The sequence below is a fragment of the Ostrinia nubilalis genome, chromosome 15 (assembly GCF_963855985.1).
Source record: "Ostrinia nubilalis chromosome 15, ilOstNubi1.1, whole genome shotgun sequence".
NCBI lineage: Eukaryota > Metazoa > Arthropoda > Insecta > Lepidoptera > Crambidae > Ostrinia > Ostrinia nubilalis.
The window spans coordinates 10,285,020-10,573,377 of record NC_087102.1 but is presented as its reverse complement, the minus strand read 5'-3'; the positions used below and the strand labels follow the sequence as shown (position 1 = coordinate 10,573,377).

Genomic DNA, 288,358 nt, shown 5'->3' with positions numbered 1-288,358 from the left:
GCTTTGATGTATTAATTCCTTTCAATGGCGACTTTAGTGCTTACCACACGTTCCCATGAGCAGCCCAAAGCCTGAGCCAAATTCCTGTGTGGTTGTAATCCCAGACTCATACACAGACCGCAAACTGCAGAAAGGCTACGTGATGCACCCCCACTTCCCTTCGATCATTGTAAACGAGCGACATTTGTTGGGCAATATTGACTTGTATCGACAATATTGGTACACAATATTGCGTCAATATTGTGCGATATTGACGCAATGTTGCTAAGCAATATTGGTAAATAATGCTCGTTTAATAAGACCTAATGATTTCGGTGTTCTGTCAGTGGAATGTGTCTAGTTTGCGGTCTGGGATGAGTCTGAAAATATAGCCACACAAGTTTTTGAGCTTAATTACTTCTTAGGCCTACTCATGGGTACGCTTGATTAGCGCTTTAGTAAGTAATTGTTTCTACTCTACTGCGTGAAATTTTGAATCTCGTTTTTAATGTCGGTTATATTTAGAGCATGCATGCGAGAACTGTTTATAGAGTACCACTGTTCAATAGGATTGTATTATTGATTATTGATATTATTGTGCATGTTCATATTATTCATAGTGTCTTACGTCAGATACCTTGGAATTGATCTTTCTCCTTCTTGTCCGCCGAATGCAATGGTGGAGGTTCCTATCGGAAAGGTGAAGCCATCCAGCTAAACATATCGTGGTTTTGTTTCCCAGTGATAGGACCGGTACGAGCTACCCCACGGACTTTCCTTGAATCCTTCACTTAGGTCCAGGCTCAGATCATAGAAAGGGAACAGGTCATTGTCCCAGCTATTCAGCTGTCGTCCTTGATGTATCTTGTATTTGGTACAGAGGCTTGCCTACAATAGTATTAACTTGCAGAGCGATACAAAACTGTACATGACATCACCGACATTATTACCCCTGGTAATTGTTCAATGAGATATCTCAGAGCGCTAAGCTAAGATGCTAGATGGTAAGTTGTAGTTTATCAGTGGAAGACCAGATTCTTTTCTAGTATTTTGTACAGCTTCAACCACTTTTGCCCAGAGATCTGTCAGTGAAGACGACGTGTATATGAATCCATCTTCAGATGTTACCTCATAGATTAGTTTGGGTTCATCATCCTTGGGTGGATCTGATGTTTGTTTCGGTGGTGTGACCTTGTTCTCTTGACCTTTGCTTATTTTATTGTGCTTCTTGGTTGCTACTGGCTCAGGTTCCGGTTTCTTATCATTATTTTAATGACAAGTCTCTTGATAACTTTACTTGGTGGATTGAGTAATTTAGATGGAGTTAGATTTCTATGTCTTTCTCTACCTAGCATTTTTGGAAGTTTTTCGGTCAATTCAGCGTCAAAATTAGGCATAGAATTATTTTAGTGCTTGTTTCTATTTGTTACAACAGCTGTTGTAGCTGTGCTAGTGTTCGCTTGGTACATTATCTACTGATATTGGTAGGGCACGCCTAACTACTCGTTCTTCTTTCTCCCTTTTAGCTTGTTCTAACTCCCTCATCCGCTTTGATTCTTCAATGGCCTTTTCCAAATCAAATTCAATATTTTCATCTTTAACATTCAAGTCTGGCATATCATGACACACAGGCCGTTGTTTTGGTACAGCAGAAGTTTTGGTGCTAGTTTTAGATTTACTTTGTCCATCTCTGTGTAGTAGCAATAAGTTCATAGGTCTCATTACCATGGTATTCACGACATTCGTCGGAATACCTGACTGTTGCGTACGAGGTGCTTTTGGCAATGTGATGCTTGTTTTACTATTCTGTGTTGGCAGGTTATCATAACTGTTTTGAACAGAAGTTTTATTGGTATTATTGCTTTGGTCTTGCAAGATGCCTATGCTCGCCTGAATTGGGAAATTTATATTAGCGGCAGTTTTTGAAGCGATCTTTGGATCCACAAGATTTTTTGGACAGTAATATTCACTGTGTTATTGCTAGAATTTTCGTTTATATTCATTGGTACACTGTTAGGTATGGCTTGGAAGGGCACATTGATCATAAAGTATAGTCTACTATTTTCGTTCTTTTGCTGGAAAGTAAGAGGCTCTGTAGAAATTCTACCTACGTTACTATTACTACTGTTCGTAACTACCTGTATATTGTGTTGTTTGAGTAAATGTTGATTTCGATTTTCCAAATTAGCGTTATTTATTCTGTTCCGCTCGGGAAGATTTATAATTCTATTGTGTTGAAATTCATCAGCATTTTTAATCATTTACCGATATGTTTTGATAGGGTTTATCGTTGCTGACAATATTTACTTTAGCGCAAACGGAATTTTGTAAACCAGGCATGGAAATATTGTTATTCGTTGGTGGACCTATTAGATTATTTCCTCTGATTGGTCCTTGAATAAATTTAGGTGGATCACTCAGGTATATTGTTCCGATTCATCATTGGCTGTCTATGTTATTTATTTCATTTTGTGATGCATTTGCAGCTATGTTACAACTTACAACTGTTCATATTCATTTGCGAGCTATTATTAACTTGATTACTCATCATTTGATTGTGATTATCATTAGGTGACTGAGAATCGTTCATTATCATGTTATGGTTTGTACTGCTGGGCATCAGGTTGTTAACACTGTGGTCAGAAGAGTTATTGCGGCTCATTGGCATAACATGCCCAGTTTTATTTGTTTTTTGTTCCTGATTCATACATAGCATTACTGTTTACCGAATTTATCATCATGTTATTAGATAAACTTGAGTTGGTCACATTCATAATACGCAAAATTTTTAAAGTGTTATCACCAATTTTACTGTTAATATTCAAACTTGCACACGGTATATCAAATGTGTTTTAATTGGTTCAAAATTGTGAGCCATTATTGGAGCAACTGTCAGCAATGTTAATTTGGATTGTATGTTGATATTATTGTGCATGTTCATATTATTAATATTGTTCAACAAATCGCTGTTCTGAATCTGATTTATAGCATTTATGTTTTGCATCGACATTAAATTCGATTCATGTCTATTGTGTAAATTTGGCATAGAACTTGTTGTATCCGATTTCCCATGCGATGCATGGACATGATTTCCATTTGTTGCCTGTTCTGCTTTTGATTTGACACATGGGGAATAGGGATGCATACTCATCATATTATTATCGATGTATGACATATTGTTTTGCATCTGCATAACTCCGGTCATTTGATGTTGATGATGGCTCACATTGTCCATCTATCTATTTTGTTGTAAGCTCAAGCTGAATAGATTGATATGCATGTGATGCATATCAATCTATTGTCTGTCATTATTATTGCGTGGCGGGTTCTTGATTAGCGGCGCAACTTGCTGCGCTCTTTAAGAATGGATTTCTTTGGCATAACCTACAGCCTGTTAGCCTAGGAGCCGTTTGCTTTCTGCAAGTGCAGCTACCAAGAGTGGCTTCTATATTTTCTTTGTTGGATGATTTCTAGTAAGTTCTTCGGCACGAGCTCAGCTTTCTCAGCCTCTTTGCGCTTTGATGTATTCATAGTTATTGTTAATTTCCTTTCAAAATCGACTAGTGCTTACCACACGTTGTGCGGCCCCAAAGCAGGTACTTGGTATCCTCAGACCTCAGCCGAATTCCTGAGTGTTTGTAATCCCAGACTCATACACAGACCGCAAACTGCAGAAAAGATACGGATGCACCCCCACTTCTCTTCAGATAATTGTAAACGAGTAAAGCATTTGTACGGCAATATCGACTTGTATCGACAATATTGGTCAACAATATTGCGTCAATGACAGTTTAACTTACACCCGGGACAAACTTGACCTTCATTGGTTGGGTTTTAATGGCGGTCAAGCTGTAGAACCTGGCTACACAGGAGTTGCAGTGGTGGGAGCGAGAGGTGAGAATAGTCCCATATTAATGTTGCGTCAATATTGACGCAATTTTGCTGAGCAATATTGGTAAATAATGCTCGTTTACTAGTAGAACCTAATGATTTCGATTTTCTATCAGTGGAATTTTTCTAGTTTGCGGTCTGGGATGAGTCTGAAAATATAGCCACACGCGTTTTTGAGCTTTATGATGTCCTAGGTTTACTCATGGGTACGCTTGATTAGTGCTTTTATTTAGTAAGTAAATTATTGTAAAACATATGCAGGTATAACGATAACATCGCTTTCAGACAAAAAAGAGTACCTATTGTCGGGCAGCTAGTAAGGCCGGAATTTATCTTTGGGCAGAAGAGTTTTCTCACTTCCAATCGGGCACCTGCATATTATTAGAAATAACCACCAAAGTTTTGATTTTATTAAAGCCAAATTATAAGGTTGTGTAATACAACCCTTGTTTCCCGGAAAATTAAAAAAAATGCTTGACGTTCGTGCACGAAATGAGGACATATCCGGTGAATTCTCTGATGTACTAGGAAGTAGTGTTCTATGCTCTTTGGACCAGTGACATTATTAGCCCACGTACGATATGCGAGGTTTGAGAGAGCGCGTTTTCCGAGCCGACACTATTGACTGACTTAGTAGCGATACCTACCAGGAATCGTTTAGAACTTAGGTTGCAAATATTCGTCAGATTCAACGAGTGGTTCAGGACTAACAATGGTTGACGATAGTTTTCATAATAACTCCTTCTCATCCTGAGTAGAGTTTGAATGTGGCGGCCTACTGTCGGCGTCTAACATCTAATCAATTCTGGAACATTCGGGCGATTCTGGGCGAGCGCTATAGCTAAGAATTTCCCATACCGTGACGTGTAAAACATAAAATTTTATCATTAGCTTCCGGTTGTGGTTGGTGTTGGTTAGTTAAGATGATTTTCGTTTTTTTATTTTTTTTATTTGTTCAAATAATTTCAAGATACGGTAATCTGTTGGGATTACACCAAGCGGATGCTATTTTTGGCTGCACTGTTGGCGAGATACAGCTAAGATACCCGCTAAGACTATTTGCAATTAAACAAAAAGTTCCACTGAAATTAATCAACATTAAAAAAAAATAATTAAAAAAATATATACGAGTATCTGAAATTTATTCCGGGCTCCTGTTAAATTTTTATACATTAGAGAATGTATTTAAAAATATTTGTCTGTAACCAACCAGATTATGTAATTTTAATACAATACAAATTAATGAAATTAAAGTGTCTGTTTGTAATGCCAATACAACAGCTTTTACTATTATGAAAGTACGTACGGTACTATAACAAAAAAAATTTTTTTTACATTGAATACTAAACGGGTGGACCGATTTTGACTGAACTTTCACTGGCAGATAGCGGATGTTATAAGGGATCGTCCATTAATATCACATTGAAAATGTGCTGAATACGTGAATAAGTTAATACTTAAAAAAATCCTGAAAATTTTTGTTCCAAAAATATCTCTATAAATCTGACTTAAGACTTGTAAAATAAAGCTTGATCCCTGTGGCAGCAAAATGAATTGAATTAATGTGGTAATCAATTACTACGTATGATAGTCAAATACGTATGATGTTCCCTTTCTGAATGTGGTTCTTGGGGAACTAATAAAATAGCTAAATAAAGCATGCCCTCTTCTCAATGATGATTGTAAACAATGAATCGTCCATCAGACTGGGATCCTTTGGTGCGTCTATGTTTTCGAACTGGTAGCTTATTAGAATATTGTCGTCGGGGCGGTCAAAAACTTCCATGTTTTCATTTTCGACCATTTCATTTTCGACGTTTTCATTTGCATTTTCTCATTACAATTTTGGGCGTCACCATTTGTATAATTTGTTTTATCTTGTATAGTCTTATCTTGTCCTTTTGTCGTGTTCCGTGGTTTGTTGTTTGTCTTTTTGATTTGTTTCATGCGTTGTGGGTTCTTCGCCACCATAAAAACTTTGTTCATACCCGTTTTGCCGAATTTATTGCTAAGAGGCTTTGGCAAAACCTTCATCGATCGGCCGTAGACTTTTTCGACACTACGGATTGATCGACAGAAGTTCTTGAATATCTTTATATTCATTGATACATTTACGGTGTCATCCTGACGACTTTCGCGGTCGTTTATGTTCAATTTAGTTACTTTCGTTCTGTACCAACTTTCGTGGCTTTTTATTTTACGCAGCTGTGCCTTGGAACAATCACTACGTGGGATTTTTTTGTAAACGTATTTTAGACTTCTACGTAGTTACTCACCGGCTGATAAAGAAAACCTTACAGTTTTTTTTCACTAGGAGAAAACTCTTAAGGTATTTATTGGTTAATTTCGTTCTGTACCAAATTTCGTGGTTTTTAACGCAGTTGTGCTTTGGACCAATCACTACGTGGGATTTTTTTGCAAACGTATTTTGGACTTCTACGTAATTAGTCACCGGCTGACAAAGAACACCTTACAGTTTTTTTCAAATTCAAATTCATTTATTTGCACAGGAACATGGTACAATACAGATGTCAGATAAAAACAATCAGGTTCAACATGTTTCGTCTATAAGACATGCAAGACATTCACTAGGAGAAAATTCTTAAGGTATTTGGTTACTTTCGTTCTGTACAAACTTTCGTGGTTTTTTACGCAGTTGTGCCTTGGACCAATTACTACGTCGGATTTTGTTGCAAACGTATTTTGGACTTCTACGTATTTGGTCACAGGATGGCAAAGAAAACCTTACAGATTTTTTTTCACTAGTAGGTAGTTCTTTGGTAATTGATTAACTGCATTTTCGGGCGTGGCAGGTGGTTCTTGATTGGTTGTATTCGGCGTAACTGGCTGCGCTTTGTTATTCAGATTAGTTTTCTTTGGCATAGCCTCTACAGCCTGTACCTTGCCGTCAGGCGACACAACCAGTCTCCTAGGCGCAGGTTGCTTCCTGCTCGTGCGGCAACCAACAGCGGCTTTTATATTATCCTTGTTGAATGAGTTGAGTACGTTCTTCGGCACGGGCTCAGGTTTCTTAGCCCCTTGGCGCTTTGGTGTATTAAGCTTGCGCCTTTTCCTAGTATGTACCTACTGTTCTTCGGTACTGTCAGACACAAATTCTTCGGTACGAGCTTAGGTTTCTCAGCCTCTACGCTTGGATGTATTAATTGTTATTGTTAATTTCCTTTCAAAAGCGACTAGTGCTTACCACACGTTCCCGTGAGCGGCCCCAAAGCAGGCACTTTATATCCTCGCACCTGAGCCAAATTCCTGCGTGTTCGTGATCCCAGACTCATACACAGACCGCAAACTGCAGAAAGGCTACGGATGCACCCCCACTTCTCTTCAGATCATTATAAACGGGCAAAGCATTTGTACGGCAATAATTGACTTGCATCAACAATATTGATCAACAATATTGCGTCAATATTGTGCGATTTTGACGCAATGTTGCTGAGCAATATTAATAAATAATGCTAATTTATTAGGACCTAATCTTTTCGGTTTTCTGTGAGTGGAATATGTCTAGTTTGCGGTCTGGGATGAGTCTGAAAATATACGAATTGTTGAGCTAAATGACATCCTAGGCCTGCTCATGGGTACGATTGATTAGCGCTTTAGTAAGTAAAAATGTTCCTAAATCATATGCAGGTATAACGCTAACATCGTTTGAAATTGACATTTTAGAGTTAAAGCTAGTAAAGGCCACGAGTAGCTACAGTGTAGGACTGCCACTTAATTTTACGAAATTTATCCTTGAGCAGAAGAGTTTTTCTCACTTCCAATCGGCATCACTTACATTTGTATGGCTTAATGTTTGTCGGACGTCATTTTTAAAATAATATCTTATGAGGAAAGTTTTCTGGGCACGTATCTGTGCAATTGAAAGCTGAAGTGTTTTTAAAGTTATTACCTTCAGTAAGGAAATCTTGAGTTGGAAGAGCAGTCGTGGGTTCAATTCCCGCCTAAGGCAGTTTGTTTATAATTTTCAAAAAAGTAAATCTTGCGATTTTGGCATTTAATACAATCGGTGAAGGTCCTCGGTGAAATGGTTTGTGGGACATTATTCCTCGCAATGGTCACGTCTCTTAAAACAATTTCAGACTTTACAGACTTGTTCGTGAATACCAAAACGTACGTGGAAATATTAAATTGCTACCTAAGACCATAGTAAAGTCGCCTGGAAATTCTAGGTCGTGTGTACTGCCATTATAAGTTAAATAAAGATAATTGGTTGAAGCTGGCCATTCTGCTGCCACAGTATCAATTTGCTTTACGAACGGTGTGATATGATTATCTTCCCTGAGTTTTCTCACAGTTAATTCCGTACTCTTTATAGCAGCTGCTATTTGTTTATCTGATAACCCGATTTTCTTGGCATTCTTTAAAGTTTCCGAGTTTATCGAAGTACTGCCAACAGCTATAAGAGTTTCATAATAATCGATTATGTTTTTGAATTTATGCAGAAACCATTTGTCAATTTTTGTAAGTTCGTATAACTTTTCAACGTCGTAACCTTCCTTTAAAGCAGCTGCTAACACGAACATTATTTTATCTGTAGGTTCTCTCAACTCGTTTTCATTTACTGTTTTAATATTCGGATCAAATCCATTTACATTTTCATCGACCATTCTTTAGAGTTTTTTGGAAAGCTTCTTCAAAGTTTCGTCCAATGGCCATTACTTCTCCTACACTTTTCATTGAACTTCCAATTTTTGTGCTTACTTTTTTGAATTTAGCTTAGTCCCATCTTGGTATTTTTACCACGCAATAATCTAAGCTGGGCTCAAAGCAGGCCGTTGTTACTCTCGTGACAGAATTTTTGATTACAGGCAATGGGATACCAAGGGCCAATTAGGCAACCACATATGCCAACGGATAACTAGTTGCCTTACTCGCTAACGCTGAGCTTCGAGATAATCTAGCATTTACTTCAATGATGTAAAATTCTTCAGAGTTGGGATTGAAAGCGTATTGAACTTCGTAACGGTTTTCTCCGAAACATGCCACTTCTCCTGTTCTAGGATTCAAGAGACGTTTTACTGTGTACAAGGAGGCAAAAAGGTGCTCTTCAACTTGTCGCTCTCTTATAACTTCTAAGTTGCGGAAAATTAAATAGGATAGACGGTGATCCGGAACATTGAAATATCCGGTCACCTCTCGCACTGTGCTAAACACTTTAAGCGCATCTGGCTCCGTCTTCGGGTAACGCTCCCCAAAAGAATAGTCGGGATTAACATGCTTGACTCCAGTGAATGTCAGAATTCAATCGAGCAGTCTTATGATTTTGCAGTATTAAAATTTTCAATGTTACCCGAATGTATCGGTTTCTCAGCTCGGCAAGTTTTTGGGCATCTTCTCACACACTGTCGGTCCCATTATATTTCATTGGATGATTTGGGCAATTTCTAACACAAGTCGCACAATATTATGGGTTTCATTGGGATTTGGTTCCTATGAATAATTTTTGTTTGATTGTACTTTTACATGCAGTTTTGGGGACTTTCACCCCAGCAGCTGTCTTCTTAACTTGGATGGCATAATGTTCTCGTCTCAGTTGATGATCTTATTAACATGGCAAAGATTGTAGTTAGAATATAGATGCCGACACTTCCCGGAGGACATCTCGCAGCGCTGGCAGCTCGAGTGTGAATGCTGTGAACATGGTCACCAAAAGAGAGAAGTGGTCTTCTCGGATATTGAGTTTGAAAAGCGTCCTGCCACGGATTAGGTATTTGCAGTTGCTGAATACGTGCTTAAAGTTGTTACTTAAAAATATCCTGAAAATGTTTTTATTATCCAAAAAATAGGTAGGTACTTGATTTTTAGTAGTCCAATAGTTACTCTATAAATCTGACTTAATACTTGTAAAATAAAGCTTGATCCCTGTGACAGCAAACTCTTTCTATCTGTCACTAACTTTAAAGACACCCATGTCGCGAAAATTTGTTTTCCCGTAACTTTCAGTGTTGCCAGACTTTTTTTCAATGGTGAAATGTTATTCGGGTCCCCAAATGTCACCAGACTGTATACCAACTTTATGGAATTTCTGGAAATTTCCATTTTCTACTTTCCAGGGCCGTGGTGGAAAATTTTCTACCAAAATAGTAGTTTTTTCCGATTCATGGCAACACTCGTTGTACCCTACTCCGGTGTCGCCATCTACCGGAAAATTGGTGTCAAACTTTAGGGAATTTCATGATCGCAACAAAATGGCCGACGGCTCAGCCGCCATGTTGTTTTTTGACAATCTGTGAATGTGGCTCTTAAGAAGACTATACATGACACAAATAATAAAAATAAATTTTCGCATATCGGAATGACACCTCCCCAAAAACACCCCTGAAAACGCGTTTTCGATCCAAGATGGCGGCGCGGCCATTTTGTTTTTCCACTTCTACGTAGTTACTCACCGGCTGACAAAGAAAACCTTACACTTTTTTTTCACTAGGAGAAAACTCTTAAGGTATTGGTTACTTTCGTTCTGTACCAACTTTCGTGGTTTTTTACGCAGTTGTGCCTTGGACCAATCACTACGTGTGGTTAAGCAGATGTACGCATAATTTTATTTTTATTTAAATTCCCAAATAGTTTTGTCGGCAGGTTGAAAACCGTTTGGTTTCAACGCGCTAAGTATGTGCGATGCCGCCATCCTCTCACGAGATTGCGACTCGCTGCGCCTTGTGGTTAGTGGGTCCAGCTATTCTCCTCTGCAGGCGAAATTATTTGGGAAGGTAATTTGGATCCGATTAAGATCTCGCCTGTTGTTGTGCCTTGGACCAGTTACTGCGTGGCATTTTTTTTGCAAACGTATTTTGGACTTCTACGTAGTTAGTCACCGGCTGACAAAGAAAACCTTACAGTTTTTTTTCACTTTGGGTAATTGATTAACTGCATTTTCAGGTGTGGCGGGTGGTTCTTGATTGGTCTTATTCCCTACGCCCATTCGTACTCACTTATGTCTAAAACTTAAAAATATTGCGCGTTCTCAATAAAATATATTTCATTTAGCACTGGCAACACTCGCGCGCGGTTAATCTATGGAATTGTCTATGCTTTTTAGGAGATCTGAACACGCCCACAACAACTGTGTGGTTTCTCTCGTATGGTTCTAAGGTCAACTGTTCTTGTTAATATTTAGTTGTATTGTATATATAGAATATTGCTAATAAAATCCATCATAATTTAAAAAAAACTGTTCTTGTGGTTTAAGTTTGTCTGCTTGTAATTTTTTCACTTCAGCAGCAAATACTGCCTTTGGTTGCGCGGTGGAGTCTATGCAGAAAGCCTTAATTGAAATAACAAAATGCCCGCCATTCTTCCAAAGTGCTGCGCGTTCAGGCTCACTATCCTAGCTTGGTCTGGCTGAGCCACGTCGGCGAATATCGTGTCCACCATACCCACCAGCATTCTATATTTGAGTGGATGTCTAGCATCTTCTATAATAGGAATAATATTGGTGCGCTTCTTGGCTACAATGATCAGATCTCTGCCCGACCGGTGGGAGAACTCTACTGAGTACACGAGGCTCTCCGGGCCAACAATATCCGACACATGACTGACTATGGTCCCACTGGCCGCTCCGAGGTACAGAACCCTGGACCCAGGGGGCATGTGTATAGCGTCCACTCCTCCCATGATCGCAGCTGCCAACTTCGATCTGAAGGGATTCCATTCCCTTCCAGTATTCCACCTTTTCTCCGTCAGTCTCCACTGATAAAGTCAACTGTTCTTGTGGTTTAAGTTTGTCTGCTTGTAATTTTTTAACTTCAGCAGCAAATACTGCCTCTGGTTGCGCGGTGGAGTCTATGCAGGAAGCCTTAATTGAAATAACAAAATGCCCGCCATTCTTCAAAAAGTGCTGCGCGTTCAGGCTCACTATCCTAGCTTGGTCTGGTTGAGCCACGTCAGCGAATATCGTGTCCACCATGCCCACCAGTATTCTATATTTGAGTGGATGTCTAGCATCTTCTATAATAGGGACAATATTGGTGCGCTTCTTGGCTACAATGATCAGATCTCTGCCCGACCGGTGGGAGAACTCTACTGAGTACACGAGGCTCTCCGGGCCAACAATATCCGACACATGACTGACTATGGTCCCACTGGCCGCTCCGAGGTACAGAACCCTGGACCCAGGGGGCATGTGTATAGCGTCCACTCCTCCGATGATCGCAGCTGCCAACTTCGATCTGAAGGGATTCCATTCCCTTCCAGTATTACACCTTTTCTCCGTCAGTCTCCACTGATAAGGTCAACTGTTCTTGTGGTTTAAGTTTGTCTGCTTTTAATTTTTTCACTTCAGCAGCAAATACTGCCTCTGGTTGCGCGGTGGAGTCTATGCAGAAAGCCTTAATTGAAATAACAAAATGCCCGCCATTCTTCCAAAGTGCTGCGCGTTCAGGCTCACTATCCTAGCTTGGTCTGGCTGAGCCACGTCGGCGAATATCGTGTCCACCATACCCACCAGCATCCTATATTTGAGTGGATGTCTAGCATCTTCTGTAATAGGAATAATATTGGTGCGCTTCTTGGCTACAATGATCAGATCTCTGCCCGACCGGTGGGAGAACTCTACTGAGTACACGAGGCTCTCCGGGCCAACAATATCCGACACATGACTGACTATGGTCCCACTGGCCGCTCCGAGTTACAGAACCCTGGACCCAGGGGGCATGTGTATAGCGTCCACTCCTCCCATGATCGCAGCTGCCAACTTCGATCTGAAGGGATTCCATTCCCTTCCAGTATTACACCTTTTCTCCGTCAGTCTCCACTGATAAGGTCAACTGTTCTTGTGGTTTAAGTTTGTCTGCTTGTAATTTTTTCACTTCAGCAGCAAATACTGCCTCTGGTTGCGCGGTGGAGTCTATGCAGAAAGCTTTAATTGAAATAACAAAATGCCCGCCATTCTTCCAAAGTGCTGCGCGTTCAGGCTCACTATCCTAGCTTGGTCTGGCTGAGCCACGTCGGCAAATATCGTGTCCACCATACCCACCAGCATTCTATATTTGAGTGGATGTCTAGCATCTTCTGTAATAGGAATAATATTGGTGCGCTTCTTGGCTACAATGATCAGATCTCTGCCCGACCGGTGGGAGAACTCTACTGTGTACACGAGGCCTTCCGGGCCAATAATGTCCGACACATGACTGACTGTGGTCCCACTGGCCGCTTCGAGGTACAGAACCCTGGACCCAGGGGGCATGTGTATAGCGTCCACTCCTCCCATGATCGCAGCTGCCAACTTCGATCTGAAGGGATTCCATACTCTGTATTCCACCTTTTCTCCGTCAGTCTCCACTGATATTCAAATGTTAGATTGATGAAGCATTGTTACCGTTCATACCTATTACTAGCCACCTGACAAAAGTTTATGTATACTCATTTGACTTGGCATGTTGTCACTGTTGTGTCTGTCATTGGTGCCCGTGTTCTGAAAAGTTTTGTCATTCTGCGCGTTTTGTTGTGAGTTGAGAGAAATTCATAATTCAAATGTCCGCTTTCAGTCTTAGAAAGAGCATTAATCTTATTTAATTTCAAGGTTGCATCTGCATCAAAATTGCTGTTCATCATCGACGATAGCGGGTAAATGATAGTAATCGAGGTTGAGTGAGGCGACAAATGTTGACTTACATTTATGTTTGAGTCTTTACGTTATAGTCTGTAGCCCAGGAGCAGTTTGCTTCCTGCCAACCAAAACCAAATAACCAAAAGTTACTTCTATATTTTTGTTGGATGGTTTCTATCACGTTCTTCGGTACGAGCTCAGGTTTCTCAGCCTCTTTACGCTTGGATGAATTGTTATTGTTAATTTACTTTCAAAAGCGACTAGTGCTTACCACACGTTCCCGTGAGCGGCCCCAATGCAGGCACTTGGTATCCTCGCACCTGAGCCAAATTCCTGCGTGTTTATAATCCCAGACTCATACACAGATCGCAAACTGCCGAAAGACTACGGATGCACCCCCACTTCTCTTCAGATCATTGTAAACGAGCAAAGCATTTGTACGGCAATAATTGACTTGAGGTACAAACATTTATTCATCTTTTATATGAAAAATATGTCAACAACTTTCGAGTTCCATTAATTTAATTAATAATATTTATTCTATTCAAATAACTTATTGCAGTTACTATAACAGCTTGTACTCTTGTAGCTTGTACTTTTTAATCTTCATTCTATGTCTTATTAACTTAGTGTATCACTTAAGTCTCATTTACTGTATTGGAATTGCATATAATAATCTCAGCTTATATAATACTTTTAGAATGAAGATGTTTGTGCAATTCCTATCAGGTTTTCTGATATACATAATTTACTATTCAACTTATCTTAATCTATTGTACTCCTTTACCAACTGCTTCATTTACATTTTTATATCCATTTTTTCTAGTAAATCAGCCAATTCGGTTTTGATTTTGGTCACCACTGGAGGCCCATGATATAATATCGACGGTCCCTACGTATAAAAACGTATCTGAAAACGGCCAATTTTACAGGAGAGCGGTTTGAAGGTTTAAACATGTGTAGCTCGCGTTCTATTTATCATACATTGATGAAATTTGGTATAATAGTTTTATATGAGGTATATTTTATAAAACATGAAGAATTATCAAAAAATAATCACAATAAGTGTATTATTTGTTATTTACTCACTTATACAACGGAAAGTTTCTAATTACAAATGACGTAAGTGGTACTTACTGACTTTTACGTGGAAGTAATATGTTTGTTTAAATTATTAACTGCCACATAAGTAATTGTACACGGGAACAAAGTTCAGCTACTACTGACCTTAACTCTCACTCTGGGCCCATAGTCCTGCTCGACGAGGCATAACAGCGTCCCGCCTCGTTTCCCAGATAGTTGCATATTGGAGGAACTCAAAACCTTGAGATTCTTCCTTATCTAAGGGGTCTTTTGACTAAAGAATACGGTAAATTTTCTTTGTCAATAGTGCCGGCCAGGTTTGACAGCATGGCATCCACATGGCTCTTTTTTGAGTTCGATCTTGTGGAACATTGAATACGACTGGGTACTAAATGGAACCCTTTTTAAGGGCATGGATATTTCAAGGTATCATCTGTCATGCAGATAGTTTCGTCATTACAAAAATATCCTCATAAATAAATAAATCACTTTCACAGCGAGGCGGCTTGCTTGGGCGCCATAGACGGCATTATGGTCGCCCTAGGCCAGGAACCACATGTATTTAAAGGCATCCCTGACACATTCACCTGACGCCCACACCACTGTCAAAACTAAGGCCCAGATTAAATATCTAAGAGTGATCCTGTTAGTCACCAATGGCGCCTAGTAGTGAGCGCAAATACGGTGACCTTAACTGTATATAACCAGTGGCGGCTCGCACTTTTTCCAATCCGTCGCCGTGCGAATGGAAGACAGCTTGCTTTTTCGTGGCTGCTTCCCTAATTTGGAGGTCCGAAAACTCTATGTCAGAAGGCTATGGAGAAAGGCCGGGAGCTTTGTACTGGCACCCTCAAAAGCATGATTCTGTCCCATCTAAGGCATCACCCTCATAGGGAAGGGTAACGCTGCCCATCTTCTAAGACCTTGACAGGCCCAGAAAGTCTACAGGGCTACATCGTCGGCGTTAACGCAGCGTGAAGAACGAGGTGAAAGCTCCGCCATAGGAGGACAGAGAGGCAGATTTACATGAGACTCGCTAGACTGTGCTGTAGTCTAATAGTTGTCGCCGAACCTTATTCGCACTCGTGCTGAAGTTTAAGGTTGCTCTAGCGATCGTACCATGACTGGGCACGGATCCTTCGAGCCCTACCTGTATTGCGGTGGCTAGGAGCATACGACAAACCATATTCTTGCGGGATAGCATAGTCAAAGCTATGTGGACGATAACAAACGTTGGATGGTAATGAATCACCTCTATCTGAGAAGACAAGGTGCCGCAAGAAGCTGCGGTACGATAGCGCGACTACAAACCAAGTGCGGGTGCATTTGAATTCGCTCCAGGGAAGGTGAAAGTATCGCTAAAATCAAGTGGCAGTGGGCGGGGCACATAGCTCGAAGAGCTGATGGCCGCTGGGGCAGGAAAGTTCTTGAGTGGCGACCACGAGCTGGAAGACGTAGCGTGGGCAGGCCTCCCACTAGGTGGACCGACGACCTGGTGAAGGTCGCGGGAAGTACCTGGATGCAAGCGGCGCAGGACCGGTCTTTGTGGAAATCCTTGGGCGAGGCCTTTGTCCAGCAGTGGACGTCTTTCGGCTGAAACGACGAAGGTGACAGTATGACTGCCTCCTATCTTCCTTCCTCGGTAATGGCCAGCGTAACGGGGGCGTGAGGCCGCACGGGAGGCATTGCATAGATATGCCACCAACACCGTCTGCTGACGGTGAGTGTGTGTACGGGAAAGCTGTGTACTTCCAGTTGCTCTCGTCCCAACTGTCGCCGTGTAGGTGAGAGATCTTTGTCCGGAATTTCAAAGTTAGCACTTATAGTGAGTGACGGGGCACCAGGGTATTTTTAGTGGGTATACCTCATCCTTCTAACGGGTATATTATGTTGGCAATATCATGTAAGCATTATCATGTAATAGTAGATTCTCAATGCAGTTAATTTAAACTTTTGTTTGTATGTGTTTCCTGCTTATCTTTATTTCTGAATACCTTAATATGCTTAATAAATAAATAAAATAAATTTTACGATGTTTTACTTGTATCTTTCTTGTATTATAAAGTAGCATAGGAGAAGAACTTGGTTGCGTTGAGTCTAATAAATGACCCTAGATATTTCAGTCGTGTTGTATATCATATTTTATATTGTTTTGTCTTCACTTTTATGTCCACCAAATATTGCTAAAATACAATTTCTCAGCGTAAAACACCGTTACTGGCACTAACTTATAGACATAAAACAAACTTTTCCAAAGTAAAACATTTATAGTGGCAGTTACGGCTAGAAGATACTTGAATTTTCCGACGTAAAAATAAGTAAGTGCCACCTACTTATAATAGTAACTTTAATTTTCCCTAGTAAAACAACGCAACTACCTTATGCCTACAGTTAACTGATTAATTTGCCGTTGGTATAATGTTGAGTGAAATAAATTAAGTCAGAAACCATAATAATACCTATTTCCTTCATAAATTACGTATCAATTTACTCGACCTGCGCGAATGACAGTGGCAGTTGCGGGGCTGGGCGCGCGGAGTAAGGCGTGCGGTCCAACGTAAAATTTCTTAACTCCCACTAATGCAATTTTACTGCGGAAATCGTTCTAATTTTGTAGTTGCGGGATTTGTTTTTTGACGTTTTAAGGTTCAATTTGAATAAAAACTGTATGTTTTTTTAACTGAGCCGAAACTGTTGGGTGTTCTGAAGGTTTTGCAAACAAAAACGGCAAATCACGGAACTGGTAGATACTGAAATATACGTAGGGACCGTCGATATTAGGGCTGTGTATATTTGTACTATGCTAGCACCTGCTAGAATTTTGTTAAAAGCATCTTGGCCATTGAATTGCTCATTTACTAGGACCTAATGATTTCGGTTTTCTGTCAGAATTTGTCTAGTTTGCGGTCTGGGATGTGTCTGAAAATATAGCCACACGAGTTGTTGAGCTAAATGACGTCCTAGGCCTACTCATGGGTACGCTTGATTATCGCTTTAGTAAGTAAAAATGATCCTATATCATTGCAGGTATAACGCTAACATCGTTTGAAATTGACATTTTAGAAAAAAAAGAGTGTTATTATTTTTTTAAAACCGGTTAATTTTTTGACCAGTGAAAAAACAAAAGCAGTTTTTATGGTCTTTAGATTTTACTAATTTATTCCAAGCGATCCTGTTAGCAAAGCATATTTTCCATAATTGTGATCGCGCCAGAGTTTACTTTTCAGGCCCAAGGATTCAAGAGACGTATGTACAAGGAGGCAAAAAAGTTCTCTACAACTTGTCGCCCTCCTATAACTTGTAAGTTGCGTAAATAAGACAGACTGGTGAAATTGAGATGGTGAGCCTCAAATATCAATCGGTCGGTTAGGATTTTCATGGTTTTTTTTTTTAATTTTTTTTTTACTTTGTTTATATATTTTTTTTTATTTTTTTAATTTATTTTGTTTTTTTTTAATTGTACCAACCTGACCAGATTGTCCTTGACTTCGAATCTGTCTACCACTTCTGTGATAATATCCGACACTCTCTTTGGGTCCAAAAGCAGCCTTAGGTTAGGTAATGAGGCCATCAGAATAATGGTTCCAGTTTTTTCACGTTCAGCATGTGCACACACAACCATTTTCTTCGGCCAGTTTTGTAAATGTTTTTGCCAAACAGTCATCGAGTCATCTAATTTTAAAGTAGTGACAATGTTTCGTTCAAATACATTTTAATGCTGCTGCTTGTGGTGCAATTTCTGCAGCTGTATCACAGATTGTAGATGATGCTCCAACAAACAGAGCATAATCACATCGAGCACTAACTCTCGCGAGTGTTGAGGCGTATTTGTAAGCAGCCCGGTCAATCACAGGTGGGTTCGTGTTCGGCATTGCACATATCATTGTGATGCCACCAGCAAGAGCAGCTGCAGTGAAGGAGTTAAAATCTTCATTGTAGGTAGCGCCGGGTTCGCGAGCATGAACGTGGACATCAATAAAACGAGGAAGTTTTATTACGTTTCTAGATGTCATACAGTCAGTGTGTGTTTTCATTGGTGGAGCACCTCCACATTGCGCCATTGCCTGCACTAAGAGTAATGGTGGTGTAATGTTTCTGCCATTGACATCGTTAAAATGAACATTTAATTTTCTTGGATTTTCAGGCGCAATCTCAATATCACTTAAACGATTTATTTCACCACATATCTCTAACACCGTATTTATTTGACTTTGTTCTTTTTCAACTTTTTCTATTACGTATACTGGGAATATCAACCGTCCGTCGTTGTGTCTCATTCCCCCCGCTGCGGCCGAGACACCCTTAGCCGTCGCTATGACCAGTCCGGTGAGTCTGCCGGGCTGGCAGCGGGTCTCCGCCGCATTGGTGGAGCACCTCCACATTGCGCCATTGCCTGCACTAGGAGCTTTGCGCACTTTACATCAGTTACTAGAGGCACAGCATAATCAACGGCAAAACGCCGGGTGCGATAACCATGGATACTGAATGAAGACATACGCCATGCCCCTCCACGCATAGGCAAATTGATAACCAGATCCAGTTGACGACGAGCCATGAAATCAGCTAGATGCATCAGTTCTCCGTCTGCTCTAGCATAGTCTACGTCACCGATATGATCAAAAGTCCACTGTACACTTTCAACCTCAATACCATGTTCGGTGTAAAAATCACCGGTGCCCATACTTGCATACAGTTTATATCCCATTCTTTAAAGTACTCGGACACTCGGTAGTAATTCCATTTTATGCTCAAACGTGCCCACAGACAGTAAAATTGCTTTTTGGGAATTCTAAAACCAGTGATCATCAATGATTTTAAGTAAGCTTCGTAACGGTTTTCTCCGAAACATGCCACTTCTCCTGTTGATGCCATTTCCACGCCTAGTGTTACATCAGCGCCTGCTAATCTCGAGAAGGAAAACTGGGGAACTTTAACCCCTACTTTGCCACAACCAGTCATTACATTTACTGGTTCTACAGGTATGCCCAGTATTATTTTTGTGGCCATAGCAACAAAATCATGGTCGACAATTTTTGATACAAATGGAAAAGATCTAGATACTCTGACGTTACATTCAATGACTTTCAAATCATTATCCTTAGCTATAAGCTGCATATTAAAATGTCCAGTAACATCTAATATATGAGCTATTATACGAGCAATCTCTTTGATCCTACTAATATTATAAATGCGAAAGTTTGGATGTCTGGATGTTTGTTACTCTTTCACGGAAAAACTACTGAACGGATTTTGATGAAACTTTACAATATGATTGTTTATAACCCAGAATAACATATAGGCTATAATTTATAACGATCTGTGACAAACTAAATTTCACGCGGGTGAAACTGCGGGCAAAAGCTAGTTTTAAATACATCTAACAAAGCTTGAGTGGGATGTTCCCCTACGCCATGTCCGGCATTGATGATTGGTTTTCTGCAATGTTTCGACGCCCGTGCAACGGCGCCAGGTTCAGGATGACGCAAAACCACTGCATCTGAATAACTTGCCATCACAGCTACACTGTCTTCTAAGGTTTCACCTTTTTTAGCCGATGAACTAGTAGCCAGGGTTGCATGATTTAAATCAAGTTGATTTAAATCATGATTTAAATCACGATTTTTATTACATGATTTTTTTAATAAAAATCATTGATTTAAATCAATGACCGAAAATGGAATTGATGAAAGGCTGGGAGTTAATATTAATCAACTGTAATGTTCGAAAACAATGTTAATATTAGGTGTTAATGTATGAAATTGTCGTTTTGTATGGAGAATCTGAAAAATTTAATTTTTCCATACAATCACATTTGCGATTTTTCAGATAACCACATAATTAACTTTTTTTGGCGGTGTTGCCTGCTCCATACATCAATTCTACGTAAATAAAAATGTATTCCGTAAGAAAAACTAAAGAAATGATCGCAGAATCTAATAAAAATCAAAAAAATCAAATTAATCAAAAAAATCGTGATTTTTTTAAAAAAATCTGATTTTTTTGATTAAAATAAAAAAATCGTGATTTTTATCCACCCTGCTAGTAGCATCGGTATGTATAACAGATCCACCCAATCTCTGCATAGCAGCTGTAAAACTACAGCTTGTACGTGTACTGACTTCGTAGAATATCGAAACCATTACTTTTTCTCTTAGAATTATCATCTAAGAATCTTCCTTTGCCTACACTTCCTACTAATATTATAAATGCGAAAGTTTGTATGGATGTCTGGATGTTTCTTACTCTTTCACGCAAAAACTACTGAACGGATTTTGATTAAACTTTTCAGTATTATTGTTTATAACCCAGAATAACATATAGGCTATAATTTAATGACGATCTATGACAAACTAAATTTCACGCGGGTGAAGCCGCGGACAAAAGCTAATATCTTCATATTTTTTTTATTTTTTTTTATTTATTGTTCACAAAAGGATACACATCAAATATAAAGATACACTTGCCAAACTGCATTACAGTTTGTCGGCAATAGTTCTCGTCCTTAGTTTTTTTGTTTTCGGGCTCAGTTGCACCAGCCTACTTCAACCGTTACCATAGCAGTAACTGGGTGTTTTTTGTATGGAATTTAATAGATTTTTGAAGATTATTAGAGTAACAGCAAGATGATTTATAAATTGAGCCCGATTAAATAAGTCGTTCAAAGTATCTTTGCTGGAAGAATCTACAATATACTTTTGCCAAAGATATCACTTTTTTGGCGATGGGAAACGGATGCTGTTAGCGAAGCATATTTTCCATAATTTGTGATCGCGTCAGAGTTTACTTTTCAGGCCCAAGGATTCAAGAAACGTTTTTACTATGTACAATGAGGCAAAAAGGTTCTCTACAACTTGTCGCCTTCCTATAACTTGTAAGTTGCGTAAATAAGATAGACTGGTGAAATTGCGATGGTGAGCCTCAAAATTTGAGACTTGATATTTAATACCAATCGGTCGGTTAGAATTTTCATGGTTTCTTTTTTTTTTATTTTTTTTTTTTAACTTTATTTGATATATTTTATTTTATATATTTTTTATTTCTTTTTTTTTATTGTACCAACCTGACCAGATTGTCCTTGACTTCGAATCTGTCTCCCACTTTCGTGATAATATCCGACACTCTCTTTGGGTCCAAAAGCAGCCTTTTGTTAGAATGCAGGCTTTTTTCGTTGACACTCTGTAAAATTATATGCTGCGTGAAGCCGTGGTATCATTCCAGTCGAGCCTGAGACCACCAGCCGTGGGCCAGGAAGGAGCATTGAAATGCCATTCAATGCCCCACTCCGACAGGTTAATGATGACGTCATTGTTTATGTAGCATTCCAGTGCCTCCTTTCTTTGCTTTTCCAGAGTCCCGTTTAATCATCAGAGCTGCTTGACGGGTCGTACTTCAGCTTCAGCTCGACCTTTTCCAATTCGTTCTATGTCATCTGTACTTAAGAACAAATGATGGGGACATACTTCACATGTTACTTTCAAACCTCTTCCCTTGGCCGCTTTAATTATTTGAATTTCTTCCTATCGGGCTACAGCCTACATGGCAAATATGTATTGAACGATCAAGTAATGAGGCCATCATTATTTTGCCAAAGATATCACTTTTTTGGCGATGGGAAACGGATGCTGTTGGGGGATTTTAATTTGAAGTACTGTCACAATCTTTGCCTTATAATTTGTGCAGGCAATGGTGACAATGTGACATGCTTCTTCCATTGACATCGTTAAAATTAACATTTAATTTGCTTGGATTTTCAGACTCAATCTCAATATCACTTAAACGACTCATTTCACCACATATCTCTAACGCCGAATTTGGTCGATTTGTTCTTTTTCAACTTTTTCTATTGCGTATACTGGGAATATCAACCGTCCGAAAAAAACAGATAATCCTTGCTTGCGGATATGTCACAGGAGTCAATCTTTATTTTATTTTTCAACAAAAGTGTAAGTATTATGACACTAATAAATTTTAACTATTGCCCGAGAACCTGAAATACACCCGCAATCTTTTAAATCCCATTCCCCCCCGATTGGGCCTCCGGTATCTTCACTCACTCGGCGAAACACAGCGTAAGCGCTGCTTCACGTCGGTTTTCTGTGAGGCCGTGGTATCACTCCGGTCGAGCCGGCCCATTCATGCCGAAGCGTGGCTCTCCCACGGAATAGGTCTTCCAAAAGATCGTCCCTTTCTTTTGATTCTTCCTACCAGGCACGGATCTAGGGAGCGACCGCCCTGGGGACCAGTCTAAAAAAACCATTGCCCGGGAACCCACAATAGTTAATAATAACGCAAAAATGCCTGTAGGGGATAATTCCCTTACACTTGGTGGTAAGTATGTAGTAGTATGTTGATGTAGTTAAGTTTAGATGTAGTAATTGAGTACAAGTAGGATAAATTGTTCGGGAGCGGAATATTAGATGAGCGTGTTTATTGCACTGAAAAATATTACATCAATTTAATTAAGCGTTGACGGTAAATTGCGGTGTCGGCGAAACGTAATGTGTCGAGTGTGCTCGTACAATGCCGATTGATGTTCATTATACATAGGTAGATAATGTTTTAGAGTAATGTTTAAGTAAGTGTATGAGATAAGTGCACTTTTCTTAGTATTTTAACAGATTTATTGCACAAAATATTAAAGCACCTATCCCATCGCACTATCCCTGACATATCCAAACTATAGCGACAAGGTTCTAAACCTTACAAGGTCCAAAATTGCAACTAAATGTAGCTGTGATATAAAGTCCAATCCCTTGTTCTTTTTATGGTCCTAAATAAACATTTTGCTCATAATCTGGTTGATTACTTACAAATACTTGAGTAAGTAGAGGCGCTATTCCCTTGAGGCTTGAGCCGCTTGTTTCTCCTTCATAAGTTGTTTCTTCATAATACGCATCTTCAACATCTTAGCTTCGTCGGCACATTTGGTAGTTATCACACTCCTGAAATAAAAGTTAAAATAGTAATTTTACAAGAAAAGTTATGCAAGAAATATTCTTCAATAAATATTTTTTCCCGTCTCCGCAACATTTTTCATTGATGCTCTGTTTCTATTGATTACCATCATATTATAATTATAGCCTACAGCCTTCCTCGATAAATGGGCTATTCAACACAAAAATATTTTTTTTCAAATCGGCCCAGTATAGTTCCTGAGATTAGCGCATTCAACCAAACCAAGTCTTCAGCTTTATAATATTAAGTATAGGTGATAGAAGAAATTGTACCAACCTGACCATATTTTCTTTGATGTCAAATCGATCCACTACCTCTATGACGATATCCGACACTTTCTTTGGGTCCAAAAGCATCTTTGCAGGCTTGTGTAAGAATGCAGGCGATTTTTTCCCAGTCAACGAATGAGTCGCCAACACTCTGTAAAATTATATTACTTTTAGATATCTCGATACTTATTACATTTAAAAAATATTAAACAAGCGAATAATTGTTTGAAAACAAAAATTTGGGTCCCATGTTCGAACTCCAATAATGCTTGTTATCGAAAAAAAGCTCAAAGTACGTTCTAGCAATTACAGAACATAGCAAAATTTTCGTTGTGGCTCTCATGTTATACGACAACGCATTGATTGTGGAAATTATGAAAAGTTTCAGTCAGTAATTTTTCAGAGCAAACACTACAAGGGCGTGTATACAGGTTGTTAGGTAAATGGGTATATGAGCCGACACTAGCCCAGTCAAGTCAAGTCAGAAAATTGTCTTCATTTTAAAATTATTTTAATTTTCATACAAATCGGATCTTATAAAATTTATTTTGTATGAAAATTAAAAAAAATAAAATGTTGATATCAAATTTCTGACTTCATCATACCATTTATATGACCATGTTAACATGGGCTAGTGTCGGCTCATATACATATACTAGCGGCCGCCCGCGACTTCGTACGCGTGGATCCCGTTTTACCCCCTTCATCTTTCTTAAGCGGTTTAGATTTTTTCATACATATGTTTTTTCCCGCTAACTCCCGTTCCCGTGGGAATTTTGCAATATTCTGTTGTACCTAAGCTTTAAGTTTACTAAGGTACCTGCATACCAAATGTCAAGCGTCTAACTTAAGCGGTTTAGATTTTTCATACAAAAGGATTTTCCCGTTAATTCCCGTTCCCGTGGGAATTTCGGGAATTCATTTCTTAGTGCACCTCTACGGTACCTAAGCTACGTCCTTTCCAAATTTCAAGTGCCTACGTTTAGCCGTTTAGGCTGTGCGCTGATCTGTCAGTCAGTCAGTCAGTTTCTCCTTTTATATATTTAGATAGATATCCATTTACCTAACACCCTATAGATGAAAAAAATGGTATTGTAACTGTAACACGTAATAAACAAAAGATAACGATTCATACTTGCGCGAAAAAACCCGCCAGCAAAAGGTCACGAGTAGCTACAGTGTAGGACTGCCACTTAATTTTACGGCATTTATCCATGGGCAGAAAAGAGTTTTCCCACTTCCAATCGGCACCTGCAAATTAATTAATTCATTAATATTATAGAAATAATAACCAAAGTTTTGATTTTATGAAAGTTAATCTTAAATGGGTTCTTAATCTTTTTTCACGGAAAATTTCCGAATTCGGAAAAGTACTGATTCGGTTTCATAAACTAGTAAATTAAAAAAATGAATTACCAATGAATCGTCATCGGGCTGTGCGTGGGCGCGTCTATGTTTTCAAACTGGTTGCTTATTAGAATATTATCGTCGGAGCGGTCAAACACTTCCATGTTTTCATTTTCGACGTTTTCATTTGCATTTTCCTCATTACAGTTTTGGGCGTCACCATTTGTATCATTTGTTTTAGCTTGTATAGTCTTATGTTGTCCTTGTGTCGTATTCTTGGTTTGTTGTTTGTCTTTTTGATTTGTTTCATGCGTCGTAGGTTCTTCGCCACCGTAAAAACTTTTTTCATACCCGTTTTGCCGAACTTCTTTCTAAGAGGCTTTGGCAAAACCTTCATCGATCGGCCGTAGACTTTTTCGACACTACAGATTGATAGACACAAGTTCTTGAATATCTTTAAATTCATTGTTACATTTACGGTGTCGTCCTGTTGAACTTGACTACTTTCGCGGTCATTTATGTTCATTTGGTTACTTTCGTTCTGTACCAACTTTCTTGGTTTTTTACGCAGTTGTTCATTGGACCAATCACTACGTGGGATTTTTTTGCAAACGTAATTTGGACTTTTATGTAGTTGGTCACCGGGTGGCAAAGAAAACCTACAGTTTTTTTTTTTCACTAGTAGGTAATTCTTTGGGTAATTGATTAACTGCATTTTCGGGCGTGGCAGGTGGTTCTTGATTGGTTGTTTCAGATTAGGCTTCTTTGGCATAGCCACTACAGCCTGTACCTTGCCGTCGGGCGACACAACCAGTCTCCTAGGCGCAGGTTGCTTCCTGCTCGTGCGGCAACCAACAGCGGCTTTTATATTATCCTTGTTGGATGGGTTGTGTACGTTCTTCGGCACGGGCTCAGGTTTCTTAGCCCCTTGGCGCTTCGGTGTATTAAGCTTGCGCCTTTTCCTCTCGTCCTGGTTAGCAAAAAAAGAAACTTTTATGAATTTACGTTAAAAGCGGCTATTCACATGCATGTAAAACGGAACAGTTCCTAGCTTTCAGTAACTTTGATTATGATATGACTATTAAAGGGTTAAAATGTTGATTATGATACTGTAAAAAATGTTGGTGCCAATTGTAGAATATTATGAGACATATTTTTTGCAATAAAAATAATTTCATTTCAAAATAGCTTACCCAAACCTCATAATCGGAGTCTGATACATCGTCCACGTCGCTGGGCTCCCAATCCGACGAGCTTGGTTCGAAGTCGAACCCCTCCGTGATATTCTCCGCAATGTCCTCTAAAGGATCGTCCCTTTCTTTCGGCTCCTCTACAGGAATGCGGCGTCTATCTGTACATGGAAATATCAAATTAGGCAGGGCATGTATGCATTATCAGGCAGGGATGTAGGGGGCGGCAGTATGAGAGGGGCGTCAAACGGAAAGAAAACGCTTTGTAAAAAAAATTTTTCGAAAAACAATTAATTTGATTTGAAACGCCCCGTTGGTTTATCAAACAAACACATCTTACGAAGCATCAGACTCGAACATCAAGCTCGAACATGAGCGCGTCGACCTCTTTAGGTACCTTTCTCAAACCTTAAAAGGGGGGCGCGGGCACCACAATAACATTTTTACCCCTGTTGGAAAACATCGTAAATCCGTAGCCGATTGCTATGAACTCAAGAAAAATATGAACTGCCTTGTCGCTAGTTGATTATTTATAATGACAGAAAAGATTTAACGGAACTGAAACTTAAAAACCCATTGTCGTATCTAGGGTAATTTTCCAGAGGCGGGTGTGCGCCCCTCTACGCGCGTGAAAAGCCTTGAGTCGCCTGAGACGCCCAATCGCGCGCGGAGAGCGACGAAATTACAAAAAACGCATACGACCAATCGTATGGAAATTAAGTAAAATGGCATTATGTGAATCTATGTGTACCAATATCAAATTCTCAAAAAAAAACTCCCTCAGTTGTTGCATTTGAGCTGTAGAATGTGTATGACACATTCTACAGCTCAAATGCAAATTTTCACTAGTCTAAGGCAAATTTTTGCAATCTTGATTGTTCGTTTAATAAAACAAACCGATTAATTTAAACCGATGCAACCGTTGTCTAATAAATTTCATTAAAAATAGGATTAATTCTATAACGCGCCTTTATTATTAATTATTCTTACATGAACTCAAAGAAAAGACCACGTGATTTGATTTTCATGGATAATTTTACAAAATGAGAATGTATTGTCAAGTATTAGGTCATATCTACATAGTAGGTATTAAGACATTTTGAATTTGATAACGTTGATTTAGCTGTTTTTTTTTTCATACCGGATGCACACCGCCCCGTGCATATAAAAGCATAGCGTTGCTGTCAGTTCAAAAGGACGTATGCCAATGTGACGTATGTTTAAAAAATATATAGTTTTTCTTATGTCTCCTGAAAACCTACTCGTATAACATACATCCTTTGGAACTGACAGCGATGATAGGTACTATTTAAAAAAGTCTACTTACTTGAACGGGCGACCAGGATAGCACGAACCAGCCCATCGCCATCCTTGATGATGACGGACGATCCGCAGTTGACTCCTACGATACTACGCGCTTGTTCGCGAGAATGGACTAAGGCCCGAGTACTATCTTTCTTCTCTACTAACATCCACGTGTTAGATTTAACGTTGACTTTAGACATGGCAGAAATGGTTAACGCGTCCCGAACAGTCCGTGGCTGGGGAAGCACTGACTGTCCTGGTGCCTGCCTGTGGTAGAGCAACCCTCGTGGCAGGAACAATAAGCTTGGGTCTCTCAGGTAAAAGTTTCATTACACCATAAATGCAACTATTGCAGCCTCCGCCCCGCCCGGCCGAACAATAACCATTTCGCCATCGGTCCCAGGGTGTACAAAAAACACATCCTTTTTTGCAATGCGTTTCTCAGTAAAATTGTGCCCAAGCCCGCCTTTGTGTGCGACCGAAAACTTATTGTCTTTCGGACGCAATCAAAGCATGAGCATAATCTACATGTGGTGGAAACGATAAGTGATCTCACTCGATTATTTCTAAACTTTACAAGTTATCGAAAAATAGGTTACTGGTCCTGAAAGTGCTCCACAAGCTCTTTTAAACGGTATCAATAATAAGTTACAAAATAGACTCGGAAAGATCGAAGATATTACCCAGAGCCTCCACACGTACTTACCTAATTAAATACGTGGCAAGACTTCACTAAACAGCAAAATAAACTAGATCTATCCGAAAATTCAATGTTTTCAGCTTTCATACTAAATGTATGCCAGCCACACAATATTAGAGTGTAAGTAAGTAGGTACCTAGACCTACCTACTACACTATTTCTGATGAACATAAATGCGGTTCGAAACTCGCCCGGGCAGCTAGTGGTTTAATAACATAGGAAATAAATCCTACTTATAATATTAAAAATGCGAAAGTTTGGATGTCTGGATGTCTGGATGTTTGTTACTCTTTCACGGAAAAACTACTGAACGGATTTTGTTGAAACTTTAAATTATTATTGTTTGTAACCCAGATTAACATATTCGCTGGGTGCGAAGTACTAGGTGGGGGTAACATAATCGATCGCAGCGCTCATGGTGGTCAAAAATAGAAATAATGTAAGCTCTGTCATCAGATTTATCTGTCAATGGCAAAGCGATTCTACATAATACATTTTAATATCATTAACTAATCGCATGAAAAGGGTCCTACTGGGAACTTAAATAAAAGAGTGGACTGTATTTCGATAGGGCTCGTTTAATAGCCGTTTACAATTTGGAAATAACTAGACTATACAACGTGGTAGTACAAAAATGAGTCACAGTAGTTGTTGTGCACAGATGTTTGCCTTTGATGAGAGCGTGAATTATTGAACTCTGCCCTTGTTTTGTTCTTAATTCTTCTACATCTCGGACTTGTCCAGCCAATACCAACAACTTTCCTTAAAATACGGTTTGTGGTTGGAATTTGATATTGTAAAACTCACAAACCCGGTCTTCAAAACAATACTCATTTCGATCTGAAAACGATATTTAATTTATTACTAGCGATACATTAACATTTAAATATATTTACTGTTATATAATGAAACCGTTAAAGTAGCTTTTTCTTATTGTTTTACTGTAAAACTACAATTATAAATGAAGTAAACAAACCCTGACACAATCAAAATTAAACACACTTTTTGGACTTACCTCATTTGATTTGAATGACCAAAATGATTTCAAAACCTTTTTTCCACCCAAATCGTGGTATGGGTAGTTCTACAAATCAGGGAATTTTACGGGGCTCAACTTGCAGCTCCTTAAATTACCAATTAATAGTTCTCGTTTTAGGGTATTAATAAAGTTTAACTCACATAGTACTTGGTCACTGAATTTCAACACGTTTTAATAAAAACATCCCAGACAAAAATGGCTTCAAATGGGAAAAATTCTCATTTCCCTGTGGGGTGACATTCCAGAATTCATGATGTAAATCACAATAAAAATATATAAAAATATAATTAGTCAAAAATAACATTGTATTGAAAGTAACCATTAGTGTATCTTTCATTTAACCTATATGGATTATGTTTGAATTCCCTATTTACATAATTTTTTGATTGCTGAACAAAGGCGACACGAATTAAGTATCACTTCCCTGCCACCTATAAACACGTTAAAATCTGTAACAAAACAAAGGGTAAGCCACGTTGTCGTTCTTATGTATTTAAGTATGCAGTTAAGTTCGCCTAGTGAAACGTTTATTTCGCCCAAATCGTCAGTCAGTCAGACGCAACTAAGCTGTTATCATCGTCTGTCGTGTCTGGGCCAGACAACTTCTCACTCATCTGTTACGTATTTATAACAGTATTTTATATTATTTTAGGGCAATTATGAAACAATATTGTCAAACTCGCTTGCGTCCATTGACTGATAATATTAAATTTGATATGAAGTTTATGTAATTCATGATTTTGGCAAAATACATCAAAAATCTCACTTCCCTGTGTATCATTTCCCTGGGTTTACGAAGAAAATGGAAAAGTTAATATCGACTAACCAGCAAAACTTACTGCCATATAAAGGCATTTTACAAATACACTAAGTGCAGGCAAATACATACTATTACATACACTCCATTGAAACTGGATACTCCATTTTGACTTGCTTGACTCTATACAAACTTTTAGCTGTTTTTGCAGTAACGTGTGCGAGCACTTCCAAATAGGCATCGTAAAATATTCTTCCATGAAAGCAAATGTTGATGACGCTTAAACTGAATCTGAAACTGAGACCAGTAATGCCTGCAACACCAGTGTTTTGATTCATCAGACTTGGTTGAACTTACGAGTGTACTGGGACTGAATGAACATTGATGATCCTGATGGATTGCTGGAGATGCCGAAAATAGATACTAATGAATTGTTTCCAGTCGAAGAAAAGCGTCGAGGAAAGAAGAGGAAGATAAAAGAAGGAGATACGAATAGTAGGGAAAAGTCAAAGAGATCAGGTGACGGAAAAAGAAGCAACCTAAATGAGTTCCATGTTCAATTGATAGTGGACCTTTATGATGCACATAAAAGTATTTTTTATTATTTTTAGAATAAAGACTATAAACTCAAATGCATCTTTCAGTTAAATTTTCACTATCCTGTATATGTTCTCACTTCCCTGTCCATCGAAAATAGAAAAACCGCTATAAAATCAATATTTATCATAATTTTGTCTGGCCCGTTAAAAATTGGATATGTTGTAGTATATTCTCGGTCTTTAGTCACTGTTTATACTGATTACTAACAAAAACTGGAGATTCATTTTATGGTCCTAAATAATTCCACCGTGAGTAGAACTACCCGTATCACAACAATTTATTAGTTGAAAATAGCGTAGTGGCACCAATGATCGACACTTTAAGGAGATATTGGGCTTCTTATTAAGATTAAAGGTCATTTAGTCATCTTTAGACCAAAAGTAACGATTGAGCATGATAAGGTATATTCTTGAGATAAGAATAGGATGTATTATTTTTATTAACTATACACGGACTAGAAAAAAATCCCAAAAAATGAAAAAGCATATAAATCTCCAATCATCGACACCGAATCTCCAGTAGTCAACACCCAGTCATCGACAGCTGCCACTTACCGACACCCAGTTATCGACGATCTCCTTTTTTGGCAAGTACTCGACCAGGTTTAGGACGGAAGCTCTGCCAGTCCTGGCTGGTGTACTGCCGGTCGACTTAGAGGTACACAAGCGTGCGGCTATGTACTTCGCATCAAGGGAAAATATACCTAACCTCCGATTTCTTAAATAGCCGCGATCGTTCTAAAATAAGCCGATTATTTGATTCCCGAGAAGTCGTTGAAGAGGAATTACTTAATGAATGGCAAAAAAGATGGAATACGTCAGTCAAAGGGCGTCACTTATATAATTTCTTCACGAATGTACGCGAACGTCTAACTAGGCGATGGTTAGAAATCGACCATTGCTCGTCGCAGTTCCTCACGGGGCATGGCAACTTTAAACATAAACTTCACTAATTCAAACTAGTTCCGTCTCCTTTTTGCGAGTGTTCCACTAATGATGTCAGTCATGAGCAGTCTGCCCATCATTTATCTTGTGGGAGTGTGATCTTTGGAAACATGAACTATATTATTAATGCTTAATTCAATACAACATACCTACATCTGTTTCCGCAATTTATTACACCGATCTTGTCGCGACAAGGAAAAATTTCCGTGCTTTTAAGCGATTTTGTGAAAAATAATATTATTGGCAGGTAGTTGCTAATTGCTCATAAGATAAGCAAGGGGGCTTATTTTATGAGCAATTTTGATTGATATTGATGAGAGATTGATATTTATTGTCCGTGGTGCATAATCTTTTCTTAAAGGTTTTAAACATTTGTTTGTCGCCTGTCATCCGCTTTGCAATGGAGGGAAGTCGAACCTTAATTTCGAACTCCTCCTATGTTCTTCTGAATAATTTCGTTGCGGGTCCAATGACAGTTTAACTTTCCCCCGGGACAAACTTGACCTTCATTGGTTGGGTTTTTGTGGCGGTCAAGCTGTAGATCCTGGCTACACAGGAGTTGCAGTGGTGGGAACGAGAGGTGGGAACAGTCCCGATTTTAGTTAAAACTGTGCTCGGCCCCATTATACAGGGTGGAAACGAAAAGTGATCTCACTCGATTATTTCTAAACTATCTATACAAGATATCGAAAAACTGGTTATTGATCCTGAAAGTGCTTCACGAGCTCTTTCAAACGGTATCAGTAATAGGTTACAGAATTAACTGGATCTATGTCTAATCAATGTTTTCAGGCTTCATACTAAATGTATGCAAGCCACACAATATTAGAAGTGTTAATTTTTTTTTATTCAATAATAAACACTTAAATTGAACTCCAAATTGCATTCTTATTTAGAAAACATTGGTTTTAGGCTTTACTTACTATAATATTATCAAGACATGAGTACCATGACTGTGGCAGTACTAAATGTATGGAAGCGTAGGTAACATTGAATTTTCGGATAGATCAAGTTTATTTTGTAACCTATTATTGGTACCGTTGGATAGAGCTCGTGAAGCACTTTCAGGATCAGTAACCAGTTTTTGGATATCTTGAATAGTTTTTAATATCATGTGGTTTTACTAAATGTATGGAAGCCGGAAACATTGAATTTTCGGATAGATCCAGTTTATTTGGTAACCTATTATTGGTACCGTTGGATAGAGCTCGTAAAGCACTTTCAGGATCAGTAATCACTTATCGTTTCCACCCTGTATAATAATTGTTGTTTTTCCCGAAATTTTATCATGGAGCGTAATCCTACCTAGTACCTACCTAGTACTCCGAAACGTTTAGCAGCAACTGCAATCTTTTCGCAATTTTGACAGCTTCTACAGCTTTTTGTAACTGCTCGGGAGAATAATTTTTTCTCGAACCAATCATCGACATATATTATTCCCCAATAATCGACACTTGTCGATTACTGGTAGCTCGACTATGAATAGTTTACTTCAAATATCTACTAAATGCGCAAAGTAATAAGAACTATATTCGGTTGTCAAATGAAAAATGTTCCAAAAAATTACTATCGACACGTGTCGATTATTGGAAAAGTCAGTTTGTGAAAACCAGTGATCGACACCAACATTTTACTAATATCAAAATAACATTTTAAATTCGTTATAACAAAAATGGATTCTATAGTTCTTAAAGTAACCCGTGAAAAAGATAAAATTCAAATAAGTTACAATACAGTAGTGTAATTAACAAAAAATGTACTCACTTCCTTAAGGATGTTACTAAGAAATGTTGTTATTTTCACCGGTACTCCAGCCGCAATCAGTTGTTATACTGCCATTTTCAAAATAAATTGGCGGATTTTGCTTAAATGTCAATGGGAGGCAGTCAAAAGTGTGCTTTCTATGGTACAGTGTTGACATATTAAGAAATCGATTTTATACTCTTATTTTATTGAATCAAAAAATAAAGTGTCGGTCATTGGTTCTTGTCGGTCATTGGTGCCACTACGTTATTTGTTATGTTTTCATTTCGATATTTTTTCACAACTATACGACCTAAATGTCAATGTGACAGAGCCCACAAAGTTGTGGACGCTAGTTGGCGCTGTAATCGTGCACAGAGCCAATAGGCTATAAGAAGAACGGTCACGCCCCATACAAAAAAAACCCAGACCCGACAGAAACGAGACATACCTCAGTTTTTTTGTCATGTCTTAATTAGTTAAATTATATGTTTTTTATAATCGAAATCTATGTATAACACCAAAATATTACCCTTTGTTTTTGTTCAGGCGTTATACAAAAACTAATACAAAATGCCTATTTATCAGCAAAATTGGTAAATGTATGTACCTAAATGTCTATTACAGCTGCTATGCAATGTATCTAGGTGACCTGGAGATACAGCCGGATTATACAGGGTGGTTATAGGTACATATGGAACGAAAGTGATCTCACTCGATTATTTCTAAACTATACAAGATATCGAAAAACTAGTTACTGATTCTGAAAGTGCTTCACGAGCTCTTTCAAATGGTACCAATAATAAGTTACAGATTATGGAAGCTGGTAACATTGAATTTTTGGATTTTGTAACTTCTCGTTTCCACCCTGTATAATCCGGCTGTATCTCCAGGTCACCTAGATACATTCCATAGCAGCTGTTATAGACATTTAGGTACATACATTTAACAATTTTGGTGATAAATAGGCATTTTGTATTAGTTTTTGTACAACGCCTGAACAAAAACAAAGGGTAATATTTTGGTGTTATACATAGATTTCGAATATAAAAAATATATAAATTAACTAATTAAGACATGACAAAAAAACTGAGGTATGTCTCGTTTCTGTCGGGCCTGGGTCACAGATGACCGTTCTTCTTTATGCCGATCTGTGACACTAAAGGACAATGGGCAAAATGGTACCCGGCTCCAATAGATATGTGTCTAGTATCGTTTGAAAGGTCTACCAAGATGAACAACTTTTACTATGGCCACCAGCCTCAGATCTGGTTGTGTTCGAAGATAAACATACTTTTTTTGCAGAATGGTACCCGGTTCCAATAGTTATGTTTGTAGTGTCATTTGAAAGGTTTTACCAAGACGAACAACATTTACTATGGCCACCAGCCTCAGATCTGGTTGTGTTCGAAGATAATACTTTTTGTGTAACCTAAGTATCATAAGTGTCCATCGTATGGTACTTAGGTTATGCGAGGCATGAAGTGTTTACTGCTCCAGCATCCTTCCTTAACTCTATAATTATTGATAGGGATTTGTGAAATAATTATTTTTATTTGAAGCACTACTACCCCCTTATTAATAAAAAGTTACACCTAGGAAGAACCTTGGATTAAAATGACATTTCCATACCAAATGACAATTTAAGCCAGAGTTCAACTAGAGTGTAACTTTTATTAATAAAGGGGTTAAAGTTTTATTACTTCTCAAGGGTTTAATTATGGGTTGCTAAAGCGAATAAACCCACAAGACCCAAAAACACACCAAGTGTCCACCCACAAGATGGACCGACGACCTCATAAAGGTAGCGGGAAGGCGCTGGATGCAAGCCGCCACCAACCGGCCATTGTGGAAATCATTGGGGGAGGCCTATGTTCAACTGGACGTCCTATGGCTAAAATGATCATGATGATGATGATGAAAGCGAATAAAGGGCTAATAGCTTGGGTAGTTCATCGTAGGTATAATCCTTTTCTTTTCAATGTTTCTTTTGGTTATATTAATAGATTGTAGTCATAGTGCATACTCGTATACATGGATGATTGTGTTATACTTTCATTTATAATACTTAGTGGAATTACTGTTTTCAAAACGTGAATTAGAACTGGCCCCATAGCAGACATTTTCCTACATCTAAAGGCCTTTTGAAATATATATTGGTTATGGCTATTGGAGCGGGTACCACTTTCCATACATTTGTGCCCATCATCCTTTCACGCGGATGAAGCCGCAGGCAAAAGCTAGATAGATATATTGAAATAAATCAATAACTTACCCAAATTAGAAACAGAAAAATCTGTTCCTCTGGTTTTCCCTCATTAATTTGCCCTCGTCAGTACAAGTTCGTGACGGCCAGTTCTGTAAAAATTATAATCATATTAATAAATAAAAATTGTTTTAATTTCAAGCATGGGGAATGTTTTAAGTTATTTATCTATCTATATTTATAAACTCTAAATACCACTCACTGGATCACGAAACCTCACAAACTATAACAACTACAAACTTGTGGCAGGTAGGTGCTTTATAGGGTGTAGACATCCGCTAAGAACGGTTTTTATGAAACTCTACCCCCCGGTTTTTTGATTCGTAGTTAAAATAACCAATAGTCAAATTTGACAGATGTCAAATGACAAGTGGTTAAATATCAGAAAAAAATGTTTTTCGAACAATGGTTAGCTTGACTTTTAGTACATTTTTTAACTATTCGTTAACATTTTGTTAATATTTAACCATTAGTAGCAAAATTTAACAATTAGTTATTTTAACTATGAATCAAAAAACTGGGCCTAAGGGGGCTAAATCGTATGCCACTAATCCACACAAAATAGCTGGTTGAATAAGATGTTGTATAGCATTATTTGGAGAGAAAAAATTGCTGAAAATGGGCAAGTGAGGAATATAGTGGCCACTTCGCGTCCTGAACACTACCGAATCAAAAAATACATAACACAACCTTTTCTTAACATTCCAATAGCCTGCTGGACCTTAGAGAATGCGATCACAGCCAGAAATCACCATATTTTTGCGTAATTTACACTATATTTCAGTTTTTATGCAGCACGAAACACACACGGTTTGAGTTCTCAACGGAAGAGAATAAAATTTTATAAAAAAAAAAAAACCGACTCCAAAAAACCTACACTAAAAAGTAGAAAAATAATTACTAATTACCTACTTATTTATTAGGACGAATTATTAATATTTATGTAGGTGTACCATGATTGATACTTCTGGAGTCGGTGCCAAGATTATGAAACATGTAAAGTTTTTCTGCACCGACTCCAAAAGTATCAATCATGGTATACTTACATAAATATTAATAATTCGTCCTAATAAATAAGTAGGTAATTAGTAATTATTTTTCTACTTTTTAGTGTAGGTTTTTTGGAGTCGGTTTTTTTTTTTTTATAAAATTTTACTTATTTCTTGCTTTTTAGTTAACTAATTATTACCTTGATGTTACCACTGAAGGTAGGCAGTACATTGAGACCATATTCTTAATGTATATTATAAAAAAGTTCATCCCCAATTTTCCACCCTTGGGGGTGAAATATTTTCTTCAAATTCGCATGAAACCACCTTTTTGATAATACCTATTTAACAAAAAAATAATCGTTCAAATTGGTTCATAATCGGCGGAGATATTGCGTATAAAAAAGTTCATCCCCAATTTTCCACCCTTGGGGTTGTTTTTTTTATTATTAAATTTAAATGGGACCACCCTTGAGGTATTACCTATACGCTGAAAAAAGATTTGTTCAAATCGGTTCATAATTGGCGGAGTTATCGCGTAACAAACATAGAAAAAAAAAAAAAAAAAAACATACGGGTCGAATTGAGAACCTCCTCCTTTTTTTGAAGTCGGTTGAAAAGTTGGAAAAAGTGTAGTATGGTAGGGACTGCACGTCATTGACCGCGCGTTGGCGCGCAATTCAAATTTCGAACTGCGGCGTTATTTAAGCGTTCCAAATCGAATGATCGATTTGATTCAAATTGTGGGAAAGACAAAGTGGCGCAAACATGGGTTAAAACGGGGGTTGGAAGTTTGTAAGTTTCACGCGGGCAAAGCCGTGGGCAAAAGCTAGTATTTGATATTATAATGTGAAATTTTATTACTAAAGCGTCTACAAACCTCACTATATAACTTATAGGCCTGTCGCTCCGCCACTGTCTGTATAATATCGGAGACCATCTTAGCGGCAGATGAGGGAAGGCCGGGAATGCTTCGGGAAATCCGGGAACAATCTGAAAATATTCATTAAACAGTCATAGTACCTACAAAACTGTCGCAATCCCTTTAAAAACACACGAATGTGGTTTTAAATTTTTACCCGATTGCGAATTTTTACCAACTCGATTTGAAATCTTACATTATGCACGTTTAATTGATCTTTACAGTCGTCATTGTAAGTTTATTTTGCCCTTCAAGAATAAAATCCACCACCTACTTGTTGTAATCTACTTGGATGGAATACTATTAAGTAGTCACTATTAAGTTATTCATATTTATAAGAGGGACTCGATCACCTTACTTCTATCTAAATATACAAAACTCAAAGGTGACTGACAGACCGACTGACTAACTGACTGACAGTGATCTATCAACGCACAGCTGTGGCACAGCCCAAACCACTTGGCGGATCGGGCTGAAATTTGGCATGCGTAGATGTTATGACGTAGGCATCCGCTAAGAAAGGATTTTACGAAACTCCACCCCTAAGGGGGTAAAACGGGATCCACGGGTACGAAGTCGCGGGCGGCCGCTAATTTAATATTTTTGAAAATGGTGCTGTATGTAAATAAGTAATTACATACCTATTAGTACATTGGATTTCTTAACACGTCATCGATGATATTGTCCTCTCAATTTTTGATTCTCAAACTGGGCCTGAGATACCTACCCATAGAATTTAAAAAGCTGTCAGTCGGTAGGTACCTGAGCCCATCAATTATCTGAAAAAAAAAAAAAAAATATGGAATTTCCTTATAGCAAAGATAGAATAAAGGCATAATCGGTTTGATTATTCTTACCTAGAATACAGGTGTAACTCAGCAGCAGCAGCACTCAAATTCAAATTCAATAATTTATTTGCTAGAATACAATTAATTACATGATCTGTTTTGTAAAACAAAACAGATCTTATAGCTAATAAATGATTCCCATGTATTCAGCCTGCAAGCTGACGTACAAATATTTTATCAGTCAAATCAAAAGAAAGGAAATTTTAATTGGAATAAACTAAGTTAAGATCATACAAATATAATTTATGTACTGAAATTAATTTATTTATGGATATTAATAGTACACAGCACAATATGAATTTGTATAACAATGTTTTTAGTAAGATTTTGTAGGCCAATTATGACTAAATTAATAAGGATTTCAAATACTAGACAGTGACCACTGTCGGTAGGGCAATAAAAATAAATCATTAGGAAGGTAGTTTAGGAATTAGTTTTTTTTTTTTTCAATTTAGATGAACGGAAAGGTTAAGTTGCCATTATCCAATAAAATAATATACAAGGTAAATATCATTCGATTCGACTGTGGTACTTCTTACTATTTTATTTATATGTATGTATTCAACCAAGATACAGGCTATGCCTAGTTTGGGGCCCACTGTTATTGATATACATCTTGCTTTTTTTTTTCTTACTGTTATTGTTAACACATCTTGCCTTTATTAATATTTTGTAATGCAAAATGTAACCTGTGCCTATTTAAATAAATACTTTTTCATTTTTCATTTTCAACTAGTGCAATAAAGCGAATGCTGACAGTGCGTATTGGTGGTATTGGCTTTAATACTCTTTTTCGGTTTTACCTACATACTTAGGTACTTACTTGTTTAATTAGATCATGTTGGATTTAATCCTACTATCGTCTAATATTACCTATAAAGTTTGTGTAGATGTCTGGACGTTTGTTACTCTTTCACGCAAAAACTACTGAACGGATTTTGATGAAACTTTACAGTATTATTGTTTATAACCCAGAATAACATATAGGCTATAAATTATGACGATCTGTGACAAACTACAATTCACGCGGGTGAAGCCGCGGGCAAAAGCTATGTCGTATAAATTCTAGTAATGTATTTGATTAACCTGCAAAAACTTTTCTTACAATTTTTTGACGTTATTTTCATAGAAGTTGGATCAAGATTAGAGTTACAACAACACCTACTCGTACTACTTTTTAGGGTTCCGTAGTCCTGACAAGGAACCCATATAGTTTCGTTATGTCCGTCTATCTGTCTGTCCGTCCGAGATTTTGCTTGGAAACTATTGGCACTAGAGCTGTAATTTTGTGGAGGTAAGTATGTACCTATATTAATCACGCCGACAAAGTGGTGGAATAAAATTTGGAAATTATTCGATTTAAAGTTTAAAGTGTCAATTTTTATTCGAGCAGGGCGTCTCCCCCCCTCTAAAAACTAAACACTGTTGGCTTGAAAAATCTGGAAAAAATCATAATAATACTGCTTTTCATGAACTTTCAAGGAAAACTATAACGGTTAAGATAGATAAGTTAGTTTAAGAGTAATCGTCGTTTAACTCATGTATTATAAAAATTCTACCTGATAAAAATAAATTAAAAGAAAATATTAAAAGTGACTTTAGATGAAGTAATTGCTTGCTTCTGAAATACATTGTGTTAACGACGGACAACTACAGAATTCTACACTGCGCGTGGCACGCAACGCTCTTGTTAAAACCACATTTTAGTTTTGTCGCAATAATTAAATAAATTCGAAATTATAAATATCTCTCGAAAACTACTAAAACTACGATTTTAAACTGGCATCCCTATCGCATTACCGTTAATTGGTTTTAAAACTCCGCTCACACACTTTTTCCAATTCTGCCTGTTGGCACGTAAGCTTTTACGGTTATTCCAATTCGATTAATTTGTGAATTTTCACCCTTTGGGGATATTCTTATTTTGCTTTTGTCATCTGAATATTGATTGTGTCGATTGGTTGGGAAAATATATTTGAGGAACCACTTCAAATCTTCTAACAGGTATATTTTTAACGGGTCTTAGTTCTACAAATCATAATTTGGTTGAATGTCCAGCGTTGATGTGGTAATTTCATCTTGGTGGTTGATTAACAGCTTTGTTGTGGTCATAATAATGTTGAATTGTGGCATTTTCAGTTCTGAAATCGTTGTTTTCTTGCATTTTTCATCTTTGCAACATGGAGGTAGTTTCAAGCCGGGTGTGGCCCGTGCAAAAGTTGTTTTGAATTTTGGTGATCGTCCTTTTTTGGTGATCTTTGAAAGATAAAGTTTATTTATTTAAGCTTTTATGCCATATAAATTGGTACACAAGGCGAATTTATTGCCATAAAGGCATTCTCTTCCAGTTTACCTTCGGTAAAAAAATATTAAGATTTAAAAAATTGTTTGGCGGTGCTAGAAGGGAAAACAAAAGGTTCTTATAGCAATTTCAAAATTTTGAACTGTCTATAAATACATAATATATGTGTAGGTACTTGTGTCTTGTTGACTTGTGTCTACATTTATTGCAATTTTATGTACTAATACTTATTGTAAATCATGTAAATCCCTGGCTGGGCCATGTTTCTAGTACAGATATTCGCATTTTCATTATAAATGTCTTGTGAAAGTCAATTTTTGTCGTTTGGTGCTTTCCAACTATTTATTTATACTTCCAGGAATACTCTGGATGGAATTGCTTTTCGCAGTTGTTTCTATTTTATAATATTTTGTGACAAACTGCAAAACTTATCTTACTCATAAATTTAAACAAAGTTTGGTTCTTGGCTTTTTATGGAGTGATCTGTTGGAACTAAATTACTTCAGAACTTGGCTGTCGTTGACTTGTGTCTTTTAATAAAACACAAAAAATAAACCACAAAACAACCAAAAGGATATGATGTGGTAATTTCATCTTGTTGATTGCCTGTCTGCTTTGTTTTACCTAGTCGTATAATGTTGAATTGATTGTTAACATAAATTGTATTTTCTTGCATTTTTCGACTTTGCAACTTGAAACCGGCGCGCGGCGGGTGTGGCCCGTGCAAAAGCTATTTTGAATGAAATGTAAACATTTACCTAATGTAGTCTACATTTTTGTTAGTATGTAGTTGATAATATTATAAATGACTGGCTTGGCCATGTTTCCAGTTTTAGGAATTAGAATTTTCATTTATTACAATATACAAAATAAACAAAGGATAGCTATAATTTTTGTGAAGTTCATTCTAATAATAATTTATTTTGGGATAATAAACTAAACAAATGAAAGAAACAAGTGTTTAAAATAGCGTAAACAGACGACTATTTAAAAGTATAGTGCAGGGAAAGTCTATATTTTGTATTGGATCAAATTAAAAGGTTTTGACAATAGTGCTTTGCTTTTTATAATAAAATTCTAGTGTTGTCGTGTAGACCGCTTCATCCTAGCTAGTGGTTATTTTACTTTGAGGCTTTATTGTATTCACATAAAGTTTAATATTGTGGCATTTTCAGTACAGAAATCATTGTTTTCTTACTTTTTCCAACTTTACAACTTCTTGACTGTAGATTCCAGCAGGGCGCACCTTCTTAAAGCAATTTTAAAATAAAATTTCAATTGTCTGTAAATATTATTATTTACTTAGTGTAGTTTACATTTATTGTAGTTGTAAAGTAATATTAAATGCCTGGCTTAGCCAAGTTTCGAAAATTTCAAATTTTGAAAACTGCCGACAGTGAAAAAACTTCAGATGTTGCGCTGAGACGGCCACGCCACGGGCCATTTATAATCTGCAAAAAAAACAATTATTTAGATTATTTTGGTTAGTTCATCATTTTTATTTATTTATTTATTTAAAACTTATATGCACATAGAACGGTGTACATAAGGCGGACTTAATTTTGTCGTTCGTTATTAGTGTCGGGAAGAACCAAGTGAAGTGAAAAGCAAATGGCATCCGATGTGAGAATATAGACACTTGATTTGCTAAAATCGCTAACTACGTACTCTACAATGTTAGAACATTTCAGGTCATCAGTTTATGGTTTTGATAAAATGGGATCTAAATTATTAATTCACCTAACTTAGAAGCCAAAAAATAAGTTTTTTCGGCTTTCCCTCATCAGCACACTTTGTCGTGATGGTAGTTCTGGAAAAATAATCATTAAATGAATGTAATAAAAACTATTCTACTTAATTTCAGACACGGGAATGTTATCCCTAGTTTTGCCTTCCTTCATATATGTATTTTGGTGTTGACTCGTCGCTTTATCAAGCTCGCCAACTTTCCTTTGTAGCCTTATTCTGGATTGAGCCTGAGAATCCGAAGAATATTGAAAGTATTAAAAAATATTTACCTTCGAACTTCGAAGGCGCGTCGTAATCCGTGGTGGCATTGTAGCTTTTGTAGCTGGTTGCCTGTCAGGCCAACTTCACTGCTGTAATTTTTAGTGTCTTCGTCGGCGCTACTCGGCCTGAGCCCAAGATACCCGAAGAATTCTGTCTCCGGCCTCAGAGGCTCCTGTGACTTCTTGTTACTAGGTGCGCCGCAAAGACCCTGTTTTTGTTGGTTGTAAATTTATACATAGTTTGGTCTTCTGTTTCTGGTTTTCGTTCTCGTTTCAGCCAAATGACGTCCACTGCTGGACAAAGGCCTCCCCCAAGGTTTTCCACAATGAACGGTCCTGCGCTGCCCGCATCCAGGCTCTTCCCGCGACCTTTACCAGATCGTCGGTCCACCTAGTAGGAGGCCTGCCCACGCTACGTTTTCCAGCCCGTGGTCGCCACTCGAGAACTTTCCTGCCCCAACGGCCATCGTCTCTACGAGCTATGTGCCCCGCCCACTGCCACTTGATTTTAGCAATTCTGCGAGCTATGTCGGTTACTTTGGTTCTCCTACGGATCTCCTCATTTCTGATTCGATCACGCAGGGAAACTCCGAGCATAGCCCGCTCCATCGCCCTTTGGGTGACCTTGAGCCTTCTTATGAGGCCCATAGTAAGCGACCACGTTTCGGATCCATATGTCAACACTGGCAACACACACTGCTCGAAGACTTTCGTCTTGAGACACTGCGGTATTTCGGACATGAGTATATGGCGAAGCTTCCCGAACGCTGCCCATCCGAGTTGGATTCGACGATTGACCTCTTTCTCGAAGTTGGACCTACCTAACTGGACTGTTTGTCCCAGGTATACATAATTGTCGACAACTTCGAGTGTAGAGTCTCCAACCTTCAGAGGAGTGGGTGCAACACGGACATTAGACATGATTTTTGTCTTGTCCATGTTCATTCTGAGGCCCACTTGTTGAGAGGCTCTACTGAGGCCATCGAGCATTGTGCCTAGATCCTCCAAGGTCTCAGCCATGACTACGATATCGTCCGCGAATCGAAGGTGGGTGATGTACTCGCCGTTGATATTTATGCCAAATCCGTTCCAGTCCAGAAGCTTGAAGACATCTTCCAGGGCGGTGGTAAACAGTTTTGGAGATATGACGTCTCCCTGTCTTACCCCTCGCTGCAACTGGATAGGTTTCGAATCCCGATCCTGGAGGCGGACCGACATTGTGGCGTTTTTGTACAAACCCCTCAACACTTCGATATATCGATAGTCAATTTGGCACCTTTGGAGAGACTGTAGCACTGCCCAGGTCTCGACCGAATCGAAGGCTTTCTCATAATCCACAAACGCCAGGCAAAGTGGTTGATTATACTCCTCGGTCTTCTGTATAATCTGCCTTAGCGTATGTATGTGGTCTATGGTACTAAAGCCTTTTCGGAAACCGGCTTGTTCGGGAGGCTGGAAGTCGTCGAGCCTGCGAGCGAGACGATTCGTAATGACTCTTGAAAACAGCTTGTAGACATGGCTCAGAAGTGAGATGGGTCTATAATTCTTCAATAAGGTTTTGTCACCTTTTTTGAAGAAGAGTACCACCACACTTCTGTGCCATGTCGTAGGCGTTTTTCCTTCGAGGATGACGGAATTGAACAGCTTCTGAAGAGCCCTCAGTACCGGCGTTCCGCCTGCCTTCAAAAGCTCAGCCGTGATTCCATCATCACCCGGTGCCTTGTTGTTCTTCAGCTGTTTGAGAGCCATTCTAATCTCGTACAGACTGACGTCCGGGATATCTTCGGTATAGTGTCGGGTCAGTCTAGCTCTTGGGTCTTCGGCTAGATTTGTGACAGGTGCACGTACACTCGTGTATAATTGTCCGTAGAACTTCTCGACCTCTTCCAATATCTCCGGCCCCGACGAAATGGCTCCGCCATCCTCTGTCTTCAGCTTGGTCAGTTGACTTTGGCCAACAGACAGATCTCTTGCGAACACTTTAGAGCCCCTGTTTCGCTCAATCGCCTCTTTAATACGGTCTGTATTAAATTGGCGTAGGTCGCGAGTCAAAGACTTGGAGATCTGTCTGTTAAGGCGCCGATACTGAGCAGCATCTTCAGAGGACTGCAGAACCAAGTTCCGTCTCTCTTCCATGAGTTGATTGGTGAGGTCAGGTTTTATTAAACCAAAATTTCATAAGTTACTTAACTTGGAAGCCGAAAAATTAGTTTTTCCGGCATTCCCTCATTAATTTTCCCTCGTCAGCACACTTATTCCTGATAGCATAGCATGGTCTTCCGCGGACGCCCTTGCTTATTGCGCATCCCTCGAAGAAGACGCCGACTTAAAATAATGTAACAGTAAATAAAAGTAACAGTGCAAGATCGATATATCTCTAAGGGGTGCGCAGCGCAGGGTTGTGTTGTTGAACAAGGTTAAACAGTACGATATCCGAAGAATATACTATTTATTATTCAGGCTTCATGAAAGTATTTAAAAAAATATTTTCCCTCGAACTTCGAAGGTGCGTCGTAATCTGTGGTGGCATTGTAGCTTTTGTAGCTGGTTGCCTGTCAGGCCAACGTCACTGCTGTAATTTTTAGTGTCTTCGTCGGCGCTACTCGGTCTGAGCCCAAGATACCCGAAGAATTCTGTCTCCGGCCTCAGAGGCTCTTGTGACTTTTTGTTACTAGGTGCGACGCAAAAACATGTTTTTGTTGGTTGTAAATTTATACATAGTTAGGAGGTCTTCTGTTTCTGGTTTTATTAAGCCAAAATAATTTCAAATTTATCAGGCTCGCCAACTTTCCTTTGTAGGCTTATTTTGGATTGAGCCTGAGAATCCGAAGAATATTGAAAGTATTAAAAAATATTTACCCTCGAACTTCGAAGGCGCGTCGTAATCTGTGGCGGCATTGTAGCTTTTGTAGCTGGTTGCCTGTCAGGCCAACTTCACTGCTGTAATTTTTAGTGTCTTCGTCGGCGCTACTCGGCCTGAGCCCAAGATACCCGAAGAATTCTGTCTCCGGCCTCAGAGGCTCCTGTGACTTCTTGTTATTAGGTGCGACGCAAAAACATGTTTTTGTTGGTTGTAAATTTATACATAGTTAGGAGGTCTTCTGTTTCTGGTTTTATTAAGCCAAAATAATTTCAAATTTATCAGGCTCGCCAACTTTCCTTTGTAGGCTTATTTTGGATTGAGCCTGAGAATCCGAAGAATATTGAAAGTATTAAAAAATATTTACCCTCGAACTTCGAAGGCGCGTCGTAATCTGTGGCGGCATTGTAGCTTTTGTAGCTGGTTGCCTGTCAGGCCAACTTCACTGCTGTAATTTTTAGTGTCTTCGTCGGCGCTACTCGGCCTGAGCCCAAGATACCCGAAGAATTCTGTCTCCGGCCTCAGAGGCTCCTGTGACTTCTTGTTATTAGGTGCGACGCAAAAACATGTTTTTGTTGGTTGTAAATTTATACATAGTTAGGAGGTCTTCTGTTTCTGGTTTTATTAAACCAAAATAATTTCAAAATCAAGCTCGCCAACTTTCCTTTGTAGGCTTATTTTGGATTGAGCCTGAGAATCCGAAGAATATTGAAAGTATTAAAAAAATATTTACCTTCGAACTTCGAAGGCGCGTCGTAATCCGTGGTGGCATTGTAGCTTTTGTAGCTGGTTGCCTGTCAGGCCAACTTCACTGCTGTAATTTTTAGGGTCTTAGTCGGCGCTACTCGGCCTGAGCCCAAGATACCCGAAGAATTCTGTTACCGGCCTCAGAGGCTCCTGTGACTTCTTCTTACTAGGAGCCGCAAAAACCCTGTTTTTGTTGGTTGTAAATTTATACATAGTTAGGAGGTCTTCTGTTTCTGGTTTTATTAAGCCAAAATAATTTCAAATTTATCAAGCTCGCCAACTTTCCTTTGTAGGCTTATTTTGGATTGAGCCTGAGAATCCGAAGAATATTGAAAGTATTAAAAATATTTACCCTCGAACTTCGAAGGCGCGTCGTAATCTGTGGTGGCATTGTAGCTTTTGTAGCTGGTTGCCTGTCAGGCCAACTTCACTGCTGTAATTTTTAGTGTCTTCGTCGGCGCTACTCGGCCTGAGCCCAAGATACCCGAAGAATTCTGTCTCCGGCCTCAGAGGCTCCTGTGACTTCTTGTTACTAGGTGCGCCGCAAAGACCCTGTTTTTGTTGGTTGTAAATTTATACATAGTTTGGTCTTCTGTTTCTGGTTTTATTAAACCAAAATTTCATAAGTTACTTAACTTGGAAGCCGGAAAATTAGTTTTTCCGGCATTCCCTCATTAATTTTCCCTCGTCAGCACACTTATTCCTGATAGCATAGCATGGTCTTCCGCGGACGCCCTTGCTTATTGCGCATCCCTCGAAGAAGACGCCGACTTAAAATAATGTAACAGTAAATAAAAGTAACAGTGCAAGATCGATATTATATCTCTAAGGGGGGCGCAGCGCAGGGTTGTGTTGTTGAACAAGGTTAAACAGTACGATATCCGTAGAATATACTATTTATTATTCAGGCTTCATGAAAGTATTTATAAAAAAAAATATTTTCCCTCGAACTTCGAAGGTGCGTCGTAATCTGTGGTGGCATTGTAGCTTTTGTAGCTGGTTGCCTGTCAGGCTAACGTCACTGCTGTAATTTTTAGTGTCTTCGTCGGCGCTACTCGGTCTGAGCCCAAGATATCCGAAGAATTCTGTCTCCGGCCTCAGAGGCTCTTGTGACTTTTTGTTACTAGGAGCCGCGAAAACCCTGTTTTTGTTGGTTGTAAATTTATACATAGTTAGGAGGTCTTCTGTTTCTGGTTTTATTAAACCAAAATAATTTCATAAGTTAAGTATTACTTAACTTGAAAGCCGGAATTTCTAGGGTCTTCGTCGGGGCTACTCTACTTATATAATTACTACCAATATAATTTCATAAGGCACTTAACTTGGAAGCCGGAAAATTAGTTTTCCCGGCATTCCCTCATTAATTTCACCTTGTCAGCACACTAATTCCTGATAGCATAGCATGGTCTTCCGCGGACTAATTCCGCGCCCTGGCTAATTGCGCATCCCTCGGAGAAGACACCGACTAAAAATAATGTAACAGTAAATAAAAGTATGTAACAGTGCAAGTTCGATATCTCTCTAAGAGGTGTGCAGTATTTAAAAAAATATTTTCTCTCGAACTTCGAAGGCACGTCGTAGTCTTTTGAAGCTAGTTGGCCTGTCAGGCCATCTTCACTGCTGTCAGTTTTTAATTAAAAAGTCATAAAACTCATTTATTTTTGTAAGTAGGCTTTAAAAAAGCACTTTTACACGTCCCAGTATAACCCTACCACTGCTTCAGGACAATAAATGGGCCAGTGCTGAGAAGAAGCAGCGCAAGAAACTCGGACACTATTGTCAGCCTCTTTTTCAAAGGTTTACAGGTTTTTAAAGTACACAGTTATAAATATTTATGCGAATATTTATGCGAGCTAGGCAGTTACGCATCCCAAACATTTTTATCTTTTAAAATAATCATCGACTTTATAGTAGCCCTTTTTCATTAAGGTACTTTTAATATGTGCTTTGAATTTATTATTACAACAGTTTGTGGTAATTTATTAAATAATTACATTTACCCATGAATGAATTACCAATTTTATGCAGTCTGAAATTTGGAACGGCAAGTTTATTTTTATTTCTTGTATTAAAATTATGCAAATCGCTCTTTTTCGTGAATTGCTCTATATTTTTGCGAACGTATAAAAGGTTTTCATAAATGAACTGTAAAGCTACTGTCAGTATGTTAATTTCCTTAAAAAAATCTTTCAAGGAAAATCGGGGTCCAAGGTTATAAATGGCCCGCACTGCTCTCTTCTGCAAAACAAACACAGTTTCAATGTCTGCGGCTGAGCCCCACAACAATATGCCGTATGACATTATACTGTGAAAATAGCTAAAATACACTAGCCTTGCCGTTTCAATGTCAGTTAATTGCCTTATCTTTCTCACTGCAAAAGCAACCGAACTGAGCCTTTTTGACAAAGTTTCAATATGAGGACCCCACTGAAGTTTAGCATCTAAAGTGATTCCCAAGAATGTTGTGGAATTTATGCTATTTAATGGTTAATTTTTCACCATTAATTGCGTGGAAACCTGCCTCACATTAGGTAAGGTAAATTTAATGCACTTAGTTTGTTTGCATTTAACAATAAGTTGTTAACAGTGAATCAATGTAGAACTTGTGAGAGTGTGTCATTACTATCGTCAAAATTTAGTTTCCCTCTATCAACTTTGAAAATGAGAGATGTGTCATCAGCAAATAACACAATATCACACAGATCTTTTACAAAGTAAGGTAGGTCATTAATACATATAAATAAGAAATAGCAAAGGTCCTAATATTGATCCCTGCGGCACACCCATAGTGAGAGGTGCTCCAGAAGACTCAGTTCCGTCAATACAAACTTTTTGTTTTCTGTCTGTGAGGTACGAGTTCAACAGATCAAGTGACTTATTCGAAACACCATAATGTCGCAATTTGTTTAGTAAGGTTTGGTGGTCTACACAATCAAACGAAAATACCAACAGCGGCCTTTTTACTCTCCCAAGCATTAAAGACGTGTTTCAGTAGCGCTACCCCAGCGTCAGTAGTGTTTCTACCTTTCGTAAAACCAAATTGCTTATTGTGTAATAATTTGTTTAAATTAAAGTGAGACAGAAGTTGGTGGAATATAATTTTCTCAAAAATTTTGCTAAGTACTGGTAGAATAGAAATCGGTCGAAAATTAGAGGGGTCACATTTATCACCAGCCTTGAACAATAAATATCCTATCTTTCTGAGTCTCCTTCCGAGGATCCACGAAGACCCTGTTTTTGTTTGATGAAGAATAGTAAATAGTTAATATGGTATTCTCCTGTCTGTACACAACGAAGTTTCAGCATTTGTTTTAAATGTGTAAACGTACCAGCCCTAGTGCTCCTCGAGCGTCGAAGGGCCTGTTTGGCAAACTGCTCTAAACTCAAGTGTTTATTGTTGTTCTTCATCTGTAAAAAGTAAAGAAAAATCATAAAGAAATATCCTATCTTCCTGAGTCTCCTTCCTAGGATCCATGAAGACCCTGTTTTTGTTTGATGAAGAATAATAAATAGTTTAATACTTAGTATTCTCCGGTCTGTAATGAAGTTCTCAAATTGTACCTTTTCTTCTGATAGTTTCTTTTTTACTTTATAGGTGTTTTTGGAATTGATGTAGGTTTAGATGGTGGCTCTACCACACGCTTGCGTTGTAGATTGTACTTTGATAAAAGTATTAAAAAAATATTACCCTCGAACTTCGTAGCTGCATAGATTTTTGTAGCCGGTTGGCTGGCCTGGCCATCTTCAGATGAATGTAATTTTTCTGATCTTCGTCGGCGCGTCTTATCTCTGCGAGATACCCGAAGAACTCTGTCTCCGGGCTCGCGGGCTCCTGGGTCTCCCGTGGAGGGTCTATGAAGACCCTGTTTTTGTTTGCTGAAAAATAATAAATAGTTAATATGGTATTCTCCTGTCTGTACACAACGAAGTTTCAGCATTTGTTTTAAATGTGTAAACGTACCAGCCCTAGTGCTCCTCGAGCGTCGAAGGGCCTGTTTGGCAAACTGCTCTAAACTCAAGTGTTTATTGTTGTTCTTCATCTGTAAAAAGTAAAGAAAAATCATAAAGAAAATTATCCTATCTTCCTGAGTCTCCTTCCTAGGATCCATGAAGACCCTGTTTTTGTTTGATGAAGAATAATAAATAGTTTAATACTTAGTATTCTCCGGTCTGTAATGAAGTTCTCAAATTGTACCTTTTCTTCTGATAGTTTCTTTTTTACTTTATAGGTGTTTTTGGAATTGATGTAGGTTTAGATGGTGGCTCTACCACACGCTTGCGTTGTAGATTGTACTTTGATAAAAGTATTAAAAAAATATTACCCTCAAACTTCGTAGCTGCATAGATTTTTGTAGCCGGTTGGCTGGCCTGGCCATCTTCAGATGAATGTAATTTTTCTGATCTTCGTCGGCACGTCGGCAGATACCCGAAGAACTCTGTCTCCGGGCTCGCGGGCTCCTGGGTCTCTGTTTTTGTTTGCTGAAAAATAATAAATAGTTAAATATGGTATTTTTCTGTCTGTATACATCGAAGGTTCAGCATTTGTTTTAAATGAGTAAACGTACCTGCCCTAGGGCTCATCGAGCGGCGGAGGGCCTGCTTGGCAAAATCCTCCAAGTTAAAAGGTTTATTATTATTCTTCATCTCTAAAAGGCAAAAAAAAATGATAAAGAAATATCCTATCTTCCTGAGTCTCCTTCCGAGGATCCACGAAGACCCTGTTTTTGTTTGATGAAGAATAATAAATAGATTAATAGTATTCTCCGGTCTGTAATGAAGTTCTCAAATTGTACCTTTTCTATTGATTGTTTCTTTTTCACTTTTTTAGATGTTTTTGGAAATGGACGTAGGTTTAAATGATTGCGTCACCACACGCTTAAGTCGCAAATTGTACTTTGATGAAAGTATTAAAAAATGTATTTACCCTCGAACTTCGTAAGCGCATAGTTTTTTGTAGCCGGTTGGCCGGTCAGGCTGTGAACTGCTGTCATTTTTCGGACTATCCTTCGACGCGTCTTCTGAGCCCGAGATATCCGAAGAACTCTGTCTCCGGGCTCGCGGGCTCCTGGGTCTCCCTTGGAGGGTCCATGAAGACCCTGTTTTTGTTTGCTGAAAAATAATAAATAGTTGAATATGGTATTCTCCTGTCTGTATGTACAATGAAGTTCTAGCATTAGTTTTAAATGAGTAAACTTACCAGCCCTAGTTCTACTTGAGCGGCGCAGGGCCTGTTTGGCAAAATCTTCTAAGCTGAGAGGACTTGAGAGGAGGTTTGTTATTATTCTTCATCTGTAAAAGGCAAAGAAAAATCATAAATAAATAAAAAGTGGCAAATAAAAAGGAAAACATTACCTACCTGCATATTTATTTATAAAGGCAAATAAAATCACTTTTATTTTTTGTCCATGATTATAAATTTACATCTAATCCTTTCAATACATTTTGCGAGGTCACTAGATACTCACTGTACTCACGGTGTAATACAAGAATAATATAATAATATAAACAAGTAGAAAATGTATGTTACAAATCAAGCACAATCCTAGACGAGCTCCCGGAATGTTCGGAGAGTTAAATGTCCTATCACTGTCATATAAACTTCTTCCCTTCCCTTAAAAAAATAAATATCAGTAGGTACAGTTTAATAATTAGTGGTTCCTACGTAAAAATAATATTAGTTACTCAAAATTTCCTTGTTGGTAAAGAGGAAACGTATCAGGCTCGGACGATGCAGGACTTGTTTGACTAATTCATCCATATTCATTAATTCTCCATCTGTAAGAGGCAAAGAAAAACCATAAAGAAATATCCTATCCTCATGTGTCTCCTTTCGAGAATCCACGAAGACCCTGTTTTTGTTAACTGAAAAAAAAATTGTTGAGTATGTTATTGGTATTCTCCTGTATACAATGAAGTTTCAGCATTTGTTTTAAATAAGTATAAACGTACCAACCCTAGTGCTCCTCGAGCGGCGCAGGGCCTGCTTCGCAAAATCCTCCAAGTTTTGAAGTTTATTATTATTTTTCATCTGTAAAAGGCAAAGAAAAATCATAAAGAAATATCCTATCTTCATGAGTCTCCTTCCGAGGATCCACGAAGACCCTGTTTTTGTTTAATGAAGAATAATAAATAGATTAATAGTATTCTCCGGTCTGTAATGAAGTTCTCAAATTGTACCTTTTCTATTGATTGTTTCTTTTTCACTTTTTTAGATGTTATTGGAAATGGAAGTAGGTTTAAATGATTGCGTCACCACACGCTTGAGTCACAAATTGTACTTTGATGAAAGTATTAAAAAATGTATTTACCCTCGAACTTCGTAAGCGCATAGTTTTTTGTAGCCGGTTGGCCGGTCAGGCCATCTAAAAATGATAGCTGTGAACTGCTGACATTTTTTGGACTCTCCTTCGACGCGTCTTCTGAGCCCGAAATTATCCGAAGAACTCTGTCTCCAGGCTCGCGGGCTCCTGGGTCTCCCTTGGAGGGTCCATGAAGACCCTGTTTTTGTTTGCTGAAAAATAATAAATAGTTTAATTGGTATTATCCTGTCTGTATACAACGAAGTTTCAGCATTTTTTTTAATGAATAAACGTACCCACCAGCTCTAGTGCTCCTCGAGCGGCGGAGGGCCTGCTTGGCAATATCTTCCAAGCTGAGAGGAGGTTTGTTAAATATTATTCTTCATCTGTAAAAGGCAAATAAAAATCATAAATAACTGAATAAAAATTGGGCAAGTGCGTGTCGTGCCACGCGCAGTGTAGGGTTCCGTAGTTGTCCGTCGTTACCACAATACTATATTTCAGAAGCAAGCAATTACTCCATCTGAAGTCACTTTTCATATTTTCTTCTAAGGATTTTTACTGGTTAAGTAATTTTATAATACATGAGTCAAATGACTATTACTCTTAAACTAAGTGATCTATCTTAACCGCTATAGTTTTCCTTGAAAGTCCATGAAAAGCAGTATTATTACGAATTTTTCCAGATTTTTCAAGCTTACAGTTTAGTTTTTAGAGGGGGGGTTCCTTGTCAGGACTACGGAACCCTAAAAATGGGCAGGCATATGATCATAAGTATAAATAAGAATGCCCATTCTAAACAGTTTGTGTTAATTTATTTTCAAGTTTAATGCATTTTCCCGTAGATGAATTTATCAAACTTATGAAGGTTGAATTTTGGAAATAAGGCAATTATCGGCAATGTCGTTGTTCCCTACTTCTTCCTAAACAGGACTCTTAAGGCCGGTTAGATACTTCTAGGATTTTCGATACGACATACGAAGGATAGGTACGACGACGAAGTTTCACCGTTAGCAATTACAAACACTCCACCTTATTTATTTATTTATTTAAAAACTTTATATTGCACTCAAAATAAAAAGCAGTACAAAAAGGCGAACTTAATGCCATGCATTCTCTACCAGCTAACCTTAGGTTAGGCAAAGCAGCATAACAGTTATTTTACTTCTCTTTTTCTATTTGAAAGTCCGTGGCTTTTGATATTATGTTGGTTTTTTCATTTTTGTCTTGTTGGTCTTTTCACGGAGAAAAAAACCTGAGTATTTCATGTGAATTTCAGATTGATACGTCTACGCGTTCTTGAGATAAAGGGTCTTGACAGACAGACAGACGGACAACAAAGTGATCCTATAAGGGTTCCGTTTTTACCTTTTGAGGTACGGAACCCTAAAAATTACTGTGGTGGGTAGGTAAATAAGTAATCCGTTTCTGCTTATGATTTTTTTTTTTTTTATGTGATAGGAGGCAAACGTTGTTCCTACATAACGATACCTCTGGGCTCAAAGGTCGTAAAGGACAAAGTACGACTTTTCAGGAGAAGCAAAAAACGATTTTTTATTTTTTTATTCGACAATAACTTTTTTGTTTTTTGAGCTATTAGAATATGATCTAAGAAGAAAGTGCTTAGAATTCACAGCATTTTCCGAAGAGGCATTACAGGGTAGGACTAGGGCAGTATTTACTGAGATAGATTTCCTTTACGCCCTCAAAATTACAATAAAAAGACCTTTACGCCCCTCAAATATTCGTCCTAGGCAATTTACTCAGGGCGTAAGTCTATTTTTATTTTACAAAACTACAAAATCAAGGTAATAAAGGACAATTTACATAGTTTTATAGGTTTTCATAGGTCGTAACGGAACACCCAGGTAAGGTATTATGCAAGGGCAAATTGATAATTTAGCTTAAATATTTAATGTTTTATGGTATTTGATATGTAATATACCATTTCGCACCCTTAATAATATAGGGGCACAACTCAAAATTTTTGGTTTTTTACTTTTTGTACTAGAGAGGCACATTTTCGTCAGTTCTACAAGATGGCTTTCACAGAAATCGAAAACAATGATCAGATAAAAGAGTTCTACATTTTGTGCCCCTTCCATACTTTCGTCTATCTTCCCGCTAGAAGGGCTGAATCAGAGACATGCCGATATTTGTCGAATCCGGCCCCCGCGACTGTGGTCCAATTTGGAGTTGTGCCTTTGTGTGACAAACTTTTAAGTAAGTGTTAGTGAGCTAAGTCTAATTAATTCCATATATTTCTAATAATATGTTACATTTTCATTTTTATTACATTGATAAAGTCCCGTTAATCATAGAAAATTATAAAATATAACTTTAACTTTAGTTAGGCGGACCATGGATGGGTGTTTGTAGTTAAATTTACAACTCTCCTATAAAAGTAATTTGCTTCTTGGTATTAATTTTCATACCTATTAGTTGATTAGGAGCCTATAGAATGTTTTATCGCGATGCTAAGAAATAAAGCGGTGGTTATGAAATACCTCCCGACAAATAAACTAATGATTAATAAAATAAGAGACATACCTACGTGTTAAGGCTATTAACGTTCGCTCGGGGCTCGGGTTGGCTTTTTTCATTGTTTATTTTATGAATAAACGCACTAGTCAGCCAAAAGGTGAATTACTTTAATATGTTAGTGTTATAATTTTTAATTATAATTATTCATTAATTTATTACGGTCACATAAATTGATGCTAATTAATCATTCAGATTCTGAGGACTGAGGATACATCGAATTTATTTTAAAATTATCTTTTCACGTATTAAGTTACTATAATTTTACTGATCAGCTATTAGACCTTGAAATTTTCAGTTTGTCTAAATTTAAGTTCTAAAGTGCTTTTTGTCTTAAAAAATATGAGTTCGTAATGAAATCTTGTGTTAACACCACTAACAGTTTTTATTAATATGTGGCAAATATTGCACACAAAAGCAAAGAAAAAAGATCACGGAGTTTGTGATAACAAACCAAGCATACTCTGGGATAAAAATTGTACAAAATAAATAAATATTGGGTGTCCAATATCGTCGTAAACCTTGTGTACCTAGACTCTTTGCAATACTGAAGTCAAGCAGGACGTAAAGGGCTTCTATTTGGAGGGCCAAAGATATGTATTGAGCTTTCTAATCACTAAAATGATCAAAAGCAAAATGATGATGAGTACGGAAAAATTAAAAGCAGCTATCTTCGATGGACTGCAAATCCGTGCTCTTATAAAAGACTGTATTTGTAAACCATATAACACAAATTGAATCTGAAGCATGGCTAAGGTGCTTTAGTAGTAAAATATTTTTTGGGGAATGTTAGAACACCAGAATAGATATTCTTGTGTTCAAAATTGGTTGCTAAAATCCTTCAAAAATTACACACGCCAATTTGAGTATTAAATTGTATTTTTTACAATAGCCATTTGAACTGATTCCCACATAATGTGGGTGATTATAGTAAGGGACAAGGAGAACGGTTCCTTCCACCAGGACAGCAGGATAGTGGAAAAAAGATACCAAGGTACTGGCTGTTGGACTTTAATAAGTGATTATCCTGAACAAATCCATAACAGAAAAACTTACAGAAAAAGTTTTTGTAGGTTTTTTCTTTATTTGATGAAAAACATATTTTTTATAGGGTAAGAGTCCCTATCTATCTAAGTAAAAATATTTTGAATGCATAAAATTAGTATTTTCATGTCGGTTTTCTCAGAGAAATAGTCTTTATTTTAATCTAATTCGACATATCTAATAATTTTCTAGTATTCAGCACCCTACTCTTATACTGAATTGGCTATAAGCTACTATACCGCACAATAATTGTCCCCAATGTTATTGGGCGTAAATCAATATAAAAATCGAATAATACACTTATTTTTCAATATTAGAGAGCAATATTAGGGAATATGCCATATAAAACAATTCAGCCTAAGGATTAGATGGGCACAAGTACAAGTAATACCCAAAATCACAACAACAGAAATAGTAAAATAAAGGCCTAACTTTGAAATATTTTTTTAAACAATTTTTTTAAATACTCATAATCAATATTTTCAAAAATGTCTTATGTCAAATTATATAACAGATACCAGTGATGAAGTATGCTTAATTTGAAAGTTGTAGCTGATAAAATAAAGATTTTAGAGCCAATTATGTAAAAAACCGCGATCCGCCGATTGGTTTTTTGGCTTTTCCCAAAAAACTGAATTTTGGAGTTGTGCCCATTCATTATTAAGGGTGCGATTTCTTCACATATTTTTAATGAATTATGGTATTTTAAATGAAATAAAATGATTTTTCATGGCTTCAAGATTTAATGCACACAATTTATGAAACTATTATTTAAGCAAGCAGAAATTTTGATATCTTCGAACTAGAATAGATACCATTTCCGATATAAGAGCGATTTTAGAAAATAAATATCATAACGTTTTTAAATAAAACTTCATAAAATGTCTACTTTACACAAAAAGCCAAAACCAATTTAATTTTATTTATTTATTTAATCATTACTATTGTTTCGAAAAACTACAAATGGCGGACTTAATTCTATAGGGCAGTCTGTCAACCAGTTGACCTTATGATACTGCAGATAGGATAGAATTATAAGGACAAACGAAAACCAAACTATGATTATTCTAAATTCTAAATAGAATAAACATTGTTATTCATAATAGCTTGAAATTATGTCATTGTACTTGGTACAAAAGTAGAAATGTTAGGTAAGTAAGATTACAAGTAGGAAGTTTTTCATTCCAGTAAAGTACATCCACTTACTATACTCTTACCTATTACAGTTTTTAAAAGCCAATTATTTTTAATATAAAAATATAACTTCGAAAAAAAGTGCATTCACGCTTTTTAGTACATTAAGTCTAAACTGACACTATACACATTTTCCCATGTTAAGCGTAAATATTTTTCCTACTAGTTATACTTTATTAGCTGATCCAAATAACTTTAGAAACTATACTTATTTATTATAATTGTTACAGTCAAAACTCAAAAGAACGTTAGTCAAAATTACTAGGAAATAATTAAAAACAATTGTAAAGCGTAGCATTTGTATGATTTATGCATACAAAACATATATACACTCGAAAAAACATAACCCTCCTTCTGCAGTCGGGTAATAATGACACCTTATGATACTACAGTAAGGTGACTTCTTTTTCTCATCTAGCTTTTTCATTTTTCAAATTTGTTTGATGACTATCCTAACTTCATTAGGCAATACGTTATTTTATAGCATGTTTTCATTTTGTTAAATCATCTTTTAATTATCTTTTACCTGACAAATACCTAGTTTCGTCAAATATGAGAAATAATAAAAAGCATCATTACTTTACCCGATGTGGATAGATGTCATCATTTTTTAATGTACAAATCACATAAACGTTACACTCTAAAATAGTTTTATTACATATTTTTGATGATTTCTTAGTTCTTTCGTTTGTTCTAAACGCACATTCTTAAATACAATAAGAAACGTCTATAAAATGTACCTACTCAGTTGTTTTAATATCCTCTCTTTGTAGATTTTTAAAATATTTATTTAGATAATCTAAGGGCGTAAAGGACAAATTATTTAGACTTTGGTATGAAAATTTGGGTTGTATAGGACAATAGATTATACTACATGTACATTATACGCCCAAAAATTTGTGTTTACTTGTTCTTTACTACCATGCTAACTGTACTAAAAAATCAAATGGTATTTACATCCCAATTTTCACGATGAATTCTGTATATCTTATCAAATATGATGGATCGTAAAGGCACTTTTTTTGAGAATTTCGACAAACTAAATATACAGATCGATAGAGAATTAAATTCTGAGTACAACTGTATAAAAAACTCATTTTCGGTATTTTGTCCTTTACGACCTTTGAGCCCAGAGGTATCGATAATTTGTAAGTAGGTATGTACAATTATTTAAATTCTGTGTAAAATGGGTCATTATTAAAATTGTTTTATTGAGACAAGTTTGAAAGATAAAATAATTCCACCAAACCAATAAATTGTTAAAAAAAGTTTGAGTCTCAATCAAAATGTTACTTTTCTTGGCAAATTCTATTAGCCAACCAGAATTTAAAGATAGACGCTCTGGCCATTCTATTGGTCAATAGAAGGAGTGACAAAATTATCCACAGAATACAAACTGACAAGTGTAAACTACTAAGTGTGAATGACTACACAGTAAAAGCACGCCATCTATATTTCTAAATTAGAATTAAAATAAATAGTAAGATCTGCTGTTGCCGAAAATTGATGAATGTATTGTATTAACTGAATTTATCGAAAACCATACTTACATAGATGATTAGTCAACATTATTGTCTGTTCTGGGAGAGAAACTAAAAGCCAGGTATTTTAGAAATCAATTCAGACTTTTACCTTTTGATCCATTCGTGTTAATAGAACAAATGTATAGAAATCAAGACAACTCAATATTACAAAAACACTATTTAAAACAACATGGTGATTACCTACTTAGACAATGATTAATCTTAGAAGGGTGCAGTAATTTACTGTTCATACTTTTGTTTCAAATCAAACTGAAGCTCAGTTCAAAAAATAAAAAAATATTTATGCAAAATAAAAAAGCGCTATAAATAAAGCGCTTTCTAATATTTAGTGTTTAATAGTTAAGCGAGCGAACAACCGCCATTTTATTGTAAACAGCACCATCTATTAAACTGATCATGAACTAGTTCACAAACGTTACCTCTAAGAACGTTGGAAACTAGTTCATGACCATTAATATAGATGGCGCTGCTTTAAATGACAATTATCTACTCTTCTTGCCTGCCTGACGGCTCTGACACGGATTTCAAACAGTGTTGCCAGAAGGTTACTTTTGTAACCTTTTAGGTTACTTTTGAACTGCAGTGGTTACTTTTGGGTTACACTAATGAAAAGGTTACTTTTAGGTGATTTTTCAGAAATTGTAGAATTAACTTTTACAGGTTATTAGTAAAAAATATTAATAGTGACAATTTAAAAATTATGTCATAAAGTGCATTTAAACTTGAATTTGATTTATAAAAAAAATGAGTTTTAGGGAATGTTTTTCGATAATAAAACGCAAATCCATGAAACGTTTTTATACGACTGGTCACTTTTCGAATTTAGATTATCAATTGTATTCATTTTCCATCCATGAACAACCTTACACAATCATCGCTCCGCACCCCCCCCGCACCCCCCCCCCCCCCCCCCCCCGTATGAAGGTTACTTTTTATTCAAAAAGGTTACTTTTTTTTATATTTCTGGTAATTTCTGACTAGACCCGACTGGCAACACTGATTTCAAAAGAAAGAAGACGTCATTCGAAAAATGTGTGTTGGATTGGAAGGTTGATAAAGTTGTGTTTTGTTGATTGATACGAATTATGCAATTAAATTGTGATAGTTACGTGTGATTTGTTGTTGCAACAGACAATCTAAAATGTCTCACGATACAGACTTGTTGATATCAGTGCCACGTTCGTGTATAGCTGAATTTTACAATAAATATCTGAATCTAGTTGAAACTTTTTACTATGTCACTTTAACAGAGAACAAATCTGCCTTCTGTAAAGAGAAACCTGAATATGTGTACTTCAATGTGATTTTTAACTTGAACCCAGCTGATGGAAGCTACAATCCTCGGGAGTTGGTTGTTCGAATACAGGTTAGTGTAAAATATTATTAGTTACCTCCTCAATCCAATTATTGAGCCTACCCATTTACCGTATTGACTAATTGCCGTCAGAAAACAAAGAAATTAATTTTGAATATTTTTCTGACACTAAATGCATTTATTTTGTTGTCAATAATGTTTCCTTTGTATAACTAATTATGTATTGAAATTCTCAATGTGTATGTTAGCATATGTTTTTATCATTAGGTAGGTAGGTATTATTCGCCAATGTAAATATTCAACTAGCACAATTTAGAAAATTTTTCAATTAGATCTATTCCTCATGCAATAGATAGATAATTAAGGGTTAGGGTGTAGCAAACATAATAATAAGTAAAGAAATAACAATTGGTTCGGCACAAGTCGGTAATGGTTGGAATGAAACTACAAGTCCACAACTACAACTCTACAAGTTTGCTGTAGATTATTATCACTGATGATTACAAAAACAACGCTTGTATTTTATTATCTAAATAGGTACATACACGAGGATCTCATGTGTTCTGGTATTCATCAATAGTTTGTTCAAGCGATTTTATATTCGCAATTGTTTTACACATCATTTGTCTGCCCGATTGTGGATAACTTTTTTAAGAAAGCTAGGTAGGTATAACAAATAATTACAGTAGAACACCGATTATCCGAATTAATTGGGACCGGGGTCAATTCGGATAATCGAAAATTCGGATAATCGGACATAAACTGGTAATATAGAAAAAGCATGTTAAAAACGAACTGTCACACATAGAATAAACTTTAATAACTGTGTTTACAGTTCTACAAGTCGCTCAGTTGAAATATATCTAGACTCCTGCGAGTTCCAACTTGTTACACCAATAGAAAACAAAAAATACTTGGGTTTTAATTTTTTATATTAAGCTTCGGACCGATTCGGATAATTGGCGATTCGGTTAATCGGCGTTCGGATAATCGGCGTCCTACTGTATGTGTTTTCATGAAACATTTCTGACATTCTTCTTACTTTTCCCTAGCCCTTTTCCCATTATTTGGAGTCTGCTCCTTGTTCTGTTGAATACATTTTTGACATTATGAAATAAATGCTATGATAAGTTTTATTATTATTTATTATAGCTTTACAATCCACAATTAAACAGTTTTATTTAATTAATCTGTAAGTATTTCCCTTGATTGTGACCCCACTTGGGTAAAAGCCTCCTCCATCACTTTCCATTTTTCCCTGTTGCTACAATGTCTCTGTTATACATAAATTGTATGAATGAATACCTGATTAGAGACTGATAGACAGTTCCACACTCTAAAAAAATGTTCTTAGTTGGTTCAACTTACTACTTAATAAATAGGTACTTAAACATAAACGATAGTAAAGTTTGTTTGGTAGGGACTCAATAAAAAATATGAATAGCTATGATAATAAATGCTGGCCTGCCAAACATAAAGTGTTCCAAAATTGAAAATCGTCGTCATAGGCGGATGCGTCCGCAAAGACGATTTTCGTTTTGGTGGCAGAGGTCAACACTGCGCGGTGTTTGGGGGCCACCGGGTGCAGTGGGCGCGCAACCCGGATCTCGCTGCCCCGCTTCCCCTTCACTGGGCCCGTGTAGGGTTGCCAGGTCCAAAATCACAAAAGCCGATTGCATGATTTCTGTCATAATAAGTACGACTGTAACGACATAGTAAATATGATTAGCTATGGAGTACCGGTCAGGCCGCGCGTTAGGACCTGCCGACCACACAAACTATTCAATGTTCCAACTGCTCGAACTAATGCTGGTAAACGCTCGCCTATTGCTCGCCTGGCCGATATCTATAACGAACATTTTAGTAATATAGACATATTAGCAAACAATAAGAACGCCTTTAGGAAGCTAGTTTTTGAGCAATTGTACTCAATTGACTAGTATCATTTGTAAATTTTTTAAAAGGACAATGTTCGTTCTCCATACATTGTTCGCCTAAAGAACCAACAATTTTGACATATTACTACCCGAAAGCGAAATAATACGATTCTGTGTGTAAGAACAATGATTCCTGATGGACACTTGCCATAAAATTAATGATTAAGAATATTAAATCACAGCGATTTTATAATATGTCGTTTATGACAACATGGCGTCTAATGTATTGTGTGAATGTATGAACACCGATTCGCGAAAAATGTTTTGTATTCTCGTCACGCCGAGTCGCAGCCAAATAGTATAAAATAATAGAACAAGTTTTAGAAATACAACTCGGCATTCCACTTTTACAATATGCCCACATATTGCACGTAAATAAACAACATGAATCGTAGGTTGTTTCCACCCTTGTCATCTGACACATGAAATAAACTCCTATTGTATTATAGATATCGAAGCCGAATCGTATATAATAATAGAATGGGTTTTGGAGATCACTCGGGGTTCCACTTTTATAAAATACCTACATATTACATAAAAATACCACGAATCATGAGTTTTCTTTTCACCATTTACATCTGACACGAGATAACAAACTCCTATCTCCATGACTACCATCGTAGTCTATGCCAAAGACTACAATATTTTAAGCAAGAAGTTTCAAACCTTAGCGGCTACGGTAACCCCTGGGCCACATACATCATGATAACATTCGGTCGACACCGGAACGAAGTCTTGCGATTATGCAAAAAAGCATCGTATTCTAGTGCGGCTATATCACGTTCAACCGGGGTTTTAATTCGACTAAAGTCCTGACTAAAGACTGGAAGAAAATACGCCGCATTGTATGAGCACTTCGTGTTCGTTAAAGCGGCTTCAGATCTAGAGCCCACATAGTTTTCTTTCCAATAATATCCGCAAGTAGCGCTGCATGATCTTTACAACAAAAACGGCAATAGTTATTAAGGTGCCAAAATTATATGATTACTTTGGCACGGTATTATACACGTTCGAAGATTTGTCATTTTCATTCATTTCTTCATCTTCATCATCATTTCAGCCACAGGACGTCCACTACTGAACATAGGCCTCCCCCAATGACTTCCACATCGCACGGTTGGTAGCGGCCTGCATCCAGCGCCTTCCCGCTACCTTTATCAGGTCGTCGGTCCACCTTGTGGTGGGTTGACATTGCAGAATATGACTTTTGATAGGTTCATCATAGAATTCGGCGGGGATATCCTCACGGAGGAAGTTCGTAAAAGGGCGGAACAAGATCTTATAATAATGCAAGGCCGAAGCTGTTACGCGCGTGCTCCTACGTGTAATCCGGCGAGTATGCAATAAATAGTAATGTCTGGTAAATAGTGGTAATACGTATCGTTCGTTCGTTCGTTTCAGCCGAAAAGACGTCCACTGCTGGACAAAGGCCTCCCCCAAGGATTTCCACGAAGACCGATCCTGCACCGCTCGCATACAGGCACCTCCCGCGACCTTCACCAGATCGTCGGTCCACCTAGTGGGAGGCCTGCCCACGCTACGTCTTTCGGCTCGTGGTCGCCACTCAAGAACTTTCCTGCCCCAGCGGCCATCAGCTCTACGAGCTATGTGCCCCGCCCCGTCTATGTCTGTATGCGCTACGATTACAGGGTATCATTTTGCATAGTCGCAAGACTTCACTCCGCTGCTGTCAAATCAATGTCGCATAATGTTATCGCAATGTGTGTGGCCCTTGGCCAAATCACAGAAGCCTATGCGAAGAAAGAGCACTTGAATGACAATAAAAATCAGGGTTACCATTTTATAAGATTTCCTCAATATTGAGGGTAACAAAGTAACATTAATAATCTAGCCATTAATTACATTTATTACCTATACGAGAAAGTAAAGCAACATGCGGTTTTATTTTAATTTGTAAAATATTAAACCCCTCATATTTGTAACAGTTTGTTCCAAGTTTAGTTTTACTGTTTTGTTAACAGTATTGCTGTTTCAGCTGTCACTGTGAAGCTTTGGGAAAATAAATAAATAGAAAAAATATTAACATAAATATTTATTTAAGTTTTTATGTTCATTATCATAATATGCCAATTTAAGTTACACTGTGTGACAGTCTTTGACACTAAACAAACTCTTCAGCTTAATAATACCTACCTACAGGGCGTTTTTATAGTTACTCTTGCTGATGAAACAAGAAGGGTTGATTCTACTACTGAAATACAACTACTTTTCTTACAGGACCAATATCAAATTCTCAAAAAAATTCACATCCTCGTGATGGTGATAATTTCTATGGAGAGGTTTTTTTTATATTCGGTCTCTTGGGATAAGTTATTCCATTTGAGCAGTAGAATTAATCCTTTTTATTCGATCACATATAAAAACAACACAAGTGTTTAGGAAAACTTCTTCTTTGGTATGGTATCACTACGGAGTTATAATGTCGGCAACTCTGTATCACTGACTTGTAACTTTCAAACAGCATGAATAATAAGGGCACCACATTGGTTTTCTTTCTGAAAAAAGGCTTTCAGTTTTAGTACTAACCCTTTAGCACTATTTCATTGAAATAAAAATACAATAAACGCACAGAAGACTGAAATTGAGTCAACTGACGTGACATTTATAATTTGTTGACATTATGACAGTTTGACAAGACTAGGGATTGAAAAAGTTTTAATTGAAAAAGTAAAATGACAATTTATTAAAACGATTCACATGGATATAATCGATTAAAAATATTTATAAAATGTTCTGATACTTGCCTGTAGCGATTATCCAATCCTGGTTTCTACTGAAAAACTACCTCGTGGCAAGATTTTAATAAAATAATAAAATCTTTATCTTCTCTTTCACAATCTATAAAAGTTCATTTGGTCTATTATTATACATGTGCTATGAATGAGGGTTTTCGCGATTAAAAAATCCGCGAGATGGCAATACGTAGACGCGAGGTCCAAATGCTGCATGATTGGTGGATATCTGTCAATGTCATGTCAAAAATAACCAATCATGCAGCATTTGGACCTCACGTCTACGTATTGCCATCTGGCGGATTTTTCAATCGCGAAAACCCTCATTGGCATAGATTATGAGAGACTGGCAACTATACTAGGTTGATATCAGGTGATCCGTCTGCTCATTTGCCTCCTGTCACATAAAAAAAAAAATATATGTTTCTCACACTTCAACTGGCATTGGATTCAACATCGGATTCTGACACTTTTACAGTTATGATACCATGAATATCAGTTTATGGTCCTAATTATTTTTATTTTATTTACGACCTTCGACCAGTTGGACACTTTAGATATCTTCTTGTAATAGTGTCAAACTGTCAATATCTTTTTAGCTTTTAACGCAAATCTAGTCTTCAAAGCAGTTTAATCGATTTATTTTATTTTCAAAATCGATATTTTATTGTCTATGATGGCCGCAGGAACATCACTATACATGGACTCCCAGCAATAAAGTACGGTAATGCCTCGTACAGATTTTATCGGCAAAAATTATGGAACTTGATAGGTTTTAGACCATGCCACGCACCAAAACGTCCGGAAGTTGTAATAGTATTATAGAATAAACGTTAAAAGACTTATTAATTTAATTTTTCAATGCTTAAGTGTCCATTAGAATGAAAGGGTGCTTAATGTATTAAAAAAAATAGAAAATAATTATGATGGGTTAATGTTTTTGGGCGGTTTTTTAGGCGGTTTCTGACAATGTCCTTTCTAATATTGTAGCTTTATCTTCAAAATTTTTATTTTTTTTTAATATTGTAGCCTTTGCTATCTTCATAATCTGATGTATAAAATAATATTACCTTCCACTCTCATCGTAATTTACTCGTTTATATGTATAATATGTGGATGACGTGGTTGGTTTCACAATTGTAATCCTAGTAAGTAAGTAATATTATTTATAGTTATACATATTGTGAAGCTGTTTGTCTTCCCAAATAAATGAAAAAAAAAAAAAAAGCCGGACTTTGTGTTTCATTTGGCCGGACATTTTACCCTAAAAGCCGGACATGTGACGGGGGGTGGGTGCAATTAGTGTCAGCTCATGAGTGAGTACTATCATCATCGGTTGCTAACCAACATCCTGATGCGTGCGCTTCATATGATTCTGTGGCTCGACTTTCGCCTGGCGCGGCAACCAAATAAAAAGCCTAACAAAAGCCGGACAGGCCGAACAAGGCAATATTTGGCCGGACAAGACCCTAAAAAGCCAAACATGTCCGGCTAAAGCCGGAGGCCTGGCAACCCTAGGCCCGTGCGTGGAGGTGCGCTGGCGGCTGGCGCACTCGCGGCCGCAGCACATGCTCGCTAGCTCCCACCCAGTAGTCTTGCCGCGACGCAGCGCGCTCGCACACGCGCGTCATGCCATGAGACGCGCGCACGCAATCACACTCTATTATGTACGCGATCGACACCCAGGTGAGCGCGACGATAGTTCCCGATAGGATCTCTCTCGCCGACCACACACGGATCTCCGCGAGACGATCGCATCGTAACGATGTTCATTCACAACCGATATAACGATCCCGGAAGTGAAGCCAGTTCGTTAACGTCACGTATGCTAATTACCGTCGACGGTGCGCGCGTACTTACAAAAATATACAATATTTCGATTAAAATTTTACCATTGTCATGAAAAGTGAAACTGCGAAACATTTGAAAAGTTCGTGCATTGTTTCGCAGCCGAGGGCCCGTAGTTGTCTTGTCAATTATGCGCGAATAATTAGTATTACCGGTTTTTATAAGATCAGTGAAGCTGTCATGATTAATTATTCCTTCTTAGCATACCGTCACGGTTGGATCGAGTTGCTGTGATGTGAATGTGGTAGTCAGTGTCGTTGTTTTTGCAACGTTATTTACAATGTTGTTTTTGTATTGTGAAAGTTGTGAAGATTAGAGGTGTAATTAATGTGTATGTCTTCATCTGCCGCCGCTAAGTGTCGCAGGTCCGGCGCTGCTCGGTATCGGCAGACTTTCACTTCGCCACCGAGAACACCAGTGATTTATATTACCTAATTCGTTATCCAAGCCATCTGATCACGGATTTCGAGTTTAATAGCTCCACCTAAATGTTTTTCTAATGTATTTCCTTGAATTCTCCATCCTATTAATGAACTTGTTTTGTATCCTACTAATTGTTCTGGTTAATCTTTAAGGAGTATGCTTCCGTCAACATATCAACAATAGTATTAGTTTGAAATAGGACATCAGAATCTTTTCGCTTATGAGCTGAGATTACCAGTATAAATCCGCTTGCTAATATTTCTGATCAACCGCATCAGATGGTATCTTGATAAATTGCTATTGGACACAAAAACAAAGGTTTAGTAGATGAACATGATAAGATTTTTTAATAACCAGAGTCAGACACTTGAACCTTAAATAAACCATTAAAGTGTCAATCGATTGAAAGATTCCCACAAGCCCAAAGCCCACAAGTTCAGAAGGTATGACGAGACTGTAGTTTCTTTAATGTTCATCCTTCCTCTTAAGTTCTTGAATTGGTTTTCCAAAGAGACACGACAGCCAAGAAAGCTAAGCGAAGGTTGCGCGTACGCCTCACGGATGTTCCTCAGGTAAACAAACAGTAGATTATGTATATTTATACGTCAATCGGTCAATGTTTCAAACCACTCGGCTAGTATAAGATAACAGCTTCATTCTTAAAATCCATATCAATAAATCGATTTTGATCCTGTTATGTATTTCGCACTAATCTTAGTCTCATTACTTATTAGAATTTTTAGAAGTAAACAAGTACCTACTTGAAAAAGTGTCAAAGACTGCTGTACAATTTTCTAGTTACTTTTCATAATAAATTCTCTTTCTGGCATAATAACTTCCAATAAGACAATCCCCCATCAGTGAGTCATTTATTAGAGGTAAACAATAAAATGGGTAATAAGGAAAATACGAAAGGGTTATGCCCACTTAGTATGGGACCTTTGGCCTGAGGTGGACAGACATTACAGCATGTAATTTGTTATTTATTAAATAGTCTATACCAGTAAGAAACAGAATATAAATATCATTTTGTATCCAAGTCCTTAAAAAAATTTTTTTTTGCTTAAGACTAGAAAGGTTAGAAGCAAAATAAAACACCATTTTTTTTAATTATTATTATTTTAATCTGACTCATGGGTCAATAAAATATTGTCTAGGAACTAGGCAGGTGGAAATACATGTTCCTGATACCTTGCCCAGCTCAAAAACCACAAAATTGTCATAACATGAGCACAGCAACCTACTGTTATTCGGCCAATATCAGGGCAAATGAATCCTCGTCCCATCATGTGTTTGTTGGGGCTCCACAGCATGTGTAGCAGCTCGATCAGCTCACTGCCACTTAAGGATGACATATTTGGTCAGATCCCCGCAGCTGAAACAAAGAAATTAATTATGGTATCATTCAAAATTCATTCTTTAAGATATTGAGATGTGATGTCAATTTTTATCTATCAGTAAGAAGTATTTGTATAGAAAAGAATATACACTTTGTTCAAATATATCAAGCCAATGTCTTTAATAAAATATAATGAAAATAATTATAAAAAAACTTACTTGACGAGGTGAAATCTGTTCCATTATTACATTATTTTCGAATATGTGATTCTCTTTCCGTGTTAATATGCAGTCTATGGAACGTATTTGTAACAAAGACAATCCATGTTAACTGTGACCAGTGCTAGTGGTTGCTTCTTCATTTGAAATATTATTTGTCCTTGATTGGTGCAGAGCCACACCGTGGCCACGGTCCAACATGAGTGACAACATACACTGTTGTTATCTAAAAAAAAAAGTTTTATTAGGACTATGGTAATCTACGGTACAGGTAGTTGATCAAATACATTGTAAAAGGTATTCAACAAGTCCACACGCTCATTCAATAACTTACCAGCTGAGGAGTCATCCACTGACATTATAACCAACTGAACTTAATAAGCTCTAGGCTATGTCGCCTCCTCTGCATCATGTCAGCTATACAATTGATACATATATCATAGGTTCCTCATGAGATTGAGGAATTGCTAGTTGCATTATTCAAAATCGGGCTGGGGTTAACATTGGGGCTCGGGTCGGAGTCCATACGTAAGCCGTGGTCGGCGTTTAGGCAAGGTTCGATGTCCGAAAGTGAGCCATTGGTCATTGGTTGAGTGAGATTCGTAGTTCGAGAGTATGCCAGGGTCATCGGGAAGGGAAGCATCGAGGACCATGGTCAAAAAAATAAAGACGTCAAAAGGGAAACTTATACAACACTCTTCTGCTTTTATTTTGGCAAAGACTTGGTTTTGAGAACTAAACAACACTCACGATGAAAAATACAAAACAAAGCGAATGACAGATAACAGCTGTGACAATATTTTCAGTGTTGCCATGCTAATAATGTGGTGATGAATAAAAATAATCGATATAAAAATCAATTGTATTTTTTGATGACTCGAAATAAGGTGTATGTGAAATAAGGTTTCATTTAGTTATTTAAATATTTTTGGTAGTGTTATTAGAATATTAAAAAGGTTTTATAAATGTCATTTTAATGAATACGTATTTAAAAAAATAATAATTGTCATAGTCGAACAACAATCGATATGAATCGATTCTTACCGATAAGATTCATTTTGGCAACACTGAAATGAGTGTTAAAGACAGGAAGTTGTAATTATCACATAAAGTACTATTTAAATTGGATTTTTATAAAGGCAAATTGATACAAAGTTACACTAAGTGAATACTTTAAAAATTAATTAAAAATTTTTGGCAAATTCATATTTTCATTAGCAGCTTGTCCACGCCAGGCCAGAAATGAACATTGTCCTTTCCGCCATTAGCAGACCATCAGCGACAACATAGACCTAATCCTTTGATAAAACATTCTACGTGGGAATATTCTAATTGGAACTACGTACTGAGATAAACTATAATAGGAATCAAAGACCAGCCCTGGACTGAACTACTAAAACTGCATAAAATCCAAAAGATACGGGTAACGAAGTAAAGCGGGTAAAATCTAATATGACGCGGTGAGAAAAAGATCCAGACTTACTTTAAGCAGAAGCTAAATTTTCAGGAAAGGCTGCTTGTTATACCAATTTTACTGTAGGATCAACGGTGACAGTAAACATCAGCTTTTCTATACCAAAACTATATGGGCTCTGCCTGAAATAAAATAAGTTCTTATGGACTCAACCAAAATGAGTGGAACTGCCTTTTTTCTACTGTCGCTATTGAGAGATCGCATTACATACATGGAGAACCCCTGAAAATTTGCTAGCCCAGATAGGCTACCCAAAACAATAAGTTATTTTGATCAAGATCGTTAATCCTATATTTTTATATCGATCGTATGACGACCGAGTTATTGTAATGTTCTGCAAATTTTTCTGCCAAGATCTTCTTAGGTTCATTAAGAGCTGAAAATGAATCCAATAGGCTGTGCCAGAAAAGCTATAAGATTCTTCTTGGGTGAGGGTGATGTTGCTGTCATGAAAACTATATCCAACCAGCTTATTATTAGTGATCGACGCTTGCTTGCAGTTTAAAAATATCCACGGTCCAATTGATAATTTAGCAACTACACGAGTTCAAGGAATAATGAGTCAATTTGACCCTTGCAGTACAAAAAGTCGTATGACTCGCCCCATCAACAAATAAAAATAATTTATCCGATCTTGACGTCAGAAGACCTAACCCTTTCTTGCTAAGACGACAAATAGACAAACCTTACAATATTCGCCCACAAAAAATAAGACATTTATTATTATCATCAAATACGCGTTGATCTAATCGCCTCGTACAAAAATGCTTTACATCCTGTTAGGTACGCATGACGGCAAATCAAGCTAACCACTATGGCATCTTATATCATTGGAATAGAAGTGATTTTGCAACAATTGTATAAACTGAATCGCTGGCGATTGTACATAATTTGAGTCAATAACATAAGTATGTGTTAAATAATTATAGCTTTGCATTTTTAATATCACTCTATCACATACGCGTACCATTTTAACAATAATTCCAATAGTTGTAAGAATATACGTTTTTATTGGAGTTATATGTATTAACACAGTAACCGATGCTACAGCAAAAGGCTTCATTTCAAATCTATCTTGGCTTGGATCAGTGTGAAGAATAATCGGTAAAGAACTAGTTAAAACCGCCTTACACAAATATGCGGCCTCACTATTAATTAGCACCTCATTTCATGGTGATCGACCGCTCGTAGCAAAAACAAAAGAAATTATACGATATTTTACAAACTACGCGCTTGATTTGTCGTCAACAAAGCGTCTGAAGAACATCCTGCTCTGACTGTCATTGCCACTGATTTGGGGGAAACAGATTGACAGAACATTGTTGACAGGTCAGGATACAAGGAAACAGTTGAGAAACAATGAACATGACGAAAATAATTTGCTCGACAAAAATTCTGGGTATAATATTACCTACATTACTTTTCTGAAAATTATTAGATTAGATTAATTGAAATCAGCAAAGGAGAAATAGTTCTGATTCCAATGAAAATAATGAAGAACTAGATAAATCAATACTAAGGTGTTATATTTAACTATTTCCCAATCTACTAGTCTTTGCTGCAATCATCGAATGGCAACAACAAGGAAATACAAAACTGCAATAAGTAGAGTAAGAATACGTAAGAAATATGAACCACTGCGAAGATATTACGTTAATAGTTTGTTGACAGAGTCACCTGTCTCGTTGGACCACTACGAGGACGAATACGCTCTCGCTGTTGCAATGTTGTTGAGTAACGCGATTTCATTGCACTTAATATGTTGGACGAAAGGTCACAAAAACTTTTTATGTAAGTTTGTCAGGATCACACAGTATTTTTCTGGATCTTTCATTGATTCCAGTCCTCGTGTAGAATTATCATTTCTTATTTTTAAGTAAACAGCCGAATTTAGAATTTTATTATATTTTTCATTTCCTCTTATCTATTTTTATCTCGTGTCAAAGTCGGGGTCTTATTAAGTGATAGTTAAAATAATTTTGCGTCATTGCTAATCAACGTTTACGTACTGTTTGTATTCATATTAGAACAAAATTATCATTAATTATACAAATAAGATCAACCTAATAATAGTCATCTTATGTAAATAAATATCTTCCTCCTTATCTTGATCTATCATCGTCATAGATCATTATAAATTGAATGCATTACGTGAAAGAATACTTATTGAGTTTTTAACTATCATAATTTTGGACTGAGTATTATTTTTATTGCCATCTATTTCTCTGAATATTATTTCAATGATACATTTTACGTACTTCTGTAATTGAGTGTTTATAAAACGAGCGCACTGCATAACGTTGATTAAAGACAATTCGGTTAAACGGCGAAACAATATTCCCAATAGTGTTGTTTGTGCGTATATCTCGGTGTTGTTGTGTTTAAAGTGTGTCGCGTGCGCGCATCCTGTTCGCCGCTGACGCCACATGGCGCGAGCGCCGACGTCGCCCCGATCCTCCCACCCTATTGGTCAATGTTATCACTACAACAAACGCGCGACAGAATTTCTCCTACAAACGGAACTAATTGTACCCACCCACCAGACTGCTTTATCGAACGTTAAACACCATTATCGGTGCCTATATCTGCATGTCAACAGAACAGTTCAAACACTAACGTCATGAGGATAGAACATAGCGCCATTCGTAACATAAAGTCAAATATTAGGTTCATTAACACGTAATTATTCTTCAATCATCGCTTATTAACCCAAATGACCAGATCCTAACTGGATCATTCTCTAGTTGTCAGTGCGGTTTCATTTTTATAAAATGAAAGATATCATTGCTACATGCTATAGCGCCACCAATAAGTATAGTTTTTAATACAAATATAATAGCTAACGCATTATTATAAGTATTAAAACCACAAAGATCGATTAATTGGAATGCTATTCGATCGTCAGTCTATGTTATTTGATTGCAGAAACTTAACTAACGTTTTTCTATTCACGTGCAATCCGATGTGATTGTTATTTAAACGCTTTCGCTTAGATAAGTGGAGATGTGCTTGGAATTCTTTGATACAGTTAATACTTAAAGACCGCAGAAAATTAATCTTTGTCTTCATAGAATAAAGCAATTAAACTGCGCGCTGCTGCGATACTGCCATAACCAATATCATCAACAGTAGGTACCTACTGATTTTGTTTGTCTGCTGAAAAATCAAAGTTCACTATGCAAAAAAAATCTATAATATTTATTTTTGATGTTATAATATTCGCGATAGCGTAAAAGCCCAAAGTTCATTTTGTAAAAATCGACTTTTTAGTATTATCGTCATTACATTACATAACTGATAACCTGATTAGATAATTATGCTGTTTTGGTATTTAGCTTATTGATATCTAAGCTCGTGAGAGAATTTTATTTATCTGCGCGTGATACATGCACCTCCGTCCAGGTCCAGTGCCCTGCATTCGTTTTACTTAGAAGTTATTCGAATAGGATTGTTAGATTTCTGCGTCATAATGGACTTGGTAATTTGGCCCATGACGTTAGCGGCACACTATTTAGTAATCAGGGGTACCAACCAGGTTATTTTAACAACATTTCAAATTTAACTAAAGCCAAACTAGGTTTGCGGCCTACGTTCGAAATTCTGAACAATGCAAGTCTAAGCACAATTAGCAGATGTTTAGAGAACTGCTGAGAAATTATCTGGTTGATTTGCAGTCGTCGTCACGACACGAAACGGCCTCCAAATTTAACTAGGTCACCACAAGCGTAACGCTGCTCAATGATTTTTACATACTGAACTCTACCAAATGGATCGTTTAGCGATTACTCGAGAAAAACTAGAATGAAAGAGTGATTGATGAATGGGAACTGCTAAGGTGGATATTCCCCGGGTATACCCAATGGGTATTTGGTTGAAAAACCGTCAAGGAAATGCTGAATGTTTGCCGTACAAATTAGAATACACCACACAGTGCGGCTTTAGCAATTTGGATCTGATTTGAATGTTGTATTGATATTATCTAATATGTAGATGAATTATGTAGAACATGTTATTTAGTTTCAGCTATAGCCTGACATAATGCATTAATCATGCCCTTTAATGGGATATCTTCAAATTTTATAGAACTTTGACTCTTCCAATCCAATGCAATAAAATTAAGAGCAAAAAATTACATAAGATAGCGTGTCCATTTCCAGTATTTTTTACCGTATTATTCATGGATTTCATTCAATTGCCATCAATTTTAACAATAATCTTAATAGGTAGGTAGCTAATTAAGATTCCGCAAAACCAAAAACTAAACCCTCACGAAACCCATGCAGGTTCTACTTTTATGAATTAGCAACTAATAAATAATATTCAATCTAAACAACATCGTAACAAAACAACACTGTTTATTTGATACGTGAAATATGCGATTGTATAGTATCTAACAAAAAGTTATGGTAAAGTGCCGGAGAGCCGGTGAAACAGATCGGTCGATCAGCGCGGCTTGCGCTGGCGCATATTTTTTAGAAAGTCGTATCCGGCTGTGCAGGCAGTTAGGCGGTAAGGCGGGCCGCTTCCGTGCGTACCTTATAGCCCGGATGTGGCTCCCGCAGAGACCTACTAAGCCTGAACTGGCGATAGAACTTTCCAAAATTGTCACGGATATCAGAGCCGCTGAAACGTTACCGAATTTCAAAAATAACGATAACGATATGCCACATACGGGATTAAGACATAAAATCTTTTGATTTTGGATTTTAAATACTTCTTCGTAATTTACCTATGTATGTTATGATAGAACGGAAGTTTAGCTTGAACCGACCTCTTGATTTTTATTTATTGCCACTTACATAAATTGTTATTACGTTTCCTTTTCCAAGTTTTTAATTCCGGCTTTTTCTTGATAAGATTTTCTAAAAAGATCGTGGGTAACGTGCGTTAACTCTATTGTTCGAAACGCGGTTTACAGTTTCTCTACAAATAGGTACCGCCCGACGCATTATCGCACCTACGAGGCTTGTTGCACTCCGCAGTTATCTGAACTTTAATTTCAGATTCGCAGCCAACTAGGTCTCCATGCGGATGTTTGCTATGACTAAGCAATATTTTTATTCGCCGGTAAGCCGGAGAATGTTAGATCAATATCGTATATTAAGTTACTATGTAAACAAGACAATCTCGTCTTTATAGATTTTTGTGAAATAATAAATTACAACCGGTACCACAAAATATAACAGAAGGTAAACTCATGTATGTACCTCGCTTTGCATACCTCTCTCGCTCGCACGCTCGGCCGTCGCGCTAGGGTTGTCTTGTCATGTGTTGCGTTTATTTCGTTATGATAGAAAAATGTTACTCTTAATAATACTATGCAAGAAAGACAATAACAGATATCCACGTATACTTATTTATATTAAGTACGTTATTATAGTAATAGTTTGCAAACAAATACACGAGAAGGTAGTAGTATTTAGTTGAGTGGTTGACACTATTATCCAACTAATATATAAATGCGAAAGTTTGGATGTCTGGATGTTTGTTGCTCTTTCACGCAAAAACTACTGAACGGATTTTGATGTAACTTTACAGTATTATTGTTTATAACCCTGAATAACATATATAGGCTATAATTTATGACGATCTGTGACAAACTAAATTTCACGCGGGTGAAGCCGCGGGCAAAAGCTAGTTATCCAATAATTCCTAAAACCTCTCTAAAACAATTCGATATTCCTAATAATTGAGTTGGCTTTCAATTTCAATTGAAATTCAAATAAATAACTTACTTACCTCCCCGAATCAACTGGTAATTTAAAAAAAGAAAATTCGGTATTTAATGATGAGTTTAAGCAACCAAATACCGAACAATTATAATACGACTTTTTCTGTTCACTCATTTTCGTCAATTTCGCAAAACAAAATAATATCACAGGCGGTTGACCGGCGCGTGACTCAAGCGAACCACAGCGAACGCACTGCAGACCCACGATACCCCTGGCGATACCCCTGGTGGTATCGTGGGTCTCGTCAAAGAACTACACTTCAGACCCACGATACCCCTGGGAGTAAAGTTGACAAACGAGGACCGGCGCGGGCGCGGCTTATGCACAGTGCACACGGCCAGTGCACAGTGTTGTGGAATACCTCTATGAATTCTAAATTGATTTCATTGAACATGCAATAAAATGTATATCGTTAAAAATAAAACAACAACAATTCATACCTACATACTACGAATAAAATTAATTAATAGCACTTATAAAATAACTTTTTGACTTTAATTATTTATTTTTGTCCTGATACTTTAATCTATTGTTAGTTAAGATAATTTCATCTACCACGTTGTGTGTGACAATGATTTAAATGAGTAGTTTGCCCTTGGAAAAAAATATTTATTCACATAATATTATTTTAGGCTATTAAAATATAGCCTAAAATTAATATTATGTGTAGCCTATTTTGTGTTGTAAAAATAAAGTTTTTTTTAACATTACAAAACTTCTCCAGTAGAGCAGTTTGTATGGGAAATATAACCAGTTGATCAGTTGCGCAGTTGAGCAGTGGGGAAAAAAGGAATTTACTACGGTAGATAAAAGGTACCAGGGTAACATAACCTTATGGGAGCTATTATCAAATTCTTCTTGGTTGACCCGAGAAATAAATATGTACCTATCACAAAATAGCTCCTTTATGGTTATGGTGCCCTGGTACTTTACCTGATACTAATTAATCATTATACGAGTACCTATGTAGATATAAATTGTTGTTATTTTATTTTTAACGATATACCTACATTTTATTGCATGTTCAATGAAATCAATTTAGAATTCATAGAGGTATTCCACAACACTGTGCACTGGCCGTGTGCACTGTGCATAAGCCGCGCCCGCGCCGGTCCTCGTTTGCCAACTTTACTCCCAGGGGTATCGTGGGTCTGAAGTGTAGTTCTTTGACGAGACCCACGATACCACCAGGGGTATCGCCAGGGGTATCGTGGGTCTGCAGTGAGCGAACGTGTGGCGAACGTCTGTCGCGCCACGTCGCGCTCGCATTCGTCCAAGACAGTCTTGCTAAAGCGGTGTTTATGTGTGCGTGGCTCGAGCGCGTTTAGTATGGAGTTTGTCTTCTGTTATATTTTGTGCCGGTACACTCGACAGTTGCGCACGCGCTAAAGGTCAATGATCATCCGTAGATCCGCTTCGGCGCCCTGATGACCCTGCGCCAGCGCCGGTTGTGTGAAATATTAAATTTGATCATCGATAAATTATCGCCGGTATAAAATTTATTCTATTCGCCTGATTTTTATCTGTTGGCAATAGAAAAGCGCGACCAATTAAGTAGTTCTTTCAAATTACTTGATAACATCGTTAGCAAGGTTTTGCCGCTTCCGTCCGTGTAGATTAATCTACATTCAACACCGCTGAAATATTAAGTTAAATCGATAAAGTCGGAAGAATGTAAGTACTGTTACCACAGTTGTTAAAAATGGAGCAGATCAATAAAAAAGTGCGCAATAAATACGAATAGGTAGTTTATAATGCAAAGAAGAAAACATGATGAACCTATTAAAACATTGTGCATTTGGCAATGATGTTCAATGAAAAAAAAGTTACTGGGTTTTTTTGTTCTAAAATTCTATTCTTTTTCTTGTACAGACATCATCAACCTAAACACAGCGGCGTCTTATCTCGTTGTAATAAAGGCTATTTTGCAACAAAAATGTGTAGGTTGATGTGCTGTCGACTGTACTTTTCATTTTCTAATGCTGGGATTTCCTTGCCACAGAATATCTGGCTAGATAAATTTTATTTTTCTCAATCAATAAATCAATACTGAAATTCGCGTGCGCACACAACAGAAAATAAATTGTTTTGATCAACCATTGGCTATTGCGGAAGTCTAGTTGCATTCTTTTAAACACATTTTCTCATCAAAAACACCCACTTATCGATTCTTTATGAACTTCCAGAGTTCTTCTTATTGCTGCTTCAGCAGCGTTCACAACCTGTCTAGTAGATGATGATGACTCCTCTATAAAAACTAAGCTTTTCCGAGCTTGATTTATCCCGATTTATTTTTTATTCACAACGAGGAAGCTCTTAGTCTGTATCTCTCTGCGTGAAGAACCTATATCCCGATGTGTCCGAGTGATCCAATCTTGACGAACCACTACTCAAAGTTCGGTCAAGCTAAAAAATGGGATACTTTTTTAAGTCAGAAAAAACCATAGTTTAAATAAATAACGGTTAAAAAAGGTTGGGTTGCACCATCTTACTTTAACTTAAAAATCTTTCAAACTCCATTCAAAAACACTGGCTAAAGTTATAGTTACTGTTAAAAAAGGTGATGCAACTCAGCCTTGGTTTCAAAATGTCGCATAGTTCAAATGGTTCAAATCTTTTATCTAACTCACCTGTTTTTGTTTCCAGAAATATGTGGAATCATCCCTGGGCTGGGCAGGCGAGCGCGGCGAGGACAGCAGCTATGATTCGGAGTGCGAAGACGAGGGCGCACATCGCGCCGCCTCCCGGACGCCGTCGGACACTCTTGCCGCGGAGTTCGCGGAGTACGTCACAGTCTCAGTCCCACAGCCTAACCAGGTAAGAAGAATCATCATCATCATTTTAGCCATAGGATGTCCACCTGAACAAAGGCCTCCCCCAATGATTTCTACAAAGGCCGGTTGGTAGCGGCCTGCATCCAGCGCCTCCAGCGTCTTCCTGCTACCTTTATGAACTCGTCGGTCCACCTTGTGAGTGGACGTCCTACGCTGCACTTTCCGGTACGTGGCCTGCACTCCAGAACCTTGCTGCCCCCTAGGTCGTCAGTTCTGCGTACTATGGCTATGTACCCTGCCCATTGTCACTTCAGCTTGCTAATCCATCGGGCTATGTCTAGAACGGTAAGAAGAATAGAATCTTCCTTCGTATTATCCCAGGGGGTCTATACCACGATCACCTGGATTAGATCATCCAACTCCAGGTGACACTGGTGTTTTTTGTCCACCCATGGATAAGAAGTCCACTTTGATCTATAGCTAATCTTATCCATAGGTGATCAAATGACACCAAAGTGTCGTCTAAAAGTCCACTTTGATCACCTGGTTGATCTAAATCTAGGTGATCAAAGTGGTATAGACCTCCTGGGCTGCGCCAAGCGCGGCGAGGATTCAGGTTATTAACACCCCCCTTTATACTAGCGCCTTTTTCGAAAGGCTCGAGATGTTTTACTATTGTCTACTAGGCCACTACTACACTACACACAGCAATCCACGCATTGGACGGATTTATCAAAATTATTCAAGTAATGTGTGTAGAAGTTATGCGAGGGCGTTCAATGATCCGTAACGAATGCACGAATATCGCAATACAGTTTCTCAGAAGGTCAACTAAAAACTTAATATCAACAATAACCAACTGTCTAATTAGAACTTGTAGATCCAGAAAGCATAGCTCGAGATTCTTATAAGATTTGAAGTGATTTCCATAAGCTTATTGGATTCTCATATTTCAGAAGCTTGAGGATTCCAATTCCAAAAACAGAAAATAGGTATCACACTTTTTATACGTGTCAAGCTCTGCTGTTGATTTCCATCGCGAAGCGTAAGGATAACCTGGACTTTTCTAAAGCAATTATGGTCACCATGTCCAAAGCTACAAACGGTTAGTGATAATATCTACTGCCCTCTTAAAACCATTTTAATTTTGTCATTTATTTCACAGGCGAAGATTGAGTTCGCGGTGAAGCTGGGCTACTCGGAGCAGTTAGCACGGACAGCTCTCCAGAGATTAGGCCCGGACCCGCCACAGAATTCTTTGCTGGCTGAGCTGATCAAGCTATCGGCTATGCAGCCACCGCGCGCGCTGTCGCCGCCGCCGCCGCGCGACCCCGACCCGCCGCCCGACCGCGCCGCGCTGAGGCATATTGTTATAGACGGCAGCAACGTCGCTATGAGGTGAGCTTGGCTTGGACTGATGGATGGGTTTTGTGATATAATGAGCTTCTGTGTGATGATGATGATCCGTCGCCCGACCGCGCCATGACACTTTGTTATTATAAAAGGTATTGATGGCAGCAACGTCGCTATGAGGTGAGTAACTTGATTTGGAATGATGGATAGGTTTTGTGATATAATGAGTAGATAATGCTTCTGGGTGATGATGATGATGATCCGTCGCCCGACCGCGCCGCGCTATGACACTTTGTTATTGATGGCAGCAATGTCGCTAACTATAAGGTGAGTAACTTTGCTTGGACTGATGGATGGGTTTTGTGATATAATGAGCAGTGCCTCTGGGTGAAGATGATGATGACCCGTTGTTCGACCGCGCCGTGCTAAGACACAACTTCATTTATGGCAGCAATGTTACTATGAAGTAAGCTAATGCCATAAGGTTTTGCACTGAACTCCTTGCTGGCTGAGCTGATCAAGCTATCGGCTATGCAGCCACCGCGCGCGCTGTCGCCGCCGCCGCCGCGCTGAGGCATATTGTTATAGACGGCAGCAACGTTGCTATGAGGTGAGTTACTTGGATAGGTTTTGTGATATTATGAGTAATGCTTCTGGGTGACGATGATGATGACCCGTCGCCCGACCGCGCCGCGCTGAGGCATATTGTTATAGATGGCAGCAACGTCGCTATGAGGTGAGCTTGGCTTGGACTGATGGATGGGTTTTGTGATACTATGAGCAGTACCTCTGGGTGAGGATAACCCGTCGTTCGATCGCGCCGCGCTAAGGCACATCGTTCTTGATGGCAGCAATGTAGGTAACTATAAGATGAGCTACTTCGTTTGGCTTGGCTTTGGCTTTGTGATGTAATAAGCAGTACCTCTGAGTGATGGTGATGATGACCCGTCATTCGACCGCGCCGTGCTAAGACACAACTTCATTTATGGCAGCAATGTTACTATGAAGTAAGCTAATGCCATAAGGTTTTGCACTGAACTTGCTGGCTGAGCTGATCAAGCTATCGGCTATGCAGCCACCGCGTGCGCTGTCGCCGCCGCCGCCGCGCTGAGGCATATTGTTATTGACGGCAGCAACGTCGCTATGAGGTGAGTTACTTGGATAGGTTTTGTAATATAATGAGTAATGCTTCTGGGTGATGATGATGATGACCCGCCGCCCGACCGCGCCGCGCTGATACACATCGTCATTCATGGCAGTAATGTAACTATGAAGGTGAGCTACTTGGCTTGGACTGATGGATAGGTTTTTTTTAACCACAACGAGGAAGCTCTTGGCCTGTATCTCACCTGGTGGTAAGTGACGATCAGGCCGAAGGTGGAAGCGAGCTTCACCCGGAATCCTCAACCACGGAGGAACTAGCTATCTTACCTCTAACTGCCGGAACACAACACAACCGGGTTTTGTGATTTAATGAGCAGTGCCTCTGGGTGACGACGATGATGACCCGCCGCCCGACCGCGCCGCGCTATGACACTTTGTTATTGATGGCAGCAACGTCGCTATGAGGTGAGTAACTTGATTTGGAATGATGGATAGGTTTTGTGATATAATGAGTAGATAATGCTTCTGGGTGATGATGATGATGATCCGTCGCCCGACCGCGCCGCGCTATGACACTTTGTTATTGATGGCAGCAATGTCGCTATACTATAAGGTGAGTAACTTTGCTTGGACTGATGGATAGGTTTTTTTTAACCACAACGAGGAAGCTCTTGGCCTTCTTGGTATCTCACCTGGTGGTAAGTGATGATCAGGCCGAAGGTGGAAGCGAGCTTCACCCGGAATCCTCAACCACGTAGGAACTAGCTATCTTACCTCTAACTGCCGGAACACAACACAACCGGGTTTTGTGATTTAATGAGCAGTGCCTCTGTGATGACGATGATGACCCGCCGCCCGACCGCGCCGCGCTAAGACACATCGTTCTTGATGGCAGCAATGTAGCAATCACTATGAGGTAAGCTTAAGCAATAAGATTGGTTTTGCACTGAAGTTATTGCTGGCTGCAGATGGTTGGGGCAGAAAAGTTCTCGAGTGGCGACCACGGGCTGGAAGACGTAGCGTGGGCAGGCCTCCTACTAGGTGGACCGACGATCTGGTAAAGGTCGCGGGAAGATCCTGGATGCGGGCAGCGCAGGACCGTGCATTGTGGAAAACCTTGGAGGAGGCCTTTGTCCAGCAGTGGACGTCATTTGGCTGAATCGATATTGCTGGCTGAGTTGATCAAGCTATCGGCTAATGCAGCCACCGCGCGCGCTGTCGCCGCCGCCGCCGCGCGACCCCGACCCGCCGCCCGACCGCGCCGCGCTGAGGCATATTGTTATTGACGGCAGCAACGTCGCTATGAGGTGAGTTACTGGGATAGGTTTTGTGATATTATGAGCAGTGCCTCTGGGTGTTGATGATAACCCGTCATTTGACCGCGCCGCGCTAAGACACGCCGTCATTCATGGCAGTAATGTAACTATGAGGTGAGCTACTTGGCTTGGACTGATGGATAGGTTTTTTTTAACCACAACGAGGAAGCTCTTGGCCTGTATCTCACCTGGTGGTAAGTGATGATCAGGCCGAAGGTGGAAGCGAGCTTCACCCGGAATCCTCAACCACGGAGGAACTAGCTATCTTACCTCTAACTGCCGGAACACAACACAACCGGGTTTTGTGATTTAATGAGCAGTGCCTCTGGGTGACGACGATGATGACCCGCCGCCCGACCGCGCCGCGCTGAGGCATATTGTAATAGATGGCAACAACGTTGCTATGAGGTGAGTAACTTGTTTGGACAGTTCGGGTGACGATTGCATAGGTGATTTTGAATCAACATCCAATTAGAAAAAATAGAATTCCAAATGGAAGACAAAAGCATTCCAATTGGAATACGAAAGCATTTTAATTGGAAGACGAAAGCATTCCAATTGGAATACGAAAGCATTTTAATTGGAAGACGAAAGCATTCCAATTGGAAGACGAAAGCATTCCAATTGGAATACGAAAGCATTCCAATTGGAAGTCTATTCCTTCGAATTGGTATTATCTAAGCATATCTAAGAAATAGAGGTATTCATACAAGATTTATATAAATTCTTATAGGAATTAGTCTTCAGCTATTTTCTTGATAAGGCAATCTATTCAAATTTCCAACCAAAAACCAAATAATTTTGTTTTCAGCCACGGCAACAAGGAGGTGTTCTCGTGCAGAGGCATCGAGATATGCGTGGACTGGTTCCGCAGCCGCGGGCACAAGGACATCACGGTGTTCGTGCCCAAGTGGCGCAAGGAGGCGTCGCGGCCCGACAACCCCGTGGCCGAGCGCGACGCGCTGGAGCGCCTCGAGCGCGCGCGCGTGCTCGTCTACACGCCCAGCCGCCTCGTGGGCGGCAAGCGCCTCGTCTGCTACGACGACCGCTACATCCTGCGCCTCGCCGCCGAGACCGACGGCGTCGTCGTCTCCAACGACAACTACCGCGACCTCGCCGCCGAGAGCCCCGAGTTCCGCAAGGTCGTCGAGGAGCGCATCCTCATGTACTCGTTCGTCAACGACCGATTCATGCCGCCCGACGACCCGCTCGGCCGCGCCGGGCCCACGCTCGACGCCTTCCTGCGCGCGCCCGCCGGCGCCGAGCCGCCGCCCGCCTGCCCCTACGGCCGCAAGTGCACCTACGGCAACAAGTGCAAGTACCACCACCCCGAGCGCGCCGGCCGCCCGCACAAGTCCGTCGCCGAGCGGCTCAGCGAGCGGGCGCGCGCGCTGCACACCGTGTCGCTGCCGCCGCCCGGCGCCGCGCCCAAGCGGCCGCTGGCGCGCGCGCACTCCGCCGCGCCGCGCCTGCCCGACGCCGCGCTCGCCACGCACTTCGAGCGCGCGCAGCTGCAGCCCGAGCCCGGCGCGCACCGCAAGCTGGCGCGCCAGCCGCCCGCGCCGGGCCACGCGGCCGCCGCGCGCGTGGCCTCGGCCCCGGCGGGCGCGGCGGCGGCGTGGCGCGCGCTCCCGCCGTCGCCGTGCGCGTCCGAGGGCGCGCTGCAGCACTGGGACGCGCGGCGCCGCATGCACTTCCACCTGGCCGGCATCTTCCCGGAGGCGCAGGTGGCGGAGGCGATGGCGGCGTTCCCGGAGCAGACGGACGCGCAGGCGATGTGCGCCGTGATCCTGGCGCGCTACCGGCCGAGCGAGGCGGCGCCGCCGCGGCCGCGCTGACCGCCGGCGCCGCGCGCCGCGACGCCCGAATTATTTCCGATTTCGCTCCCGAAATCGCGAGCATACGTTCGGAGGCGGTCGCCGGGCGGCGAGGGCGCGGCCGGGGCGCGCGCCGGTCGGAAGTATTGTGCCAATTACGACGGTCCGCTGCCCGGTCGTCGTAACTGACGGGTAGGCATTTATATACACTTGTATATTTTCAGATAATGTTCACTCCTGTACGTTTCTGCGAAGTGTACGGAGCTATTTAATTATATTTTAAATGGACGTCATCATGAGTATGTACAAAATCATGTTATCACTGACATGCATAAAATTGACTTGTATCATTATTTTGTATTTTATAATGACGTGTGCGATTTTAACTGTAGCTTCCTTGCAAATCACGATATTCCTGTAAATACCGCATCCAGTGAAATTAAGCATTCATAATTAAATAAATTCTTATTGTTATCCTAAATACACTTACTCATAGTCATATCGTGAAGTAATATTAAAATAACGAATAAAATGTAACATCATAATTATTTTGGGAACTAACCAGTTAATCATAATAAAATAACAACAACCTTTACTTTTTCATTTGTATGTACTCTTCTTATATAAAATTTAACTCTTAACATTTTCATGTAAATACCTTGTACTTCTTTCTGGAAGTATATTTAACATCTAAAGTGCACTTTATGGTTATGGCCACAATTAGAAGTAAGTCTACACAGTCTATAATGTTCATACTTTGACACCATGTTCAAATTGTTAGGAGACTTGGTCATACCTGTTTAGTATGTTTTAGGTGTAAAAAGGCCAGATATCATGGACTAATAGTCATTATCATATAGGTGTAACATTGAACACAACTTATTGTTTGATTTTTATTAAATTGAACTGTATAAAAACTATAAATGCAATGCATCGATTGAAATGTAAGATAAATATATCTACTCCCAGGTTATACTCCATAAAATGTCTTGTTAGTGCTTTATGGAGTATATCATGATTTATTGTTTAGCTTAATTAATTAATATGTAAATCAAATTTTACCAATACATCATGTATTGTATTGTAGATTGTAGAATGGGTAAAATTGGTAAAGTTTGGTTACAGTATACAGAAATGCAGGGGCACACTTATGAAAAATTATATTCAAGACCCTAGTTATTTTTGTGTACTGGCAAACTTACATTCCTTTAGGAATGCTTAACATAAAAAATACATGTCTTTTTTTGACATTATAGTAATGTTACATTATACAATAAAGCGTCTCTCATTTAACATCTTTTTGTTTCACTTGAACCCTGTTAGGATTGTTTGTCAATTTCTTCAAAACCATGTTCATATATGACTTCCGGTCCTTATTTTGTGTTTCCATCTTTGCTGCAAATTCAATAAAGTCTTGACCACTGAAATCTTTAACATTTTTGGTAACAATTCCTTCTGATGGTATAAACACTCTTGTTTTCTTATTATTTCTATACAAGTATGGACATTGTGTTGGTGTGTCAGCTGTTTTTTTCTCTTGGGCATTGCTAGTATCCATAGATTCCACTGGTTCATTACTTTTAATTTGTTCAGGTAATTTGAAAGAAATTGCAATTTCTAATACTTTTTTGTTGAGATCAGGCAGACAGTTGTTTTTGATTCCTAAACAACTAGTTGGTATACCAAAATTGCAGGTACATAAGGCCTTCAAATCATTGATGCAGATGACTGGTATGTTAGCATTCGTACAAGTTTCTATTACAGGCTGAACTATGGTACGAGGGTTGACTGCAGAGTCTACCAAGATGGCTGCACAATTGTGGTTGTGAATGGCATTGGTACATTCAGATATTCCAAATAGGAGCCCGTCTGGCTTTCTGCAAAAAATAAAAATACAACACCTGATTATAGTCATCAATATGAAAGCATTAGTCACAGCAGTAAAGAAATAGCTAGATATAGGGTAAGTGCGCTAGTTTTCGTCCAATTATCGGAGTTGCCAACTTTGTGATGCGAAATGAATATCTTAAAATACCCTTACTCATATGTATCATATATAGAGATGGGTTTCCACCCGGGTAAAAACCCACATGAGGGTAAAAACCCAATAAAAACCCGTTTCATTCCACCCGTGGCTGTTTACACCGGGTGAAAACAAATAATTTTATAATTATTTCAATTGGTATATTTTCTTTATTTTTATTGAATTTTTCTCATTTAAGTTTATTGATTAATAAGTAATAAGTCAAATTTAACACTAATATGCATTTATATCGTGGCCAAATCGTAAAATTGATCACGTTATGATGATGTGACCAATTATTTTATAAAATGGGTGTTATTTCAAGAATCGTTGAACCGATTTAGAAGAAATTTAGTAGGATAGGAACACAATAATTTGTGATCATGGCAAGGACATGGAGGGGGGGGGGGATGCCAAAGATGCCAAACTCTCTCTTTGATGACATTACGGTATAAAGTTACAAATAAAAACACCAACTACAAAGTACTTCTGCTTAAAAACTTGAAATCGAACCGCCTTTCCGCCACTGTAACGCATTGTAACGTTTTTCAAGACCTCCTCTCCCCCAGATTGCATTACGTAACACTAGAACGCCCTCTTAGCAACAAATACCACTTCTCACTTAAAAAAAACGCTATTTTTGTTTTCACCCACCAGAATGATAATGGGTAAAAACCGGGTTTTTACCCAAATCACCCAGTTTTAACCCAATCGGGTGAAATGGGTTTTTACCCACTACCCATCTCTAATCATATATCATTTTAGTCCTTATATAGTCTACTTTACGTTAATATTATATGACAATAAGTAGGTAAATACCACGGGTTTTTTTATAAAAAATATTTTATGCAAAAGAGGCGATTTCACTAGTTTTCGTCCAAAAAAATCAGTTTTCGTCCTAGTGTACGCTAGTTTTCGACCACTGTGTAGAAAAAAGGGTGCAGTTGAATTATTAACTTAAAACCAATTCTACAATACAGTAACTATGGATTGTGGTATATAATTTGAAAGGTAATTTTGTTAGCTTTCAAATTATATCAAAAAGATTTAAATAAGTTTCTTACCTAAATTTAGGAAAATATTTCAATAGGTCGAAGGACAAATGGACGAAAACTAATCTACAGGAATAGCTAATTTTGGTTTTCGTCCACCCCAGTGCTTGCTCATGATGTCATGGACGAAAACACAACAACGTTTAAAGCTCTTTTTTGTTTTCGTCCACATCTTTTTAACGGTTTTTATGGGTTTTTCACTGTTAAAAAGTGGACGTAAACTAAAATGTTTAATGTAATAGCAATAAAGATCATATTGGAAGAAAAAACATTGTATTTTGTAGGTCCATTGAAGTAAAATGATTATTAAAAATATTAACTAGGTGTCAGGGTTTCCGTCCACGTGGACGAAAACCAAAATCTTGCAAAATTGTTATGCTAGTATTAGTCCACTTAATTATCTAAGATTTCTATACAAAAACTTTAATAAACCTTTAAAATAGTGTTTATTATGCTAATAATTAGACATACGTGCCAAAAACATTACGTAAAGTAGCTAAAACAGTAATTAAACATACCATGAAAGTTCCCTAACCGGCACGTTTTTTTCTAACTTGACGACGTTTTCCATTCACCTGTGTGCAGCAGCAACTTCCGTAGATTTTTTTGGAGTTATTACTTGTCAAATTACATTTTCATGCAGGCAGAACTGTTACTAAGATATTATAGATTGTAACAAGTCCAAACTTGCACGGAAAGTTAGGTTTGTATTCTAATTTTCCGTATTTGTTTGTGGCAAGTCGGTCAAATGGACGAAAACAGGAGCTGGACGGAAAACCGGCGCAATTACCCTACATCATCATTTAAGGAATGCTCATTATTTAAGGAAACTTACTGTGTTTTAGGTGGCTTTGGTCTTTCGTCCTTCGGAATCACTTTTATGTCTTTCCAGAGTGGTTTATTCCATTTTGGTATATCTATTTTATGATTGTTCATAATTACCTCTAGAATTTTTTTCTGTTCATCGGATATGAGTGGCCTGTGGTAAAAAGAAAATAAATATATGTAATACATTTTTATTATTCATGAACTAAAAGTATATTAATAGGGAATTAAAAAGTTCAAAAAGTACCTGCTGTAGCTAATAAATCCCGAATCGCTAGGTTAGTATTGGTACAGAACGACCGACGAGGATCTTTAATCATTAAAAAACAGTTGAAAAATGTAAGAAAACTTACCAAAATACGGGGTCAGGACGGCACAACACATTTTTAAGTGTCTTCTTAATTTTTCCCTTTTTAACAGCTTTCTTTGACACCAATGTTGCCGCTGCCATCTTTACAATAAAATTTGGTCTGCGTCTAAAGTATAAAACGAATCAATTGTGTGACAGTGTAAGATACCATTTAACTTTGATAAAATTTAATTTCTAACCTCAAAAAACAACTTGTTTGTTTTGACTTTTTGACACTGACAGCTTTTTTTGTTCGATTATTTCCTTTATCAGGAAAAGGCAAAGGCATGATGCTACACAGCCAAGTCCTTAGTTATTTTTTTTAGCTAATGAATGGCCCTATTGAAATGATATTATCCCTCCCTTTCACTTAAGTTTGAGTAAAGATGTGGCGCTTTAAGAGACTTTTTTCTTGAGAGAATTTAAGAAGTGATGACATGTTGCACTGTTTCGTTTCATTCGAGAAAAAACTGCTGAACATTGACGCTTCAGTTTCCCGCGTTCCCGCGAATAAGTCGCTTTTTTTGCTTTCATAATTTGCCACAACACTGTCAAGTGGTCAAGTGTTGACCACATTGCGTTATTGTAGAGATTCAAAAATGCTCTTCTAATCTATCCAGCCACAATCTTCAGTTGTCGTTAAAGATCTTGAAGTTAATAACCACCCGTACCTACTATTAATATTATAACTTTACCAATCCAGAACCTTAATAATTTAACTAATAGAAAATTAAGCCCATGATAAAATTAAATCACTCTCATCAATCAACACATTAAAATCCATAGACAAAATTATTTGCGATTATGATCTACCCTCCCTGTACACGAACACATAATATCATTTTACTTACACGTCCTTACATAACTTTAAATCAGCTACAATGTCGACCAGTTTAAATTCATTTGAAGAACTGGCTCCACACGATCAAAACGTAAGTTTTCACTTAAATAAAATTGGCAGACAACAGTTTCTCAAAATTATATAGCGCTGCATATTTTTTACGGATTTACTAACTTAAAATAATGATTTGATGCTTTTTACCCGACTGCGCCAAAATGAGTATTATTAAAATTTATAATGGAAGGAAGGAAGGATTTTTTTGACTGGAAATATTTACAGTGAACCCAGACGTGATTTTTTATTTATTTACGCGACTCAGGTATTGAACCTGAAATGTAATGGCTTTTCACCGCGTAAATACCTTACTACTTAGTAGCTCTATCAAGTCATTCTAAAACCTACCTACCTAAGTTTTAATTACTTTTTTGAAAATTCAGCAACAAGTAGGTAAGTACAAACTGTTACCCTTGCAGGACAATTTTGCCAATACGACGAATTTGAAAAATATAAATAACTGGAAAAAATCGAACTGTTATAATTATAGATTATAATACAGTGTGAGTCACGTTAAAGTGTACATATGAAAATAGATGAAACTAGACCTATTTTTATCGACAAAAAAGAGGTCAAAAATTTTTTAAGATTTTTTTTTAATTTTTTATAGAATTTTTTTTCTTCCAATTACTTATTGTAAAGAAAATGTAATAACTTTTAAACTAAGCGTTACTTATATCCTGATAAAATAAAAACAGTAATAATGATAAATAACAGGCAATACTAAAAAAATACATAAAATATACAAAAAAGGCCAACAAATAATAAAAAATGATACTTTTTGAAAAAAATCTGCTTTTAAATTCGTGTTTTTTTGGTTATTTGTTAAATTTCTCCAAAATATGCCCCCATAACCGGTGGTTTTTATTACTTAGTATTATTCTCTATCGTATTAACTTCGTAAAACCAAAAATCGCATGTCGCTATCCCTATCACAACGTTTGCAATGATCGTTTGAACTAAGCCTCTCCGGGCGCGCCATTCAACGCTTCGTTAACAACGAAACTGAAAATGGCTCTAGATTTGTAATTTTGATAAAAACAAGTTAGATTTCAAATAAAAACAAAAGATTTCGAAGTAAAATAAGCATTTTAGTTAAAATTAAAATTGTCTCTACCTGTAGCGGAGAATAATGTTGTGGCAGGCCTCTGTTCAAATGATCATAGCAAATGTTGTGATAGGGATAGAGATATGCGATTTTTAGTTTTACAAAGATAATACGATAGAGAATAATACAAAGTAATAAAAACTACCTGTTATAGGGGCATTTTTTAGAGAAATTTATCAAATAACCAAAAAAACACGAATTTAGAAGCAGATTTTTTTCAAAAAGTATCATTTTTTATTATTTGTTGTCACTTTTTGTGTATTTTATGTATTTTTTTAGTATTACCTGTTATTTAGCATTATTACTGTTTTTATTTTATCAGGATATACCGCTTAGTTTAAAAGTTATTACGTTTTCTTTACAATAAGTAATTGGATGAAAAAAATTTCTATAAAAAATTAAAAAAAAATCTCAAAAAAATTTTGACTTCTTTTTTGTCGATAAAAATAGGTCTAGTTTCATATATTTTCATATGTACACTTTAACGTGACTCACACTGTATAATATTAGTATAGATTGAGTCGTGCACAGATTTTGAAATCAGAGCCTATATCTGAAAATATGTGCGTTCAGTTTGCATGAAAAACTGATGCAACTGTCCAAATGATTGATTTTGTTCAGTTCAGTCAAACGTTTAAATTTTTTTGAAACACAAACCGTCTGCATCTTGTGGGTCTGTGCGGTCGACAGCACATCAAGCTCAACTCTGTGAATCGTATGCAGTTATAATAAGTGTTATTTTGCAAAAATAAAATTTATCGTCTAAGGTTCAGTCCAGTCAAACATTTAAATTTTTTTTAAACTCAAACCGTCTGTATCTTGTAGGTCTGCGGTCGACAGCACTCAAGCTCAAGACAGCAAGTCATAATGCAGTTATGATTAGTGTTATTTTGCAACAAACATGTAAAGTCTGAAGTTCCTCGACTGTACTTACTTAGAAATTGCCATTTGTCTTGCTTAGCAACATCATTATGCAGCAGGTAGTGTATAGTTTGACCATGAAACCCTTGTAATGCGCTCCATTGTAAGCCAGGTAGGTGCGCGCCGGACGCACTGGACCCTCAATTTATTGTTCTAACTATTACCTGCGTTAATCTTTGCAAGTACTTAGTTTCTGCATCTTCAATAGCATCCCAAAGGAACACTGCAACTTGACAAAAAATATCGACCGGCTTAGGCTTCGTCAGGCGTTAAATATCATTCCAGTTTTAGGCGTTGAAGCTTGGTTGACAATACTTCTTATGAAATGTACACAGTACCTAAGTAATTTAGGTAATCGAGGCCGGTATTATACTAAATTTCAGAACACGGGGACGATATAAACAATATCTATTATTATTTAAGTACGAGTATAAGCAATACTTAAAGAATTTATTATGATTCTTACTTTCATTTAATGAAGGAATACTTACTGTAATCATAGTCTGATTAACTACCTACTTATTTATACTCGGTAGTTACTATATGACCAAGTTCTAATTTAAGTAAATGTTGGCTGATACAGAGAAATAACAACCTGTAAGGTCGTGTACTACACGCATCTGAATTTTAGAGATTTGAAAAGAAGTGTACCTACCACATAAAATATTGCTTGAAGAATGTTGAAAGTAATTTAGGTATAACGATTATAACTGTGTTTGACTGTTTAAAAGTGGTACTTACATACAAGCATGTGGAAAATAATCTACTCAAAGAATAGCAATTTTCAATACGTCCTCTCGACTTCAAATATGGTGGAAAACCGAATAATAATAATAAAAAAAGATAATAATAATTGCAAATGTAACGAATCAGTGAGAAAGGGGATAGAACCTTTGTGGCATATCCATGCCGCCATTTTGCTTTTTTCTTAAAGCAACATGCGCATGATGATGAAATGGCTACGGAGGAGGATACTGTAACAAGCAAAAAATGAGATGTAATACCTAATTAATACTAAGTTCCCGATATATTTGGACCTTGGATATTGGATTAATATCCTTGGACATTTTACACACTACGCTTCTAGTCCCAAACTAAGCAAAGCATGTACTATGGGTACTAGGCAACGGATATAAACATACTTAAATACTTTTTTTTTGTAAATACATACATATTATACATAGTAACACCCAGACAGTATTATGAGAACATTTACAATAATTGAAGACCCAGTCAATCTGCACGTGTAATACGCATTCAGTTGCATTCAAAATGATAATTCCAAAAATGGCGGCATATGGAAGCTAGCAAGCCTCCATAGAAAAATGACGAATCGCTTTGTACTTCATCACAATTACACGCCAAGTCATACCCCACTTCTGATTAATTGCGGATGATCTAGGTACTCTATCCATACTCCTCGGATTTATACGATTTCTGGCCCTTTCCAAAAAACCTTTATGAAAAAAGAAAAGATATTGAAACAGTCATGACAAAGCAGTTGAAAACCTCCAAGAAATTGAAGAATTTTGAGATAAGTGAAGGTGTATGTCTAATTATTTAGATTAAACGTAACGTAAAAGCGTTTTAGTGTTATGGCGATTAAGACTAACAACTTCGAAAGCTTAAGAAAATGGGATTAAAAACGTCTTTACTTATTATTTAACAATTCAGAGTAAATTCTACATTCTACGAGTTCTAAGAAAATTTTGTATATTTTTTTTACTATATCAAGCATGTTGATTGATTTTTAATAATTTATTAATTTCACTCGTTTTTCCCTTACTAAGTTGTGTCATTTTGCATAGTATTTTTATTTATTTGAAATGCAGTTTCTTTGCCTACTTAAGTATGCAGCAGGTAGTGTTCCTATGGATAAGTATAGGCCTTTGTACATCGGGTATGTACCGCGCCGAACTTGATGTCTATTGTTCTAAAAGTTACATGAAACTGCTAAACTGAGCTCAATAATTTTTTTCCTGAAGTACGTACTCTGAAATATGTTAAAATCTGAGAACAGTTACAAACTACCCACTATCTAACGCAACGTTAAATTCTTATTTTGAAAATCAAAATATTCCAATTGAATGAATTTGACAAAAAAAAACAACAAAAATAAATAAAAAAATATCGGTAAACACTGAAGATGGCGCTGACTTAAAAACAAGCCACGGGATTGGTCGATTTTTTTCTATTTTTTTCTTCTCATGGTATAAAAGTGACGCCATAGCCATAACACTTATCAGTTCTATTCATTCGTTGAATCTGTTCAGGCTCTCTCGCTCTTCCCAACCAACTCTGTAGCCAACATACCATCATCTTTTTTGTCATGGGTTTGGTCAATAGGGACATGGGCAGGAAACACGTGCTATTTTTTTTAAATGACAGTAACTATGGATGATTCCGGATTGTACAGAAATTTTAAATAGTCACGTGGTTTCAGCAATGGAATATTACAGTCTGCTTTTATTGTATTTTAAGGGACCATGTTTGGAACAATAGAAAAGCATTGTTTTTATAGATATGCTCTAGTCCCTTGTTATCTTTGCCTGGACTGCGTCCGAGAGACAATGACTTTTCGGTCGCACACAAAGCCGGGCTTGGGCACAATCTTACTGAGAAACGCATTGCAAAAAAGGATGTGTTTTTTGTACACCCTGGGACCGATGGCGAAATGGTTATTGTTCGGACGGGCGGGGCGGGGGCTGCAATAGCTGCATTTAGGGTGTAATGAAACTTTTACCTGAGAGACCCAAGCTTATTGTTCCTGCCACGAGGGTTGCTCTACCACAGGCAGGCACCAGGACAGTCAGTGCTTCCCCAGCCACAGACTGTTCGGGACGCGTTAACCATTTCTGCAATGTCTAAAGTCAACGTGAAATCTAACGACTGGATGTTGGTTGAGAAGAAAGATATTACTCGGGCCGTAGTCCATTCTCGCGAAGTGCGCAATATCTTAGGAGTCAAATGCGGATCGTCCGTCATCATCAAGGATGGCGATGGACCGATTCGTACTGTCCTGGTCGCCCGTCCAAGTAAGTAGATCTTTTTAAATAGTATGCTATATTACTTAAATTATACGAAAACAGAACCCATGTTCAATGTGTGTGATACAGTGAAATAGAATAAATATTCGAATACACGAGCCATATTCCAATACGATTTTTTTTTCCGATTTTGATCCGTATGTTGTGCACCATAGCATCGATTCTAATGGGAAAATCAAAGCGCGCGAAATCAAAAGCCCCGTGCTAGTGCAACTTTGATGCGTCCGTTTGGAAATTCCCACGGGGTGCTGTGCATCCGGTATGAAAAAAAAATATCATCAACGTTATCAAATTCAAAATGTCTTAGTACTATGTAGGTATTTCTATGACCTAATACATTTTCATTTTGTAAAGTTATCAGTGAAAATAATTAATAATAAAGGCGCGACATAGAATTAATCCTATTTTTAATGGAATTTATAAGACAACGGTTGCATCGGTTTATATTAATCGGTTTGTTTTAATAAACGGTACCAAATCTTGGCGGAGTTTTCTTGTCACAAACATCCTTAATAATTCTTAAAAATTATGACAATCAAGATTGCAAAAAATCTGCCATAAACTAGTGAAAATTTGCATTATTATGACACATTCTACAGCTCAATCAAATGCAATAACTTTCCGTAAATAGGTATTGTAAAAAATCCTTTAGGTATCCATACAAATTAGCACAATCAGTCATTTAGTATGAGGGAGTTTTTTTTTTAAGAATTTGATAGTGGTCCTGTTAGGAAAATTTTAGAAGTCATCAACCCTATTTGTTTGATCAACTATAATTTTTTTATAGTTGATCATCATCATCTGTATAGATTTCCACCGCAACCGGTTGAAAGCAGGCTGTTCAAATTTTATACCACACATAGATTCACACAATGCCTTTACTTAATTCCCATACGATTGGTCGTATGCGAAATTGCGAATCGGAATTACCACGTGCGTCTACGCCATTTTGTAAGTTCGTCGCTCCCCGCGCGCGATTGGGCGTCTCAAGCGACTCAAGTTTTTTCATGCGCGTAGAGGGGCGCACACCCGCCCCTGGAAAATTACCCTAGATACGACAATGGGTTTTTAAGTTTCAGTTCCGTTAAATCTTTTCTGTCATTATAAGTACTCAACTAGCGACAAGGCGGTTCATATTTTTCTTGATTTCATAGCAATCGGCTACGGATTTTTTTTATGTGACACGATTTTTTCCAAGCGGGGCAAAAATTTTATTGTGGTGCCCGCGCCCCCTCTTAGGGTTTGAGAAAGGTACCTGAAAAGAGCTTGATGTTCGATCGTTCTGTTGCTTCGTAAGATGTGTTTAATAAACCAACGGGGCGTTTCAAATCAAATTAATAAATAAATTAAATTAATTGTCTTTCGAACATTTTTTTTTCACAAAGCGTTCTCTTTCCATTTGACGCTCCTCTCATACCTACTGCCGCCCCCTACATCCCTGCCTGATAATGCATACATGCCCTGCAATTTGATATTTCCATGTACAGATAGACGCCGCATTCCTGTAGAGGAGCCGAAAGAAAGGGACGATCCTTTAGAGGACATTGCGGAGAATATCACGGAGGGGTTCGACTTCGAACCAAGCTCGTCGGATTGGGAGCCCAGCGACGTGGACGATGTATCAGACTCCGATTATGAGGTTTGGGTGATTTTGAAATTATTTTTATTGCAAAAAATATGTACCATAATATTCTAAATTTAGACACAAACATTTTTTACAGTATCATAATCAACATTTTAACCCTTTAATAGTCATATCTTAATCAAAACTAATGAAAGCTAGGGACTGTTCCGTTTTACAGGCATGTGAGTGAATAGCCGCTTTTACTTGTCAAAAATTCTAATAGGATTTCATTCCGTATCTTTAACCAATATTTTATAAAATCTTGTATTTATTCAATATTCCAATTGGATTAAGATACAGGACTTTGTTGAACCGTGCCTACGAACAAACGATAATAATAAGATTTGTAATCAAAGTTGTATTTTTCTGAACGTAAATTCATAAGTTTCTTTTTTTGCTAACCAGGACGAGAGGAAAAGGCGCAAGCTTAATACACCGAAGCGCCAAGGGGCTAAGAAACCTGAGCCCGTGCCGAAGAACGTACTCAACCCATCCAACAAGGATAATATAAAAGCCGCTGTTGGTTGCCGCACGAGCAGGAAGCAACCTGCGCCTAGGAGACTGGTTGTGTCGCCCGACGGCAAGGTACAAGCTGTAGTGGCTATGCCAAAGAAAACTAATCTGAATAACAAAGCGCAGCCAGTTACGCCGAATACAACCAATCAAGAAACACCTGCCACGCCCGAAAATGCAGTTAATCAATTACCCAAAGAATTACCTACTAGTGAAAAAAAAACTGTAAGGTTTTCTTTGCCACCCAGTGACCAACTACGTAGAAGTCCAAAATACGTTTGCAAAAAAATCCCACGTAGTAATTGGTCCAAGGCACAACTGCGTAAAAAACCAAGAAAGTTGGTACAGAACGAAAGTAACCAAATGAACATAGACGACCGTGAAAGTCGTCAAGTTCAACAGGATGACACCGTAAATGTATCAATGAATATAAAGACATTCAAGAACTTCTGTCGATCAATCCGTAGTGTCGAAAAAGTCTACGGCCGATCGATGAAGGTTTTGCCACAGCCTCTTAGAAAGAAATTCGGCAAAACGGGTATGAAAAAAGTTTTTATGGTGGCGAAGAACCTACGACGCATGAAACAAATCAAAAAGACAAACAACAAACCAAAGAACACGACAAAAGAACAAGATAAGACTATACAAGATAAAACAAATGATACAAATGGTGAAGCCCAAAACTGTAATGAGGAAAATGCAAATGAAAACGTCGAGAATGAAAACGTCGAAAATGAAAACATGGAAGTGTTTGACCGCTCCGACGACAATATTCTAATAAGCAACCAGTTTGAAAACATAGACGCGCCCACGCACAGCCCGATAGACGATTCATTGGTAATTCATTTTTTTTAATTTACTAGCTGCCGGATCAGTACTTTTCCGAATTCGAACATTTTCAGTTACTTACAAAGGGTTAGCTTCCATAAAATCAAATCTTTGGTTGTTATTTCTATAATATTAATGACTTATTAATTTGCAGGTGCCGATTGGAAGTGGGAAAACTCTTCTGCCCAAGGATAAATTCCGTAAAATTAAGTGGCAGTCCTACACTGTAGCTACTCGTGGCCTTTTGCTGGCGGCTTTTTCGCGCAAGTATGAATCGTTCTCTTTTGTTTCCTATTTTTTTTTTATCTATAGATACACGCCCTTGTAGTGTTTGCTCTGAAAAATTACTGACTGAAACTTTTCATAATTGCCACAATGCGTTATCGTATAACATGAGAGCCACAACGCAAATTTTGCTAAGTTCTGTGATTGCTAGAACGCACTTTGAGCTTATTTTTCGACATAAAGCATTCTTGGCGTTCGAACATGGAACCCAAATGTTTGTTTTCAAACAATTATTCGCTTGTTTAATATTTTTTAAATGTAATAAGTATCGAGATATCTAAAAGTATATTTTTACAGGGTGTTGGCGACTCATTCGTTGACTGGGAAAAAATCGCCTGCATTCTTACACAAACCTGCAAAGATGCTTTTGGACCCAAAGAAAGTGTCGGATATCGTCATAGAGGTGGTGGACCGATTTGACGTCAAAGAAAATATGGTCAGGTTGGTACAATTTCTTTTATCATCTATACTTAATATTATAAAGCTGAAGACTTGGTTTTGTTGAATGCGCTAATCTCGGGATTTCGGGAACTACTGGTCCGATTTGAAAAAATGTATTTTTATGCTGAATAGCCCCATTTATCGAGGAAGGCTGTAGGCTATATACCATCACGATACGACCAACAGAGCAATGAAAAATGTTGCGAAGACGTGGAAAAAAACATTCAAACTATTTTAAAGCGTACGAAGTCGTGGGCACAAACATAGTTGAGAATATTTCTTGCGTAACTTTTACTTGTAAAATTATAATTTTAATTTCAGGGGTGTGATAACTACCAAATGTGCCGACGAAGCTAAGATGTTGAAGATGCGTATTAAGAAGAAACAACTTATGGAGGAGAAACAAGCGGCTCAAGCCTCAAAGGAATAGCGCCTCTACTCAAGTATTTGTAAGTAACCAACCAGATTATGAGTAAAATGTTTATGACCATAAAAAGAAAAAGGGATTGGACTTTATATCACAGACACATTTAATTGCAATTTTGGACCTTGTAAGTTTTAGAACCTTGTCACTATAGTTTGGATATGTCAGGGATAGTGCGATGGGATAAGTGCATATTTTGTGCAATAAATCTGTTAAAATACTAAGAAAAGTGCACTTATCTCATACACTTACCTAAACATACTCTGAAACATTATCTACCTATGTATAATGAACATCAATCGGCATTGTACGAGCACACTCGACATATTACGTTTCGCCGACATCGCAATTTACCGTCAACGCTTAACTCAATTGTTGTAATATTTTTCAGTGCAATAAACACGCTCATCTAATATTCCGCTCCCGAACAACTTATCCTACCTACTTGTACTCAACTACTACATCTAAACCTAATTACATCATCATACTGCTACATACTTACCACCACGTGTAAGGGAACTATCCCCTATATACAGGCATTTATGCGTTATTATTAACTATTACGGGTTCCCGGGCAATGGTTTTTTTTAGACTGGTTCCCAGGGCGGTCGCTCCCTAGATCCGTGCCTGGTAGCAAGAATCAAAAGAAAGGGACGGTCCTTTGGAAGACTAATTCCGTGGGAGAGCCACGCCTCGGCATGAATGGGCCGGCTCGACCGGAGTGATACCACGGCCTCACAGAAAACCGGCGTGAAGCAGCGCTTGCGCTGTGTTTCGCCGAGTGAGTGAGGATACCGGAGGCCCAATTGGGGGGGAATGGGATTTAAAAGGTTGGCAGCGCACTTGTGACTTCACTGATGTTGCGGGTGTACATGGGCGACGGAAATTGCTTACCATCAGGTAATCCGTCAGCTAGTCTGCCACCTATCACATAAAAAGTTGCACGGAGGGATTCGACTTAGAACCAAGCTCATCGGATTAGGAGCCGAACGATTATTATTAACTATTTCAGATTGCCGGGTAATGAATTTCTTAACCTGCCCCCCAGGGTGGCCGCTCCCTACATCCGTGCTTGGTGGCCATTTGATATTTCCATGTACAGATAAAAGCCACATCCCTGTAGAGGAACCGAAAGAAAGGGACGATCCTTTAGAAGACATTGTGGAGAATATCACGGAGGGGTTCGACTTAATACCAAGCTCATTGAATTGGGAGCCGAGCGATGTGGACGATGTATCAGATTCCGATTATGATGTTTGGGTGATTTTGAAATTATTAACGATTTCGGGTTCCCGGGCAATGGTTATATTATGTAACTTATAATTTGTTGCCCAGGGCGGCCGATCTATTCTATGCACCTTCAGATAGACGCTGCATCCCTGTAGAGAAACCGAAAGAAAGGGACGATCCTTTAGAGGACATTGTGGCAAATTGTACGGAGGGATTCGACTTAGAACCAAGCTCGTAGGATTGGGAGCCGAGCGATTATTTAATAACTATTTTGGGTTCCCGGGCAAAGAATTTCTTCCCCGGGCGGCTAGCAAATTGCTACATTTGCTACTTCCACGTACAGATAAACGCCGTATCCTTGTAAAAGAACCAAAAGAAAGGGACGATCTTTTGGAAGACCTATTCCGTGGGAGAGCCACGCTTCGGCATGAATGGGCCGGCTCGACCGGAGTGATACCACGGCCTCACAGAAAACCGGCGTGAAGCAGCGCTTGCGCTGTGTTTCGCCGAGTGAGTGAGGGTACCGGAGGCCCATCAGGGGGGAATGGGATTTAAAAGGTTGCGGGTGTAATAATTTATTAGTGTCATAATACTTATACTTTGTAAAATAAAGCTTGACTCCTGTGACATATTCCGCAAGAAAGGATTATGCATTTTTTTTATCGTCAGATAACTTTAAATCTACAGAATAAGTTTAGCAAATTATCAGTTTTTTCTTGGAAATGTCAAAATGGCAATTTTAGAGACTCTAGAGACAGATATTTTTATTTCGGGAGCGTGATAACTATCAAATGTGTCGACGAAGCTAAGATGTTGAAGATGCGTATTAAGAAGAAACAACTCATGGCGGAAAAACGAGCGGCTCAAGCCTCAAAGGAATAGCGCCTCTACTCAACTATTTGGAGGCAACCAACCAAGAAAAGGGCACTTATGTCTTACTGGGAAACATTCGCCTGCATTCATAAATTAAAGTATATAATTTTACAAAGTGTTGGCGACTAATTCGTTAACTGGGAAAAAATCGCCAGCATTCTTACACAAGCCTGCAAAGATGCTTTTGGACCCAAAGAAAGTGTCGGATATCGTCATAGAGGTGGTGGACCGATTTGACGTCAAAGAAAATATGGTCAGGTTGGTGTGGCGTGTCTCCGTCTTCCGCCATTATCAAAATAGCCATGATCTCGTAGTCCCATATTGTTCCTACCACGATGGTTGCTCTGCCACAGGCACCAGGACAGTCAGTGCTTCCCCGACCACGGACTGTTCGAAACGCGTTAACCATTTCTGCCATGTCTAAAGTCAACGTGAAATCCAACGAGTGGATGTTGGTTGAGAAGAAAGATATTACTCGGGCCTTAGTCCATTCTCGCGAACAAGACAAGTGCGCAATATCTTAGGAGTCAAATGCAGATCGTCCGTCATCATCAAGGATGGCGACGCAATTATTGTGTTATTATTAACTATTTCGGGTTATAATTTCTTAGACTGCTCCCCAGGGCGGCCGCTCCCTAGATCCGTGCCTGGTAGCAATTTGATATTTCCACGTACATATAAACGCCGCATCCTTGTAACAGAGCCAAAAGAAAGGGACGATCCTTTGGAAGACCTTTTCCGTGGGAGAGCCACGCTGCGGCATGTATGAACCGGCTCGACTGGAATGATACCACGGCTTCACCAGAGTAAATGTATTTACTCTGGCTTCACGCAGTATAGTATAATTTTACAGTGTAAACGAAAAAATCGCCTGCATTCTAACAAAAGGCTGCTTTTGGACCCAAAAAGAGTGTCGGATATTATCACGGAAGTGGTAGACAGATTCGAAGTCAAGGACAATCTGGTCAGGTTGGTACAATTAAAAAAAAACAAAATAATAAATAAAATAAAAAAAAAAAAAAAAAAATATAAAATAAAATATATTAAAAAAAGTAAAAATTAATAAAAAAGAAACCATGAAAATCCTAACCGACCGATTGATATTTGAGGCTCACCATCGCAATTTCACCAGTCTATCTTATTTACGCAAGTTACAAGTTATAGGAGGGCGACAAGTTGTAGAGAACCTTTTTGCCTCCTTGTACATAGTAAAAACGTCTCTTGAATCCTTGGGCCTGAAAAGTAAACTCTGCCGCGATCACAATAATTATGGAATTGCTTTAAGAGACGTGACCATTGCGAGGAAGAATGTCCCACAAACCATTTCACCGAGGACCTTCGCCGATTGTATTAAAGCCAAAATCTCAGGATTTCCTTTTTTGAAAATTATAAATAACTTGAAAAAATCGAACTGCCTAAGGCGGGAATTGAACCCACGACGTTCCGCTTGCCGGGCAACTGCTCTTCCACAAGATTTCCTTACTAACTTTGACAACACTTCAGCTTTCAATTGCACAGATACATGTCCAGAAAACTTTCCTCATAAGATATTATTTTAAAAATGACTTTAGTACGGACTGGAAGTGAAAACAACGAACATCTACGTCCGACAAACGTAAATAAAGCCAAACAAATGCAGGTGCCGATTGGAAGTGGGGAAAACTCTTCTGCTCATGGATAAATTTCGTAAAATTAATTGGCAGTCCTACACTGTAGCTGCTCGTGGCCTTTACTAGCTGCCTGACAAACTCTTTTTTTGTCTAAAATGTCAATTTCAAACGATATTTCAAGCGTTATACCTGCGTATGATTTAGGAACATTTTTACTTTCTAAAGCGATAAACAAGCGTACCCATGAGTAGGCCTGGGACGTCATTTAGCTCAACAACTCGTGTGGCTATATTTTCAGACTCATCCCAGACCGAAAACTAGACAAATTCCACTGACAGAAAACCGAAATCATCAGGTCCTAGTAAATGAGCATTATTTATCAATATTGCTCAGCAACATGGCGTCAAAATCGCACAATATTGACGCAATATTGTTGATCAAAATTCTTGATGCAAGTCAATTATTGCCGTACAAATGCTTTGCTCGTTTACAATGATCTGAAGAGAAGTGGGGGTGCATCCGTAGCCCTTCTGCAGTTTGCGGTCTGTGTATGAGTCTGGGATTACAAACACTTAGGAATTTGGCTCAGGTGCGAGGATACCAAGTGCCTGCTTTGGGGCCGCTCACGGAAACGTGTGGTAAGCACTAGTCGCTATTGAAAGGAAATTAACAATAACAATTAATACATCCAAGCGCAAAGAGGCTGAGAAACCTGAGCTCGTACCGACGAATTTGTGTCTGACAGTACCGAAGAACAGTAGGTACGTACTAGGAAAAGGCGCAAGCTTAATACACCGAAGCGCCAAGGGGCTAAGAAAACTGAACCCGTACCAAAAAACGTACTTAACCCATCCAATCCAACAAGGATAATATAAAAGCCGCTGTTGGTTGCCGCACGAGCAGGAAGCAACCTGCGCCTAGGAGACTGGTTGTGTCGCCCGACGGCAAGGTACAGGCTGTAGTGGCTATGCCAAAGAAAACTAATCTGAATAACAAAGCGCAGCCAGTTACGCCGAATACAACCAATCAAGAACCACCCGCCACACCTGAAAATGCAGTTAATCAATTACCCAAAGAATTACCTCCTAGTGAAAAAAAACTGTAAGGTTTTCTTTGCCATCCGGTGACTAATTGCGAAAAAGTCCAAAATAAGTTTGCAAAAAAAATCCCACGCAGTAATTGGTCCAAGGCACAACTGCGTAAAAAACCACGAAAGTTGTTACAGAACGAAAGTAACCAAATACCTTAAGAATTTTCTCCTAGTGAAAAAAAACTGCAAGGTTTTCTTTGTCAGCCGGTGACTAATTACGTAGAAGTCCAAAATACGTTTGCAAAAAAATCCCACGTAGTGATTGGCCCAAGGCACAATTAAGTAAAAAACCACGAAAGTTGATACAGAACGAAAGTAACCAATACCTTAAGATTTTCTCCTAGTGAAAAAAAACTGTAAGGTTTTCTTTGTCAGCCGATGAGTAACTACGTAGAAGTCTAAAATACGTTTACAAATAAATCACACGTAGTTCGTTGTAGTAGTACAGCTGCGTAAAAAGCCACGAAAGTTGGTACAGAACGAAAGAACCAAATGAACATAGACGACCGCGAAAGTCGTCAAGTTCAACAGGATGACACCGTAAATGTATCAATGAATATAAAGAAAGATATTCAAGAACTTCTGTCGATCAATCCGTAGTGTCGAAAAAGTTTATGGCCGATCGATGAAGGTTTTGTCAAAGCCTTTTAGAAAGAAATTCGGCAAAACGGGTATGAACAAAGTTTTTTATGGTGGCGAAGAACCTACGACGCATGAAACAAATCAAAAAGACAAACAACAAACCAAAGAACACGACAAAAGGACAAGATAAGACTATAAAAGATAAAACAAATGATACAAATGGTGACGTCCAAAACTGTAATGAGGAAAATGCAAATGAAAACGTCGAAAATGAAAACATGGAAGTGTTTGACCGCTCCGACGACAATATTCTAATAAGCAACTAGTTTGAAAACATTAACGCACCTAAGGATCCCAGTCTGACAGACGATTCAATGTTTACAATCATCATTGAGAAGTGGGCATGCTTTATGTAGCTAGGTATTTTATTAGTTCACCAAGAACCACATTCGGAAAGGGAACATCATACGAATTTGATCATACCACAATAGTTCAATTCATTTTGCTGCCACAGGGATCAAGCTTTATTTTACAAGTACATATTAGAATCTGATGAGGATCCTGATGAAGCACTAACAAAACAATACCAACAAGAAATCAAGGGCGAATCATCCTCTGAAGAGTCAGATTTATAGAGATATTTTTGGAACAAAAATTTTCAGGATGTTTTTAAGTACTAACAACTTTAAAAGCACGTATTCAGCACATTTTCAATGTGATATTAATGGACGATCCCTTATAACATCCGCTATCTGCCAGTGAAAGTTCAGTCAAAATCGGTCCACCCGTTTAGTAATTTATGTAAAAAAATATTTATTTTGTTATACGTAGTACCGTACATACTTTCATAATAGTAAAAGCTGTTGTATTCGCATTACAAATAGACATTTCAATTTCATTAATTTGTATTGTATTAAAATGACATAATCTGGTTGGTTACAGACAAATATTTGTAAATGTCTCTAATGTATAAAAATTTAACAGTGGAGCCTGGAATCAATTTCAGATATATATTTTTTTAATTATTTATTTATTTTTTAAAAATGTTGGTTAATATCAGTGGAACTGTTTGTTATTTTATACATTGTTTGAACAGGTTGAAAATATAATTCAGAGGTTTTTCCAAATTCTTCATCCTGTCTTATTTTTTCTTATGATAACTGGCACCCTGTTATATTTCTGTACAAATTGAGACACACTATAAAAGCACTCGTATCAACAAACAACACAAAAACTATCATGTTTGAGGGTACGAATGTCCACAGTCCACTTATGAGCTTTTTATTGTGAAAATGTGCGTGCACATTTCTGTTGAACTGCCTTTGGTAGTTTTTTCCATCTTTTAATACTTGTGGACTTTAAAATTTGCCTTTTTTATGCCTTTGAGGCATAAAGCGTTTTATCACGACAGTTTTTACTAGTCTGTGTTGCGCGCCTTATGGAACCACCCAGTTGGTCTTGTGAATTATTTGCCTCTTTAGTAGGTACTGGCTGGCGTCGGTTTAGATTAGTGATTTAGTTTTATTTTTTTACTCTGATCAGTGATTTCAATGTAATGTAATGGTGCTCATTTTGATATTGTCGAGCAATTATTGAAATAAAAATAATTCATTTTATAAAAAGGTTTATTTATTTTTTACCCGACCAAAACCCTATAATAATGCACTGAAGTTGACTAGATTGATAAGACAGACATCATCTATAGACTTGTTTAACCAATTTTAGAACCACTTTAACTGTTTTATTAAAAAAAAATCAAATCAATGAAGACGAACTTGTTTTTATAACATACATTTTTCAAGAAAGATATTTGCCACGTGGATGCAACAACCGTCTTAATTTTGAAACCTGAGATTTCATGCGGTAAAAATCAATAATAAATAGTCATTACATTACAAATATACAGAAGCGATCTTATTACTACAAACACGTATAAAATCGATCGATAATAAAAAACTCAATAAAACTCAATAAAACTCATTTATTTCTGTAAATAGGCTTAAAAAAAGCACTTTTACACGTCCCAGTATTAACCCTACCACTGCTTCAGGACAATAAATGGGCCAGTGCTGAGAAGAAGCAGCGCAAGAAACTCAGTCACTATTGTCAGCCTCTTTTTCAAAGGTTTACATGCTTTAAAATGTACAAAGTTATAAATATTTATTTATGCGAGCTAGGCAGTAAAGTATCCCAAACATTTTTATCTTTTAAATAATCATCGACTTTATAGTAGCCCTTTTTCATTAAGGTACTTTTAATATGTGCTTTGAATTTATGAATGGGTAGTTCTACAACAGTTTGTGGTAATTTATTAAAGAATTTAATACATTTTCCCATAAATGAATTACCAATCTTATGCAATCTGAAATTTGGAACGGCAAGTTTATTTTTGTTTCTTGTATTAAAGTTATGCAAATCGCTCTTTTTCGTGAATTGCTCTATATTTTTGCGGACATATAAAAGGTTTTCATAAATGAACTGTGAAGCTACTGTCAGTATGTTAATTTCCTTAAAAAAATCTTTCAAGGAAAATCGGGGTCCAAGGTTATAAATGGCCCGCACTGCTCTCTTCTGCAGAACAAACACAGTTTCAATGTCCGCGGCTGAGCCCCACAACAATATGCCGTATGACATTATACTATGAAAATAGCTAAAATATACTAGCCTTGCCGTTTCAATGTCAGTTAATTGCCTTATCTTTCTCACTGCAAAAGCAGCCGAACTGAGCCTTTTTGACAAAGTTTCAATATGAGGACCCCATTGAAGTTTAGCATCTAAAGTGATTCCCAAGAATGTTGTGGAATTTATGCTATTTAATGGTTCATTCTTCACCATTAATTGCGTGGAAACCTGCCTCACATTAGGTAAGGTAAATTTAATGCACTTAGTTTTGTTTGCATTTAACAATAAGTTGTTAACAGTGAACCAATGTAGAACCTGTGAGAGTGTGTTATTAATATCGTCAAAATTTACTTTACCTCTATCAACTTTGAAAATGAGAGATGTGTCATCAGCAAATAACACAATATCACACAGATCTTTTACAAAGTAAGGAAGGTCATTAATATAAATAAGAAATAGCAAAGGTCCCAATATTGATCCCTGCGGCACACCCATAGTAAGAGGTGCTCCAGAAGACTCAGTTCCGTTAATACAAACTTTTTGTTTTCTGCCTGTGAGATACGAGTTCAGCAGATCAAGTGACTTATTCGAAACACCATAATGTCGCAATTTGTTTAGTAAGGTTTGGTGGTCTACACAATCAAACGCTTTTGAAAGATCACAGAAAATACCAACAGCGTCCTTTTTACTCTCCCAAGCATCAAAGACGTGTTTCAATAGTGCTACCCCAGCGTCAGTAGTACTTCTACCTTTCGTAAAACCAAATTGCTTATTGTGTAATAATTTGTTAAAAATGAAGTGAGATAGAAGTTGGTGGAAAATAATTTTCTCAAAAATTTTGCTAAGTACTGGTAGAATAGAAATCGGTCGAAAATTAGAGGGGTCACATTTGTCACCAGCCTTGAACAATGGAATTATTTTACTTAACTTCATTAAGCTAGGAAAGCAACCTTGATCAATACATGTATTAAAAATGAATGCAAGGTGAGGAGCTATGGTGTCAATAATTGTTCCAATTATACTGACTGAGATTCCCCAAAGGTCCTCGGTTTTTTTCATATTTAATTCTCTAAAGGTTTTAATTATTGTATTACAATCTATATGCCTGAACTGGATAAAATTACCAAAGTTCAAATGCAAAGTTGAATCATCGTTTCCTTTCGTTCGATCTATTGCTAGCTTATTGATAGAACAACCTAATTTCCCTGCTGGAAGATACCCAATGGAGACAGGACTAGGTCTGTGTTGGTGCTCGCAATGATAGCTCTCATGAGCATCATGTCATCAGGAGTAAATTGCCAGCCACTGAGTTGCCCTAGACTCTGGAGACTGGGGCATGTCTCCATGAGCAGTTCCACCGTGTCTCGTGTGAGACGCGGCGCGTTCGGGAACCAAATGCCTTCGAGATGCTGGAATTTGTAGCGGCGGAGCATCCTGGAATTGGCAGAAAAGATTCACTAAGTATATTATTGGTAAGTTATGTATTACAAATGTTGCAATATAACAATGAGTGGAATTGGAATGGGATGATTATGGAAGCTGATCTTCATATCGTTTGGTTTATTTAAACCAGCATCAACATAGTGCTTTTTAGCTTTTATTGCATACCATACAAAACTAACGATCCCAAGATATACAGTTGAAACGTCACAAATTAGGCCCTCTTATAGACACCAGAGGGCCTAGTGTGGGTTTACATCAAACGCGCTCAATAATGAGCGCGTAAAAAATGACAATAAATGTATGACGGATTGTACAGCGCCCCTAGCGGAAACGGTTAAGAACTAAAATTTTCATACATTTTTAACGCGCTCACTAGTGAGGACGTTCGATGTAAACTCACACTCAGCCTACAGGTGAGAATACCATCAATTTGGAACAAATAAAGTCAGTTAAAAAGGGGAGGGCGCTGAAGTTATAACAGAAACCCAATAACAAACTTGGCCAAGATTTATTGATTTATTAATAAGCTTTGATGATAAAATCTGACATGCAAGTTACTGTCATTCAGTAAGCCGCTAACGTTAATTACAATAGTTTACTGTTGTATATTTGGCAAAGCTACAAACAGAACATAAATTAATCGAAGTATGTTTGGTAATGAAGGTTTAATGCAGATTTGTGGTCAATTAAACAATTAAACACTTACCGCGACATGTCATTGTCATCCAGTTTAATTTCATCGCCAATGATCAGTTTTTTTAGCTTGGGGCTGCCTGTCATTAGGTACTTCAGGCACGATGACGACAGATTCCCGTGTATAATCTCAATGTGCTCCAACTTGTTGAATGGTATCTCTTCCTCGTGAGTTGCAGTATGTATTTGGAAGAACTCTAAACTCTCAAGATTTCTACAAGTCTCCGCTATCCTGGTGAAGTTGAACGACCCTGAAGACCCCGACAACATCAACGTAATTATTTTATGCCCCATCTTATCCAACAGCTGATGGAGTTCGTGGCACTGGAATTTATTGAGTTTTATTTTGTTTATTTCATTTAATTCTTTCACTTGCTGCAAAACTCCTTGGTCAGGCTCTTCTAAGTAAATAGTTTCTAGCAATGGACACAGCGCTACAATCGCTTTCATAGTTCTCATGTTTGTCTGTACGTCGTGGAGGTATTGCAACTTCGTTTGGAAATTAGGAGGGCAGTCGTTATTGTAAATGTGATAAATTGACTTGCCTACGAACGAGTAACTGCCAAGGTTGGTCAGGTTGGGCAACCGTCGTATTAATAAAGCAACATCTGTGTGATCAATGTTCTCTTCGCCGTACATACCGATGTTGACAACAGTCAAACTCCTAGTCAACTGCGGGTTACCAGTCAACATTGCATCTATACCTATTTCTGTGATATCTGTTTCCCCCGACACGTCTAGTAATTTAAGAACTTTGTTGTGTTCTCCGATGTATTTCAGAACTTCATCATTAGCGATGTAAGGTATATTCAGCACCGTTAAATTGGTGAGATTCTTCAGTAAGTGATACATGAGCGTCAGATGTTCCTCTTTAACCCACACACCTTTCAAATTGAGAGCTGTCAGATGGTGTCCTTGCTCGATAAGTAGTTCAAGGATTTTCCTGTAATAGGGGCACGGGAAGATTCCAGTGGCGAGACTTTTGACGTTTTCTTTGAGCAGCAAACGCATGGAGTAAAATCTGATTGACGGATCCAGGTACTCCGAAGTGAGAATCAAGTTGAGGAGATCTTGGAATATGTCATTGGTCGCTCCCATGCTTTCATAGTAGGACGAGACCATGGCGAATGGCAGTGCTGAGTCTTCCTCGGAAGTCACTCGCGACAGGGCGTGAATTAGTTGTCGGGCTACCAGCGATAAGGTTATTTCTTGGAGCGGCGGCACTGGGCATTTTGGCGACATTTTCACAACACTATTTTGTAACACTACTGGTAAATATCACTGGAACTACTCGTACACTACGTTTCACTACAAAATATTGAGCATAGCTGATCAGACGCGACGGCTTTCGGTTTTGAGAAGAGAAAGAAGTGAAAAACCCGCGCAGCTATTTACCGCGCATGCGCGCTTGGCTGGCATGGTGCCAGCACACGTTTATAATTCAAACTCGCACAAACTCGAGCGCATTATGTATTTATAGAACTTTATAAAAGGTGTTTACCGCGCGCGTCGTACACAATTGATATTAAAATCGGATTTCTAAAAAAACTCGACTTGAGACGTGCGTAGGATTCACGCGTCTTGATGTGTCTTTCAAAAGTGTTTTTAATGCACACTACGATGGAAGATATTATGATAAATAAATACTATAATAAAAAACATTTAGTTTGGTCGAACTTCTCATTTTATTGTAAGTTCAAGATAAATTATTTCTTACTAAGTATATCATGTAACAGAACTTGTAACAATAATGACTCCTAATTCACAATAAATGATCATTTTAACTTAGCCGAAAAAACATGTGGTATTAAATTATACCTACTTAATGACTTTCATTTTTATTAAAATTTGTGTTTAAAAGCTCATTTGTTACTTAATATTTTTCGCTTCTTTAAAGATTAGGTTATCTCTTTTACATACACGTTTTTGCCGTTTCTTGACAAAAAAATATTAAAATACTAGGGAACTAGTTATGTATTAAAAAGCTACATCTGATGCTTTTTTAACACTACATAAATTTGATGTTATGAGGAATGGCGCTTGTAAAAATGATCTTAATAGCATAGCATGAGCTGATCGTTAGCTCAGCTTCAGTATGCACTTTACAATGCACTTAATATTTTTACATTGCACTCATATTTGATGGCTAAATAACTATTATGCTTTCCATGCTTCAAAACAACACATGAGTCATTTCATGATAATCCACCATTTTATTGTTGAAATAGTGGCAGGACTTGATCGGTATTAAAAGTCGTTTGGCGCGCTACAATAGCGAGCCTAAAATTTTACGGTCACGATTATTCACTGGCGCATCTGCATGGGACGTTTATGACGAAACAAATGACGATCAATATTTTCAATTCAAGGTTAAAAATTGACGAAACAAATGACGGTCGCAGTTCTAGATTCAAAAATGAAAAGTACCGGATTAAGTGGGCACTGGTAAACTCTTGGCCACCAGTAGTAAAAGGACATTGTCAGAAACCGCCTAAAAAACCGCCCAAAAACATTAACCCATCATAATTATTTTCTATTTTTTTTAATACATTAAGCACCCTTTCATTCTAATGGACACTTAAGCATTGAAAAATTAAATAAATAAGTCTTTTAACGTTTATTCTATAATACTATTACAACTTCCGGACGTTTTGGTGCGTGGCATGGTCTAAAACCTATCAAGTTCCATAATTTTTGCCGATAAAATCTGTACGAGGCATTACCGTACTTTATTGCTGGGAGTCCATGTATAGTGATGTTCCTGCGGCCATCATAGACAATAAAATATCGATTTTGAAAATAAAATAAATCGATTAAACTGCTTTGAAGACTAGATTTGCGTTAAAAGCTAAAAAGATATTGACACTATTACAAGAAGCTATCTAAAGTGTCCAACTGGTCGAAGGTCGTAAATAAAATAAAAATAATTAGGACCATAAACTGATATTCATGGTATCATAACTGTAAAAGTGTCAGAATCCGATGTTGAATCCAATGCCAGTTGAAGTGTGAGAAACATATATTTTTTTTTTTATGTGACAGGAGGCAAATGAGCAGACGGATCACCTGATATCAACCTAGTATAGTTGCCAGTCTCTCATAATCTATGCCAATGAGGGTTTTCGCGATTGAAAAATCCGCCAGATGGCAATACGTAGACGTGAGGTCCAAATGCTGCATGATTGGTTATTTTTGACATGACATTGACAGATATCCACCAATCATGCAGCATTTGGACCTCGCGTCTACGTATTGCCATCTCGCGGATTTTTCAATCGCGAAAACCCTCATTCATAGCACATGTATAATAATAGACCAAATGAACTTTTATAGATTGTGAAAGAGAAGATAAAGATTTTATTATTTTATTAAAATCTTGCCACGAGGTAGTTTTTCAGTAGAAACCAGGATTGGATAATCGCTACAGGCAAGTATCAGAACATTTTATAAATATTTTTAATCGATTATATCCATGTGAATCGTTTTAATAAATTGTCATTTTACTTTTTCAATTAAAACTTTTTCAATCCCTAGTCTTGTCAAACTGTCATAATGTCAACAAATTATAAATGTCACGTCAGTTGACTCAATTTCAGTCTTCTGTGCGTTTATTGTATTTTTATTTCAATGAAATAGTGCTAAAGGGTTAGTACTAAAACTGAAAGCCTTTTTTCAGAAAGAAAACCAATGTGGTGCCCTTATTATTCATGCTGTTTGAAAGTTACAAGTCAGTGATACAGAGTTGCCGACATTATAACTCCGTAGTGATACCATACCAAAGAAGAAGTTTTCCTAAACACTTGTGTTGTTTTTATATGTGATCGAATAAAAAGGATTAATTCTACTGCTCAAATGGAATAACTTATCCCAAGAGACCGAATATAAAAAAAACCTCTCCATAGAAATTATCACCATCACGAGGATGTGAATTTTTTTGAGAATTTGATATTGGTCCTGTAAGAAAAGTAGTTGTATTTCAGTAGTAGAATCAACCCTTCTTGTTTCATCAGCAAGAGTAACTATAAAAACGCCCTGTAGGTAGGTATTATTAAGCTGAAGAGTTTGTTTAGTGTCAAAGACTGTCACACAGTGTAACTTAAATTGGCATATTATGATAATGAACATAAAAACTTAAATAAATATTTATGTTAATATTTTTTCTATTTATTTATTTTCCCAAAGCTTCACAGTGACAGCTGAAACAGCAATACTGTTAACAAAAAAGTAAAACTAAACTTGGAACAAACTGTTACAAATATGAGGGGTTTAATATTTTACAAATTAAAATAAAACCGCATGTTGCTTTACTTTCTCGTATAGGTAATAAATGTAATTAATGGCTAGATTATTAATGTTACTTTGTTACCCTCAATAGTGAGGAAATCTTATAAAATGGTAACCCTGATTTTTATTGTCATTCAAGTGCTCTTTCTTCGCATAGGCTTCTGTGATTTGGCCAAGGGCCACACACATTGCGATAACATTATGCGACATTGATTTGACAGCAGCGGAGTGAAGTCTTGCGACTATGCAAAATGATACCCTGTAATCGTAGCGCATACAGACATAGACTGGGCGGGGCACATAGCTCGTAGAGCTGATGGCCGCTGGGGCAGGAAAGTTCTTGAGTGGCGACCACGAGCCGAAAGACGTAGCGTGGGCAGGCCTCCCACTAGGTGGACCGACGATCTGGTGAAGGTCGCGGGAGGTGCCTGTATGCGAGCGGTGCAGGATCGGTCTTCGTGGAAATCCTTGGGGGAGGCCTTTGTCCAGCAGTGGACGTCTTTTCGGCTGAAACGAACGAACGAACGATACGTATTACCACTATTTACCAGACATTACTATTTATTGCATACTCGCCGGATTACACGTAGGAGCACGCGCGTAACAGCTTCGGCCTTGCATTATTATAAGATCTTGTTCCGCCCTTTTACGAACTTCCTCCGTGAGGATATCCCCGCCGAATTCTATGATGAACCTATCAAAAGTCATATTCTGCAATGTCAACCCACCACAAGGTGGACCGACGACCTGATAAAGGTAGCGGGAAGGCGCTGGATGCAGGCCGCTACCAACCGTGCGAAGTGGAAGTCATTGGGGGAGGCCTATGTTCAGTAGTGGACGTCCTGTGGCTGAAATGATGATGATGATGAAGAAATGAATGAAAATGACAAATCTTCGCACGTGTATAATACCGTGCCAAAGTAATCATATAATTTTGGCACCTTAATAACTATTGCCGTTTTTGTTGTAAAGATCATGCAGCGCTACTTGCGGATATTATTGGAAAGAAAACTATGTGGGCTCTAGATCTGAAGCCGCTTTAACGAACACGAAGTGCTCATACAATGCGGCGTATTTTCTTCCAGTCTTTAGTCAGGACTTTAGTCGAATTAAAACCCCGGTTGAACGTGATATAGCCGCACTAGAATACGATGCTTTTTTGCATAATCGCAAGACTTCGTTCCGGTGTCGACCGAATGTTATCATGATGTATGTGGCCCAGGGGTTACCGTAGCCGCTAAGGTTTGAAACTTCTTGCTTAAAATATTGTAGTCTTTGGCATAGACTACGATGGTAGTCATGGAGATAGGAGTTTGTTATCTCGTGTCAGATGTAAATGGTGAAAAGAAAACTCATGATTCGTGGTATTTTTATGTAATATGTAGGTATTTTATAAAAGTGGAACCCCGAGTGATCTCCAAAACCCATTCTATTATTATATACGATTCGGCTTCGATATCTATAATACAATAGGAGTTTATTTCATGTGTCAGATGACAAGGGTGGAAACAACCTACGATTCATGTTGTTTATTTACGTGCAATATGTGGGCATATTGTAAAAGTGGAATGCCGAGTTGTATTTCTAAAACTTGTTCTATTATTTTATACTATTTGGCTGCGACTCGGCGTGACGACAATACAAAACATTTTTCGCGAATCGGTGTTCATACATTCACACAATACATTAGACGCCATGTTGTCATAAACGACATATTATAAAATCGCTGTGATTTAATATTCTTAATCATTAATTTTATGGCAAGTGTCCATCAGGAATCATTGTTCTTACACACAGAATCGTATTATTTCGCTTTCGGGTAGTAATATGTCAAAATTGTTGGTTCTTTAGGCGAACAATGTATGGAGAACGAACATTGTCCTTTGCTCAGTGCTAAAGCACCAACGGGTGATAACTTTGGAGACAGCGCACCAGCGCTCCCCGTGGTGCAGCTCAGCGGTCTTACAATGGAACTTTACATCAATTAAACAAATGACGATAACCGTCTTCTATTTTAAAAATTCAAACTGAAGAAACAAAATAAATGACGATCACAATTTCTAATTTAAAATTTAAAATTGACGAAACAAAAACAAATGACGGTCGCAGTTCTAGACTCAAAAATGAAAAGTACCGGATTACGTAGGCACTGGCAAACTCTTGGCCACCAATATAAGTATCTGTTCGGTGCTAAAGCACCAACTGGCGATATCCTTGGACCAGCGCTCCACGTAATGCAGCTCGGCGGTCTTACAATGGGACTTTACATCAATTAAACAAATGACGATAACCGTCTTCTATTTTAAAAATTCAAACTGAAGAAACAAAATAAATGACGATCACAATTTCTAATTTAAGATTAAAAATTGACGAAACAAATGACGGTCGCAGTTCTAGACTCAAAAATAAAAAGTACCGGATTACGTAGGCACTGGCAAACTCTTGGCCACCAATATAAGTATCTGTTCGGTGCTAAAGCACCAACTGGCGATATCCTTGGACCAGCGCTCCACGTAATGCAGCTCGGCGGTCTTACAATGGGACTTTACATCAATTAAACAAATGACGATAACCGTCTTCTATTTTAAAAATTCAAACTGAAGAAACAAAATAAATGACGATCACAATTTCTAATTTAAGATTAAAAATTGACGAAACAAATGACGGTCGCAGTTCTAGACTCAAAAATGAAAAGTACCGGATTACGTAGGCACTGGCAAACTCTTGGCCACCAATATAAGTATCTGTTTGGTGCTAAAGCACCAACTGGCGATATCCTTGGACCAGCGCTCCACGTAATGCAGCTCGGCGGTCTTACAATGGGACTTTACATCAATTAAACAAATGACGATAACCGTCTTCTATTTTAAAAATTCAAACTGAAGAAACAAAATAAATGACGATCACAATTTCTAATTTAAGATTAAAAATTGACGAAACAAATGACGGTCGCAGTTCTAGACTCAAAAATAAAAAGTACCGGATTACGTAGGCACTGGCAAACTCTTGGCCACCAATATAAGTATCTGTTCAGTGCTAAAGCACCAACTGGCGATATCCTTGGACCAGCGCTCCACGTAATGCAGCTCGGCGGTCTTACAATGGGACTTTACATCAATTAAACAAATGACGATAACCGTCTTCTTTTTTATAAATTCAAACCGAAGAAACAAATGACGATCACAATTTGTAATTTAACATTAAAAATTGACGAAACAAATGACGGTCGCAGTTCTAGATTCAAAAATTAAAAGTACCGGATTAAGTGGGCACTGGCAGGCTCTTGGCCACCAGTAGTAGTATCTGTTCAGTGCTAAAGCACCAACTGGCGATATCCTTGGAGACGGCGCACCAGCGCTCCCCGTGGTGAGGCTCGGCGGTCTTGCAGCGAGATTTGACATCTTCTTGCTGTTGCTCGTTGCCGTGTAGTAACTCGAACTTGTAGAAGTAAGCCCACGCGTCGCCTAAGTCCGGGTCGATTTTTACCTGGGAGAAATTTTAAAGAGAATTTAATTCTTGCCCTAAAAAGTTCAATTGGTCTTAAGCAGTTCCTAAAATAATTGACAGACTCAATCACAACGATGCGATGGCGATGAATTCTGATGGTCATTATTCCTCAATAGGGCATAGCAAGTCAGTTTACTTGTTGTTTTTGGACTTTAATATTAGGGAAAAGAAAGTCCCAAATACAGTGGTAGCCATATTCTTTTGCCTTATTAAAGGTTATGGGCATAGAAAAAACAATTCATACGATTGAAAAACAATTTAACGTCAAGTTTTGCCTAGCAATGATTTACTGATGCCCGTTTTCACCATCAATCCCAAATGTAAGTGACCCCTTTGACAACAAAATTCCTGTTATGTGTTACCATAGGGGTCACTTAAAAATAATAACTGTCTATTCTCTACTAATAATTATTATAGTTAACACTATCTGAGTTCATAAGTTTTATCAGCGAGACGTGTTCTACTTGGCGTCATTCCATTCAACACGTTGCGCGTTGTCACGTCCATATCATCGAAATAATATATTTCAATACTTGCACATTCATAAAGAGAGAATATACGAGCTTTTATTTATAATAATGTTACTCGACGATGGCTTTGTACGGCGAATCGGTGAAAAATGAAAGGTTATTTTCTGTTGCTGACATTTTTAATCACTGTATTATTTTATATGACACCTACCAAAGAGGTAAGTGAATCAGCAAGTTTACTGAACTGAAGTAAAGTAAACACAATATGAAATTTATTTTTAAATAAGCGTCAGAAATATGGTTTAATTATACCTACTGTTACTTTCTATTCCAACTGGTATATTCCTCTGATCTAATCAATCGCATCAATAGACAGACTAAATTAAAAAGTGACTTATGAACAGTAACTGCCTATGACTGTTAGTCTTAGAGCGCTTTCAATTTAGACCACAAGAGAAGACCGCACACTAACTATTAATTGATGTTGTCAATTTTATTTCGTCGCAGTTGTCATACAGTCTACGTGTGCGGTCTTACAAACGCACGGCAAGCGCGCGGCAAACGTCCAACACGAAACGTCTAAATTGAAAGCGCCCTTAACAGTCATAATATCTAGTATCCAGCCAGTAAAAGTATCCCAAACAACAGGTTTCTTCGATCTCTAAATCTAGCTGCTAAAATAATTCCTAAAACCTATCTTCTGCCAGAACAAATAGAGGCTACATTCGCACTCACCGTTCTGTTGAACCATTCCCGACACTTGTTGAGCTTCCTCTCCGTCCAGAACAGTTGAGACACCGCGAGTAGCACGTGAGCATCGTGCTCGCACTTCTTTAGCGCGTCCACCTGGCGACAGACAGTATGGTAAGCAAATAAGAACCTAATGTCTTAGTATTAAGGTGCTGCTAATTGTGAAAAATCTAAAAAGTTACGGTATGGTTATAGCCAATAAGCTGCTGCCATAATGACATTGGCGGAATGTCAATGTCACACTAGAAACGTCAGAATAGAGGGACGTGCTCGCACGAACCGCGCGCTTTTGTGCTAAGTGATGAATTGTATTTAAAATGAGGCAATATAATGTGAAAGTTAAGTATCCAGTATTTTATTTATGAGAATAGGTCCACCGGCCTCTAATACTGCATATTTCCTCCATGTTAAAATAATTTGACTTGGTAGCTTAATAAGAGTGGGTAAACATTATTTACTTAATGCCATTCAATTCTCTATTCTGCGCTACCTCGTACGTAGACGATCAAAGTTCAAATGAGTATGACGTTACATCTCAGATAAAGTACGGCCAACGAGAAGCGATACCAAATGTAAACAAACCCAATGTCATTGTCATTTGGAATAGTAGGGGTGGGTTGCACCACCTATCTTTAACGGTGACTATGACGATAACCGGTGCCTTTTGTATGGAATTTGACAGATTTAACGTTAACGTTTGTCAAAGTTAAAGTAAGATTGTGCAACCTAGCCTAAGGGTTTGACTTTGACATATTTTGGCGCGAGAACGAGACATTACGACAAATACACAAGATGGGAAGAGACAGAATAGATTGTCAATTCGAAAGTCGAATCGACCTTTTGTATCGCTTCTCGTTGGCCGTACTTTAGATTATCTATTATCTATAAAAGCGAAAGGTCACTGATCGAATATGAGTGAGGGACACTCATAACGAAATCTCAGAAACTACAAGTGCTAGGATCTCAAATTTTGCATGGGGGTTCCTTTTAGAACGTAGGTGCGGACACCTGAATGTCTCCAACTTCCTCATTGGCCCTAGAGCAATTCCAAGTATACCATCAATAAAAGCCTAATTAGAGTCATCAAACCTCTCAGTCATTCAATTAGAGCCATTAGAACTTCGTAACTATGAGTTGTTTTCTGTGTGTAAGCTGAGGACACGTGTCCCCAGCTGACACATCTGTATCTTCGTAAATATTTATGCTACGATAATTTATTACGTGGCACAAAACAAAAACGTGATTGAGGGAAGTTATGGCTGACGACGGTCAAAGAAATATTGCAATTTATTTATTTAAAATGACGGTGCTCTAAAAATCACCATCTTATGACTTTTTTTTTTTTTTTTTTCCTTTCCTTTCTTTTTCTTTGACGGCAATGGACTTTGCAACGCAAAGGTGGTGTCGTGTCGTGATCGGATCCGTTCACGGTACTTATGGTCATGGCCACACTTATATATCGTGGATTGTAAAATTATTGTTGTCTTTATTGTTATTATCGTATATTTTTATCTCAGCTTTAGTGCTGGTAAGATTAATTGTTATTATTTTTTTAATTTTGTGTTGTTTTATATTATGTTCATTAATATTGACTGCCTGTATGCCCCCTTTGCTGCCCTCCTATTTGCGTGTTCCCGCCGACGGACAGGCACTTTACGGAGTGCTTCTCCTTCGGCGGTTGGGCGCAGCAACGTCAAGGGACCCGCTGAAAATCAGTGTCGAGGCATTCCCATGGCGTGCCCCGATTAATGCTGAGCGGGCCCCTATTTGACAGCAGGGCACAATGTTTTTCTTTTTGTAATTTGTGTAAATTTTAATGTGATGTCGCCCTTTTTGTCAAATAAAACATTTTATTATTATTATTATTATTATACCTCAAAAATTACAGTCGAATCCAAATAGTAGGCTTTCCAATTTTCAAGACTTTAGCTCAAATACTGTTAAAACCACGATCAAAAAACTATGTGCGAGCTGGAGTACCGTGTCTCCAGCTTACACATCTGTATCTTTGTAAATATTTAAGCTACATCAATGTTTTATATCTCATAAATTAAAGTCGAATAAAAAAACCCGACTTCAAATCTTTCAAAGCTTTATCTCGAACCGTTTTCGAACTACGAACCGATATGTATGTGTAAGCTGGTGACACGTAACACACGGTGGATTATTAAAACCGTATAAGTTAGAGTTGCGTTTTAAAGATCAAATAATTCGTTATAATTAAAGTACACACGAGACATAATTTCAAATCTCTAGGCCTCTTAGTTTCAGAATTAAAAGCCAAAAACTATTTTCCCGCCAAATAATTCAAATAATGTGGGTCGACTGCGACGTTGCCGTTCCGTGCGTCCACTAGAGCAGTCGAATTTGAACCTAAAAACTAGTAGCGTTTGAATCATTTTTATTTGTAGTTTAAATCATTTAATTTCGATTATAAGAATTTTAGACTAGGAGCCGGCTGATTTGTGTATTGAGTACCTAATAACCTATATTTTATTAATATGAAAAAGCTAGGTAAAACAAAATTATATTTTAATATACAAGTAACGAACTTGTTTCCAAAGGCTCAAATATTTGTGGCGTTTCTAAACGCAACCACTTTAATTTTTATTTAAATACCGTGAAGTCCCACGATTCTGCTACGTCAAGTGGCAAAAATGGGCAACAACTATATTTTGCTCTATGGTTACAAACAGATTTTGCTCCATGACAAACACAGTTGACAATGAGGGTTTTCGCGATTGAAAAATCCGCCAGATGGCAATAAGTAGACGCGAGGTCCAAATGCTGGTCAAAATTGGTGGATTTTGACATATCTGTCAATGTCATGTCAAAAATAACCAATCATGCAGCATTTGGACCTCGCGTCTACGTATTGCCATCTGGCGGATTTTCCAATCGCGAAAACCCTCATTGAATTCTTCTTCTTTTGTTGAAGAATCAAATAAATAAAAAAAATTAACTACAAGAATAAGCGAACATAACGACATATACAAGGTTTCCCAAAAAGTACTGTCAAGCCGAAGCCCAGAGGTATAAGTAGGGCTACCCGAATACTCGATTTTTTCAAGTTATTTATAATTTTCAGATGATTTATGATGATGATGAAAATCTTTATCATATTTCAAAAACCGGGATAAAATCTATCCTACGTCCTTTCCCGGGACTCATCCATTATTTATTATTATTTATTTATAAAATATAGGTTATTAGGTACTCAATACACAAATCAGCCGGCTCCTAGTCTAAAATTCTTATAATCGAAATTAAATGATTTAAACTACAAATAAAAATGATTCAAACGTTACTAGTTTTTAGGTTCAAATTCGACTGCTCTAGTGGACGCACGGAACGGCAACGTCGCAGTCAACCCACATTATTTGAATTATTTGGCGGGAAAATAGTTTTTGGCTTTTAATTCTGAAACTAAGAGGCCTAGAGATTTGAAATTATGTCTTGTGTGTACTTTAATTATAACGAATTATTTGATCTTTAAAACGCAACTCTAACTTATACGGTTTTAATAATCCACCGTGTGTTACGTGTCACCAGCTTACACATACATATCGGTTCGTAGTTCGAAAACGGTTCGAGATAAAGCTTTGAAAGATTTGAAGTCGGGTTTTTTTATTCGACTTTAATTTATGAGATATAAAACATTGATGTAGCTTAAATATTTACAAAGATACAGATGTGTAAGCTGGAGACACGGTACTCCAGCTCGCACATAGTTTTTTGATCGTGGTTTTAACGGTATTTGAGCTAAAGTCTTGAAAATTGGAAAGCCTACTATTTGGATTCGACTGTAATTTTTGAGGTATAATACATTATCGTAGCATAAATATTTACGAAGATACAGATGTGTCAGCTGGGGACACGTGTCCTCAGCTTACACACAGAAAACAACTCATAGTTATGAAGTTCTAATGGCTCTAATTGAATGACTGAGAGGTTTGATGACTCTAATTAGGCTTTTATTGATGGTATACTTGGAATTGCTCTAGGGCCAATGAGGAAGTTGGAGACATTCAGGTGGTGCGGACGGGTTTTAAGAAATTCCACCCTTAAGAGGGTAAAACTGGATCCACGCGTACGAAGTCGCGGACGGCCGCTAGCACCAGATAGCGCAACTGTCTTACATGATAGCCACTAGCGAGTGACATGATAGTATTCGCCAGGGACGCCAACTGATGAGCGCAAATATGATACCTTCATTGCCTGTATAGTTCTTGCAACTCACGAAGTTGAGTGAGCTTTACTTGTGTGTGTACGTGAACATGCACGTAACAATAGTGTAAATGTCAATAGTCTGGTCGCTGAGCACGTAGATTTTCGTCCATTGACCCCAAGAAGCTACCCATCCTTATCGCTCGCGCGTAATTATGTTGCTGTCGCGACTGTACGACGGGCCCTTGCAGTGAGTGTGCGAGCGCGACAGCAACATGATTACGCGCGAGCGATAAGGATGGGTAGCTTGGGATCATTGGACAAAATTCTACGTGCTCGGAGACCGGTTTTTATCAAAACTTTAAAAAAAACGAACAGTAGAGAGCCACCACACATGTAAAGCTCACTCGCCTTCATGAATTGCAACTATAAGATATATAAATATGAATCTACTCACGCTCTTAGTCTTCCTCTGCGGCCGAGACTCCATGAAGATGGCCTCGGCCCACAGTCGGCCGGCGTTGGGGCACTCTTGCAAAGCTTTGGCCATGACTGCGTTCGCTATCTCCACGCTGCCGTTCCGCCTTTCCAGTCTTACACTCTCTAGCCTAAAGAAATATACATGTACAATTTAAAGAATACAACACCAAGTATGTGGCTAAGGCCGCTTTCACATTAGGGTGTGAAAAGCGCGGCAGCGGCGTTTTTATAATGTGAAGGCAGGCATCCGCTGTAATATATTATGAAATTATCCGCAGCGCGTCTGTTGCGCGTTTGTCGCGCTACTAGTCGCCTAAATGTGAAAGCGCTCTATCTGTAAAATTGTCTTTAATTTTGCAACAGTTTAAGCCTCAAAGAGGCTTCAAAAGGGCTTTTATAAAATAATTACATCAAACGATTAGAACAGTGTTTTTCAACCTTTTTCATGACGCGACCCCCCTAGTATGAAAAAATATTTTGCGACCCCCCGACCGCTTGCTTTTTTTTTCATGCATTTTATAATGTTACAAATATGTTGTAGGAATCGAATATTTAAATCCATACACCATTTATGCATTTGCATAATTAGATTTTGAATAAATCTTCCTTTATAATATTACTGTTTTTTTACTGAGGTAGTTTTTACGACCTCTCGCGACTCCCCTATAGAGGCTTGGCGACCCCCCAGGGGGTCGCGACCCACAGGTTGAAAAACACTGGATTAGAAGGCTAAAGCCAAGAGCTTGGTTCAAATTACTTTATAGAAATTAATTGTTATATCTTACCATAATTCAGCATTCTTTGGATTCCTCAATCTAGCCTTTTCAAGCACTGATCTCGCTTTAGTGACGTGTTTTAATTTCTCTTCTAGCCTTGACAAAAGTATCCACATTGGCACGCTGGCTGCACATTTCTTCAGCTATAAAGAAAAATATAAATCAGTGCCCATAGTTCAGTCAAACATAACAAACTTTTTGCTATGTTAATAATTACATTGTAAAATAAACCTTACCCCCTGTGTATAAGTGTTATGCGCGTCCTCATCTTTGTTCATTTGTTCCTCTATCTGGCCTTTCATCATGTGCAGTTTCGCGTAGTCGCCGAACACTTTGATAGCCTCTTCTAATAACTTTAGAGCTACTTCGAGATTATTTAGTGCCCATTCTAGTTTCGCAGACTTTATCATTACCTGGGAGAAAAGATACAGTTGAATTTGAAATAAATAGTGGAAAATTATATTACATACACAATATCATGGTCTTGGAATATTTTGAGTGCTTTTGACGCACTCTGCATGAGAAAAAAACATGTTTTATCACACGTAACGTACTCTTATTTTCTCAACAGCATGATCAAAATGTCTTATTATCTCGACCAAAATATGCGCTTAAATCAGGCTTACTATTTTCGCTCAGTCAGTGATTTTAATTTGAAATAAGCTTAATACTCAGTATAGATCGTTTCATCCACAAAGACGCGTCCCACCATTCTTCCGCTAATGTTTGAGTGTCATCGGTACTCGCTAAATTATCCATGAATGCACACGTACACTGCAATAATGACGCTCGGATTGCTCGGATCAAATTCCCCGCAACCCGCGCTTCCCTCGACCAAAAATTGGTGGGGAAACGACAGGGTTCGAACGGTAATTATCTTGATTATAACAGATGGATAATTATTATCGGTTGATAATAACAAAAAAATGCGCTTGTGAAAATTAATTAACTGTATTTGAAGTTTTCGAACGTGTATTTCCGCACTTGCGTCTAGCGGTGGGCGTTATTCAACATAGATAGTTATAAAACCTATCTATTTAGCTCCACAACGATGACTCTTTATCTAGCGTCAAAATATTTATCTAATTTCCACAACACTTTATGCGACTAGCGATGGTAACTTGACAACAATCGGCAACCAAAACATAAAGCAACATTCGAAATTAATAACTCGACTTGAAACATGTAACATCAGAATTTGTTATGAAACAATATGACAAATGTATCTTATACTGTTGATAATTATCTGATAAAAAAACCCTGGGTCACGATCTATACCAGCAGTCCTTCGAAATCATTCTTAAATAGAGTTAACAGCTTACACAGTAGGACTTACCCTAGGCGTAGGAGCAGAAGCCCGTGCTTTGGCCAGCAGCCGTCTGGCTCTGTCGTACTCCTTATTCTCACTCTCCAACTTGACGGCGGCGAGCCAGATCTCCTCAGAGTTGGGGTTGGCCTGGAAAGCCAGCGAAAGGATACCACGCGCCGCGGGCACGTCACCTGAGAAATAAGAACGTTTTTAACTAAGGCCCGATTCGACCGAACTTTTATCCGAGAATAACTCCTGGTATAACTGATACATGGACAGTTTCAGTATGGGAAATATGTCAAAACTGACGGTTTTTCCGAGATTAATATTCCCTCTAATATGGTCGAGTGAAGCGATGGCTGGTTCACTCGTCATGTCTGTGAACAGGCGCTGCTTTCGGGGACTGGTCAATCCAACCTAGCTCGCATCAATACTTATGATTATAATTTTTTGTATATTCTAAAGACTGTAAACCCTTGAAAAGGAGGCTGACAATAGTGACTGAGTTTCTTGCGCTGCTTCTTCTCAGCACTGGCCCATTTATTGTCCCGAAGCAGTGGTAGGGTTAATATTGGGACGTGTAAAAGTGCTTTCTAAAAGCCTATTTGCAAAAATAAATGAATTTTATTGAATTTTTTATTTTATTGTTATTCCAATTTATGTATGCGAGTCATTTCTACTAGTATTTAAGTATGTAATCTGTAAGTCTAGATATTAGCACGTCACTACCTTGTTTAATATACCACGCAATTTTGTATACCCATTCTTATAAGATACACTATACAAGAATGCATGGTAAATTCAGTGAACTGCTCCTGAATCGAATGTACCTACTACTGCTATTTCTATTTATTTATATTAACCGGCAGACAGTGGTGACTGAGTTTGTTGCGGCGCTTCTTCTCAGCACTTGCCAAATGTTGGTCTCGAAGCGCTGGTAGGGTAAAAAGATTATGAGACATGTAGAGGCTCCTTAAGAGCAAAATGACGATTTGTAAGAACTATTTATTAGTCTAAACAAATAAAGAAATTTTGACTTTTGACTTTGACTTTGACTCTTTTTTGATCGAATCCAGCCTAAGTGAAATTAGCTATGGAATGGATACGGGAACTCTTGTTTTTGCTAGTTTTATATTTCACGATCTATTTTCACTTGTATGAAATAATATTTCTTACCAAACAGCCATAGAGTTTTCAAACTTAAGTGGCAATTTGCAGGGCATAACTGACGGCTGTCGGGGCAGAAATATTTTCGACTGGCAACCATAGTGTAGGCAGGCCTCCTAATTGGTGGACCGACAACCTGGTGAAGGTCGTGAGAAATCCTTGAACTAATTCGCCCTCCATTAGCCGAAATACTACACTTTTGGGGCAATGAGCTAAAACAATATGGTAAAACTTTCAGGTTATTATGTAACGAGCTAGAGATTTGCACTTACCAGCAAGCCACTTGAACTTGGCCCCCATCAGCCAAAGCACTTCTGACTTAGGACAATGAGCAACCGCTTTCTGCAGCAAGGCTTGCCAGATGGACTTCTTAGACGGGAAGACTGATAGAGCGTATCCGTATATGGCATGAGCACACCCGTACGCTCCTTCGTTGCAATATCGCTCCTATACCAAATACATAAGGTACTTTACAAAGCACTTACCAGCAAGCCACTTGGACTTGGCCCCCATTAGCCAAAGCACTTCGGACTTGGGGCAGTGGGCTACGGCTCTCTGCAGCAAGGCTTCGAGGCTAGCTCTGATGCCGTGCTGCTTCTCGAGGTAGGCGGCTCGGAACCAAAAGGACTTCTTAGACGGGAAGACTGATATGGCGTATCCGTATATGGCTTGAGCACACTAGTACGCGCCTTCGTTGCAATATCGCTCCTATACCAAATACATAAGGTACTTTACAAAGCACTTACCAGCAAGCCACTTGGACTTGGCCCCCATTAGCCAAAGCACTTCGGACTTGGGGCAGTGGGCTACGGCTCTCTGCAGCAAGGCTTCGAGGCTAGCTCTGGTGCCGTGCTGCTTCTCGAGGTAGGCGGCTCGGAGCCAGATGGACTTCTTAGACGGGAAGACTGATATGGCGTATCCGTATATGGCTTGAGCACACTAGTACGCGCCTTCGTTGCAATATCGCACCTATACCAAATACCTAAGGTACTTTACAAAGCACTTACCAGCAAGCCACTTGGACTTGGCTCCCATTAGCCAAAGCACTTCGGACTTGGGGCAGTGGGCTACGGCTCTCTGCAGCAAGGCTTCGAGGCTAGCTCTGGTGCCGTGTTGCTTCTCGAGGTAAGCGGCTCGGAGCCAGATAGACTTCTTAGACGGGAAGACTGATAGAGCGTATCCGTATACGGCTCGTGCACACTCGTACGCTCCTTCGTTTGCACACTATAGTGAAAAAAAGTGATGTTAGTAATTTTATAGGCTTAAGACTAGGCGCAGACCACCGATTTTTTGTTGGCAGATAGTTGGGCCCGATTTTAATTTGTATGAAGGATCGGCCAAATCAAATCGGTGTAATGTGCGCACTTCCATACATGCCCATAAAGATCAACTGCTCGACTAAACTATCGGGCGACGAAAAATCGATGGCCTGCGCCTAGGCCAGGGGTCGGCAACCTGCGGCTCGCGAGCCACATGCAGCTCTTTGGATGTGAGGCTGCGGCTCTTTAGTTCCATTCGCAAATATTATTTATTTTATAAAAAAAAATGTTCTGAAACGATTAACGAGGTTTAGGCATTCTCTCAGCTACTTATACTCGCTTTTCACCGCAGCAGTTTGCTCAATTGTTTGTTGTTGAAGTTCCTACAAGTAAGTGTTGTAACTTTGTAAGTAAGTAAATGTTTAATTGTTTTCATTTTTATCTTATTAAGATAAGATAAGAAGCGTTTATTTGCCAGAATACAGGTTATAAAGTTCTTACAAAAAAATTTTAGTACAAGTATTCAACCTGCATGCAGGTGTGCAAATACATTTTGTCAAGAATAAATAGATATTTTTCTTATGAATAAATAGATTACTTTTTTTTTATCAACAAACTTTATGAAAGTATAGAGGCTATTATTGTTGGCAAGAAAAAATTTTGTGGCTCTTTAAAAACTTGAAATTTTGTAAATAGTAATTTTTGGCTCTTCCGACTCAAAAGGTTGCCGACCCCTGGCCTAGGCTAACTCAGTGAGTGCCTAAGATATGGGAGTGGCACGGAAGGGGTGGCATAGACATATTATGACGCGACAGAGGATACAAATCTAGTCTCGTTGACGTTTGACTTCACTTCTTCGTTCGTGGATAAGAAGGATTTACATACCTGGTTGTTACAAAAAACCTTTTACTCTGTAACTGAATATGAAAATCATGACTGTAATTAATTGTAATCTTGTTTTCTTTATTGCATGCTAAGATGTATTTAGCGAAACATGGACTTTATTTTATGTATGTATATTTGACCATCATCATGTTACCTGTTTCTGGCAAATAAATAAATTTGAATTTGACCTCCCGTGCCTCTCCCATACCTCAAGCACCGACTAAGTTGAGCGCTACTTATAAATAATTTATGAGATTTTTATAGAATATGGAATCTACTCGGAGACCAAGTAACATGCCACTGGTAAGACAAAGTAAAAGACCCTGTAATAATATTTACTCAAATAAAGAAAGAGCCGTAAAGGTAAAATGGGAAAATTTACTTACAGCTTCAGCATCTTCCATCCAAGTGTGTTTCTGGTCTTCGGGCTCTATTCCATGACCGATAACAGCACGAATGATGGCCTGAAACCAAATTGTCCTCACTAAAGATACATTACAAAAAAAAGCAGAACCAAATTGCCCCAAATCACATTATCCTTTTTGCGGAAGTAAGTAAACAACAAACAGTCACCACAACTGTAATTATGAAGATAAGTAGCCGCTAGGGGCGCTGTACAATATGTCATACATTTAATAAAATTTTTATGCAGTCGCTAGCGAGCACACCTAACGTAAACAGCACACAGATCTGTGAATACTATTAGGTGAATGGACATTTAGAGTAGCAGCACACCGTTGATTTTTCGTCGGCCGATAGTTTAGTCGGGCAGTTGATCAGTATGGGCATGTATGGGAGTGCGCACACTACGCCGATTCGATTTGGCCGATTCTTCAGACAATTTAAAATCGGGCACAACTATCGGCCAACTAAAAATCAACGGTGTGCGCCTACTCTTAATAGATACCTGGCATGTGTGTACCGCTCCTGATTTCTCTGCTTCCATTGCCTCTTTGAACCAGTGCTCGCGATTGATTTCCACTCCGTTCGCGCTGAGCGACGTGATTGCACGATCTATGATCTTTTCCACCATGTGAGTGTTGCCTGAAAAGAAAATTCAATATTGTTTTATCGCAAAATACAATTTTTTTAATAACAAAATGAGTAATTTTCAATAAATCAAAACTTCTATGCTATAAACGTCATTAATTTCTTCTCTTATGAGTGGATGCTCCATAGTAAATACGATGTTTATATGCCAAGTTACTGCAATAACAATAAAACAAAATAGAAAAAAGAATAAATGCATCAAACATCTGATTAATCACAAACATATAAACAGTATTACAACCACAACACAAATAAACTTACCGTGAGCCTCTTCCAACTTAGCCGCAGTCACCCAGATCTGTCTGTCCGTGGGTATATTCTCTCTGGCCTTGTTGAGAACCTTCCTTGCGTTCTCATAGCTCTCCAGCCTGGCCAGAGCGAGCCACAGCTCAACGCTAGTGGGACAACATTCCACCGCTCGGGATAGTAGGATCCTGGCGTCTTCAGGGTTCTCCAACTCGACGGCTGCTTTCCAGAGACGGACCGAGTTGGGAATGTGTTCTAAGGCTTTGCGGAACACGCGGCGTTTTGCCTGGTGAGAAAACAAAAATAAATTAATGATGAAGTTCACGTCTTAAAATTTCTTAGCGATTAAAGTCGCTTTTCAAAGTAATAAAAAATAACTTGAAAAAATCGAACTGCCTAAGGTGCGGCCGCAACAGCGTGCAGAGTATTACACTTGAGAAGTTCAGCTAGTGTTAATAGCTATCTAGAATATAAAACCTTATCTAACGTTAAGTTAACGTAACAGGTGCGATTGCGGTCAAATACCTGCCTTGTCTAGCATAAAAAAAAAAGTTAATTAGACTTTTATGATACTCAATTTGCCTTTGAGGTCTTCCACCTGCAGTGACAAATAAGACACCCTGCAGACTAGAGACTTTTAGTTAGCTTGGGCTGTTAATCAGTATCACCAAGTATGAAAGTACGCACATTACACGGATTTGGTGTAGTCCGTTTCTTCATATACAAATTGGACGGCTTTAGCTGTGTCAGGCGGCTGCAAGCGAGCCGCTTCCAGCCACTACTCCTCGCTGCTGGGGTTCACTTCACAGCCCTTCATGATATAATAACACAAAGAACAAATTACCTTAGTTTCTTGATCCAGGTCAGCAGCTTTCACCCATATCCTGACACTATGCGGCAGGTTCCTAGCCGCGTGCGCTATGACGGCTCTCGCTGTATCAAGCGGCTGCAAGCGAGCCGCTTCCAGCCACAACTCCTCGCTGCTGGGGTTCACTTCGCAGCCCTTCATGATATAATAACACAAAGAACAAATTACCTTAGTTTCTTGTTCTAGGTCAGCAGCTTTCACCCATATCCTGACACTATGCGGCAGATTCCTAGCCGCGTGCGCTATGACGGCTCTAGCTGTGTCAGGCGGCTGCAAGCGAGCCGCTTCCAGCCACAACTACTCTCTGCTGGGGTTCACTTCACAGCCCTTCATGATGTAATAACATAAGCAAAACAAATCACCTTAGTTTCTTGTTCCAGGTCAGCAGCTTTCACCCATATCCTGACACTATGCGGCAGGTTCCTAGCCGCGTGCGCTATGACGGCTCTAGCTGTGTCAGGCGGCTGCAAGCGAGCCGCTTCCAGCCACAACTCCTCGCTGCTGGGGTTCACTTCACAGCCCTTCATGATTTAATAACACAAAGAACAAATTACCTTAGTTTCTTGTTCCAGGTCTGCAGCTTTCACCCATATCCTGACGCTATGTGGGAGGTTCCTAGCCGCGTGCGCTATGACGGCTCTAGCTGTGTCAGGCGGCTGCAAGCGAGCCGCTTCCAGCCACAACTCCTCGCTGCTTGGGTTCACTTCACAGCCCTTCATGATTAGGTTACGGGCAGACTGGATCTTGCCTGTCAATTGAAACATAATAAAGTGGTCAGAACTACTAAGGTTGAAGAACTTTATTTTTCTTTTTTTCAGTTGCTGGCAGAAGACTTTTAATTAGAGATAATAATAAGAGATGTTCAACATCTCATTGATTTGCCATTTAACAACTTCTACAATATGAAATTTCTTGAAGTAGAAAGTTTGAATCTGACTTATAAAATCTATCTAGTAATAGAAGCCATTGCAAGTTTTCCTCTAAATAACTCTGGCATTTATCAAGAAAGTTATCATTACTCCACTTCAAAAAAGGCACCAACTTTCCTGAATTTAGAAGTTATTGAAACCTTACCTGTGACTTCTTCCAATCTAGCACTAGCTACCCAAGCAGGCGGATGGTTCGGATTAGTCTCTCTTACAGACTTCAGCAATAATCTAGCTTTCTTGATGTCGTTTATATCCCCACCATACGTAGGGATCATAGACTGCAGATCTGTCAAGTAGCCTTTGGGATCTACAACAGTCTGCCCAGTGACTGAATCTGACACTTGTGACAGTTTGACAGTCATGAGTGTGTTTCTGGCTTGACCAATCTTTCTGAGATCCAGATCACCTATGAAAAAGAAAATAATTTTGCATGATAATAATCAGATTTTTTGTTTTGAAAGTTAATTTTTTTTTTTACTTTAACACATGGCAATAATGTTCAAAATTGTGGTTACTTTATTACGTTGAAAGTTAAGGCATAAATTACCTGATGGTGTTAACATTCCTGGAGTCATCACACCAGGCATCATAGACGCCAGACCAGACCCAGGATCAATAGACGATGTGGACTCCCCTCCTAAATTCCTTGACAACACACTGTCAGGTAAAGGTGTGAACTTCTCAGCACGAGGGTTCCTTTGTTTTCTGTTACGAGCATCTCCGACTTCTGGAATGGCTGCCCATTCATCTTCAGATACTTGCTTTAACTCTCGTTTAAGATCTGAAAACTGCTGCTGGATTTTGGGCCTAAAATTCAAGAAAAGGTAGTGTTTAAAATATTTTATTTCAGAAAATTAAAAAAAATTTAATACGTTAAGGCATTTTCACCTCTCTTGACGATATCTTTCCAAGTCTTCTTTCAGACGCTTCTCTCTGTATTCTTTTCGTTTTTCATCCATGCGTTTGTCTATGGATTCATAAATTGCATCCGCTTCAGCATCATCTTTGTCATAAGGATCCTGAAATTATGCAGCAAATAAAAATTGGATTGAAAAATTTTAATTATTATTTAAGAGTGGAGCTTTATTGATCACAGGATATCATGCCTTTAATTTATTTGTATATTTATTGTTGTAGTTATCATCTTTATTTACTAAATAGTTAGGATCAAGTAAATTAAATTAGTAAATACATGAAAAACATCATCATCATCATGTCAGCCATACAACATCCACTGCTGAACGGGTGCCCTCTCAGACGCATAACATTTTTCATCATAATTTAGTTTGGTATAACAGTATTTGCATAAAGTTTTTTCGAATAAACTTTGATATGCATAGTTTTCTAAATGCATAATGGTTTCATAGGCATAATAATAACTTTCTCTAATTTTCAATACCATAATTTAAATAATCATAAATGTAAAAAACATAATTTTTATATTCCTAAAGTTTGTTTTTAATAAAATACGATAAACATAATGTAATTATTTATAACATTTAAAGTTATAAATATTGTCTATAAGAGCAACCAACATTGAACATTAAATAATTATGTATTTGTGATGTTGCGAACAATCCTCCTTCCACCTTTATACTCTTTCGGCCTATAGATTTGTAAAAACTAAATTCTCTGTGTCATTGTCATTTTTGTTCTTAATTTTTGACCTGTCTCTTAGAAAACTTAAGCTCATGAAAATACATTCTGTTTGATCTCGAATCCCTCTTATCTTTTATAACGCACATATTATACAGTCCACATTTTCTTTTACAACTTTGCTTGCCTGGTCTAGAATTATGTAGATCCCGACTGGCCGTGGTCTCTTCCACGTGGTACTAGTCTGCCCTATACTAGAGTGTAATTTAAAAGCCGGAGGCGCGGAGGGAGTGCGGTCCTCGCTCGCTGTAACATATATCCGGCAGCCGTGCGAGCTGGAGCGGCTGAGGCTGGTTGCCGAAGGCGACCAGCAAGCCGAAGCTGCGGAAGCGAGCATGGCATGCCGGGTATATGTTACGCCAGAGCGGAAGGACCGCACTTCCCGCAGCGCCGGAGATAAGGCAATCCTAATGCTTGCTTGCATGCTTGCTTGCTTCATTGCATGCTTGCTTGCTGCTTGCTTGCTGCTTGCTTGCATGCTTGCGTGCTTGCTGCTTGATTGCATGCTTACTGCTTGCTTGCATGCTTGCTTGCATGCTTGCTGCTTGCTTGCAGGCTTGCTTGTTTGCATCCTTGCTTGCATGCATGCTTACATGCTTCCTTGCAGCTTGCTTGCATGCTTGCTGTTTGATTGCATGCTTGCTTGTCTATTTATATTTGTTACTTATATTTTATATGTATAACATTTTTATATTTCACTAGCTGACCCGGCGAACTTCGTACCGCCTTAGCGTAGAGATTTTCTTTATATTTTTTTCCGTAAAAACCTTGTACAGAGTATTAGAAAACTACAAAAAAAAAAATCAGCCAAATCGGTCAAGCCGTTTTCATGTTATGTCGTGACAACGGAAAACGGGTTTCATTTTTATATATACATATAGATATTTGTTGAAATTATGGTATTTTGTATATTATGAAAGGTAATATTATGGCATTGGTTTAGATGCCAATAAATGTTATGCCTATAAATCGTTATTAAAAAAACAAGAATACAAAAAAAATATATACTAAAATATTATTATAATAAAAGTGGTTATGGCAAAAAAAATATGCCTTATGATTTAATCTGTATGAACGTTATGCGAAATGATGAGTATGCCAAAAAACTTTATGCACTCTTAAAAGGACAATGTTCGTTCTCCATACATTGTTCGCCTAAGAACCAACAATTTTGACATATTACTACCCGAAAGCGAAATAATAAGATTCTGTGTGTAAGAACAATGATTCCTGATGGACACTTGCCATAAAATTAATGATTAAGAATATTAAATCACAGCGATTTTATAATATGTCGTTTATGACAACATGGCGTCTAATGTATTGTGTGAATGTATGAACACCGATTCGCGAAAAATGTTTTGTATTGTCGTCACGCCGAGTCGCAGCCAAATAGTATAAAATAATAGAACAAGTTTTAGAAATACAACTCGGCATTCCACTTTTATAATATGCCCACATATTGCACGTAAATAAACAACATGAATCGTAGGTTGTTTCCACCCTTGTCATCTGACACATGAAGTAAACTCCTGTTGTATTATAGATATCGAAGCCGAATCGTATATAATAATAGAATGGGTTTTGGAGATCACTCGGGGTTCCACTTTTATAAAATACCTACATATTGCATAAAAATAACACGAATCATGAGTTTTCTTTTCACCATTTACATCTGACACGAGATAACAAACTCCTATCTCCATGACTACCGTCGTAGTCTATGCCAAAGACTACAATATTTTAAGCAAGAAGTTTCAAACCTTAGCGGCTACGGTAACCCCTGGGCCACATACATCATGATAACATTCGGTCGACACCGGAACGAAGTCTTGCGATTATGCAAAAAAGCATCGTATTCTAGTGCGGCTATATCACGTTCAACCGGGATTTTAATTATGTTATATATTATACTAAAACGTTTGTTTTTATTTGTATAGAGAACAATAGTGTCTAGACAAACCTAAAGAGGATTTAGGACGCTATTTGGATCAAATATGTAATTGCTCAATAATGAATAATAAATAAATAAATAAATAAATAAATTAGACTAAAGTCCTGACTAAAGACTGGAAGAAAATACGCCGCATTGTATGAGCACTTCGTGTTCGTTAAAGCGGCTTCAGATCTAGAGCCTACATAGTTTTCTTTCCAATAATATCCGCAAGTAGCGCTGCATGATCTTTACAACAAAAACGGCAATAGTTATTAAGGTGCCAAAATTATATGATTACTTTGGCACGGTATTATACACGTTCGAAGATTTGTCATTTTCATTCATTTCATCATCATCATCATCATTTCAGCCACAGGACGTCCACTACTGAACATAGGCCTCCCCCAATGACTTCCACATCGCACGGTTGGTAGCGGCCTGCATCCAGCGCCTTCCCGCTACCTTTATCAGGTCGTCGGTCCACCTTGTGGTGGGTTGACATATGACTTTTGATAGGTTCATCATAGAATTCGGCGGGGATATCCTCACGGAGGAAGTTCGTAAAAGGGCGGAACAAGATCTTATAATAATGCAAGGCCGAAGCTGTAACGCGCGTGCTCCTACGTGTAATCCGGCGAGTATGCAATAAATAGTAATGTCTGGTAAATAGTAGGTACCACTATTTTCGTTCGTTCGTTCGTTTAAGCCGAAAAGACGTCCACTGCTGGACAAAGGCCTCCCCCAAGGATTTCCACGAAGACCGATCCTGCACCGCTCGCATACAGGCACCTCCCGCGACCTTCACCAGATCGTCGGTCCACCTAGTGGGAGGCCTGCCCACGCTACGTCTTTCGGCTCGTGGTCGCCACTCAAGAACTTTCCTGCCCCAGCGGCCATCAGCTCTACGAGCTATGTGCCCCGCCCCGTCTATGTCTATATGCGCTACGATTACAGGGTATCATTTTGCATAGTCGCAAGACTTCACTCCGCTGCTGTCAAATCAATGTCGCATAATGTTATCGCAATGTGTGTGGCCCTTGGCCAAATCACAGAAGCCTATGCGAAGAAAGAGCACTTGAATGACAATGAAAATCAGGGTTACCATTTTATAAGATCTCCTCACTATTGAGGGTAACAAAGTAACATTAATAATCTAGCCATTAATTACATTTATTACCTATACGAGAAAGTAAAGCAACATGAGGTTTTATTTGAATTTGTAAAATATTTGTAACAGTTTGTTCCAAGTTTAGTTTTACAACAGTATTGCTGTTTCAGCTGTCACTGTGAAGCTTTGGGAAAATAAATAAATAGAAAAAATATTAACATAAATATTTATTTAAGTTTTTATGTTCATTATCATAATATGCCAATTTAAGTTACACTGTGTGACAGTCTTTGACACTAAACAAACTCTTCAGCTTAATAATACCTACCTACAGGGCGTTTTTATAGTTACTCTTGCTGATGAAACAAGAAGGGTTGATTCTACTACTGAAATACAACTACTTTTCTTACAGGACCAATATCAAATTCTCAAAAAAATTCACATCCTCGTGATGGTGATAATTTCTATGGAGAGGTTTTTTTTTATATTCGGTCTCTTGGGATAAGTTATTCCATTTGAGCAGTAGAATTAATCCTTTTTATTTGATCACATATAAAAATAACACAAGTGTTTAGGAAAACTTCTTCTTTGGTATGGTATCACTACGGAGTTATAATGTCGGCAACTCTGTATCACTGACTTGTAACTTTCAAACAGTATGAATAATAAGGGCACCACATTGGTTTTCTTTCTGAAAAAAGGCTTTCACTTTTAGTACTAACCCTTTAGCACTATTTCATTGAAATAAAAATACAATAAACGCACAGAAGACTGAAATTGAGTCAACTGACGTGACATTTATAATTTGTTGACATTATGACAGTTTGACAAGACTAGGGATTGAAAAAGTTTTAATTGAAAAAGTAAAATGACAATTTATTAAAACGATTCACAAGGATATAATCGATTAAAAATATTTATAAAATGTTCTGATACTTGCCTGTAGCGATTATCCAATCCTGGTTTCTACTGAAAAACTACCTCGTGGCAAGATTTTAATAAAATAATAATATCTTTATCTTCTCTTTCACAATCTATAAAAGTTCATTTGGTCTATTATTATACATGTGCTATGAATGAGGGTTTTCGCGATTGAAAAATCCGCGAGATGGCAATACGTAGACGCGAGGTCCAAATGCTGCATGATTGGTGGATATCTGTCAATGTCATGTCAAAAATAACCAATCATGCAGCATTTGGACCTCACGTCTACGTATTGCCATCTGGCGGATTTTTCAATCGCGAAAACCCTCATTGGCATAGATTATGAGAGACTGGCAACTATACTAGGTTGATATATGTTTCTCACACTTCAACTGGCATTGGATTCAACATCGGATTCTGACACTTTTACAGTTATGATACCATGAATATCAGTTTATGGTCCTAATTATTTTTATTTTATTTACGACCTTCGACCAGTTGGACACTTTAGATAGCTTCTTGTAATAGTGTCAATATCTTTTTAGCTTTTAACGCAAATCTAGTCTTCAAAGCAGTTTAATCGATTTATTTTATTTTCAAAATCGATATTTTATTGTCTATGATGGCCGCAGGAACATCACTATACATGGACTCCCAGCAATAAAGTACGGTAATGCCTCGTACAGATTTTATCGGCAAAAATTATGGAACTTGATAGGTTTTAGACCATGCCACGCACCAAAACGTCCGGAAGTTGTAATAGTATTATAGAATAAACGTTGAAAGACTTATTTATTTAATTTTTCAATGCTTAAGTGTCCATTAGAATGAAAGGGTGCTTAATGTATTAAAAAAAATAGAAAATAATTATGATGGGTTAATGTTTTTGGGCGGTTTTTTAGGCGGTTTCTGACAATGTCCTTTATGACAATATTTTTTATGCAACCGAATATGGACCCCTGCTGAACATAGGCCTCCCTCAATAAAAACATAGCATCTTTAAAAAAGTAAAATTCATTTGAATCAATAATTTTATTATAAATCCATTCTGACTGAACTGATTTTATTCATTTTTACAACATGTTATTTGCAAAGAGCCAACCTTTGAGAACAATGATCCGCTGTATCCAGAGAACTCATCGTAGTTGGAGTCATTAAGATCTTCATCATCATCCTCTTCCTCAGTTTTTTTCCTTTTGGCAGCCGGTGGAGCGTGGCGGTCATCGCTATAATAAAGTAAGTTTGCACATAACATGTTACCAAATTTTATTATTCATATCTAGTTATTTTGCAATATTATAGGGTCATTCCATCGTTTCGGGTGTTACGTTCGTACACACATATTCAACAATTTCATGCATTTTGAAATAGTATTTTAATAATGTTAGTGTCTTAATCTGTCCGTTTTTAGTTGTTTCATCTAAAAAATAAAGTTTGTACAGCTTAGAATGTAGGATAACGAAAATATGAGTCGAAAAGTGTGCGTTTCGGGCGTTACGAGATTTTGCCTCTATGTTCTGACTGTTGCTGCATTTACTCGAAATTTAGCGAATTTTCTTAAGGGATCATACCTAAAACTTACAGGACTTCTAAAGTATGAAATTTACAAACCATGTAACATACAATCACTGTTAAATAAAACGTTTTACTATTTTTTTATAAATTTTTTCTTTGTTTCGGGTGTTACAATGGTTTTGTTTCGGGTGTTACGAGTACGAAAACTCAACGCGTTTTGTCGATAAAATCGGTGTTTCATTAGTCTCTAGGTACTACAAAATAAGGATTACAACAAATAAACACAAATAGAGCGAATTCTGGTTTGAAATTACGAAGCAGCTTTTTTTTAAAAATATACAAAGTTCAAGTTTAATTTTTCTTTAGAATATAGCTTTTTCTATTGTTTTTGGCTTGAAATAGCATTACTTTAATTTCTAATTACGATATTTATTGGAAATGTCAAACATAGACACTTTTTGGCAATACCTTAATTTTAGTGTTAAGTCGAAATTTCAAAAAAGTCTTAAATTGAGAAATATGACTCCTTTTCCGATGCCAGCGCTAGTGGGAGGTCAAAGGGCCCTCACAGTAATACTTTTTCACTTCTCCAAGCAATATACACACATTATCGACATATAAATAAAGATGTAATACCCGAAACGTTTCGGGTGTTACAGTATTTAATCAAGAAAGAAACATAATAAATTAGTATCATGCTCAGATATTAGTTAGTATTTGAAATCATTACTACCATGACCTTACTTTTACCAAATATTGTTACCCTAATCCATGTGTAAGGTACAATAATAAAACAAATTCCTGTTTTTCTGTTTCGGGTGTTACATCGCCGAAGTAACAAGAAAACACACTTAAAACTTGATGATTATCAATTTTTTTGGGACTCTGACGCTATCTACCAATACTATGATAAATACCCTCGAATTATATAGTGGCAAAACGTTTCACAGATTGATAGTTTTTTTTAAATCGTATTACCAATAATTAGAGAGAAAATGATCATTCAGACAGTTGACTTAAGTATAGACTTTGAAGACTAATAACTTAAAAATTACTTGTTTCTTTCAGTTTTTTTTTTTGTTGCACATTATAATTTGGAATGTTTACTTTCAAAATTCATCATATTTAATGCGAAAAGAACATATTTAGTTTTTCACCCTCGGTAACATTTGTCATGGAATGACCCTATACGATCTTGGTGATCTTTTTAAAATGAAGAAAGTATTGAGGTATTTTAGAAATGAGGTAATATAATGAAGGCTAAACTACGTCTCTACCCCACTGGATATCTGACTGAATTTGCAATGTAGTACTGTTGTATAAACCTTCCAATTTGTTTATGCATCGAAAAGTTAATGTATTAATTAAAAATATTGACTTCTTCAGTTCTTCTTCATTAAACAGTCACTTTATTGATTGAATTCTAGAAAAGAATACAAAACAAATCAACTATGTAGGTACTTACGATACATCGTTGGCATCTCGGGCCGGGCCAATATCAGATCGGGTGGTGAAACCAGTAGCCCTGAAATGAATAATTAAGAATAAAGTTACATAAATCACAAACAAACACCTACAAGATAACATAACAGACAAATAAACTCACCCTCTTCCAACACCAGCTACATAACCTAACGGCGCTGGAATGCCAAGGAAATGCTTTTTATGCTTATTCACAAACGCCTGTGGCGGCACCGACATCGCTAATTAATAAAATCTTTCTTTTAGCGTTCACAAACACCAATATAAATAAATATTTAGTATTTTTGTGCACGACAAACCCAATTTCAATGTTTGACAATAGATTGACAAATAATAGTGATGTCAACAATATGTCGATCAAAAATATATCGATACTTTTATTGCATCCATGGCAAACGTATTTTAATTTAATAACAGAGCCCCGATTACGGTAACTTTTAACGTCTACAATCCAGACGCGTTTCTGATTCTGCAATACGATTGGTCAAAACAGCTGACGTACGCTGTTGAACGACCAATCGTATCGCAGAATCGAGAAGCGTGTCTGGATTGTTGACGTTAAAAATTACCGTAATCGGGGCTCAGATCACAATATTAATACAAAACTCTTACCCCCTAACTAATAAAACTTACGCGCTCGTTGAACAGTGTTGTAAAGTGACGTTTAGTATGGAAAAGTCATTTTAAAACACTGTTGAACAACTGTTGAACAACTGTGTAACTTTTTATTAGTAAGGGGGTTAGTTTATTACTCTGCTCTATGCTGATAATAACCACTATTTTCTTTTTTATGTGTATTATTCGCTATCTTGTGCTTCACCGCACGTTAATAGTCATCCAAATATAAACAAACCCAATGACGTCATGGTCATTAAGAATAGCAGAAGTGCATTTCTTTTTATTTTTTACTTATTACATATTTTTGTAGACAATACAGTTTTAAAAAATATCTGCCAAACCAAAAAAAATAGATGATTTATTGAATTTTGTTTTTGTTATTTTGAATTAAATAACGAGAATAATAATAAAATATCTGCCTCACAATGTGTCCAGAGTATGACAACAGGCCTAACCATTTTTCATAGAGACTTAAATTTATATCGGAATAATAAAATAAGAACCGACAAGTAACAAATTCGCCCTCGTAAATTGCAACAACTATGGTCTATTATTATACTAAAATGGATGTCCAATTAATAATGTTAACGAACCCGTCTTGACTTTGACATAATTATTTTGGCGAGAGAACGAGACATTATGACAAATGCATTAGATGGGAAGAGACAATAGTAGTATCGATTTTTTGAATCGCTGCTAGTTGGCCGTACTTTAGTATATTTTATTCTTATAGCTTTTGTCATTAAATCAAAATTATCCTACTATCCTAATAATCTTACTATTCTTCCTACTATTAATGCGACTACTAATATTTTATCTATCCCAACTTCATAACTTCCTAAATAATCGTAACGTCTTCATAATCCTAATTATCCTAACTAAATATTATAAATGCGAAAGTTTGTATGGATGTTTAGATGTCTGGATTATATTTGTTACTCTTTCACGCAAAAACAAGTGTAACACGCTATAATTTATGACGTTCTCTGACAAACTAAATTTCACGCTAGTGAAGCCGCGGGCAAAAGCTAGTTTCCAGAAATCATATCGATATATTTTTGATCACTCAATTTGATAATTTTCGCATCCTTAGTCGCAAAAATAATGACGTTTAATTAATTTATGTGACGGTATTGCCATTTAATTTTTAATGAATAATTTGAAAACCGGTTTTAATAGATAAAAACCGAATAAAAATTTGTTCACAAAATTAATGGAGACAAGATAGTTTACCTACCTATAAAAAATCGTAGCACCATCATCCAGCTAGGGGGTTATTCTAAAATCGAAATAAAAGTAAATCAAAAAATTTAAGGCTATTTATTGATTATGTATGCAGCTAATTCCTTTAATGCAGCGAGCGAGCTATTGGCAACTTTGATAATATATTTTGATGGTAAAAGAAAGCCATTAAAACCTGTATCACTTAATTCAATTACAAATGGATGTTCAATACCGATGCTTGCGGCCCAATCGTTTGAGAGTCCAGATGCAGGGTACAACATTTTTGCTGAATTTCCTACATGATATCGATACCCTACTGCCTTGTACACCTGCGAAATAATTTATATTTTCTATTTGTTGCTAGCATTAAGATTATTTATTAAACCATTTTTTTTTTACTACTAGGTGGACTGATGATCTGATAAAGGTCGCGGGAAGAGCCTGGATGCGGGCAGCGCAGGACCGTCCATTGTGGAAAACCTTAGAGGAGGCCTTTGTCCAGCAGTGGACGTCATTTGGCTGAAACGAACGACGAACGAAGTATTTTTTTTTATTGTTGGCAATATAAAGGTGTACTGCAGGGTGTATGTAGGTACCTCTATTTTTATTTACCTCAGCCATTCCCTCAGCAATGTCATGCAATTCCTTATAATTATCGATATTAGTTTGATTATATCCGTAAGGGTATAAAATAAATTGCCCGTAGCTATGGTATGAGAGGTATGCCGTAAAATTTATGGCTGAATTCAATATAAAATCCTGAAAAAATAAATGTAAATCAAAATTAATATTTATTGTGGTCCTATGAAAGTACATGGTACTTATTATTATCTTGATGGATATACTGACGACAATCTCACATGTATAGCTATAGTTTCAGCTTCTGAAAAAGCATGAGGTCCTGCATAATCTTCTTTGCAATTGTCAATTCCGTGATTTTTCTTTGTAATCCATCCGTAACTAAAATTAAATGTAATTTTGGTATGTAACATACATTACACATCATCGTGCCACGCGCAGTGTAGGGTTCCGTGGTTGAAACACACTTAATAAGCAATAAAAAATTTGAATTTGCATTTGATATAATATTTCAGAAGCAAGCAATTACTTCATTCTAAAGTAGGGTTTCTGATTTCTCGACTTATTTTTTTTCTCGAGTTTCGAGAATTCTCGAGGCCAAAGTCTCGAGTTTTCTCGGGTCTCGAGTCTTTTAATGAAAACTGCTGAAATCGGTTGAAATTTAATAAAAACACAGGTTTTTTTAATCTATACTTACGAGCAAAAGTATGGAATCACCTCTTTGTGTTCCGAGCGGTCTTAAGAACTGAATGACTATGTATTGTATGTATCTATGGTACCAATTTAAAGTTTATAATATCAACTTTAAAATGGTACCATTTTTATTGATCTTCTATTAGTCATTTAGTTCTTATGATCGCTCGGAATAAATAGGGAGATTCCATATTTTTGCTCGCGAGTGTAATATACCTACTTTTATGCACAACAATTAATATTAGAATTTAGTACCACTTATTTGGTAAGGAAAGAAACAAAAAATTAAATCATCTTTCATATTAATATTTACTAATAATCATAACAAAAGTCATAAAGTCTCGTGTACTTTAAGGATAAATAACAATAAAAATCTGGAGCTACAATTGAATCACTTGTTTTCTAAAGAACACAAGTCCAAATAGCAAAATTACGATAAATAGTTTTTTTTATGAACAAAAAAACTTTTTAATAAATTTCTTACAGATAACGACTTGAATAAACTTTACGAGGAGGCACGAGTACCTAACCTAACGTTTGTTAGGTAAGGTAACTGTCTAGTTAACAAGTTTTTCAATCTATACATCAGTCAGAGTTAAAAATACATAATAATATATCATACTCGTTGGTGAACATTATTATTACTTAGTTTCGATTAAGATCATTACTTGCCAATCAAATCAGTTAAAAAAGGAAAGACTAGGCCAGTCTTAAAGCAACGTTGACCTATTAAATAATTAAAAACTTACTTTTGTCTAAGAAAATAGGCTTTCAAGAATATTAAAGCTTCAAAATCGAAACTCGAGAATTCTCGAGCTCCGGTAATTTTTTTCTCGTCTCGAATGTAGCCAAATTTCTCGAGTTTTCTCGAGTTCGAGAAAGCTCGAGCAGAAACCCTATTCTAAAGTCACTTTTAATATTTTCTTCTAAGGATTTAAGCTCTCTATTGCCAAAAGTTTTCAAGCAAAACCTCGGACGGACAGACAGACGGACATAACGAAACTATAAGGATTCCTTGTCAGGACTACGGAACCCTTAAAAGGAGATTAACAGTTAACTGGACTTACCCAAAATTTCTATTAAGGTCTACACCAAAGCAACTTCCTGTAGTGTGCCTCCTATTTTTCCTCCAAAGGCGATCACCACCTGTAGACTTATGAGTGTGATAATAACCATCTGGATTTATTATTGGAACGAAATACCTGAGACAATTCACAACATAGCACAACAAATGTAATACATTAAGTAGGTACCTATTTATTTTACGCAATAATGGCAATTTTAATATTATTTATACATACCAATCAATGTTCCTAATATCATCAGATTCATCGTCAAAATGAGTTGTCAATTCATTAATTATATAAGTTACTGTAGCTACACTTATCCATTCTCGGGCATGTATTCCACTTTCTATAAAGACTGCTTTGTTAGAAGAATTTCCATTAGATAAACGAAATAACTGCAAACATAATGTTTTGTTTTGAATACTATCACAACACAATCAAGCAGGGTGAACATAAATACATTTTACTGCATACTTTATTACCCTTATTTCACGTTCTTCATGAGATTTTCCAAGAACTTTAACTTCTGTTATATTTGGATATGATATACTCAAATAATTAAGGAAAGCAATGATATCCTCGTATTTGTGGTAACGGTTCCAATCCATTTTCTGATCTAAAACACAAACAAGACATCGGAAGTGCATTCATTTCCCCCAAATGACAAACCAGCTGGACAAAGGCCTCTTCCAAGTGCTTTTAACTGAAGAAAAATATTGTCCTTAGTGCAGATTCTGGCCAATTAAAAAAGGCAACGTTATAATTCCGTACCGCGCGGGAATAACTTGACATGTCATTTTTGCGTACTTTTCAGGGGAGCGATTTTAAAGTTTAGAGTTCTCTGGTAAATCGGAATTAATGATAATTGATATTTTTATGATTGAAATAAGCTAATTTGATGCGTATCTTTCGATTGGCGTAAGAATTTGATTAAATTATCTTCTTAATCTATTAAAAAAAAGACTTGTCAAGTTGTGTACCGACGACTTGTCAAGTTATTCACCAAAGAAAAACAAACATTTAAGGTGTAAAAATTGGATTTAAGTTAATTATTTTGAATGAAGTTTAAGTAAAAAAACAAAACATAAAAATAGAACATATTTTTATCACTTTTGCAATGAAATAGTAACAAATTTATTAGAAAAATCAAATACAGTGTGAGTCACGTTAAAGTGTACATATGAAAATAGATGAAACTAGACCTATTTTTATCGACAAAAAAAAGGCCAAAATTTTTTTGACATTTTTTTAAAATTTTTTATAGATTTTTTTTTCTTCCAATTACTTATTGTAAAGAAAACGTAATAACTTTTAAACTAAGCGGTATATCCTGATAAAATAAAAACAGTAATAATGCTAAATAACAGGCGATACTAAAAAAATACATAAAATACACAAAAAAGGCCAACAAATAATAAAAAATGATACTTTTTGAAAAAATTCTGCTTTTAAATTCGTGTTTTTTTGGTTATTTGATAAATTTCTCCAAAAAATGCCCCTATAACAGGTGGTTTTTATTACTTTGTATTATTCTCTATCGTATTATCTTTGTAAAACCAAAAATTGCATGTCTCTATCCCTATCACAACATTTGCTATGAGCGTTTGAACAAAGGCCTGCCACAATATTATTCTCCGCTGCAGGTAGAGAAAATTTTAATTTTAACTAAAATGCTTATTTTACTTTGTAATCTTTTGTTTTTATTTGAAATTTAACTTGTCTTTATCTAAATTACAAATCTAGAGCCATTTTCAGTTTCGTTGTTAACGAAGCGTTGAATAGCGCGCCCGGAGAGGCTTAGTTCAAACGATCATTGCAAATGTTGTGATAGGGATAGAGACGTGCAATTTTTGGTTTTACGAAGGTAATACGATAGAGAAAAATACAAAGTAGTAAAAACCACCGGTTATAGGGGCATTTTTTGGAGAAATTTATCAAATATTCAAAAAAACACGAATCTAAAAGCAGAATTTTTTCAAAAAGTATCATTTTTTATTATTTTTTGGCCTTTTTTGTGTATTTTATGTATTTTTTTAGTATCGCCTGTTATTTAGCATTATTACTGTTTTTATTTTATCAGGATATACCGCTTAGTTTAAAAGTTATTACGTTTTCTTTACAATAAGTAATTGGAAGAAAAAAAATTATATAAAAAATTAAAAAAAAATCTGAAAATTTTTTTGACCTCTTTTTTGTCGATAAAAATAGGTCTAGTTTCATCTATTTTCATATGTACACTTTAACGTGACTCACACTGTATAATCGCAGATTATGATTGCTTTTGATGAGATAATTGTACGTTTACTTAAAATTTAAAAAAAAGACAAATAAAAGAACAAAAGCCATGCTTCATAACAAGCACAATTAATTTTAATTATTTTAGGCTTACCATTAAGCTTAAAATAATTAAAATTAACTGGATATATTTTTGCGTAAGGTCGACACGCCCTTTCGCGTCCACCGTCCAGTTCACGTCCAAATGATGGATCACTCTAGAACGTAAGCTATTGCTATGATTCCCTGAATGTATGACAGGTAAACCCACATTAAAAAAATCTTATAGCATGCTACCGTTTTTGCCAAAAATAAATCCCACGTGAGCAGGTGCGCGTTTCAAGGTAAGTTTTTAATATATTTAGGTCTAGTTTGGGATTTACCGCAGTCTCTAAGCCTTAACCATGAACCATACAATACGGATAATGATATCGGTGATTGTACTTTATTAAATGACACTTAAAATAAGGTGGATGCAAATTTACTACAGTGAAATTTCCACTTTGCGTCAGAAGTGATCGCGGTCTGGTTTAACTGGGTCTAAGATATTAAAATCTACAAAACAATGCATGTTGTATATTATTTAAAACGTTACTTACATGACTTATCGAACACAAAGATTTTTTTCAGTACTTAGGCCTTTTCCTGGACGCTAATACACGCTCCAAATGTAGCTTACCCTTTGTGATAGCCAATTTGCGTCCACATTATCACGACAATTTTTTAAATACAGACGTTGTAAATAATATTAAAAAGCAAACTGTGCCTAGAAAGGAGACCATAATAATATATTGCGAATTGAGCCATACTATTGAAATTTAAAAAAATGAAATAAACTAAAATATAAATGTATGTTTATAATTATTAAGTGTGATACCTAAATATTTTGAATACCAATTAGTAAGATTTTATCTATATTTTTTTATTTCCATGCTGTTATTAATTATTAGTGATTTTGAATGCATTTTTTCTATAATATTAATATTACAAAGATATTAAAACTTCTAATGGTTTAGAGCAAGTTTAATACTATACTTATAAAGACTAAAGGGAGCATAATGACAACAATTTTTCGTTCAAAATGATTACGAAAAATTGTATATTATTTTTATTCCTCAAATCTATCAACTCACTAAATGGACAAGATCTGGCGTATCGACCCTACTTACCTCATCATTATTCCTAATTAATGTCATTGACGTCAATAGACTATAAAAAATATCCGGAACTTAAAGTTGACCTAAAAGTTTATTATTAGATTTTTTACTTATTATACAGGGTGTTTGGCGCATCGTGTGCCAAAATGATTTGGCGGATAGAATGGGTCATTTCCTATATTTTCAGCCCCCATAACACGTTCCATGCCAGGCGGCTACTTTTAAATTGTTTTTTTTAGTAATTTCACCAAAATACCCAAATCGCATCATTTAATTTCGATTTAAAAAAAAACTACTAGGCGTAGCTTCAAAGTAAATATTTTGTTTTGACGTGCATTGATGTAGGGTTGCTACAAATCTAATTTTACTGGCAAATATTATCTAGTTTTTTTTTAATTCAACTTTGAAGTTTTCCGAAAAGTTAAAAATGGACTGAACATTTAAGTTTACATGGCTATAAAAAAATAAATAAAAGAGATAGCGATGTTCGGATTTTATCAAAACTTCTCTAGTCTATCCTCATTCAAATGGTATACTAATCTTGTTTAAATAATAACTACAACTTCACAAATTCCTTAAATTAGTGCATTGACTCCACTCGGACTGATTTGAGAAATTTGTGTTTATAGCCCCTTTTTGTGTGAATAGCACGTTATTAAACACCTAACAGGTAAAAATTATTAATCTTATGCAATGTAAAAACCTTGGAAGAGATGGCCCTATACAGTGGCCTGCACGTTCCCCAGACCTAATTCCGTTAGATTTTTACGTTTGGGGACGAGCTAAAGAACTGCTGTACGTAACGGATTCAAACAATAGAAGAACTACAACAACGAATAGAAAACGCCTTTGTAGTAATAAAAAGAGAAATGTGGCTGCATACGACAACAGTCGAACGAAATTAGAAGAAGATGTCGTGAGTGTATACGTTGCCGAGGCGGACATTTTGAACAAAATTTGTAATAATTAATAAAAGATCAAAATAATTATTTTCGTCTTTAATTTCAAGAAATCCACATTGAAAAACGATAGGGAAAAGGTTTTTACATTGCATAAGATTAATAATTTTTACCTGTTAGGGGTTTAATAACGTGCTATTCACACAAAAAGGGACTATAAACACAAATTTCGCAAATCAGTCCGAGTAGAGTCAATGCACTAATTTAAGGAATTTGTGAAGTTATTGTTATTATTTAAACAAGATTAGTATACCGTTTGAATGGGGATAGACTAGAGAAGTTTTGATAAAATCCGAAGATCGCTATCTCTTTTATTTATTTTTTTATAGTCATGTAAACTTAAATGTTCAGCCCATTTTTAACTTTTCGGAAAACTTCAAAGCTGAATTAAAAAAAAACTAGATGATATTTGCCAGTAAATTTAGATTTGATGCAACCCTACATCAATGCACGTCAAAACAAAATATTTACTTTGAGGCTACGCCTAGTAGTTTTTGTTTAAATCGAAATTAAATGATGCGATTTGGGTATTTTGGTGAAATTACTAAAAAAATTAATATAAAAGTAGCCGCCTGGCATGGAACGTGTTATAGGGGCTGAAAATATAGGAAATGACCCATTCTATCCGCCAAATCATTTTGGCACACGATGCGCCAAACACCCTGTATATTCGGTTGTCAAACGAAATCTTAGTCTGTTATGAAAAAACATTAGTAGATAGTACCTACCTATTGACTCAACTTATCCTTCTACTTTCAACTTGCTATTTAAACGTTAATTTAGTTTTAAACTATTGAAAATAGTAATAAAAGTAATAATTAACGCTTAAATATATTAAAAATATATTTTCAGGGGTTGCTAAGTAAAAAATATTTAAAGACACTCGAAATCCTGACATTGTTATATTTTAAAAACTGCTAATGACACATATAAAAATATGATTATACCGATGGGTGCCGGGAATAAAGCCACAATCGACAAAACACAATTTTACAGGAGAAGAGATTTAGTGTCAATTTTGAATAATTCTAAACTACGAGGCGTATCAAAACGGTTTGTATATCAAACGATGCGTTATTTTTTCTGGAGTAACATTTAATGTGCATAAGGTTATAGTGCTTAGAATATACTTTAAAAAAGGTAGAAATACATATTGCCGCTTCATACATTGAAAGTCGGTTCCGTAAGAGTCCATTGTGGTTTTATTCCGGTAAAAAGTTTGCAATTAATCAAACAGCAATAGTGTATTGCAGCCTCGGGCGCTGATCTGAAGGATACAGTAAGAGCCGTTTGCTTGTAGAAGATTTAAATAAAAGTTTTAACATTGTATATGGCACGATTATTCCGGTCAACAAATTTTAAATGATGAATGGGAATAACGATTCAATATCCATAGTGCTTTTGGTAAATCAGGCAGTTTCAAAGATAAAATTCTGAAAAAAATTCAAAAGGTGTATAGGGACCCGCAGTTTACTAAAATCACTTAATCGGAAAACTGCTGCTATGGCTATTGCGGCTTTATTCCAGGCACCCATCGATACGAATGTAATAGCTGGATAACTCCAAATATCCAAACTCTTGACAGTGTGCATAACTAGACAACTGCACATATCATGGATATGTTTAGTACTCAGAGGGGATCATAACTTGATAACTGTTTTTGTCAAATTAAAAACGAAAATCCATAAATGTATAAGTCGAGATATTAACAAATACATGTTCTGACATACATTGATAAATCGAAATATAAATGTTTGTACGAATAATATTATTTGGATATATCGTTATGTCAAATATTTATTGCCTAAATTAGAGATATTTACTTATGAACAAGAGCTGTATTTCAAGTATTTTTGGGTATTTCGAGTTGAGTTTTTTATACCAGAAGGGTATAAGGTAGAGGTAACGTTTAAGCTAATAAAAAAAAAAAGTGCAGGTCGAGATGTCAAGTTATTCCCGCGCGGTACGGAATTGTTTTCTAAGAATGGGAAGAGTTTGACCGATATAGTTCGCAGAATAGCTAAAATCAAGTTGCAGTGAGCAGGGCACATATAGCTCCCAGAGTCGATGGCCGTTGGGGCAGAAAAATTCTCGATTGGCGACCACGGGCTGGAAGATGTAGCGTGGGCAGGCCTCCTACTAAGTGGACCGACGATCTGGTAAAGGTCACGGGAAGAGCCTGGATGCGGGCAGCGCAGGACCGTTCATTGTGGAAAACCTTGGGAGGCCTTTGTCCAACAGTGGACGTCATTAATTGGCTGAAACGAACGAACGAACGAACGAGAAAAATTTATTCACTTTATAATATTGATCCTTAGACAAGCGAGACCTAGAAAATTCAGACAGATATTTTTGAAGTAGGTATAAATTAGCTTACTTACAGAAAGTTCTTGATATATTTACCGAATCTTAGACTGGCATCATTCAGTATATCTATCTCAGTTTGCTCGTCATCTATTCTTTTTTGTACATCTTTGACTAGGATTGTATAATTAAGTGATCTAGATCTTAAAAGTCGTTTAATTTTACGCCTGGATTTTAACCATGTTAAGAGTTGAGCAAAACTTGATGTTAGCTTCCATAATTTTATCCCTATAATATAATATCAAATTTTAATGATTATTAATTTGGTAATTAATTTAGTTTTGTCGGCCGTTTGGTGTAGTGGTTGTACGGACTACTATTCCGAGAGGTCCCAGGCTCGATTCCCGGCCGGGCAGAAATTGAAATGATGAATTTAAATTCCTGTGACGGGTCTGGGTGTTTTCTATGTAATAATAATATATCACCCACCTTCGTTTCGCGGACGATATCGTAGTCATGGCTGAGACCGTGGAGGACCTAAACACAATGCTCGATGGCCTCAGTAGAGCCTCTCAACAAGTGGGTCTTAAAATGAACATGGACAAGACAAAAATTATGTCAAATGCCCGTGTTGTACCCACTCCTCTGAAGGTTGGAGACACTACACTCGAAGTTGTTGACAATTATGTATACCTGGGACAAAGTCCAGTTAGGTAGGTCCAACTTCGAGAAAAGCTTCGCGAAATTCTCACGTCCGAAATACCGCAGTGTCTCAAGTCAAAAGTATTTGACCAGTGTGTGTTGCCAGTGATGGTGTACGGATCTGAGACGTGGTCGCTTACTATGGGCCTCATAAGAAGGCTCAAGGTCACCCAAAGAGCGATGGAGCGTGCTATGCTCGGAGTTTCCCTGCGTGATCGAATCAGAAATGAGGAGATCCGTAGGAGAACCAGAGTGACTGACATAGCCCGCAGAATCGCTAAAATCAAGTGGCAGTGCGCGGGGCACATAGCTCGAAGAGCTGATGGCCGCTGGGGCAGGAAAGTTCTTGAGTGGCGACCACGAGCTGGAAGACGTAGCGTGGGCAGGCCTCCCACTAGGTGGACCGACGATCTGGTGAAGGTCGCGGGAGGTACCTGGATGCAAGCGGCGCAGGACCGGTCTTTGTGGAAATCCTTGGGGGAGGCCTTTGTCCAGCAGTGGACGTCTTTCGGCTGAAACGAACAAATAATATACAGGGTGTCCCGTAATGTAACGTCAAGCCGGAACTGGGTGTTGAGGCAAGTTATGCTGGTTATCAGAAAAATATAAAAAAAAATCTATGTGGCATATTTTCAAAATAATGGGCATTTAAAAAAAATCAAAAATTTCTACTCCAGGTGACGGTCTTTTTACTCGTGTTGCCACAAATCTTCACTTTTTTCAAATTTTTTTTTTGTTATGTAACCCTGAATAATGCTTCTCTAAATTGTTATCAAAATTACAAAACCAGCTGCTCCAGCTTGGATGAAAAAAATACATTATTCCCAAAAAAATTTTCAAAATAAAAATTTTGCCTAGTTTAAACTGACTGTACTGAAAAAAATTGTACTACGCGAGTGTGGCAAGTGACGTCATAATTTGGCGCATTTAGTAAGGATTCCAAAATGGTATAACACTTGGTAAATTCTTGCTGTAATTGTCGACAATTTTTGTTTTTTTGGAAATAATCCCGTTTTTAACTTTATCTACCTTGGTTAAAAATTATTATTCTAATGTGCCCAAAATTCAAGTTTCTGGCTTAAATGAGGTGGAGAAGCCATTTTAAAAGGTATGAGCGGGACGGAGAGGGCCATCTTACCAAGCAGGGATGTTATGGATATCCGTAACCGTAACCGAAACTATCGGATATCCGAAATAAAAAAATATCCATAACCGTAACCGAAACTGATTCAAAAGTTACAGATAGTTTCGGATAAAGGCGGAGTCTATGGGTACAATTATTCCAAACTGCAAAACTCTATGAAATCTGCAGTATACACGCCGCAGCGGCAATGCCGCGCTGCCGATTTCATAGAGTTTTGCAGTTTGCGGTCTGCGGCCCGTCTTGGAATTTTACTTTAAATCTTAATATTTGTTACCAACTTGTCTGGCATTCCCTGGCACCATCTAATATGCCAGCCTGTTTAACCTTTATCATACATAGGTGTCGTCTTAGTTGGTACATAAAGTAGCTATGTGGGTCACGCAGCATCTTGCTATTTGAATTATACCTACATTTTTGAAATTCTAATAATTCCGTAACCGAAATTATCCGAAACTTTCGGATAATCTGAAATGATTTTATATCCTTGACCGTAACCGAAACCGGTATAATATTATTCTAATATCCGTAACCGTATCCATAACCGAAACTTCATATCCTTATTATCCCTGTTACCAAGTACAAGTGCAGGCAGAGCAGGTAGTAACGGCGCGCACGCACGGGTGACTTTTGTCACAGTATGTCAACTACTAATTACTGTCATGGTGACAAAAGTTGACTGTACGGTAGTCAGTCACAGAAACTTGAATTTTGGGCACATTAGAATAATAATTTTTAACCAAGGTAGATAAAGTTAAAAACGGGATTATTTCCAAAAAAACAAAAATTGTCGACAATTGCAGCAAGAATTTACCAAGTGTTATACCATTTTGGAATCCCTACTAAATGCGCCAAATTATGACGTCACATGCCACACTTGCGTAGTACTTTTTTTTTTCAGTACAGTCAGCTTAAACGAGACAAAATTTTTATTTTGAAATTTTTTTTGGGAATAATGTATTTTTTTTATCCAAGCTGGAGCAGCTGGTTTTGTAATTTTGATAACAATTTAGAGAAGCATTATTCAGGGTTACATAACAAAAAAAAAAATTTGGAAAAAGTGAAGATTTGTGGCAACACGAGTAAAAAGACCGTCATCTGGAGTAGAAATTTTTGATTTTTTTTAAATGCCCATTATTTTGAAAATATGCCACATAGATTTTTTTTTATATTTTTCTGATAACCAGCATAACTTGCCTCAACACCCAGTTCCGGCTTGACGTTACATTACGGGACACCCTGTATGTATTTAATTTGAGGCGCACACCATGGTGGTATTGGGTGGTGGTGTGTCTTACGCATAACCCAAAAGCATAACCTTTCACCACTTTATTTTACTTAATGATTTAAGACTCTTAAATTCAATATAATATGTTTTAATTATCTTACCTTCTCTATCCACAAGGTTGTTGATGAATAATAGATCAGTTTCTCCACGCAATTTTACGTTAAGTACTTGAGCGCCGGTGTAGTTAGCAATCTCTTCGTAGTTGTCATAATTAGAGATAGAGTAATCGTATTCTTCAGTACTAATTTTCATAGAAATAATAAAATGCAATGTTTCTGCAAAATAATTATACTTAGCAGAAAGAGTACGATATCAATAGCAAAAAATTAAAAATAATTTATATCACAAGTTACCCAATATTAACAATAGTGGTAGAATCATATTACACTAAAGTATACCATGACTTTCACTATGAGGTAGGTACTACATCTAGATTTTATTTTAATCTTACTTTGTTTCTTTCGTGTTTCCATCTGAAACGTAAGAACTTTTATTTGAATGCTTTTGTAATAGGATAGATTTTTTATGATTGCGATAAAAAATAGTAACCATTTCCTATAATGTTAAGTCATAAAAAATATAAAATTTATAATTACTATTATGTCCTCCACAATGCATTCCAATACAAATCGTAAACCAGCTTTTATTTATAATATTATGCAGAAATTAATTATTAAATAATAATAAGTACTAACTAAAATAAATCATAAGCCGTCTCTAACATTGTCTACTCGATGGCAATGACCGTGCGTGACAATAATAAATGAAATAATAAAACTATTGCAATTTTCCGGTTTTTGCAATCTCTAATAAATGTCAAAATCGTAGTCGTTCGTTGCCTGGCAACAAAAATTAAATGTTTGATCGCTTTGAAAGAATTGGGAAAAAATAACATGAATGAAGTTTATTAAAAAAGAAAAGTAGCATTGAAGACAATTTGTTGTTATTTTAATTTAATAATAACATGTCTAAATCCGCCATGGTAGACCTGGTTGAATTAGCATCTAATGAAAACAGTATTTCTACAAAAGAATTTCTCAATCTCGAAAAGACTTGCGAAGCGTACAAAGACAGTGATGAAGAGATAAAAATGATATTTACTGAGATAAACAAACTGTCTGGTGGAATAGGGAATAATAATAAAATGGCAGAGGAGGATATGGATGATGTGGAGTTGATTTTGAAGAGAGCAGAAGATATTGCTCTAGAGACGGAAAACTTATTGAAAAGTAGCCCTGTCGCTGATGTGACCGGCAGCAGTATCCCAGGCAGTGTATCCAATTCGGTTGTCATACCCCAAATCAAAGTTAGCAAACCCACAGAAAACCAAGATCAAAATTGTAACTTGGCACATAAGGTTAGTACCTACTTTCTGATCTCTCTTTGAACTCTTCACATAATGTAGGAATTATTTTAATTGTGAATTAAAATGCAACATTTTCCATACAATAACCATTTATTGCTTTTAGGTTGAGTACTCTAAAATAACTTACTTATCCTAATTTATTAACTTAATGGCATGTATTGTAATTATTCTTTATTAACTTGTGCGGCCAAAACTCTTAGTGCTGCTAAGGAGCCCTTGGCCACTGGTTCGATATAAGTGGTGGGTAATACAAAGCCGTAGCGTCCTGTGTCTGAGAGTTCAATGGTGTACGAGTACTTGATTCCCTGTGCTTTGGCCCAGTCGTCCGACCCTCCTGCGGCCGGGTACAGGGTATTGCTTGACGCTCCTACTGTGTATTTGTAGCCGCTGGTGTTTTCAATGACCTACAGACAAATAATTAAGGAATTTAAGCAAAACTTGATAAAGATATTTAAAGAGATATTTTGAGAGGTATAATAAAATAAAGGGCACCAACTTTTTGTATTGGATTGGTATTTTTAACTTGGTTACAGCTGGTTTTAATTTTTAACTTGGTTAGACTGCATCTCACTTAACACCAGGTGCGATTGCAGTTAAATACCTGCCTTGTCTAGCATAAAAAAAGCTATTTAAAAAAAAACTATACAAAGATAGGACTTGTTGTGATAGTCTCCTGTCCTTCTCCTGTAGTGTGATAGTGGAAAAAATATTCTACTTACTGCTGCCATCTTCTGGCCAAGGGCATCCAGTTGTTTGTAGTCTGGGGGCACAACATTGTCGTAACCCCATGGGTACAGGAGGTACTGGCCATAGCTGTGGTATGTCAGGTATGCAGTGAAATTGGCAGCAGAGCTCTTGAAGAAATCCTGGAAAAAAAAAATTCAAGGTGTTCAATAATATTTGTATTTGAACTTTTGAAGTTACTCAATTTTAAATTTGTATAATTAAAAAATCTGTTTAGTAGGTTACTCATTATTTTTCCTCTGATGAGTATGTACAGTAAGTACGATAACAATTGTTTTGTCAAGTACTAGTTAGTTTAATCATTAATTTTATTGTAATTAAACTTTTTGATTGTTATGATCAGTATTGGGAAAACCCAACTAGCTAACTAACTACTCATTGATAAAGTGCAAGGCAATTTTTATAAAATACGCAATTAATTTGTGCTATGATGAAGTAAACAAATATTTTAATAGATAAAGATATTTACGGAAATAGCCTTTGATTCAGGTTCGGAGAAGGCGCGCGGTCCTCGGTATATCTCGCTGCATTGATTGTTCGAAGTGCCTTTGCCGCCCCAACGATATCTAGTTCGAAAAGAAGACAAAATTTAATTAAAATAAACCTTAAATTGTTTTAACGACGTGAAAAGTGAACGATTCTGTGCTTAGTACAACCCTATCAAGTTAACTGCGCACCACACTGGAACGCGACTCTTCCTTGCACTCGCACCTGCACATCTTCTCGCATTCGCCTCGTCCCGTACTAGTGTTGATGTGACGTCACGGCCTCCATGTGCGCAGTTAACTCGACCACTTTACTTGATTTACTACTTATGTCTGACATCCTTACCCGAAGTTTCTGTTGAGATCTACTCCGGAACATTGTCGTACTCCGTAGGAACTTCTTCTGTTCTTACGCCAGAGACGGTCTCCCACGTGTGTGAATTCGTAACCATCTGGGTTCAGAACTGGCAGGAAATACCTGGAAACATGTATTACTTAAGTCTTGGTCTTTTCAAGGTTCGAATTCATGAATATGATTTTAATTGGTGAGTTTTGAATAACTCTCATTTTAATTTGATTCTTGCCGGTCTAATGATCTGCGACTAACTTAGCCCTGTGGGCGTTAAAGTTGTAGATCCTGGCTACACAAGAGTTGGAGTAAGCCCTATTAGTTTCCAAAATCGCGCTTAGTTTCGAATTTCTCTGTTGGTGGTTTTTGGATTCATGTCTCTGGTGCTATCATTCCATTGCGATTCTCATTATAATGACTTACCAATCGATGTTTTTGATGTCATCGGACTCCACGTCAAAGTTCTCTGCGATCTGGTTGATGAAGTAAGTGACGGTTGCTGGACTGATCCACTCACGCGCATGGATTCCGCCGTCTATGAACACGGCTTTGTTCGTTGGTTTGCCGTCGGATATGCGGAGTAGCTGTTAAAAAAGATTTGAATTTGGGTTGGTGATCGTGAAAACTTAGTGTCTCTCAAGAGCTATTTTTTCTACAGATAGTTCAAGTTGCTCTGTTTCGAGCTGGATAGTTGTTTCATGCCCGTTTTCACCATCAATCCCTAATTTTTAAGCGACCTCTATGGTAACACAACAGGAATTTTGTTTAGATAGGGGTCAAAAATTAGGGATTGATGGTGAAAACGGGCATCAGTTTCACGTCAATAACTGTAATTTATTTTACTTGTAATACTTATTAGTTTAGTTTGGAATAGCGATCTAGAACAGGGTTTCCCAATTTTTTTTTTGCCAAGGAACCCTAATTGATTATACTTTTCCTAGCGGAACCCCCGTACTACTCCGCCCGCACGCCCTGCCCCTCCCTTGTGCGTAAACAAGTCGGGGCGAGCGAACAACGTCGGTCACGAAACGTGGGATAATATTTTTTACGGAACCCTTGCGGCCTTTCCACGGAACCCCAGGGTTCCGCGGACCACCATTCGGGAACCGCTGATCTAGAAAACTATTATATTTAGATTTAAAAAATCTACCTTTAGCTCTCGACCTTCGTGAGATTTTCCAATAGTCTTAACGCTGACTAGAGCAGGATACGTTTTGGCCAGGTAGTCCAGGAACCCATGGATGTCTTCCAGTCTGTGGTACTGTTTCCAGTTCATTCGGTGTCCTGCAAGTAAATGCGTTTGCTGGTGAACTATGTTTAAAATAATAATAATAAAACAAGTATTGGGTCAGTGACGATTGCTTTTCACAAAATATTCAGTTTTATTAGACACTGAAATACATTGACAGTGTTAGTTCACATCATTAACACTGCAGTACACGCGCCCCTTTTTTTACACGAATACACGCGCGGCCTACTCTGGTAAGCCAAATTAAAATCACTGTAAATCAGTTTTTAAGCAATTTATGAATAGAATTACTATGTAAATGATAAAAGTGTTTATTGTAGTTATTTTATAATCAAAGTTTCTTTATATAAATATTTGGGATCAAACATTATAATCAGATTTAAAAGTTGTAAATTTTTTGTACCAAAATTGCACTCTGAGACCAATGTTAACAAAAAAAAATTTACTGAAAAAATATGATTAGTTTTTTATTTGTCATAGTATTCAAGACTTTCTACTGCCTGGAACACGGGGTAAATGCAATTATTGCAAGTCTTTCATAATTTTTTTGTCGAGTGATTTCGGGCTTTTGAGTAGACTCGCAGTTTTGACGGCCAATTTTAGAAAAGTGCGCAGACGCTAGCGACCCAAGCTTTACTGGCTTACTGACAAATTTAGTAAACGAGGCTTTCCTGGAATGCCAGCTCTCTGGCGCAAGTTTTCAAAAAGTTATAGCGTAAAATGTTACCCTGGTCTACTATAGTAGTCCGCGCGTGTACTCTAGTGTTAATATCACAAGAAATCATGCACTGTTACGTTAAAATAATCCAATAACATTGGTTATCGTATTCAGCAAAGGCTGTTATTAAAACAGTTGTTCCACAGACTACACTCGAGTTAACTACTTCCGCCACACATTAGATCTATGTGTCCAATATACCAACATTGGATGAGAGTTGGACATAGGATTTAAGAAAAATAAAAAGAAATTCTTCAAATTTAAACAACATAATATCAAAATTATCGTGAATTTCAAGAGATTTTTATCGAAAGGTAGGTAATGTGAGGTAGGCGGCGTGACCAAACACATTGTAGAGTTGATATCAGCTTCTTTAATTTTATTTATTAACATTTCGAATAGTAGTGTAGAGCACAAGAGTTTGTTATTAGAGAAAAACAAGTTTTTCTGCTTGGAACATAATTCGTATTGAAACCATTATTCCCTATGTCTTCAGACAAATAGGCACAATTTAGCCACAAACACACATAGCCATACAGCCTGATTCTAACAACGAACCCCAGTGCGCATACGCCCAATACTCCATGGGTACGTTGAGTGTATTGTAGCCCATGTAGGCTCCCATTATACCAAACCGAGAGGCCCTGTAACGCCAAAAATTGTAAGCTCTAGCTGCAACAAAATTACACCACCCTTGGAATATTGGTTACGGAATTTCGCAGCCACAATTCTTAATGAGCACTTCACATCGCAGAGTTTTACCCTTCCGTAAAAATAATACACACCTCGCCTGTCCTGGAGCTCAGCTTCATTTTCATCGAGCGGAGGATTCTCTTCATCAATCATCTTTTGTAGGTTCTCAATTACTATGACGTAACGTATATTTTCCTTGTTTAAGGCTTCCGTAACGTTTTCCACAGCGTGTGGTTTTACTAGAACATCGATATAGGTACCGTTGCCAGCCCATGTTTGAATCACTGAAATTAAAATAAAAAAATTCATAAAATTCATTTATTTTTGCAAATAGGCTTTAAAAAGCGCTTTTACACGTCCCAATTATAAATGTACATTAGCATTTTGTTAACTTTTTTATTCATCATGTTATCTTTAGCATTTATTTACTCACAGTTTTTACGGCGCAATTGTCGAAGAAGTTGCTTCACGCCGGTTTTTTCTGTAGACACCTTCCAAACTTGAGCCCCAGTGTAATCAACTCGTTCCACTTCATTTTTGAGATTCCCACTTTTGACCTGCGCGCTGTCAGATTCGCTCTGTGCATTTACTAAAGGTTCAGCTTGTGGTACTTCAGGCGGTACTTCATTTACAGGTTCTTTGCTAGCTTCGATAACTACAACATCTTCTACGTTATTTTGAACCTCATTAGTCGGTTGTTTTTCTAGAACTTCTGGTGATTTCACAACTTTTTCACTTTCCGACTCAGCAATTTCAGACGGTTGTCTCACAGAGTTTCTAGGTGGCCAATCTGTAAAATATTGAAAATTTAGCTTTTGTTCAAAATGAAAGCAATCCTTAAAAAGAAGTTACATTATCAGTTGACTAAATTAGTAAATTCTTCAGTTGTAATTTATTACGAACGATAATTTATACAAGAATTTTCCGCGGAGACATAATTATTTTTTGATTTGATAGTGCATTTATGTAAAAAGATAATTATTTCATGTGGAACGCAAATTGGTGATGCTGTTCAGATACTCTAGCTAGTTAACTATTTGTGCTAAGCGTGATCCATTGTCTATTATTACCGTGTTTCTATGATACGCGATTAGACCCCTCTAGTGCAATTGCATATCATAATCGCCTTTTGCGGCTGTTCAGGATATATCTCATGAATCTGTAATGAGCTGATGGCATTACCGCGTGATTCTTTTGTTTACTTGATCTATCATTTTAGCTGGGCCAAAAAGTTTAAAGGGAGAAAATATTGTTGAAGTATTTTGAATGGATTTTAGTCATGTTTATGTTACGGTCAAAGTGATAAATGTGAAAATTATGAATAATCGCCGGTTATTATGAATAATTACCGCATGATTTGGTAAATGTGATTAATATGAGGTCATTTATGTGTGTATAAAACTAAATAGGCGGCTTAGGGGTGGCCCAAGGGCCACCCCCGCCGCACCTTAACCTATTTTTCACTTTAAATCAAAACATTATGTTATATGCATCATGGAAAAGTAATATTATGCAAAAAACATTCCAAACTCATTATGCCAAATTATACTAATATATGATATCAAAACGTTCAAAAGTTTGGCTGTACACGAGCACGTACACAAGATGTTGTTCTCTTTTATGAAATTTGTTAGTACTAAGGTTGAATTATTAAGAGCCATTTCACAAAAATATTCCGCGCGAATTTAGGTAAAAGCTGTCAACGCAACGTCAAAAGAGTAAAAAGAACGCTGAAATGGACAAAAAAATCTTGAGCCGTGACTGTATTAAGACTTGATGTAAGTTATTAATTTTAAGGTAGAATGAGGTATTCAAACTTGATAAATTAATTTAAATTTTTAATAGAGTTTAATAAGTCTTTTATATTTCGATTCATAATGAAACACGAATAGGTATAATATGTAAAATATATATTATGTACAAAATAAAGACAGTCACATAGTGAAAAAAAAATCTGCCCCCTTACAGCTCCATCATCGGACCCTGGATACGAAATATTCGTCAAGGCGAATCACACAAGCCCAAACTCCATAGGGTTCTATTGTTTTGTTACGGAGGTGGCTATTGCATCTCCTCCAGATCCATTATCAGACAGAGCTAAGAAATAAATAAATAAATATTATTATAAGTAAACAAATAACTAAAATAATGCATCTTACTATCTTACTTCTTACTAGTCTTACTAATATTATAAATACGAAAGTTTGTGTGGATGTTTGTTACACTTTCGCGTGAAAGTAGTATCAAAATCTGTTCAGTAGTTTTTGCGTAAAAACTACTGAGCAGATTTTGATGAAACTTTACAGTACAGTACAGCAGTACTAGGCAGTCTGTGTTCAACTATCACTCGGGTCGGAAGTTCCTATCGCAAGACCTTTGGTTCACTCAGTTCCGATACGACTCTAGTGCTGTGTGTAATTATTTTCGTGAATACACTGAGTTTATTAATTTCTACGAGTGGATTTCATTTTGCCTGAGACCTACGCCATGAACCCTGAACCAGAAGACCCTGTCGCCAGCGACAGCGACGCTTATCCATCCCTGGCGTCGCGACCAGAATAACAATGTATAGGCTATAATTTATGACGATCTGTGACAAACTAAATTTCAAGCGGGTAAAGCCGCGGGCAATACTACATATTTCATACTAGCTTTTTGCCCGCGACTTCTTCTGCGATGAAGTGGAAAATGGTTCTAATAGAATTAAAATATTCTAAGAAAAATAATTTTGTTAAAATAAATGATTATATTTTTTGATATAAAATCTACAAATTATTATGTTTAAATATTTGAATACTTACAAAATTATGAGATCTTTCTAAAACAAAATTAAAACACTACACCTGCCGCAGATTTCTTTGTAAACAATGTTTTTTTGTTTTTCCTTCAGGTGCCAGCATAACCAGGCTATTGTGTGCGCATACTCTGGAGTATTCCACATACAACTGGTCGTCGGAGAAGCATAGATTTCCATTAAGTCTACTCCCGCTACCATATGGAACTCCGCTAAAACTCGTGAGGGCGCCAACACTTGCTTTTTATCGAAAATTAGTATGAGCAGCTGCGCACGCGGTTGCCCGTTGCAGGCTCTATGCAACCACACTATTTTAAACCGTGGTCCCTAAGCATGAGATGGGAAACTGCACTCTCTTGAATTCTCTTGAATTTGATGGTGTTAGGGGGGGGAATCCTAGGAATGAATACAGACTTTCCAATGGAATCTCCTCATCAATATTGCGAAATTGCGAGTTGCAATGCAATGTTACGTTTTCACTTGTTATTTTATTGTAATCTGACCTTGATTTTTCAAACACGTGTCAAAATAAAAAAAATAATTTAAATCAAAAGTACTAAGGAATATTTCATTGATATCAACTTAGAAACAAGCACAGATCACAGAAACTAAAAGGAAATGTGAAAAGCAATGATGACAGTAGCGACGTCATTATGTAAACAGTTTATATTGCTTGCATAGTACTAAAGATTATTCGAACGTTGAATACTGATACCGCTGTGGATAATGAGCACATAATTTGATTTCTTTGTGTGTGTGAATTTCTAATACGACACTGAGTTTCGAACTCAGCGCATTACTTAGCATCTCTCTACAGGGTGGAAACGATAAGTGATCTCATTCGATTATTTCTAAACTATACAAGATATCGAAAAACTGGTTACTGATCCTGAAAGTGCTTTACGAGCTCTATCCAACGGTACTAATAATAAGTTACAGAATTAAATGGATCTATCAGAAAATTCATTGTTTTCAGCTTCCATACATTTAGTAAAACCTCATAATATTAAAAACTATACAAGATATCGAAAAACTGATTACTGATCCTGAAAGTGCTTCACGAGCTCTTTCCAACGATACCAATAATAGGTTACAAAATTAACTGTGTCCATCCTAAAATTCAATGTTTCCAGCTTCCATACATTTAGTACAGCCACAGTCATGGCACTCATGTCTTGATAATATTATTATAGCAAGTAAAGCCTAAAACCAATGTTTTCCATGAATAATTTTAAATAAGAATGCAATTTACGAGTTAATTTTAAGTGTTTATTGTTTAATAAAAAAAAAAACTTCTAATTTTGTTTGACTGGCATACATTTAGTATGGAGGCTGAAAACATTTAATTTTCGGATAGATCCAGTTTATTATGTAACCTATTATTGGTACTTGAAAGAGCTTGTGAAGCACTTTCAGAATCAGTAATCAGTTTTTCGATATCTTGTATAGTTAAGAAATAATCGAGTGAGATCACTTAACGTTTCCACCCTGTATATTTCTATGGAACCAAGTTATCTCCAAAATAACATTCCACACCTTTTTAACATAGTCAGGTAATAATTTTAATAAAATACGAAGCACGTCATCTATCAATGTATATTTTAGAAGTTAATAAATTATGCATAAAATATAAACACTAGAAGTTTAGTTAAATCGTAGAATTTCTGAAAAACAAGTACTAAAATCGTACTGAAAAAAAAGTATTAATATGTTATCTAATTTATTTATTAAACGTCGAATTTTATCAAAGATTTTGTACTAAAGTTTTTGAAAATATTTTATAGCCTACATAGAAAAAAATTAGGATTCTAAATCGTGAGAGAATTTTTTTTCGGAGCCTATTGCCTCCAAACAAACAAACAAACAATTAAATCTTTCCTCTTTTATTAGTATAGATTTAACAACAAAGCTTCCCTCTCGAAACAAACCGCTTCTTTTTCTTCTTCACGAAACAAAACTCAAAGCGGATAAATAAATAAACAAATCTTTGAACAATTTCACAGCGCCATCTAGTCCAAAAGTAGGCCACCAATATGCTTGTGTTAAGGGTGCTAGCATAATGGATATACTTTTTTATAATTTATTTATTAAATTAAATACATGAAACCTACATGTTATACATAGTTACACCCAGATCCGTCAAAGAAATTAAAATTCATCATTTCAATTTCTGCTCGGCCTGCCGACTCGAAACAGCCTCTCGGCATAGTATCAAATGTATTTGGTCGCCGTACAAATCACCGCTTTACGACACGAACGCACGTAAACGTCACGGCGGGAAAAATGACACAGGTCCTGCCTTGACGGGCGCTCGCGCCATACTAATCGATGTCGGCTTGCGCATTGTAATTTATACTGATATTCACATCAATATTTTGACAAAGTGGTTACTAATATTTAAACAATAACTGTAGAAATCAATTCTACAATGAATATTCTTTATTTTGGGATACTTTTATTGCAGTTATTGTTGTGTTTTTAAACCAAAAACCACGATCAAAATGTGACGTTAATCTTCAAATTTGCCAAATTATTTTTAGATTTTACTCAATAATGGTAATGAAATTCAAGAATCTATTTCATTAATGGACTACAAGAATATATGTCCGATGATTACTATATATTTTTAAGCTTATTATATGAGCATAAATAATAGATACAGGACTTTGAAAATGAGTCTGCGGCAATTTTTCCGTAAAATGGTTGTGGGGGATGGGGCACTGTGAATTAAGCAAAAGAGTTTTAGTAAATCCGTTTCATTAATGGTCAACACCAAGGATTGACCTATCTTTCGCAGTTATTAAATAATCTCTGGGTGTTGCTTAAGATAGTAATTCATGCTTCCAAAATCTTAGAAATTCGCACGAAAATGTAAAATGGCTCTTAAATAATCACTGTTAAATGTGATTAATTTATCACTTTCACCGCGACTGTCGGGAATTATTCATAATAACCGGTTATTATTAATAATTTTCAATTTATCACATTAACCGTAACATTTACAACTCTTTACGTCTTTCAAGGACAAACATTGGAAAAATATAAGAAAGGAACAGTTTTAACGCCTAAACTGTTCATGGTGTTATAATTTTTATTTTATCAATATTTCGTATCGTATTTGAGTACTTTATTCACACTGAAAAGTATAATAGATTTATCAAATTTAATAAATGGATATATCGGTCAAATGTAAAGTGATTTATGGTACTTTAATAGTGGCAAGTCTTATTGTTTTGCCAAGGCGATTGTACACGCACTGATTACATCGCCCCAGAGTCATTGATAATAGAAACATGTTTTAAATGCGAGCCCCGTCCGTCCTGTGACATGTTTAATGACTTTCTCTGGCCTTGCCGTGATTTCCATTCCACGCTGATCTCGGATCGAATGAGGAATTATTTATTTTTGAACGTCCTGCAGGTGTTGCGGCTTTTGTTATGTCAATGCCATGAATGTATTGATTAAATTGTCGCTAGAGCGCGTAAAACTTTCCCGAATCTATTTGCGAAATTAGTGTTGTTATGAAAATGTGCTTTCTTTTACGTTACTAGTTAGAAATGGCTGGTACTAAATGAAACTAAATTGGTCAAAAACCATTAAAAAAAGTGTTTAATAGAGACTAAAATTGACTAAATTAGACTTAACAAGGAAGACTATTAAGTCACCACTATAAATTAAATAAATTGCAAGTTTAACCTGAGTTCACAGCTACCAGTAATGTAACAATAACGGTACTTTTAAAACTACCTAATAGCGAACTTTCATTACCTCATTTTGGATTCCTTGCACGACAAAAACAAACTTTTTGAGAGTGCCACAGCCCTTTTGCATTGTTAAACGAGTTGATCTTCATGCATTTTTATACGTAAACAGTTTCCGCAACTTTCAATCGTCGATTTCGATCACGTATATCGAAGGCGACTGTACGCCCGGAATAGGTATTCGTTTTAGAACAATGTTACCGTGTATTGTCGTTTCTTCCGCTTTTTAATTAATCATTTCATTTTTAGGAGTAAATTTTTTGATAGGCCCTGTATTTTTTGGTTGTTTTGTATGCCTGTTTTTAAAGTATAAAACTCCAAAATATGTTTATAAAAGTCTAGAAGCCTGGGTCATCTAAGTTTAATAACATAATTTGCATTTTTATTATTATTTTGTCCTGTTAATATCATTTAGGTCAAACAGCGACCCTAACATACAAAATCCGGTGAAAACCGTCTCACATACAGTCATTTACATAATTAAAATTAATTTAGCTATGTATTTAAATTACATGTAAAAGTTTGTAGCGCTAGATATTCAATTTCATTTCGCATATTGAATCAAGTTAGCGGAAAAGTAGGACGCAAGATTTCTTGTTAGAATATTTTTTGTTTAATCGTTTTAGATAAGTGTTAGATAGTCTAATTAATCTATAGATAGTTTGGGAATAAAGCTTTTGTGACAAAAATGTATCGGTACGGTGCAAATTGTAGCTTTTGAAACGAAATAATTTATGTTTTATTGTGGAAGTGCGTATGCGCAGAAGTTGTGATTTATATCGCCTTGTTTTAATGGTTCAGGTTATAGATCTATTATTAAGAATCTAAATTAACATCAAATAATGTGATACAGTTTTTGAAGCTAAATATTTTTTAAAGTTTATCACCTATTCGAATTGAAATGGTTTACATAAAAAAAGTCCTTGACATAGGTAATAATTAGCATTTTAAATACTCCAAAATTTATGGTGTTTACAAAAACTTACCTTGCCCTGGCTCTAAGTCGTTGACGAGTGGTGTGCCGAGCACGAACGTCGTGGTCGCCAGCGCGAGGACTACCGCTTGCATCAACGACCCCATGGCTACTGACCGCACCGATGACCGCACTGATGCGCCGGCGCAGCCGCTAAGCCTTTTAAGCTCCAACTCTACTTTGACACTTAGATATCACGAGGAAAATATTACGCGGATTGCACACGGCATGTGCCTGTTTGATAGAAAAATGTGGTTAGAAATGATCTCAGTGGGATGTCCACACCATAGTCGTAGCTAAAAAGTTTTCGTAAGCAGATATAAATTATCAAAGTTCCTAATCGGAAATTGGGAATTTTATTTTCCTGTAGCATCTAACTAAACTACAAATTAGCTGCTAAAATGACTAGACTCTACCTAGAGTCTAGCTCCATGAGAGGATTTTGTCGACGACCTTTCATAGCAAACTTCTGTTTAGCACTACTCCGTACTTCATGCGACAATTTCTTTCAGTTTTCGCTTTCCCTTTTTAACATTAATGTGTTAAATGTACAATATTTTGAGCATTATTTTCTACTTGTTTTCATCCAACCGATCCTTTGTTGTTGGAGTTTCTAATTTTAAACTTGGGCTGATTTGCCGAAATCACGTCCCTGGCGCCGCATCGTTAGTAGGGACACGGTATCGAATAGAAAGTATCGATACTGTACTCATGAGTAGTATCGATAAAAAAGTATCGTACTCGTAAAAGAATCGACACAAAAGTATCGATACCTCAAAGTATCGAGTTCTTTTCTCAGGCAGGGCCTACGCCATACGTTAGTTTGTCAATGTTAGTCAGTTCAGTAAGTATCGTCTGTACCTTCATTCATACAGTAAGAGAAAATGAAAAAGTAACAAATGGTACATATATAATTATAAGGGCTGATTTTTCCATCGTCTGATAACACTTAACAGACCAATAAAGTGTAATATGATTAAAAGTAAGTGTCACTTTATGTTATGCATTTATTATAAATATGAAGGTGTAGACAACTTTGATTCGCTGAGTTATACTTTATTGGTTTGTTAACTTATACCTTACGATGGATAAATCAGCCCTAAGATAAATAAAAACAACCTGTAAGTAAAGCCACAATTTTTTAATCTAAAATATTATAAATCCCATTCCTCCTCGGTACAATCGCTCAAGAAAAGAAGTTTGTCGAGCCTTTTTGGCGATAGGCGGTTACGGGTTTTAGTAATTGTACTTCCAGCTTTCGAAAACAATCTTTCTGAGGGCACTGAAGTCGCAGGAATCGATAAAAATTCTCGTGCCAATTTATATAATTTTGGGAAAACAACTTTCATGTCTTCCCATTGTTTCAGAGGATCCAAAGAGAGTGGCGAAACCTGTGTAGATAAATAATGGCTTATTTCATCCTTATTTTCAAACTGTGATGAAGCACTGGTTTTACTTCGCTTTTTCGTGTGAGCTAATTTCTTGTGGTGACTCCAAAAATCGTAAGTTGTTTCAAGAGAGGAATCGCTGTCATGATCGCTGCCGATAACACTAGGAGACGTTGTTATATATCTTCTCAGTGAAGAAATTGCCTTTGCACAAGCTTTAGCGTCCTGAAAATGGATATTCTTGAATCTCGGATCTAGCAAACATGACATTGCAATCAAATAATTACCTTCAATATGTCCGAATCGGCGTTCTATCTGTTTTAGGATTTCTTTTTTTACTGTATCTATTACCTTTCCATGGGGATCATCACCATCACCTACAGCCATAGGTATAGTATTAATCTGCGTCTTCAAACAGTTCACCATCGGAATTATTTTACTAATGGTTACATACTGTTCACCTGATAACTCTTTGGTTACATACTCCAGCGGTTTCAAAATACAAATCAATGTTTTAATATTTTGCATTTCTACAGCCGATGGTGTGGGTGGTGCTTTTGTATTTAACATCAAAATTTGATGAACTATTGGTGCTAATTCAATGTATCTCTGTAGCATATAATAGACGGAATTCCACCGAGTCTTCACGTCTAAAATCAGTTTGAGAGGTTGAGACCCAGTTTGCTTTTGACGTAAAGAGTCACTGAGGATTACACTGCTCTTGAAAAATTTTACAATGTCTCGTACCTTGCTTACTAATGCTCCTAAATCATTGACTGACATGGCAGATTCAGCAATTAGATTAATTGTATGAGCAAAGCAAGATAAATGTTTGTTCTTTTCTAGAAAATTTGCTATGCCGGCTATCATGTTCGAGCCATTGTCTGTAACTACTGCAGTTATTTTATCCAAACTGATGTGTATACCTGCACAAATTTCTTTTAATTTTTCAGCGATAAAATCACCAGTATGACGCTGATCCAGTGCAACGGTAGCTATGCAACGTGACACCAGTTTGTCTTCTTGCAAATAATGAGCAGTAACCCCTAAATAACTGGTAACAGTCATCATCTCACTCCAAATATCGCAGGTTAATGCCACGTGATCTACATTGTCAAATATATTTTCTATTTTCAAACGCATTACACTATAAAAGTGTTCGAATTGTGCTTTAAGGGTATCTACATGAGGAATTTTAAATGATGGACATGCTTGATGCATCAATTTTTTAAACCCACGCCCTTTCACAATGTCAAACGGTCTTTTATCAACGCAAATAAAATAAAGCAAACATTTGCAGAGTTTCAAATAATCTTTTCCTCCATCCAAATAAGAGTATTTTCGTTCCATTGATTGTACAATTGAAAGTTGCCTTTTTTTTGGAGGTGGTGCATAGGTTTCTTCTAACTCACCATCACCACTGATTACTATTGGAATTCTCTCGACATCAGATGGTGAAGGAGTTGTTAGCAATGCATCTGATTCAGGTGCTTTCGATGTACTTGTTGATGGTTGGGGTTCGTGATCACGACTCGTTAAATTCGACAGTTCTAACTTTTTCTGAATCGTCGACATCGTCGTTTGTTTTTTATCTCCTTTTACACTAAAAAGAATAATATAAAATAATCAGTTTCGTGCGCCTATTAAATGACTACAAAACAAATTTTAGGTTATATAAATAAGGACCATATAATCATTAAAAAAAATTACCTTGAGGCATCAGAATTAGGGTGTTTCTTTAAATGTTTATTCATGTTTGACGTATTCCCTGACGATTTTAAAGTTTTGAAACAAATCTTACATTTCACCTCATCTTTGTTAATCTTGACGAAATACTGCCAAACGTCACTCTTGGTAGGCGGCATTCTTTGGATATTGCACTGATTCAAATCCCGATACAAACACAGAATAATTGTGAGTGCTGTTCTGAATAGGTTGAAATATCAATAAGTCAATTATCATTTATCAATAATGCAAGAAAATCATTAAATATCAACATGTTATAAATAACAACCAACTGTCAGTTAACAACAACGAACGAATGAACCAGAGTTTTTTTTGTATGATTTTTTCGTGAGGTTAGGCAAAGGGATCTAAGTCCATACAGCTACAGTACAGCCAATGAACCATAGACTAATTAAACAAATGAAATGTGAATCCGGCAACCTACCGGCAACGGAACTATCTCTATGAATGAAAGCTTCAGCAAGATTGAACAAGATGGCGTTGCAAATGTTGCCATAAATTATGAATAAATAAAAAAACAAGTAATTTATTCGATACGATATCTGTCAAAAGTACTTGGTAAGTAAAAGTATCGAATACAAGTTATCGAGTACAAAAGTATCGGTATCGAAAAGAAACCTACTCGATACCATAAAGTATCGATACTTTTTTCGTGTCCCTAATCGTTAGGTATTTGTTTTGGAACCAGAATGACAACCTTCGTGGCCGAGGTTGAGACGCCATGGCTCGGTCATTGGCCCAAGTTGCAGTTATTCAACGTTGATGACAAATCGTGTTTACTGTAAACACGTTTCTAATGGGTAATTTATCTCAATAGGACTAGCTAATTGTGTTCTACGGTGATACTCGTGCGTCGAAAGTGAGTTTTCGGAATAAAATACAATATGAACAATTTTCTACGAAAATACTTCCACGGCGAGTTACTTTCTTTTTTACTCCTCGACGTAAAAAAATTAAAAGAGCCATATTTATGAGTTTACTGGAGGTAAATCCATTAATGAATTCGCAAGTAGGGGAAAGGCTGGTCTCTAAACTCTTGCTCTGTCCCTTATACCTTGTAAAGAAAATAAATAATTTGTCTTTCTTGTCGTAGCAAAATACCAAGCAAGCTGGTAAAGAAAATAATGAAAATCGACGCAAACCAAAATCGAGACCTTATTCGGCTGGGGTTATCGATACTAAGAAACGAGAAGGCGGTAAAGTTGCAAGATTTGTTACAAACTCACCAAAAAAGAACATGAACTGTAAACACGAAGGTTTAATTGAAGAGCTAAAAGATACCAATGAGAGAATTAAAAGCATTGAACTCTTGAATGTTCAACTAACCGATGACAATAAAGTTCTGAGAAAGAAACTCGATCAAATCAACGAACAAAAACATGTTGCCGATTTGAAATTAGCTGAATGCGAAAAGTTTATCAGTCGAATTGGAAAAGAATATGAGAACAGAAATATGGAACTCAAAGCGGCTAAAGAAAATGAGGGAAGAATAATGGCAGAGTTAAATAAAGAACGTAACGAGAGAAAGAACTTGACTATCCAACATGAAAAAGACGTGATTGTAATTCATGATCTTCAAAGGCAGGTCAAAGAAATGGAGCTGATATTGAGAAGGAAACATCCTGATTCTGTATCAGCCTTGATAGGTGCGTTTCGTTAATCCATAGGTTTTAAAATAAGTTTTTAATTATGGTTTAGTAACCATAATTCTAATGATGGTTTTATTAACTACGTTATTATTTCAGTGGCCTCAAAGTCATCGACAGTGGAAGATAACAAGAAAAAGTTATTGGAAGAACGAATCGCCCGTTTGGAACAAGAACTGAAGGACAAGGAAGATCATTTTCAGGGTATACTGTTAACGCTTCAGGAAAAGTTTGGAGACATGAAAGTGAAATATGAAAACCATATTATTGACGTAGAGCGACAGCTAATGGAAGATCGTAAAGTAAACACAGAGCTTAAGAATAAGTTAGGCAAAGCCAATATGGTTGATGCATCCGTCCAAACAATGCCTAGGCCTTTACACACAATTTCTACACAAACATTTTTAAAACCAGACAGAGCTTCGTCAGCTGTGAGCAGACTGTCGCAGAATTCTGCGCTTTTATTGAATAAGTTGAAAGAAGATAGTTATTTAGTGGCCACAATTAAGGGCTTGCAAGCAGAGCTTACTGTAAAACAACGAACTATTGCTAAGATAAACAGAGAAACAGAAGAATTAAGGAAGAATTTACGGAATCTGCAAAAAGAAAAAGAAGGTAAGAATCAAATCTACCAGTGGCTACTTATAAAGTGTTTTCAAGCTCTGGTTTATACATTTTAATTTTCTTTTCAGTGCTACTTCACATAAACCCTCAAAAGAAGATAGGTTTAAAGCAAAATAAGTCTACAGAAAACATTTTGGCAAGAATGAACACTGAAATGGTGACCGAGTTGGAAGAGATGAAAAAGCAGAAAGAAGTAATATTGCTTGAACGAAACAGCTTGTTGGATTCTTTGAAGCGAACGAACGAAGAGTTTATCTTGCTGAAGAAGAAGAGGATTCAAGATGTGAGTTTACAACCTATAGGATCTCTAGATCTAGTCTCTTAACTCAGTCAGTGCCTTAGCCGGTATGGAATGGTGTTTTTGAGACTTAAGACCAGGGATGTTATGGTTATTTATCCGTAACCGAAACTTTCGTATATCCGAAATAAAAAAATATCCGAAACCGTAACCGTAACCGATTCAAAAGTTTCGGATAGTTTCGGATGTAAGCAGTTTAAATTGTTTTTTTGTATAGCATTATTATGTAAAGGCATGATTTACCTTTATAATGCCATCTAGTATCCATTTTTTTTTATTACTTTTTATTAGATGTAAAGTGTGCGGCCAGATGTAAACTATTGCAAATTGCATTCTAAAGCACAGATATCCGTAACCGTAACCGAAACCGGTATAATAATTATTCCTATATCCGTATCCATAACCGAAACTTCATATCCATAACATCCCTACTTAAGACATGCTTCAGATTTGTGAGCATACACGTCATAAATGTCAATGTCACCCCTCCCGTGTCGCTCCCATACCTCAGGCACTTACTTAGTTAAGTGTAAAGTCCGATTTTTAATTCGACGGAATTCTGACAGCTGTCATTTTTTGACAATTCAGAGGTAATAAGCCTTTTTTGCTTTGAATTATTAATAAATAATATGAAATGAAATTTCATCAAGTACAACTTACAAGAATGAACTATTGTTTGTTTTGTGAAATCAGTGTACACTAATTATTATGTACATTTTAGAGATTAAATAGAAAAAAACGTGTTTTTAACACAGTAAAATAACATGTTATCATAAACGAAAATATGTATTGATCATCAACCATCATTATCGTCATCATAATCAACTTGGATTATAAAATTGGCATCTTATTAAATTGGTTATTTTATGAAGCTAAGATTTTATTAACAAAAGGATTGTCATAAAAAAGGTTTGTAACCCATGGATTATTGGCCAGGGAGTCCAGTAATAGAAAAATAATTTCCCAATTTTTTTTGTAACTTTAAAAATATGATAATAAAAATTCAAATAACCATTTTGAAATGATCAGTACATTTTTAAGCCTTAGTTTTTCAAGTGAAACCTTAAATTCAAGAAAGGATTATTTTTTAATTTGTGAAAATGCTCTCCATTCTTAGTGGGAATGTTTCAATGTTAGCAACACTTCTGAAATGTCAAAATTCCGTCGAATTAAAAATCAGAGTATAGTGTACTAGACCTATGTATAAAATGTAGACAAAACTTTTCATCTAATACATTATAATGTATGTTTTAACTCTTGTTTTAGCTACACACTCTCCAACTTGCCCATGAAAAAGAGCTGATGCAGATGAACATGCAAGTGTATCCTTTACAAGAGGAGATCAAACTCCTGAATCGAACCGTCGAGATCCTTCAAGACCGTTTAAGATCAGCTGACGATAAATCTGTTAGACATCAAACAAAAGAGGATAATATGCACGCCGGAGGAGATACTGGCAGTTTGAAGAGTACCGGTAAGAAAGAGAACCGTTAAGAAAGAAAAAAAAACTATTTTGATCTCTATGGTATTGATGACGTATTTTACATATCGATCGATCACCCGCATTTATTCCATAAATAATTATTAATTTATATTCATCAATAACAATTAATTTGTGTGATTGCTATGTATGAATTATTATGGTACGTGTAGCTGATAATAGAATTTAATTTATCGCACTGCATTCGTTTGGTGTGCAATAAAATTTTGTAATTTTGTACACAAATTCTTCGTTTGACGACCGAATAGTTTGGTCGGTTCATTGAAATTCATTCACCATCGCACGTTGAAGATAATGGTGAAAGTATTTGTGACGTTTGCCTTAAACGTGTGACGTTTATGCCTTTTTTACGATGCATTTTACTTAACCACGTGTGTTATTTACTTATGCTTAGGGTTGCCATCTCTAAAATTTGGAAATCAGGACAAGACGCGAGAAAACCCGGATTTTGAAGCCCAGAACCCGGATATGTCAACAGTCAACAGGTTTTTATAAAACTTAGTCACGTCGCCCGGCATTGGCTTAAGACTTAATTTTTTTTTACCCGGACAACAAAAAAAAACCTCACGCCCTCTAAACTAGGACAAATCTGGGGAAACCCGGACCGATGGCAACCCTATTTATGCATAAGAACGTTGAAAATTATGTGATAGGGACCAGATAGTTCATAAGGAGAGTTCTAAGTGTTCTTGAGTGCCTAAGGGTGATAAATATAGCATAATTTTAATCCCTTGTGATTGTATAATGAAATAAATGATAAGCGCAAATTATGAGATGATTAATAGTACTTGATACTTGAAGAAATTGTAAGTGGTTCCTATAGTGCGGTATACGGAGTTGCAGAGAAATTATCTAGTCAAATATTTTCGTGAGTGATTTAAGCTTGATGTTAGATGTCAGGTATTGTGGTGCCTTCTATTAATAAAGCGCATTATATTTCATATTGTATTTTTATTTATTTAAATGCTCAATATCTTAACTATACCATCGCGCTAAGCCTAGGTGCAGGCCATCGACTTTTAGTTGGCCGATAGTTAAGCCCGATTTTAATTTGTATGAAGAATCGGCAGATATCAAATCGGTGTAATAAATGTACGCACTTTCATACATGATAATGAGTACAGCCCGACCCAATTATCGGCTGACAAAAAGTCCATAGTCTGCAGCTAGGCTAAAATAATGAGGACACTGTAGTAGGTTTCAGGTTAACACAAGTCGTTCTTAGATCGCGAAGCGAAGTAATGGCCGTGGAAAATACTAATAACGACCCTTTCTCGCGATATTTATAAAGTGGTTTCTCTAGTTAACAGTTTAGGTTAACAACTGGGACACAATGAAACTAGTTTCTCGGCCCAGTTCCTTCCGATAGTAAAACTGAGTAGAAAATACAGCACGGGACCGTAGCTTGAGAACCAGCACTGTAAATGTGCGATAAAATTGTATGAATTGTAAAGAAGTAGGTAGGTACCTGTGCTTTAAGTCGCTTAATTGCATGTTACATTATGTTATTAAACTAATTTATTATCAGTTAACATTATCTCAAGTCTCAAAATCAATCAAGAATAAAGACGAATCGAGATCCTCATCCTTATGCTATCTCTGAATTATTAGAATTGAGAATGTTACTAGGTATGCAAAATCACTTGAAACCTATGTTACAGTTAGGCTTTTACATTCACAAATACATTAGTTTTTATTTCATTCAAAAATACCCAGTAGTTATGATTTTATAGGCATTCAAAGTTCGCTTAAATATTGAGTGGCGCCGACGGTCACGTGACCCCGCGTGACGTACATTCACAGTATCCGCTCACTAGAAAACGGATATAAACATACTTAAATACATTTTTTTTTGTAAATACAAACTTATTATACATATTAACACCCAGACCCATCACAGAAATTAAAATTGAACCAAACCCAAACTTGATGCGATTGTGTCGTTTTATTGCGAATTACCTTCCAGCTCCATCATTAGACCCTGATTACTATATAGAATTAAAGTACTCGTCAATACAAAACGAACGAACCCAAACTCGATGGATTTAAGTCGTTTTATTATAGAGTTCCTATGGCCACCTTCCAGCTCCATCATCAGATCAGCTCCATGTCATCATAATATTGCATGATCATCCAAATCACATGTGTTTGCGAAATTTCAGCTTAATCGGTTGCCTGGAAGTGGGTCTTAATTCAGCTTGCAAGATTCCACCCATACAAATATGAGCCAGTCACTGTAATATGACGTCACGCGCATAAAATGGAGGGCCGGCCGCCGCCCGCACTTTTAAAATTCAATATCTTGGAAACTAATTGACGTATCGAAATAATTCTTTCACGAGTATTTTTTATTTTTAACAGAGAATACAGAAAGCTAAAAAACAAAATTAGTGAACATTCTTCATTATGTACTTACATAATTTTAATACCTCTTAACGGCAAATTAAAAATGATTGTTTAATTATGATAATTTACATTAGATGTTTAAAGTAACATGTGTTTGTAAGTTAGATATTCATACATTTTAGTATCTACTTCTGCGTTAAAAGTCTGGTCATACTTATCTAAAACCAAGGATAGTGCTGCGCCCTAACCGAAGTTTTTCTATCGAGATGGCTTGCTAACTGCTTGACTGCTATGTACATTTCTTGACCTGCCTCCTGGATATACACAGGGGGTACCAGGAAGCCATGCTCGCCTGTATCGCGGCCTTCGATGACGTAGCTATGACGTATCCCGACAGAATACATCCAATCGAGTAGAGATCCTGAGGCAGGGTAGATCACTTGGTATGTTTGACCAGTGGTGTAGCTTTTATTTTTGTATTCGAATATTGCCTGAAACGTGTATGAGATGAACATCTGCTCTTTTTGAGCAGTTCCGTATAATGTATTTTTTGTGTTCCTTAATGTCAGGACAAGATTTGTTGTAAGAAAAAAAATATTTAAAAAAGATCGATCAGAAAATGTTATGCGGCACTTTGGAGTCCTTTGATCACCCATGGAATAAGAATAACCCATATATGCCCAGAGGCACGAAAACGACCAAATGGTACAAGTTCTCTTGCGATGCCTATAAAAGAAACTGTAAATATGCCAAATTATATAAAAATCTGAGATTAAATAGTTTTGGGATAAGATCACCTAGGTGATCAAAGTTGAATAATTTTTTTCTTACCTTCTGCATCACTTTAGAAGTGTTTTCTAGGAGATTATGATCAGCAGTTGGCTTAGACCTGGAACTCCATGGAAACATTATCAGCTGACCAAAAGAGTGGAAATCCACCATGGCTACTAAACGGCTTTTCAGTTTTTCGACGATACTCTGAAATATACTTTATGATCACTTTAACATAAGTATAGGTAACTTATCAAGATTTTCGTGAAACATAGTGTAAAACTATTAAGTGATCGATGATATAATCAATTAGGCGCGCGTTCTTTTATTTTTCACGCATTAAAGGCGCGCGCGCACGTGTTAATTTTGTCACGTGACAATTACTCTCTTTTATACTTTTTTTTAAAGAGAAAGAGAGAACGTTGTACTTATTCTTATCTATGGAGAGGTATTCCACAAAATTCTATTTTGTGCCTACATACTGTACTGTCAGTGACAAAAGTCGCCCGGGCGCGCGCGTATTCTCAAGAACTGGAGATACCCCCAGGATTTGTGACTGGCGGGAGACGGTTTCATATGCGAATGTTATTCGAGTGTTTCATAATAAATACCTCCAGTTACAGGTAGGCAATGTGTCAGATGCATTTGCATCTGTCACTATTACCACATTACCTACTTTGGCCACAGCTTTGGTTAGTTGTAGGAGGTATAAGCTAAATCGTTTTTGTAGCTTTGTGTGTGAAGGATGCCGACGGATAAATTGTAGAGCCAAGTAGGTACTTACCCGTAAAGCCCTTGTTTCTGGCTCTGAAAATGGATGCGGTCCGCTATAAAGTTCTTTGCACGGCTGCTTTTCTGCAACACCTTTGATATGCCAGTCTGTTCTGGAATAGAGACAATACCTAGAATACCTACTTACATGCTGCGTTGTCTATTTATTATTTTTAGACTAGGCGCAGACCACCGATTTTTAGTTGGCCGATAGTTGGACCCAATTATAATTTGTACTTATGAAGAATCGGCCAAATCAAATCGGTGTAGTACCTAATGTGCGCACTTCCACACATGCCCATACTGATCAACTGCCCGACTAAACTATCGGCCGACCAAAAATCGATAGTCTGCGCCTAGGCAGGAGGATTCAGGAGGAAGTTCTCAATTCGACTATGTTTTTTTAACAACTATAGTACATTTAGTGTCAAATAAGTAGTTCGTGACATCTAAAGTGGCTATAAAGTTGATAACAACCTTATTCCAATTTAATAAAGAAGTGTTGCGAACTTATTGTATACTTTGGTGACACAAAGCTAACGATAGCATGTCAAACATTTTTGTAGCATAATCGCCCCTATTCCCTCTACATAAAGCGCTACTAAGTGAAAAATGTATTATAAGGCTTCCATACATTGTTTCGCTGGGTGACCGGTCAGTCATAAATTAGGTAAGTAAGATCCTGCTTGAATTATCTTACCCAAAGTTTCTGTTCAAATCCACTCCTTTGCAATTGGATTTAACGTTGCGGCCGCGACTCTTTCTCCAGAACCGGTCGCGCTGGTAGGTATACCGGAACCCGTCCGGGTTTAGTAGCGGAATGACGTGCCTGCATTATTTTAAAACGTAATTAAATAGGTACAGTCGCCATCAAATAGTTGGTGACTCCTAAAGTAGCCAATAAGTTCGCAAGACGTCTTTATTACCTAGTTTGAATAAGGTTGTGTTGTCAATTTTTTGGCCACTTTGGGTGTCACGAACAATTTTTTGACGCAGACTGTATTAAGTAAGTACTAAAATATTCTACACAAACATCTTTAAAAATTATTTTTCCGGGAAAAGGACCAGTAATTATTATAAATTATTACTATCATTCTTAGAGGAAAAATACAAATAAGTAGGAACTTAGTTAAGTGATGACTTTTTTAATGTGTAGAAACCAATATGTAGGTTAAGTCCTACCTACTCGTATTACAAATCCAAAGAACTGATTAAGGAAAAGCCAAGGTCAAGTAGGAAAAATTACCTAATTGATCAAGTGTTGATTCACGCATTGCGATAAAGTGTAGGGGCTGATTGATTCTTAACATATTAATATATTATCCTAGCATCGGTCTTAAACAAATTGGGATTTACTAAATAAAAATACTTACGACTTACGAATTTTTTATGTGCTAAGACCATTTTTTTTTTGGTGAAGGTTTCTAATCATTTGCTTATGGGGAGTTAAGGAATAATCGACACATCATGCACCCGGATGAGATAGCAGATATCACGCTCCAAAGAATCTGGAAATTTATAGACTCAACGGGACTAAGCAGTGAACTCTAAAGACAAGGGCTGCCACAATAGATCAAACCTGGTCGAGTTGGCGCAAGTAAAGGCCCAAAAACCAATAATAAATAAAAATAAGGAATAATCCGGCACTGAATGCTTGTGATTGTGTGCCAAGACTTACTTATCTACTAACTACCTAAGTAAGTAGGTACCTAATTAGTTTGTCATTACGTAGTGCAACAAAAGTTCACGATAAGTCTATTAGTTTACTAACCAATCTTTATCTTGCACATATTTGGGCTGCTCGTCAAACTTGGTGGCGATCTCTCGCAAGATGATCAGCGCAGACGTGATGGCGATCCACTCCCGCGCATGCGACCCGGCCACCAGCAGGATGCCTTGGTTTTGCGGGTTGCCGTTCGATATTGTTAGCATCTGATTGAAATTGATTAGGATATTAAAATTCCCAAACTCCAAGGATTTTTGCAGCTAAGTGGTTTTGACTAACGCCCTTGGTCAAAACAACTTTTGACTGGAAGAATCGTGTGAATCAGTCAAAAGTGATATTGACCGAGAGCATCAGTCAAAACCACTTTTTACTGATTTTTGCGGTCAAAAGTGGTTTTTGGTTTGGTTGTGGTGGTTAAGAAATTGAAGATAAGCTACGCTGATGCTGCACGTTTGTCAGATAGGTAGTCATATTTTGTTTAAAAAAGTGGCAAAACAAAATACAGTAGAAAAAAACCTTTTTTAACCTGGTTTAATGAGAGCTGTACTCAGCCATGTAACATGTAATGTATCAGATACTATATCAAGTGAGTACAACATAGGCACGAGCCCGCTGCTGCTGCTGCTCGCGCGTGGTTCGCAGGGAGATCGCAGCGACTCGTCGAGTGGCGGTATCAGTGCAAGCACAAAGGCGGCTCGCAGTAGGATTCAGGAGCTCGCAACCAGATACGCGATGACCGCGGACGAGCCGTACTCACTTGAAGGTTGCTTACGTTACGTGCTACATGGCAGGTGAGTACCCTGCCTTAGAGCTAAGGTCCTGCTTCTGCCACCCGCTAGTGGCTAAGACAGTGGCGCCAACTGATGAGTGCTGAAGCGGTAGGAGGAATCTAGCATTATGACGCAACTGCTGAGTAAGGCCCTATCTATCACTTGCCAGTGGGAAGCATTATGGGGCCCTCATTGAACGGAAGAAACTCACCTGGATAGTTGTATTTTCAGAAGACTTGCCTATTTCTTTTAGTTTACACACAGAAGGGTAGTTCTTTGTTAGATATTCCATGTATTCGTTTATAACTTCCACAGTTGGGTATTTACGCCAGTTCATTCTGTGACCTTTAACAACATAAGAACTTAGGTATTAGAAGTGCATACCAAAATAATTATGAGGTAAAATTATTTGCCCTCTGTTTAGTTATTGACACTTATAGAAGTGGCAGAATAATAGGTAAATCATACTAATTTAAAAATATTATTTGAGTAAGACCTGTTTATTCCATTGGACTTTAGAATGGACCGACTGCAGTTTAGTAAAATAAGACATATTGCGCCTTACTTAAAGTGGGTAGGTACATCATACCTAGATAATTTATATAAACTGAGAAATTTATATTTACCTATCCTGTAAACATTCCACTGGTGCCTTTCTAACCTGAACTGGTTTTGTTAACTCTGGCTGGATCTAGAACTACTAATTCAATCCCCTTTCGCGTGCAAGGAAAGTCTATAAAATTATATTGCTCTAGTATAAGTAATCACTAGAAAGTACGGTAGTTATGTATATCATATTGAATTGTATCAACGTAGCGCGTTTACATATAAAAATACTAGCTTTCCGCCCGCGTGGAATGTTTTGTTACAGAAAACCTTTATCGCGCCCTGTTTCAAAAACCGGGACTCACTATCTCTATGCCAAATTTCATAAAAATCGGTTCAGTGGTTTAGGCGTGAAAGCAAGACAGACAGAGTTACTTTCGTAGATATTCATAATATTAGTATAGATTAGAAGCCCGCATGGCCTAGTGGTTCGCGTACCGGACTGCTTACTAAGCTAAAGGTCGCGCGTTCGATCCCCGTACCTATACAATGTTTGTAGTTTCAGAATACTTACCGTAGTTTTATCACCTCTCCTATGCTTTGTCTCAGATCTGTGCAACCTCTGTCAACTGCTATGTCTCAGATCTAAGACAAGACTACTTTGTCATTTTGAAACATCATTTGAAAACCGTAGCAGTTGGGGGGTGCAGTTTTGCGCGGCTCAATAGCACGCCAAAGGTGGAATGGCGTTTTATAATTAGAGGTACATTTAAGAGGAGTTTGTCGAACGGCCGTTATTAAAATTTGTGGATAGCTATTTATGAACTTTCGATTCAAGGAAAAAACACGATTCAACATTTTTTTTCAATCGTTATTAAAATTTCTTAGGGAATAGAGTCGCTTCTCAAACTAAATTTTAAATAAACAACTTGAAAAAACCGAACTGCCTTGTCGTGGGTTCCAGTCCCGACTTAGGCAGTTCGATTTTTTCAAATAGTTTGTTTGAAAATTTTTTTTTCATTACACGACTCAAAAACAACTTTCATTTAGAGTAACATGAGCATGTTCTTACCTCGTCTCAACGTTTTCTTGTCCCACGCAACTGGTCGAATCTTCTGCTCATCCACTCTTCTTTGAACGTCCAATATCAACACCGTGTGGTTCAGGCCCTTGGAACTTAACTGCCGGTGGACGTTTAGCTTGTTGTCCATTTCGATTAGGAACAAAGCTCGCTTTGGAGTCAGACTCCATATTGATATTTCTAAAATAAGAAATCGAGCGAATGATCAAATCAGTCTATTATTTTTTTGGAAAATAGTGCTGCCTGGCTATCATAATCAAAACGAGCAAAAAATTGCTTCTCCAAGCTACCTAAAGATGGCGCTATATGCATATTAGATCGTGGTGACGGCAGAACGCCTGCCGTAGAAACACATCCTCGACCGAATGGTTTCTGACTTTTGTTTATTTTGAAGAATTACATTTTAAAGAGAGCATGGATTAAATCTAAATAACTGACCTTCCTTGTTTATGAGGCTTCGGATGAGCACGATATCTTTTGAGCTCCTAAGTCCAACTTCCCACACTTGAGCTCCATCATACAGATCTATACTGACGTTGAAGTCTGAATCATCGCTTTTCACTTCGCTAGAATGTGCTTAATGTCAAAGAAATAATTTAAAATTTTAAAAACTCGCCACTTTTAAACTATAAAATTATGGTGCAAACGTTCTTACCGATAGCACATAGAATGCAATATGCACTCAAAATAAACATCCTATTAAATATTTTACAACTTTACAACCTGAAATACGTTTCGTCGATTCTGTGTTATCAACATGTTTGTTTTACAACCGTAGGTTTAACGCCAAATAATACACGATGTGTGATGCCAGTAATATATGTTTATTAACATAGTTCTATATACATTCATTTTAATTTGAAAATAGAAACATTTCATGTAGAAACTCGCATAAATTTAATAAATATGTGGCAATCAATAAGACATTAGGCTTGGTGTTTGCGGTACTTCTCATAAGCGGCTCGAGTTCATCACAACTCTGGCATGTAAATAAAATAAATGCCATAAACTATGAAATTCGGCAACACAAGTCAATCGTTATTGCTCATCATACATCATTGGATTCCCTAATATATATCACAATCAATGCACTTATCATAAATAAATTATAAAATTGTCAACCGAGTGTCTTGTCTTAATATTCAAGTATAAAAACAATGTCAAAAACGATTCACTATTAATCTGATCACATGGTCCACTGTTGTGCATAAAACGCAAACCATACATTTACCAAATGTTTTCTTAGTCTCATTTTCACGTCAGACACAATCATCACCAATTCATTGTCAATGGAAATGACACATATTCGTTTATTATATTCGTCTTCTAATGAAAGTACATAGAATTCATTCATAGATTACACTTCGGGTGTGTTAATACATAAATTCACATTTGAAATGAGTGATCGAACCGAACACAGTAGCGTTTCAATAATCACCCACAATGATTGAAATTATTCAACGTGATGAGAGATACGAGAGCACGAGTTTCACTAGTTCATGTTTAGGTAGCGTGTTCGGTAGGAGAACACCGGTCGCCGGGGCTAGTCGGCGCCGTTGGCGATGGTCAGTGGGTTCTCGTCCTCATTGTAGTCGAGGGAGATCTCGGAGCCGCGTCGGCGTTTGCCCGGCGGCGTGTCGGCGCTTGAGCCGGAATAAGTCCGCTTGTCGGCGGCGGGCGATGAGCGCGCGCCGTTCACGCTCGCATGAGTCGCGCGTAACTCCTGCTGCAGGAACAGAACCGTGCTCTGCATCCCCTCGACATCCTCGTCCAGCTCTTGCAGGATTTCGTCCAGCTCTGGAATATAATGAAATGTTATGATCAAGTTGTGGCATTTATGGTGCTGGTATGATGCAGTAAAAATGTAGGCGGTTATTGGTAAGGCGTTGCGACAGTGGCAACGTGTTGACAAATACAACACGGGTCTTAGTTGTAAATTAGCCTTAGGTGCCAAGGAAGGAACACATTTTGGTGTGAAGTTTTGACCAGTGAGAAGCCGAAATACAATCTGATGATTGGAAGCCTTTTAAATAATGCAAGCGTTTTTTTAATACTATTTGTTATTATTTAATAGCTGTTCGTTTCTAAGTAGGCACAAATGGCCACATATTGATAAGAGAAAATAGTCAAATATTGTAGCATCATAAGCAGATAGAAACTTCCTATTCGATGATAACCTTATCTAGTACAAATTAGATAATTCAACATCCAACTGACCTGATTGTGACTTTTTGACTTCTTCGCTGAAACTCTTTTGTAACGCAAGATCGCCCTCTAGCTTCGCTATCCGCCCGCTAGATGTCATCCGGCCGAGGTCCTCATTCTCTTGGTGGAGTAGCCGACATTTTGCCATCAGTTTTTTGCCAGTATTCGAGTCTGGTGTAAACTTCCAGGCTGAGAGTTCGTTTTGTGTCTCCTCGAGCCGTGCCTTCGTCGACGTTAGTTCTTGCTTCAGCCTTAGTATTAAAATGTTTACGGCTGGATCTAACAGCGTCGGCCGACCGTTGAGACTCGCGTGTGATGATTTCAGTTCCGTTATTTGACCCTGGAATGAGTAATTTTAATTTGAACTACCTTCTAATAGTTCCGTTAATTAGAAAAGAAGTAAGATTATGGTAATTCGATGTATTCACAACTGTAGAAACTGTATTTTTGCAAGTATGAGGAGACTAAAATTATAGGAGACAAAGCATATAAACATATTTGAAATCAGAATCAATCCATTGAAGATAATCAGAGGAATTCAAGGTTCTTCTTCTTTTCGTGTCGACAACAAACCTACACAGTGTCAGCCCAAAACTCCGCCACAAGAGTGGCGTCACAAGGTTAATTTACGTAAATAATTACAGCCAAAGGAGATTACATTATGCAGTGAAACTTACTACATAATCCTGTATCTCCTGCTCTTTGGCCGCAAGCCTCCGGACAAGCACTTTCTCTCTGTGTTGTGACTCTGCATATTGTTGTTTTACCTTATCTTCTACCTCCTTCGCCTTTTCCAGGCTTCCTGAAGAAATAATGGTTGTTTGAAGTAACAGCACATTTTGAAAGAATTCACGTAGTTCTTGTACGCGCGTTTCGAGTAAAACCTTCGAATGATTTCGATAAATCTGCTCTATTTGTCTTTTTCACTCATCCCAGCATATTGGGTGGTTGAGAGAGAGAAGTAGAGAAAATATATCGAGTTGCAGAACCTCTGCGATGTGAGAGAGGGTAGTTATACAACTTGTCCTGATGTCATCATTACCCACTTTAGCCCTACCTCCATTTCATTTCCACTTATACTAAAAACAATATGAAAATTTCATTGTGTGGATTTACAAATTCACCATAATTTGATATTAAGTTACAGTAAGTTAAGTACCTACTACATAACAGAATTAGAATTACAATACAAATCCGTTACATAACAATCGACAACACCTTAACTAATCAAGAATACAATGATGCATTTGTGAGATTGTTAACTAGAGGTACTTAATAAGGAAAGGAAACAAAGCATAGAAAAATAGCAATTTCAGAAGTTAAACATCAAGTAGGATGTCTTTGTTTATATTTTCAAATTCTCACAAACCATTTCAATTTCAAATTCAAACCTTTCAAATATTGAATATGTATTTTTGGAATATAATATGTTGTCCGTCAGTCATTTGTGTAAAGTAAAAACAGATTTTAGGGTGAAAGAGTGCCAAAACGGACCGTATTTAATTATCTCTGCTCTTTGTTTGCTGTCAGGGGGCTTTATCTCATGAACCATACATTAGGTAGAGTGGTGGACAATTTTTTAACAGAATATGAATGACAATGTATTTTGCATCTATAACAATAAATATGTTGGGCGTTTGTTAAAGAACCATTTGTGCGAGTCCAACTTGCCTTCACATTTATAACACGCTTACATTATTATTTTCAAATATACATACATGAATTTAAAAACATTATGTATCCAACATGCTAGAGGATGTTACTTATATCTGTGTCGGCAATATTAATATCACTTATGGCACAGGAAGTATTTTCTTAAAATTCAAAAATATTATGAGCTGCAGTTTTTGGTTTGTCATCTTTATTTTAGCCACAGGACGTCCACTGGTGAACATAGGCCTCCCTTAAAATTTCTTTATAACTGGTTGGTAGCAGGCTGCATCCAGCAATGGTTATTGGTTGTTGCAATGAAAATAGTAGAAGTTCCAAACAATAAAATATTTGGAACTCTGAAGTGGGTTTTCATTTGACCTATAAATAGGTAACTTGTGTTCGATGAAAATGTTGAACATAATTTAAATGCTTGCAAGCATTGTAAAACTATGTGAAAATTTATACTTAAATAATTAACTTTTAAAAAAAATAAAACCGACTTCAAATGCGTGAACACAAAAAAAAACTAAAAATTAAAAATATTGCGTATAAAAAAGTTCATCCCCAATTTTCCACCCTTGGGGGTGAAATATTTTCTTCAAATTCGCATGAAACCACCCTTTTGATAATACCTATTCAACAAAAAAATAATCAGTCAAATTGATTTATAATCGGCGGAGATATTGCATATAAAAAAGTTCATCCCCAATTTTCCACCCTTGGGGGTTGTTTTTTCTATTATTAAATTTAAATGGGACCACCCTTGAGGTATTACCTATACGCCGAAAAAAGATTTGTTCAAATCGGTTCATAATTGGCGGAGTTATCGCGTAACAAACAGAAAAAAAAAAAAAACATACGGGTCGAATTGAGAACCTCCTCCTTTTTTGAAGTCGGTTGAAAAACTGATTTTTCTGTTTAAAATTACAATCACTCAATTTTCATTCTTTCATTAATTTTGTAGCTACTTACAGAATGAAGTTTCTTCAAGAAACCTTCATTGGACTTACTGTAATTTTTTGTTGAGACTTTTATTGAGTTGAATTCCACTCTCAACTCAAAATTAAGTGTTTTGAATTGAGAGTGGAATTGAGTTTAAATTAACAAATTTATTAGAAAGTAAATGAATATGAAATGTAACGCAAAAGTTAAAATCTTATTACTAAAACATTATGACCATGAAGCTAGTTTTTGAACCTGATTGAGTTTTTGAATACAAAGATTTTTTGTTTACTCGTAAATAAATTTAATATCAGTATCCTAGTAGACAGTGATATCAAAACTTATATTTTTAATTTTCAAGTTAAATAGTACAATTACGAAAAAGTAAAAATACCATGTAAAACCAAAATTGTAGTTAGTGAAGTATAGAAATAAGCAGAACCTACATCTTTTAACCCATTTGAAACAGGAATTCATGCCAAGCAACAAGCCTGTTTTGTTGTTGAAAAACAAGTTTTTGAAATAATAAGATGTATGAAATCAATACAAACATGTTATTTTGCATGAATTCCAAGGTAATGCTAACAATCAAGTAAATGTTGATTGTCTTAGGTCTAAATTACAGAAATTTTAAACAAGTTATGAGTGATTGTAGAAAAATGGTTAAGTACTAACAGGGATTACATTTAAATATATTGTTAAAATGATAACAGGATACTAGAAATCATTTAAGGGATGGTATAAGTGGGACTGAACCATTTTAAGTACTACATCACTCATTATGTCATACATTTTTTAACTTACAAACAAAACAATATGATGTTGGGTTTAATTTGGTTCATGTTTTCATTTTAAACACAACATCAATGTATAGAGACAAAGCAAATAAGTACAACATCTTGACAAAATACAGCAAAGTAAGAAGAAAAACATATTTACTTTTGTATGAGTAACTTGGGTAGACCACTCGGCATTATTCTTCATGGGTAATGCTTGTTGTATAGCAGCACTGAACACTGATCCAGGGTTACCTGGCGTCACCACTTGGCCTCGAGCCTTCATTATCACTTCCACTGATCACTCCACAGTCCACAGGCACAGCAACACACCAAACTCTTCAAATTACTATCATAACTAAATTACACCAGTACCACATATTTCTTAACAATATCACAGTAACATATTCAGCATTCGGTCAAAACAGTAACACTAGTAATTTTAGTTAAAGTATTGTCGATTGGTAACTTAATAACTCGCGGTTCGCTCCGACCCCGAACTCGGGGTGCTACAAGCGGAAACTTTCGTAAATACCTTCCAACTGTTTGTTCAACGATTCGAGGTGGTCTATGTACAAGTCCTGGGTTCTCCATGCGGCTCGCAGCGAGTCCGCGGACGCGGCATCGAGCTGATGCGGGGTCAATAACACGCGCGACTCCTTCGAACTGCCGCCGCCCGCGTTGTCACTCGCCGTCTCACACTGCCGCTCTATCTCCTCTGACATTGCACTCTCAGTAATACACTAAGATGTTCTTTTTCGACTGCAAGCAAACAAGTACTGTTAATTCTGGAACAGGCATTTAATTTGCATTTTGTCCGCCGTTATCGGAAACCTGTAGGAAGGAATGACGTAGAAGTTCACAACAAAGCTTATAAGCGTTACTTACACTTGTAAATAGTCTATATGAAGATTTATTCTTTATTATTTAATAAATAATTACTCTTTTAACACTAAAATTGTCACAAATTATTATTTCATAAAATCAAAGGAGACATGAGCAACGCCATTTTATCACGTAGCACTGTAGTGTTGCCAGATGTAAAAATAAATATTTAAATATCTGTCACAGATAACACTTAATATAGTGATGTGCCACCGTTACCGGTTTTTATAAAAAAAAAGTTTGTGTCATTTTAATAATTTATTTGTAGTGAACGCAGCAGTAAATAAAAAAAGTATTTCAAATGTTCAAAATTGTTCTAATTTTATTCGTGTTTAGCGGGAAGAAAAATGAGGATTATTAACCCTACAGTGCACGATTTTTCCAAATTAAACAAAAAAAATAATATTGCTTTTAAATGCTGTCTATGTTTAGGGAAAAATAATAAAAAAAATCTATTTTCAATATTTTCGGAAATATTTTGAGTATTTCAGTATGTACCAGATGTGTCCCAAAATGCATTAAGGGTGCCTAAAGTTGGTAGTATGGTCTGACATACTGTCAGTGACAATGAAATAAAACAGCAAGATTTATTATGATATATTTCAATTAAAAATTAAATTAATATTATAACAAAATGTTTTATGTATAATTTAGTAAGTAACTACACCATAATATAATAGAAAATAGGAATCTAATGAGTTCAGTAAACATGACGCAGTCTTTTTTTCTCTTGAATGAATTTTTACGGTTTAATCACTATTTAATTATAAAATTTACATTATGAAATGACATAAAACAATTTTACTTTTATTTAGGCACAGTGTCACCTTAAATTTTTCACAAACTATGAAACATTTCAGCCAAATGACGTCCAGTACTAGACAAAGGCCTCCTCCAAAAATTTCCATAACAACCGATCCCGTGCTGCCCGCATCCAGGTACTTCCCGTGACCTTCATCAGATCATCGGTCCACCTAGTGAGGGGCCTGCCCACACTACGTCTTCCAAACCATGGGCTGAAACGATAAAAGATTTCCCCTTACAACCTGGAAACGTACAACGTGTTCTCGTAGTTAACCATAACGGGAAGTTGTCGATGCCGTCAGTCCTGCTGGCGTCTTTGGGTGGCACGATAGCTTTAGGCTTTTTTCATCCTTTGCTCCAGCATATCAGAAACGAATGACAATCATCATCATCATCATCATTTCAGCCACAGGACATCCACTATTGAACATAAGCCTCCCCCAATGATATCTACATCGCCCGGTTGGTAGCGGCCTGCATCCAGCGCTCTCTTCCTGCTATCTTTATGAGGTCGTCGGTCCACCTTGTGGGTAGACGTCCCACGTTACGTTCACATGGCCTCCACTCCAGAACCTTGCTGCCCCATCAGCTGTCAGTTCTGCGTACTATGTGCCCTGCCCATTGCCACTTCAGCTTGCTAATCCGTCGGGCTATGTCAGCGGCTTTAGTTCACTTATTGAGCTCTTCATTTCTGATTCGAAATATGCTCAATTTCAGTTTCTGTAACTCTTTTTGCGGGTCATCATCTGAAATCAATCAAGTAATATAATAACCCTTATTGCACAGTGACCCACATCAGGCACATACAAATAACATCCAAAATATGCGTTGATAGTAACTGATATCAAAAAATACTTATTTACCAATAAACTAGAAACAATAACTTACCCCTTTTATATTTTTTCGAACGAAAACATTGTAATTTTGACTTTTTTTCCCAAGAGTAAAACTTTACTAATAAACTTTTTCACAAACTGACCGGCTTTTTCGACTGCAAAACAGTTTATTGAGTGCAGCGCTTCCGTAGCAACAAATGTGAACTATTTTGTTATGTGCTATAGTGTGTAGTTACGGTACTTTCTAATAAATGGCAATAAATAGCATCGTGTTACGAAATATAGGCAATAATTTGGTATGTACCATATGTGTCCCACTATGCGCTGTAGGGTTAAATTCTGATAGTCAATGTTTCGTTAATTTCGGTTTATTGCTGGATGAAGGGAGAAGCGTATAAGGAAATTATTTATTTATTGCACCTAAAGGGTACGTGGCTTATGGAAACTCACGTAGTCACTTTTGAATAAAATATAATATATTGTAAAATCTCCTATTTTTACTACCTGACGTTCTCCTGACATCAACAACCCGGTTACCATCGCAACCGCCGTAGCCTATACCCGGCGCAAAGAGTTTTGCTTACCGCTACACTACCCCCCCACGAAGAAAGATAGCCCATGGCAAAAAAAACTAACTAAAAAAAACTTGGATCCACCATAAGAAAGAAAAAGAAAAAAAAAACTTATGAAACTGCGGGGACTTTAAACCTCACCTTACGGCCTGACCGAGTGGTATAAGCCTTCGTGATTGGTAGAGGAGGCACAATTGCGGCGGGTTGTGATGAATGAGGCGATGACGGTGGTGACGAAGATGGAGATGCTACAGACACCCGCGTGGATGATGCAATCGCAGATGGATCGACATCAATGAAAGCGGGCTTAACCCTATCCAAGCTTACAGAAACATTCCTCGTGCCGACATCAAGACTTATCGTTTTATCACCCCTTTTAAGTACCTTATGCGGACCAGAATATGGGCATTTTAAAGCAGGTCTGTTTGGAATATCATCCCTAAGGAACACATGGCTAGTCGTTGCCAGATCTTGTGATACAAATGTCTTCGGTTGACCGTGACGTACAGGTAAGCAAGGTTTCAGATCAGCCACATATTTCCGCAATTGTGCGACATAAGATTTAATATCTTCAACACGATCAGTCTTGGCATGCGAAACAAACTCCCCTGGTAAACGCAGTGGTTCCCCATACACCAATTCTGCCGCAGAAGTCTGTAAGTCCTCTTTCAACGCAGAACGCATACCTAATAAAACAACTGGAAGGCTATTGCACCAGGAATCGCCGTGACACATGAGAGCTGACTTTAGCTGTCGATGCATTCTCTCAACTAAGCCGTTAGCACAGGGGTGGTAACTAGTAGTGCGTATTCGATCTGCTGAGCAAAACCGCATCAAATCTTGGAAGAGAGCAGACTCAAACTGCCTCCCCTGGTCAGTTGTTACGACAGACGGAACACCGAAACGAGCAATCCACTCCCTAGTAAGAGTTTCAGCAACTACCTCGGCCGTTATGTTACTGATGGGCCAGGCCTCCGGCCAGCGCGTAAATCGATCAACGGCAGTAAGGCAGTACTGGAACCCTTTGCTAGGTGGAAGTGGGCCAATAATGTCAACGTGGATATGCTTGAACCGGCCGGAAGGAAGATCAAAGTCGCCAACAGGTGTTCGGGTATGTCTGCTAATCTTGCTACATTGACACTTGATGCAGGAACGAGCCCAATTCCGACAGTCCTTCTTCATACCAGGCCACACGTAACGTTCAGCCATCAGACGTGTAGATGCCCTTACGCCAGGATGACTTAAACCATGAAGCATCAAAAAACGCGCCTTACGAAAGTCAGGTGGCAAATAAGGCCTAGGCTTCCCAATTGAAGTATCGCATATAATCGGAACATCAGCGCCAGGAATATTCACTTTTTCAAGCTTCAGCGAAGAATTCGCTTCAAGTTCCGGAAGCTCTTCGTCAACAGATTGAGCCTTGGCTAATGCCACGTAATCACTTTCAAAATTAACGGCATCTACACGCGACAAAGCATCAGCCACTACGTTCTCCTCCCCTTTCACATGCACAACATCAGTTGTGAACTGTGAAATGAAGGACAGTTGGTTTAATTGCACAGGGGGTAACTTTTCACGCCGCTGTGCAAATGCGTAGATGAGTGGCTTATGGTCTGTGTAAATTGTTACGTGTTGCGTCTCTAACACGTGTCGAAAGTGTTGAACCGCTTCATAAACAGCTAGCAATTCTCTATAATAGGCTGGCCACTCACTTTGTCGGGCAGTGAGCTTTTTGCTAAAGAAAGCTAAAGGCTGCCACGTAGCGTGAACCTGCTGTTGGAGACAAGCTCCCACCTGTACAGATGACGCATCAGTAAACAGGCCTAAACGAGCATTGCAAACCGGATACACAAGCAATGTTGCGTTCTGCAAATGTTCTTTGCATTTCTCAAAGGCTAGTTTGAGTTCCAGTGTCCAAGGAACGGGGTTAGCGCCCTTAAGTTTGGTATTAGCTAGAACATTAATCAGAGGAGCTTGAAATGCAGCAGCTTGTGGAATGAAACGGCGGTAAAAATTTATCATGCCCAAGAAACGACGAAGACCTTGTACCGTCAATGGCAAAGGATAATCTCTTAAGGCCTCAATACGTTTTAATGGAGGGCGAATACCTTCTTTGGACACCTGATAACCTAGAAAGGTTACCTCAGGCGCACCAAACACACATTTAGACGTGTTGATAACCACACCATAATCAACAAGACGACGAAACAGGGTACGAAGATGCTGCGCATGCTGGACTGCATCCTTGGAGTACACAAGGATGTCATCAACATAAGGGAAGCAAAAATCGAGTCCTTTCACGACCTCGTCAATAAAACGCTGAAACGTTTGTCCAGCATTACGCAAACCAAAGGTCATGAAAGGAAACTCGAATAACCCAAAAGGAGTGGTTATGGCCGTCTTGCAAATATCTGCCTCGTTCACTGGAATTTGCTGGTACGCTTTCACCAGGTCTATAGTTGAAAATATAGTAGATCCTGATAGCGTGTTAGCAAAATCAGCAATGTGCCTCACAGGATATCGATCAGGCACCGTCCTGGCATTTAAAGCGCGAAAATCCCCACAAGGACGCCAACCATTTTCTCCTTTGCGCGCCATATGAAGAGGAGAAGACCACGGACTGCTTGAAGGACGTGCTGTCCCGCAGGCAACCATGTCATCAAACTCTCTTTTTGCCTCTAACAGCTTCTCCGGAGCTAGACGGCGTGGGCGACTCGAAACCGGAGGGCCTTCAGTTGTGATAATGTGGTGAACTGTAGAGTGTTTGACAACTCGCGGTAAGCCAGGTGGCTTAGTCAGATCTGGAAACTCGAGCAAAATCTCGGAAAATGGTGACTGATTAATGGACACCGCTCTAATACTGGCCTGTGAAGTCTTATCCACTGAAACAGCAGTCGAGCAATTAGTAGTTTCGTCTATTAGTCGTTTATTACGAAGGTCTGGTAATAGACTGTAATGCGCCAAGAAATCAGATCCAATTATTGGTATGCTGACATCGGCAATTACAAAGTTCCAATGAAAGACCCGGCGTAACCCTAGATTAAGGCGTAGAGTCACTGTGCCATAGGTCCTGATTGAGCTCCCATTAGCTGCACCTAACACAATATAATCTGAAGAGGAATGAGTTCCTCTTAGAAGACGACGCGGAAAGCAGCAGAGGTCAGAACCAGTATCGATCAAAAAACGACGCTTAGATGACTCATCAGTAACAAATAACCGGCGGCCGGGCTCTAGACAGTCAGATGCCGCCATCAATGACTGCCTATCTAGTTTTTTGCTTTATTGACATTTTCCTCCCAAGAACATGGAGAAATGCACCTGTGAGCCTTTTCACCGAAACGCTTATGAAATCTGCAAAGCCGCTTGTTAACACGCTCTGGAGACTTAGACGAAGATTGACCTCGCTGAATACTAGAGTTGCTAGAGCGTAGAGCCTCTACTTTTTCAGCCAACGCATCAATTCGCTGTACTAAACTTGTCAAAGTCGGCGTATTCGCTTCAACGGCATCCACGACAGATCCCATTATAGGTGGAGCTACCTCCATAACTTTATCAGCAATTTCAGCCACTTTACTGAGAGGTAAATCGACCTGCGCTGTCAAAATTACCTGGACGCTTTGTGGAAGGCGTCTTAACCACAACTCCCGCAAGAAATCATCATTAGGCATAACGTCGCCCGCTAGCGAGCGAAGGTGCCGCAGGAATTGTGATGGCTTTCTATCTCCCAGTTGCTCCTCGTCCAAAAGTTGACGAATCCGCTGCTCCCTCGAAGTCGATAACCGCTTCGTAAGCTCAGCCTTGAGACACTCGTACTTGTTTTCCTTTGGTGGGCTCGCAATTATATCTTCGATTTCACCAGCCACCCGGGTGTCTAACATGGAAATGACATGACTGTATTTGGTGATGTCCTGAGTAATACCAGCTATGTGAAATTGTGCCTCAACTAAACCGAACCACGTAGTAGGCTTGTCGGCCCAAAAGGGTGGCAATTTAACCGACACGGCAGATACATGTGAAGCTTGTGATGGGCACTGCAAGGAATCAAGCTTGGTTTTTAATTCAGAAATCTGACGTTCCAAATCCTGTGTCGACATGTTAATGCACTATATTAAAAAAATAAACCTCAAGACGAACATAAATTATAGAAAAAAACGGTGAAGGGGTAGCGGTGCTAAAACAACATTTGCAAAGCCAATAAAAAACAAAATGCACCCTGTATAGCTACGGCTCACAATATTCCAACTAGACCTGAATTTTAAAGATAACCACCCTATATAAACAACTGTACACAATTACACAAAATTATTTACATTAATATAGTTAATTAAATATTGTAATATAAATAAAAAAAAAAACACTCAAAAACTTGCAATCTGTCGCGTTGTCCAGCAAACAGGTAGGTGCTCAGCATTCACAAGGCAGGTGAACGCCTCTTCCCTCTGTGGTGAACGCGGCGTGGTGTGTCAACCCGGAACACGGAGCACGGAGCAAGCAACACGGAACAAATTGTGTGTCAACTTCTAGGTGTGAGTTCGGGCACGGGGTGATGCGGTTCCAAAATGAAGTTGGAACTCGTTACTCGACCCTTGGTCGGGAATTCAGGTCTGAGGTGTAAAAGTAGTCCTTGTCCGTTGCAGCAATTAAGCAGTACAGTTGTAGACAAATTGGACGAAAATCGGGGTCACCAATAAAGGGTACGTGGCTTATGGAAACTCACGTAGTCACTTTTGAATAAAATATAATATATTGTAAAATCTCCTATTTTTACTACCTGACGTTCTCCTGACATCAACAACCCGGTTACCATCGCAACCGCCGTAGCCTATACCCGGCGCAAAGAGTTTTGCTTACCGCTACAGCACCTAATCTCCCGTTACCCTTGAGTAAGTATTATCAACGATGACGTGGCTCTTTGTTTTTGAGTTCTTGAGAGAATTTAAAGTGTTTATTTATTTTTTCTGCACTCATGCACGTTAATGAACATGATAGTTAATAACTATTTTGACCATAATAATTAACACTTCATTTTCTTGCCAACTTGTAGCCCACGAGTAAGTTAATATCGTCGGTCATATCTAAAAGCTGTCGATACTTACATATTTCATTCATTATTATCTTAATAAAACTAAAGCTTTTGTTGTTGTTAATAAAACACGGATTATTTTTTATTTAATTTAATATCTTAAACATAAATGAAAAGGTACATTTTAACACTTAACTTCGAATTAATGTTTAACATTAATTTATTTCTATACAATTATCTAGAATTTCATAATTATTTATTCTAATAAATCTATATCACAATATGTACAACGGAATGTTGATTGTCGTGGTGAGCGAACTGTCAATATGGCCGCCAGACTTCTTGGCTGCTGGGGCCGTAGAGGGCGTGCTTGGCTTCTTCTCCGGTGTCGCAGGTTTGTACGAGGCCCGACGTTTCTCCGGCGCCTTGGAGTTCAGTGGTGATAGAGATGCCTCCGTCGATGTCGCTTATTTTGATCTCGCTGGGAATGTACTGCTCAAGGCTGTGTTTGTCAGCAGAGCTGTGTAGGTGTACGTGTATTTGGTTTTGGTTGACAGTCGAGTATAGGTTTGGGAGGATCATTTGGGGATTGGGGTTGATGTAGGGAGTATGTGATTGGAGGCAGGCTGGGTTGTTGTTTATGTTGTTGTATTGGTAGTTGTTGTAGTTGTACGTGTTGGTGGGCCAGGAGTTGTAGTAGTTAGCGTCGTATCGCTGGGCGGGGACTGGGGCCGGCGTGTTCAGTTCAGTGAGGGCCGGGCCCCCGGGACTGCCCTTGACGAAGCCGGTGCCTCCGGTCTGGAAGCCGCCGTAGTCCGTGTGCCCCAGAGGAAGCTCAGGAGGCAGCACTGGAAAGAAACGTATTTAATTATTAGTCTGCTATTATTTGTATCTTCATCTTACTCTTATATCGTTGAAGAAACAACAAGAGTATCGACTGGTTGGTTCATTCATTGGTGCCAAAAAGATTTTCGGTGTTGCAGTTGCAGTTCGTTGAGAAATTTAAATATTATGGACTGATCTTTTCCCTGATAGTACTTAGTTAGGTACATCTTATTTCTACTCGCATATTAAGTGCTTGTTTCCTCAAGTTGTTATATATTCAAATATTTTACGATTGTAACAAGTTAAGCTTATTTTTGTTTATAAACATTATAATATACAGTGTGAGTCACGTTAAAGTGTACATATGAAAATATATGAAACTAGACCTATTTTTATCGACAAAAAAGAGGTCAAAATTTTTTTGAGATTTTTTTTTAATTTTTATAGAATTTTTTTTCTTCCAATTACTTATTGTAAAGAAAACGTAATAACTTTTAAACTAAGCGGAATATCCTGATAAAATAAAAACAGTAATAATGCTAAATAACAGGCAATACTAAAAAAATACATAAAATACACAAAAATGCCAACAAATAATATAAAATGATACTTTTTGAAAAAATTCTGCTTTTAAATTCGTGTTTTTTTGGTTATTTCATAAATTTCTCCAAAAAATGCCCCTATAACAGGTGGTTTTTATTACTTTGTATTATTCTCTATCGTATTATCTTTGTAAAACCAAAAATTGCATGTCTCTATCCCTATCACAACATTTGCTATGATCGTTTGAACAAAGGCCTGCCACTACATTATTCTCCGCTACAGGTAGAGATAATTTTAATTTTAACTAAAATGCTTATTTTCCTTCGAAATCTTTTGTTTTTATTTTAAATCTAACTTTTCTTTATCCAAATTACAAATTTAGAGCCATTTTCAGTTTCGTTGTTAACGAAGCGTTGAATGGCGCGCCCGGAGAGGCTTAGTTCAAACGATCATTGCAAACGTTGTGATAGGGATACAGACATGCAATTTTTGGTTTTACGAAGGTAATACGATAAAAAATAATACAAAGTAATAAAAACCACCGGTTATAGGGGCATTTTTTGGAGAAATTTATCAAATAACAAAAAAAAACACGAATTTAAAAGCAGATTTTTTTCAAAAAGTATCACTTTTTAATAAATGTTGGCCTTTTTTGTGTTTTTTATGTATTTTTTTAGTAACGCCTGTTATTTAGCATTATTACTGATTTTATTTTATCAGGATATACCGCTTAGTTTAAAAGTTATTACGTTTTCTTTACAATAAGTATTTGGAAGAAAAAAAAATCTATAAAAAATTAAAAAAAAAATCTCAAAAAAATTTTGACCTCCTTTTTGTCGATAAAAATAGGTCTAGTTTCATCTATTTTCATATGTACACTTTAACGTGACTCACACTGTATAATGGAATCCCATTGTTGGACTAAAAGTCTATCTGTATTATATCCCATTGAAGGTTTTTTCTTAATTTTATTTGTTTTCATGCTTGGTCTAAATGTCTATCTAAACAAACCGAAAAATATCCGTAGTCTTTTATTATCAGACTGATGCCTCTATGGTGACACGTAAGTAATATTGTTGTTTAAATTGTTACAAAATAGTAAATTAAGTAGATAAACTGCGTGATTTAACCATAAAAGTGAACTGCAATTATGAACACAGTTAGGTACATATATTCCTTTATTTCGTATACACCTACCATTACATCGAAATATGTACTAGAATATTGAATATTTAGCAATACAGTTTACCTCCAATTGGGAACTTATCATGTGGTAAACCGCTACATTACGGTTACGAATTGAGGAAATTTGTTTATCATAAATTCACTATTATTAATAAGTCCCATTTGACTAATAGGTAACAGGGAAATTTTACGGAATATAAACAAAATTCGTTACGTTCGTTACGGAATAAAAACAAATGTTTTTAAAATTAATCTGATGTCTAATATTGTCCCACAATTATTTTTTCATAGACAGGTGTTTTTATTCATTAGGTATTCCGAATTGTAAGAAGTATTTTGTTTTAAGTAGTTTTAAAATTCTAATTAAAAATAACTTACTACAGAGTTCGGTATTGCAGTGTTCCGAGCTTCCGAGATAAGATTAGGTAGCTACTGTTTGTTTCTAGCCAACCGTCTATCTCAAGTAAACTTACTTCGCCCGTTTCGCGATTGAAAAATACGCCAGATGGCAATACGTAGACGCGAGGTCCAAATGCTGATTTTTCAATCGCGAAAACCCTCATTGTAATGATAGCTCAGAACTGTAATTATTTTCAATTAAAACATCTTCTTCTTATCGTGTCGACAACAAACCTACACAGTGTCAGCCCAAAACTCCATAATATCTCCATAATTCAAAACATAGTATTTTATGTGTAATGTCATAAATAAGTTGGCTAAAACTTTAACAGATAAAAAAGCATTCTAGGTTTTCATTATCACTTTTACACTTGTGGCAAAACCCCTATTACAACAAGCTTATGATGACACAGTGCTTCACTTTACCTGCAGGGATATGTATGGTGGGGTCGGGTTTGTAGTAGGCCGGCTGCAGGGGTCCGTAGGCCGGGTACACCGTGGCGGACGAAGGATACCCCGTGTTCCACTCGCTAGCACCCAAAATGTTGCCGCTGGTTTCTGTAAAAGACGTTGGTGAATTAAAAACGAGCTTACAAATATTATTTCAGCTTCAAGATTGGTAGGTAGGTCTAATCGGCCATTCTCAGATGAGCTAGTTTTTGCGTGTCCGGGCTGTTAAATCGTTTAAAATGACAAATTAGAGACATGCAAGTATTTTTATATGTTACTTAACAACCCTATCCAGTTGTGCATTAAATCATAGGCCTCTATTTTAAGTATTTGTGACTTAATTAATTTCATGAACCTCTAATTACCGTTACGCGTCCGCACACCGACTTAATGTTAAAAGTTGGCTGTAATTTTTATGTCGTGTAGATTTGGTTCACTCCATTCAACATTTTAAAGAGTACAAAAGATTGTCTTATGCATAGCAAAATATCTATTCAATAGAACCATTCTGTAAATAATTAGAATTAAAAAACTGCTTGTCCGAGCGAAAGTCCTAATTCCCGTGACGTTTTCTGTTTTTGGGCACACAAGCCTAAATAATAATATTTGACACATCATTTACGCGCGCAGCGCGAGCCCTTAGTTAGTTCTAAGACCTGTTAGCAAGTAGACGTCTATTGCGTTGGCGTACCGTCGATGAATTGCGTAAGAGTATAATTACCATATCTTTGGTTTTCAATTTTTCTACTTACCATGTCCTTATTTTTATACTCGATTTTTGAAGGTAGATCCACGTTGTTAATTTAAATAGAATCAGTACTTTGGCCTTCATACATTGTAGTAAGACAGTATTTGCATACGCTGCAGATTTTGGAAATTTTGAAGAAAAACTATCGTTTTATAATTTCCATGTACTAATTACCATATATTCATAATCACCGTTGTATGAAATTATTACCTACAAATTGCACTCACGATTGAATAAGTATGATGATAAAATATGAAATATACCTAGACTTTTGCATAACAACTTTACGGACTTCTTCTTCGAATCTGACATCAAAATTTTGAAAAGCTTTCGTTAGAGTAACCTCGAAATAGATTCGATTTCATGACTAATGTTCAGCTTCAGCTGCTGCATGGCTGTTGGATTTTAGAGTATATTTTAACCCCTAAGGTAACCCCACAAAAAGAAGTTAGCTGGAGTGAAATCGGGGCTTCTTGATGGCCAGGAGATGTCACCCCTGCGTGAAACATGTCTCGTACCAGATACTTATTTTTACTATTAATATCATTGATATTTACATGTTAAATCATTAATTAATTTTAATATAATACCATTAAAATCGATCCATATTACCTTTGCCCTAAGAAGATGAGATTGTCCAACAGTAACACTTACCTGGCGTGATCACATTAAGAACAAAAAGGAACAAATCAACAGATAATGGGACTTTTCAAGACAAGAGTGTATATTCACTTTGTACCATCCTAGACTGCATCCTAACTGCTTTGTTATGCATAGAAAAAACTTTGTGATATGCAATGGATACTGGGCAGAAGAAGCTTGGAGAACAAACTATATACAAATGCATCCTAAGACCCATGTAGACATATGGCATCGACCCAGCCTCGCAAATGTAGAAATACTTTAACGTTTTAAAAATAAAGTATTAAAAATCTTGAGCTGTGCACCTTGGTTTACAAAGTCCACTGAAGTGATACCAAACGTCAAATAGGGTGTAGAAAATTCCTGTAAAGCTTACAAACAAAGGCTAGACCGTCATGAAATCTATTTGCTGCATCCCTTCTAAATTCTGAGAATTCTGCATTCAGGCTCAGGAGAAAGCGAATAGCATCAATCTGAATGACAAATCATGGGATATGCAGAGCTGGAACTGTCATTATTACAAATTCAATTTAATCTGATGATGGGTGATAGCTGATCGCAGAAAGATTAAAAAGAGGAAAAATCACTTGTATCATTAATTACTTTTTCAATATATGCATATCCGAAAAGTCTAATTTGTCAGACTTCCTGATCCATTATCTGTACGTTAAATCGTTTGTACCACATTTAAATCAAATAAATGATGATTAAGATTCTGATTCAGCTAAATGCTCTCATTTGAAATGTGACCCGTAGCCCCTTCTTGTTGAAACTAAGTGTTCCTGTTATAGCCTCGATTCTTGCAGTATACTGAAAATATCTTGATACAATAAATAATAGAAATTAATGTTTTTATTTTTGCAAAGGGTTATTAAGTGTACCTTCAGCGTTTTTTATGACGCTATATATTTGTGTACAAATTTATCAATGCAAGATGTTTTTTTTACTATTTTACATATCTTTTCTAATTACCGTTAGATTAAGTATAAGCCTTATCTAATTACCGTGACCATAAAATTTTTGGATCTCATTTACGCGAAAACCGCTTTGAATAATTTGACGCCTTTAAGATTGTTAAATTTGTACTTTTCATGTGTTTTATATTTAAATGCATTTAAGTCAATTAAGCCAATTTTCAAAAATGATATGGTAATTAGGCTGAGAACGCCTGATCGTGAGAATGACCGTAATGAGTAAGATTATACACGATACCAGTTTTCCGAATAGTATTTTTTGATTTCGTCAACATATTAACTGACTTATTCTTAAAAATCCACAGTTCTATTGTTTAAAAAAATGTAAGTTTATACTTTGATTCCCAACGCAGTGCCGGATTAAGCCAGCGCGGGGCCTGTAGCAAATTTCTATCAAGGGGCCCTTGGTTTGCTTTAGGTTCTCAAGTTTAGGGTATTAAATGAAACAAAACTGTTATCTACAAATGAACTTTTCTTGATTTAATGTGGGCAAATTTAGAGATAACACTTTCAATATCAACTTCTTTAAGGAAATCATGCTCTACGAGTATATTCAACAAAGTAAGATGATTAAGACGTTCTTGTCCCATCGTGTTCCTTAATTAATTTTTAATACGTTTTAATGTTGAAAAAGAACGTTTCATGAGAGACATGTAAATTTTCTAAGTTTGGAAAACACGATTCTAAAGAATTATTTATTAAAAGTTTATAAAATTGCTGCTCCAGAGGCTTCTGTTTCTTGCTGTCAATAAGAGTAGCCACATCTGTTTTAAGATCAAGTTAGTCAAGTAAGTCAAGAAATCTGTTTTCAGAAGCTCTGCAAACTGCACTAATTCGCCACCTAGGCTGTTCTCCAAATCAATTAACACACTGACAGTAGTTTCACAGTTCATTTATGAAAACCTTTTATATTATGTTCGCAAAAATATAGAGCAATTCACGAAAAAGAGCGATTTGCATAACTTTAATACAAGAAACAAAAATAAACTTGCCGTTCCAAATTTCTAGGCCAGTAGAATTAGATTTTGAATCGGAAATAATTCCTACAAAAGATTTTATTGCTTTAATGGCTTCATTGGTTGCCCATTAAGACTCTACTAGGTTTTCGACTTCGACGGAGTTGTGCTTAAGTGGTGGGGGCCTCCGAAAGGGGCGTTTTTTCGGTTTTCCGGTTATACCGCGTAAAGGACTTACCGTATCGAAAAGTGGTCTTCAGGACGGTTAAAGGGCACTTAATTCTGCATTGAATAAGACCAAACTCATATGTTTTGGACAAACCGTTCTCGTGCTTATCTTCGACAAAGTAGAAAATGTACGTATAATTAATAACCCTCTCTATGTCCAATAGCTCGTCACCCGCAGGCTCCCAAGCCTTGTAAAGGGCCGCCTTAACCAGCTTATCCCTGTCAAGGCTCGCGAGTTGGATTCGCTTATCCTTGTTCGTCCCAGCCGATCCTTAACTGCGGTTGCTGCACCTCTTCCTTGCACTCTCCTGAACGACTCTGTGTTATCTACTATGGCTGCCCCTCTTCCTTGTACCCTCCTGTACGACTGTATTGCTTAGCCGTATGCCTGGTCCAAGGTTCGACGCCAAAAATCAACAACAACAAGTTCATATTAAAACGCTGAAGAGTTTTTTGTTTGTTTGTTTGACCGCGCTAATCTCAGGAATTAGTTGTTTGATTTAAATAATTATTATTGTGTTGAATCCCAACTAATATTATAAATGCGAAAGTAACTCTGTCTGTCTGTCTGTCTGTTACGCTTTCCCGCTTAAACCTCGCAACCGATTTTGATGAAATTTGGCATAGAGATAGTTTGAGTCCCGGGAAAGAACATAGGATAGTTTTTATCCCGGTTTTTGAAACAGGGACGCGCGCGATAAAGTTTTTCTGTGACAGACAAAATTCCACGCGGGCGAAGCCGCGGGCGGAAAGCTAGTAGCTCATAAATTGAGAAAGGCTATAGGATACATACAATCATCATCATCATCATTTCAGCCACAGGACGTCCACTGCTGAACATAGGCCTCCCCCAATGACTTCCACATCGCACGGTTGGTAGCGGCCTGCATCCAGCGCCTTCCCGCTACCTTTATCAGGTCGTCGGTCCACCTTGTGGGTGGACGTCCCACGCTGCGTTTTCCGGTACGTGGCCTCCATTCCAGAACCTTGCTGCCCCATCGGCCGTCAGTTCTGCGTACTATGTGCCCTGCCCACTGCCACTTCATACATACAATCACTCTACGACTAACAGAGGCGAAGCAGTAAAGAAAAATGTTGCAAGCACGGGAAATAGTATTTAAACTATTTTCACGCGTATGAAGTTGATTTTGGGGCATCGAACCTTGGACCAGGCATACGGCTAAGCAATACAGTCGTACAGGAGGGTACAAGGAAGAGGGGGAACCATAGTAGATAACACAGTGACGTTCAGGAGAGTGCAAGGAAGAGGTGCAGCAACCGCAGTTAAGGATCGGCTGGGACGAACAAGGATAGGCGAATCCAACTCGCGAGCCCTGACAGGGATACGCTGGTTAAGGTGGCCCTTTATAAGGCTTGGGAGCCTGCGGGTGACGAGCTATTGGACGTAGAGAGGGTTATTAACTAAACGTAAATTTTCTACTTTGTCGAAGATAAGCACGTGAACGGTTTGTCCAAAACATAATGAATTTGGTCTTATTCAATGCAGGATTAAGTACCCTTCAACCGTCATGAAGACCACTTTTCGATAGGGTAAGTCCTTTACGCAGTATAACCGGAAAACCGAAAAAACGCCCCTTTCTGGGGCCCCCACCACTTAAGCACAACTCCGTCGAAGTCGAAAACCTAGGAGAGTCTTTATGGGCAACCAATGAAGCCATTAAAGCAATAAAATCTTTTGTAGAAATTATTTCCGATTTAATTCATTTTTGTGTTTAATTCTACTGGCCTATTCAGACTGCATAAGATTGGTAATTCATTTATGGGAAAATGTATTAAATTCTTTAATAAATTACCACAAACTGTTGTAGAACTACCCATTGACCATTCATAAATTCAAAGCACATATTAAAAGTACCTTAATGAAAAAGGGCTACTATAAAGTCGATGATTATTAAAAGATAAAAATGTTTGGGATGCGTTACTGCCTAGCTCGCATAAATATTTATAGTTAACTTTGTACATTTTAAAGCCTGTAAACCTTTGAAAAAGAGGCAGACAATAGTGACTGAGTTTCTTGCGCTGCTTCTTCTCAGCACTGGCCCATTTATTGTCCTGAAGCAGTGGTAGGGTTAATACCGGGACGTGTAAAAGTGCTTTTTTTAAGCCTATTCAATGTATAAATGAGTTTTATCGATTATAATGAAACATTAGAACATTCACGTTAAAAAGTTCGTAAAATACCTACCTACTTATTTTTATGATTTAACGTGATGAAATAGAGTTTTAGATTTTCAAGTGAAAGTAAAGCATAGCCTAAGCGCTTCGCGTTTAAGGCATGCAAGATATTTTACGCTCCTATCTAAATTAATGATTTTTTTATTTCGGTCAGACAGGCGTTGGAGCGCGGGGCCCCCAAATTCGCGGGGCCCGTAGCATTTGCTACTCTTGCTACGTGGCTAATCCGGCACTGTCCCAACGGATCCACCCACGACATAAATAATCAAAAGCATTTTTTATAAGAAAATTTTAAAATTTCATGAAGAAGAACAATAGAGTCATGGACCTTTCGGAAAAAGCTGTAGTTTTTCTAGGTATGCTTATTTTCTTATTGTCTGAAGTCACGTTGCAGTAAGTATACATTTTCTTTCTTACAACATAGGTACTTACTTACAAAGTTCGTATGATTTGTGATGTATCATCTCTAATAATGTGAAGTTTGGTTGAGATCAAATGCCAGACTTGGGCTGACATAGATAAATCAGCAATAATTAATTTAAATCATTTGCGAGGATCATCTCAAAATCAGATTATTGTAATCGTCGTCGCCAAACAATCTTTGTTAAACAAGTACTTGGCATGCCAGTCACGTGTGCGGAACCCTGCGCGTACGCACTGGGATTGCCAGCTGATTCACTCCTTTAAGGCTGTAAATCAACGAAACTGGGGTCACGTAGTCGAAATTATGAATACAATCGTAATTCAACCTCGATTTAGTATGACTGTACCTATATGAGTGAAAGTGCTAAGCCTTTTGGGTCAGTGCCAACTTTTTAAACCAATGTCATTGACTTTTATAGTGTCACGTCTACATGTCAAATTGTCTTTTGTTTAAATTTATTTTAATTAATAATTAATATTAGCATGACCATGTTAGGTATTCTGTGGATTTGCATTAGCGTTGCAGGTCCAGTCTTCCTTCAGTCTTAATCGCGCATACTCGTACGTACCTATCAAAATAGTAGGTACTTAACCTTCATATTTGACTCCTAATGTAAGGCAATAAGTATTTAATATAAAACATAGTAGTAACAGGCCATTGCCTCAAAGCCTACGGTTCAGTCTTTTAAGCGTAGCAGGGCTGTAACTGTAATTGCCATGAAAGTACCATGATTTGTATGCTGAAATGCATGCATTATAAAAAGTAAAATATTTTATATAATAACATAAATTGTCTTAACCCTTCAAGTCTCGCGTATCGAGTCACAATAGAAAATTGGTTTTATTGTCACATCATTGTTATTTTCACATATTTGAAAAGGGTATCAAGTAGTAACTAAATTCCATTGCATAACATGCAATTTCCTTCTTTAGTTTCGGGTAGAGTTAGTTTATGTTGGGAAAATCGGGAAAATTCTTCAAAACATTTTCAAGCGCACGTAGCGCAAGGCTTTTTCTCTAATAAAATTTAAGGTGCCAGTTACTATGAGCCTTTAGGGTGACCAGCAATTAGGTGAAAAGGTAGACACCTTAACAGATGTGCAATCAAGAATAATGCTCAAACAAAGTTTATTTACGGATTTATAAATCAATACTTAACCTCTCTCTTGTTAAAAGTTGTCAAGTAATATAAATTATGATGTTGCTTACATCTGAAAGAAATAATATACAGTAAGAGTAAAGATGTGTTTGATTGTCGCTACATTTATGACATACATTATTTATTAGTGAAGGTGCAGTAACAAGCCTTGCAGTTGTTTTAATTAATACTTTGAATGAGCTTGCAGGACAATATTACAAAGTGCGTGACGCATAGCACCGACGCCCGGCCGCGCTTGAGTCAGCTTGATATAACGCATTGTAGCGCTAGTAAGACGTCTTCCTATGTACACGAAAGTATATCAGACTATTCATTGCTATTGTAAAATCAGTTCTATTACAATTACTTAAGATACCACATTGTTGAGCTTGACATGCTCTGTACTTCAACTCGTACGCGTGGCGCAGCACGTACACAACTAAACATATTCAGATTTTGGGTAATTTGTAAGTGACAACACATGAATCATAAGAGTGTTGTAATACGATACATATGTACACATTTGTGGCTTATTATTATAATAAAGCATTGTGTTAATTAGATAATTGGTCATAATTAAGCTTAGGGTTTTTGCCTTTAACCTCCACATATTATTATTATTATTATGTGGTCTTGCTTTGCATAATATGTGATGATTCTTTACCTACCTACTTACTCATAATTCAGTAAAATTGATATTTTACATAATTCAGTTTTACTGAATTAGTCCTAAAGTTATAGTACTGAAGTTTTACATTCATTTATAGTGTTTATTGTCTAAAATTCTCTAAAAACTCGCACAGACAATAAATGTTGTTATGAAAAATATTCCATGATGACGTGGGAAAAATTTCTGTGAACGCATGATTAATGAATTAATGAATAGTGATTTTTATACGTACCAATATTAACGGGTATTAACATGGTCTTGGTTTCCAGGAAAGACGCAGGTTAGTTTAGTATCCTTCGACGTATCTTAAAAATGTTTTCATAGTATTAATATTAGTGATAATTCTGTTAGCGATGATTCGTGTCGTTAATTTACGACTTTATTTATCCATTGACGTAAACACACGCTTGGTATTTCCCGACTGGACTGCAATGATATAACTTGAAATGTTATGTAAAACTAGAAGGTTAAGGCGGTGGAAAAATGCAAAATCTGATCTGACCGCAAAAGTGCAATAGTTTAAGGTTAAGACGTAAAGGATCTGGGTTTTTATTAAACAACGCCTAATAATATCTGCTTTAAAAAGACTTCTAAAGTTTACTCATATTTGACAATAACCGATAAAAGAGAATCGATAAAATATAGCGTACAAATCTGTTAAAACAACTTCATATCTTTAATGGTATTGAGGTTTTCCACAATGAACGGTCCTGCGCTGCCCGCATCCAGGCTCTTCCCGCTCTTCAGAATTACTAAGTACTTATGGCTTTCAAGGGGTCACAACACAATACCTATCAAGAATCTACGGTGTATACAGGCAATCTAGAGAAACAAGCTTTTTAATGCAGAAAAATATTGCAATAAAGACTACTACGACGAAAGCTAAGCAAGTCTACACGGCTACCTAGTAAGTAAGTAAACGGTGTTTGAGAAATTAAAATGAATTGTTTAATGTTTGAAAGCAAGCCTACCTCAAAATAAAATAAGGTAAACAGTATGCCCTTTTAGTAGGATACTTAATGCCATAGAAGCTTAAAATCGCATAAGCCCATGAAGTAATTGTAAACGCATTATAAGGATAGGATTTACTAGTAGTTCCACTTAACCCGGCGAGCGTAAGGTTGGGTGTGGTACACCCAGACCTTGAAAAATCGATTAATATTTTAATAACGAATTGTTGTTCTGCTTCGTGCGCTTGAGTAGCTGCGCGGAGAGACATACGGAAGCGTCCTTTGCCACTGTTTCAGGCGACCGCCGCCCGGGGTATGCTGAGGACGAGGTTGAAGCTGTCCGCGGGTGCGTGACACCCGCCTTACGCTACTTGTAACGAATTTGATCAAACACATTTTATTTTATTTTTATTATTTTATGGATTTTTTTGGTTTTTCTTCAGGCTAAATATCTAGAATGTCTTACGAAGATAATCAAATAGATTATCAGGTCTTTTCAAACAAACTGAAGTCAGTTCTTCCGACAAGTCTGGTAGTGACCAAAATATTGATAATGTCATCGAAAGAAATTTTGAAAGTGACACAGGAGTAGGAGATGTATGACGAAGGGCAGCATGAAGGATTGATAGAGAATAATGGCGAAGGCAATGGTAGAAAAACATGGAACAAAATGGTTCACAGTACAAAAAATTCGTCTGTAAAAACTGCACAAAAACTGAAAACAAATTAAGTATTTCTTTATTAGTTTTATTATCCATTTTTAGTGTTATTTTGTTCTTACGTTGAGTCTATTTAAAGAAAAAATCATCTTTATTGTTTTTGTTTTCATATTTTTGACAAAAAATGATAAACATGTGCCATTACTAATAATTGTAAGTTCTAATTGTTATTTTCTTAATTTCTTAAATAAATAACATTGCTAAATTATTTACTGTAATTTGTTTCTTAAATAAGTTCAAAATATAACTAAATATCATTTTAATATCAAAGAAAATAGATATTCAAAATAATAGTGTATAATAACCACACAATCACGATCTGGGTGTGCTACACCCACCTAGCGCTTTTTGTTACTTTTTCCAACCTTACGCTCGGCGGGTTAATTACTAAAATAGCTTATTAACTTACAAACGGCTAGTTATATCAACAAGTGGCTAAGCAACATGAATGGAAACCAAGTAAACAATAATAGAACGTGGGTGTTCTCCGTTTACGTAAATGTAACGCGTGCGTCACGCAATTCGTGATAGGATTGTTTTAGTTTTACTATAAGTTTATAATTCAGTTAATTGCATATTACTTTATGAAATATCGTTTGATTTGCATGACAAAAAGCAGAATATAAATACGCGGTTAAATATTAGGTACGAAGAATGACACAAGACATACCAACTAAAAAGAAGCTTAAATTATGGATTTAATTTCAGAAACCGAAATATACCTACTCAACTCAATATTTTGTATAGTTTTTCAATACAGTTTTTTTCAAGCCTATGTATTTGCGGGATAATACTTATCGGTATAAAATTACTAAACATTACCAATTATCCGGCGTTTTATTACAATAGTTTACCAAATAGGTCATCGGAATTTGGAGCGCGGTTTTTCATCGCGCCACCATTATTTTACACGCTCCAATCTGTCGAGACCGCAGGCCGGCGAGCGCTTTTATTTAGATACCTAATTAAATATTTATTAAGTGCATATCTCATTTATACATTAAACCGATTTTAATTTCATGTACGAGCGAACAAAATTAGGAGCAACGAACGGTGGGACCACAAAATGAAGTGGGATCGCTGGGAGCTCTCGAGCGCGTTCGAAAATCATTATCAGATACACTTTTCGAGTTGCAATTGGAATTAGTACAAATGCCATTAACGGCAGTTCATTATTGAGTTTTTAATTAACCTGTGAGCTATTTTGGATGCTGTTATTTGTGTTTGAACATGTATTGTTCAATATGCGTCCAGTATACTAGGATGTAGAGTTAGTTGCCTTAGTTTTTTGAGTTTATACATCTTCCGTAAAAGGAATCGTAAGTGTAAATAGTAAAGTTAACTGTGATCGAGCGTTAATCACTGTATGTATAGTTAAGTATAATTCTATTACTCCTAAACATGACAATTTGTTTGGCTAAAAATACTCGTTAGGGTGACAGAATAGTTTTAAGACCTGTGAGGAAAATGCGAGGAGGTTCAGGTTATTAAATCATTGAAACGAAGAAAGTTAAAACGCTGTTAGGTGTTATGAATGCTTTAGATTTTATTACTGAGGACGTACTTATAGCCCCAGGGTTGACAAGGGAGGAAGAGAGTCCCATTTTTCATGCCATATGGGACTCGTTATTCTTTTGGATCAGTTCAAATAAGTTTTAAATAAATAATTAATTATAGTTCTTGCATCTCACGAAGGCAAGTGAGCTTCACTTGTGTGTGTACGTGTAAATGCACATAACGATAGTGTAATATCTATCAAAACTTTTGAAAAAAGAACCACCACCACACATGTAAAGCTTACTCGCCTTCGTGAATTGCAATAACTACCTATACCGAATTATTTCTTACAACCGTGTCAAAGATTATTCGTCTTACAAACAATTTTTATGCACAAGACTGCTTCTGAAAGCTAGATGTTAACATAGTGTGCCCGGACAGGCTGCCTGCCGCTGACGTGGGATAATTACCACCCCGCCCGCCAGGGGGCGGTAATGTCACATTAACACCCTCACCTCGGAACTGTCAAAACATCGCGCAACGAATAACGAGAATGCAAATGAAAACAACGATACTACAAATGAAATAACGATATGAAATCGCGCCTGAGAACTGTCGCGCGCAGCTCTGCGGCTGGATAGTATGATAATGTGGAATTAATTAGCGCATTTGTTTCATTTATTTGAAAGAACTTTCGATAGATTTTTCGAAGTGTAAAATGTAAAGTAGTTAGACAATACCAACGATTCTAAAAACACAGTGAAACTATAGAAACGATGTATTTTGCGTGCAATGTGGTCTACGGATATTACGAGTAGTCGGCCGTTTGGTGTAGTGGTTCTAAAACGGACTACTATGCCGAGAGATCCCGGGTTCGATTCCCGGCCGGGCAGAAATTGAAATGATGAATTTTAATCTCAGCATGAATGCTGGTAAGAATTAGCTGGCTACAATTTAAACCCAACATAATGGATACCTATTTTATGCATTCAATTGCAATGCATCGTAAGAATTCTGCGGAGTAGAGCATGGATTCTACAGTAGTAGCAAAGCACCTTTCAAGTTATACAAGATTCCGCCCATGGGTCGAAATCCCTAAGAAGATGTTTTTGGTCCCAGTTATAAAAATACCTTTGAAAATTATTCAACCATGAATGATATGAATGAATAAAGAAAACCCCAATCAGCTTCTGAATTTTAATTGCATTGGCTATGAAGTTTTTTTTTGATAACAGAAATATCACGACTGAAAATCTTGTAAGCTAGGTGTCTCGAGAAAATCTATTGCACGCACTTGCATACTCCTACTTGGGAGTAAAACAAAAACCTATCACCCTTCCCAACTATACACCTCATCTTTGCATTACGTTGATCGAGCCGTGCGCAGGCGCAGGATGTATCGAATTACGTCAAGTTACGTTGTAAGTGATCACCGACAAAAAAGCAACAAACAAAAACAACCCGGCCTGGGTGAGAATATTCTGATGGGAGTCAATGAGATTTGTAGAGCTTCGGCAGGGTATGCGGGTTGTCTTATTTTAAAGTTTGTTTACTGATTTTAAATTGGCGCGGGCGGTTGCTGTGCGAGTGCAAAATTGTAAGGCTGGGTTGCACCATCTTACTTTAACTTTAAACTTTAACAAAAGTTAATGGTCTGTCAAACTCCATACAAAAAGCTCCGGGTATGGATAAAGTCATGGTTAAATTGTGGTGATGCAACTCAGCCTAAGTAAGTAGACATTTCGAAGAAGTTGGAGCTCTACCAAAAATTCTAAATTAATAACGTTCGAGATTTTTCAGTGATGCTTCAGTTTAGGCTAATTATTCAAGCGTTTTATAATTCGAGCTTTCATAATTTCACTAAACATTATTTTCTGTAGTGCCTACTTTTAGGCAGTCTATATTGACATTGCTGCTACAACATTATTTTGTGAGCTTTTGGTACTGAATCCAAATAATATGAAGTATCCTAACGCAGTACTTACTCAAAACAATTAGGTGCGTGCTAATACGAGGCACGATCAGTAGGCCTAAGATGCGCACCGCGATAAGCGGTTATCACGCCATTTTATCGATTTTCCCCATACATTTTGACGTCGATAAAAGTTAGGCCTACTGGTCATGACGCAGATTATAAGTTCGCCATATCATGCAGCTGACTTTTCCAATTTACAACTGGCTTATTACCGGTGCAATTTCGCAAAAAGTGCATCGCCTAATTTGGCAAACGTTCAGCCAACATTTGTTCCAAAGTTGTAGCTCGTCAAGTAGTTGTCGAATGCAAATACGTCGCTCGACCAATCACCAGCGTTGATTAGGGAGGGGTGGGGTAATTAGGTTCCTTTGATCAGGCCGCTTGTTCTTGTTACACACGTCACACATGCAAGCTTACCAATTAGCTTATTATTGACGTGTCGACGTTATACTTGTAATCAGGTGTCGGCTCGTGTGTTTACCTTGTCCTCAAATTGTGTGAAGCTAGGTAAGTACATATACCCAATTTAGTTTAATTGAAAACATTCAAGATTAACATTAGTTTCTTATTGTTTAAATTCGGTAAAACCTTAACGAGTAACGTTACTGTATAATTGAAAAGTTTGGCTAGGAAGTTTGAGCAAACAAAGTTGCCAAAGTCTTTTACCCATTTGTAAGTGGGGATATAGTAAACTGGGGAATTAAGTAGGTACTTCAAATGATCTTCATTACTGTCTGAAAGCATCGCTAATACTCATAGTAAAAGTTATAAACTAGCTTTTTAAAATATCAATAACACTAACACAATTTCGATGTAACAAGGAAGTTTCGACCTGAACAAAATATTAAACACAATGAGTAATTATGTATTTGTAACACTTCAGGCAATGTGCGTACATATTTATTTTCCTGCTACGTCATAATGAATTACATGGGTAAAATAATTTAACATTGTATAATTGTTAATAAGCATGTGAAACGATTCTGCGGTCGCCATCAAATATTAATCAATTAGGTGTTGTAAAAAGGTTTCATCTGATGGCCTTGTGGTTTTTCTGTCGCTACCGATTGTTAATAAGCACTTAGTTTGTGATAAAATTAATTAATTTATCTCTGAAAACTTAATTATAACTCTATCATGTAACATATATTTTCATAATTAATATGACGAAATCAAAAAATAGCGCAGGTTATAGTTTTGCACCCACTGCAACTTTTACTAAATTATTAGAAAATAATAAACCGACGAGCACTTGGCTCTTTCAGCAATCACACATTTTTTCTGTGATTTTCCGTCCAACTTAATATATGATCCAATTTACATTTTGACGTAGTCATACTACATTAATAACAAATGAAAAGTAATGTCAAATTAGTACTTTTACTTTTTACCTACTTAATACATCTAACTGAAATATGATTTTACACGATTCAAGGTGATTTTACACTCTCTACTTGCACATTATTGCCAAACTATCAAGGTAGAGTTTAGTCTGTCACCTTGTATAGTAGGAAACTCAAGAAGCCAACGCTGCTATATTTTACAAAAAAATTGTAAGATGATGAGCGTATCATAGTGAAAAAGATATTTAAAAGAAAAACCTATCTAGACAAACTGGTTACGCGCTCCCGTGCTGCGGTCGGGCGATCTATCATTACGTTTACGTGCGCGGGCGCAGCGTTCGAGGCAGGCGATGTCTGTGACGATCATACTGATAGTCTTTAAGTGTACATAATCGTTTTAATACATTCTTGCTTAAAAACGCAAAAAAATGAATCAAAACTGTATTTATTAACAGTTAGGGAGACCGAGGTGAGATGTAACAGAAGTGACATTGTCGATTTTTTGGAACTTATTAAATTAACTACTTACCAAGTACTACTTACAACTTATCAAGTCTCGAGTTAACAAATGCGCGCTGTTGTAACCTCGCTGATTTTAATAGGTTTCCAAAAATCGACACAATCACAACTCTACTCGGTTACAACTCATCACGGTCTCCCCTACATACACTCTGCTTCAGCTTCAGATAAAAAAAAATAGCAATACATAAGTAGGTGCTTTAAAAGTTAAGTACCTAATGTCATATCGATCCAACAAATAATAACCGACTAACTATGGGTTTTTGTACCAAACAATAATTGCGGAAACCGCGATAAAGTACATACGACATTAAATTATGGCGTGACCAAAAGTTAATAATTAAGCAAATAAATGAAATACATTAGGTATGGTATGGCAGAGAATTATTGTAGATTGTAGAAATTCTATATTTACTTACAGAACTTTTAAAATAATTGCGTATTAATTAACATTTTTCAATGCGCCAAAACGACCAGCAGATCAAGCGCCGCAAGTGGAACTGGATTGGCCACACTCTCCGAAGAGATCCCGATCACATCCCCAAGCAGGCTCTGGATTGGAACCCCCAAGGAAAACGTAAACGTGGTCGCCCTAAGCAAACTTGGCGGCGCACTGTGGCAGACGAGGCGAAGAAGATCGGCAAGACTTGGAGCGAGATCAAACGCATAGCTCAAGACCGAACGCGATGGAGGACTGTTGTGGACGCCCTCTGCCCCATCTAGGGGACATAGGGCTATAAGTCAAGTAAGTCAATGCGCCAAACAAAATTAGTTAAAAACTGACCTACTTGAGTTCTTCATTGGATGCTGAAAATGTCTGAACGATTTTTCGTGTATTTTATAAGACACTAAGATTCTGCGCAGACTCCAGATTTTTTGTCGGCCGATAGTTGGGCCCGATTCTAATTTGTATGAAGAATCGGCCGATATCAATGTGCGCACTTCCCTACATGTCCATATTGATTAACAGCTGGTCTGTCTGCGCCTAGGCTTATTTATTAGTTTCAGTCAGCACTAAGTTTGATTAAGGATAAATCAATTATTAACACACGAAAAAAGAGAGAATATGCCCGAGTCAATCTAAGCAAATCATGAAGCCAATAAAAGTCAACTTTACTACCAAATTATGTCACAAAACTACACATCAATATTGTGATAGGTCAAGTACCCAAATGCAAAGTGACGTTGGTATCACATTTCCGCGTAACGTGGTAAGCTAAGATATCAAATCCGATTAGACATTCGCACAAACTGGTATACTACTAGAGTCCGTATAGTAAGTGCGAACGGTAACATTGTCCAGTTCAATGCGTTTGATTCTTAAGACACGTTCATTGCGGGTAGTGTAACTTGCCGAGATTAGAGGTGGGGCCACGAAACAAGCGAGTTGTGATTTTGTATTTGTATCGTAATCGATCACGAATTAAAGGCCTATTCAAACCTGAGCGATATTCGCTGCCGCTGTGGGTAGAGGTACATACCGCGCGGGTTTCGCTCAGGTATTTAGTATCAAGTATCGCGGCTAGAGCGACCTGAGCGATATTCGCTGCCGCTGTGGGTAGAGGTACATACCACGCGGGTTTCGCTCAGGTATTTAGTATCAAGACGGTAGCGACTACCGCTTAGGTCCAAACAGTATTATTACCGCATACCCACTGGGTTTTCTCTGCCGCAGACGGTAGCGAATACCGCTTAGGTCTGAATAGGCCTTAATAGTTTCGAACACATGTTGTTTGATCGAATTGGAATTTTAGTTAAAAACACAAGTTCTTATACCATTTACGAGTCGATATGCTTGGTAAATAATAAGAGCCGAATAGGCTCTATGTTTTAAAGTAACACATTCTTAAATAGTGAGGCACTGAAAGTTATGGCTTCAGCAATACTACTAATACTAGTTAGTTATTTAATTGCTTACAACTCACTATTTTTCTGCTGCCTGAAATAATATTGAGCTTTTCATGACAATGTAGGTACAGCTGTTGTATGTGTGGCTTCTCTTTAAGCTCTCTGTGATATAGTAAGAAAATAGAACTATGCAAGCTTAGACATTAAGCTAATTAGACGCTATTACAGATAGTAATAGCGTCTTGAGACTGAACATTTTAGTCTCATGATGCTGTAATGGTGGGATGGTGGCGACCTCCTGTGAATGTCAAAAGTGTGTGGACAAAAGTTGCCCAACGTGGCAAAAATTGAAACTGTTTGATAGTGGCGCCCTCCTGTTAATGTCAGTGTTTAATTTTGTGTTTGGTTTAACGGATAATGACTAGAGAGGCATCCGCTGAAAACCAGCGTCCAGCGATTAATGCTGAGCGGGCGCCTTTTAGCCACAAAATACCTAGGTAGCTACCTAATTTTGTATATTTTAAGTCTGTTATTGTTTTTGTTTATTTTATGTCGAACAAAGATTTTTCTATTCTATTCAATTCTATTCTAATCCGCTACCGCTTCAGCGTATGCAATGTCCCACAATCTCCTGGCCCCACCGGAGGTATTGTTACACGGAATGGATCCGAGCGATTGACGACCGTTGATACAGCCGGCCGCTCTCGTAACTCTATACTGGGAACACGCGATATGCGGGCTAGCGTTACCTATCACGTCGCCGCGTATACCGGTACACACCATTGGGATTTTTTATAGACGGGAATAGATACTGTTTCAGCATCAGAGGATGAAAGAAAACTCATATGGCAGCCATAAAGAACAATACATACGCATAAAACATCACCTTCCTTTCTACGAGTAGTACATTCCAACAAAACCTATTCCGAGTTAAAATCCTTCCAATGAGAAAATTCCGGAAAGCTTCACTAGGAAAATGAGAATCAATACAGTCCCCAATAAACAGCTGTTGTAAATTATTAACCACTGAAATAAATTAATTGATACGAGAGCAGATAAGACTCCAACGGATTCAATTATCGAAACAGAGCAACTGCCAAATATTTGCATGTAAAAGTACCACTACACGCCGCGTGCGCTCCACCCGTGCACTCAGCGGCGTAATCAGATGATTACCGCTTCATAGGACATCGACGGACCCAAGCATTCTAAATTCAAGTTTTGCCATTCCATTCAACTCTACACGGCCCCTAACAAATTACACGTAATCATCCTGAACTTTACTAAAGTTGATGTCTACGCAAATTACACGATTTTTACAATAGCATTTTTTGTGTACTGAAACACTTACCGACAGAAGGTAACCGTGCAACACGTAGAACAATAATTGATTGTATTGAGCTCGGCCGACACCTCAAAAATGTATCGCGGGCGCATATTAATTTTGCGTCTCGCTCTTTCTTCTTAGTGATATAAAGAAAAGACAGAGACGTTCGACTCATGCTATCCGATACGCGTTTTCCTCTGAAGGATACGAGTACGTGATTCGGTGTGTTTTTTTCGTGGGTGGAATTATTTGTAAGGTTTCGTTATGTGTTGCTCATTACTCGACAAGCGCGTATCCTGCGAGCGACCGCAAATGCGAGACATTACGGCTGAAAGCCACCTGACCTGATGCTCTTTAATGCTGGTACGTGCTCGCGATCGGTTATGGCTACCATCGATACTTTAGTATTCTAATTTTCTTTTGACGGCTCCGAGCGGAAGAGCAAAAACGGCCGGATCGTGCCCTAACGAGTTTTTTGCCCGGATTCTGGGGAGTGCACTGTTTCTCTATCTGTTTCGACTGATGATGATTGCTAGTTGTGATTTCATTTTTTATGATTTTATCGTTGAGACCGTTAAATCTTCTTGCGCAAATTATCAGTGGCGTAAGTAGGTAGGTAGAATCTAATTACCACATGGCTTACTAACTGAACTCAATAATATAAAAGGCTTAAACTTTAAAGTGCCTTGCTAAAAATTGAATTAAAAAAAGGTTTATGTGATCAGCTGTTTTTTGCGCTGCTGGAGATCTCTGCTCCATCACTGAAAATCATAGAAACCATATTTTTTAAAAAGACACGTTGTAAAAGCTTACTGCAGTTATCCACACAACAATAACTGCTATAATACCTAACAAATATTTAAAAATGCACCTTTATTAGAATAGAAACAGAATGTCTTTCGTTCTTGAGGTTTGCCGATTAAGGATCTGCAGTTGTCTAATCGATGTTAGGAGGGCGCGGTCGGTCGAGACCGCAGGCCCGCGACATTCGACCGCGGTTGAGGCAATACACCACATATTATGTAGGTTGGTTCCGACAAGTCAATTGCATTTTAAATTACCTATATTTCATGATTGAAATGATTGTAGTTTGTCACAGTCGGTAATTAAATGGGAACAATTAATAAAATTCTAGAGTTGACCAAAGATATTTTTTACACCAAGCCTTTTTCATAGGGAAACTATTAGTGAAAATGTAAGAAGCAGGTATAGCCTAATCCAAGAAATGCATCAAATTGCATAATATTATGGTCTATTTTTATGTAGTCTATTCGAGTTTCAATCGTGACTCTACATACTTACTGCTATTGTAAAAATGTACGATTAAATTACATAATTTTTAAAGTGGCTAAACTGGTTATATTATACAGATTATACTGCTAATTGAAATTGGAAGACAATTTTACCAATAAACTTAGTATCGTCCAGTTTATTTTTGTATCGCCGTTAAAACTCAAAATATCCCATCGGCAGCAATCTTTGCGGTTTTCGCATTTTCCCGCCATTACGGGTCAATTGTAAATTCGTGAAAATCTAGGCTTGGAAAATAGTCGCTAATGAGCGAGGGAACACGAGTCCACTGCATAATAGAAGACGTCTGACCATGTCCATGACTATCATGTTTGAGGGAAAAGTGCGTTAATTGCTGGCAACCCTAACGCTGTAGAGGTAAAAATACCTAATCACGTAACAGTGCAATGGAAACTTGTGAATACATTTTGTAAATTCAGTGATATAATAATTATCTTGAACTTCCATAGTGATATTTTTGGTAGTTCGTATCAGTGTTGTATTGGTTTCTCTTTTAATTTTAAGGCTGAGTTGCACCACCTAACTTTGACCGTAACTATGTACCTATAATATCCGGTGTTTTATTGGATGGAGTTTGACAAACTTCTGACGTTTGTCAAAGTTAAAGTAATATGGTGAAACCAGTTTAAATGGGCCATATTCTGTCAAACGACATCTACTACACAATTCAAACTTCAAACATATCTTTATAGCAATGTAAAATGATAAAATAACTTTTTCTACCTATTAAAAGGGATTGCATGCTAAAAATATTAATTTTCATTTCTTTAAAATAAAACTGATCAATTTAAACAATTTGCGGTCTTGATCTTTTTAAAATACTCCACCTGTTTTAATTTAATTCAATAAAATTATGTTACAACGGCTTCTAAGAAAAACACCACTGTTCGAATCACTTACATCGTTGGTTATTTAATAAAACAACTAAGAACAGACCAGACTCGAAAGAAACTTACACGATTATAAAATCCATTCGAATACAGCTGATCTCATTTCTGCCCTTCGATAGACCAGTCACGTACATTCAAAACGTCTTCATCTGCCTAAAACAGCTTATCCGGATCTTGTCTTGCTACCGCACTAAAACTATTAAAGACATGGGCCGGGCTGGGGCTGAATTAGCCCCGCCTAGGGTTGCCAGGTCCAAAAAAATACAAAAGCCGGACTCGGTGCTTCATTTGGCCGGACATGTTTTTAAAAGCCGGGCATCCCTTGCGACTCCGGACAGCCGGGGAGTGCAGTCATCTTCGAAGCGGTAGCCCAAGCCTAACAACCTAATGTACGCGTGTGACTCATCTTTTGACTGGCCACATAATAAGCCGGACAAGACAATAATTTGGCCGGACAAGTCCGTAAAAGGCCAAGCATGTCCGGCTAAAGTCGGACACTTGGCAACCTTAACCCACCGCAAACCGCAGCTCCCGCGGGATAACTGTAGCTGCAACTACGGGCTATTATCGATACAGGCTTATAATTAGTAACATTGGAGGTATAGAGATTTATCGAATAAAATTTATCGTAGATGACCATCTCTAAGATGTTCAAAAGTGGTTGTGAGATTCCGTAACTTGATCAAAAGTGGTTGTGAGATTCCGTAACTTGATCAAAAGTAGTTGTGAGATTCCGTACTAAGTACAGATTTAGGACTATTTTGCTCGTCAGACTATGTTATAAGTAAAACATTCGGTATTTTCACGTGAAAAGCTTAACGAGCTTTTGATGGGCGATTGTTTTCACTGACATATTGAACTATGAAGACAGAAAAATAGAAAATGTTCTTTAAAATATTTTCTTTGCCTGGTTATCTTAAAAAACAAGAAGTTTTATTTTTGCAGCCAAAAGAAAATGAAGCCAAATGATGAAATATTATCTGTTAGTTAGGTAAATAACTTAGGCTGAGTTGCACCACCTAACTTTGACGATAACTGGTGTTTTTTGTATGGAATTTGACAGATTTTTGACGATTTTAAAGTTAAAGTAAGACGGTGCAACTTAGCCTTACTTTTCTTGGTATAAGAACTTTTAAATGCTTGCTGGATTAGTCCCGCCGCAAACCACACTTCCTGTAGGACAACTGTAGCAACTATGCGGTATAGTCGATGAAGGTTGTGGGTATAGTATAGTATCGTGAAGGCAGCTAGATTTGGTCAGAAACTTCTTGCATCTTCTATACCAAAAAGTGCAATTATTTATGGAATTTTCTCTAGTTCGAGGCAGTAATTAATACATTACTAATCATGGGTTGCATGTGCGGATATGTGGATTTCATTTTTAAGGTTTTTACTTAAGTATTAATTGACTAACTCAGTTTTTCCCTGACATGAAACTTTTATCTAATAAAAAATCACGCAGTCTAAGAGCCATTGACGGTTGGGAAATTGTAGTCCAGATAACTGGTTATTATTTTTGATGAATGAAGTAGTCCAAATGATCATTATTGATGATTTTCGTTGAAGGAATAGTATCATTACTATCTCCCTAAAAGGTCCAAGTCGGTTCAGAAACGAAACGCACGCTAAATATAGCACCTGCACTATTTCGCCGTGAACTCGTGCGCCTGGCTCGGACGTGCGAAGGCGGCTAATCCGCAACGCTTATTACATCCCACAGTAGCCGGCACAAACCGCAGCCATTGCCCCACGGCTCCACAGCCCCATCCATAGTTCGGTTATCAAATTTTCACACGGACCCTCTCACACCGAGATTGACTCTATTTGAGCAAGAACGACCACAAGTCTACGCGCCGCACCAACTTACGATTTCAAAATCCACAACACACTACATCACTCCCTTTCTACGCTTACCAATAAAATAAAAAGGTACAATTCCAGCGATGCAATTCGAAATACAATAAAGTGTGAGCGGTAAACGTAAGGTAGCAGCCGGTAGCCAATCACGGCGCCCGAGATATTGATCATCGAAATTGATCAATCAAATCGAAATATCGTACCGGAAATAAGGCGCGATGTAATAGTTATATTGTTCAAAGCCATGGCTCGAAGATTGAATGTTTTCCGAAATAGTTTTTTTGATTGGAGGTTCAATAATACTGTTAGGAGGTTCTGAAATACGGCAAATGGGTAGCAATTTGGATCACAAAATCTGTCAAGTTTACGAAACGACATAATTTTGGTTTAACTCTGAATAGAAGTGCGTAAATTGTAGAGTTCATGCTCTCAATTATAATTTTCTTGAGATTAAATTATGGATCTATTTAATATAATGTGCACGAGCATAAATAAATGGCGTCGGCACTCTGATTGCCCCTGCTCCGAACAGTGATAGACAAGCGCAGAAATGTTGCCTACGGCAAGTATTAGAATGGCCCCAGAACAAATCACTTGTAACCGAGTCATATTTTATGCTTGCGTAGATTTTTCATTTACAGGCTTTTGTTAATCTATTGAAATAAAATTAGGATTATTTGTACGACTCAGTGAAAAGAAAATATGTTAATACTTCAATATTATTCGCGATATATGTATGTAGGTATCCGCTATGTCTGTGGCCATGTGCTTGTAATTTTAAGTCATACAATAACAAGGAAACACAGTTGTATCCTGTTTTGTTAATTAGTATTATGTAACTAACGTCGTTTATGTGCAAAACTAACGACAGTTTCAGGAAAAGCAGTAATTTAAATAGTTTGAACCAAAATAAAAGCTCTACCACTGTTTTATTTAGGGCTGATTTTGAAATCTTTTATCTCAAGAATAAAATTATCATTTTGACATTTTTCCCATAGAAAAACTGTCAATGTACCAAACTTATCCTTCTATGAAATTAAAACCACTCCACATTGGCAGAAATAAAACTCGCATAGAGGTTTGCTTGCCATTAACAAATAAAAACTTATCCTTCAGTTAAAAGTTATCAGACGATTGAAAAATAAGCCCTAAACAAAATACTTAGGTATATAGTAAGTGCGAATACGAGTACTTATGGTAAAACCACAGATTAAAAATAATTGATATTTTATTGAGGGTTCTGTCTTACGATTCCTAACTCTCTGGCTCACGACGTCGCCTCCAGTAATGACATTGTGCTAGCTGGAGTCAGTTTTTTCTCCGGATCGCATTTGAAGTCATTGTTATTATTTTACTCTCAAGCCATCTCGGGTCGACGACCTGGGACTAGTCAATTTTGGATTTTGAAGGAATTGGTACAGGCGGATAAATTAATTGGAAATATTTTATGGAACTTTTAAGTTTGCCACAGTGTTTTATGTTAAATCAAAAGATTTATTATCTCAACTTTACCATTAATGTCATATTTAAAGTTATTAAACTACCACTTAACTACTTTCTACACAATCAATACACATGTACAAAAGTTCTACGAACCTAAGAAAGTATAAATAATACAGTTATAACTTTACTTTGACTTGATATCGTACTAGTACTTATCATGATATCTGTAATATAGTCTAATTTGATCGTAGTATACTTAATCATAGAAATAAAATTACTCCGAATTTTATTCGTAGCAATTTTATTTGGCAATTTTGATGACTTATTGTAGAGAGACTAGAGATGTTTCTGTGAGAAATTCAAATTAAAACTAGACTAGACTTTCTTGGTATTTATCATTCTTAAAGTTATCAGAAACTTCAAATTTAGACTATTTAGCCGAAACACCAAAACAGACCCGAGTCGAAGTGTTCATCATACGAAATGTTTATTGTTGCTCGTCATCTGTTTGCGACCGGCTATTTTGGCGTGGGGTGACCACAAATCTAGTTTCATAATATGCAGTTTGACATTTGGTATTATGAACAGTAGGTACCTACTTTATAATGACATCTGACTTTTGCAATTTAGTTTGTCGATGTGATTTCAGGAATCTTGTTATTTAATCGAAAGCAATACCTACCTAGTGGTTTCAACTGGTTTAGATTTTCTTGTTGTCATTGTTTTAACATTGATTTTTCAGTAATTTAGAACAAGGTTAGTAAGATGTTATTTGACGGAACTCTACAAAAAGGAGTAATATCACATAGTAGATTTAATAAATTAGGAGAAATTCTGAGTTATCATTCCTTATTAATTTAGCTTATTGATTTTGCTGAGATCATTTTCATTAGCATGAACGAGTTTATCTGACGATCTGGTAAGGTCGCGGGAATAGTCTGGATGCGGGCAGCGCAGGACCGTTCATTGTGGAAAAACCTTGGGGGAGGTCTTTGACTAGCAGTGGACGTCATTTGGCTGAAACGAACGAACGAGTATATGTAAATGTGTCATTGCTAAAAAGTGCCTTGAAAAAGGTCGCAAAGTCGTGGCCAGACAAACAATAGACTAACGCCGGAATTCATTAGGGCTACGGATATTTGGCCACCCTGCCGGGGCAAGGTGTTCCATCAGCCCGTAATTGCCGGTTCCGATTGTCGGTGGACGCCGCCGCCTCGCGTCCACGCCACTGTTTGTTTGCGCCAACACTGTGTGGAATCATCTTTACATTCAAACGCACCTATTTGAGCGATGTTCTCTTGTTTTGGAACACAATTTTTTTTTCAACTGGCCAGTGTTAAAATTTAAAAAAAACTCTGTTCTAAAGATTCCTGTGGGTCTAGACAAAGTGCAAATTATAATCGCAAACCAGTCGAAAAGTGGTCGAAAAGCCCCTTTTTTGTATGGAGTTTTGACGGATTCGATTTTCGATTCGATCAAAAAGTGCGTTTTGTCTAGGGGGGCTGCCCCCCATACAAAAAAGGGGCTTTTCGACCACTTATCGACTGGTTTGCGATTATAATTTGCACTTTGTCTAGACCCACGGCCTCTTCTTCTTCTTGTCGTGTCGACAACAAACCTACACAGTTGTGCAGTGTCAACCCAAAACTCCGCTACAAGAGTGGCGTTGCCAATATTCCCACCTTTTTTTCAATAAATTAGAAAGAAAACGCTTTTTTTATTTTATTACAGAAGTTGTGGCTGTTTGCTAAACTTTAAAAGGTCGTATTTAGTGATCGACTGACACATTAGCTATGATGAGGGACATTCGCAATACAAATTCCCTCTATCTAGTTAGTCTGGCACACTGTGGGCGTATAATATGGCAATTACCCGTGCAACATTGTAAAAGCTAGCTATTTTCTGAGAGCAATAAGTGATTCTGCGAATGTTCTTTTTATTGATATAAAAGTATCAAATCTATTTCGAAACTAAGTAAGAAATCAGGGTTGGTTGTCATTTTTATATTTTTTATCAACCTATCCGAGTATATTGATACCCATTCACGCGATTATAAACCCACTAATCAGAGTGATACAAAACATAATTGTTAATTGAAAATAAAATACTCAGTAGTAGTTTGAAGATCGACGATTCAATTCAAGTTCTCGAAATGTGAAGCGATGGAAGCGTGAACAATTTATTTTATGGCGGGAAACAAGCCATTACGTAAATAGTAACTGACGATTTATTTCACGCCTTTCTCGTCAGCTGAATCACTTCATAATAAGCTATTTCTGATCTAACTTAGCTTAGCAATTTTCAGAGAACTTCTGGTTTATGAAACTGTGATGCTTTATTTTATAAAAGTTAAGGCATAAACTCGCGTACTAAAATCTGGGTAACTTTTCTGTTTTGTGATTGGTAGAATTTTAATTTGGATAATTCACGGGCCCAAGTATTCAACACTATTGTTCTTTTTATGAGAAGAAGACTAATCCATTAAGATAATATTTAATTTCAGGTTTATGAAGCCTTATATAGACTCAATTTTCATATCAGCTCATATATTTCTGATGCTACGAGTTTCGTAGCACATGAACCAAATTGGCTTTATTTCTTCAAACTTACAAAAATGCAAATTTTTCCTCGTATAGATTTAGGATTTGCCATGAACTATCGTTTGCCTAAACGGAGAAGATGCTAGAACGCAGTTGACATGAGTTGGCGGCATAATAACGTGCGTAATGGCGCCTGCATTAGTGCGCCCGCGCAGATTGCCGCCTCGTGCTGATGAAAGCGGGATTGCTGCGCGCACGCCCCCGAGTTATGGAGGCTTGAGAACATTTAGACTAGGCGCAGACCACCGATTTTAAGTTGGCCGATAGTTGTGTCCGATTTTAAATTGTATGAAGAATCGGCCAAATCAAATCGGTGTAATGTGCGCACTTCCATACATGCCCATACTGATCAACTGCCCGACTAAACTATCGGCCGACGAAAAATCGATGGTCTGCGCCTAGGCTTAGAAGCGGCAGTTAATAAGGTGCCACATCATCATCATCATCAACAGCCCTTTACAGTCCACTGCTGGACTTTGAGCCTCCTCCACTATAGTGGAGCCATAATCCCCACGCTTGGCAAGCGGGTTGGAGATCGCAGTTTAAAAGATTGATGTTTTTCAGAGAGCGCTGAGTTTGCCACAGTCAGGTCTGACACAGACTAGTTCAAAAAGGTACCCCAGTCTCCCAGAAAAGGTCAACAAAGCCTACATCATTCACAATTTTATAGTTAGTAAGATTATAAAAGAAGAAGTATTTATCAAGATTTTCACGACTACCTTTCTTCTTATGAGGTAACGTGCAAAATATGTAGTTTACTTAGCAAGTATTTACTTTATGCTTGGTAATAAACCACCTAACTTGTAACGAAAAGAGTAACTGCTGTACCTAACATAGAATAATCAAAATCTTTTCAATTCTTTAAATCACAGCTATTACAAGAACACAAGGGGCACAGAGTGAGCTTAATAGCATTATCTCATCAGTATGCTATTAATAATATCCTACATTAGAGTTAAGTAACTTCTAGTGAGTATTTATAGACGACCGGCTGGATCACTCATTAAAAACTTAATGTAGATCCTATTTTATCATCAAGCTTTTCATAATGTGACAGTAATACAAAGCAATATCGCCGTCTGGTCAACGACCTGCCATAATAATTATGTGGCGTTATGATGAAGCTTAAAATAAAACGGACAATTCACCAAATCTGCCTAATGAATAGCATTTCAGCATTGTTTGTTAAATTGATTAATGGTTTAATGTAGTTCAGTTGAGTTTAATCCTAAAAAATATTATGATGACACTTTTTAATAAAGATGATTAAATATAAAATTTAGGGTTGCGTATCTACTTGCAATTCCACAGAGGAGAAAACCGTGAGCTGATGTGCACCTTATTACTAGTAAGGGTAGATTCACAAAAATCCGGTTTTAATATACCAGGTAGGAAATACGCGCAAGCCCTGAAGAAAACACTCAGGAGGATAATTTCTCGTCATTCAAGAAGGAAGAAGCAACGAGCTTTATATTCTTATTATTAAAACACGTTCATAAAGAGTTGCTCAACTTACTGCCTAAATAGCTACAAAATACAAATGTTGTGTTTTTGTCCCATAGATTAACATAGATAATACTTAGCATTCACTGAATCGGTACTACCCGTTCGCGCTAAGTTTGCCGGTCCGTGGAATGTGCGTCCCCTCCTCCAACCGCGATTAAACGCAGTTTGTTAGTGATTTAACGCAATTAAGTGTTTTATTTTACGCAAATAGGTACACATTTTTTTTCAATATTAATAAACAAATAATATTTTCAATATAGTTTGCTAAAGTTATAGACGCATTCCTTCGAGTGACGTCATATCGCCAGCGGCAAACTTATCGCGAACGGATAGTACTCACTTTTGTCTTTACATTCGTCAGAATTTACATTTAGATTATACTATACACTGTATATGAGTATCATTGGGAATAAATGATGTACTTTCTAGTAGTGCCTAAGACTTTTGCCTTCGCTCGTCGGCAAATAAGGCGGCAGTCAGTTAGAGGCTGTGATTGGGCCACGGTAATGAGCGCGCTTTAATAAACCCAGGCCCGTTTACAGTTATTTAGGGCATAATCACGACACGGATTACATCTTCGCCGTTTAGGACGATTTACAACATTATGCGGAATGGAAAAATTTTGCCGTTATTATAAGTTTGCGACGTGTAATGTTTTAGTTGTGAAATTGATCATGATGCGTGCATCAACGTTTTCCGGTCATTATATTTTGGTTATCCTAGTGATATTCAGTGAATAATTAAACGGACACCTTTAAAAAAGGATAACGTATTTGTATCCTACATGTTTCAAAGTTTCAGTTGTTAAAAGGCTTATGATCTACTGAAATTATCTTGAGACAGCGCGATTTATAAACTGGATTTTGTTCGTAAATTTTTTGAGATTTGTTTTTTACACATCATGTTGATTTGTGCTCAAGCTGAAACCTTATCGGATGCACAGATCTGGTATCGCGAGGCAGTTATTAAAGGAAAATATTTTGAGATACGGCATTTTATAGAAATCTTTCTCCTGAAAAAGACTAGTCGAGATAAAAGCTTCTTGAACTTTCTTAACTCTTCATTGCATTTAGCAATATTCTGTGAGTTGGCCTCTTTAGACCCGCTGTATATGTCAGCGAAAAAAAGAACCGCACTAAATTTCCTAGTAAAATAAACTTTCGTAGGATTCTAAACGATAGATTAATTGTAGACTTATACCAGAGTAAATACAAATGAGTAGGTCATCTTCATAGAAAAGCACCGAGCGCACACACTGACAAAATTTAGCGTGGATTAGCGGTGAGGTGCGCTGAATTTTGTCAGTATGTGCGTGCGCGCCGCATACGTATTGGCGCACGCTCACATACAAACCGCGCTCGGGCGTTTCTATGAAGATGACCTACTCATTTGTATTTACTCTGCTTATACATAGAAACAAAGTCAGTAGGTACTCACCTCCCGTGGGCAGGTTGGCGTTAGTCTTGTACTCCCGTTCTTCATGAGACAGCGAGCGTATGCTCCTCATCGGTGGACTCTTGAACTCCACGTCTCGAAGCGCGATCTGCGAGTCGATGAACGTTCTTTGGAAGTTGAAGGTTCTGATGGGGTGGGTGGTTGCGTTAGTACCTACAAAACAAAAATTAAGCTATAAATCCTTTGAAAATTAAAGAGAGTTCCTGAAACACCGTCTAAAATACTCTATAATTAATTATCTAATTGTGGCTTAAATCGTCTACTTTATGCAGTTTTATTGAATTGAAACTCTACATAATATTTTAACGGTAATAACGATTGACATTAAAAGATGCCCCAAGCTTACGACGTCCAATTCCCAAAATTAATTTCAAAAATTGAAAAAAGAACAAAATTGATAATTTCATGCGCGTTTCCTGTTCGATTTGGCCAAATAACTACGTGTCAATCACCTTATTAGACGTAAAGGCCTTTTTTCTAATGCGCGTCCGTGAACCTCCCCCTTTGAAGCCGGTAAAAAGGCACCGCGATGGGTTTTGTTTATAAAAGACGCCGGCGTAATTATGCTCAAAATTTTGACTTTTAAGTCAAGGATATAAGGTTCAAAATTGTATCCTTGTTGGGACTAACGTAGGTAATATGGTAAAGTTAAGAAAAAAATACGCACATAATTAGTTTACGAGTTTACACAAAACGTATCGATACCGCAATTATATGAATGGGCTCAAACAATGACCTGGGAGATGAGGTAGTATTTTGAGAAGCTACAAAAACTAATAGTAGGTATACAGTTATACACCCGAACAATATTTACTTAAAAACTTACCACTCATCGCTTTGTACAACTTAGCCAGTGCCTGCTTTACTATAAACAGTTGTTTTCAATCGTTGTACTAAGGGCTTTACTTTGAATTCACTTTGACCTACCGATTAACTAAGTTATGAAGATTTGAACCCTCATCTTACATGGCCAATGCCGGCACGCGCAAGATCAAAGGCCGAAGCAAAATATTATTTCAGTGATTAACTCCAACTTTTAAGTCCCTATCTTCCTTTCTTGCAGCGGCGAGTTGGGGCTTACGCTAAGTACTCGTCTGTCCACCCTTTCCACTCTTTGTTTATTATGTTTACATCGGATTTTCGTGCATGAGTAATAAGTCCTTTGAATAACTAGCTATTCGTTACGGGACGGTTTTTGTTGTGCCCAACTCTGCGAGGGGAGTGAATTAGCGATAGTGTTTTGTTTTTGTTAATTCGAATTAAGAATGTTTTTGGAGGATTCGAATTGTTTTTTTCTTCTTTTGTGTGGGATGCATGGTTTGTATATGGACAGAAACATTTTTTTTGTTTTTCTTTAAATTGCAATTTAACTTTTTTTTTTATTAACTAGCAGTGCTTTTGTTGCGTTCTAAGTTTAAATTGAAATCTTAAAATTCAACCCCGTTATTAGAGCCAGCCAGCATTATTTTATGTTTTGGACGAGTTGAGTCTACTATTTGGGCCTTGTTTTGCCTGAATGAGACTTCAAAGAACTTTTTTATTTGCCAAGACTCCTTGGTCACAAAAGTGATCCTGCGGAGCAGTTGCGCGGTGCGTGAGCGCAACTTATTACGAGTATAATTCCGCTATTGTCTGCCGACGGCGGCACATATGGCGTAACGTGTTTTTTCACCAGCCAATTTCGATAGTTCGAGCTCTTTTCAATGTACGGTAGGGTATTTGAACACTGAGCGTTAAATAAAAGTTGCTAAAAGCGAGAGAGATAATTAATGATTAAAATGTAAAGTTCTATCGCTTTTTGTATGCCATAATAATTTATAAATTGCCTGCTATTAATTTATCTTTCATCGTCATCATCATTCAGTCAAAATGTCGAAGCTAAATTGACATAGTAAGCAAGAAGTGCTTTAAAGCGCCAAAAAGCTCTACTTCATTTCCAGGTTTTTAATAGCGATTCTTTCATATTATAACTACAAATTAAGAACAAACGGGTTTTTTTGTTAGCTTTAAAAACGCAGATGTAAAAACGCTTAGCGTGCGGCGAGCCTAAAGTCGCGTGACTCGGCTGTCGGAAGGACGACGGAAGACGATATTTTATAATATTAATTAGCCTTATATTTGTATGTGAAAAGAAATTATTTCTGTCGAAGCTCAATATTACTTTTCGATTTGTTTTTTGTAGCATTTCTGGGGAAGTTGCCTGCAAACTTTAAAATGGTTATGACTTTACTTTTATTGAATGAAATACACACCGTACAATGTCTTTCACTGTTGTGTTATGGAAAAAAATATCTACAAACTCTTATGTTGTCAATGTTGTCATAAATGAAAAAAATATGGGTTTAAAAAAATCTTTATTCGTAGCATACTACGAAAAATCATCTCTATGAATTAAGATGAATGAATTGTGATTAATTATTAGGTATTTGTGATACGTGTATGATGAAATTACCAAACTAGGCCTTTTTGTTAAACATTCGATCTATTAGCCAGGCGATCGGTAATATTTTATTTAAATGATGTTGTGGATAGAGTTAACTATGTTTAACCTAATTAATATTGCTAAAAAGTGTCACAAATAACTAATTAAAAATAAAATCACTATCCCATGAAAGAGCGCGTTATCAGTAAGTACCGTGGGAAGGTAGGTACTGTTATCGCGCGATACGCCGACCGCGCGCTATCGCGTCCGATAATATGGACAACCAATATAATGCCGCTTTAATTGTTTACCTACCCGTGCGGTCGGGGATACAATTTCGTTTGCCCGTGACGTCACGGCATGGGGATATTTTTGAACGAATTTCAGGGATCACAGTAGTTTTTTTTATCCACAACGAGGAAGCTCTTGGCTCACCTTAATTAATATGTAGTAACTCTATCTTCATTTTTAAGGTAGAAAGAAAACGGTTACAGTTTAACTGTAATATACATCATGTCCACGCCAATAGAATCCTAAAACTTGACAAAAACTGACTTAAATTTCTCAATATTTCTATCAATAAGCCTTAATTTGGAGTAAGAAATATTACCTAATCTTAATGGAATCTTCTCGAAATACTACCAGTTTCTAAAAGCGTATGTATGTACGAGATGCTTACACACTTTGCTCAGTCTAATATCAGTCATTGTCTCTAAAACTATGAAGAGCGTCGTTAAAACTATGATATAAAATATGAAACCAAATAAATGATTATCGTTAATAAATATTATTATTATTATGTATATTTTCAACAAACTTTTCAGGAACGGCGATAGGATAACCACAGCTGTGGTTTTAACTGGTGGTCAAACCAAACGAGCAAATAACAAAAATCTAGATTTTAATTAGGTAGTTACTAATGTAAACTAGAAAATGACTACTAGGTTTATGAATACCTTACTAGTTACGAGACGACACTTTCAGTATATCGCTTTCCACCTTCTTCACCGAAGGTCTTCTTCTATGCAGAAGATTCGTTGATATCATGATTGTTAGAGCCATTTTATCAACTACTGTACATGAGAAATATAATAGTTTCGTAAAAAAAAAACTAGTTAAACTAGACTTTAAGCGTAACCTTCAGGCTGTAACTCGCTTCACAGCGAGTTTGGTAATCAACTAGTTCTATGAAACCTTACTAGTTCGATTCAACTTACTAGTTTTGGAGCGCGGCTCCCTCGGGCCGTCCACGGTGACTTTGATGGCCTTCTGGTAGGTCGCCACTTGCGGCGGGCTCGTGGATATCATGATGGTTAGCGAGAAACTTTTCCCTGAAACAAAATTATAAAATAATAATACTACAAAAGAGACACATTTAACTTCAATATAAAGCTTTTACATTGACTTATTTTAGGGTCTTAATTAAGGTATGATCACTTGTGGTAAAAGTTGTCTAACACATTTACCAGATATCGATCGAGTGTGTCAAGATTGACCGGTATCAACTAGTGTCTAAAATCTAAATAATATGTATTTATAAAATTATAATACTTGATTATAATATCGCCAGTTTAGTGACTTAAAGCTCTTTTTAATCTACATTATGTTTATTAAACTTTCTAGTCGCGACGTCATAACGCACAAAGCTGAACGAGTTTCAGCAAATATGCAGTTATTCAAATTATAAAAAGGATTATGGACAAACAAACCCGCCGTATTATCATACATAACCGAGTTAATCAACAGCACAATACAAATTAACAACCATCTATATAGCGTTTCGAACTAGTAACTAGTGCGATACGCACTAACTACAGCGCGGGAATGGCGGAAAATAGCGGGCTTTTTGGGCCTGCGATTTGCGGTCTCCAGTAATGAATGCACCGATAAATAGCGAATAAAATTACAGTTAAAATGAGTGGATTAACATGTCTAATGCAGATATTTCGCGTGTAGCCTGCACTCGATTTGGGATAAATGACTGATTTCAACCGGTTTCCACGGCGAATTTAGGAGCGCTTTTAGATATTCCTTTTGGCTGTGTTGTGTGCAGTTTAGTAGGAATGTTTGAGGGTATGAAGTGGATACTACAAGGTGTATTGAGCACTTTAAAAGTGATCAGTGTTTCATTAAGTTAATTCTGATTAATATTATGTATACTTTGTAAAAATGGACAAATGCCGCGAATTTAAGATTTTAATGACCTTGTCAACGTTATTTTGTTGTTATTTAAATACTGTTGGACCTTTCATAAGGTATCTACTCGTAGAATAGAAGATATAGAAAGAAATCATTTTACATGAAAGTGTCTTGTTATACGGCACAATATCAAGGGAAAAACTACGACATTGTAAGTCCTATTTGAGATTCGTGTCTCAGACAAACAATCTTAAAATCTGATGTAGGTAGGTACTGTAAACTGCCTTTTCACTCAAGGTTTTGGCTAAAGATGTTGATGATTTAGTTTGATGATAAAATAAGATGTAGGCATAATATAACTTTTCGGTTTCCTATCATTTCCTAATAATATATAAACAATAAAATCACAACAGGCAATGTTCTAACAATAGCATTAGGTAGATAGTTTATCAGGAATAATAAAAATATCAATCGCCCGAACCAAATGCATGAGAACTGACCATTTTTTCCCACTGATAATGTTATACACGATTTGACATGTCTATTTTAAACGAGTTGATTTTTTAATGAGGCTTCCGGCGACTGGGACCGCAATTAACTGGGACCGCGGTCCCAGTCGCCGGATCCTTAAAAATTAAATAATATTCTTCCGGCAACTGGGACCACTCGTAAATGATAACTGAAATAAAAAAATGTACAGTCACACTAAACATTTTTTAGGTGAAATAATTGAAGAAAAATCCTTTTTAATTTAAAAACATCATTTATTAATATAAAATGTTTATTTAAAAAGGGCTACTTGACCTTTAAATCGACGAAGCTTTATACACCATAGCTTGGTTATACTGATTTAATAAAAAAATCTGTCGTTTGATTTATAGTAGTTATAGTAGATTTATAGTAGATTTATAGTTAGATTTTAAGCGGAAAAATAATAAGCATTAAAATATGTTGTACTACATACATGAAATTCATTAAATAATAATTTACTGGTAGAAAATGTTTTAAAGTATTCAGTCTAATATTAGTACATATTTGTATTAATGTATGTAATTATGGCCTAGCTTAGTCTACTTTATTGCTAAGCGCATAGTATAAAATCATGTCTAGAGTCGTCACGTCACGAGTCAAAGATAATTCAAATAAATAATTTAGAATTTTTTTCGTATGACTGTACCGATTTTGGCCTGAATAATATATTTTTCTAAGTTATCTATGAGTGGTCCCAGCTGCCGGAAGAAAATTATTTATTTTTTACGGATCCTGCGACTGGGACCGCGGTCCCAGTTAATTGCGGTCCCAGTCGCCGGAAGCATATGAATAGACAAACAAGGAAATCAGGAAATAAAAAATATGTTTACATAATGCATGAACTTTGGTCTGGGAAATATTAATAATAATAGGTATATATTATTATCATGAGTAGTTTTTCAGAGTCTTCACGCGTTGCTGAGAGCCTGATACGGTATTCGTTTAAACAACTTGATTCATGATTAAGAACTACGCTTTCTTCTTTAGAAATATAGGGTGTGACTTCAGGTAGTATTTATTCTTTCTTAGTTGGTACAGTCAGCGTCAAATAGTTCGTGACACCCAAAGTAGCCAGAAAGTTCGCAACACGTCTATGTATTGGAAGTAAAGATAAAAAATTGTAAAGTTGTGTTTTCAACTTTTTGGCCACTTTGGGTGTCACTATTTGACGCTGCGCTGCCTGTATTTAGTGCTTCAGGCACAGAGGCGGTGTGTTTTTTTTACCACATTAATGAGAAAATGGTGATGCACATTATTTAAATGGATGTAGAGCTTAAAAGCTAATTGACTACTAAAGTCTAATATGAATAAAGACGTTCCAAACTCATGCATAGATTCAAGTCTAAATATTGAAACTCTAATCACAGGCTTGACCTGTGCTAAAGTCTGATTCAAATGAGCTTAATTTGATTAAGATTAGTATGATTTGGGTAAGATGGTAAGTACGAATTCGAAGTGGACACGGATGACTGTATTTTCTCGGAATTTCTGGATCGAAACAGACATTTCTCGATATTTTACAAGCGATAGGCGATATCAGATTTAACTGATCGCCATTTTTGTCATGAACATGGTATAGCTCCATCACGGCCCGCGTTATTCGCGTTCCCGTTGACGTCTCAATGTCGGAGTCGCTTTCCCACAAAGCGACGCGACCGTAAAACGTTTCAATACGGAAACAAATCATCATAAACGTAAACGTTAAACCCGAGGCGTGTCTTGAATGATGTGAAATATTGCTTTTAAAATCGCTATTAAAGTTAATGCATTTCGTATGATCACTCATCAACAGTTTAGGACCTAACACAATGCACGGCTATAAACATAACATTGTATCGACCGGGTGTTGAGAGAGGTGCGTGAAATATTCAATTATGTAGCGCGCGCGCAAGTAAGGGTCGCGGGGAGTGTCCGCCATCTTGATTTACGATCAAACGTAAATCCTTAGTGACATTTGTGAGTGAAGACTTGACTTCGTTGCAGCTTAACGTCGTGCATTTCAGAATTCGCAGCCATATTTTATGTGCAGTGCTCATTTCAGAACGACTGTCCCCAGTCAATATCTGAAAATAACATTGAATTGCAGCAGGAATCTTGGGAAAGCATGTTAGTTAAATTAAAGTGCTAAAGAGATCTGTAGGTATATTGCAGTGCCTTGATTTTTTCCACACTAATAAAATAGTCCTAAAAGTTGAAGTCTAAAGTAGAATCTTGGTCAAGTCCTCGTCCTTACTTACAAACGTTTTCAACCCCATCGAACTTCGTCTTTGTGTCAATACTTTACGTTAACAGCTACAACAAATGATAAAATATTCTTCAAAATGAATGTCCAATCGACCAACCACTTTAGCCCAAACATCGGGACTGGAAATAAGAGCAAAAAGCCCGAGCGTGCGTTGATGACTGCTCGTGAAATGATTTGGTAACATTCTGGTCATGCCGTTTACGTGTCACTCGCTCCTAATTATCTGTCCCATTTGATGACAAGTGTAGCCGTGTAGCCCTTACTTAGCAACAAACCATTCCGAACTCTACCACATGCAACATAAAGTCTTTATTTTATTGTAGTGGTAATCGAAGGCTTGGAGATCTTTCGAAATCGGACGCATCAAAAAGAGAATTTGTACCATTTGCATTGTTTTATGTAACTAATGACAATTCTCTGTTGAGTAACTCTGAGCTTCCGCACTGAGCCGCTTTATTTAAGCTTTTTGTCAAGTTGACACAATAATTTACATCGTTAAAAGTGAAAGGTTTCGAACTACCTAATTAGGAAAATATATCATCAATTTATTGTTAATCACCAATAATAAGTATAATAATTTTATTATACTTATTATTAAACTAATAAAAGAGGGAGTTCTCCTGACGGTTTTGTGATTTTTGAGACCCTCCACGATGGACCTAATTAATTTGGGCAAACTGAAGGCTATTTATTATCTTAGCATAATCCAGATTTCATTATTAAGAGCCATTTTACATTTTCGTGCAAATTTCTAAGATTTTGGAAGCATGAATTACTATCTTAAGCAACACCTAGAGATTATTTAATAACTGCGAAAGATAGGTCAATCCTTGGTGTTGACCATTAATGAAACGGATTTACTAAAACTCTTTTGCTTAATTCACAGTGCCCCATCTCCCACAACCATTTTACGGAAAAATTGCCGCAGACTCATTTTCAAAGTCCTGTATCTATTATTTATGCTCATATAATAAGCTTAAAAATATATAGTAATCATCGGACATATATTCTTGTAGTCCATTAATGAAATAGATTCTTGAATTTCATTACCATTATTGAGTAAAATATAAAAATAATTTGGCAAATTTGAAGATTAACGTCACATTTTGATCGTGGTTTTTGGTTTAAAAACACAGCAATAACTGCAATAAAAGTATCCCAAAATAAAGAATATTCATTGTAGAATTGATTTCTACAGTTATTGTTTAAATATTAGTAACCACTTTGTCAAAATATTGATGTGAATATCAGTATAAATTACAATGCGCAAGCCGACATCGATTAGTATGGCGCGAGCGCCCGTCAAGGCAGGACCTGTGTCATTTTTCCCGCCGTGACGTTTACGTGCGTTCGTGTCGTAAAGCGGTGATTTGTACGGCGACCAAATACATTTGATACTATGCCGAGAGGCTGTTTCGAGTCGGCCGGCCGAGCAGAAATTGAAATGATGAATTTTAATTTCTTTGACGGATCTGGGTGTAACTATGTATAATATGTAGGTACCATGTATTTAATTTAATAAATAAATTATAAAAAAGAATATCCATTATGCTAGCACCCTTAACACAAGCATATTAGTTGCCTACTTTTGGACTAGATGGCGCTGTGAAATTGTCCAAAGATTTGTTTATTGATTTATCCGCTTTGAGTTTTGTTTCGTGAAGAAGAAAAAGAAGCGTTTTGTTTCGAGAGGGAAGCTTTGTTGTTAAATCTATACTAATAAAAGAGGAAAGATTTAATTGTTTGTTTGTTTGGAGGCAATAGGCTCCGAAAAAAAAATTCTTTCACGATTTAGAATCCTAATTTTTTTCTATGTAGGCTATAAAATATTTTCAAAAACTTTAGTCCAAAATCTTTGATAAAATTCGACGTTTAATAAATAAATTAGATAACATATTAATACTTTTTTTTCAGTACGATTTTAGTACTTGTTTTTCAGAAATTCTACGATTTAACTAAACTTCTAGTGTTTATATTTTATGCATAATTTATTAACTTCTAAAATATACATTTATCCTATTGATAGATGACGTTCTTCGTATTTTATTAAAATTATTACCTGACTAGGTTAAAAAGGTGTGGAATGTTATTTTGGAGATAACTTGGTTCCATAGAAATATAGAGAGATGCTAAGCTTGCAAATAAATGATTTTATTATTATTTATATTATTATTATAAGTAATGCGCTGAGTTCGAAACTCAGTGTCGTATTAGAAATTCACACACACAAAGAAATCAAATTATGTGCTCATTATCCACTGCGGTATCAGTATTCAACGTTCGAATAATCTTTAGTACTATGCAAGCAATATAAATTGTTTACATAATGACGTCGGTACTGTCATCATTGCTTTCACAAGCAATATGTTCCAATTTGTCCCTTGTCACATTTCCCTTTAGTTTCTGTGATCTGTGCTTGTTTCTAAGTTGATATCAATGAAATATTCCTTAGTACTTTTGATTTTTTTTTTATTGTGTCATGTGTTTGAAAAATCAAGGTCAGATTACAATAAAATAACAAGTGAAAACGTAACATTGCATTGCAACTCGCAATTTCGCAATATTGATGAGGAGATTCCATTGGAAAGTCTGTATTCATTCCTAGGATTCCCCTAACACCATCAAATTCAAGAGAATTCAAGAGAGTGCAGTTTCCCATCTCATGCTTAGGTACCACGGTTTAAAATAGTGTGGTTGCATAGAGCCTGCAACGGGCAACCGCGTGCGCAGCTGCTCATACTAATTTTCGATACAAAAGCAAGTGTTGGCGCCCTCACGAGTTTTAGCGGAGTTCCATATGGTAGCGGGAGTAGACTTAATGGAAATCTATGCTTCTCCGACGACCAGTTGTATGTGGAATACTCCAGAGTATGCGCACACAATAGCCTGGTGATTTTAGCACCTGAAGAAAAAACAAAAAAACTTTGTTTACAAAGAAATCTGCGGCAGGTGTAGTGTTTTAATTTTGTTTTAGAAAGATCTCATAATTTTGTAAGTATTCAAATATTTAAACATAATAATTTGTAGATTTTATATCAAAAAATATTATTATAATCATTTAACAAAATTAATTTTCTTAGAATATTTTAATTCTATTAGAACCATTTTCCACTTCATCGCAGAAGAAGTCGCGGGCAAAAAGCTAGTATGAAATATGTAGTATTGCCCGCGGCTTCACCCGCTTGAAATTGAGTTTGTCACAGATCGTCATAAATTATAGCCTATACATTGCTATTCTGGTCGACACCAGGGATGGATGAGCGTCGCTGTCGCTGGCGACAGGGTCTTCTGGTTCAGGGTTCATGGCGTAGGTCTCAGGCAAAATGAAATCCACTCGTAGAAATAAATAAACTCAGTGTATTCAGGAAAATAATTACACACAGCATTAGAGTCGTATCGGAACTGAGTGAACCAAAGGTCTTGCGATAGGAACGTCCGACCCGAGTGATAGTTGAACACAGACTGCCTAGTACTGCTGTACTGTACTGTAAAGTTTCATCAAAATCTGTTCAGTAGTTTTTGCGTGAAAGTGTAACAAACATCCAGACATCCACACAAACTTTCGTATTTATAATATTAGTAAGACTAGTAAGATAGTAAGATGAATTATTTTAGTTATTTGTTTACTTATAATAATATTTATTTATTTATTTCTTAGCTCTGTCTGATAATGGATCTGGAGGAGATGCAATGGCCATCTCCGTAACAAAACAATAGAACCCTATGGAGTTAGGGCTTGTGTGATTCGCCTTGACGAATATTTCGTATCCAGGGTCCGATGATGGAGCCGGAAGGGGGCAGATTTTTTTATCACTATGTGACTGTCTTTATTTTGTACTTAATATATATTTTACATATTATACCTATTCGTGTTTCATTATGAATCGAAATATAAAAGACTTAATAAACTCTATTAAAAATTTGAATTAATTTATCAAGTTTGAATACCTCACTCTACCTTAAAATTAATAACTTAAATCAAGTCTTAATACGGTCACGGCTCAAGATTTTTTTGTCCATTTCAGCGTTCTTTTTACTCTTTTGACGTTGCGTTGACAGCTTTTACCTAAATTCGCGCGGAATATTTTTGTGAAATGGCTCTTAATACTTATTAAATTGAGAACTTATACAGTCGTGAGTGATTTCAAAGGTTTTAAGAATCAATCAGTGGTTTGAAATCAAACAGCTACAACGATCACATGCTTCCACCATGCCTACTTCTTAATACCCTTTAACACTATGATGGGTGTCGATGTCGAAACGACCTCAAAACTAGATTTTCAAAATTGTGAACAATCTCAGACTAAAACAATTTTTATCGGAGTTCGTCTCGTAATGGGTCTTAATATGAATATTAATTACCTTTGGATTTAAAGTTCAAAAACACAGGTATTCTCGATCCTTCGGTCCTTTATCTGTGTGCATCAACTCGTCACCTCCAATGTTGTGATGTCACGTGACAGTGTATAGCAGCCTACAAGACCACTATCGGCTTACATAGGTAGTATCCACGTGTCCACGGCAATATGACCTCAGTTGACCAACTAATTACAGGCAAGGCCATGCCAAGTTAGAGTAGACGTTTTTGTAGATGCAAGGATGAATGAAAAGCTATCTATTACTCGCTGTAGTGGAACCAACAGTGTATGTAATTGGGATCGACATATTAGACTTTTTTTGTATGTTTAATAAGGTGATACGCTTCGTAACGACGCACTACTACACAAATAATATACATGTGAGTATTAATTTTGCTGAAAAGATTTGACCTAATTCTGCGATTTAATTCCAAGTTTGTAGATGTTTTAACGCTCTAAAAATGGTACGGCGATTATTATTGATTTTTCTTCACTATTACCATAAAATAGGTTGCTTTTTGTAATTTATAATTCTAGTCGAAATAAAATAGTTCATTTATTTTGCCATTTGTTTCACCATAGTGTATCAAGTTGCTTTGCTAGGTACCTGAAAAAAATAAAATGTGGTAACTGATTCATTCGCTATTTTTAACGCGTCACACATTTATACAGTACCTGACAGAATGATTCTGGCGTTATTAATTATCCAATCCGCCAATATTGATGTTGTTATGGATTTTTAAATTAATTATTAATAGTACAGGTTTAACGCGTTAGGTACTTGTGACAATGATTGTTAATGACAAATTAATAATCAAAGCAGATGTTGCTTCGTTGTAGTTTGTGAGGCATTAGAACTCTCACTGTAAGTAGGTACTTTATTTGTGTAACAGCTCAGAAGAAGTGCTTTTAAATGAACTGCTTCAAAAACAAAAGAAAGTGGGTAAATAGTGTATGTGTAAATTGAAAACTAACTCGGTTTTCAGGCCCAGAATGTAACGTTTTGAAAAGAAATTATGTTTATCATTTAATTTTGTTGGTTGATGGAAATAGCTGCCACGACATAAAGACACGTTACTCACTTAAAAATCTTATGCAGAGTTGCACCACCTAACTTTGACCGTAACTATAACGATAACCGGTGTTTTTTGTATGGAGTTTGACAGATTTTTGACGTTTGTCAAAGTTAAAGTATGATGGTGCAATCCAGCCTTAGATATTGAATTAATTGCTCGAAAACAGAAAGAAAGTAAATAAATAGCTTGTTAATTGAAAACTAACCCGATTTTCAGGCCTAGTATGTAACGTTTTTAAAAGAAATCATGTTTATCATTTAATTTTGTTGGTTGATGGATATAATTACCTCGACATTAATGACACATTAACATAAAGATCCTAATTTAAATTGCATAATTCAAGTTAAATCAACAATTCTAGTAATAACTAAATAAGGCGTGGAATATTGATGAAGTGAGTGAGTGTTGGGTTTATTCGAACAAGCCTAGTTCGACGGGTCGGGAAAAACCAAGTTTGTGGACACGGATGCTTCGTTAAATAACATTTTAGTTGTTAAAAACAGTACTAAATGGTCGATAATAAGTATAATAATATGTATCTGATCGTGATAGATAAGGTTTTCTGGAAGAAGAAATAGAGTAACGGGCTTATGCACCAAAAATTATGAAAATTAATGTTATTTTATAATGGAGGCCTATGTTCAGCAGTGGACGTCCTATGGCTGAAATGATGATGATGATGATGATGATGAATGTTATTTTACAACTGTAATGAGTAAAGATGTCATGTAGCTCCTGTATTGTTATTAGTTATTATTATAACAATATAGTTTTCTTATGCGTTTTCTTTCACGAAAAATGTCTTCCTCCTTATTTCAGCTGTTGTCTTCAAAACTTGAACTCGCGTTACTCAGAGTTATATGTACGACGCAAAGAGCGCTGGCAATTTCAAGCGAAATACATATTCAGTTTCTTATATACCTTTAAGTATGTACAGTCGAGGGCTCATCAGCCTGTGCATTGCTGTTGCAAAACAGAACATGTTACAACTGGATAAGGTGTTTCAGTGTTTAACCTGATGTGCCTGTACTAACCAACGGCCAGTGGAAACGATCTCCGTGATTTTACAACGCATCGGCATATGGGTTGGTGCGCGCGCGCAACAATGGACTGTAAACTGCGCGCGTTTACTGCTGTGGTTAGGAAATTAAAATCCGCCTCGTCTTGATACTCCGTGAAAGTCGAGGCGAAGTCTGAATATTTTTCTAGTGAAAGGCGCAGTTGCAGGGTTTCTGTATCGCGTTGAGTTACGGATGGGAGAAGAATTATCCATGGAGGTGTTATAACGCAGTTTTTATTACACTTTTTAACGAAATTCTCATAATATTCAACAATATACTCGTAGCCAGTGAAGTCTACAACAATGTTCACGCAGTTGGAGGTAAGATAGCTTGTTCCTCTGTTGTTGAGGATCCCGGGTGAAGCTCGCTTCCTCCTTCAGCCTGATCATCACTTTTCATCAGGTGAGCTTCCATGTTGTGGATTAAAAAAATACAAGTACCTACTCGACAATAGTATTTCCATGTTACTCATGAATGATATTCAAATTAGTGGCATTTTAAAATAAAATTCTTAAAATATTGTGCGTCATACAATATTCGGAATCGCAGTGAATGGGGGATTCACTGTGTCCCCTAGATCAGGTGTAGCCGTCAATTGTTTTGGTCAGAATAAAAATTTTCTGGGTTCGTTCGTTTGTTTGTTTCAGCCAAATGACGTCCACTGCTGGAATAAGGCCTCCCCCAAGGATTTCTATAACGACCGGTCCTGCGCTGCCGTCATCCAGGCTCTTCCAGCGACCTTCACCAGATCGTCGGTCCACCTAGTGGGAGGCCTGCCCACGCTTTCTGGGTTTGCATTTTCTGAGTATTTTAATGAGATTCTTCCACTTTTCAGTGAATACCAACCCTTAAATAAATTGATATTAAATTGACGTGCAATTTGACACGAAAGCGTGTCACAAATGCAAGTTTTCACGTTCGTGATTTAGAAACTGCTCGTTCACCGCAGAACGATTATTTTGTTTATTGCCTCGTAGGGGCGAGAGGGGCCTTAATCGCGTGAGCGTTTAGACTTCTTTTACTCTTAGCACGTTATAACGGGACCGAGGAAGAGCGACGAATTATACACCTAATTTGCTTCTAGATGCCGTCTAAATGAATTTGGTTACAGTAATTGCATTATGGCAACGCCTCTGCATATACACTAAAAACGAAGATTATTATTCTGCCCGTTAAAACTATGACAGTTTGTACACGGAGGCGCATTGTGGTGCTACCATGGTGTTCGAATTAGAAAAGGCCTACGATTTTATCGACTCAATCGGACTAATGGCTTAACATGCCCTCTGGATATTATGTTTCTTTCTTGGATCGAATACCAGAACATTTCAGTGGAGAGAGAGTATGTTTGTAAGATGTCATGGCGTCTGGATTTTGAGTGCAAAATGATTATTTATTGATACATAAAACACGTCCCAATAATCAGAGTAATCACCTGAAATCCAAAACAGAGGAGCTTATGATAAGGCGTCTAGATTTTAATGAAAAACAAGGCATAAAACGAGAATTGTAGAAAAGGTAAACGTCTTTGTTGTATCATTTTTGTAGGAAACAAACTTTACACGTATAAGGATGATCTTGCTCCAAGATTTGCCTAAAAGAAGAAAAACTGTAAGGGACCGGAAATGATTAGCATTTTGTTTGATAAACGTAAGAGCTTCGGCTTGTTGTTTATTTCATAATAATTCATTGATTGTGTCAAGGTCAGTTAATGATAACAGAAAGGGTATGGAATCCCTTTAGACTATAATTAAATGTTTTTGTATTTTTTTCTTTTCAATTAATAAAATTTAATAAGAACGATTTTTTAAAATTATTATCCACAACGAGGAAGCTCTTGGCCTGTATCTCACCTGATAGTAAGTGACGGTCAGGCCGAAGGTGGAAGCGAGCTTCACCAGGAATCCTCAACCACGGAGGATCACGTCAATTTTGAATATGGTTAGGGTAAATATATTTTTCACTTAGGCTATTAAAACTCTTTTTACAAGAGTACCAATAACTCTTTTCTCGATTTAGGTTTAGGTATTGCTGAAGTTCGGAATATACAAATACTACCATGTTTTTATTGTTTTAAGACTCACGATGTTACAAATATTACAAGTGTATGTTCATAGCATCTAAAAAAAAAGCGTGAGTCGACCGAATGTGAGTTTAGAATAAATGAATGCTGCATTTAGGGGAACTACCTAGGTACCTAATAAAAATAGAAAATAAACAAAGTTTATGCTAAAAGTTGTAGCAAATTGCAAAGTTCTCAGATATTATTCTTGTGCTTTAGTTTATTTTGCAACGATTTGTATAAATATGAATAAAGCATTTATAAGCTGTTATCACCCAATTCTCTCTAGAAACCAATCGCACTTAGAGTTAACTCGTTTACGGCTACTAATCAAATGTAATAGACAATAAAATAGTGAGCGTTATTAGAGAGTCGGGCGCAAATCACGGCGGCTGTCCGGCGCAGATTAACCAATTATTATCCACTACGCAGTTACCTACGGGTTATAGTGCCGCACCAGTAGGGTTGAATTAGAGGTGTATCATTAGTATGCTTACTAAATAACGAGTTGTGAGTGACTGAAAGGGATCAAGATTAAGTTTGAGAAGAAAGAGACGGAGTTGTGTGAATAAACTTTTTCTATCGTGTAGTTTTAACGACTGAGTTCAAAGTGTTGGTGTCAAGTCAAGTCAACTTTAGGAACCGCTAGAGACTTTCGACATCGAGGGCATACTTGACGGAAAATCGGGTTTATTCAGATATTGTTTTAACAGGCTGGTGGTGGGTATGCAATTTTACATATTTTCCTGACAAGAAGGAAAAGCGAATTTCTACCAAAAAGACAAACACACAAATAGGTTTTATTCAATGTGCGCACCTATCCAACATCTAAGTCGAGAGAATCTGAAGTCTCTACAGTGGGGCCAATATAGATACGCCATCATCACCCTATCTCTTCACATTTCTAGGTCTCTGTATACAAAATAATATGTGTACCTACCTATTGTATCCTTGATCATTCCGTATAATTTGATACAAAAGAATATGGCATGAAATGCAGCGTGATTTCGCCTCTTGCTTTTTTCGAAGCTCACTCTGTATAGGATGATGGATAAGATTAAAATAGTAAGACACGGGTCTTAACGCGTGAGTTACATTATGTACTCACGGCTTGACGTTTCGGCTGCGATGCTGCAGCCGTGGTCACAAGCAGACCTGTCGACAAGCAGACAGGTCAGTCTGCTTGTGACCACGGCTGCAGCATCGCAGCCGAAACGTCAAGCCGTGAGTACATAATGTAACTAATTAATAAACGTCGCGTTAAGACCCGTGTATTACTATTTTAATTGAAATGGAACGCGAAAGTTTAAAATCTGATGGATACGATATTGCCAACTTTACTATTATCATGGAGTCGTGTTGTGTCGTGTGGCTACAACAATCTTTACTTACCTCTCCCACTCCTCCCGACGAACCTCAGGTCATTGAACTTGGCGACTCTATCCTTCATCACAGTAGAGTTGTTCCGCAGTTCCGCACAGCAGTTCTCATCGTTCCCTGCCCGGACGGTGACCAGGGTTCCGTCCAACACCTCTCCTAGGGCGACCACCTTGAACCCCCCGGGCAGAGTCTTGTTGGACCGCCAGTGCTGAGGCAGCATGGAACACATGAAGTCCGGGCTGCCGGTTGGCACTGTGGACAAAAAATATTAATTGAAGTTCAACAGATAGATTGATAATAAAAATTCTTCGCCACTGTACCTAATGACATGATGTTGACTTGAACATAATGTATTCATTTGATCAAGTTAGATCGAAGGCATCATTATATTAGGTCTATGAAATTAGCGTTTTTTTCTTCAATATTCATTAGTATACAGGATGTTTCCTGTAAGGTATCAAGCCGAAGCTAGGTGATAGGTGAGGACCATACCTATCCATTCCATTCATAGTTTAGAATTTGTAACTTTTTAAAAATTCATGACCTAGTTGGGTATATATTTTTTTTCTTTTTTCCGGATTGACTTTTCTCGGATTTTTTTTTAACAGAATCCCTACTAATGACAGTTGTGCCGCAGGCAAAAGCTAGTTGTAACAATAAAAAACAATCAAATTATGTCATTTAATCTAAAGTTTAACTCGGAAAGTGTAACAATATGACCAAACTTCCGATCGTAAGAGGAAAAGTAATGTAACTTACAGCGATAGCATACTCAATTTGTTCGGGCTGAATAACCATTATGTATTCACACTTAATTAGCATATGAATAATTGATAAGACAAGTAGGCACCTACATTAACTTGCATTATAAAGTTTAAACTTTCTTTTTACATTTAAAGTAATAGATAAATCATAATCATAATTGAATGAGACTTCATTCAATTATGATTCTTGATTTTGAAATTCTGATGTAAAAGTTTTTAAAGAAAGTAAACCTCGAAATCGCTTTATCTCTAAATCGATTAAAAATGCTGGGTAATTTTTATCTTCCTAAGAACCTATATTCATAGAATAGGCGCTCGAAATAATATTGACGGACTGGTCCCGCTGTTCTATTTTTTTGGATGCATTGTCCCGATAGCCGTCCTAGAGATTATTAATTTTTTTATATGATGATCACTACATCAGAAATCGCATTTAAGATAGAGTCAAATTTCACGCGTCAAATGAAAACAAATGAACCACTTGCGGTCATTTAGCAAATCTTAATCATCGGCTGTCAAATGTCTCAAAATTGGGATGTGGTTACACCGGAGGATTTAAAAAATATCGAGCAACGGCCGCAGAGTAAAAACATTAATAGCCTAACTGTGGTTTCTATATTTACGGAAGCTGGATCTATAGACAAATTATTGAGGCTGCGGGCGAGGTGCGGTCGCGCCGTGACAGGGTTCGTAGAGGCTTTGCTATTCTATGTTCGATAAATAATTTAATTTGTAATAGCTAATGATTTGAAAGATGGAATTAGTTGCTTCCTTTTTGAATAGTAGATTTAAATAATTACATAAAATCAGGAGATATAGACACCCTTTTTACGCTTTATGGCGATATGTTCTAGGTACTACTTTAAATAACGCATCTGAAAACTTATTTTTTATCGATTTTTATTGATGACTTCTTTTTACAGATGACAGCATATTAAACTGAATTCCATGGCATCGTGAACATTCGTCTTCTTTTCTATCTTATTACAAGTCATTAGTATTGGTTCAGTGAATTGGGATATCCAATTGTTTGCCTAATATGATATGAGATAAGGCTGCATCTCATATAATATATCTTTTTAATTATAAAAATAAATTAATGAAAATCTTCAAGGTTACAACATCGCGTTGAAGTCTTTTGCTTAGGTGGGAAAATTGTGTCTAAACCAACCAAATATTTGAAAAATCTAAAATACTTTAGTATCACGTTAATGGTTATAGACGAAGAAATATATAAAATTAACAGTACTATTAATCACTACTTACTAATCTAATGGACAGCTGAAGTTTGGTAAGTCTGGAAAAAGGTTTTTTTAACAACGATCGATGTAAGAGAGAGAGATTAGCTGACTTTCGTTTCATTAGAAATTTTGTATTTTGAAAGTATTTAATGAAAGAAATATTTATTAAAATCAAATTGGATGCTTATTGGACTCCATCACATGATAATTATAAGAAAAAAATAAATAAAAGTGCAGGTAATTAATTTTTGATCTGGACTATGGACTGATCAATTGTGAATTATAATTAAAGATCTCATTAGTGCCTTTATTTTAGACATTTACGAATACAGAACGAGATTTGCTTAATTATTGCTGACTTAAACCAGTCAAAGATTAATTTGGTACTTAATACACATTAAATTCCAGTAGAAATTAATTAAAGAAAGTATTAGTTTTAAAACAATTAATTGTAGTTGAATATTTTATAAAAAAAAAGTTGTAGGTACTTTATTCTTCATCATCATCATCATAAAAAAAATGTTTCAAAAATTGAATAAATAAATAATAATATAGTACTTTCCTAATTATTTTCATTAGTTCTCTACTATGTAACATTTATTTTCAAGGAATTGGTACAATTATATTCCATTGAACACCATATGTTTTTTAATATACGAGTACAAAACATTGAAAGGGCTTGTTGACCTTGTCATTACTGAATAAACGAAAATTCATCTTAAAAAAGTTAAGTATTCGAGGTAAGTGTTCCATAAGAATTAATAAGCTTACTGCCAAAACTGTAACTAGCTATTCAAATTAGATATGAATGAATCGGTAATTGTTGTGAATTGGAATCGAACCCGGATCTTTTGCCCATATCTGTTACACTTTGAGTTGCGTACTTCGTTGGACTATTGAGTTCAAAGAAGAATAAGTATTGTAAACCCATAGTTAGTTGTAGAGCAGGGTTTCCCAATTTTGCCAAGGAACCCTAATTGATTATACTTTTCCTAGCGGAACCCTACTTTGATAAATGGAAATTTAAATGAAAAACAATAAAGTTTTTATGCAATTATTTGTAAACAAGTCGGTGCGCGCGAACAACGTCGGTCACGAAACGTGGGATAATATTTTTTACGGAATCCTTGCGGCCTTTCCACGGAACCCCAGGGTTCCGCGGCCCACCTTTCGGGAACCGCTGTTGTAGAGTGTTAAGAATAATAGAGTTTTGAAGAATCCATACCTAGATCAGGGTGTTCTGCCCTCGTCTCCTCGATGATGCTCTGCATCCACCAGGGCTCCAGTTCCACCATCTCTCGGCGGCGACGGCCCCGCGACTCGTACGGGAGATGCATCCTAAACCATCACAACCTTTGCCCGACACTGGACACCACTCCTACGCCTCACTCAAGGTCACTACGACGCTTTTTGTCTAACACAATGTTTATCTTGGCACCTTTCCAACGCTCAAACTTTACGTAAACAACTAAGCATACGATGACTACCACTTGCTTGCTCGCTACAAGTTCGGATTCCAATACTCAATAAATTAAACAATCTTCAACTCATGCGACGAACACTTAACCAGTAAACAATAGTTTCAAACACACGTATTATTCACAATGTTCTTTTGTGCGCTTCAATGGCGATAAGTTTTATTAAATAAGTATTTTCCTCGACATAACGCACTAGTTTAATCCGAACCTTGAGTTCTTCAACTTAACTTTCGTCATTTTAGATGAGTCACGAACGAGAGTCGGTGCAAAACTGGCCGAAATCTTAAGCATTCGTGTCAAAGGTTCCGGCCGGCGTTCGCAGAAGTTGTGCCGCTGTCAACATCAGCTGAGAGCTAATTTATTCAAGATATTTCCCGCGCGTTGCGTCAATGGGAGCTCGTAGTTTTGTAAACAGCGTGGTACGGTACGGACTGCCCGATGACTCAGCCGCGGAGGCTGCGCGCGACCTCGCCGAGCGACCGGCTCTCTACTACTGAGCCGCCGCCATTCTGTCACTCGTTGCCTCCATTCTCTGCGGTCAATCTGCGGTTTGGCCACGCTTCATTTGTCGGGAAAATGCGCGGCTGTCGCCTCCCGCTCACACGTACAACAAAAACTCAAGGTGCGAGCGAGACGGGTGCAAGTTTTGCCATTAAATATTTTTGTTTGGATCCATTGTTGAAAGGGAAATATTATGAGCTTTTTGAAGCGCTGTTGCGTATCTCGCTCTTCTCGTGCGTTGCGGTTAGTTCTGAGTGAGACGTCTATAATGGTCTACATTTCGGTTCGCTAAAAGTTTTCACCAACTTCTTTGGACAAGTTAATTAAACTTGATTGGAATTTGATGAGACGTTAATCATTAACGTCGTTCCACATGTTAATTATGTAGTTGATTGACGTTAAGCTAGGCAACTGGATCTCGTAATTGGCATCTAAGACGGTGGTTTATCTGTGGTGAGTGGTTGGTAGGGTGGTGATAAGGAGTGGGCGTGTCTCCGGCTGGGCGTGGCCCCGCCCACTGTCGCGAAGACGCGCGAAAAATGACGCGGGCGCGCGCCGAGCGGCAACTTGTTGCGGCAGGATGCCAGCTGCTTTCACGGAGTGACTGCGAGACAGTTTCAACTTTTTCTTTTGCGTTACATTTGAAACTGAAAAATTTTCTTCAAAAATCCTACTTACAAATGCTTTCCTAGCATGAATTTGTTTTGAAAACCGAAAAATACTCGATTATCGTATAATGTAGAGTTAGTATTATTTCTGCCGTTAACGTTTTGAACTTTAAAGAGTATCCAAACTTCATATCTTTCACTCTAGGGATACAGGAAGTAGGTATCTACATTTTTTTAGATCCCTGAAATATACTGAATTGAGCCTGAAACTTGTAAGGTAGGTATTATTTCGTACTAATTTCAGTTCTTTTTATCCGATTGCGTCAAAAGGATTTATTAACGTTTTTTACCCTGCTTCCCAGAATCTTATTCCTTTTTAAAATCTTACAAGATAAGCGTTATCTTAAAAGTTCCCTATCCGAATCCAATAAGATACATATCGATATTTTTCCATTCAGTGCCAGATATGAGGTACCTACCAAATGATAGAGATCACCGTTTTACCTACCAAACAAACTTAAAATAGAACTGCTAGGTATATTTATTAACAAACCACCCTGACCTCAAGACAGCAATGAAACGGTAGCCCACCAAACCACGTGACGTAATCAACGGTGACGTCACAGCTGACGCGCGGGGTGATTTTTGTGGACCGCAACCACTGCTTTGCGGCCAGCAGAGAACAGAAACAATTATATGATTTACTTGTGGCGTCACTAGCTGCTATACATAGGTATTATGCCTCCGTCGTTCAGTGGTTATAGAGAGAGACTGCCGACTCTGAAGTTCTGGGTTCGGTTCCCTGGTAGGACAGAGAACTGGTTAAAATCACATTGTAAAGTTTCCAGTTTGGTGTTTACTGTGCTGGTTTGAATTGATTTGATTTCCCGCAAATACCCATTTATTGTGCATGAATACGACCAATAATTTCTATTTAAAAACCCTGTGAAAAGACTCCCAAAGTGCTTTATTTTCAATTCGTTTAAAAGTACCCCACAGGTCTCTGAAATAATGCAGTTTTCACTTATTATCCACCCGAAAGTATTGTAAGTAGTCGATTGACTATGAAAATTATGATCGATTTTTTTAAAGCTTGGCATCTGTTTTTGAAATAAAGGTAATTTTCTTATTAGGAACTTTAAACTCTGTGTAACTATATGAACCGCTAATGAACATTATTATCGTCGTCGTCGTTTCAGCCGAATGACGTTCACTGCTGGACAAAGGCCTCCCCCAAGGATATCCACAAAGACCGGTCCTGCGCCGCTCGCATCCAGGCACCTCCCGCGACCTTCACCAGATCGTGGGTCCACCTAGTGGGAGGCTTTCCCATACTATACGTCTTCCGGGTCACAATTATATTTGTTCTATTCTATAATCTACTTGCATTTAGGTTACTATAGTTACAGTTACAACTCGGGATAACAATGGCAAACCGCGCCCTCACCCCGTTGACCTCAGAACCTTAGTCGAGCGGCCACCGCAGCGGTCGCTCTGCGTTTAACTTTAACCGTTTAGTTTGCTTTATCGATGCTTGTTAATGAAAATAGGTTTAAATGAAATGAAAATATGTTTGTAAAATACCTAAAAACACGAAGACGAAATACAAAGATATGATCCACAATAATAAAACATCTTGCAAACAATGTTTATAGGAAGGTATTTTGTGGGGATTATACCTGTGCGACCTCTGGCATAATAGTGATATGGTACAACAAACCTCAGGTCTGCCATTTAAAAAGTTCAAGAGTGAGGTGAAGTTAGATAGAACCTTTGAATGTCTCTCGTAACTTCTTAACCTGCATCTCATCTGATGGAAAGTGACGATGAGGCTTGAAGGTCGTAGCATGCTCTACCCGGAATCCTCAACCGTACAGGGATTGGCTATCTTAGCTCCAACTGCCGAAACATCAATGCTGTTACAACATGACAGACTTAAGGGAGATGATGATAATTATCCAGGTGGACTTATAACAGGCTCCACAAGTACAACAGTACCTAGCAGGAAGTTTCGCCTCCACTAGGAATCGAACCCTGGACCTCTCGGTCTGAGTCAGCTGGCTGTATAAGACTACAAAGACGGTTGACGCATACTAGGTCACATAGATACGTATAATTATTGCATCTCATCGATAATGCTGTGGTATTGAATCTGTCACAGCGAAACCGTACGTCTCGCAAACCTTTCTATTAGACCGGCTGACCTTGGGCGACCGCGCGGGGAAAACCGATAACAAGCGTGACTTTAGTTAGAAATTTTTGTTTTTTCTGCAAATAAACGTCTGATTATTGCGAGTTATCATTTTGGTTGTTATCATACATGTGCGGTTGTGGGGAAACACGCCTCAGTCAAAACCACATCGGAATAACAACAGTCGTCAACAGTTACCGTCTTGTACCTACTGAATACTACTGATTTTCATGAAAATAGACGTCTGATAAAGGTACTGAAAGTATACTATCATTTGTCGTTCCTATTGGAGAACTTGCGAAAGGTGTTTTTGAATGGAGACCTTCACGACAAACGTCCACCCACTCGATGGACAGACGATCTCACTATCAAAGAAGCACTATCTCCCAGCGTTCCTTGGTAGGCTTACGTTCAGCAGTGGCTTAAAATAGGTTTATTATATAAGTAAAGGACTAAAAGTGTAATAATTATAGCCTTATTAACTTTTAGATCTGGCTCCTGAAAAACTATTACGAATTGGGGAATTAGAAGATAAGATAATACCAGCCACTCCCACTTGAAAAGCTGTCCAGCGGGATATGCTTTTATCGATTTTAAGCGATAAGCCTGTAGATTTGTGGTCCACAATTATCGATAAGATTTTATCACTGATTGATGAACAAATTAATACTAGTGCAATAGAGAATTCTACTCTATCTTTAAGTAGTGTGTGTAGCATAAGACATAAATTAATTATTGTATTACTGAATAATGTATTAAAATATGGATAAAATGTATGAAATGAAACAACTTTCTTGAGCTGTCAAAAGTAGAGAAGTTATTTTATTTTGTTTAGAAGAAAAAATAATAAAAAGTATAAAAACTCCTTGTTGGTTTCCAACATAGTCTCGCGCGCGAAATGCAACACGCACTAGAATGAAAGTTATTTGTATTAAACAATGAATAAAAACTTATGATTAAACAAACTGAACTTGCAATTACTCTTAAAATACATTTATGAAAGATAGCATTTTCAGGTGTAGTAAATCAAAACAATCATGAAATAATATGTGCCGGTCTATGTAACATTAAATTTTCGAATAGTATGCGATCCAACACATCATAAATAATTAAAACAAACACAAAACACTTATTATTCATATCGAACATAATTGAATAAAAATAAAATAATAATAATTATTATAATGAAATTAATAATAATTAAAACAAAAGTTTCCGCACTTGTATAAAATAAAAATATGAATTGCAAATGCAATGAAAAAATCCAAACTATAGACATTTATGCTCAAGTCACCATCAAGTTTGACCCATTGTATGAAAAGCCTTTGTATTAAATGTATGAAGACCTGGCATGACGACTAAGGCCTGATTACAAAAAGAAGTTTGACTACATGAGTCTACAGTCTTGACGACATGAGGCATTTTTGTCATATTTTGCCTTTGTGTATATTTAGTGGGAAACAAAACCTTTGAATTGTTATTTGGATGAGTATGTACAGATTCACATGAATGATTATTTACATTGTTGGATGCATGCAATGAATTAATATGTAATTGTACAGGTTTTGATTGCTGAAATGAAATATTATGTATTAAAGAATTATGGGAATTCTCTTTGCATAAAGAACAAGTAAAATGGTATCTACATTTTTGTGCATGCTTATTTAAACATATTTTACATAAATTGTAATTATTTACATGTGAAAGCCTTTCTGAAAGCGTCATTGATAAAAAAGTAGGACATTTGTACAATTTGTGACAACTATTTTTACATAATAAACAAGGAATAGTTGTTGCTTTTACATTAATAAACTTTGGATTAGATTTTGTATTACAAGTGGAAGTATGAAAAGACATCGAAGCCCTTTCTGTACGGCTCGTGTCACAAGCCGAGCTAGCCTCGAGCGAGATAGCACGTCTCTCTAGAAAACTCAGCAGCGACTCCATACTGGGCATGCTACGAAAGTCCTGCTCTGCATTAAACAATCTTACAGTCAGTAAATCTAATTTTTTCATTATAACGCAAACCAATATGGAGTCCCAGCTTTCTACAGGTTCATCATAACTACGTAGCGCGCTCATTTGCTGCGAAATCTGTGACACTAAGGAACGGATGGCCTGGGCAGTGCCACGCGTAATACTAGGCAGATCTAAAATAGCGTTAATATGCGTTTTAATCATTAGTCCCTTAGTGTCGTATCTCCTATTCAACAAAGCAATAGCATCATCATACGACTGGTTTATGAGAGGCAAATTATTTACAAGATTTAAGGCCTCGCCCTTTAAATAGCCCTTTAAATAATATAATTTTTGTACATTGGATAACTTACAGTTTTTGCCTATTAATGCCGTAAATAGCTCGATGAATGGCTTGTATGCACAGACGTTGTTACCGTCAAACGATTGGATTTCTATTGGAGGCAGTCTCGTGGTCTCGAACAACGGCGTCGAAGCGTCTACGGCACTCGCAAACCCCAGCGGCGAAGCACTGCTGCAGCGGTCCAGAAGAGCGTCGATCCGGGAGAGGGCATCGTAATAGCGGTCCTCGAACTCCTCTTCACCGTCCAACACCTCCTGGCCTTGCAGAATGGCCTCGTCCGCCAGCTGGTGGTAGCGCGCGAACGCTTCTTCAACTGCCTTCCTTCGGTTCGTCAGTTCAAATACACTCGGGTCTGACTTTTTGTCCAAAAAAGTAACACATCGTGTTATAGCGGCCTTGCACTGCCCTTGTAACAGCTTGGTTTTTTGGTTGGTGTCACCACAAACCTGGGTAGCCATAATTATCTACTGCAATCGGCAACTATGCCGGCGTTGGCCCTCGGGATAATTTTCCAGCAGCACACAAAAAAACCAATATGAACGATGTATGGGTTTCGGCACCAAATTTATGTAGCATAAGACATAAATTAATTATTGTATTACTGAATAATGTATTAAAATATGGATAAAATGTATGAAATGAAACAACTTTCTTGAGCTGTCAAAAGTAGAGAAGTTATTTTATTTTGTTTAGAAGAAAAAATAATAAAAAGTATAAAAACTCCTTGTTGGTTTCCAACAGTGTGAACTAGCTTTTTATTCGTATTTGAATACCAGTAGCGTAAATACCATTTAAAAATTACTGATTACTAATTATTTTAAGAGAAAATCAACACAGATGCACTACAAACTAAGGTCAGGTAAGTGTTACTTAAAACCGGTATTAGTGAGTCAGTCGTGCGTTTGTCTCGGCCAACTATTAATAGTTATTGTGACGCATTTGATTACACGTTTTTATATCAACTTATAATTCCATACGTAACCGATCTACACCAAGAGCCGCATGGCTACATTTTATGTCTTACGCGTTAAGTTTCCAAGTAAAGAACCTGTCAAGTGTGTGGACTAACTAGTGCATCCAGTAAAGGGGTAAAGTTAAGGGCAAAAGAAGGTTATAAAGATCCCCACACCCCAGATAAAAATGCTCTATATTTTTTTTTTTCACTTCAAAATAGGATCCCAACACTATTTTATTTTCTTATCAAATTTACAGTTTAATACAATTAAGTGATATAACAGAATAAGTAATATGTACTATACATCCTCTAAAAACTTCTGGATTCTAGTCTTCTATCTAGCTATACCTAGATTCTCATTCACACACAGAAATATTAGTAATGTAAGAAAATCTCTACCAGTCCCCTGGTCTATAAGTGACGAGGTGAACAAGTTTATATTGTACGGGGATCTTCGCGACGTCACATCGAAGTGATTCTACTGGGTTTTCCGACATTTCATGATAATAAATAAGTTTTTTAACAAGAAGTAACGCTGTGAATATTTTAACAACTTACTTAGAATTTTCTTTTAAATAAAAATCCAAATGAAATAGCTAGGAAGCTTCCTTATTATTTTATATAAAATGTGTATTGGGCGCAGCTCTAATTTCTGAAGTCTTAATTAGGTCATAATTAATGGAAATGTACTTATTATTATGTAGATATGTCTGATATAATGATAATATGTACTCGTAATTCATGACTCGTGTTCATAAAACACTTGGAAGTATAAGATAGCCAGTTCCTTTGTGGTTGAGGATTCCGGATGAAGCTCGCTTCCGCCTTAGGCCTGATTATCATTTTCCATCAGGTGAGATGCAGGCCAAAAGCTTCCTCGTTGTAGGTAAAAATGCTTTACTTAATTAGACTCACTTTCCATTTCAGCTCATCCTTGCCTTTTTCTCCCACGGGATTTGAACCCGTAACCTGTCTTATTTTATTTTATTTTGATTTATTCGGAAAACAAACAGCTTACAAATACATAAATTGCATAGATGCCATGTAGTTGACCAAAGCCAATAGTTTTCACCTCTATGTAGCTAAGGAGTATAACTTAAATTAGCGGCCGCCCGCGACTTCGTACGCGTGGATCCCGTTTTACCCCCTTAGGGGTGGAGTTTCGTAAAATCCTTTCTTAGCGGATGCCTACGTCATAACATCTACTTACAACATAGTGGTTTGGGCTGTGCGTTGATAGATCACTATGTCAGTCAGTCACCTTTGAGTTTTATATAATATAGATAAACTAACAGGTCAGAGTAAATTACATCCTACATGGTACAGTCATGCGGAAAACACAAGCGCCTGACCTACCTGCAAATACACCTATTACTCCAAGGACGTAGTACTAACCTGTCTGTAGTATGAGGTACTAAGGTGTTCCCCGTTTCTTCTGATTATACCTATGAGTCATAAATAGGTCAAATGGAAAATGCCTTTTTATTTAAAATGTGTTTTACAATACTTATGAAACAATTTAATCAAGTGTAGCGTTGATTATTGTGAATAGTAGCAGTTTTGACTCGTATACATACATAATACAGTATTTTTTATTTGTTTTGGACACAAAAGGCCAACAATAATCTAATTGAAATCTGTAAATCAGTGTCTAGTCTTGTTCTATTATGCATCTGATAAGCTGTATAGGACCTGTAACTTAACTTATTAGTTTTATTGCTACCGCTACATGATTCTTATAGGACAGCTAAGTTTGATTCAAATCTGCACCAATTAAAACTCTGTGTAGTCCTATTAGGATTGTTTCTTTCTTCCTAAAGAAGGGAAAGCACCCATTTACCAAAAATAAAAAAAATATGTCATTTACATATGATTAAAAATTAAAACTATCGCTTCACTTAGTTTCTCTGCGATTAAATGAAAAGCGATAACCTAATATTAATACTTTATTGTAAATGTATACAGGTTTACATATACATAGAAAACACCCAAACAGTAGGTACTACAACTACAGGCTTCCAAATCTGCATTCCATTGTGATAGTAATGTATTCCGTACGTTTGTTTGTCAACAATCGCGCTGATGACGCGCCGTGTGAATGAGCCTTCGTGAATAGTCTGTACAATAATTGTCCATTTGATTTGATTAGGCAGGCCGTTACATTGTGGTTTGCTCTATTGATAAGTTTTGTAGCTTTTTAGCAGCACCTACACAAATTCTCTGTTTTGCTCAAGGTCATCTGCGAGAGAATGCCATATGGCATTAAGCTCGCCTTTTTGTACGGATCATTCTTATGTGTGTGCAATAAAGTCTCTAAATAAGTGGGTACATTGAGAAATAAATAAAGCCTTATACGAGTACGAAATTGTCATAGTCTATGAGAAAATAGTAAGAAAGTAAACACAAAGAAAATATTTTTCTTGCTGGAATTAGTATCAAAATGAAAACCTTTGCCGTTAAGTACAAATTTTCCGCCTGTTAACGCAGGTTCGTTTTGTAAATACACAACCGGGATTTGAACTGATAATCAATTTCATCAAAAGTGATACAAGTGCACTACGACTACGCCATTATTCATAAAAAAAAATGTAGAGTCATCTCGATGACTAGCAGATTTCATACTACACTCGGCATCAAATAAATCGCACCTCCTGCGACAAGCACTTATCAAACGTATGCATCCCCACTTCCCACCAACATTGGTACCGTTTGAAAGTCTAGTTCTAAACTTCATTTCATTAAAGGAAAGGTTTTTACCCCAAAAATGTGTCTTTACAAGGATCCAGAGTCACTTCTTCAAAAAATAGATAGTTACGCTATAGCCATTTTTTATGACTATAAAACTGTTAATTTGGGATTAATCGCTATCCATCTGTTAAAGAGGACACGTGAGATCTTTATTTGGTTTTATAACCATAAAAATTGGTCTAATTGATCCCAGAGGTGAGCCCAAAGTGAGGTCTATTTTCAAGTCACATTTATGGTATATGTTAATCATTTATTTAGAAATGAAATGTATTTTTCTTTAAGGATATTTATTGGGCTTTCAAATAACACCAATATTGTTGGGGTACCATGATTGTGTCAGAAGAAAATCTTTAAAGTTCGCGTCGCGGAAGGTGCGGTTTATTTGATGTTGAGTGTATATTGAAAACCACGTGGTCTGTCGTCGTTATGGGTCGATAAATTGTACCGTGACTGGGTTACTCTTATCGTGTTCTCAATCTCATTGTGAATCGTAACTCAGTTATGAATCAACACTTAAGTAGAGATTCAAGATTGTTACAAGCCTTCAATAACAGGATACCAATTTAATTTAACTAAACAGATTCTGGGCAGTAAGTCCTATCAATATCGAATCCTAAGCTTGAATCTTGAGACTGAGTAGCGTTTGGGATTCATTTCATAATACAAGTCTTCTAAGTACCTACATATTATTATGATCAAAAGATCCTGAGAATTTGATTCATTGACCTTCACTTGGTTTGTCACTAAACACATATACCTACATACTTACTTACATTTTCTAATAAGAATATTGGTCAAGGTTAACATTTTGGTAACCTTTTTTTTAGAAACACTTATACCTAACCATCAAATTAATAAATATTAACTTTCGGTGACTTCTTTTTAAATTGTGTTAATATCTCTACACGAGACCTGTGGAACCAAAAGTTGTAAGTAGTCCATTATGATAGAAAAGTTTCAAATGGGCTGTCGGAGTCAGGAAGTACTTAAGAGTTCTAAACTATGACACATCTGAAAATTAATAAAATAATATCTTATCTGTCTCTATCACTCATGTAATCTTTCTCGGGAGTGTAATAGAGATGGATAGAGTTGACCGGCGATCTTCATATCGCCACCGGTTAACATGCGACATTGTAGACGTAACTCAATGACTCACAGGAGATGGACCAGTGTCTTTTTTTTTATCCACAACGAGGTAGCTCTTGGCCTGTATCTCACCTGATGGTAAGTGATGATCAGGCCGAAGGTGGAACCGAGCTTCACCCGGAATCCTCAACCACGGAGGAACTGGCTATCTTACCTCTTACTGCCGGAACACAACAATGCTGTTAACATTATTGTAAATGGCGACGGACTTAGGTAAGATGGTGGTAGCTAGCCAGGCGGACTTAGAACAAGCCCTACCACCAACCAAACCGAACAGAAAAATCTGCCCCCACTGGGAATCGAACCCGGGACCTCTGCGTCTGAAGCAGGTGGTCTTACCACTAGACCACAGAGGCGGTTAGTTAGTCTTACTTTCCTATTCAAGATTAAGGGCTGATTTTTCAATCGTCAGATAAATTTTAACTGAAGAATAATCTTGTCATTTTGACATATTTCTCATACTAAATCTGTCAATGTGTCAAACTTATTCTTTAGTTAAAAGTTATCCAACGATTGAAAAATCAGCCCTTAAAGTTACACAAGTAATTTTGTTCATTTAGTGTAAGTACGAGTTAGGTTACCTTAATCTTACTATAGCTATACTAAGGTTTTAAAATGTCTCATAGTTTGACTTGCAAACCTTTAGCAGCTACAAAATAACGCAAAAATCTCAAAAACCTTTAACTTAATAATAACTTATACTTTTTTTTAATCGGATTTAAATACATAAAAGTATTATTTTGCTAATGAACAAGATTTGAGTTAATCTCGTCTGAAAATACAGCATGATTATTTATTGCATAGGTACCTACTGCGGAAAAAAATAAAGTTTATGAAAATTTTATTAGGTAAAAACTTTTCTTGAAACTTTCTTAATTGTTTAAAATTATTTAGGTAGGTATGTTTAGTTAATAGTGTATGAGTTGATAAGTTAGAATAAAAAAAATTAAAGAGAAAAACTGCATATTAGTGACATCTATCTCAAATTGTAAAACTGTGTTATGTGTGATTACTGCCATCTGTGAACAAATACTGAAACGACATGTTCCAACACACACAAAAAACATGGCCATGTTCTGAAAGCATTGCTTTATAATGGTACAAGGTTCCAATAGTCACTAACAGAGGGCGCTTATAGAATTTTATGGAGTTTGAATTTTTTAATTTTTGTGAAAATGATTTTTAAAATTAATGTAATAAAAAGTATCATTTTTTTTTGTTATTGCTTATACTATGAATATTTCTTTAATTTTAAATAATAAGTCACTTAAAATTTTTTTAGTCACTGACTAACAGGACCTACTGGAAAAATGCTTCTTTGCGCTACTTTCGTGCATAATGAGGATTTAAAAGAAATTAATAGGGTGCATTACTTAGCCTAAAAGTTTAGGTACCTACCTATGTCGATAACCAAACTGGTTACTTTTCAGGATTCCCGATATGCTATGAAGTAGGTAACAAACAAATAAGCAAAATCATCACGTTATTTCATATTTGCGCAAAAAGGAGCCTTAAAAACTATATTGTTAGAAATCATAAATTTCCCCTGTAATATTTTGTGCAAACAACCACGTACAGTGGGCGTAAAAGTCAACAACTAAAATATTGCAGGTCCAGTTCACACGTTCGGAATCTTTGAAGCTACGACAAAAGAAATACACGGCCAAAGAGACATTTTCATTCAGCTTTCAAAAAGATTCTGGGTAAGTAAATATTTGGATAGAGCGCCTCAAAACATTCTGCGACATTTTTCTTTGGCCGGCGCGGTCACGCCCTCTATCCAACACAATGGAAGTCAGAGCCAACTGCAAATTGTCATTTCCACACCATAAAGTTTTCTAAAGTTACACTAAAGAATAAAACGATTGCTCGCGGACTATTAATCTTTCCTCAATGAATAAGTTTTTATGGGAACAGTAACGTCTTCATTCGTGATTTTATGATCAGTGGTAAAATGGAGGCTTAAAAAATACACATTAAATATTTTGCTAGTAGTAGATAGAACTTTTTCTGTTCAGTGCATAATTACTTAAGGTACTGATTTACAATCATTGGTACAAGGCAAGCTAAGTCATACAAACTGTTATACCTTAATCTAGAGCTGAAACAACTTGTGTTGTAAGAAACAGAGAAGTAACGTAACATAATCGCATGAAAGATGTATTCGTTACTGACATTACAACATCAGCCTATACCTACCTAATTTTATTTGCAAAATCACTACCTATTACAACTAAGTACTTGACTTGATGTGCCATCATCCGTAGTTGATGCCTGTGTGTGCTATTAATGTTAAAAAAGATTGGTGCAACTTAACTCTACAAGAAAATAAGCCTTATACTTTAAAACTTAAGAAAGACACCCGCGAATTAGATTTTCAGTGTTTTATTTCGCGAAAACTACCACGATTAAAAATAATTTAGATAAAGTTGTATTGTTAAATTGTTCTATAGAGAACTTATTAAAAAAATTAAATACTGTTTACAAAGTCACCCTGTATAATGAATAGTAAAACAAACTGAAAAAAAGAGTAACAGACGTTGCACCTACCTTAAGTACTTGCAATTGCCTGTTATTATCAGTGTCGTTATTAAACCCTTAAAGAGGGGTGTTTTCAATCTTTAGACTATCAAAGCCTCTCATTGCCGATACGGTTTTTTCTATCAACGTTCGCCATTTATTTTGTCTGTCTGAATGGTGTCGCATCGAGCCCAAACAATGGTTTCTGAGGTAACACGGCCAGGGTAACCAGACCCCTGGCTTTCCATTAACGAAAGCTTTCGCTGAAGAAAAACGATAGGCATGGCGGCTCTACCATCATTGGTGAATGCGTTATAATACGTTTAATGGCTTGTAATGAATGGCATAACATCCATAAAGCGACAATGTGGATACTTGAACAAGCCCTCTTTATAATAACGCGTGATTTATAGAAGATAGCGAAAAGAATTCTGTTTTGCACGTGTTTTGAATGCAACGCCTTCGGTTCGAGGCGATGTCCAATAAAGAAATCGATGAATTATTATCGATTTTGTCGTTGACAAAAGCTATAAAGCATAAGAGAAAACTTTATTAGATAGATCAAGGTAGAGTCGTTTCTATTTATACGCAGGTAAGTTCACAAATGCATTTATACAATAAAATAATACATAATTTTCATAATAGGAAGGGGGTCCATTCGATTATGATTTTAGGATAGCAAGAAGACTGCTAAAAGTCAGTCTCATCAATAAGTGATCTATCTGACTTATCCACGGACTTCGTACGCGTGAAAATTGTTTGAATAATATTTTCCGATTTTGAAACATTTTTCTTTACTCTTTTCTGAAGTCGGTTAAAAACAGGCCCTAAATAATAATTCAGAAGATTGGTATTACAAGTTAAACCGGTAGATGGCGCTGTGCTTACTTCACTCGCGGTATCATTTGATTTTTTCCGATTAAATAAGTAGCAGTGGTGTATTAATTAAACAATAGATTTTTGTGTCAAATTTTATTGATAAATTTTTGTATACGGTCTTGCCGATTTGAGTAAGATCGTAGTAATAATTTCTATAATTAAATAGTAAAGTGAAGTCAGAAATTAATTAGTATCATCAATATTTTCATACAAATATTATGTATGATTTTAAAAATATTTTTTTGTATGAAAGTAAAAAAATTTAAATGATTATATCCATTTTCTGACATCATACTATTACCATACTACATACATGCAAAAATTTTATGTTAACATAGGCTAGTGTCGGCTTGATATTCCATTTACCTAACACCCTGTATACAAATGGTTAAATATCAACAAAACGCGATTTTGTACAACCTTCTTTCTCAAAAAGTTGATTAAAAACAGGCCCTAGTTCAGGAGAGTAGTATTAAAATTTATACCGCTAGATGGCGCTTTGCTTACTTAACTCGCGGTATCATTTGATTTTTTCCGATTAAATAAGTAGCAAAGTAAATCTGGCATAGATAATAGTCGAATACATGATCTCTTCAATTTTTGTATACGGTCTTGTTGTCGACTTTAGTAGGTAAGACCGTAATATCACAGAAAAGGAAAGCTTAACATTAATAAGCTTTTTTCTGCGGCTTCACCAGTTTCTTTTGCATAGTTTATTAGGAAAATATTCCACTCTTAGATGCTATGGAACTAGTTTTTTGAGATACGTATTTTTTTTCAAATGTTTAAAAAATGTAGCCCACTATTTATTCGTTTTGTAATTTTTTATACTTCCCTCTTAACCATTGTTGATAGCATATATGGTTACTTACAAACATTGCTCTTTTTCTGGATCAGATAACGATCCTGGCGGATCTACAAGACAGATGTCCGATCTTGCCTTTTTTAAGCTTCTTTACTCAAAAAACTGATCTTATTCATGAGCACAACACCTACGTAACAAACCATTGTGTGATTTAGACAAAAATGGGATAAATGCGACGTGAAATTTTCTATTCTTTAAGTATTGGAGCATAATCCACTTATGGGCATGTCGTCGCTTTTGTCGAAATAGAGGTGCACGGTTCATTGAATGGTAAAACTTGGCGCTGCGGGGCACCAGTGTGTGCAAACAGAGGCACAGGGTAGCGGCGTGCAGCAGGGTTCTATGTTTGGACCGCTCGAGTTCGAACTAACGCGTGCACTATTTGTTGGAAAAAGAAAAATAAAAAGACGTTGATAATTTTAATTCGTGATTTGGTTAAACTAGAGAGGTAGATAAAGTTCAGGATTAAAATTATAATCCTGAATAACTTTATGATGATAATAATTGTAATTAATAAATTACTCGTCTTATCCGGAAAAAACATGTCAAACTTTAAAGTTCTCAATTTTTGTTAAATGTATGAAGTATTTTCACGAAAATATTTTTTTTGTGTAGTCCCAACATATGCGTGTAGGTAGTGTCTCTATGATGACGTATGCTATAGCAAACTAAATTACTAGTTGACTCTATTCTTTACTTTCAAACTTTAAGATCCTTTTGGTATAAGTACTATACTCTGTGATCCAGACCTAAGGCGTTTTATAAAACTTGTTACCTTGTTACTACCCGTTCGCGCTAAGTTTGCCGGTGCGTGGAATGTGCGTCCCCAAATGCAATTAAACGCAATTAGTTAGTGATTAATCGCAATTCATGTGTCTTATTTTACGCAAATACAAAATTTTTATCAATAACAATAAATAAAAAATATTTTAAATGTAGTTTGTTGAAGTTATAGACGCTCCCCTTCGAGTGACGTCATATCGCGAGCGGCAAACTTAAAGCGAACGGATAGTAGATTCTCTACCGTTTCCAAAATAGTTCATCGAAATGAACTAGAGCGCGGCGGCGACAGATGGCGGTAGTGATTGGTGTTTTCAATCTTCCATGCACTTATACAAAAAACGCTGTATGGCGAATGCATTGTTGTATGATATTTAAAATACATAATTGGGATTATGTTTTTGTAGGGATATTATTGTTTTAATTAGATTAATATTAGAGGGTTTGGTATTTTTTTTGTATTTACAAGATGTTAATGAAATTGATACAAAAGATGAGTACGATTAGAATGAGCTTTGATTAAAGTTTACTGAAAGTCTATTTATTTATCATCTTTTAAGATTACAAATGCATATTAGTAAGTAGTTACTAGTTTTTAATATGTACTTTATTATTTACATAAACAGCATAATGTTTCAAGTAGACCTACTTATGTAATTTTAAGAAAGTGTTAATGAAAATTTTGATACAAAATAATGATCTTATTTTATTCGTAGTTCACATACGTACCAACTAAAGTTTTTAATACATCCTATGGAATTCTTTAGACTTTTGGTTCCTGCAAAGTCGAAACCGCACCTCTCCCACTGATCAGCACAATATACCTAGTTCTTGTGCATTCAGCCGTCCACGGCTTAATATCTTGTTCCACTTTGATTTATATCATCCACTAGATCCGGGCTACTTTTGAATTTATAAAAAACAAATTACACGCAATATCGAACTCTATTTTTAGGCGTGTAAAGTAGTATTAAGTTTAAGGGGTAGGTGACAATACTTAGCAGCTTTGTCCAACGCCGAGAAATATTGTGTGAACAAAATATTTCGTTTCAAGAATTTCACGGTCCTTACAATGAACGCAAGTGAGGATTGTGGGCATTTATGGGCTATTTAAGTGGTAGGCAATGATTAATGGCGTGTTTTACTACTGCTTCTGCCGTTTTGCGATCAATGCTTGATTAATAGTGGTCGATTTCGACGTACTGCTGATAAGATGATAGATGAAGGAAGTTTGTGTTGTTTGAATTAAGCTCAAACGCATAGTAAAAATTCACTTATTTAAAACTCTATTGCTTTATGTTGATTAAACTTAAAGAAATATTCTGCTAATTTTAGCCATATTGTAAATGTGCATTGTGATTTCAGTATCCGTCTTCTCTACAAAAAACAATGTTTGCTTTCCCAGCATTTACCAGGATGTTTGTTGCCGTGTAAGTCTTATTTAATTTTAAATAGTTATCGGCAAAAGTTCAACTAATTATTTAGTTCGTTCGTTTCAGCCGAAAGACGTCCACTGCTGGACAAAGGCCTCCCCCAAGGATTTTTATTTAAGTACACTAGCTCAATTTCTAAGAAAAGGTTTTCCAAAAAAAAATTCTGCGAAATCAAATCATCAATAAGCGAATCTATAACCGCACCCCAAACCTATAAACTCGGCTCTCCATAAAACAAATCCTGTACAAATCCACCAATAAACTGTTCTAAGTTAACGTCACGTGGAATATCAGTTTTTCCGACTTCACCCGATAAAGGGTAGACCCTGATCCGGTAAGTAAACAAAAAGGAACGCCCCGGACGTAAAGAGTAAATCACGGGTAAGCCCCGCCAGCGGCGCGGGCCCGGCTAAGCCCCGTAACCCCTTTAAGTTCACCTCCGATATCCCCGGTGCCAAATAAACGGTGAAGCTTTATTCCTTCGTTTTGTACGACTTTTTCTGCGGTTCATATTGTACCTACTGTTGGTGAATTGGACAGGGACAAATGATAATTAGGCTCTTAGGTTTATTTAGGTATTAAAGTAACTCATGGGACGAAGACAGATACAGCAAAAAATTATGAAGTACTAGCTTTTGCCTGTAGCTTCACCCACGTGAAATTTAGTTTGTCGCAGATCGTCATAAATGATAGCCTATATGTTATTCTGGGTTATAAACAATACTACTGTAAAGTTTCATCAAAATCCGTTCAGTAGTTTTTGCGTGAAAACATAACAAACATCCAGACATCCGTACAAACTTTCGCATATAATAATATTAGTAAGAGAATAAGATAGAAATAGAAAAATAAGAAACAGATTTTCCAGCTTTGTGATAAATTTACTGGAAACTTTTAAATACGAGTATGTACTACCTGCTTTTAATACTTAAATTGAAATCAATCAAAGATATGCACCGAATTAATTTCATGAAGTGAATTCATTTTGCTTCACACCAATTACACACTCTGTCAACCTGGAACATGGCCAATGAAATATTTGATTAGCAAGCAGAAGTCTTGTCTTTTTTATTCTTAAGGTGATTTAAACCTTTCAAAACTTGAACCATCATAACTTATGATAACTTCAACTGGGTATACACATTATTTTCTATTTTTTTATAAACAATCAGATTTCTATTGTTCCTTATCTTAGCCGCTTGGTCGTTCCAATCGCACGCAATTTTCGTAACTGATATCTCTTATTAGCTGCCTTTATCGGCCTCACTCACGGGCCAGTTTGGGGACCAATCGGTTTAGTGTAGGCTGCGGTTCCCAAAATGGCCCGTAGGAGTCAAAATATAGCCCACAATTTAAAACTTTGCGGGAGATACGTACTTCGCAATTCCTGAGATCTGAAAATGCACAAAAGAATATGTAGGTAGATCTACTCGTTCGTTCGTTCGTTTCAGCCGAAAGACGTCCACTGCTGGACAAAGGCCTCCCCCAAGGATTTCCACAAAGACCGGTCCTGCGCCGCTTGCATCCAGATACCTCCCGCGACCTTCACCAGATCGTCGGTCCACCTAGTGGCTCAAGGTCACCCAAAGAGCGATGGAGCGTGCTATGCTCAGAGTTTCCCTGCGTGATCGAATCAGAAATGAGGAGATCCGTAGGAGAACCAGAGTGACTGACATAGCCCGCAGAATCGCTAAAATCGAGTGGCAGTGGGCGGGGCACATAGCTCGAAGAGCTGATGGCCGCTGGGGCAGGAAAGTTCTTGAGTGGCGACCACGAGCTGGAAGACGTAGCGTGGGCAGGATCTACTCGTACATCACATTATTTCAAAATTTATTCGATTTTATAAGAACAAGATTTCCATATTGTACTTACGCAACAGTAAGTTTATGATGAAAGTATATTTCAGGATTGATTTAGTTTATTTTTCTTGCACTGCGCTTCAGAATGTAAGTAGTATGATCAAAAAATGTATGATTACTGTATAATTTTTGTTGCAAAATGACTTCTATTAGGCCGAGGCCACACTCATCGCGATAACATTCGGGCGACAACCTAGCGAAGTTCTTGCGACTATGCAAAATAGGACCGAAGTACGCGATACGCGAATACTCGGCTACACACATCGCGATAGCTCGAATCTTCGGGTTATCGCGATGAGTGCGGTCTCGGCCTTACAAATACATTACGGTGCCGCAGAGATGACCTTGATGTGATGCGTCTTGGTTAATCTGAATAAGAAAAAAATCAAAGTGATTACTGGTCCAAAAGGTTGAGAACCAATGTTGTAGGGACACAAAGGGCGGGTCGTGGGCCGATATAAAACCGATACGATTATCGTAACCGTCGCGACCGGACCCGCTCCAACTACTTTCGCCGGGCCCTTTACACAAATTGATTTTAAATGCCGATTTATTTCCGCCTCATATCGCCGATCCGATCTTCCTATGAGTTTTACGACCGGATTTACTTGGGGTTAAAGAAGTCCAAGTTATAAAACGGATAATTTCTTTTTGGGGACAGTTTGGGCTGTAATTAACGATGGTAATAGACAGCAATGCTTAAAGTGTTATTGTGTGGTCGGACATTATCCGTGTCAATTTGTTAGCAGGGGTTGCATTCAAACAGCTGCCAAAATACGACTACACTAACATTAATTTGGCAACTTATTTACAGTAACATAGAGATACATATTACAAAAATTAACTTTAAACTCAGTATTCGTGTTCAAACATTCAGACGACAGTTCAAAGGCGAGACTCTAGTTACATTTCCTATTCAAAAATTCACATTCATATGATTTTGTTTCACCTTTTCCCAGCAGCACATTGGATATGGATATGAGATAAGTTTCAAACATATTTATTGCACTTATTACATTAAATTTCGCTGTAAACATAGAAAGCTTTGTCATCAAAATCGTCACATAAAGGACCAACAGAGGCAACTAAACGAGTTAAGCCGAAGTCTAACAGCGCAATTTTTTGCGGAATTCAATACGTAACGGGCTTTTGGAACAGTTAAAAAATTTCTAGCAGAATTTCACCCTTTTGCGAATTTGTGCAAATTACTTTATGAGCGCATGTTGAATGGGCAACGGCAGTTTTTTTGTCGTTTACAACTGCAGGGTTTGAAAAGTTTACCCGGCCGGGTTGGAATGACGTTCGGATTTTATGAGCTCTAGCGCGGGCGTGTCGATCCCAAACCGTTGGTTAGCTAAAATAAATAGTAACCCTTCGGTGGCAACGCAAAAAGGTTTACTTTTATTGCGGCCAACTTTCTTTTACCTACTGACCACCCCTTCATAATTCCGAGGCCGAACAAAAACAAATATCTGTTTTTTACAGAAAACAATCTTTGTGCGAATCGATTGCCAATTTTTTAACACTTACACCCTTTGTTAGGGCGTAACGGGTTATTTACGTTTACAAAGTGCAATTTAGTTAACTGCGTATTGTTTCTAAAATACCGCTAGTTGGCAATAAAAAGCGCAAAATCATTTTTGCAAAAAGAAATGCAAGATTTCACCAAATGACTAATAATACTTATCCCTGCAAAAAGCGCACTTACTCTGAATCTAATAAAGTTATCAACTCAGCAGGTATCGTACCCGGAACGGCGTACACCAAAGCAAACATAAATAATCACCTGCAACATTTCAAAAAGTGGTCCGCAACATTTTTTCTCGTCCGATTGAGACATTTCGACCGCAAAGACTTTTCAGCAGGGGGTGAGCGACTTTTTTGACATTCCGGGGAAACGTCAGCGTGACAATAACTCGTGAGTGTGACAGTGATGTCGATAAAGACGTCTAATGCAACTGTCAGGCGGTGAGAAAGTGTAACCGTTTTTGGTGTGTAGTACACCTTACAAAGGTTTTGCGGTCGCACAGTGTTGAAAGGACAAGTGCAAAAATAAGTGTAGAATGTTTGATGTTTGTCATACTTATGCAGACTTGATAAATCAACAGTATTTCTATGTGTAATAATATTTTTTATTACTCGTAAGCTAAAGAATCAACTAGGCATAAACGTAATGATATAATTACAGTAGTTCCAATAGTTTATTCTTCAAATTCAGCCGTCCAAACGACTGTTTTATAATAATTATCATAGACGAATTATGTCTCTTAACCCACTATTAGGGCTACTAACAATAAAATTTTATGTTTTACCCAGAAAAACTCCCGACAATAATTTCGTTTTACGCGATACGGAAAGTGTAATCGCACCACGCCCCCTGGCGACCACCTCGGAACTATTTTCGGGGCATTTTACTACGACTAAATGGCCATTCGGTAGTGTAAACAATAAAGGTAAATTAAGCGTTAGCTACGGTGATTTCTAAAATCATCTATGTCTAAATGCAGTCCTAAATTGGTGTGACTCTAAATAACTGAGAGGCTTGGTTTGCATGGCGATGTGTTTGAGTTGCTTCAATACGTTCTTTGTAACATTTCTGTATGGATATTCAGTCAGTATTTCCATGCTGTTGAAAACTTTGCAACCTTATTTATTTAGATATTGATCACAAATTCATTGTCCATTATTTCAAATTCCAGAAATGCATTTCTCAAAATACTGTAGATTTCTAATTGATAATTTTGCTTGTTTATGCTGTAAAAGGGAAATGCTTATAACATGATTGCGTATAGTTTCTCATTGATTTTTTACCTACCTTATAATTTCATTTGTATGCCGATTTTGAAGTTTCAATATTTCATACAGTTTTTGCTACTAATGGGACTCATACGTCAATTTTCATCTAATATTGTAACATTGCAGCAAAATGTACAACTACTAAAGGGATATTTTCTAAGCACATATTGTTTTTCATCTAAGTAGATAAACAACACCCTAGCAACATGTAAGCCGACTTTAAAATATAATAGCGTCTAACGCTAGAAAGTGGCGAGTCCTCGTAAAATTTTATCGCCTCTAATAGCCCTACTGATTTGTAGCCGCCTCCAGACTCGGTAGAATCAACCGCGGCCGCCAGAGGACCAGAAAACACGGGTTTTGATAGTTGAAGAATAATAATTATGGTTATTAATTAAGTCTCACGTGTGGGATTGAACAATTAGAGAACATTGAATTATTAAATTATCTACTTTGACTTCAGAAGCCTCGTCAAAATAGTCAGCGAAAAATATTTGAAAAAATGAATGACATACATTACTAGAATTATTTGTAGGTAATTTAAACGTAAATGAACTAAACCAAATTTTTGGAAGTAAACAATAAATGAATACATGTTTGTTTTCTGCTAAAATAAAAACAATTACAGTGTTAAAATCCAGTAATGTAAATAAAGGGATTAAAATTATTTTTCAGATTATAGAAATAAATACGAGTAGATGTGCTGCAAGATGATGATTTGATGATAGCTATAGAACCTGTCTAAGGTTTCCAATATCAAGATTTTTTGCGAACAAAGCTTATTAGTATCTTTGTAACCATATCCTATTTAGACGCAAAATCACACCATCGATCAAAATCTTTCAACGCAACAAAAACGCAGTCTCACGCGTAAGGTGAAAACCGTAGTTGTTTGCCAACTCGTAATATTTATATCAGAAAAAATATTGTTGAAATGGAGCCAAATTTCCGGGCTTTTCGGGAGTTTACAAAAAGAGCCATAAATTGGCAAATAATCCCCCGCATAACGCGACCTTTGTTTGGGCACACGTGCTTTTAATATCTGCGTTGCAACGAGCCGGATTGGTCTTTGTGTGGGGCTAAAGTAAACATGATAGTTTGGGAAGAGCGAGCCTGAGGTTGAGATTAGAGTTCCTTATAAAATAATCTTAGAGCATTAACTCTCTGATAGAGATCTTGTTAAATAAAAAATGAGGTCTCATTACACAGTGTGCATAAGCTTTGTCTTAAGGCTATAAGAATCTGTAGCATGCCATATTCTCGTATACTTTTCTATACATTTGTAGTTTACCCTTATCCTGCTGACTTACCAACTTTCCCTTGTTAAAGGTAGCCTGAAGGTGATTGTAGAGCTGAACTACACTGGAAAACATAGCTTATTAGCGATTTTGAGACACGGTCTTACTTCCTCCTTCAGAAAAAAAATACTATGCTTAAACTAGACTAAATCTTAGTACATTCAACTTCTCGTTTTCAAACATTGCCCACTGAATCCTAAACACATCTTTAATAAATTTCATCGAATATTAGCCGTAAAAAAAGTTTTATGTGTCAAATTGGTAGTGAAACTGTACGCTGTATGTTCCATTGTCGCGCTTGAATAGCGCGAAGGAAGCGTATCCGGAGTATTCCGAAGCCCGAAGCGGTATCTTGCCATCGATATCCATTATGTTTTGTATCGGAATTTATACGCTCATTCAAGTACGAGTGCGTTCTCATGGCAAAAAATGACTGGCGCGAATTTAGACGCATTGAATGTGTGATACGGTTGAGTAATAGAGGTGTTGTTATTTTTATACCCAAGTAATATACGATAAGAGATTCTGTTGTTAATTGAGATTATCATAACTTGTTAATTTGACACCTACTTCATCATCATCATCATTATCATTTCAGCCATAGGACGTCCACTGCTGAACATAGGCCTCCCCCAATGCTTGCAATGACACCTACTTGCTGAAATATTTTTAATAAGGTCAAATAACTGCCTTGTTATGCATAAAAAAAAAGATAAACAAAGTGCTAGCTATAAATAGGTAACTTACGTGCGTTTGTTAATGTAGTTGGTCTGTATGTTGACTATACCTTTAGTTGTGCAGTAATGTTAACATGTAAAACTGCCTTTTATTATTTTTGACGAGAGTAGATGGGGTGAAATGTTGCATGATGAATGAAATCACACGCAAAAACTACTACTGAAGCTTAAACGAGAGAATTCGAAGGCAGAATTTAGTTAAATAATAAAAATTGTAGATCTATTGTTATTATTTTTATTTTTTTATGTGACAGGAGGCAAACGAGCTGCCGGATCGTTATTTGAATCAAACGAGAGACGTTATTTGAAAATGACAATATATGTATAGAAGACTGGCCTTATCATTGAATTACTAACATCAAGCCTAATCGTCCAAATATTCATCAAATGTACGAAGGTTGAAAAGTTACGACTGTAAAATTGGTGCTCTAGTTTACAAACGGTCATAGAGATAGCGCGGATTGAATCCGGCCAAAACTTTTTTTTACCAACTAAAGCGAAACCAAAAACGAGGACTCGCGACCGGTACCATTGTAGCATTTGTCATTCATTTCATCGCATACCGCGTGACAGAAACAGTCGAACGCCGAACGAAACAAGAAAAACGCGGTGTACGTCACGTAACTTTATCATTCCGAGTCCAATATAGACTTACCCACGTGCATACCGGCGGGTTTGCTACGTGAAAAAAATCGGCCAGTGTCGATGCACGCATCAAGTGCCGCGTATGATACGAAAAAAGTCGAAAAATGAACAAAACTAGCCGGAACAATCGAAGTGGACTTATAAAATATGTAGGCTAGTGCCTTTCAAATTTTCCCCGGTGCTGCGCTGACCGCGATCGGGATTCCGGATGCGATGAAAAGTCGATGCTGGTTTTTCTACGTTTTTCGTGTCTATTGTTCTTGTACATAAACATGGGTACACGATTGGGGTTTCACCGGTCGCTCTGTCGTATGACGAGCAACATTTGTTCGCTGTACCTACCCACCTTGATTAGTAAAAATTATCTTATACATAATATGTATAAGGTACAGGTAAGGGTAGGTACAGCGAACAAATGTCTTTCCTGAAAACATTTTCCAAACCTTATTTGTGGTTAATATTAAAACTTAATAGAATTTATAGCTGCAGTATACCTTTGGTTGTAATTTGTAATTACATATTATCTCTATGCGTACCTAATAAATATTTGGAACTTCTGCTTCCAAAACTTTTTAATTAAGACTAATTCTAATACATAAAATATCTTGACGACCTAAAACGACCTAAATTTTAAAATTATTTTACAAGGCACGAAAACTTTTCTAACTGCACAGATTAAACACACTAAAGAAACAGATTAAAGATACGCTTCTCGGTACCCAGGAGCTGCTGCTGACAGCAGACGCCATAACTCTACAATCTTGATGTCTGTGCCTGTGTCGCAAAAAAAAAGAAAAAGAAAAAAGCTACATTAAGCCACGGTCATTAATTAAGTGGTTAGGAGAACGACAATATGGTGTTCGCTAAAAAAGGCGAGACAAGGTTATTGTGATTTATTATTTGGGTTGACAGAAAATGATGTCACTGTTCTGTTTGGATACAGAGGTTAAGTTGTTTATGAATGCAAGTAATATTAAGTAGGTACCTAAGTCATTCGAAACGGACAACTATTCCGGAGGTAGCGGGTTCGATTCCCGCACAGTACAAACATTTGTGTGCATGAACATATTTGTTTGTATTGGACTGGGTGTTTTCTATGTATAATAAGTATGTATTTACAAAAAAAAGTATTTAAGTATGTTTATATCCGTTGTCTAGTACCCATAGTACAAGCTTTGCTTAGTTTGGGACTAGAAGCGCAGTGTAAAATGTCCAAGGATATTTATTTATTTATTATTTACTAGCGGCCGCCCGCGACTTCGTACGCGTGGATCTCGTTTTACCCCCCCTTCATCTATCTTACGCGGTTCAGATTTTTTCATACAAATGTTTTTTCCCGCTAACTCCCGTTTCCGTGGGAATTTTGCAATATCCTGTTGTAACTAAGCTTTAAGTTTACTAAGGTACCTGCATGCCAAATTTCAAGCGTCTATCTTACGCGGTTTAGATTTTTCATACAAATGTTTTTTCCCGCTAACTCCCGTTCCCGTGGGAATTTTGCAATATCCTGTTGTAACTAAGCTTTAAGTTTACTAAGGTACCTGCATGCCAAAATTCAAGCGTCTAACTTAAGCGGTTTAGATTTTTCATACAAATGTTTTTTCCCGCTAACTCCCGTTCCCGTGGGAATTTTGCAATATCCTGTTGTAACTAAGCTTTAAGTTTACTGAGGTACCTGCATGCCAAATTTCAAGCGTCTAACTTAAGCGGTTAGATTTTTCATACAAAAGGATTTTCCCGCTGATTCCCGTTCCCGTGGGAATTCCTAAGTATCCTATAACCTGCCCAGGAGTATGAAGAATAATTGTACCAAGTTTCGTTAAAATCCGTCGAGTAGTTTTTGTTTCTATAAGGAACATACAGACAGACAGACAGACAGACAGACAGACAAAAATTTCACTGATTGCATTTTTGGCATCAGTATCGATCACTAATCACCCCCTGATAGTTATTTTGAAAATATATTTCATGTACAGAATTGACCTCTCTACAGATTTATTATAAGTATAGATTATTATGCAGGATGTCTGTCTTATAGTTGAAATATTGTTGCTGAAAGTAGGCATTTAAGTATCATCTGATTCTATTAAGTACCATCTGATTCTAAGTGAACATAAAATAAATAAAGGCTTAATCAAGTACTTCACGACTTAATAACTTGATTGCGATATGTTTTCCCTTGGACGAATTCGAATATTCGTCTTAGAGTTTTCCTTGTTAAATGGGGCAAATAAACAGATTTCGATGGGCTAAAGTATTATGACGAGAAGGAAGAAAGCTTTAAGAGTGTTTATCAAAATTCATACGCAAATAAGTAATGACAGAATTAAAAATAGATAATTGTATATTTAAAAATCTTTTGGCTTTTAACAAAAAGCCTTCCACCAACCGTCAATACATTGGCATATTATGGCTCTAATTAATAATGCCCGCCGGCTGCGCCTGCATTTATAGCTCCGCCACTCGAAACGTCATTTTTAACCGTCACTTATTTGCCATTGTTTTGCCTCTGACGCCACCTTTTTGCTAAAAACCATAAAATAGATAAGCTCATTGTTATTTGGGCACCCTTAAATGATTATTAAGTCGATGGCCGATGTGTGAAAAAACAAAGGACAGGAAACAAAGTCGGGGAATCATTAGCACGTCGTTGCGGAGTTATTAATCATTGGCACATTTTGGATGCGATTTATTATGGTTTGGTATTGGTACCTACATTCTAAGTTCTAATCACGAAGAAGCTGAAGAAAGTTCAATCAACGTGGGAGCAAAGTTGCTGATTACGGTATAAAGTTTGATTCACTTGCGTGTCTATAAAGATTTGTTAAATAATCTGTAAATCATTTTTGATTGCTAAATAGGAGTCACTTCTGTTAGCCACACAGCAAAACAGAAAATACTTCATTAGTTTGTTAATGTTACAATATCTATTATGAAACTAATAACTACGCGTTTTTCAGTATTTCATATTTATTTGGTTTGCACTGACACTGTTGTAACAAATCTTTAAATTTTAGGTCATCATAAACAATACATGAGGTTCTTAATTGACTTGTAAGAACTTTTATGATGACCATAGAAACACATAAACTTCTTATTATCAACAACCAAACTACCAGATGACTATACCATTAGAGTAGTTACTTTATTCCTGCTCTATTATCTTTTAACTTCCAACACTAGCACAGACTAAGGCCAGGCCTGTTCATCTCCGCGAGTTTACATCGAAAACAAAACACGCACGATTGCCCCCTACAAGAGTACTATTCGACAAGGCCTCACATACGAGCGAACATTGACTCACGCACGCGTATTCTTGTGTATGATGGAAAAAAATAAAGAAAATGGTGTACTAAATACTGTGCAGTATTTAACTGCCTAAATAATAATAAAAACACAGAATGTACTTTTTTAAGTTGCCTCAAGACACTGAGAGGTAAATAAGTAGTTAATATTATTCATGATAATTCATGCTAAATCATGTATTTCCTCCGCCATTTTCTGCAGATTGGCACCTCACGTCACATCATTTTACCGAAGTCAGCCCTATAGCTTCGGCGCAGTACCGATCACTGACGTTTGTCAACAAAACTTCTGACAAACTTGCTTGACTCTTGAGACAAGCTAAATTACACCATATTGTTAATGACATTGAGCATACATTTTTTTAAATACCTTCGCGAAGTAAAACTTCTGTACGTAGTACTTATTATTATTCTGTGCTAAGGCCCAGTTTTTTGATTCGTAGTTAAATTAACCAATAGTCAAATTTGACAGATGTCAAATGACAAGTGGTTAAATATCAGAAAGAAATGTTTTTCGAACAATGGTTAGCTTGACTTTTAGTACATTTTTTAACTATTAGTTAACATTTTGTTAATATTTAACCATTAGTTGCAAAATTTAACAATTAGTTATTTTAACTATGAATCAAAAAACTGGGCCTTACTGTCAATTCATTACCATCCATCTATTGCTACTAACAGCATCTGCATTTTTGTTCGGCTGTCCGTTACCTACTGTCTGTGCTTCGGTACTTCCCGGGCCGTATAACTCAGACAAAACGTAGATCGCTAAGCTGCGAGTGACTAAAGACCCTTCAAATCCTCTGCTCTATTGCCCGACGCACGAGTCGAGGTGTATTACGTAAAGCAAATGTGAGGAAAACGGGAATCCAACCTCAAGAACAATTTTGATGCGAAATGAAACCAATCTCTGACTCAGACTTGAATCAATGTTGGAATTTGAATCGAGTGTTTTTGTTTTCGTAAACAGTTTGAGCAATGAGTTGATTCATGAATGTCAATGGCCAAAATGTTTATGGCAGACATGAAAGAACATTCTTAACATACAAATATCAGTAGGATGAATTAATATTAAAATTTTATCAATAGCAATTTAGACGTATTCGAAAGTTCACGGCGTGTTTTTCAAGTTTTTTTCTCAATGAAGACAAATTTAGTTTCGGGAAAAAAAAAACTTCTTTATATGCTACATGCAGCGGATAAGGCTAATTAGTGCTCATTCCTTATCTAAATAATAATTTTCACTTCACATAATTCAAGCAAAGGCATTCAGAAAGTAGTAAAAAATCGTAATTTGGATGACTAAACCCTTATTATATACCTAATCTCCATCACGGCACGTAATACCTCCCTCTGGCCAGATGTATGGTCGCCATTGTCCCTTGACCGGTGACTTTTGTGCCCAATGAGGTTACCCCGTGGCCTTTAAGACCCTAGCCAGCGGCTTTATGTGAGGGATACTGATTCTAATAGGTTGCTACGGTCAGTGAGCGTGATGTGTTTTGGTAGAAGAGGTGTAGGTTGCTAGAAAATACTTCTTCACATTTGGTTGGGTAAAAGTGCTTAAGTGGCATGATTTTGTCAGAAAAATGTATAGTCTGATATGCTGTCGAATTTACTTGAAAGCTTAGAATGTTCGTTTCAGCGAACGCTCAATAGCATCAAAAAGTTGTCAGAGTGAGTTGACTTCTAAAACTGGGACGTCACAATAATGAGAACATCATAAAATGTGTGTCGATTGGTGGTGTGAATAATGGACATGCCCTTTGTTGAATTACTGTCTCAAATTACCCAATACACAGCGGGTCGTCTAAAATGGGATTTAATTGATTACATTCCTTACAGATTACGGTAAAATTCGTAGCCTAGTAGCTGTAGCTATCGACGTATCTATCAATCGATCCTATAAAATACATGTAAAAGCCACCATTATGTAGTTGGTAACATACCTGACGCATACAGAACTTTATTGGTGCTAATAAATCCTGCGGTGCGCCGATGTCCATCGTCGTCAAAGTGAACGTACCAACCTTTAACTTTGTTTCAAGAGCAACTACCGAATTCATAGACGGCCGCCGTTATTGCGTAAAAAACCAAAACCATGGTTATAGTGCGTCGGGAACCCTTTTAACGCCATGGGGCGTCACAAAAGCGCCTCATCAAACGTCCATCTCGGCGTGTCTTTCGTTTTGCCGCGCCGGACGGTCGGCAAAAAGGCCAAGAGTGAGTGCTGACCCGATATTTTTTTATCCACAACTAGGAAGCTCTTGGCCTGCATCTCACCTGATGGAAAGGCCGAGTGGCAGCGAGGTTCGCCCGGAATCCTCGACCACTGAGGTACTGGCTATTTTACCTCTAACTGCCGGTCATTTTTTAATCCAGAACGAGGAATCTCTTGGGCTTGCATCTCACCTGATGGGAAGTGATTACCAGGCTGAAGGTGGCAGCGAACTTCGTCCGGAATCATCAGCGACAGAGGAACTGACTACCTTACTCCAATTGCTGAAACACAATGCTGTTAGCATTATTGTTATGGCGACAGACTTACGTAAGATGGCGGTAGCTAGCCACGCGGGCGTAGAACAAGCTCTACTACCAGAAAAAATTGCCCTAACTGGGAATCGAACCCAGGACCTCTGGTTCTGAAGAACCACTAGACCACAGAGGCGGTTAGGCGTCACAAAAGCGCCTCATCAAACGTCCATCTCGCGTGTCTTTCGTTTTGCCGCGCCGGGAGCTCAACAAAAAGGCCAAGAGTGTGTGCTGACCCGATCATTAAATAGATTGATTGCACCTGGGCGCTAGGCTCGAGCGATAAATAGTGGCGATGGACTAAGCCGGGGCGGGCGGCGTTCTGGCGATGGGCGGCATCCATTCTCTTTATTGCGTCGTGCTTTACAGCAGCCCAGCTCTGTCGCCTTCCCTCGGAGGCGGCTAACAGATGGCCAAGGATGCCGATAGTTGAGCACTGCATTTGCATTCTGTCTGGTGCGCAACTTGAATTATGTCTTCGATGCTTACCTGCCGGACTTATAGGCTTACGGATAAGTGCTTTCTAAAATTGGATCTTTTTGTTATCAAATCTTTATGTTAGGCACATCAAAACATGTATTCTTTCTTTGAGAAAATGAAAAGGAGCTGCTTCGAGTAGGTAATAAGAGTTTCTGTAAAAAGAGGCTCAACACTTTCCTTATTTTGGTAACGTGACATCATTATTTATTAAAAAGTACCTAATAAAAGTAGGTATAAAATCCTTTAATCCAAAAGAGATCAGAAGATTAACGAGGAATATTTACACGAGTGACCTTTATAGCTCACCGAAGTCCGAAACGCAAACACAAGTAAGTCTAATTTCGGTAAAATGTCCCGCACGCGTGGGCAGCGTCCGCAAATCATTCCGCGGCCCTACCTCAACGAGCGCGGGGTTGTCGCCTCGAATCAACGCCTCACCTGAACAAACTGCCGGCGAGGGTTGGGCGTGCGTTTCCATGGTAACGGACGAGACGTCATTTGTTTTAATTTTTTGCTGAAAAGTGTTTTTAAAAATTATGACATGTTATATTTTGCATTTCGTTTGTTGATTGTATGAATAGGTAGATAAAAAAATAACACTCCCCCAATGTTCAATGGCCTGTGTTCAGGAGTAGCCTTTCTATGGTTGATGATGATAAAACTGTGGATTAGTTTTAAATATAGGTAAGTCTAAAAATGTGCGTATTATCATGCTATATATCTTCACAAATATGACAGGAAATAGCCAACTCAGATTAATAATGATTAATTCATTCCCATTATAACTATACTAGAGCGCAAATTAAGTTAAATCACATAAAAAATACAGTTGGTTTACAGCTTCTAGAGCAGACAGTCACTAACTATCGAAAAGTCCCACTTGAGACGGTTTCAAGAGCGTACCTATAGAAAGAAATAGGCGCAATCACGTAATACCTAGCCAAAAGTAATCAAAGAAATAAATAATAACACTTTCTTATCAATTCAATGTCACAACATCCCTTAAATATGCAAAATAATTATGTATCTCTGTGACATTACCGATTTGAAAACAAAATGATGTCTACATTTTTGGAAACATCAACAACAGTTTCAGCCAAAAGCCACTTCTGGACAAAGGCCTCCCCCAAAGATTTCCACAACGACCAGTCCTAGCTGAGCCTCCCGCATCCAGGCACCGCTCGCGACCTTCACCAGATCTTCGGTCCACCTAGTGGGGCCTGCCCACAATACGTTTTCCGGCCCGTGGTCGCCGCTAAAGTCTGGTCGCCGTGCACGTAGAATTTCGTCCAATGACCCCAAGCTACCTAACCTTATCGCTCACGCGTAGCGGCAGCAGTGAGTGTGGTCATTGGACGAAATTCTACGTGCTCGGCGGCCGGACTATAAATTCAAAAATCTAATTTTGAATAGATATCGTGCATAAACAGTGTAACGGAAACAGTTCGCAAGGCGGGCGCGCGTGGGCGGGCGGTTCCGGTCAAGTCGCGGGCGGCTCTCGGCTTCCGCTTACCCAATTTGGCCACATTCAGCTGGAGGGGGGAAGACGTTGCGCTCCCACCCCCCTTGGAGTGGGGTTGCTAAAGTGAAACAGATGTTAATTTGATATTTTGGACTTTGAGATTTGAATAAGTTGAGAATAATATTTTAATTGTAATACTGATTCGCTTGTAATATTGTAATATTGACTGGTGATATTGCATGAATTTTGGGTAAAAAGATAAATAGTTTTTGAACTCGTCACAAATAATAAGCATACCTACTCAAATTGTATCATTAGGTATAGGTACATCGTTTCCTTCCTCAATCATGTCCACAACAACCGGTCCTGTGTTGCAAATTGTACTTAATAGATGTGATTTTCACTCTTTTTTACCCGTGGTGTGCTCCAACCGCCTCAGTAGTAGGAGGACGAGAGCATTTTTTTACTACATAAAATTACAGTAATATTCGAAGGTTGACAAATCACGTTGTAAAACATACAATATTTTTGTACCTTTTAAAAACACAAGAAAAGCACCGAGTGAGCGTTGCGGGTCAGAAACGCGTGAGATATTTTATTTAGAACTACCCTCGGCTCCGAGTGCGGTGCGTTGGTTTCCCGCGAGTGAATTTTTTAATGTTCTTCATCCATCCTTCATCCTACATACGCGGATGGAGTGGGCATTTTTGCCTTACTTATGAATGTTGGCAAACCAAAACAACGAAAAGTATGTCATTTTTGGGGGAATAAAAAGGGTGTAGAGTTGTGGTATAGAATAAAGTTTAGGGAGTTTTTCAAAAGAATGTAGAAAAATATTAACTTAGTGTAGATATTTTAAATAAATAAATTGCTCAGTGTGCTGCAAAATTAGGGCGACAATACGTAACACAATAAATGAGGTATTTTTTCCTACCCGGTAAACGTTTCATACAAGTATTTACTTAGAGAACAAGCTTTGCAAGGTTTTTCAGGCTAGACTGACGCCAAGTGTTATTTAATTTTAACTGTAAAACGATTACAAGAAAACTATTAGATTCAACTGCTATTAAACCGACGTAATTAAACTTTCTATAGTATTCCAGTACCCAGTTTAAACATGAATAATATTTATGAACTGACCTTACTGTGTTATAATTTTATAAAGATGAATAAGATGATACAAGTGACTAAAAATTTTACTTTCAAAATTCTATTTACTTTCAATATGGACTCTAATTGTTTACTAACTTCCCTTGAAAATTTTCACCGCACAATATAGAAACAAAGGAGGGCCCGTGAAATCCACACTAGGCGGTCGCTACCAGCTCATTACGGAGTCAGAAGGGCAAAAAGAGACCATCGGCCTTTTTGTAAAAAGCTTAATTAGGACTCCTGTGGCAACCCTCGACCCCTGTAACTTTTAATAAATGTCCCAGGAGAGGTATAACGTACGTGTGTATACGGCTTAAGAGCGATATAGACGACTGATGGGAGATAAAAAGAGAAAAGCTTTCATGGACGGACTTTGCGGTTTTAAAAATATGGATATTAGGGAGATTACAAAAAGCGGTTTGTGATACCTCCCTGTTTATTTAGTTTTTTAACTGTGGGGTTTTAATTTTAGCATGTTTTTGGGGTGGAAATAACTTGTATGTACCATCGGCAACAGTGTTAACTATCCATTGTCTGTCATGTCGTCTCGTTCTATCGCAAAGAATCACCATTTGATGAGAGCGAGAGCAAAAACGGAAATGGATAGTTAACAGTGTGGCCGTGTGTACGATAGGCATCTATTAAAATCTCAAAAAACATTTTTTATGTGACAGGAGGCAAACGAGCAGACAGATCACGGATATTTTGACACTACTTGATTAAATATAATTTATTTACATCGACATAAATAGTTGAACACTGTCAAAAAGTTGGTTTCAAAACCAGTTTAAAAGATAACTGTCAAGATGATTATTCTTTCAAAGATGTGTGATATTTGCAACCGCTTCGACAGCTCACATCAATTTTGTATGAGAACAGGTCTTGCTCTGTACATCTCACTACTTCATGTAACCATACAAAACGCTGTTCCATTTACATAATATAGTACCCACAAGTTCCACAAATGGTGAACGATAAAACTATAGAAAGAGTTCTGAGTAAATTCATAGGTATTGTTCCAATAACGTATTTGGTAGGTACCTACAAAGCTATCAATAATTTTAAAGTTTTCGAAGAACGGGCTAAATAATATTAGTATTTACGTTACCAAATATTCTGGTAACTGAAAAGTTTAAGCTTTGAATAATGTTGCTGAAAAAATTAATGAAAGTGGAGACAAAAATAAAATCTGTAAAATCAGAAAAATCGTTATGGAAGTCCTTAGGGGATGCCTTTGTCCAGCAGTGGACGTCATTTAGCTGAAATGAAAATGGCGTGATAAGAGGTTTGCTCGAAGACATTCTATAACTTTTAAATAGTTACATATTAAAGAAAAGAAAAAGTTAATTGCAAAAGAATAGAACACATAGTTTCAGTACTTGATATCCTTCTACGCTGATGTCTTTCGCCATCGCCATCGCATTGAAAACCTTATCAGCAGATCTCCACGGCCCCTGCAAACGATACCAGTCCAGGTACACGATAACATCTCTTTCAGAGATGGCGGATAATATCGTATCATTTGCTTAAAAAGCCCCATGAAATTAAACGGCTCAACAATAACACTGTATGGAGCAAAAAAGGGCATAATGCTCCTGTGTTTTTTCCGTCCGCATTATGGGATGATCTGTCAAGGCTCGGCAGATGGACTGATAGTTTTATTAAAAATACGCCCACTTTATATCGACCCCTGGTTCTCCCTCCTTTTAACTAAATTCAGTGAACTTTTCAAAGATTGGAGGTCTGTTTAAGCTGGTGCGGTGTGAGTATCTGTATTCAGCGCTTGCGCAGCGATCCGCGATGGCTAATGCCTTCCCACGAGGACATGAATGGGCGCACGCGTCGTGATCGCTATAGGTGCGTGGGATAGTGGGGATCTTAGGAACTGTGATTAAAAACGTGGAGTTGAATTAGTTGTTTATTTAAACAGGTAATGTCAGTAAGAATAAATTGTTGGATGTCAGAGACCTTTTGTAGTAAACCTACCTAGTTAATGGTTTTCAAAATTACCAAAGGCTCTCTAACATCCAATACTAATTCTTCAACAACAACGAGGACAACGGGTCTCAAACGCGATATTTATTATGTAGACATAAGTAATTAGATAGAGCTTCTCGTTTCGCCTGTGTTGCTAGAACTTTTCAGACATCGAAGAGAGCTTTTACAGCTTTTACTTATTACCACGACTGCAGCAACTGTAATACCTACTTATGTAGACTACTTAAATAATAATATGTCGCATATTTTGAAAATTGATCTCAGTTTTCAAACCTTACAATACTAAAGTCTATGCAGAACGCATTGGCATTGTCTTCGTATATTCTGATGAAAAATAATGTAACTTTTCTGCAGGCCATAAAATAAAATATTGGTCTCCATTGTACGGTTAGCAACCGCTGCCAATCCTTGATAAGAGAGCTGAATAAAGTATTAATATTTTAATACTCGTCGCGATTGAAATGAACCCCCGACGGGCGTGTATTAAGATTTGTCGCGCGCGCGACGACGCGGCGGCCACAGAGCACAAAATAGAGCCAGTACTTTTTTTATTCAACAGTGTCCAGGGTGTGGCTATCATTATGAAGTGAGAAATTGATTACAGAACTTGAAATTTTTAATTAGCTAAGATGCAGGGTACAAAATATTTTTGATTTTAGACGAAATATATTTCTCGTTTTCGTAACTAACTGGCGTTCCCAGTAAATGCAAAGGATTTTAATGCAAAGGATTTTAAACAAATCCTAGTTATTATGATCCTGGAATATAAGTATTTTTTACTGATGAAAAATTGTCAACTCGTACAACAAAATCGTCGAAAGAATAAACATCACGATCATTGCCTTTTACTACAAAATTTCAGATATCATTTAATTTTGTCATACATGCTGATACTTACATATTTCGAGAAAATTTGGCCTTTCTACGACTGTCCGGTTAACTAAACGGCCATTCTCAGATGAGCTAGTTTTTGCGTGTCCGGGCTGTTAAATCGTTAAAAATGACAAATTAGGGACATACAAGTATTTTTATATGTTACTTAACAACCCCATCCAGTTGTGCATTAAATCATAGGCCTCTATTTTAAGTATTTGTGACTTAATTAATTACATGAACCTCTGTTCTCTAATTACCGTTACGCGTCCGCACACCGACTTAATGTTAAAACTTGGCTGTAATTTTTATGTCGTATAGATTTGGTTTACTCCATTCAACATTTTAAAGAGTACAAAAGATTGTCTTACGCATAGCAAAATATCTATTCAATAGAACCATTCTGTAAATAATTAGAATTAAAAAACTGCTTGTCCGAGCGAAAGTCCTAATTCCCGTGACGTTTTCTGTTTTTGGGCACACAAGCCTAAATAATAATATTTGACACATCATTTACGCGCGCGGCGCGAGCCCTTAGTTAGTTCTAAGACCTGTTAGCAAGTAGACGTCTATTGCGTTGGCGTACCGTCGATGAATTGCGTAAGAGTATAATTACCATATCTTTGGTTTTCAATTTTTCTATTTACCATGTCCTTATTTTTATACTCGATTTTTGAAGGTAGATCCACGTTGTTAATTTAAATAGATTCAGTACTTTGGCCTTCATACGTTGTAGTAAGACAGTATTTGCATACGCTGAAGATTTTGGAGATTTTGAAGAAAAACTGTCGTTTTATAATTTCCATGTACTAATTACCGTATATTTATAATCACCGTTGTATGAAATTATTACCTACAAATTGCACTCACGATTGAATAAGTATGATGATAAAATATGAAATATACCTAGACCTTCGCATAACAACTGTACGGACTTTTCTTCCAATCTGACAATCAAAATTTTAAAAAACTTTCAATAGAGTAACCTCGAAATAGATTCGATTTCATGACAAATGTTCAGCTTCAGTTGCTGCATGGTTGTTGGATTTAAGAGTATATCTTAACCCCTAAGGTGACCCCACAAAATGAAGTTACCTGGAGTGAAATCGGGGCTTTCTGATGGCCAGGAGATGTCACCCCTGCATGAAACATGTCTCGTACCAGATATTTATTTTTACTATTAGTATAATTAATATTAACATCTTAAATCATTAATTAATTGTAATATAATACCATTAAAATCTATCCATAATACCTTTGCCCTAAGAAGATGAGATTTTCCAACAGTAACACTTACCTGGCGTGATCACATTAAGAACAAAAGAGAACAAATCAACAGACAATGGGACTTTTCAAGGCAAGAGTGCATAGGCACTTTGTACCATCCTAAACTGCATCCTACCTGCTTTGTTATGCATAGAAAAAACTTCGTGATATGCAATGGATACTGGACAGAAGAAGCTTGGAGAAAAAACTATATACAAATGGATCCTAAAACCCATGTAGACATGGCATCGACTTAGCCTACTCGCAAATGTAGAAATCCTTTAACGTTTTCAAAATAAAGTTTTAAAAATCTTGAGCTGTGCACCTTGGTTTACAAAGTCCATTGAAGTGATACCAAACGTCAAAGAGGGTGTGGAAAATCCTGTAAAGCTTACAACCAAAGACTAGACCTTCATGCAATCTATTTGCTGCATCCCTTCTAAATTCTAAGAATTCTGCATTTAGGCTCGGGAGAAAGCGAATAGCATCAATCTGAAAACTTATTGTAAAAGAATCGAGGTGACAAATCATAGGATATGCTGAGCTGGAACTGTCATTATTACAAATTCAATTTAATCTGATAATGGGTGATGGCTGATCGCAGATAGATTAAAAAGAAAAATAAAATTTGTGAGATCTCCTGATCCATTATCTGTACGTTTAATCGTTTGTACCACATTGAAATCAAATAAATGATGATTAAGATTCTGATGAAAAAATGTGCCACGTAGCCCCTTCTGGCCGAAACTAAATGTTCCTGTTATAGCCTCGATTATTGCAGTATACTGAAAATATCTTGATACAATAAATAATAGAAACGAGTGTTTTCCTTTTTCAAAGGGTTATTAAGTGTACCTACAGCGTTTTTTATGACGCTTTATATTTGTATACAAATTTATCAATGCAAGATGTTGTTTTCTTGCGTTTTTACATCTTTTTTCTAATTACCGTTAGATTAAGTATTAGCCTTATCTAATTACCGTGACTATAAAATTTTTGGGTCTCATTTGCGCGAAAACCGCTTGGAATAATTTGACGCCTTAACGATTGTTAAATTCGTACTTTTCATGTGTTTCATATTTAAATGCGTTTAAGTCAATTAAGCCAAATTTCAAAAATGATATGGTAATTAGGCTGAGAACGCCTAATCGTGAGAATGACCGTAAAATATAGAAACATTGCGTTATATATTACCCTAGGCTGGCTCTTCTCCCTGGGCTACGTGTTGATAAACCAATAGGGGTGAGGCCAAATATTAAAATCAAAATTTATGAGGTGTGACTCGGGCATGCGACCGTGGCGAACCGATTCGCATGCAAACGCGGCGAATGTCTCACTCAACGGCTGTCACAGACGTTATCGCCTATAGGTGCCGCTTGATGGCGTAATTTGGGACAGCGAACGTAAAACCCCACAGATTTATGTTGTTTGCGCGAGGTTTATTGAATGTTGCGGGGGACGGTTTTATGGGCACAATGAATATGCTCGGCTTATGTGTTTGGGTTATGTAGTAAGCTTCCGTCAACGATTGTTATGTTAGATTAAAGATGACTCTTATCATGTTTAGGACCACTAAGTAAAGAAAGTCATAAGCCAAATGGAAAATCTGTGCGTCACTGGGTATTTTATTTTACCCGAAGTGCGAGGTAAGTAAACCCATGAACTTTGCAGTTTACCTATACTTATAAGGCAGATCCACTGCCCCATTGCTTCGTCAAAATTGACACTAATAAGTGAAAGTATTGCATCTAATATTATAGCACAGTAATATGTATAGCATCAACAACTTAGGTCTTAACAAAAACTTCTTTCGTCTTTTATACGCCATCACACCACCAGTGCAGCAGCCGCTTTATATCAATCTTTATATTGCCATAGCGTTAATTCATCAGTGTACAGCCTTTTTATTAAAACCTTTTATTTAGTTGGAAAACCTTTTAAAATGTATCAAATCTGGTTGAAACAATGGACGGGCGCCTGCAAATCCGCTGAGCGTCATA

The 288,358-nt window shown here is 37.3% G+C and overlaps 11 protein-coding genes, 1 long non-coding RNA gene and 4 pseudogenes across 13 annotated transcripts; 3 read left to right on the top strand and 13 right to left on the bottom strand.

Moving 5' to 3' along the window:
* Nucleotides 1–10,874: 10,874 nt before the first annotated feature.
* LOC135078565 (rRNA 2'-O-methyltransferase fibrillarin-like) lies at nucleotides 10,875–12,088 on the bottom strand (annotated as a pseudogene).
* On the bottom strand, nucleotides 12,087–12,619 carry LOC135078564 (rRNA 2'-O-methyltransferase fibrillarin-like; annotated as a pseudogene).
* LOC135078563 (rRNA 2'-O-methyltransferase fibrillarin-like) lies at nucleotides 12,618–14,743 on the bottom strand (annotated as a pseudogene).
* A 3,211-nt stretch (nucleotides 14,744–17,954) lies between these two features.
* Nucleotides 17,955–19,775, bottom strand: LOC135078562 (multifunctional protein r-like; annotated as a pseudogene).
* Nucleotides 19,776–59,928: 40,153 nt separating this feature from the next.
* On the top strand, nucleotides 59,929–84,359 carry LOC135078561 (probable ribonuclease ZC3H12B). The gene is made up of 4 exons (XM_063973095.1): nucleotides 59,929–60,301; nucleotides 78,621–78,791; nucleotides 79,914–80,146; nucleotides 83,333–84,359. Exons 1-4 carry the CDS (start codon nucleotides 60,077–60,079, stop codon nucleotides 84,357–84,359), a joined length of 1,656 nt encoding a protein of 551 aa, XP_063829165.1. The 5' UTR covers nucleotides 59,929–60,076.
* On the bottom strand, nucleotides 68,124–69,619 carry LOC135078501 (uncharacterized). Its single transcript, XR_010258632.1, has 3 exons — nucleotides 69,103–69,619; nucleotides 68,769–68,994; nucleotides 68,124–68,586 (listed from the first exon to the last, which is right to left on the bottom strand). It is a non-coding gene; the product is annotated as an uncharacterized LOC135078501 (long non-coding RNA).
* A 570-nt stretch (nucleotides 84,360–84,929) lies between the features above and the next one.
* Nucleotides 84,930–88,941, bottom strand: LOC135078947 (uncharacterized). The gene is made up of 4 exons (XM_063973549.1): nucleotides 88,788–88,941; nucleotides 88,592–88,714; nucleotides 88,249–88,392; nucleotides 84,930–86,215 (listed from the first exon to the last, which is right to left on the bottom strand). Exons 1-4 carry the CDS (start codon nucleotides 88,874–88,876, stop codon nucleotides 85,624–85,626), a joined length of 948 nt encoding a protein of 315 aa, XP_063829619.1. The 5' UTR covers nucleotides 88,877–88,941; the 3' UTR covers nucleotides 84,930–85,623.
* A 702-nt stretch (nucleotides 88,942–89,643) lies between these two features.
* Nucleotides 89,644–101,555, top strand: LOC135078559 (uncharacterized). Its single transcript, XM_063973094.1, has 7 exons — nucleotides 89,644–89,647; nucleotides 89,840–89,875; nucleotides 96,046–96,197; nucleotides 96,588–97,532; nucleotides 97,678–97,790; nucleotides 98,106–98,249; nucleotides 98,571–101,555. The coding sequence occupies exons 1-7, from the start codon at nucleotides 89,644–89,646 to the stop codon at nucleotides 98,677–98,679; spliced, it is 1,503 nt and encodes a 500-aa protein (XP_063829164.1). The 3' UTR covers nucleotides 98,680–101,555.
* A 6,141-nt stretch (nucleotides 101,556–107,696) lies between these two features.
* On the bottom strand, nucleotides 107,697–110,234 carry LOC135078940 (uncharacterized). Its single transcript, XM_063973542.1, has 2 exons — nucleotides 108,830–110,234; nucleotides 107,697–108,114 (listed from the first exon to the last, which is right to left on the bottom strand). The coding sequence occupies exons 1-2, from the start codon at nucleotides 110,056–110,058 to the stop codon at nucleotides 107,877–107,879; spliced, it is 1,467 nt and encodes a 488-aa protein (XP_063829612.1). The 5' UTR covers nucleotides 110,059–110,234; the 3' UTR covers nucleotides 107,697–107,876.
* Nucleotides 110,235–116,232: 5,998 nt separating this feature from the next.
* On the bottom strand, nucleotides 116,233–139,902 carry LOC135078949 (pre-mRNA-processing factor 6). The gene is made up of 17 exons (XM_063973551.1): nucleotides 139,709–139,902; nucleotides 139,568–139,627; nucleotides 137,690–137,813; nucleotides 131,852–131,982; nucleotides 131,511–131,770; nucleotides 131,109–131,369; nucleotides 130,589–130,782; nucleotides 129,182–129,452; nucleotides 128,778–128,914; nucleotides 128,257–128,334; nucleotides 126,734–126,950; nucleotides 124,587–124,750; nucleotides 123,487–123,663; nucleotides 123,260–123,393; nucleotides 122,452–122,602; nucleotides 117,813–117,923; nucleotides 116,233–116,586 (listed from the first exon to the last, which is right to left on the bottom strand). Exons 1-17 carry the CDS (start codon nucleotides 139,801–139,803, stop codon nucleotides 116,362–116,364), a joined length of 2,790 nt encoding a protein of 929 aa, XP_063829621.1. The 5' UTR covers nucleotides 139,804–139,902; the 3' UTR covers nucleotides 116,233–116,361.
* A 1,605-nt stretch (nucleotides 139,903–141,507) lies between these two features.
* LOC135078558 (carboxypeptidase B-like) lies at nucleotides 141,508–153,872 on the bottom strand. The gene is made up of 7 exons (XM_063973093.1): nucleotides 153,692–153,872; nucleotides 144,248–144,381; nucleotides 144,000–144,160; nucleotides 143,766–143,900; nucleotides 142,287–142,386; nucleotides 142,039–142,185; nucleotides 141,508–141,755 (listed from the first exon to the last, which is right to left on the bottom strand). Exons 1-7 carry the CDS (start codon nucleotides 153,840–153,842, stop codon nucleotides 141,519–141,521), a joined length of 1,065 nt encoding a protein of 354 aa, XP_063829163.1. The 5' UTR covers nucleotides 153,843–153,872; the 3' UTR covers nucleotides 141,508–141,518.
* Nucleotides 153,873–153,880: 8 nt separating this feature from the next.
* On the top strand, nucleotides 153,881–174,866 carry LOC135078937 (centrosomal protein of 162 kDa). Of its 2 annotated transcripts, none has more exons than XM_063973538.1 (5): nucleotides 153,881–154,006; nucleotides 170,950–171,502; nucleotides 171,602–172,117; nucleotides 172,195–172,409; nucleotides 173,691–174,866. In XM_063973538.1, exons 2-5 carry the CDS (start codon nucleotides 171,094–171,096, stop codon nucleotides 173,916–173,918), a joined length of 1,368 nt encoding a protein of 455 aa, XP_063829608.1. In that variant the 5' UTR covers nucleotides 153,881–154,006; nucleotides 170,950–171,093; the 3' UTR covers nucleotides 173,919–174,866. The 2 variants fall into 2 exon arrangements, with proteins under 2 accessions (XP_063829608.1, XP_063829607.1); XM_063973537.1 differs by lacking the exon at nucleotides 153,881–154,006 and adding an exon at nucleotides 154,014–154,947.
* LOC135078946 (carboxypeptidase B-like) lies at nucleotides 155,028–166,875 on the bottom strand. Its single transcript, XM_063973547.1, has 9 exons — nucleotides 166,736–166,875; nucleotides 159,628–159,984; nucleotides 159,287–159,478; nucleotides 157,685–157,818; nucleotides 156,958–157,118; nucleotides 156,532–156,663; nucleotides 156,170–156,266; nucleotides 155,676–155,822; nucleotides 155,028–155,360 (listed from the first exon to the last, which is right to left on the bottom strand). Exons 1-9 carry the CDS (start codon nucleotides 166,827–166,829, stop codon nucleotides 155,121–155,123), a joined length of 1,554 nt encoding a protein of 517 aa, XP_063829617.1. The 5' UTR covers nucleotides 166,830–166,875; the 3' UTR covers nucleotides 155,028–155,120.
* Nucleotides 167,845–170,512, bottom strand: LOC135078938 (E3 SUMO-protein ligase ZBED1-like). The gene is made up of 3 exons (XM_063973539.1): nucleotides 169,821–170,512; nucleotides 168,398–169,713; nucleotides 167,845–168,335 (listed from the first exon to the last, which is right to left on the bottom strand). The coding sequence occupies exons 1-3, from the start codon at nucleotides 169,973–169,975 to the stop codon at nucleotides 168,328–168,330; spliced, it is 1,479 nt and encodes a 492-aa protein (XP_063829609.1). The 5' UTR covers nucleotides 169,976–170,512; the 3' UTR covers nucleotides 167,845–168,327.
* Nucleotides 174,867–176,357: 1,491 nt separating the features above from the next.
* Nucleotides 176,358–188,534, bottom strand: LOC135078951 (carboxypeptidase A4). The gene is made up of 10 exons (XM_063973553.1): nucleotides 188,401–188,534; nucleotides 188,048–188,274; nucleotides 184,819–184,943; nucleotides 184,154–184,481; nucleotides 183,498–183,733; nucleotides 179,585–179,745; nucleotides 178,514–178,642; nucleotides 177,827–177,926; nucleotides 177,103–177,249; nucleotides 176,358–176,762 (listed from the first exon to the last, which is right to left on the bottom strand). Exons 2-10 carry the CDS (start codon nucleotides 188,235–188,237, stop codon nucleotides 176,490–176,492), a joined length of 1,689 nt encoding a protein of 562 aa, XP_063829623.1. The 5' UTR covers nucleotides 188,238–188,274; nucleotides 188,401–188,534; the 3' UTR covers nucleotides 176,358–176,489.
* Nucleotides 188,535–195,815: 7,281 nt separating this feature from the next.
* Nucleotides 195,816–249,484, bottom strand: LOC135078941 (protein lozenge-like). The gene is made up of 6 exons (XM_063973543.1): nucleotides 248,754–249,484; nucleotides 245,536–245,775; nucleotides 231,889–232,002; nucleotides 228,232–228,402; nucleotides 199,011–199,142; nucleotides 195,816–196,480 (listed from the first exon to the last, which is right to left on the bottom strand). Exons 1-6 carry the CDS (start codon nucleotides 248,863–248,865, stop codon nucleotides 195,954–195,956), a joined length of 1,296 nt encoding a protein of 431 aa, XP_063829613.1. The 5' UTR covers nucleotides 248,866–249,484; the 3' UTR covers nucleotides 195,816–195,953.
* Between the last annotated feature and the right edge of the window lie 38,874 nt (nucleotides 249,485–288,358).

Coding starts and splice junctions, on each gene's coding strand:
- LOC135078937 (XM_063973537.1), top strand. CDS start 154,555: ATGTCTAAATCCGCCATGGTAGACCTGGTTGAATTAGCATCTAATGAA. Junction 171,503..171,601: donor TTCTGTATCAGCCTTGATAG/GTGCGTTTCGTT, acceptor TTATTATTTCAG/TGGCCTCAAAGTCATCGACA. Junction 172,410..173,690: donor AGAAGAAGAGGATTCAAGAT/GTGAGTTTACAA, acceptor CTCTTGTTTTAG/CTACACACTCTCCAACTTGC.
- LOC135078559 (XM_063973094.1), top strand. Junction 89,876..96,045: donor GAAAATTCAGCAACAAGTAG/GTAAGTACAAAC, acceptor TTCCATGTACAG/ATAGACGCCGCATTCCTGTA. Junction 98,250..98,570: donor GTCAAAGAAAATATGGTCAG/GTTGGTACAATT, acceptor TTTTAATTTCAG/GGGTGTGATAACTACCAAAT.
- LOC135078941 (XM_063973543.1), bottom strand. CDS start 248,865: ATGCATCTCCCGTACGAGTCGCGGGGCCGTCGCCGCCGAGAGATGGTG. Junction 245,776..248,753: donor GGCAGAACACCCTGATCTAG/GTATGGATTCTT, acceptor TTTTGTCCACAG/TGCCAACCGGCAGCCCGGAC. Junction 232,003..245,535: donor CGTCGGGAGGAGTGGGAGAG/GTAAGTAAAGAT, acceptor ATTTTGTTTCAG/GGAAAAGTTTCTCGCTAACC.
- LOC135078947 (XM_063973549.1), bottom strand. CDS start 88,876: ATGCCTTTGCCTTTTCCTGATAAAGGAAATAATCGAACAAAAAAAGCT. Junction 88,715..88,787: donor CAAACAAGTTGTTTTTTGAG/GTTAGAAATTAA, acceptor TTTATACTTTAG/ACGCAGACCAAATTTTATTG. Junction 88,393..88,591: donor CGTCCTGACCCCGTATTTTG/GTAAGTTTTCTT, acceptor TTTTTACCACAG/GCCACTCATATCCGATGAAC.
- LOC135078949 (XM_063973551.1), bottom strand. CDS start 139,803: ATGTCGGTGCCGCCACAGGCGTTTGTGAATAAGCATAAAAAGCATTTC. Junction 131,771..131,851: donor GAAAGATATCGTCAAGAGAG/GTGAAAATGCCT, acceptor CTTGAATTTTAG/GCCCAAAATCCAGCAGCAGT. Junction 124,751..126,733: donor CAAGTCCAAGTGGCTTGCTG/GTAAGTGCTTTG, acceptor CTTATTTCTCAG/GTGACGTGCCCGCGGCGCGT.
- LOC135078561 (XM_063973095.1), top strand. CDS start 60,077: ATGTCTCACGATACAGACTTGTTGATATCAGTGCCACGTTCGTGTATA. Junction 78,792..79,913: donor CAGTCCCACAGCCTAACCAG/GTAAGAAGAATC, acceptor TTTATTTCACAG/GCGAAGATTGAGTTCGCGGT. Junction 80,147..83,332: donor GGCAGCAACGTCGCTATGAG/GTGAGCTTGGCT, acceptor TTTTGTTTTCAG/CCACGGCAACAAGGAGGTGT.
- LOC135078940 (XM_063973542.1), bottom strand. CDS start 110,058: ATGTCGCCAAAATGCCCAGTGCCGCCGCTCCAAGAAATAACCTTATCG. Junction 108,115..108,829: donor GATGACAATGACATGTCGCG/GTAAGTGTTTAA, acceptor TGCCAATTCCAG/GATGCTCCGCCGCTACAAAT.
- LOC135078946 (XM_063973547.1), bottom strand. CDS start 166,829: ATGGGGTCGTTGATGCAAGCGGTAGTCCTCGCGCTGGCGACCACGACG. Junction 157,819..159,286: donor TGAGCTCCAGGACAGGCGAG/GTGTGTATTATT, acceptor ATTTACTTGCAG/GACACCGAATGAACTGGAAA. Junction 156,664..156,957: donor GACATCAAAAACATCGATTG/GTAAGTCATTAT, acceptor ACATGTTTCCAG/GTATTTCCTGCCAGTTCTGA.
- LOC135078951 (XM_063973553.1), bottom strand. CDS start 188,237: ATGTCAGAGGAGATAGAGCGGCAGTGTGAGACGGCGAGTGACAACGCG. Junction 183,734..184,153: donor AGTCAAAAAGTCACAATCAG/GTCAGTTGGATG, acceptor ATTATATTCCAG/AGCTGGACGAAATCCTGCAA. Junction 177,250..177,826: donor CAGAAACAAGGGCTTTACGG/GTAAGTACCTAC, acceptor AGTATATTTCAG/AGTATCGTCGAAAAACTGAA.
- LOC135078558 (XM_063973093.1), bottom strand. CDS start 153,842: ATGAAAATTAGTACTGAAGAATACGATTACTCTATCTCTAATTATGAC. Junction 144,382..153,691: donor CAACCTTGTGGATAGAGAAG/GTAAGATAATTA, acceptor TTTGTGTTTTAG/ATCAGAAAATGGATTGGAAC. Junction 142,186..142,286: donor CTGAAACTATAGCTATACAT/GTGAGATTGTCG, acceptor TTATTTTTTCAG/GATTTTATATTGAATTCAGC.
- LOC135078938 (XM_063973539.1), bottom strand. CDS start 169,975: ATGCCGCCTACCAAGAGTGACGTTTGGCAGTATTTCGTCAAGATTAAC. Junction 169,714..169,820: donor CCTAATTCTGATGCCTCAAG/GTAATTTTTTTT, acceptor TATTCTTTTTAG/TGTAAAAGGAGATAAAAAAC.